The sequence below is a fragment of the Pipistrellus kuhlii genome, unplaced genomic scaffold, assembly GCF_014108245.1.
Source record: "Pipistrellus kuhlii isolate mPipKuh1 unplaced genomic scaffold, mPipKuh1.p scaffold_m20_p_8, whole genome shotgun sequence".
In the NCBI taxonomy this organism is placed as follows: domain Eukaryota; kingdom Metazoa; phylum Chordata; class Mammalia; order Chiroptera; family Vespertilionidae; genus Pipistrellus; species Pipistrellus kuhlii.
The window spans coordinates 11,059,195-11,347,552 of record NW_023425584.1 but is presented as its reverse complement, the minus strand read 5'-3'; the positions used below and the strand labels follow the sequence as shown (position 1 = coordinate 11,347,552).

At 38.6% G+C, this 288,358-nt stretch overlaps 1 protein-coding gene across 2 annotated transcripts; it reads right to left on the bottom strand.

The window, feature by feature from the left end:
• Positions 1-70,877: 70,877 nt before the first annotated feature.
• On the bottom strand, positions 70,878-259,722 carry GABRB2 (gamma-aminobutyric acid type A receptor subunit beta2). Of its 2 annotated transcripts, XM_036424327.2 has the most exons (10): positions 259,459-259,722; positions 259,192-259,283; positions 258,131-258,198; positions 195,884-196,104; positions 166,554-166,636; positions 106,517-106,654; positions 104,510-104,662; positions 100,559-100,800; positions 96,560-96,673; positions 70,878-76,909 (listed from the first exon to the last, which is right to left on the bottom strand). In XM_036424327.2, exons 1-10 carry the CDS (start codon positions 259,533-259,535, stop codon positions 76,562-76,564), a joined length of 1,536 nt encoding a protein of 511 aa, XP_036280220.1. In that variant the 5' UTR covers positions 259,536-259,722; the 3' UTR covers positions 70,878-76,561. The 2 variants fall into 2 exon arrangements, with proteins under 2 accessions (XP_036280220.1, XP_036280221.1); XM_036424328.2 differs by lacking the exon at positions 96,560-96,673 and having other exon boundaries at positions 259,459-259,720.
• Positions 259,723-288,358: the final 28,636 nt, after the last annotated feature.

The window sequence follows — 288,358 nt, the reverse complement described above, 5'->3', positions numbered from 1 at the left end:
AAAGTTTCTCAACTTACTTTGCTAATATTGTAACAATTTCCAGTATGCTTTGAGGAAGGTAGAGCCGCTCTCTTTTTACAGAATCTCTACAGATTCACTTACTTAATTACTAGAATTGTCCAATATGTGTCCACAAGGCTCAATAGCGTGGCTTTTCTGCTGTCTTAATCTGGGCACAGTGCCTGGTACAGAGCTCATGCCAAGTTGGCCTAAAAAATATGAACTCAATTTGAATTACGTTCAGTCTAACGTTCTGCCTGTTGGTGATGAGGACTGTCCATCTCAGTTTTGGTAAAAGAATAAAGGTATTTCCCAAACAGCCTAGCGGATCTGCCTCTGAAGTTTGTCTTTTAGAACATGCTTTGAATTTATTTGGAAGCTCAGCTTCAGGAAAATTCCATATACTTAATTCACAATTTTAAAACCAGAATTACCCTTTACTTGTTCAAAACCTACTGTTTTTCAGATTCATGGAATTTTCTCTGGTTTTAATAGTTATAAAGTATTCATTTGGTTTAGAAAAAAGCTACCATTTAAAAGTTTCCAGCTGCTTTCCTTGAAGACGACAGATTTTCTTAGAGCAGTTTTCTCTGTGCGGGGAAGAATATGCTGGTTCTTCTCAGGTGAAGGTCAATGAAGAGTTCCAAGGTCAGATGGAGAGGTCCAGGATACTAGAGCCAAGTAGTGCAAAATTGACAGCATCTGAGCTGAACTGGGGAGAAACTGGTAGACTTCTCCAACTTCACATGAGCTTTTTGAAAGGAAAGGGACAGAGACCAACCACTTCCTGTCACAGAAGTTATTACAACTCCTCTGATAAAACAGTCCTAGAAAAGGTTTTCTAACAAACAAATGGCCTCAAAAGGGACTTCATCATGAGGAAAATGAAATCTAACACAGTGGGGAACAAGGCAGCATGATGGGTGGAGAATAGGTGGATTTGGAGCTGGCATTATAATGCTTGGGGCAAAATGAGGGTCAGTGGTGAACTGGGGAGTGTAATCAAAGGTTAATGGGGCAGAACACCTAGGGAAAGAATCCAGCACAATACTCTGCAGGGCTAACTTCCTGTAACCACACTGTGTGAAAAGAAGAGCCCTTGTGAGTCAAAATCTAGGAGCTTTTAGTGGAAAGGGAAGGTCTCCTAATGCTTTCTATATGGGAATGGACTGGCCATTTGTCTTCAGTAAGCCCTAGGAAGTGGTACATTAAAAAAAATATATTTTATTGATATTTTACAGCACATGTGTCAAACACAAGGCCCGCGGGCCAAATCCGTCCCGCCAGGCCTTGCAATGTGGCCCGCACCGCGCTGTCATCACTGCACTCCGCTGCGTTTCCATCACAATGACAGTTTATGACTGTTCAGTAAACCATTCGGCCCGCGATTTAGGCTGGATTTTAGATTTTGGCCCCTTCTCTGATTGAGTTCGACACCCCTATTTTACAGAGAGGAGGAAGGTAGAGAGATAGAGAGTTAGAAATGTCAATGACAGAGAAACATCAACCAGCTGCCTCTTGCACACCCCCTACTGGGGATGTGCCCACAACCAATGCACATGCCCTTGACCTGAATCGAACCTGGGACCTTTCAGTCTGCAGACCGACGTTCTACCACTGAGCCAAACTGGTTTCGGCAGAAGTGGTACATTTGTAGCACAAGACTGAAGTTCATTAAAAGACTTTTAACAAAACACGTGAATTTATTTTGCATTTATTTTCCCCTCCCCCCAAGTTGTCCTTATAGTTTCAGTATTGACATTTGACTCTATACTCATAGACCCTGTCCTCTTTAAATTATATTAATTAGATTATATTAAACATTATCTATCTATCTATCTATCATCTATCTATCTATCATCATCATCATCTATAAAAGCCTAATATGCAAATTATCCCCATGGGAGGTTGTTCTACTGGGAGATTGATTGCTCGCTATGAAGTGTGCTGACCACCAGAGGGTGGCGTGGAATGAAAGAAGGCCCAGCTATCAGCTGGCAGCTGGAAGGCCTCGATTGGCCTTGATCGCTGGCCAGGCCTAGACACACTACCTGTGCATGAATTTTGTGCACGAGGCCCCCAGTATTTTCTATAAAAGAAAATGTTGGTGGGGGGAGGGAATACATAAAGAGGACAATGATCTTTTTACTAGAAAACTTCCTAATTAGTAACAATGGAGAAAATCTTCAGATTGGTCCCTATATTATCCTATCTAATAAGAGAATAATATGTAAATTAACCATCACCCCACTATACCCACAAGCCATGCCCACCAGCCAATCAGGAATGAGTATGCAAATTAACCCAACCACAGAGTGAGACGGAGGCTTGGGTTTCCCCAGGAATGAAGGAAGCCAAGCTTTCTGCACACCCTGGCGGGCTCAGGCCTCCACTCAAGGCTACAAAGTTTCAATTATAGAAGAAAATAGATCCCAACAAAAATGGTGGCAGAACTGAAACCAGTTTGGCTCAGTGGATAGAGTGTCAGCCTGTGGACTGAAGGGTCTTGGGTTTGATTCTGGTCAAGGGCATGTACCTTGGTTGCGGGCATATCCCCAGTTGGGGTTGTGCAGGAGGCTATTGATTGATGTTACTCTCTCATCAATGTTTCTGACTTTCTATCCCTCTCCCTTCCTCTCTGTAAAAAAATCAATAAAATATATATTTTTTAAAAATGGTGGCAGGCACAGAGCTGGAGAGAGCAGGAGTCTTGAGTTGCCCCTGGTGATGAAGGAAGCCAAGCTCCTGCAGCCCTGGCCTGCTTTGGCCTCTGCTTAAGGTTACAAAGCTTCAATTACAGAAGATAAATAAATCCCAATAAAAATGGCTGTGGCCACCAAGCGAGCAGGAGGCTTGGCTCTGCTCAAAGCTATAAAGTTTCAATTATAGAAGATAAATAAAACCCAGATACCAGGGCCTCTGCTTGGGTCACCAGGGGGCATTGTCGGCCTGCAAACCACCACAGGCCCCCTGCCCATGCTACCCCATGCCCCAAGGGAACTCCCATCCTGATCTAGGACATCCTTCAGGGCAAACCAGCTGGCCCCCACCCATGCACCAGGTCGCTATCTTATCTAATAAAAGAGTAATGTGTAAACTCACCATCACTCTAACACATAAGATGGCTGCCTCCATGTGGTCAAAGATCCTGCTCCCATGTGGACACAAGATGGCCACCACAAGATGGCCAGCAGGGGAGGGCAGTTGGAAGGGACCAGGCCTACAAGGGAGGGCAGTTGGGGGCAATCAAGCCTGCAGGGGAGGGCAGTTAGGGGTGACCAGACCTGGAGGGGAGGGTAGTTAGGGGCAAACAGGCTGGTGGTGGAGCAGTTAGGCATCAATCAGGCTGGCAGGGGAATGGTTAGGGGTGATCAGGCTGGCCGGCAAAAGTCATTAGGGGCAATCAGGAAGACAGGCAGATGAGTAGTTGAGAGCCAGCAGTCCTGGATTGTGAGAGGGATGTCCGGCTGCCTGTTTAGGCCTGATCCTACCGGGTTAGGCCCTAAATGGGCAGTCAGACATCCTTTGAGGGGTCCAGATTGGAGAGGGTGAGGCTGGCCTGAAGGACACACACCCCTGTGCACTAATTTCATGCACTGGGCCTCTAGTTTAATAGATAAGACCCTTTTTATTTATCAAAGGAACAATCAAAGGAATAATCTATTTTTGGCATTTTTTCCAATAGTTAGCAACAAACTGTGCATATGTTAGGTATTCAAACACTACCTGCTGGTTGAAGGATGGCAGGGAATTTGGCAGTCACAGACAAGGCAAACACAAGCCAACAGAAGTGGGAAGGTAAAACAGGATGGAGGCCACACACCCACAGAGCTCTACTCTGTGCCAGGCGCCAGCCTAGTGTTTTTTGTTTTTTGTTTTTATGTATCTGTTTAGGAATTCACACAGTAAAGTTGTGAGAAAATGCTGTTATTATCCTCTTTGTACACACAGGTGAGTTTATAAGGCCACAGAGTAGCAGAGCTGGGAATCTGAACATTAGAGCATTTCAATCAAGAGCCATTTCAATCCAGAACCCCATCTATAGGCTAAAGATCATAATAGTATCTTCCTGTAAGATTTTATGAAAGGATTAAAACATAAACTATCCTATATAATAATAAAAGCCTAATATACTAAGTGTCCAGTTGTCCATTCAACAAATCAAAGTGTAATATGTTAATGATAAGCAAAGGCTGCTCAAATGCTCGCTATGATGTGCACTGAGCACCAAGGGGTAGACACTCTGACTGGTAGAGTAGCTTGCTACTGGGGTCTGGCCCATCAGGACTGAATGAGATGGGCTGGACATGCCCTGGAGCCCTCCCACAGTCCCTCCCTGGCTGGCCAACCTCCTGTGTCCCTCCCTGGCCCTGATTGTGCACTGGTGGGGTCCCTTGGCCTGGCTTGTGCCCTCTTACAATCCGGGATCCCTCAGGAGGTGTCAGAGAGCCGGTTTTAGCCTGACAGTGGAACAACCAGTTGCTATGATGTGCAATGACCACCAGGGGGCAGACACTCAACAAAGGAGCTGTTCCCTGGTGGTCAGTGTGCTCCCACAGGGGGAGCATAGCTTAGCCACAAGTCCAGAAGCTGGGATCATGGCTAGCAAATGCAATGGCGGTGGTGGGAGCTTCTTCTGCCTCTGCTGGAGGACCAAGGATGTCTAATGGACATCCCCCAAAGGCTCCTGGAGTGACAGGGCATAGGATGGGCTGAGGAACCTCCTGCCCCACCCCACTACCCCACAGTGCACGAATTTCATGCAACGGGCCTCTAGTGTATATATAAACTACTTCGCTCATTGCCTGAAATCTAGTGAGCATTTAATGAGAGGTAGCTGCCATAATCATCAATAACTTCCTCATCACCATTAATATCGTTTTTAAAACAAGAGAATAAATTCATTTTATTTATTTACTTTTCAATAAGTTTAAATCTTTGAAGGGCACAGTATTACATGGATACTGTGCCCAATGGCCTTATCAGGAAGGTTGCTTCAGAGTTTGGTATGGACCATGGCACTGCTTCCCTGAGCACGAGTTACCTTTCCTCAGATGGCTCTGGCTTTATTAAATTTGCCACCAGGAGTCACTGTGTTGTTCTTTGCTTTGTATACTTATTTGCTTTGTAAGCACATCTTTTTTTGCCTAGACAGAATTCAGTTTTACCTTGAGTATAAACACCTTGAATTTTAAGAAGAGTTGTGTGCTCTCTCTGGATCTAGAGATCCCACTTATTGTTGGCAAAAGTGGCCTTTCAAACATACTTGTCATTCTAGAAATCCTGTCCCAGCAGCCTTCATGGGCTCCAAGATGATGGAAAGAGCCACCATCTCTATTATTACTCAGAAGGAGTGTTCATAGAACAGAATGATTAGATGGCTCACCAAAACATTTATCCTTTTTGGATAAGGACAACATCAACATATTTGTGACTAAACAGTTCTCTAGGTAGTTCTGCATCTACATGGATGGGGAGAAAGTTTAAAACTTTCCCAAACTACCAAGTTTCTTTAACGCAAGAAAGCCCGATACAAGAGCCCACCTTCCCATGTAACCCATGCCATAGCATCTCCCATTTCTTTCTTTTCTTTGTATCTAAGCATTTCCTTGCTCATATTTCTTCTTTATATTATACACTTTGATAATCCACTAGGACTGATGTCTATTTTTTAAATTATGTTCTTGCCCTTTTTAAATGATATATTATTGCAAGTTTTACCTTGCTGCTAGACTCCTGGACTTCTGGACTGAATTTGCAATTCCACCTAACTCATCACTTTGACACCTGCAGTGTCAAAGTTTCAGGACTTTGAAATGAGACAGGCCTCACTCACGAGCTTACCAATCAATCACCTCCAAATAATTTGTAGAGGTTCTGAGATAGGCTGCTCCACCTTTAGCTCTTTGACTTAGGAGAACAGAAGAAGACATCTGTAAATGTCATGTGCAACAAAGTACTTCCCCGGACATCTTTGACTGTAGTTTGGAATATGAAGGATCCATAGGACACCCAAAGAATTAATTATCTCTCACTTTCTGACGCTCCAGCATATTCCTACACCTAAATGCATGACTCTTCTTCCAATGGTTCCTATCCAAATAAAAGGCACCTCCAGTTACCTGGTTACCAAGACAACAACCCTAACATGCCCTTGGTTTCCTGTATCTGTCTCCTCCACCTGCCACATCCAATCTAGCATCAGGCCCTATAGATTCTAGCTCCTGTGCAACTCTTAAATTACTTTCTTCATCTCTTCTACTATCACTTAAGTTCAGGTCACTTCTACAAATTGCCTGAATTTGTGCAGTAGCTTCCCAACTGGGTCTTCTTGACTCCGGAGTTTACCCTCATTAATGTTTCACACACATCAGAGCTAGAATGATCTTTTTAAGATGAGAATCTGTTACTTATCTGCTTAAAACTCTTCAGGGGCTCCCCACTCAGAAAAAAGGGACAAACTCTTTAAGAAGTAGTCTATTTGCTACTGCTATATAATATAGCTAGCTAAGGTCAGGATTTCGCAGGCAGCACACTGACACATCACCATTTGATGGAAAGAAATAAGAGAAAGTCACATTTTAAAGAGCATGTGAGATGGGAGATATGGTTGCAGTTGTCTTTTCAAAAATACAATCGCCACAATTTACTTAAGGCCTTTTATGTTTTGACCCTGCTTACATATCTGTGGCGCTGCCTCACCTGTCTTGAATTCTGCTCTTCAGGCAGAGTCAGCACTTTTCCCTGAATCTGCCATATCTACCTGCCTCCAATCTTGTTCACAAGATTATCTCTTTCTCTGAAATACTTCCTATCACATTCTTCCACTCTCCCCACCTTTCTTGGCCAACTTCCTCCTAGATGTTTTTCCTTACTGCTGATCTCTCCTCAAAATCTGGATTGCGTTTCTCTCTTTATCATTCTCACGTCATCCAACATAGTGCTTAGAGCATGGTAAATACTTAAGAAATATTTGTTGAATGAGTGGAAGTCTCTCCCAAAGTAAGGACTTAATATCCAGTTCACTATGTATGTTATCTCCTAGACTATCAGAGTGCTGACCCATAATAGGTGCTCAAAAATGTTTGTAGAAAGAATAAAGTACTGTTTTCTTGGTGACCTACAGGGTTTTTTTTTTGTTTGTTTGTTTGTTTTTTTTTTTTTTGTGTGTGTGTGTGTTATTGTTTGGAATTCATGGGGCTAGGCAGAGCTCTTTGAAGAGGGCTTCTCACTGGGCCAGTGCTATATCAACTGCTGCTAACAGAACTCCACAGAGCTAAGTCATGAGTCTACTGTGTTAGCATCTCAAAATTTCTTCCAAGTTGATTCTCTCCACCTCTCACTCAAATTGACACAGTCTCCACTAAAAGAAAAGAAGCAAAATTGGTTTCATAAGAACTTGACAAGTGAAGAGCATCCTAAAATTGCTACCAGAAATCCCTGTAGGACTTGAGAGGTAGACATTTGAAGGTTTTCTTCTCTCAAGCTGGGTAACAGAGCTACCTGAGCTTCCTAGTCTTCCTATAAACATTGCTATGCTGACAGGTAATTAGCTGTTTATCACATATACTCACGGTGCATACCCACATAGTTTCAAGCAACAGCCTGAAAGTATAAGGAAAGAAAATTGATTTGTAGACTGTTCTAAAATGACATTTTTTGAAAGTCTTGCCACTGTGAACCTTCGGGGGGGGGGTAGGGGGGGCCAAAATATTTATGGTATGGACAAACATTACTATAATGATAATATTTCTAATTGTCCACTAAACATTCTTCCTTTCACTCCTCCATTAAAAAATAGAGTTTGGATTTAGAGATCCATCTTAAACTTTGAAGTGAGGAGCTGACAGAAGAGACTGCAAAATGAAGAGATGGTGATAATAATAGCAACCACAATGATGAATTCACCTGTTCAGGAAATATACAAAGAAACTAAATTTTCTTTCAGTAAAGGTTAAAATGACTGATTCTTTTCTTTCTATTGCCTCATGTGCTCCATAGTGCTACTCTGAAAAAGGAATAGACCAGATGGATACAAAGATGAGAGCAGATTGCTTATTTTGTTTCTAATCTGATCAATGGATGAGAAGAATGCTGAAGTCTATTGTGCATTTTACTCACATAATTTCTGAACATATTTATATATAATATGTAATTTCATCCTATTTATGCATAATCAAAAGAGGCAGTTGGAAGAAAAACAAGTTCAGAATGAGATCTGCAATAGACATTAAGAAGGGCCTAATTAATATTTTAAGGAGAAATGAACACTTTCTCCATGCACACTTTATAATTATGCCATTTAAGTTTCTTGAATCACAATTCTGTTTTGAAAAAAATAAAAAAGTAAAAGATTTTGAAGGAACTACCAGAGTATCTATTTTGTCTTGCCTAAAGGATTATGTCAACAGATGTTTCTAGTACATGTAGACAGAGCCTAAGCTAGCCCAATATTTATTAAATGATAACAGATATCATAGATCAAGTGAATCTAAAGAGCATAATTTAGAGATTGTGCTAATGTCTTTCTCAGTAAGGGACCTGTGCTCCTTAATCACTTCTCTCCAGGAACTTTCAAGTCTTGTGTCATACATTAGCAAGGAGTGAGCTTGAAGAAGACACGTCCTCAAGGCAGAGGCAAGAAAGCTACTTTGAAAACTCTTAGAAGTCATGATTGGAAACCTCAATGTGTAATGCTCCTCTAAATGAACTCTAACATCCTGGGTCATTAGAGTTTTCCATAGATCTATTTAATAGAAAACAAGTAACAGAGGTGTGGCTCCCACCTCCTGAATGCCATACTTGAGAATTATCTTGGTGGGAAAAGCAAGAAACTGGGGCTGCCACCTTTCTTTGCATCATTTTAGCCCTAGATTTTCCAGTCCCAGCCTTTGCCTTTAATGAGATGAGACTGTTCACTTGGACTTTCTAGACACACCTACCAGTAGGCACCTATAATAACTTGCACTGGTGGCTTTGGAGGGAGAGGACACACACACACACACACACACACACACACACACACACACACACACACACCACTATTTAGCTGATCTTGACATAACTCTCATTGGGAAGAACAGATGTAACATAATTCATTATGGCTTCCCTTGGCCCCCATGTCCCTCAAAATTCATATGTTGAGGCTCTAACTTTAAATGTGATTATATTTGTAGATATGCCTATAAAAGAGTAATCATGGTTAAATGAATCATAAGGGTGGGATTAGTGTCCTTATAAGAAGAAACATGGGGAGCTCAGTGTCCCCACATTCCCCATGCACACACTTAGAAAAGGTCACATGAGCACAGGGAGAAGGCAGCCATCCACAAGCCAGGAAGAGGTCTGCCATCAGACACCGAGTTGGCTGATATCTTAAACTTTTGGATTCCAGAACTAAGAGCAATAAATTTATTTTAAGTCACCCAGTCTGTGGTATTTTCTTATAGCAGCCTGACCTATGCTGTAGCCCAAAATGTCTGACGGGGTCACAGTTGACAATGACACTGTCCATGCATAAGGGATTTTGCTGAATCTGAAAGCTTCATCTTACATCACAGCCTTTTTAGACTTGGGGTCTTGTCAATGAGCACGTCTGACTTAAGGAAAGTTTACACTGATGGAGCGCTCCTTGTTCTCTAGCATCAATGCAATAGTTGATTGTGGTGGGCCTGAGACATACGAGGAGAGAGAAGCATAGTCAATACCCAGACTGCCTAAAGAATATCAATGCATTCAACTATTCCTTATACTTTCCCTGCAGGAAAGTTCATCAGTGTCCATTGTAGTAGCTAAAATACAAGAGTAATTTATTATATTTATTATAATTCTCACAATGAGATAGTGTTATTAACCTCATTCTTCCAGATGAGGCATCCGAGAAGTTCAGTCATTTGCCTAAGTTCATAACCTCCAGATTTAGGATTTGGACCCAGGCTTGGCTGACCTCAAAGCACAAGCCTGCAATTCTAATATAATAAATTCATCCAAAGTGCTCCATAGGATGGATGGAACTCTACAGAATATGGGCCTAACCTGATAATCAGACTCAAAGATGAGCTACTGGTTTAATGAAGTACTCAACTCCTGCAATATATACACTTAAAATTTAACAAATGCTACCGTATTTTCCGGTGTATAAAATGACTTTTGAAATGAAAAAAAAGCCTGCTCAGATTGGCCAGAGTCAGAGAGGCGGTCTATTAAAAAAAGAACTGGTGTTGCCTCGGAAGTGGGGGGTAGTCTTATACAGCGAATATAGGCCTAAACCTATGTTTTAACTGTAAAATTAGGGTGGTCATCTTATATGCCTGAAAATATGGTACTTCACTACAGAGATCTTCTCAAGTTGGGAAGTGCATTTTGATCTTTATAGTTATACTAGTAGCCCGGTGCATGACATTCATGCACTGGGAGGGGGGGTCTGCCTCAGTGGAGTGGCACTCCCCCTGTGGGAGTGCACTTACCACCAGAGGGCAGCTCCTATGTTGAGCATCTGTCTCCTGGTGGTTAGTGCGTGTCATAGCAACCGGTTGTTCCTCCATTTGGTCAATTTTCATATTAGCCTTTTATTATATAGGATATGTGGAAAAATTTTCCTTTAAATAAAAAAGTATAAAAAGATAATGATCACATTTGTGTTTTCTCCATACCATGGAAAAGATCCAGAAGACAAAATTCTATTTTCAGAAGCTAGGTATGGGTTAGGCTACTAGGCTACTGTGATTATGTTTTTAGGTATGGGTTAGGCTACTAGGCTACTGTGATTATGTTAGGCTACTGTGATTATGTTTTTACTAATGGCCCATGGTCTGAAATTTGTGCACATTAAAAGGGAATTAATTAGAGGAAATATTTTAATATTGCTATTTGCCCTTTCTCTATAATAGAAGTGTCAGAGATGAAAGAAAATTAGTAAAATGTATATGAAAATCTTTCTCCTGTCAGAGTCTGGCCATGGGACCCAGAGTCAAATCCCCGCCCACCCATGCACACCTTGAAATCACATGAGACTCAGACCTGACCAGCCTCACCCCCATCAAGCCCTGCAGGGCATGGGGTGCAGCCTCAGGTCCCCTGTCAAATCCTACTGGGAAGAGCATGCAGCCTCATGTCCCCTGGCTCAGTGCCAGTTTGGGGGTGAGGCCTCAGGTCCCCCAGTGCAGGCTCAGGTCCCCTGGCCTGGTGCCAGGGTTGGAGGGCATGGCCTCAGGTTCCCTAGCCCTGGCACTGGGGTGTAGGGCAAAGCCTCAGATCCCCCCACCCAGTCTCAGGTCCCCTAGCATAAGGGCACAAGGGTGTGATGACCATTTGCATATTTGCTCTTTATTATATAGGATTTTTTATTTTTCATGTTTCCATAATGTTATTAATTGCCTTTGTGATAAAAAAACCACTATAACATCTATTGAAAAATTACACTTAATGCACAGTTAGGTCATTTAATCCTCATAACAGTCTTGTGAGTTAATTGCTATCATTACTATCATTATTTTACAGAATGAAGAAACTGAGTCCCGGAAAGTTTTAATGCTAGTAAATGGCAAAGTCAGGATTTAGAGACAGGCATTCTTTCTCCAGAGTCATGTCCTGAACTCCTTCAATAAGCTGCTTTTTGAATGGTCAAATCTAGTGAGAAGCAGAGGTCCAGAGCATTAGAATTTGGAGGTCTAAGGTAGGGAAGGAAACAGATGGTGGGGCAGGGCAGTTATGGAACTGGATAAAGACTGGATTCTTGAGGGGAAATCATCTGAGTCTAAAAGAGGTAGCAGAAAAAATCTGTGCTCTGTGGTAATCCTCTTTCTAAAGTTAACATATCCCATTAAATTAATTCCCAGTCCTGAAATAAATGAGTGGCTTTGTATCTTATAGCCTCAGCTGCAATAATCATATTTCATGCTTTATTTCACCCAGTCTCTCATCACAAGTTACAAGGTAAATGCCCTTAATGGGTATGCTTTAGTCTGATAATTGGCAAAATTACATAACAAATTATTTTATAGGTAATTCCATCCAGAAAGGGTAATGTTTATAGAGTTATAGTGGTTTGTAAGTGATAGAAACAAAATGTATCTAGAAGCCAGGGCAGTTAATACTCAGGTGAAACAAAAGAGCTCCCTGATATTTTATATTACTCTATTGCTACCTAAAAAATAAACATAATATTCATTCTAGTCAAGGTATAACAATAATAATACCACCCAGTTCAAACAAACATATCCACTAATTTTGTATTCTAATGATTTCACCCAGAGTAAATATATATATAATTACACACTCACACACGCGCACATGCGCGCGCACACACACACACACACATTAACTAATACTGGAAGTTTTACCTACTCATTCCCAAATGTCTTTGTTGCTTGGAAGAAATGACTAATTTTAACCATTAGATTCTTCTCTTCAAGTAAAACTTTTGGCAAATAGTCTAGCACGAGGGAGACATACTAACACTGGGAACTAGCTTCTTGCTAGGTATTCTGTAAAATGCTCTCATAGACACAGTTCCACTTAATCTTTCCAGCAGCCCTACAAGCCAACTGATTGATAGATCCTCCCTTCCTCCTATTGATGGACAGATGTAAACTCCACCTGCAGCCAGACATTCCTGAGCACTGAACCACCAATCAGCACCTGCCAAATACCCTAAGCCCCTGATTCCTAAATCCCTAGGTCCCTATCATAGGCCTTACATGAAAAAAACACTCAGCATGTGCTGAGTGCCCTAAGCCCAGTCCCCTTTCTTTCCTCCCCTTAAAAGACGCATGAACATGGCCCTCACCCTCTTTCTCTGGAAAGCAGCGGGCAGCGGTACTCTTCTGTTCAATAGCCTGTGTCCTGGTATCCCGGTCTCCGGCCCCCTCTCCGTTTCATCTTTCACTTATACCTTGCATAGCAAAGATTCTGGAAACTTAAAACAAAGAGATGTTTTTATATGACCACCCCAGCTTTCATTGATGAAAGGGTTTATGGTTTTCAGAATATATCCACATTTGGAATCTTACTAAATGCAATTATTTTACAAATAAGGAAATAATAGAAAAGGTGGTGGTCTTTCTTACAAACATCCTTTTCTTTGATAAATATCTCCTCCCTCCTTTCTTGTGGTCTTGAGGATGTCAAATGGGCAGTTTACAGGTAATGCAGGCTGGAAATTTGCAAAGACCTACAGGTATGTAAAGGCTGGGACTGGCAATATGCAAAAAGCTCTGGTTTCTGCAACAAGTTGTGATAAGGCAGCTCCTGGATGGAGAGGATGGGCTACATTTCCAGGTGAGCTCCCAGGTCCCACATGCAACTCCCAGCCAGGTTAGAATGTGCTTACTCTCATCAGAACAAAACAATCACAATCAACAGAGCATGGTTCATATTTCTTACAATTATAGCTGGTCCCCAATATTATATTTCTGCCCCTAGATTTTTCCAGTCCCAGCCTTGGCTACCAGAAATAGTCCATCAGACGTAGTCAATAATAAAACACTATCTAATGAAAAAGATTTAGAGTTTGGATTAGGTCAAAAGAAGGAGGGTTGAGAGATGAAAAGAAGACCAAGCTTGCTGCTGATGCTAATTCCCTGCCAAGTCTGCACCTCCCTTGAACTTCAATTATGTAAGCCAATGATTTTCTTAAGCTTTTGATCTGGAATGCTGTGAATTTCTATCAAAGAAATCATAATTAATACTCCTACAGCATGGGGCCCAGAACCAGAATCCTTATCTTTTCTGATGTTTAGCTCAGTGATCATTCTCCTAAACTATGATGTCCTTGGGAGATGTGGTACTTAGGAGACCATCCAGAGAATGCATATAAGATGGGGTAGCAGAAATACTTTGCTTTTCAAGAGAAGAGGAAAAATAAGCGTGGAAGTCACAGCTCGAATAGGAGAGGGCAAAGTGAAGAGAACTAAGAAGTCAGCACAAAAAATACAAGCGTACTTTTTAATCCCTATTTTTGCCAGTAGCTACCCCTCAAAATCAAACTCAACTGCCACCCACTGCTGACTCCAAGGCAACGGTCCTTGTCAAGGAATTCAGTTTCATTCCTTAGGCATGGTAACTAAACTGGGGCTAGCTTTACCTTTCTTTCCAACTGTACCACTGTTTTCAACAACCAGGCCTCTGACCTGCTTAGAATATGTTAATTTCCAGAATGCAGTCATTCCCCTTATCAGCCCCTCCAGGCATTTGGCAAGAAGTATTTTCAGCTACAGACCTTGCATGCAGCCCCTCAGACCTGCTGGCTTCCTGGGCCCAGACAGAGTTAATTAGCACTCAGCAGCTTTTAGGCATTATCTCTAGCTCCAGAACATCCCATGCATGAGGGGCAGGCCTGTCTCCACCCCAAAAACTCAGACATTTGAAGGTTAAACAACTCCCTAAAAGTTCTTCCCTCTGTCACATTTCTACTTCTCTTTCAATGTCCTGTTTTTTTTAGAGCTGCATTAGGAGGCTACATCAGCCTTTTTTTGGGTGATATTTTCTTTGTCATGTAGAGTTTTATATCATTTCCCTACCGCACGGTTACCATATACTGCACCAACTGGTGGCATATTTTTGCCTTCCTTCTTTCCTCCCTTCCTTCTGATAGATCCTCCCTTCCCCCTACTGATGGATGGAGAATGAGGTAAACTGCACCTGCAGCACAGACATTCCTGAGCATCTAACCAAGCACCTTATATGGACTGTACATTGAACCACCCATAAGCACCTGCAAAATACCCTAAACCCCCATTCCTAAGTCCCTAAGTGACAAATCATGTGCCTTATATGAAACCACCAATCAGCATGTGCCAAGTACCCTGAGCCCCATCCCCTTCCTTTCCTCCCCTCAAAAAGCGTTTCCACCCCTGCACATGTGCTCTCTTCCTTTGGGAGGCAGCCCGGCAAGGTTCCTGCTCCTCTAATAAAACCTGTGTCCTGGTCTCTGGCTTTCTGTCTCATTCACCTTCCATCCCATCAGCCTGCTATCTGTCAAGCAGAAATGGGAATTCATTGAACTGCATAGAAAAGATATCTTCATAATTATATATTAGTTGGGAGAAAAAGACAATAGAAAAGAAAAAAAAAACCCATCCCCACAGTAATTACAAATGATGATGAGAGTTACTGAGTTAATAAAATCAAATAACGGTATATAGAGTGAAAGAAGGATAAAGTGGCTAGAGATGGCTTCTCTGAGGAGGTGACATAGAACCTCAAATAAGAAAGAGTCATCAAGCAAAGATGGGCATCTTCCAGGAAGAGGGAAGAAGTGCAAAGGCCTGGGTGAGGAGAGGAAGCCTGTGCAGGCAGGAAACAGAAGGGCCGCATGGTTGAAGCACAGTTAATGAGAGGGAGGATGGTTTGAGAAGAGGCAAAAAAAACCCAAACACCCCTTCTTTGAATGGCCTCCTCACAGCAGTGGAAGGTCACTGGAAGCTTTTACAACACCATGTAATAGGAAGTAATTTAAGTTTTCAAAGACTACTCTGGCCACCAAGCGGGGAATGGGCTGTGGGGCCAGGAGACCAGGAGGCCAACACAGGCAAAGCATCTCACCCTCATTTCAGGGCTGGCACGTTCCTGGTGCTGTGCTGAACGCACCATTTAGCTCCTCTTAGATCTCTTTAGAGCTTAAGGAAGCATTTCTTATGTTGTATTTTATAAACAAAGAACTAGTTGGGAACTTCCCCAATATCATAAATAATAAGTGGCTGAGCTGCAATAGAAACCTCCATCCAAATAACTGAAGTCTTTGTGCTTAAACGCCTCATTTTTTGCATCATGCTTTGCCATAGGCCTGTAACCTTTACAGATTCAACAATTAAGATTTTGATTAATTTCAAAAATCCCAATGTCCCATCACATATTAATTCTAATTTTGAAGAAGCACACACTTGTGTACTCTGCAAAGGTGGGGTGGTTCTTTAGCCAAGAATTATGCAGTAACTCTCATAGAATCTCTCTGGAAACTAAGCACAAGGAACATTATTATCCAGGGAACTGATTCAGTAGCAATTTTCCTCCTAATATATAGAATTGAGAATGTAAAGAGAACACTTACATAGAATTGAGAATGTAAAGAGACACATAAATTGGTTGCCTTCTGCAAGCACCCCAACCAGGGCCTGGGATTGAGCCTGCAGCTGAGGTACATGCTCTTGACTGGAATCAAACCTGGGACCCTTCAGTCTGAGCAAAACAGACTAGGACTTATCAACCATTTTTACATGAATAAGTTCCGTGTATATTTAAGTGCAATGTTAAGTATATTCACATCATTGTGAAACAAATCTCCAGATATTTTTATCTTGCAAACTGAAATTATATCCGTTTAGAACAACCCTCCAATTTCCTCTCCCCCCTTTTCCTGTCACCCACCACTCTACTTTCTGTTTTTATGATGTGGACTACTTTAGTTACTGTGTGTAAGGGGAATCATACAGTATTTGTCTTTTTTGTGACTGGCTTATTTCACTTACCATAAAGTCCTCAAGGCTCACTCACATCATAGTAAGTGAAGGATTTCTTTTCTGGCTGGCTGAATACTATACTATTGAATTTATACTCTACAACACTTCAGATATTCTTAGGTGGACTTCCTTTAGGCAGGAGGAAGATGGAACAGTGCATAGGAGGTCTCTGGGGTCTACATTGCTCTAGTGGGATTGGTGCTTGTAGGCACTTCCATATGAAAGGCTAGATAACCAGATCCTCACACTAGTGAACCACATGATTTTGGCACAATGCTTGGTGTTGGGAATTACCCTCTCCTTAATGAATCTGTCATGATTCATGGAAATCCACTAATTTCTCACCATGTGAGATTATATCATCCACATTAGCTGTGATCTGCGGAGTTCTAAAGGGCCAGAAGACACCTCAACTTCCTCAAATGACCAAAGTACTTCCTCCCTTTTTATTTTTTCCAGTATGAAAAAAAAAAAAAATCCTTAAATTGAGTACCAGACACAGATTTGAGAATTTCTAACAGCATCTTCCTTTCCTTCTCGTGAATTCATATGTGGTCTCTTTCTGAATAAATAGAAATTTAATGGGGTCAGAAAGGATCGAGATGGGGGGAGCTATTATTGCAAATCCAAATGCTGGGGGCAGGTAAGACAGAAGGCACACAAAGAAAGGAGCAACTGAATTATGTGAGGCCAGAAAAGGAGGAAGTGTGCAGGGGAAAACATGTACTGGGACACAGGGCATTACCAAAGCTACAAACACAAAAAAAGGAGGGAGGGGTTGGGAAGAGAAAGGGGAGTGGCCAGAGGGGGGACTTGGACCAATGAGATCACATGAACTCCCAGGGAGATTGCCAAGGGGTTCCAACCTGCAGCTCCATCTGTCTCCTCAGATTCTAGGGCAAACCTCATTAGTGTGAGGAGGCACCCCACAGCTTGGTCCCTACCCCCGGGACCTTAAATCCCCATCTGGCAAGCTAAAATAAGTGTTTTGCCATGGGGTTTTGATTCTCTCTCACACTCTTTTTTTTTTCTTTCTGATAAGGAAAATGTACCTTTTTCTACAATTTATTAGCTTTGATGGGCCCTTCCATGCTATGTTATTCTAGCCTTAGGAGTTACACTAACTTGATTTTAAGTTGATTGCTGCAGAAGGTTAATAACTTAACTCTTTGTGTAATTAAACTCTAAAAAGCAAATCCACATTCTCAGTCATCCTATCTGGCGGGTGGTCAAAGACACCCAGCAGATGTCCAAACCCTGCTTCCTTGGATGCAGGCCCAGTGCTGCAGGGCTAGGGTTACTCAGAAGGCCAAAGGGTTATGTGATGGATGAGATGATCTATTTCTTCCTGGAAGGAAATGGGAGAGGGTAGGGGGCCACTGCAATGCTAGTTACATTTCCAGAGATAAAAATGCTGTACATGGGAGCTACAAAGAAAGTGAAAATGTAACTGAGCCTTTTTGAAAGAAGCATCCATGCAGAGAACCAGGACTTCCTTGAGGATAGTTAGAAGCTAGATCCATACAGGCGTCTTCAAACTACGGCCCGCGGGCCACGTGCGGCCCGCAGAAGAGTCTGATCCGGCCCGCCAGGTTTTTTGGGCAGTGAGCGCAGCCGAGGTGTTACAGTAGAAATTAGTAGTTCATATAGTCCAGCCCTCCAGCTCTCTGAGGGACCGTGATCTGGCCCCCACTTTAAAAAGTTTGAGGACCCCTGCGTGATCTAGCTTCCTACTTTTCTTGTGCAGCTTCTTCACCTCTCCCTGCCATCAGAGAATTGGAGAAAGGCCTTTCTCTGGATTAGGCTTGGGTTTAAGGGAATGTTCCAGCTGTTTCATCTTCTATCCAGACCACTCAAACTTTCTCCATATCAGCGATGAGGCTGTCTCAGTCTCCCATTGTTTATGTGTTTACTGGAGTAGTGCTTTTAATGTCCTTTAAGAATTTCCCCTTTGCATTCATAGTGTGGCTCCCTGTTTGGTACAAGGGACCTAGCTTTTATCCTATCTTGGCTTTTGACATGTGTTCCCCGCTAAGCTTCATAATTTCAAGCTTTTGACTTAAAGTGAGGAGGTACAACACTTCTTTCAATGGAACATTTCCAGGCCATTGTAGGGTTATTCATTCACTTAATTTTAGGACTAGTGTGTCTCAGAGAACAGGGAGGCCTGAGGAGAGGAAGAGATGATGGTGGAGCCATCAGAACACACACACTATTTTTATTAAGATTTCTGACTTATGAGTGTGTGTTTCATGGGATCCCAAAGCAACTACAATAGCAACATCAAAGATGACTGACCACAGATCACCATAACGCATAAAATCATAATGAAAACATTTGAAATAGTGCGAGATTACTAAAACATGACACAGAGGCAACGAAGTAAGCATAGGCTGTTGGGAAAACGGCACCAATAGACCTGCTCCAATCAGGGTTGCCACAAACCTTAGATAATGTAAAAACACAATGACTGTGAACCACAAGGAAGTGAAGTGCAATGAACTGAGGTATACCTGTGACTGTTTTCTGCAGGGGAGTCGTCAGGCTGGGCCTTATTCTGCCTCTTACTTGATGCTGCTAACCAAAGGCTTTTAAAAACATCTAAGCTAATTCAAGTTCAAATAACTTGGTTAATGTTGCTCCCTGAATACCTCGTGAATCTGGTCACATTCCTTCAAGTTAATAGCCACCTTGGTGGGGTTACTATTATTTTTGTCCTGGTCAACTAGTTTGATGAAGTATACTTTATCTGTTTTTCTTTTGTTGTTGTGATTTTGGTGTCATATCTAGGAATATCGATTCCTAAAACAAAGTTCAGAAAGATCTACCCTTATTTTTATTTCTGAGAGTTTTATAGATTTAGCTTAAAATTGGGTTTTGATCAATTTTGCATCAATGTTTGTATATAAAGTGAGGACTGGATCTCATCTCATCCTTTTCCATGTACTATTCAGTTGTTGAAGCATCATTAGTTAAATAGACTATTTCCCCCCCATTGAATGGCTGTGGCATGCCTGTCCAAAATCAATTGATCATAAATGTGCAAGTCTAATGCATTCTTGCTCACCAATGTTTTTACATTCATAACAATTACTTTGCTCTTGGATAATGGAAAGAAGATAGATTTCTTTTTATTTGTATATGCAATTTTTAAAAATCAATCCAACCTCTGCATTTTCCGTTAGAGTAAATATTGACATTCTGTACTATATTATATTACACTGCTCTTTTGTTCTACCATTTGTTACTTTTATTATAAAATTGTAGCTTTTCCCATGGAAACCAAAGTTTAAGTCCACACTTACTATCCTAGTTTTTAAATTTTATTAAAATCAAAAGATATTCTTATAACATCTACCATGAATGCCAGCCTGCTATAAAACAGCTATTAAGATGGCTCCAGGAAGTACCAATAAGATTGAACATTTCAAATATCCAGCATTTTCTTGATCAGTTTTCAAACTTTTTGCTGAAATTGATGTCTTTTGATTACCATTTATGTACTATACTGTTTCTGTTCAATTTCATTATATCAGGACAAAATAGATAAATTTCATCTTAAAGTCTTATACTAAGCACAAATAAATGTATATTTAATTTTTATTTTATGAAATGTGATCTAAAGAGACTCTTCATCCTTCTAACTCTAAGTATGTGAATATTTATAATCTAAAAGTACTGTAAAATGCAGATATATTAATAAAATCTACAAGAATTTCTAAATGTAAGTTTCCTGCATTTATTTCAATTTTTGTTTATATGATTGGCTAGATATCTGACCATAGCCTTTTGCTATGTAGAAACATACACATGTATATACACATGTATACACACATATATACATATCTGTTTAAATATATACTAGTGAAGACTAACAAAGAAGACAAAATATATGAGGCAAAGTTTTAAGTCAGAGGTGATAAACTATAGCTTATATAGTGTTTCTCAAACTTTTGACATGTGTGTACCCCTTCTATAATTTTTGTAACGCTGAGTACCCTTCGTACTCATGAGAATGTAGAATTAGGCACAGCTAAGCATGGTACAGTGCATATCCCCACCAAACTCTTCCCGTACCCCTGGGGGTACGCATACCACACTTTGGGAAACACTGGGCCCTATGAGATAGGTCAGATCCTGATGAATAAGTTAACTTTTTATTTATTAATATTCTTATCTGTCAACTTGCCATCAAGTCTATCCAACAAATTTGGCATTTCAGGTACTGTACTTTGCAGTTCTAAAACTTTCCACTTAGTTCTTATGCTTTCCATTTCTGCTCTGGGTTTTTATATAATTTTTCTCATTATCAGCATATTTTTCTCCTAAATCTTTGTATTTATTTGAGATAAGACTCAAAATCCCAACTCATCTCCCCTGTGGAGAGCAGCAGTTTAAACTGCTCAGCTTTTAAAGTCTTCCTTCTGGTGCTTTACAGTGAGAAGTTTGAACTTCCTTGATTCATGCACAAATCAGAGATCACCAAAGGATACTGATAGAGTTTATTTATGGATCTAGAAAGTTTTGTGGTAACTTCTTATCCAAAAGTATGCCTTTATTTTCCAGGCTCTCAAATTGCACTGAATTTCATTAACTGACTCTTTATGCAAGTAAGACTGAGCCTAGCCATGCCTCTTCTAAGTTACATCAAGCAATACATTGCCCATACACATTTTTTTTGCCTTAAGCTAGTTTGATTTGATTTTGCACACATTGGAAGTAAAGAAGGCCGAATGTAAAGGCTTTGGATTATTAGTAGATACTATGGAAATAATGGAGCCTTTTCAGTGGAGTCACACATTCCAATCCTCTAGTTCAGAGATTTTAAACCAGTGAGCAACTGAAAAATTTTAAAAGAGGATCTCTGACCTCTTTTTCTTTAGTTTGTCAAATAGAAAAATGACAACAGCCAATCTACATTAATAAAAGAGTAAGATGCAAATTGACCATACCTTCATGACACCCAACAGCCAATCATAAGTGAGTATGCAAATTAACCCACACAAGATGGTGGGTTAATTTGCATACGCTGGCACCCAGGGGTGGGGCGGGATGCTTGGTTATCACCATGGCAATGATGCAGGCATTCCACACCGCCCACCCACTCTGGGCCTCTGGGCAGTGTGGGAAGGCAGAAAGGTGGCTATGGGCCCGAGTGAAAAGGCAGCTCCAACCTGAGCAAAGGTGATGCCAGCAGCCAGGGGAAGGAAGGCCCATTCTTGCATGAATTTTTGTGCATCGGGCCTTTGATACAATAATAACCATCTTGTGTGAGTGAATCAAAATTATACCTATTTTTTGTCAGATTGGCAAAAAATAAATTTTTTGGTGTGCCTCAGAATTTTATTAATTAGTTTACATGTGTCATGAGATGAAAAAGATTGAAAATTTCTGCTCTAGTTCCTGTTAAATTCAAACTAGGTAGAAACACATGTACCTTTACTTGGGTAAAGTCAAAATGCAATTGATTATTTGTTTAATTTCTGTAGGTTTTTTTTGTTTGTTTTTGTTTTTGCTGGACTGTGAGATTCTTGATGGCAAAGGCAAAATCTTATTTGCCTCTGTATTCCCAATGCATAGCATGGAATGTTCAACAACTATTTGTTGAGTGAATGAATTTTGACATTTCATTTGGCAATTAAACTGCAAGTTACTTTCTAACTAAGCCATTATTAAGTTAGGGACTTTTTGATCAACATATTCTCTACACTGAAACCCAATAATCTGTTAGTAAATTATTTCACAGACTGCTTAATATGGTCCAATCCTTTCCCAGGGCACTAAAGATAAAATGTAATCTTATCTGCCTTGTTCACCCCTGCATCTTCTGTGCCTATCACAGTGTTTGCTGCATCCATAGAAAGAATTCAATAACTATTTGATGAAAGAATAAACTTAATCCTAACAACAACAAATCAAGCATGATTGTAAGTAACCTGCACTTAAAGTGGTCAGTTCACCATAGAAGAACTCAAAGCAGTTATTGGGGTTCGTGAAGCAAAACTTCGGTTCCTCTGCATGGCCAAAAATTAGGTTGAGCCACAGAAATACAGCTACCATGCAAGACAAATAGCCAAGGGCCAGCCTAAGTGGTTTTATTGCTCTTGTGCTTTTTTTGAAGTAGAATTTACACATAAAAAAATGAGAACCATTAAAGTGAATGTTCTCACACAGCCTGGCCATATTGACTTTTCTCTAGAATTGATCTCTTTCATTATGGGCATTTACTATTTACTATGATAAATATTCATTCAAAGGCAGGCATCAATTTCTGTATTCATTGTGATAGTTTTCATTGTTCGTTTTTTTATACTGTTGCTCCAAACACATCCACATGAATGCATTCCATAATTTTACTGTAGGGCTTGTCATATCTTCCAATGAAGACCTCTTCTCAGCATGTTTATTTATAAACAGCATAGCCAGTGTACAACATTTATCAACAGCATAGCCAGCTTGTGCATTTAGGCTGCGATCATGACATCCATCTCCAAGGCTCTGGCAATGTCCTGTCAGATCTATCAAGCACAGTTTGCATACTCTTTCTTCTTTCTGCTTCGAAGACCTTCTACTTCTGGAGAGGAGAGGTGTTCCCTGGTACATGTATTCCACAAACCACACTGGTGACTTGTGGACAACTTTAGGTTGGTTATCACAAAAAGAGGACCATGTTTTTCCCTACTTGTTCTGGCTCTCTTCTTTGGAAGGGCCTATCTCTGCACCTTTACATCTTCTGAGCATCAGTGCTGCTTCTCTTTTGCTCCACTACTTGCTTCCTCTGAGCATGACCTTGTACCTTTGGTACCTCCATTGTCACTCTTGCTGTCTGTCTATCAGTGCCACTACCAACTACAAAACCCAAGGAAACAATGCTACACTGTTTCAGGCAGAGGCAGAAGGACTGATTCTCTTTTTTGTGTGTGTGTGTCCCACTTTGCCACATGGCCTTCAACAAAGTTTCCTGGTGAGTTGGTTACTTCTAATGTCTGTCAAGTTTCCTGATTCTCTTTTCTATTTAGAGTTTTAGTACAAACCCATAGTGCAGTCCATATGCAACTAATAATTACATAATAATAATTGCACTCCCTGTATGATGACTAAGTCCTCCTAACAGAACCATGTATACCTGCCTAACTCAGTAACAGCTAATAACATTTATAAAGCACTAGCTCTGTGCTTGGTACTGTGCTGAGTGCTTACTGTTTTTTAATCTCAGCAAAATCCTGTAAGGCAGATATTGTCTCCAGGAAAGCAAAAAAGAGTGTTGTCAGTGCTGATCTCTGCTATATCTACCACATCTTCAGAGTCTGAAACAGAGTATTATATAATATTTGTTAGATGAATGAATGTTTATATCATTATGAGAAACTTGAGGCGTAGCAAGGTAAGGTAACCTGCTCAAGGACTTGGCAGTACCAGGATTTGAATATAGGCCTATCTGACATAAAATTCTCACCCAGAACCTCTAGAAGGTTCCTTGGTCTCAGGCAAAGATTTCTGTCAGACCCATCTCACCACACATGCCAAAATCTAAATCTCAGCATGGAGTGTGGACCAGACTCCAATGAAGACAATGCTACACTCTGAAGAAAACTGAGAAGTTGTTATGGAGTAAATGTTTTTGCAAAATCAAATACTTAAACAAGAGAAAACAGGGTGAGCCTGGCTATTGTGGCTCAGTGGTTGAGCATTGATCCATGAACCAGGAAGTCACATCAAGATTCCATTCCTGGTTGGGGCACATGCCCAGGTTGTGGGCTCAATCCTTCTCTCTCCCTCTCCTTTTCTCTCTCTGAAAACAATAAAAACATTTTTTTAAAAAAGAGAAAACAGGTTTAACAATTTCCAACCACACTCTAGTTCTTTTCAGTCTAAGTTCCTATACTATTGGTCTGGATTAAACAATTTGTTTGGCCTTTCTTCTTTCTGGCCATCTAATCCTTCCATTTTCAATGATCAACTCAAAGAGGATCATGCCAGTGTAGTATTGAGTAACTTGATGAGAAGTTAACTCTCTTCTAATTGAGCTTAGTCCTTATTTGTCCATGTTTTTTTCTTCTTCTTAGAAATTGCTGAATAAATGGTAGCTATGTACATTAACTGGGTAGAATTTATTATATCATTTGTAAACTTATAACCCTTTATATACCCTCCCTGGATAAGGATTTGGCCTTGCTTGGCTGATCACAACTGAACCAGAAAAGCCTACAACACTCATGAGTCAACACTCACTCAAATGGAAGTAGCAGACAGCTTACCTAAGTTCTTCCTAAGTGATGATGTAATCCACCACAAATTGGGTTTTTCTCAAGTTTACCATGAGCTTGCTCTGCACGGAGTGCCATCAACATCTAAGCCTTCCACTCAGGACCTAGGGAAAGCTAGGCTAAAATATGCTGTATCTTCATGTGCTGTTGAGTTTTTTATAATCTAGTTAGACTAAACATAGATTATTTGTGCATTTCTATGGACTTTTCCAATCAATCAATAATGTATCTGAAATGCTTACAGATGGCACTTGCTAGTCTAAATTTGAAAAGGAAAGTATTGTCTTGTAACTCCTTGCATCAATTATCTGCTTAATTCAAATCAACCTATTCTCCCTGGCATCCTATAAAATAGAAGGCTGATATGCAAATTATCCCCTTGCGGGTTTGACAGACCAGGAGTTTGACTGTTTGCTATGGCATGCACTGACCACCAGGGACTGGTGCAGAATGAAGAAAGGACCTGGGCTGGCAGCTGGCAGCCAGGGGAAGGAAGGCCCTGATTGGCCCTGATTGCAGGCCAGGCCTAGGGACTCTACCTGTCCACAAATTTCTTGCACCGGGCCTCTAGTATTTTCAATTCAAGGATGCAATTCTTTAGTTCTAGATTATCTGGCTAATCCCCAATTTTTCTAAATTGTTTACAATGTTGAGCACAGTAAAAAATGAGACAAAGATAGCCCCAAATTCCTATGGGATGTGACCTTAATTGGGGCTGTGTATCTATGAAGACATTTTGAAGTTACAATTCTTGACTGCTGGCACAGATGTTAGTCTGAAATTGAACCATCTCGAGACATCCTGAAAAGCTCCCAGCTTATCAATAACAGCTCTAAAATAACAGACTTGGAGGCAGACTAAAATGTGTTATCCTAAGCAGATCACCTTAGATAGGACTCAGGAGAGGAAACCCAGATTAAAAAAATAAACGGCAAACACAAAAGTCCACAAAAATATAAAAGAAAAAGCACTTCTCAGGCCTCACTAGAATATGGAGCATTCAGGTTTCTAAGCATTCAATCAATCGATGGCCGTTTTATAAAAAAATAAAAATTAAAATTAAAATGAAGTTTACAACTTGTCTAAAACATCATGTATTTACTAAAGTGTACTAGAATTTACAAAGATATTTTGCACATGCTAATTGATTTGATGTTCCCACCCACATGTAAAGCTAGCAGGAGTCTATCTGTTGCAAGCTGTGGAAACTGAAACGTGGAGTGTTGAGCTTGGTATTGTGATCCTGGGTTGAGTTCCGGCTCTGCCAGAGACACCTTCTAGTAATTTGGTGAGGTCAAGTAATCTAACCTCATTGAGTTAAAGCTTCCTTATTATTAAATGAAGACAAGTCGATTGTTGTGAAGAATAAATGAGCTGAGGTGTGTAAAATGCTTACTGAGCATAAGGTTGGGCACATACTATGTGACCTGATATTGGCATTTTTAAGGTTAAGGAGCTAATCATACAGCCAGACCCAAGACATCAATCCTTCTTGAGAAGTAAATAGTCTATATATTGAAACTCAGTATATACTATTATCTGTCCATTTACCCTTGACAATTTAAAGAAAAAAAAATATATTATTGATTTTTTTCACAGAGAGGAAGGGAGAGGGATAGAAACCTAGAAACGTCAATGAGAGAGAAACATCGATCAGCTGCCTCTTGCACAACCCCTACCGGGGATGTGCCTGCAACCAAGGAACATGCCCTTGACCAGAATCGAACATGGGACCTTTTAGTCTGCAGACCGATGCTCCACCTCTGAGCCAAACCGGTTTCGGTACCCTTGACAATTTTTTGAAATTGATGTCAGTGACTTCTACTAGGACAATCCTGAAAAGCTCCCGATTTATCAATAACAGCTCTAAAATAACAGACTTGGAGGCAGACTAGCACCTCGGCGTTTCCATTGTATTTGATACATTCATAAAGGCTCCTTAGGGATGATTTCTTCCTCCTCTTCCCCCCCACGAAAATCCTGTGTGCTCAGGGTAACTATACACCAACTCTCAGGACAGATCAGGACATTAAAATTCAGACCTATCAGGTTCTCTGTCCATGGCACTCAGTGACCAAGTAATAGGACTGGATGTTACCTACTGCAGGTAAGTATTTTGGATTCTACTTTGAAGGAAATGTAAAATCCACTCCTTGTAGCTATCCAGGTCAGAACCCTGGACCAGCCACATTTCTCCCCTTTGGCTCCTTCCATAGTCACCAAAGTAGATTTCCTGCTTCTATTCTCATTCCCCTACAATTCATTTGTCATACCACAGACAAAGTGACCACCTTTAAAGTTAAATGACATCATGTCTCTACCATCCAATGACCTCCTCTTAGGACATAGTTACAAATTCTCATCATGACCTTGATGAGAATAATCTCGCTTCTTGGGTACTTTCCTCCTTTTTACCAGGCCAGTTCTCTTACTTAGTTTTTATGTTTTAGATACCTTGGTTGACTTTAGCTTTCTTGAACTCAGCAAGATCTTTTCCATCTAAGGGTCTTTGCAAATGCCATTTCCCACTCTTAAAATTAATTCATATTCTCCCAGCACTACCTGCACATCCACATCAATATGGCTGGCTTTCCCCAATCTTTCAACCTTGGCATAAACATCCCCTTCAGAGGATGACTGTCCCTGACCTCCCTAAATGAAGCAGGCTTCTCACAGTTATTCTCTCGCATTGCCTCCTTAACATTTACTATAATTTATAGGATTTTATCTGTATTTATTATTTGTTGTCATGCCTCCCCCATAATATTGAAAATTCCTTGAGAGCAAGTCCAGGTTTGTTTTGTTCACTCATGCATCTCCAGCACTTAGAACAATATCTTCTGCTACAGATCATTAAAATAAATTTATTGCATGGATGAAAAATCAACATGCATTTGTTGTTTGCTGGGCTATACTAATAGTACAGTATCAATCCCCACAGAGGACAGAGAGGTCACTGAATGGTTTTCAAGCTATGCTCTTAGGAGTCCTTGGTCCAATGTCTGTGTATTAAGGCAGGTATTTGCTCAGGGACAATCAGAACTCAGGGTATAAGAAACACCTTCTAGGACAATTTAACTCAAGTCTCTAATGATGCACAGGCATCTCTTTCTGCCACTTTCCTTTCTGAATCTCACAGACAAAAAGAAACATGACTTAATTGTCCAATTCTGGGCAAGAAAAAGGAGTCTAGAGAAAAAAAGGAAACCATCACATTTTAATTTTGAAAACACTTGACCTCCTTTACCATGTAATGTTGAGGTTTAATATATTTCAACTCTCCCCTATCGGATATGCACTAATCATTTAAGCTATCATTTTTTTGAGACTTACCAATCTATCCCTTAGTTGGAGAACTATTTCAAGTAGGATATACAAAAAAGAACAGAGATGTTTTTCTTACAGGAGCTGATAATTCTCATCATGCACTGTGGATGAACACAGTTACAAAAGAACACAGGGTTAAATATATAGCAAATACCTATATATAATAAATGGCAAATATGCAAATTGTCCCCTCAATGGGGAGTTCAAATGGGAGTTCAACCAGGGGGAGGGGCCTTCCTGCCAAAGGCCCTCAACCCCTCCCCCTTGCTGGCCTGGCCCAATTGGCTCCAATTGAGGCAGGCCCTCCAAACCCCACCCATGCACAAATTCATTCACCAGGCCTCTAGTATAGATCATAAAAGTGAGCCAAGTGCTCACTTTTGTTGATAGGACAGCATACATGTATTTGTACAGCTAATATCATGTCTTTGGACAATGACTATGTAGAAGGCCCTGGGTTGATAAATCAGAATTGGTCTCATGGAGCTTATTATTTAGAGGAGGGGTTGAGAAGTAAAGAGATAGCTACAAATGTAATAAATGCTATGATAGAAAAGAACAGGGTAGTATGAACAAAACATCTTAAGGGACCTACTTTAAGTGGGAGGCAGATACAAAGGGGTCTTGCAAGGTTTGTTTGAGAGGAAACTTAAGCAAGGGAATGGCACAGTCAAAAAGGGGATAGGGAGGGTGCAGGCATAGGAAACATGTGTGTAAACTCCCTGGGGAAGTAATCACCTTGGCTTGTCAGAGAAAACTGAAGAAAATCATGTGGCTGGAATAAAGCTAGCAGAATAGCATGAGATGATTTCAGAAATGTAGGCTTACCAGGCAAAGCATTGAAGAATACTCTAGGACAGTGGTTGGCAAACTCATTAGTCAACTGAGCCAAATAACAACAGTACAATAATTGAAACTTCTTTTGACAGCCAAAGTTTTTAAATTTAAACTTCTTCTAATGTCACTTCTTCAAAATACACTCGCCCAGGCTATGGTATTTTGTGGAAGAGCCACATTCAAGGGACCAAAGAGTCGCATGTGGCTCTAAGCAATTTGTTTAGTTGGCTAAGATTGAAAATCAATTAGGTATATCATAGCTTCTCTTTTATTTAGATATCAGCCAATTAATAGTGGTTGAGCACAGTACTAGGCACTGCTTCATGCAAGCTGAAATGCTAGGACCTTATCTGAGTGCTGCTGTAATGGACTATTGTTCCTTGTTGATAAAAAAAAAAACCCCAGGGTGTGGGCCAGAACACAATGCCTTCACTCCTAAACTCAGTTCTCATCTTTGCCTCATTAAAAGAATTCAGCCTGGCTGGTGTGACTCCATGCTTGAGCACTGATCTATGAACCAGTAGGCCACAGTTAGATTCTCAGTCAGGGCATATGCCCTGTTGCGGGCTCAATTCCCATGTAGGGGTCCTGCAGGAGGCAGCCTATCAGTGATTCTCTCTTATTGATGTTTCTCTCTCCTTCCCCCTTCCTCTCTGAAAGAAAAAAATATATATATTAAAAAAAAAGAATTCAGAGGTATGAATAACCTCATCTATTCTCTGCTCATTATTAGTAGAAAAAAATTTAAAAAGGGAAAAATGCTTTCATCAGAAGAAACTTCTTTAATCTAGTTATAACTAGATAATGCTTTATGTCTGCTTTGGAGGCTTTCTATTATTAGCTTTGCCAGGGTTGGGCTAAGTCTGCCACATGCCAAATGCTTTGGAAAACCCCACCAACAGCCATGGCTGTTGTGATGTTTCGAAGTTAGAAGCAGTGGTAAGTTGTCAGGAGTCCCACCTGCTTCGATGAGTTGGAAGAAGCTAAACTAGTACTTGAGAGGTGGGAAGTGTGAAGAAGAACATGAGGCTTTTCCTTGATACCCCGAGGGTGAGGAGGGAAAATTCTGAAAATTTCTAAACTAGCCATCTCCTCTCTGGTCTGGAATGTTTTATTTTAAAAGATTGGAAGAGTAAAATGCAATATAGATTTTTCTAGGCTGCTGGAATCTTTAATCTTTTTTTTTTTTTTTAAATATATCACATATTTTACTATTTTTTTAAATCAGGGTTTAATTGAGCTATAACATTATACTAGTTTCAGGTGTACAACATAATGATTCAATGTTTGTATATATTGCAGAATTATCACCACAAAAAGTCGAGTTAACATCTATTATACACATAGTTACACATTTAATTTTTCTTGTGATAAGAATTTTTTATTTACTCTTAGCAACTTTCAAATTTGCAACACAGTAATACCTATAGTCACCAAGCTGAACATGACATCCCCATGACTTAGTTATTTTATAACTGGAAATTTGTACCTTTTAATGTCCTTGACCCATTTTGCCACCCCCAACCCCCATCCCTCATCCCTCATTCTCCGTCATAAATACATAGAAAAAATTCCCCAATTTTTTGTATGTATTTATGAGTTCAGTTTTTTTGTTTGTTTGCTTGTTTTGTTTTGGTGGTTTTTTTTTTGTTGTTGTTTTTTTGTTTTTTTGTTTTAGATCTCACCTCTAAGTGAGATCCTATGGTAATTGTCTTTTTCTGTCTGATTTCGCTTAACATAATGCCCTCAAGGTCTATCCATGTTGTCGCAAATGGCATCCTGTTAGAATCTTTGCAGATTTTTTTCCCCTGTTTACTGATGTGCAGGTAGGGATCTTATAAATATGCAGATTTTGCTTCAGGAAGTTACTGGTGGGGCTGACTTCTGCACTCTAACAAGCTCCTAGGGATGCAGGAGGTTCATGAGCCAAAATGTTTAGAAGCTTTATTATCTATATATTTTAGAAGTAGCGTGATGCATTGCTGAGAGCTAATGCTAAGATACTTTTGTTCTCAATATATTTTCCTACTTAGGAGTCTTGGAACCCTGAATGCCCCGGATGAGTGATTTCCTCCTGTGCTTTTTCCCTTGTTTGCTCTGTCAACATACAAATATTTTATGAACTGAAACACGTCCAAGTGTCTCTCCTTCCTAAAAATCTCTATCACAGCCTGTTAATTCTCTTTGCCCTCTTTCATGGCCTTATCATTTTTGCCCCCCTGGATTGCTCCGAGAGCATCTTAACTTGACATCCTGCCTCTAGTCTTGATTATGGCCTTTAATAGAGGAGTCAGAGTTATTTTTCTCAAGTCCAAATCCTGTGTTGTGACCCTTCCTAAAATCCTTCCATGGCTCCACATTGTCTTCAGAATAAAATTTAACAAGATCCCAAGGGGCATTGCCCCTGTTATTCTGAAATTATAGGAAGGCCCAAAGTTGAGGATAAAAGGCACTCCATTTCTTGCATCCTCAATTCACACGACTGCTAGAAAAGCTTAACAGAATATAGGTATAAATAGATAAAGGGATTTCAAACAGGGAATGGTCCCTAAGCAACTGTAGAGGCCAGTTAAGCGCAAGGCTGCTATTCTGTGTTGGAAAGAAGATAACGTGTGAAGTGTGGGGGAGAAGAAGAGCAAGCTGGCAACCACGTGCTCCAGCAGGGTCCCCACAAGATGGACTGATACCCTTCCATTTTTGTCTCTGATCTTAGTGATAATCATACCCTGTAGAAGTCCAGGGTCTGCTATCAAAAACTAAACACATACCTTACTCAGATGTCAGAGAGGTTGAAGAGGATCCAAAAAAAGTTAGAACAGCTCAGGTCTTGCTTCCTGAAAACAGAGTCAGCAGATCAGAAAATACATGCTTGAGCTAAATAATGAGTGCTGCCTCCCTTCCACCCTCCAAATCTCCCAGGAATCTTCCCAGGAGCATGCACTCACTGGAGATAGTCAAGAGAGTGAGCACTGAGAAATGTAGCTCAATGTTGACCTATTATATATTATTAGAGGCCTGGTGCATGACATTCATGCACTCAAGGGTCCCTCAGCCAGGCCTTTGCCCTCTCACAGTCTGGGAGCCCTCGAGGGACTAAGCCATCAGTCAGACATCCTTAGCACTGTTTCAGAGGCAGGAGAGTCTTTACCAGGACAATGATAGGAAACAGACCCTCAGAACTTATATAGCTTTTACATTTTCCCTCCCTCCCCTCCCCGGCCACCATTCTTCAAACCTATATAATGGCTGGCTTGAGAAGAGATGGCAGACCATTTTTTGGGTATCATATCTGTCACTCTTTCGGATCACCAGCATCTTACTAAAAGCACCTCGAATTTTCAATCTTGTTTCTACTTATTGACTCTGGTATTGAGCTGGACTTGGTTCTGGTTGCAGTACAATAGCAGGTTTATTTGTAATGCCCCCTAAATGGAAATACAGAAATAGCCATTAATAACTGCCAAAGCATGGACTATCTATATAATGACTTCTGCTCAGCACTAAAAGGGAATAAACTGACAGTGCATGTAACATGAAAAAATTCTAAATTATGCTGAATGACAGAAGGCAGGCATCAAAGCATATATACCACATGATTCTTTGATTGCTTTTGGAAATGGAGACCAATGTATAGTGAAACAAAACAGATTAGTTGTTGCTTAGGGGGCAAGTTCAGGGAGGGGTGGGAATAGGAATTGCAAGGGAGGAAGAGGGAACCTTTGTGGGTGATAAAAAAAAAGTTCATTGTGGCGAAGGTTCATGAGTATATAAAAATGTCAGAACTTATAAAACTGTGCACTTTAAATGTGTGTAGTATATGACATAACAATTATACTTCAATAAAGCTGCTTTTAAGAATCCATGTCACCCTTCCAGGTACCACAAATTATGAATAATTCCAAGTCTGTCATTTGATTCAGTCATAAAACCTCTAAATCAGTATTAGGACTGACATTAAAGGGAACAAAAGACCCTACGGAATCCAATAAGGCAGCTCCCATCAGTACAATCAGCTCCTCTTAGAAGTTTTCTATTCAGTTAAATTACTTTCCTTTTTTCTCTCCACTGAAATGAGGAGTGAAAACTGGTGATGAGGATTTGAAAAGTTATTCCACCAATTTCTGCAACTCCATTTTAGTCTCCATGCTTGTAAGAAGTTGTTTCCCAGTTTTAATTTACTTCCAAAGCTTTTGATACTAAATTTTGCACAATAGCTACCATATTTTCCAGCATATAAGACGACCTTTGAAAGGAAAAAAAGTCAACCAAAAATTGGGGGCAAAAGACCAAAATTGCACAAAAATTACCTGCAGATCTTGACGGCAAAATAAGTCTTTTCTTTGAAGTGGGAGGTAGTCTTATACAGTGAATATAGGCCTAAACCTATGTTTTAACTGTAAAATTAGGGGGTCGTCTTATATGCCAGAAAATACGGTATTAATTTTTTCTATGCTATTATTTGAGTGGTTGGAGCATTGCAAATATCATTACAATAATGGGAAAAGTTGTTGTAGCATCACTGCACAAGATGTGTATTTATACATAATCCAAACTTGGGCTCTTCCTATTACCAACCAGTCTCAAACTTGTATGATTTTTGAAAAAAACAATAAAGCAAAAACAGTAAAATAAGGCAGAATAGTTTTGTTTTCTGCAATGGCACCCGTTCAGCAAAAGGATGCACTGGCTGTTCCCCTAGAGACAAATGTGATGGTGCCATTAGTCAAGGTGCTAGCCTTTCCATTGTTCTATGTTTATTACTTCCATACGTGGTCAAAAAATATTTATTGTACAATCTCCTCTTTTTTATTATCTTGTCTCATATATTTTTCAGTAAAAGACTGACAATCATTCGTTACAGTTGTACTAACAATAAAATAAGGCTTTCAGAATAGTTTCCTCCGGAGACCATTTAAGGTTCATAAGACCTGGATAGATTAAGTGATCTGTGGATTGCAAACTATGGAGCAAACCCTGAAGGTAAGCTTCCAATCGGAAATCTCAGATACCGCTGAGGTTGCCTTGTTATCACACCATAGCATCAGCTAATTCATTGAGGCTTTGAAAAGGGACTGAACATGAGTTTGAAGCAGAGCAAGGAAGGCCATTTTGCAGCTGCACCAGGCTTATAGTTCAAGGTTTTATCTGGGACCCAACTTCACTATATGGGGAGACTACCTCCCTCTTCCCATCCTCCACCCCTTCATGCCACAGCACCAAGCAATTCTTCGGATACAGGTTGGATGTCCTATACTTTATTTATTTATTTATTTATTTATTTATTTATTTATTTATTAAAAATAGATTTTTATTGATTTCAGAGACAAAGGGAGATGGGGAGAGAGAGATAGAAACATCAATGATGAGAGAGAATCATTGATTGGCTCCCTCCTGGGGATCCAGCTTGCAACCTAGGCATGTGCCTTAACCAGAAAACAACTCATGACCTCCTAGTTCATAGGACAATGCTCAACCACTGAGCCACCCCAGCCAAGCAGATGTCCTTCAGTTTAACTCAATTCTGGCACTAACAGCCCCACAGCCTCATGTTTGGGGCCAGTTGCAAGCCCAGACTATTCTGAACCACTGGCTACAGACTGGAGGTCCCAAAGATCCCCTCCAACTCAGGATGCCAACTGTTACCTGTCCTTGTCTCACTGGCTATAGATCAGAGGTTCCCATGACCTCTTTTTGGGTTTAGTCCTGCTACAGCAGATCATAGAACTTAGAGAAATGTTTTACTTACTAGACTACCAGTTTATTATAAAATGATATAACTCAGGAACTTCCAGATAGAAGAGATGCATGGGGCAGAGGTATGCGGAACTTTCATGCCCTCTCTGAACCCAACACTCTCTCCTCATCTCCATGCGCTCACCAACCTGTGTCATCTCTTTAAGCCCTGTCCTATTGGTTTTCATGGAGGTGTCATTACATAGGTGTGATTGATTAATACAGGAGCCCTGGTGAATACTCAACCTCCAGTTCCTCTCCCTACCTGGAAGTCAGAAGGGTGAAACTGACAGTCCCAGTCCTCTGGTCACACAGCTGGTTGTTCTGGCAACCAGCTCCCATCCTTAGGTGAGGGCCAAAATTCATCTCATTAAGACAAGAGACTGCTTGGTAGCTGTCCTCACATAGGAAATCCCAAGGGTTTTAGAATCTGTGTGCCAGGATCAATGGACAGAGACCAGATATATACTCATAAGCCACAATAACATACTCTGAACCTTCTGAAGCTATTTTGTGTTTCTTGGTACACTTAAGTGTTTATAAGAACTAAAGCTCAGAGAGGACAGGGATTTTGTCCAAGGCTACACTGCTAACATATGGTGGAGGCAGTGTCTCAAATAGGTTTGTTTATAAAATCAACATTCTTCTTTTTTGTTTTTGCTGTTGCTTAAATCCATTCACCATATTAATATACAGTTAGGGTCCTTTGTTTGGTTTTAGATTAGGGAACTGAACAAAGTTAATATGAGTTTGTGAAATTGCTTTGTGTTTTGTAATTTTGCTTTGCATTTCACATTTTCAATCAATAGATAGGCTTACATATGAGTCTTATTCAAGACTAATTTTATGCCAGTTCTCGTTCCGCTTTCAGATTTTTTTTTCCAGTTCTTGGATAAGGCACCAAAGAGGGTCATCTCTAGGGAGAACACTGGGAAGGCACTAATCCTAGTCCAGTTCTTTTCAGCTAGTATAGGGAGGAGAACAACAAATACACAAATTGAAGTATTTTTCCTCCCTCATTTTCATGCCCTTCCTCCCTCCCTCTTTCCCTCCTTCCCTCCCTCCCTCCTTCCCTTCCTTCATCATCCCTTCTTTTTATGAATGGCTTTCTATACATTTTGATTTATAATTCATAAGATCCATTTTTTAAATATACAATACATAGCATTCTACTTGCTAACATTCAAGGTGATTTATGGGGAAGACCAAACATCCCAGACTAGTGTCAGGGAGCATAAGAAGGAAGCGCTAATTTAAAACACACTGTGATGAGGAACAGAATGAGTGCCCAATACGGAATGGCAAACAGATGAAAAGTGACCAGCAGGGTTCAGCTTGCCTATGCATAGAACAGAAGGTTATTTTTCAAAAAGACAAGAGTAAACACTCAATCTGAAGTGTAGCAGTGTGCTCACATGAGACCAGACAGACTTCTATTGCCCAACAAACACTTTTTGACCTAAAACTATGTGTCTAGCATTGGTGACCAAAATAGAATGGGAAGTATGTTTGTGAAGCTTGTATTTAGTGGGAAATTAAAACAAAAACAAAACAACTAAATATACACATACTATGTCAAATAGAAATGAAATGAAGAAAAATCAAGTACGGTGAGGGTAAAGAGGAAGCATAAAATGATGCTAATTTACATACTCAGCACTATTTACATGGTTCTCTGATACACCTGATACAGCTCTGACATTTGAAATGGAAATATGAGAAAGTGAGGGAACTATCATGGGGAATACTATTAAAGGTAGAGGAAGGAGAAAATGTAATTAACCTGAGGGAGAAGCCTTGATGACAATTAAGGAACATTGAGAAGATCAGTGTGGCTGGAATAGAGTGAAGGGAGTGAAGGGTTGTAGGCAATAAGGCAGAAGTGGTGGGCAGAGGGTCTGAGCTGCTATTACATGGATTTCCAAATGCTATTTAACCATCATCATGCTTTTAATGAGCAACAGCAAATGTGGACTATTATAAAATGAATTAAAGTTAAAATTATCCTGATAAATTTTAAGTTATTTTCAGATTTTCACTAGTATAAATTAATGCTTCCATGAACCTCGTCCTGTGGATACATTTTTCCCCCCTGTTAACGACTTAATATACATTCCATTTTCTTTTTTTGTGGGAGTTTTGCATTTTAGCCTTAAGTATTATTTTCTCATGTGGATAAGACAAAGGAGGCTTTTCCACCCTTCCCCTCCCCAGGGAAGCCAAGCTTCTGTATACTGAAAAGAAAAAATAATCTACCAATATCAGCAGTATTCCCTCATTAAGGTTAAGGGATATAATGTTCCTTGGTTCAATTTATCACCCCAAGTATTAAATGAAAAAGTATTAGGATCCCAGATCCCTTGGGAATACAAACCTAATTGAAAAACAGATGGTCCCTGCTTTCTCATTGTTTTGCAGTGTAGTTGCCATTGTTGAAGCGGTCCCTGAATATACTCCTTTAGAATTTTACTAGTGTAGCAAAACTGGAATTCCATAGAGTTCAAGATCTGGGCTCAAACCCAGGTTCCATCAACTACCAACGTGTGACCTTGAATAACTCAAGTATCTTGGGTGTTTCCTGATCTATAAAATGAGGCTAACGATACCTTCCACAATCATTTCAAGGACTGAAAATGTTGTTATAGCAGTAAGACATTAAAGATAAAATTATGAGACATAATACAGTTTGTTAAGGAGTGAGGAAATAATAACACCAATGATACTACTATTATGAATAGAAACAGTACGTACAGTATGGGGTTTCAAAGTGCTTGAATCCAGATCCTGGCTTTTGTGCTTGTTAACTTAGGCCAAATTTCTAAAATTCCTCAAGCTTCAGTTTTGTCAAATGTGAAATGAGGATATTTATGGTACCCGTCTCTTAGAATTGCTGATAGACCATTATTTGCTAGAAGAGTTATTTGAGATAATGCCCACGGAGTGAGTGCTTAGCAGAATTCCTGGCGTGTTAAATGAACAGTAACATTAAGGATGATGAAGATGATAATGATGGTGATGATTACACTGCTCATGAGCCATAATCAGAAACAACAGAAGCCACGTCTGGTTGATTTCAGCTAAAAGGGAATTTATTAAAATAATATTGGCACCTCACAAAGGCACAGGGTGAAGGCCTGGAAAGTCAGGTTCTGACACAAGGCAAGAACAACTGGAATCCAGATCACCAATGTCATAGGTGAGGTCACAATCAGAACCAGGTGGGGACAGCAGTGAACACAGGATGTCATGCCTCCCAATGCAGCCATGCATCAGAGATCACGCGGATTTTGCCATCAGGGCCATTGGAAACCTCTTAGAGCAACTCTTCCCTTGTCCCTCTCTCTCTGAGTCACTCGTTTCTGTCTCAGGCTATTGCTTTCCACTAGCAAAGCTTGATTCACATATTTGTGTCTTGGCGGCAAGGGATCCGGGAAAGCTCTTACCTGGATTTGTTTCTCCCACAAACGCTCAAAAGATGGAGCATTTCCTGCAACACAGCAGCATCCAATTATGAAAAGCCCAAAAAAGAGAAAAAATGTCCACGAAAATGCTGAGGATCATAAGTAGTGAGGACAACACATACCCATGACATTTAGAGATGGCCCTGACTGGCGGCAGGAGGAACCATTTGTTTGCACCTACAAGCTACGTTAATGTCACTGATTGGCTGATGCTCTTCAATCCCTGCTTCCCCCTGGACCACGCTGCAAATACTCAGCTGACAGCCTTTTGGATTCTCTGGGAGCCTGTGCCATTTTTGTGTGTGAATAGAAGCAGTACAGTATGAGGAATAAAAGTGCTTGAAATCTGAAACTAGCTTTTGTGCTAGGATGGCATGAAAAGGCTTCTCAACAAAGATCACAGTTTATGAGAATATTATCATTGGACAGAATCCGGGAGCAGCAAACCAAGCAGCTTACCTCTGTTTCATGGCTAATATGGGTGGGGAATGGTTTTATTTTAGTCACATAAAAAGTTAAAAGAACATTGTTATGAATACTGCGTTAGCATAATCTATAGTAAAAAATGTTTTAAATGTTTGGTAAGTTATTACATTTCCACAAAATTCTCCTCTGGATCCTAACACATAAATCCTCCTCTTGGGGCTGCCTATCGTGTCCCTAGCCTTCAATTTCCAACTCCTACAAGAGCAATACACAGTGGGAAGCTCATCATTACCGTTCAGAAGTGGCCATGGAGACCTTTTAGTTTCTGAGTGAGCGAGCACCAACAGAAGCATGTTACCCAGTGAACAATTCCTGATATTCTACAAACATCTTTCTTGTCTGCAAAGAGAAAAACAGACCCACACCACAACCTGCCAAAAATATATTCTAAAAACCAACAAACTTTGTGCGCTTGCAATATATATAGTTACAGTAGTGACCATAATTTGAAAAATGTTATTTTACTCATGTTATCTTTGCTGCTACCAAATGTTTCCTTTATTAATTAGCCTGATGTGTGGGCCATCCTTCCTCTGCTATTTTAAAGTTTGATTTATTTTTCTGATTCTAGAGGTGCCACTGAGAATGTGAAAAAATGCTTTTGACAGCCCAAGAAGCTAGAATAGGATTTACCATGAGTTCATAAGAAAACATGCCCTGCCTGCCCCCCCCCGCCCCCCCGCCAACTCCAATAAGGATATATAGAAACAAAATACAAGTCATTAGGCACCACTAAAAATTGCTAATATATTAACTCTTACTCTGAACACTGATAACTTAAAATGAAATAAAGGGATATTCATCTTGCTTTTGCCTTATGAATCCTGCTTAAGGGTAATTAAATGGCCCTGGGAAATGAGAAAAATCCATTTCATAAATGCAAAAGAGATGACAGAATTAGAAAAACCAGCATTTCACCATGTCCAATAAAATAGCTGATTGAAGTACATGGTCATCAAATGATGATAAATCATTAAGTGAAATTTAATGAAGGATCTAGACATGTGTCCTTGTAAAATATGACACCAATAGATGTGAAAACTCAAATTCTTCCTGAATTTGATCAGTTTTAGCTCTACATTCTAGTGCACAAAAAATATAGTCATGATAAATAAGTTCAACTACTCCATAAGCAAACCATCTGACGAATTCAGAATCTGAAGCAGCAAGCCTTCTCTGGATTTTTAGCAAATCAGTAGCATAAAAATGGGAGTGGAGAGGGACAGTGCTCTATCGTAAAAGAGACTTAAACAATAATATTATTAATAACTTCAGCATTGACACTTAATACTTAAGCATTAACAACTTAATATAATACCATTACTGGAACCCTGCTTGAATTTGAACAAACCAGGTATAAACATATTTTATTAGGGAAATGTAAGTGAAGATTCGGTATTAGACCAAAAGAATTGGAGTTGATTTTATGTTGATAATGATAATGTGGTATGTAAGACAATATACTTTTTTGAGATGCACATTAAAATATCTTAAAGCCCTACCTGGTTTGGCTCAGTGGATAGAGTGTCAACCTGCAGACCAAAGGATCCCAGCTTTGATTCTGGTCAAGGGCACATACCTAGCTGTAGAACTTTTTTATTATTTAATTCTTCATCTTTTTAACCTACTGAAGATATGAGAGCCCCTTTGTCTGTTGCTTTGTCAAATCTGGATCTTACCAGTGCAATAAATATTATTTTGATTTATTATTTAAATGCCAGGAGATAAATGTGGCACTGTCAGTTGTTACAGGCGATTGGAGACAAGGGGAGACTGTATTAGATGGTATTTTGGCCAAGGGATCCTGGCATACCATAATTCTAACCCAAATTATATAGCCTGGCTTCCTTTCTATGAGGTTCCTAATAGAACTATAAATGGCAAAAATGAAATCCAAATATCCCTTTGAGATTGTACAACTCTAAAAGTGGAGATTTCTGGGAAGCTTACCTATAGCACTTGGCCTATACCTAAGGCCCAAGGTGACAGCAGTCTTTGTTGGGAATGATGCCCAGCAAATGTTCTGGAATCTGACCGAATTATCTTCCTTTCTTGGTTTATAAAGGAAGGGTATTGCCCAGCTATAATCCATCACAAATAAGGACTATGAAACATATGGGTGAGCTAAGATAGATGAATATTAATTTTTCATTTTGTTTTTAAGTCGCTTCTCCTAGGATTGAAAAGGAGGAAGGTTGATAAAAGCATAGCTATCACAAAATATCACAGGCAGTGGGATATTAATTTTAAAATATCTTAAATAGCAGGTAAACACAGAGGAATAATTTCTCATGCTATATTTTAATACTTAATGTACTCTGGCAAACTGTGAGAAAGCTACTCTCTAGAGGCAATGTTATTTTGAGGTTCCATTCCCAATACTGCATGTGATTAATAAGCAGGAGAAATTCAATTCAAACAAAATGCTTTGAATATTACAGTGAGGACTACATATATACCACAGAAATGAGTTTTAAATGAGACATCACCAACTAAGTTTGTAAATGAATTATTACCATCAATTGGAAACATTTCAAAAACTTTTATCGTTAATTTGCTTGGCTTTCAAAGGCATATTAGGGATGAAAACATAGAGATGTTCATGCAACACAGCCATGACTAAAAGATACTACTGCATTTTATTTCTACTTTATACATACAATGTAAGGATAAAGTTTCATTACCAAACTGGCTCAGGGCAGGGCAGAGAAGTGGAAGAAATTAAGTTTGGGGAGCTGTGAGTCTCTTTTCCTTTTAACTTTGTGCTCACTTTTTAGCACTGAACTATATTACCTTTCTTCTTGCTGATCACAATCTACTTTTGGGAAAAGCTCTAGAGTCATTTTCAGATAGTTTAAATTTTGGTTCATATACTTCATGCTCAAGGGAGATTTTTATGTCTTTTGAGATTTTGACTTTGTGGCTTAGTAATAGCTTTAAGCATGCTCGCGCGCACGTGCACACACACACACACACACACACACACACACACACAACCAAAAACAACAAACAGATGGAAGAGATTTTTTTAGATAAAAGATTTTCAAGATAATTAAAGTAAGGGGCTCTTTACTGTACCTAGTTTTAAGTATTGGTATAACCAAAGAATTTCATATTGACACTCAAACAACACTCAGAGTGATATTAAATTCCTATTTTATACCCATCTTTAAGAAATAATAAGTAGATCAAACCCTAACAGAACAGACTTTTCAAAGACCTTGCAAATATAGCATTTACTCCTGAGTCCCTGGGACACATTATTTTCTTCAGAGTTCAGGGGGATTGAAGGATCAAGGGGACTATCTGTGACATCAGAATGCATCAAAGAGTCTAACCATACTCATTTTCTCAAACAGGTAAGATGAATTTCCACAAAAAACACTTAGACCAAGATTCTGGATAAACTAAATGATTGTGTCATCACATCTTGATGACTTTCATCACCTTCTATTACCACAAATGCACCCAGAAAAAGGAGTTAGTGTCCCTTTTATTTTGCCAGAATTGATGCACATATAAGTCCTTAGGTTCCGTAGCACTAGATGACAAATAATTGCTTGTGTTTAGTCAGTGAAGCCCAAATAATTTGTGTTTCTTGAGCACTGCTGTTAAAATGACCTTAATCAATAAAACCACTAAATCAGTAAATACGTTGTCATAAACAAGTGAGCAGCCCCATTTTGTAATCTACCAGGCGTATCATATTTTCTATGATTCTGAGTTCTTAGAGAAAAAAAAAAATGCACCTTCTGGATGGAATAGCACTGAGCCTGAGGTTTGGGAACTATTCTGCAAATGTTTCAGGTAATTAGCTTCTAATATAGTGTCCCCATTATAACAGTCCCGGAGGCAACATATTGGAAGCATTATATTGTCTGACAGTTGAGAAGTAGTTAAGAGCATATGCTTTGGAGCAAGGCCTGCCTTGATTCAAATCCTATTTCATCCAGTTTCTAGCTGCATGTATTGATAAGGGTAACATTAGCTGCTGTAAAATATTAATTCCTAAATCTCAGTAATGCAATACATTAGATGTATTGCATTACTGAGATTTAGGAATTAGAAAAGACTAAAAGAAGTACTCCTGATTGGTTAGTGGCCATCCTCCAAGTAGGGATTCAAAGTTCCAGGTTCAGCCTTCCTGCAATTTTTCTGTTCTCTAAGATGGCTCTGAAAGTTTATGGTAGAAGGAGAAAGAAGTATGGAGGATTGAGTATGGGACATTATTATGAGTCAAGCTTGGAAGTTGCCCTCCTCACTGCTCTCAGAAGGCACTGGCCAGAACTAGCAACATGGCCACAATTAACTGAACAGGAAAGCTGGGAAATCTGAGTGTGTTTTCAGAAAGAAGAAAAAACAGATTGGGTCATGAGGTGGGCAGGCTCTGTATGTAATGCTTAATCTCTTTCTGTATAATTCTCCTCATCAACAAATGGAGTTATAAATTCTTATGTCCTCTGGATTATTTGTCACAGTTTCCTGCAAATAGCAGTAGTGGGCCATTGTAACTAATATTAACATTTCACTGAGCATCTCTATGTTGAGAAAGGTTTTATTCATTCTTATTTTTGAAGTATTCAACATCAAATACTTACTGACAATTCAAATGTATTATTTGAATAAATGAGTCCTCTACCCCTAGCCTACCTGAATTCACTAAATGCAAGAAATCTGAAAGTGGTAGTGTCAAAGGACATAGAATTTATGCATGTTCAAATCAAATGCTGTAGAAGGAGGGAGAGTTTTGAGATGGACAAAAGCAGTACTACCTTTTTTGTGATCCTAAGAATGAAAAGGACCTGAACCATTTTGTTGGAATTTTCTATCACCTACTTACAATAGACATGGTGAAGAGGCTGTCTAGTGAAAATCATAATGCTTTTATTGGAATTTCTTCCTCCTCTTTTAACTTAATTTGTATCCTTTAAGTAAGTTAGGTGTTGCTGAAACCGGTTTGGCTCAATGGATAGAGTGTTGGCCTGTGGACTGAAGGGTCCCAGGTTCGATTCCGGTCAAGGGTATGTATTTTGATTGCGGGTGCATCCCTGGTGGGGGGTGTGCAGGAGGCAGTTGATCGATGCTTCTCTCTCATCAATGTTTCTAACTCTCTATCCCTCTTTCTTCCTCTCTGTAAAAAATTAATAAAATATAAATAAAAAATGAAAATGAGGTGTTTCTAGTTGCTGGTCTTAGACAAATTAAAATGCTAGATATTCTCCCTTAACTGCCAAACCCCCAAATTATAATCAGGTGAAGGCTAACTGATTGTTGTATCTACATACAGAAATCTGTGGCATCATTTGATTGGTTGAAAACAACCTCAGAATATATTAAATTTTTATTTCAAAATAATTTTCAATGGCTACCAGGGAAACTGGTTCATAAATCACAGTGGGAGATAGCCTTAGCTTCTCCTCTGGTGAAGAACTCTGTCCACTGATAGTTTTGGAACCATTTATGTTTTCTTTGGGGGTGTTTTCTCTAGGCTTACTTTAGAAGAGCAACAGTTATGGGCTTGTTTTTATGAATGGTCTGCACTAGCCTTTAGGAAAGAAACTTCTGGTGAGATTAAAATATTCGTAAGCTAGCAATAATTTACCAACCAAAAATAAGTATGACACAGCCAGGGAAGATTTGGTTACACCAACAGATCAAGAGTGGAAAACATTGGAAAGAAGACCATGTTGGCACTCTTGAGGGGAAAAGGCTCCTGTGGGGATATGGGGATGCTATGACAAACTATTATAGTATTGTTAAGGAAGTTTGGCTCCATGTAAGATGTGAGGATAGCTTTGTGAAATATATATATGAAATCTAAATACTCAGCTCAAATAACCCACAAGGGGTCTAGAAGACAGAGACTTGAATGTGTAGAACCATGTCACCCTTATAATTTTAGTAGAGATACTGGGCACTTTATGATGTGGTTAACTATTTATCTCTTCAGCCTATTGTTCTCATTCCCTTTCATTGAACTCTAAACTCCTGCTAGACTGAAGTACTTGCAGTATCACAGTTCTCTTATTTCTATACCATTGCATTGAGATTCCTGTAGGCACAGACCCCGTCCGTCCTTCTTACCCTGGCTACCTCCTTCTCATCCTTCAGTTCTTGTGTAGCTGATGCTTTGTACAGGTAGCCTTCCCTGACCCTTTAAGAGACTGACAGACGTCAGAGGTGAGGGGGGAAAAGAGGCTGGATGGAAGAAGGTGAAGGTATTAGCGCCACCCTCCCCCATATATATCACATAGTCATGGACAAGACTGTGGTGCCAGCCAGAGATAAAGAGTTGGAAGCTAGGTGGAGGTGAGCAAAGAGGGGGGAAATGGGGACAGAAAAAGACTTTGCTTGGGGCAATGGGTGCATGAGGTAGTGTGCAGATAATGTTTTGTTGAGTTGTGCACTTGAAACCTGTATGGTTTCATGAACCAATGTCACCAAAATACATTTAATTAAAAATATATATTTTTAAAAGCGTGAATAGCATGTTCTTTTTCTGTGTTCCCATTCTATCCGTTCTAGCCATTGGAAGTTGCCTATATGACTTTATTAGCTTTGGTAGTCCTAGAGTCTAGAAAGTAGTTAAACTTGTTTTTTTACTTTTTAAAAAATGTTTTAAATCTTTATCATTGAAAGTATTACAGAGGTCCTCCTTTTTCCCCTCATTAACCTCTTCCGAGTAGGTTAACTTGTCACTGTGTTCTCCGAGTGTCTCACAAAGAGCCATGTGCATAGCTTAGAAACTTTGTTGAGTGAATAAATGACAAAAGGATGAGATCTGCTCCGTCATTTGACTTACAAGGGTGTCTAAGTAGCTGTGTGTTGCCGAGGCTATGCCACACACCAGGCCCATTGCCTTTGCTGAGGTCTAGCTTCTTTCAAATGAAACTGGAACCCTTTTGAGTTCTCCCTAAAGGTGAGAGATAAATTAATTTGTCACATACAGAACTACACATCTGGCTTGAGAAAAAGCAGCATTCTCTCTGCTGCCCCTTGCTTAGAAGAATACATTTTTTTTCTCTTTACATGCTATATTTCTCATTTTTTCAAAAGCTAATTCTTCTTACTCCAGTCATGCAGAGCATAAGTAAATCATGTTTACAAAACTACACTATAATCTGAAGATGAAACTGCTATGCAAATGGAAAACTCTGCACTATTATCTTCAGTCACCTTTGGAGGTTTTGCAGCTGAATAGCGTCAATTTTAAAATCAAATTATGCTCCATTTCATAATTCTAACTCATGATTAAAACAGTATCTGGACCAGCAGGTTTCCCACTAACATCACACTTGTGTACAAGACGCTGCTGCCCTGTGCTGCCATCTAAATAATCCTTTACAGAGATGAAAGGTTAATTACCAGCTGTTCTAATGATTTGTTGTTATTGATTTAAATGCTCCATTTGTTTCAATCACATTTGTACAATTTCATGCTGCAACAATCCCCTTTAACCCTCAGAAGAAATTACAGTTTCCCCATCAAATAATGTTTTCTAAAGGTCTAAGGCAGTGGTCAGCAAACTGCTGCTCACCAGCCGTGGTTTGCTGCTCGAGAGCAGTGGTTTGCTGCTCTGTTCACTAGTGAGTTTGCCGACCACTGGTCTAAGGAATATGCAACAAAAAGGAGAAAGCAAGAGCCCTTTGGAAAACCCTCTCAATGGAAAGTCTTTCATGGTTTTGGAATGATCACCACCCCATGTTGGGAAAAATATCACGATGAAGCATATAATACAATTACCTGGCATTTTTGTTCTTAAAAAAAGATCACATTTTTAAATTTCAACTTTACAACTGAGAAAAATGGTGAATGCGAGTTAAGTGATTGCCTACGTACACCTAGAAAACTAAAGTAAAACGTTGTGTAACCAGAGAATCAATGGGTCTGTACTCCCTGTCACTATTTGAAATTGATTAAGCAGATACAGTGTTGAATCATATGTTTTTCAAACATAAAATCATATGTTTATTCCAAAACCTCCAAAGGTGACTGAAGATAATATGGAAGAGCAGCAGGCCATCCAAAAATTCTGCTCTGCCCCTCCCTATAATCCAGCTGCTTATATTGGGTAGAAAGACAATAATTACCTGGGGGAGCAGGAAAAAGGGTATGCCAAATGGGCAGTTACAGGTAATGCAGGCTGAAGATTTGCAAAGTCCTGCAGGTATACAAAGTCTGGGGTTCTTCAAAGGGCTAGTGGGATACAAAGGATTAGCAATATGCAAAGCACTGGTGATTCTGGTATCTGCAACGAAGTTGTTAATCTTCATGATAATCTGCATTTCCAGGTGAGTTCCCAGATCCCACATGCAACTTGTTAGAATGTGCCTTCTTTAATCAGAACAAAACAATGCAGGATTAATATTTCTTACAATTATAGCTGGTCCCCAATATTCTGCCCCTATTTCTGCCCCTATCAGTAGAACTATAATTTAGATTTCTTAAGCCTTTCTTGTGTTAATTTCCAATCTAGAACACACACACACACACACACACACACACACACACACGGGAACATTATAAGCATTGAGGAAGACAAACATTGTGATTACGTATAAATTATATATATATATATATATTTGCTTATTACCAAAGTAGACAAACTTCAATTTATGGAAATAATTTTGGGTAACTGATTTGTGAATAAAATCTCTCTTTCTTTTAGTTTTTCCAATTGGAAGATAAATAAGACTTGAAGACTCCATGGAATACTCAACAGATCTTTTCAGGAAAAAATAAAAAGACTGGAGCTTCAAGGGATCCTGAAAATTTACTACTTTTATCTAGATGTGGAATTTTAGGTGTTAAAATATTTTTTTCTGATTATTTCTCTGAGATATGCCCTTAGGGTATCTAACCAAGCCCATTTAAATGTACTTTTGGTCTTATATGCATTTGATATATTGCAATGATTTATTAAGAATGAAGACTAGTTCAGGAGCTCCAGTGGAGCAGTCCGTTATCGGGCAGTACTCTAAGAATGAAGACTAGTTCAAATATCTATAAATATGTAGTTACTTTAAATATGTGCTCTCTTCTCTCTGATCTACCACACTATTTTTTACAAAATTATGTCCATCATAAGGTTGCTGAATGGTTCAAATGACATTCATGCAGTCCTTTGCATAGTGCTGCACATGCAATAAACTTCAAAAATGGTAGCTATGGTGTCAATACCAGTGTTAAGGGAAGGAACTAACAACATCACAGGAAAATGTTTGCATTGCATGTTAACTCTAAAGTATTGCAATTACTTCACATCTTCTGCAAACTTATTGTATGGATACACTTTAAGGATGTCCCTTTTTAAAATAGTTACCTTAGTTCTACACTTATTCCAATGATGCTGCTATTACCACAACATTAGACCTCAGTCACCATTGGGACCCACAGAACCAGCTAATAAACCAGTTGGAAAGCCCACCTTACCACTTTACAATTCTGGTTTTGCAATCACAGATATTAGGGTTTATTTTAGTGGGCACAATTGTCTTCACACCTCATTTACTGCAAACCATTGTGCCCTCAATTGACTCTGGAGTCTAAAAAACCCTTTTTGTGACTCAAAAAGAGTGAGAATTATCCAGAAAACAGAATATTGGGGCCCTCTTTCTGTAATTTAACCAATAAATAATTAGCAACTAACTTGATTTTCCACGCCACTTGGAGCATTGATTACTTGTCATCTGCTGATTTCTCTACAATTTTGAGAAACAAATACAGAGGCAATCATCAGTCTACTTTGATTCTCTTTCTTATCTGATGTGTTCTATAGGAGGATAGAAAACTGTCTTGTCAGTCCAGCTGAACCTCAAATTACTTCTTTTCAGTCCAATTTCCCCAACTGTTTACTTTCCTTGAGGTCTCAGATCCAGGTTTTTTGTTTTTTTTTAGTTACTTTTTGATGTCTGGAGACTCAATATTAATGTAAAATGCTTGTCTTGCTCAAACACTTTTGGTTTCAAGCAAGGGAAATCCACTCAAAACTATATTAAATCAAGAGAGCAACTTAGAAAGAAGCAAGAGTCTAAACCATAGGAAACATGGACAGTCAAGTCTTCCAAAGGATAGGAACAAGAACACATGCCAGGCAGGTAACACCGTCCTCACCTGTGTAGCTCTCTGTCCCTCCTGGGCCAAATTATCTATTATCCATGCTGTTTTCCTTTGTCCCTGTCCTTCTTTCTTCTTGTTAGAACTCACTTTTTCTCCCCTGCCCATGATGCAAAATAAATGCTCTGTATTCCATAGCATATGTCTTCTTAACTCAAGCAAAAGGAAGAGGTAGCCAATATCTGGAAATACCAATTCTAAACTTCTAGGAAAGGAATTGGAATGAACCCATGGAGGTCAAACACATACTGCTCCAATAACATCTATCAGGGAGATGGGGTTAATATGACACAATAGGACATGAACTCCACCTTTCCCCTTCTGGTTTCCATGGATAGAGGCCATTTTGAGTGGTATGGACTGTCTCTTAGTCCAGATAAACCTTGGATGATGTCTATCATGCTGTTATACAGCTTGAAAAAGATAATTTCTCATCCACATTCTTCCCTAAAAATGTTTCCCCATTTTTGTCATCTCAGGGAGAATGGGGAGAGGATAACTCCTGCCAGAGCTACTTACACTTTCAGAAGCAAATGAGGACATGACAGCTAATCTCTGGGAAGCTTACTGCACAGCTGGGTGATGCTCAAATAATAAATCAATTTGGTTAAAATGAAGCCATCCAGACTAGCATCTTAGAGCCATGCTGAGCCCCTCTGTACTTCTTTTTGAGACCATTGGGCTGACTCCATGGAAAACACCAAGGGCACACTCCAGTCAATATCAGCTCTTTTTCTGACACAAATACACAGATGTATTTTTTTTTTTAAAGAAGTAGAACTTAAATTATTTTTAAAATAACTGGCATGCTAGCTAATATCCACTGGACAGCACTGGACTCTATAGTTCAGTCATTTGTAAGTAAATAATTTTGAGGCCCTGACACACTGCATAGCCCCGACACTACAGGAGTACATATGTAAGCGCCATAACTTTAGATCACAGTTTATTGGAAGGGAGGGCTATGCAGACAGGGAAATGATAAGATGCAGGAAGAGAGATTTAGGATGAGAGAAGGATAGGATGTCTTAGAAGAATGCTTTCTGTGATAAGACCTGAAGAAGGTTTCAGAGGTTGAGGTAGAGAGGAAAGGGTAAAGGAGGTAAAAGAAGTTAATTGAGATTATTCAGTGAACAAATGGCTATGTGCCAGGCTTTGTAATTATTACTGGGGATAAAGTGGTGACCAACGTACACAGTCTCTGAGTTTTCAGTAGATTGGGGAAGCCCAAGAGTAATCAAAATATAAGATACACTTACCAAATGTGATGAGTGCAGGAGAGGAATAGTCTAAAGGAAAATCACAGAAAATGGGGATGGCTTATCTCATTTCTGTTTATTTTTCCAAAGGATGATTAGACCTAGTAGACAAAGGAGGGGGAAGAAGAGACACTCAAGAATCAATGTGAGTGGAAGAGGGAGCTCCGGAGTCACACTGCAAGATGAGGTAGGGAGATGAGCAGAGACCCCACTGGGCAGAGTTCTGAGGATCATATTAAAGATTTTGGCTTGAACATAATTGCAATAAAGTTTCACTGAGAACTGGCAGAGCAGAGATATGATTGCATTTAATTTTTTAAAAATAATATATTTTATTGATTTTTCACAGAGAGGAAGAGAGAGGGATAGAGTTAGAAACATCGATGAGAGAGAATCATTGACCAGCTGCCTCTTGCACACCCCCTACTGGGAATGTGCCCACAACCAAGGTACATGCCCTTGACCGGAATCGAACCCGGGACCTTTCAGTCTGCAGACCGATGCTCTATCCACTGCATTTGATTTTTAATAAATGACATGAGTTACTATGGATAGCACATTAGGGGTCAGGAGTGAGGAAGACAAGGGTATGGATTTAGTGAACTAAAAATAATTGAGTCTGATTGTAAGTCAAGAATGGTGTGGATGGGGAATGGTAAGATGTGAGGCTAGAGAGGTAAATAAGGGGAAACCAGAGAGTAGGTGTGGGAAAATATATCAACTGTGATTAACAATGATACCTTCTGTCAAAATTTATGACAGAGAACTTAACCAACAAAGGAATCAGGAAGGTCTATAGAAAGAGCCCTCACATCCTATGTAGGTTGCTAAAACCCTATTAGAAGATTTATGTGGTTATACAGTTTCTCACCTTAACTTATTCTTTCCCTCTGAAAAGAATTTTCTTCTTCTGGCTCTTGGGGGACTTACTTGTGGCCTGCCATGGCTGCACATAGCAAATCACAATTCTTTCTTTATCCAAAATAAATCCTATTTGCTTATGGAATACCTAATTAACTTTTTATTATGGTAGACACCTGCTTGGGCTGCCATAGCAAAATGCCAGAGACTGCATGGTTCAAACAGAAAAATTAATTTTGTCATAGTTCTAGAGGCTGGAAAGTTCAAGATCAAGGTACACAATAGGGTTTAGTTTGTTATAATGAATCACTTCCTTGTCTCTGTGGCTCACATGGTCTTTCTTGTAGGGGGTGGAGAGAGAGAGAGAGAGAGAACGAACGAACGAGAACAAGCTCTCTGATGTATTAATAGATATCTTTCCATATAAGCACACTAATCCCATTGGATCAAGGCCCCACTCCTGAGTTAATTTAGCTGTAATTATTTCCTAAAGGTCTTATCTCCAAGTATAGTTAAATTGAGTATAAGAGTTCCACATATAAATTTGGGTGCAGGGGATGGGGGTGGGGAGGGTAAAGGCGGGGATGGGGGTTGGTGGTGGTGATGGTGTACAATTCAGTCTATAGTATCCAGAAAATTCATTTCTTCTATACTTCCTAAGTACATTTTATGAGACCAACTATCATTTTATATATGCCATGCCCTCTTTTCATCAAACCAACTCATCCAAGAAAAGGTGGCCTCCTAAAAAAGCTACAATTTAAAAATGAATAGCTTTGGTCATGAATCTCATGAAACAACCAACCGCAAGTAATTTTTCTAGATCCTATTGAAAAAAAAAGAGAGAACATTTATAAAGAAACTTTCATTCCTTTGTACTAATGCCAAGACTTGCCATTATAATTATGACTCATTTCATAAGATAAACGTTTCCAGAAACTAATATCACATGTGCACTTGTATTAATTATTTTGATTACACATTATTTTGAAATCGTTCCACCAAAATGTTTGATCCTTTCCTCCCCTTTGTTTCATCTCATTTGTGAGGACTCCAGAGACAGTGCCAAATTAATACTATTTCTCAACTAAAAGAATAATTTAGGCATTATATTTCTCTGTAATTTACCATGACATAGAATTGAGCTCAATGCAAAACATTTTCCAAAATTGTGAGTTCTGCATTTCTGAACATGTTTAAGCAGAAGCCCAGAAGATTACATGGGGGCATGAAGGTAAAGCAGCTGCACTAGAATAAATGACCTTTAAAAAAACCCTTCCAACCATTCCTCTCCATGATTTACTGTCAGGCCACTACACCTAGAGATCTATCTCTGTTTTAGTTCTTGTGCTTTATAAATGTTGAGAAACCGAAACAAAATTTTCTATTTATAGTTCTTTATCCCCACTTGCAGGATCTTACATGAAGATTGTGCTTATCTTGTTTCCTCTATTTATCCAAAGTGGATTTTATTTACTGAAAATTAGATGAGGTTCTTTTTGAGTTAGTATGTGTTGTTTGCCAATGCGGATGTAAGAGGATGTTAAGCTTCTTTTTGTTCAAAATCATGCTTCCAGGTGGGACTCCAATCTTTGTTTTACTGAGGAGGAAACTGAGTTTTTTGAGTTTGAATGAAGGCAGTGAAAGGGTTCCTGGACCAATTCCCTCTTGTAAAGGCTTCTCCACCCCAAGCAGACATTCTCAGACACCTGCAGGATGTCCAAGAATTCAACTCAATCCAGGTGATATCTACCCAGGGATAGCATCAGATTCCACAGGTAAAGAGTTCATTTCACAAACTGCCCAGAACTACAAATGCCAATCACAAGTTCAGATTGTTACCTGTGCTTCTGACTGACTGGTTATAAATTGGAGGTTCCAATGACCCTCTTCAACTCAGGTTGCCAATTACCAGTCCAGGCCATGACCTAGTACTTCTGACTGAAAGACTGTAAATCAGAGGTTCCCATTGATTAATTTGCTAGAATGGCTCACAGTACTCCCTTCATTCACTAGATTACTGATTTATTACAAACCATATTAAAGAATCTGAATCAATAGCTAGATGAAGAGATACATAGGAAGAGATTCCAAATAGAGGAACCTCTGTCCTCATGGGGACAGTGCCATGTTGGAAGTTTCTGATTTCCCAATAAAGAAGCACTCCAAACCCCCTCATTGGGGGTTTGAATGGAAGCTTCATTAATAGGCATGATTAATGAACTTAATTAATCATGATTGATTCAACCTCTAGCCCCTCTCATCCCTGGAAATCAGAGTGGGATTGGAAGTCCCAACTCTCTCTAGTTGGTTCCCTTGGCAAACAGCCTCCATCCTTAGGCTATTTGCAAAATTTACCTTATTAATGTAAACAGAGCTGTGGTGGAAAGAGTTTCTTATGTATAATAAGACTCTCATCTCACCTTTATGGTTCTGAAGTGTTTTCAGAAACTGAGGGAATCCAAGGATTTGGGGAGCTATGAGCCAGGAACTATATGACTAAAGACCAAATATATCTGAGAAGTATATTTTGGTCATCTGAATGACCACATATGATATATGTATATCACAATATAAATCACAATATTGCAGGCAGTAAAAAAAAATTTCAATATTTTTAGCTTCCCATATCATTCCATAGGCATATCCAGATAGCATATTGAAAGTGAATTAATTTTAGGGATAAAGAGAGTTTAAATCTAAGCTCTGATATATACCATTTAGTCTTGAGTAATCATATTGATATAATCCTACTGAGTCTCCAGTGCCACATCATTAAAATAGAGATGTCATATTTAACATATTATAAAAGTATTAGAAACAACTTATGAATAATGCTTGGCATACGGCAGGCACTATCCATCACTCACCTCCAAAATGACAATATCTATCATATTTCTATTTCTTTTCCCCTCTCTTCTCTCTCTGCTTCATGTTGCCTGAGGTCACCTTTTTAAAAATGTTGTCTCTAAGTCTGGCCAGGACAAGACCTGTGGTAAGCTGTGACAGGAAAAAAGGCTCCTTCCTGCTGCTCCATTCCTGATACTCAGAAGGTGCTGGCCACTTCCAGTTTATTCAGTTGCATTTGCCAGAACCTGGGCCCCTGCATTTACACCTCAGAAACATGGGAACCAATATCTTCCAATGTATATGAATGAGCCCCCTTTTGTTCTTTGTATATAAACTCTCTATTAAGTGGTGATTCCTCAAAGAACTAAGAATAAAATAAAGTAAAATCCTACTATAAAATAGTAATATGCAAATTGACCATCACTCCAACACATAAGATGGCTGCCCCCATGTGGACACAAGATGGCCACCACAAGATGGCCAACAGGGGAAGGCTGTTGGGAGGGACCTGGCCTTCAAAGGAGGGCAGTTGAGAGTGATCAAGCCTACAGGGGAGGGAAGTTGGGAGCAATCAGGCCTGCAGGAAAAGGCAGTTAGGGATGACCAGGCATGCAGTAGAAGGCAGTTAGGGGCAATTAGGCTGACAGGGGAGTGGTTAGGGGGTGATCAGGCTTGCAGGCATATGCAGTTAGGGGCAATCGGGAATGCAGGTAGGCAAACAGTTGGGAGCCAGCAGTTCTGGATTGTGAGACGGACAGGACTGGGCCTAAATGGGCAGTCAGACATCCCTCAAGGGGTCCCAGATTGGAGAGGGTGCAGGCTGGGCTGAGGGCCACACCACCCATGCATGAATTTCATGCATTAGGCCTCTAGTATAAATATAAATGCATATATTCAGTGACAGCAGGAGAGGAAGCCTATAAACATTTTAAGCCACTTCTCACTCCCTATCTCCTCAGTCTAGCTTCTCCTCACACACTTACATTCTGTTTGTGTCAGAAATGAAATCCTGGTCATTTGACATAGGATTAAGCAACATAGCTAGGAGCAAGCTGGACTAGAATCAAGTTTTCTACACTCTTAAGCCCTTGGCTCTATTTACTGAGGCCTCACTTTCTAAATGATATTCTCATGTAGAATTTAAATCAATGTGTTTTTTTCCCCCCTAGCTTAAATACAGTCAACACCCAATTTCCTGCACTGATGGAGAGAATAATTTATAGTTGCTGTTGGAACATATCATCTAATGGGTGTTAGTTTTCTAAAGATATACTTTCCTAATTACATTCCACTTAAGGCAGCACAGTGGAATGGATTGGGCATCAGCTTAGGTGTCAGGGTGTCCGAGTTATTATTTTGTATACAGCATCCACCATTTGACCTTGAGAGGATAGCTCATTTCTCCAGGATCTTCAGCATTTTTCTTCTTGAGAGTATTTATAAATATTCAGAGAAATGAGCTATATTGGAAAGTGAGAACTTAATCTCAGGTCACACTGTGCACATGAATCTGAGCATCTCTAGCACGTCTCACAGATCCTGGCACATAGTAGATGATCAGGGAATGCTTACTGAATAAAAGAGGCCTTTGCCTCTGCCATTGATTAGTTGTAACACTTGAGGCATGACACCTCACTTCTCAATTTATTTCTTTCCTCTGCTAAATGTGGATTCCAAATATTTCCTAATCTTATATAATAAAAGGCTAATATGCAAATAGACCAAACTGCAGAATAACCAGAAAAACTGAACAACCAGTTCCTATGATGTGCGCTGACCACCAGGGGGCATGTGTGGAACATGGTGGGTGTTGGCTGTGGCAGATGGTGGAGCAAGAGAACAGGGATGCCAGACCAAGGTGGGGCACTGGTCACTGTCATTGGGGCGATCCTCTTGTGGTTACTGAAAATTCTTAGCTCCTGGCATCACACCTGGCACTTCTTCCTAGCACTCACACCTGGCACTCCTTCCTGGCACTCACACCTACTGCCAGTGCTGTAGCCACTGCTTGCACCTGCTGCCAGTGCCTCATGCCAGTCCTGATCCCTCGGCTCCATTAGCAGATGTGAGTGGCAGGTGTTGGCTCTGATCATCCCAGAGTGTTTCTCCACCTCCCCCTGCTCCTGAGGGGCAATCAGCTGGCAGCTGCTGCTTGCACCCACTGCTGGCCCCAATTGCTCTGCACTGTCAGCGGGTGCAAGTGAGGCCGGTGCTATCAGTGTGTGAGAGCATCAGTGGTGGAAGCGGGGCTGCCTGCAGACAGGGAACTGGGGACTGTGGTGGGAGGGACTGGCTGGGGTGTGGAGGATAGGCTGATATCCATCCCCTGCCTATCACACCCTCTTGGCCCACAGTTCCTTTTAAGGTGCACAAATTTATGTACTGGGCCCCTAGTAAATAATAATAATAGTAGCCAAAACTTGTAGAGCACTTACTCTATATTAGGCATAAGTTTAGAAACTTTTTTTTTTTTTTGCTTTAGTTCATTTGTTCCATACAACAATTTTATTTAATAAGCTTTATATTGCTTCATTCATATCTGAGGGAATGGGGACCCCAAGGATTTCAAGCAATTGCTCCCTCTGGAGAAACACTGTGTGAGAAGTTCTGATAAGACCCTTAGATCTCCAGGTTTCAGAACTATTAACGAGGCTTTTTCATTCTCTGAGCATATCACCGATGATGAGGGGTGGAAGATGACTGCTGAGTGTCACGCAGAAGCCCTTCAGAGCAAAGACACCAGCAGCATAAAGTTCAGATGTGGAAAATTATGAGTATTGGCCCATGCTTCAGGCACTCAAAATAGGCAGAGATTTTAAAAAACGAGAGTCACCTGAGATGAGTAAAACCTATGCAAGGGAACTGAGAAACAGAAACGAGATCATTGTAAAGGAGGAGAAGGAAAATCTGGCAGCGTGGTGGTTTAACAGCATGGGCTGTGTGTGAATCTTTATGGTTTACCACGTTACTTGGTTCCTTGAGTGAGTTTCAGAACCTCTTTAAACCATACATTTCTCATTTAAAATATGGGTGATTATAAGCACTGACCTTCCTCAGTGGTTGTAGATAGGATGAGATGAGGCCCTTTGTAAATGCTCAGTACATATTAGCCAGTGACTGGAGGGTGAAGAGATGGAGTCAAGACCACATCACTGTGCATGGGCGAGTGCCTGCACCAGGTAGACATGTACAGTGAAGGCACATTTCCTGTGCCCATTTCTGTGTGCCCTGACTTATCTGACAGTGACATGACACTCTGGGGTGATATTTCGAGTTAGCTCCCACTGGGTTCCAGATAATAATGCAGCCAAATATGAAAGTCATCTCCCAGCAGCACATCATTGAGATGAGACAGTTGGCGATCAGTGGATTAAATGAGATGGTGATATTCTAGCTCTGGAACATCCTAAGTGAATCAGTGCTGCAACTGTTCAACCTACTACACTTTCCTCCACCTCCCCATCTGCCCCTTCGCCTGCTTCACTTTTTCTCCCTTTCTTCCACATGTCCTCCCCATTTTCTTCTTTAAATTTCTCCCCTAGAGATTCAACCTACTGGATCTGGAATCCAAACGTTGCCATAGAAATGCAGACAGACACAGATAAACATTCTGCTTCAAGGTGAGACTGCAGGTATGCAGAATTAACAGATGAGTAAAAGAGGAAGATAATATATAATTAAGAGTAAAGATCAGCTGAAGAAACTCAATGCCACACAAATAAAGGACTTTGCCTGTAGAATCTAGAACTCTTCCTTTCTCCAGCAGCTGCATATTTCAGTAGTCTACTAACACAGTCTGGGCCCCATCCTACACAGCTGCAGACAGTCAATCAGTTTCTCCCTCTCCCACCTCTATTCCTTGAAAGCAGCTCAGCAAATCCTTTGGCAGTGACAGTACAGGGTGGGGCAAAAATGTTCCCAGTTGTGAGTATGTGAAACAGTCTATTCATGTATTATTATTTATTAATTATTGTATTATTTTCCATGCAAACAACTGTAAGTCTACTTTTGCCCACTCCCATGTATTGCTAAAATCTACTATGACTGTCTCCTGTTTCCTAGCACTCTGTGCTCTGTTCCTTCTCCGATGCCTCTCCCAGCACTGAGGACCCCCTTTCCAGCCTGCTTGACCCCAGCCATGACCTAAATACACATCATCTTCCCCACAAGCACGACTGACACCAGGTGATGGTGTTTAACCGCATGTTACTAAAGACTTAAGTAGAACACACAGGAATTGCAATGCAGAAAGGAAAACTTCAACCTTTCTAATGGATCTCAGTAGACTGCTCCAGGGTCCACTGTTCTTGGGGGTACCTCCTTCTCCTCTGCCTTCCCTGCGATGTGTTTGCAGATGTGCATATACCACCCCCTCCGTACCCCTGAAGCTGCCCAGGGTGCTCTGTAGACAGGGGAAGCACAACTAAGAATCATATAATTCAAGTGAGTTAAACCCTGCCACCTGTGAAGATAGGCTCTAGGCTCCTCACATCCCTATCTCTTCCTCCAACACAGCTTCTCAGCCTGACTTTGGAAAACCAAGATGTTTCAATGACAGATTTCCCCCAAACAAGAGTACTATGACCTTGAACACTAAGTTTAAGACTCCGTGGGGGGTGGGGGGGTGGGGGGGTGTCACATACAGACTTAATAACGTTTGACATTATTTTGATGAATTTCTTATTTTAAAGCTTCAACCTGAGATCCAGTTCTCAGGTTGGGCTCAAGGTCAGTGAGCCTGGCACTCCTTCCCAGCACAAACTCAACCAGTGGGGTGCTCTCTCCAGGTCTGGCTATGATGCTAGGCAGCATTGAGACTAGAACTGAGCAGATCTTTCTATCAGCTTCACAACAAGCCCTGGCTGTCTCAGATTTATCTTTCCAAAAAAATAACAGAACACTACAACTCTACCTTTCTCTTTGTGGGAGGGGTTAATGCAGCCCTATTGAGAAATCATGAGAACGCAGTAAACAGTGCCTCAGCCACCCCTTCCTGATGTTCCTTAGGTCCTACACAGGGTTTAAGGATGAACTCAGATTTGAAGAAACTACGCACTTCAACTTTTGCACATATGCACCAAGAACGAATGTGGCCGCGCCATTCATTTAGATGCCATTCAACTTATTTTTATCCAGCATCTCTTGTACAAAGTGTTCTCAATGTTTTACAGCGCGTGAGAGAAGAAATAAAATGAAGGTGGTTGGCAAATTGGGAATTGTTACTGCTGGGGAAACAAAACAAAAGCAGCCAAGCAATTTATAGAGATGGAGCGAAAGACGGTTAAGAACGGGCAGGTTTTTAATGCTTTCCTGGTATACATTTTGTTCATACTGTACTTAGAGGAGATAAAAGGAAAAATGTCCAAAAATGCCAGGCTCTGCATTTTATTGTTAATTGGAGCCCTTGATTGGAGAAAAATCCCTCCAATTCCTCCAGGGCTTGGGTGGGATTGAAAGTGATCAGAATGTGACTAAGCAAAATAAAAGAAAGAGAAGACACTATGAAAAAGTTTTGTAGGAATAGAAATATACTCATGAAAAGAACTCACATAGAGAGTTGAGTCAATAAAAGTACTCAGTGAAAAAATTGGGCAGTACAGGAGTAGAGTCCTGCTTGGTCCATCTGAGCAGAAATTCATCTACAACGGGGTCAAACCCAAATCAGGCTATGCACAGGAAGCAGCAGCAAAAACTAGGAATCCCACTCATTTACCCTCCCCCAGCCAGCATTCAAAAGGGAGGAGCTATGAAAAAAAAATATGGCTAAGCTCTGCTGGTGTGGCTCCTTGATTGAACGCCATAGTTTGATTCCTGATCAGGAATGCCCAGGGTTATGGCTGGATCCCCAGTGGGTATGTGCAGGAGGCAGCTGACTGATGATTCTCTCTTATCATTGATGTTTCTATCTCTCCCTCTCCCTTCCACTTTCTGAAATCAATAAAAACATACCTAAAAGAAAAATGAAATATGGTTAAGTTAAGGCCTCACAGGTAAAACAATAAAATGCAGAGCCTGGAGAGGCATAACACCTACTCACTATTAGGTAGAGAGCAGCCCTGGTTAAGGCTTTAAGCATTTACCTGCTCTGCGGGTGGGTCACTTGGCTCCTAAGGCATCTGAAGGCTGTGGAGAAGGAGGCAGACACAGCTGAGTCCACCTCACCCTTGCATTGTTTACCCAGAATGGGTAGTTCCATATTGTAAGGGAAGTATATTTGGTAAAACATATTCAGATTCCAGATACTTGCTGGGTCCTTTCTTCTCATATCAAATCATCACCACTGCCTTTTGTGCATTTTCGAAAAGAAGACAGAGACCCAGAGAAGGAGCAACGACCCGAATCCACCTACGCTACTGATTGTTTGGCTGGGAACAACTGGGACATCATTGGAGCCCTTGATTGGCAATTATAACTAATGAGATGGTCAGCTTCACCTGCCATGGCACGAGCAGGGGTGTGGAAACCAGAAGACTCCAGGCTAGTTCTGTTTCTGTCAAATATGATTTATGCTTCTGTGGAGAAGTTATTTAACCTTCCTGAGCCTCCTTTTTCTTATCTGTAAAAAAATTTTCTTATATAAAAAAGTAGGGAGGTAAAATTTGACTATTTCAGTGGAAACCTTTGGCTATGGTTACTAGTTCTGTCTGTAGTTGATTTTGAGTGAGGACACCTGATTTGACCCATAGTACATTTCTGTTTTTTTATTCTAATGAATCTGCAGTAAATATGTTAACATCTCTCAATCAAGCTGCATAAATAGGAAACGCTCAAGCTAAAAATAGCAAGAAATAGAAACCGACTCAAGCTGAGTACAGCAAGGTGTGGTGTATTGTGAGGAACCTCGGTATCTTGTAAAAAATCTTAGTCACTACAACCATATGTCATGAAGACTGCTGCCAAGAACCCAAGGATTTTCTCTCCTTTCCCCATTTCCCCTCAACACTTGTATCTTCCAGACATTTGCTTAATTTTTCCCCCTTAAAGAGCAACTTTCTATCCACTCATGAACATGTACACAGATGTCCCTCCAGATACTGGAAGCTCCTGGAGTCCCTGTGACTGTCCATTTGGTTGTCCTAGATCAGTGGTCTTCAAAGCAAGGTTCGAGACCCACATGCAGCTCTTTGGCCTCTTGAGTGTTCTAATACTACTTCTTCAAAATAGACTTGCCCAGGCTGAAAACTGACTTCTGCGCATGGGCCACGAAGTTTCAAATAACTGTATGTGTGCACCTGCACATGGTATTTTGTGGAAAAGCCACCCTCAAGGGGCCAAAGAGCTGCAGTTTGCCGACCACTGTCCTAGATTAACAGTATCAATCTCTGTGGCTCAGTTCCTATGTAAATAGAGGCTGTGGGTCAGCAATGTGAAAGGGTAGCTTTTCTAGGCTCTGATGAGACATGTCTTATAAGATAGTGAGGAAGAGCTGTTGTCTCTATTGGGCACATGACATTTCTTTAGAGAAACTCAATATTTTACAGTGAATACTGCTCTATGCTTTTTTGAGATTCAAGAATAAAAGAGTAAGTAAAGGTAAATGACCTTTTCCAATATTATCCAGATATAATTGAATCTAAGTAGGCCATTGAGAAGAGGCCGAATGTCATTATGGGCCATAATAAATATTTAGGATAATAGATGTTTTCCTTTTACTATATGGTACAAGTTCCCTCCATTCTTCACAAACATACACCTCAAGATAACTTTCATAGCTATAATCTTCTATTATGCTGAACATTTTGCTTTTGAGTTACTGGAACCTCATAGACCAGTGAACTCAAAAGACAGAAATGTGGTTTCACTATTTTTTCTGACACTTGTAGAGAAATCACTGGCCTGACTTTGATTTGATAAGCCAAGAGCATGAAACCCCTTACATTTAAAACAGATGAGTGAATAATTCTTTAAGGATTGTAAAATTCCTCTGTTTCCATTGTAAGATCCATTATTTAAAATAGGATAAACACTACAGTGTTTAAAAATTGAGTTCTGCTCCAGGACATGGGCTTCTTGCCAGGATTGAGCAAAGTGCAATAACTTAGAGAAGGCTAATAACTGTGAAGTGTTATTACATTATTTGGACACTGCTCTGAGACAGACTAATAGCAGTGACTTTAATGTGTGAATATCCAGACTACAGAAGCAAATGAACTGAATTTCTGTCCATCAGGAACTCCATGGGATACAGACATCATTCACTTGCTTGGTGTCTGAGCTTCATCACAATAAGAAGGCACTTTGGTTCACCCCCAGATCCCCCTGCATCACCCAAATGCTGCAGACCCTTTCCCATCTCTTGGCATTCCTTGGCAGAAGCCTTGATTTTGTACTTGAAAGGGTTGAGACTGACAGAATTGATTCTTTTAAATGCTTAGAGAGAAAAAACAACAACACATTTCGGCTTCTATTCTGAAGAGGAAGATAAGAATGAGAAACCATTATGGGGTGTGATAATAGAAAACTTTTGGGTCAACAACGCAACCCCATTCTCTCTGACAATTGTCATAAGGGGTCCCCTGATCAAATATGTTTGGGCCAGGGGAAAAAAAAACCCAGGTTTGTCTGATTTTAAAAGTTATTCTCTCTGTTGTCATTCTTTCTGACAATCTAAATACCTCTGAGGACTACTGGCTAGGCCTAGGTGATCACTTCTGATTGGAAGAGGTTCAAGGCTGGAAGGGGTGGAGGCAGAAGATAAAGCAACCTGGAAGCCCTCCACTTGGCCTGGAGGTCTCACAGCCTGTTCAGTGGAGGAGATCCAACCACTGAGTAAATCATATTTGAGTTTGGAATAAGATAAATCTCATTCAAACTGTAGTTGGGCTTTACAACAAACCCCTAACTCCATTCCAGCAGATGGATAGGCTGAAACATCTCTCTTCAGGAATCTTCCCAAAGGCAGTAGGGATACGTGGAAAGGCCTTGCCTTCTGGACTCCATTGATCCCAAACTGTTGCTTGCAAATCTATTTCTCTACCTTCTCTTTTTGGTAGATTCTCAGTGCTGCTGAGGCCAGCTGCTCACACAATATGCTTGTAGCAGCATCCCTGGCAGGCTCTTCCTCACAAAGCCAGTCTTGTTTATGGCCTTCGCAACTGACTGCATGCTCTGAAGCTCACCCAGGCTTCAGAATCAGGAGAATATATATGCCTGCTGGTATGCATCTTCCAGGGTCAGTTCAAAATTAGTGGTATAAAATGAAGAGTTATGACATTCATAGTTTCATACCAACACAAGAACAACAACAATCATGGCAGCAATTATAATGTCTTGGAGCATTTACTTAAAACCTTAAAAACAGAAAACCATTGCTGAACACCACTGAGTTAACTGTCAGAATCAGGGGTAGGGAGGACAAAGTCAGCTGGTTACAGTTTTTCTTGCTCAACTTCTCAGATCAATGTTGTCTCACAGAAGGAATCCACATGGTCTGGGGGTGACATGCCTACCCCAGTACTGAGTTTAGGAGGATTGGCTGATTGAATCACAAAGTCCACTCTGGAGGTTGGGAATGTGAGGAATCTTGATTGGTAGTCCCACCTGAAAACATGAAATAGGGCCCATTTCATTTGTTTATTCAAAGGCAGTAAGTGAAGGAGTTGAGTTGGGTTCCGTAGCTTCATATGAATAAGCTGTGCACTATAGGGCTTCCTTTCAGAATGAGAACTCAACCTTCTGACAGTAACTTCTACTGCTGTCATGCAAAGCAAAATATTTCCTTGACCTTCTCCTCTGTGCTCATGATATCAGAGATAGAAGCTTGTTTCTTACTGTTTTATTCATTCACAGGTCCCACTCATTAGGAACAGTGGCTTCCTTTTCAGTAGATCAATGAACTTATCTCTCCCAGTGAAAGGAAATTTTAGTAATACAAAAGATTAAAACAATCTGCAGAAAAGTGCTTGTTTCTTTGACTTCTACACTTTATCTGAGATGAAGAAAAGAATTGAGGTGGGTTCTTGTTTGTTTTTATCTCTCAAGTCAATAAAACCACAAACAGTCCATTTGGATGGTCCTATATTAAACCAGTTACAAGACCCAGTAAGTCTGTTATATCACATTCTTTGGCATTAGTCATAGTCTACATTTTTTTATTACTCATTTTTATCTTGCGCTTGACTGTCAACTGAATGTGAGGGACTTTAAAAATATTTACAAATTTATAAAGAAGAATAAGTATGAGCCTCATTTGACAGATAATGAAACTGAGGATTAGAGTATTTAAACTGTTCAAGCAAGGCTGCATGGCTAATAGGAGAGGAGTTGGGATTCATACCCAGACCTGTCTGGCTGCAAGCCCATCCACCCGCCTCTTAGGACACTGCATTATTTATGCATGAGACACTGTGTTCTTTATGATTTGTTCCAAGGTGTTTTTCAGTTGATTGGCTCTTATTAAAACAGCTAAGTGAAGGCCCTCTTAAATAAATAATGCTCTGTGTTTTGTTTTGTTTTTTTGGTGTGAATGTAGAATACTGTTCATCCATACCTGGACCATTAATAGTTAATTTGTTTCTGCATCCTCAGTCTCTCACATAATTTTTTTCTTTATCTCACTCTCCTCAGATTAATAACTGAATTAAAATAAGCAGGCATAAACACCACAACAATATCTATGAGAAGCTGAAATCAAATTTGAACCCATCCTAATGCCTTCCCCCAAAAGAAAAAGAGGCAATGATTATCTTAGAAAACACTATGCAACAGAATAACCCCTGGGTTCTCGTTAAAAAAAAAAAAAAGGAGCTTCTTCAGGTTCCAATCCCAGCAACCATGCTTTGGTAGCACTGATCCAGATACAAGTGATCCACCAGCAGGCAACATTTTGGAAAATCTTGGTCTAGCAACTCAAGAACTAACTTGATTCTTGTTAGATGTGGTCCCAACACCTATGTCCCATTGCTAGATTGAAATTTGATCATTATAATCCACTAGAGGCCTGGTGTACAAAATTTGTGCATGAGGGGTTCCTCAGCCCTGCCTGCACCCTCTCCAATTCAGGGCACCATTCTCGCCTTCCCCCCACCCCCCTTTTGCAGGGATTGGGACTAAACCAGCAGTTGAATATCCCTCTCACAATCAGGGACTGTTGGCTCCTAACCACTTGCCTGCTTGCCTGCCTGATCACCCCCAACCACCTCTGCCTACCCCTAATTGCCCTCCCCTGCCAGCCTGATTGCCCCCTAAATGCTCTCCCCTGCCAGCCTGATCAGCCCTAACTGCCTCTGCCTCTGCCTTGGCCTCTGCACTGTTGCTTTGCCTGGAAGGATGTCTGGTCTAATTAGCATATTACCCTTTCATTAGTATAGATAATTGCTGGGCTATATTGGAAAGGACACACTGTAATGATTGCACACTGGATTAAGTACCAGGGGACCTAGCTTTTAATTTGGTCTTAGTTTTCTGCATCTCTAAAAATTTTGTGTGAGCATTTAGAAAAGTTAAAATTGACACTATACCAATTTAGACATATTCTTGAGGGATATCAGAGATGCTGCCTTCTAGAACTGTAGAACTTACAAAGGATCCCCTAACATAACTGTTATTCTATGTTAAGACAACATTTGTAAATCTTGCAACTTATTTTCCTTAAAGAATGATAGAATCTTCAGGATTCTATATGAATTCTTCTGAAACAATTTTGATAGTAACTTGTCTATTTACCCAGTTTCTTCCATTATTCATAAACCCTAGATCACATGTGTCAAACACAAGGCCCGCGGGCCAAATCCGTCCCGCCAGGCCTTGCAATGTGGCCCGCACCGCGCTGTCATCACTGCACTCCGCTGCGTTTCCATCACAATGACAGTTTATGACTGTTCAGTAAACCATTCGGCCCGCGATTTAGGCTGGATTTTAGATTTTGGCCCCTTCTCTGATTGAGTTCGACACCCCTACCCTAGATGGACATCTCAGTATCATTAAATTTATACCTACTAGTGACCCAGTGAAAAGGAATTAATTAGAAGGTGGCTGGCAGGGTGGGACAGGGGAAGATGGGCCAGACATTCCCTGGAGCCGACCTTCCCCAGGGTCCCTCCCCAGTGTCTGAAGTGAGTAGGGTCCTTCCAGCAGGTGGGGTCCCTTGGCTGGGCCTGTAGTGATTAGGCCAAAACCAGCTCTCTGACATCCCCCCTGAGGTGTTCTGGAGTGCGAGAGAGCATTCTGCAAAGTTGCTGTCATACAGGGTGTGGAACACAAATGCAAGTGTGCAGCAAACCAGATTTGGGACTGACAGAGTCACAGGAGCAACATAACCCAAGCCGAAGGTGGAATCGCCTAGCCCAGTGAGGAATCAGGCTCCCTCCTCTCTGGTTTTGGGGTGTGTCACCTGAGAACCACTGCTCCCAAGTCACTGCAGCTCAGCAGCTCCTAAGTTGAGCGTCTATCCCCTGGTGGTTAGTGCACATCATAGAAGCCGGTTGAATGAGTGGAGGGTCACTTAGCATATTAGCCATATATATATAATATATGCATAATAAATAATCATTGGTAAAAGAACAATGATTTGACAAAAAACAATATCATTGACAAAGATATTCATCTGTGTTCTTGGTCATTCATTAGTAGGAGAAGAAAAGCAAAGGACTAAATCAAAGGTAATTGGAAATAATAAACATTTTCTTACATCCTCCAGGAAAGATTATTCAGGAATACTGGTCCCATTGTAAGCTGCTTGTCATTTCATTGAGTTCAACTTTGTTTAACCAGACAGCCTAGAACTGCATCTATTTTCAGTCTTGCCATTTCTAGACAGTGACCGGTAAGCACAGATCTCACTAATAATCAAATACAAACCAAATGAAATGGCTGTTTTTCATGGCTAATAAATTGGGAAATGTTTTAACATGAGACAAAATTATAACAATGTTAGAGAGAATTGGAAAACCAGGTACTCTTGTTTACTGATGACGAGCACAAAGTGATGCTGTGCATTCAGACCTCAAAATGTTCCATATAATTTGACTTAGCAATTCTCTTAATAGTAAAAGTATTACAAATGAGAGTAAGCATTCACTTGTCCAATCTCCCAAAGGCTAAGGTGCCACCAGTTAGGGAGTTAGTCAGAGCAATTCCACGATCTGACTTACCTTTTAAAAAGATCAGTCTAGCTGCAGTGTAGGGAACAGTTTATATGGTGGCATCAAGAAGACCAGGTTCTCAGAATAGTCTAGGTCCATGGTCAGCCAACTGTGGCTCGTGAGCCACATGCGGCTCTTTGGCCCCTTGAGTGTGACTCTTCCACAAAAGACCACGGCCTGGGTGAGTCTATTTTGAAGAAGTGGCGTTAGAAGAAGTTTAAGTTTAAAAAATTTGGCTCTCAAAAGAAATTTCAATCGTTGTACAGTTGATATTTGGCTCTGTTGACTAATGAGTTTGCCGACCACAGGTTAGGTGAAGCCTGTGGTGGCTCAGACAAGGGTATTGCAAGAAAGACGGTGAGAAGGAGTCAAGATATATTTTGAAGTTACAGCCACCATGCTTTTCTGATGAATTAGATGCTAGGTGAGAGGAAAAGAAGAGTAAAAAAATAACTATAGGGTTTTTCTTGCCAGAATAACTGAAGTTGCCACCCACTTTGGGGGAAAGATCAATTATGAACCTTTTGAGTTTGTGATATCCATTTGCTTTCCAAAATATAATGTCAAGAAAATGACTGGAGTTTAGGAAAGGAATGTGGAATGAAGATATAAATTAGAGGCACTCCAGGGTGAAGAGGTTGTCAAGCAGATGAGAAATCAGCAAAGGACCCTGAGAAATGGGAGCAAAACCCAGAGAATGCTAAGAACGTTGGTTTCATGAGCAAAAATACCCATTATTAAATAGCTTAGGCTGTCATCTGACACTACACTTACTCATACTCAGGATTATTCTTGGTTCTGCAGAACACGTAGACTTTATTCAGTTATGTAACAAAGAGTTACTAAGCAGATGCCATGCTAAGCAGGGTGCTGACTGCTGGGAATTAATCATCAATTTTTGGAGTTAGAACTCTTCCAAATGAAGTGATGTCTAAGCTTTTACCTGGAAAGTATGAATAGGAATTAGTAAGGGAGTGAGTTTTGGAGGATGAAGAAAAGTGTCTTAGGAAGGAACAGTAAGAGCAAAAGCTAGAGGCAAAGGAGCAAGCAGTATCCCAATGGAATTGAAAGTAATTCAACCTGGTGGGAGCCTGGGATTCAAGAGCAGGATGAAAGGAAACAGGGTTTTGATATTAAAAATGAACAAGAAACAGATCACAAAGGACCTTGAGTATCATGATCAACTTAGGCTTTCCCTAGTCAAAGTAGAAACTTGGAAGGTTTCATAAAGGGATATGACATGATTAGATTTCTGGACAGGGACTTGTGGTGCTGGTTAGTTTTATATGTCAACTTGGTTGGACTGTGATGCCCAGATATTTAATCAAATATTATTCTAGATGTTTCCAGAAGGCTGTTTTTGGATGAGATTAACATTTAAATCAATGAACTGTGAATAAGGCAGATTGCCCTCCATATTGGGCCTCATCCAATCAAGTGAAGGCCTGACTAGAACAAAAGGCTTACCCACTTTGAGCAAGAAGGGATTTGGCCAACAGATAACCTTTGGACTTGAACCACAATATCTTTTCTGGTCTTCAGCCTGCTGGTCCACTCAGAAGATTTTGGACATGCTAGCCTCCAAAGTTGCATGAACAAAATCCTTCAATTCTCTCTATACTTACCCTATACACATCCTATTGGCTCTGTTTTTCTGGAGAATACAGACTAATACAGCTGGGAAGAGGAGATTGGAAGCAGGAGGCCCCATCCGGGCTCTGCATATGCTGTGTGGGCTTGGGAAGCTCACTGAGCATTTGTTTTTTTCTATCCCCTCCAAACCAGGGCTCCCAATGGGGCCATCCCAAGTACTTTGAGACTTCTCCTGGAACAAGAACCAGAGCCAGGAGCCAGCATCCTTAATATCTGCCAACGTTGAAATGGGAAAAGCTTACTTCAAACTGGCAAGATTCCTGTAATTTAATTTTAGATGAAGGCTTTTAAAAGTTAAAAAGTTTTTATTTATTAATCATGATGTACTTTGTATACATCAAGGAGAGAGAGAGAGAGAGAGAGAGAGAGAGAGAGAGAGAGAGAGGGAGGGAGAGAGAGGGAGGGAGGAGGGGACTTCTAAATGAATTCCTGGCAAGTGGAATAGAAAATAGAATGAATAAATAAAGATTTGGCAAGCCACTTCTGAAAGGTTGCCAACCTCAAGTGAGTCTTCGATCCCTCCAAGTGTGTTTTTAAACATGTAAAGAACACTAGATGAAAGAAATCCTTTCATTTTTTTCAGTCAGGCTTGGTTCAAAGAAGCCTAGTCATTCTAGGGCTTGCCTGAAACTTGTCACTCCAAATTATTCTTTGATTTAAGATGACATGAGGAGTGACGTCATGGTGGGTAGGGTGGCAGAGAGCTTGCATATTGGCTATTGCTCTGACACCATACATTTAGGGACAAAAATGGGTTTACATTATTTTGCTACTGTTTGCTTTAAAAACTCAAGGATTACAGACTAATTGTGCCTATTGTCATTCCTGAGAACTTTCTCCACTAATCTGGTATTATCCTGAGAGGTGGATTTTGTGGCTTAGCAAAATATTCAGCAGAAAAATATCACATTATTTCAGAATTCAAACAAATTTCAGAGGAGAGCAAGATATGGAAAGTTCTACTTTAGGAAATTATAGTAGTTAGAATATGAGTGGGGGAATTTTCTTGTGTTGGGGAAAACATCTAGGAATATTCTCTTCCCAAGGTAAGCAACAGACCTCGCACCATCCACCCCCCCCCCCCCCCCCCCCACATAGGCTCATAGTCACACGCTCAGGTGTTTGAGCATATTTGTTCTCTCTGTTGGATAGATATGTTGACAACGTAGCAGGAGGGATGTCAAATGTATATGTACTTGACACTTTTAGATTATACAGTTTGCTATTTACATCGTAAGATTGAGAAGAACCTGGTTGGGACTCTTCCTACATGCGAGTCTTCTCAGTGGTCAGCCCTTTGCAGTGATATCTCCTGCAAATCCTGATTTTATTGGGCAATTTTATCCTGACAGATCACCTCGTTCAAGCTAACAGAGTCAAATGGGGCGCTTCTTGGACATTCTAAAGTCACTAAGAGTGAACGGTATCATGCTTGTCACCAACAGGGTCACCAGTCTCAGGAGAGTTCCCATGTGTTAGAGAGCTGCCCTATAATCCAGGTTAGGCTCTGTCTTTCCAAACCCAGCATGAGATTTGGCAGGTGGTGGGGTCTCAGCACATGCTTCTGGAGAAATGACCAAAATAATGAGAATGAAACAAGCCTGGTCACTTACTTTCAATGATGAGGTGGAAAGAAATTGCAAGGATTTGGGGGCCACTCCAGCCTGTATAGAAATCCAAGTTCTTTCATGCTCGTGGGCAAGATTCTTATTCATTCTGATCTTGAGTGGCTTCAAGTTTTAGGAAGATGGAAAGGATTAGATGAATATTAAATTTGCAAGGTACTTAGCATAATATCTTCAGCAGATATCTGTTGAATGTTAAATGAATGAGCACCTTATGTTTACCATGTTTTTGTAATTGAAGCCAAGTTCTTAATTATCCTTAATATAAAATATCTAACCTACCAGAACATTTAATAATGACGATCATAATAAGATTTTATGATGATACTTAACAAGAGGAACAATACTACTACTTACTGTTTATACACCACTTATCACATGTCTTGTACTGTGTTAAGAACTCCTTACAGATTATTTCATTTCATCTTCACAACAGCCCTTTGAAGAATGTACAATTATACCTTTGCTTAATATTGTAGATAAGAAAACTGAGATTAAGTAGCTGCACAGTCATCTATAATAATAAAAGTGTAATATGCTAATTAGATCGTTTGTCCTTCTGAACAACCTTCTGGACAAAGCTGGGGCTGCTGCTGATGGCGGGAGGGAAGTCTGGGTCCTGGGTGCCAGAGGGAAGCCGGTGCCGGAGGCCGGGGAAGGAAGGCCTACTCTTGCACGAATTCTGTGCATCAGGCCTCTAGTTTACCTAATATATGATAAATCAGAGCGCAAACTCAAATCTGCACAACAGCTGGTCCCGCATTCCCAGGCTTCTCCTTGCTCTTCACAAAAGCCTTCCTTCTACAACCTAACTTTTATTAATAGAGAAAAGAGTTTCTGAGCCCAATGAAACCACACACACGCATCCTTTCAAGTTTTATTTATATTTCTTAATTCAAGAATTACACACTAGCCAACATTATTATATATTTACATGCTGAAACTGACTGTAATTAGTTTAAATTCAAGAAAATAATTCTTATGTGCTACTCATTTATAATCCTCATTTGTTACTATCTCATGTATCCCAGAGATTTTAGTAGTCCTGTTTTTAGAAAGACATGAAAAATAGATGCAATGATATCCACTTGTGTTTTGCACTTCCTAGCCATTGGAAAATCTGCATTATGTGCATATTAAAAAAGGCTACAAGGTAAATAGTAAGGCGGATAGTCACTACACTGTGAAGGAACTAGAATGTCACTTTTTATAAAAGGACAATTCAGAACTGTGCAGGGACAATATTCATAACAAAACTATTTAAACACCCATGCAAATAATAATAAAAATGTTATGGAATTTAAATTATTCGCAACTTTGAATTATGTTAAAAAGGAGTGTGGTTGAAAACAAATTACTGAACCTCAAAGGGAAAAACAGTGCAAGGACACACACATGGGCATCAGCTTAGTGGACAATGAGACAGGAGAGAGACATTTGCTTTTGAAAGTTAAAAAACACAAAGTTTTGTTTTTCATTTTGGGTCATAGTTGTCGCAAAAAAACTTGAAGCAAATTAATATCTGATGTCACAATTTTGCAAACTTCTGTAGAAATGTTTTATTTCCCTATCCAAATAACAACAGATATTTAAGAGTACTGCTGCTTTTATGTTTTGTTTTGTTTTTTTCTTAAATGATTTCTTTAGGGTAGTATCTTAATTAGCATTATTCTGGATCTTTACTATTTTTGACAATGTTCCTAGTGTACTTGGAAAATCGTGTTCATACCTTTGGTGTAAAGCAGTGTCTTTTTTTTGTTTTCCCTCATTTTTCACTTTTTCTTTCCTTTTTTTGTTTTTTAATAATTCTGGAGTCTTTGGTTGAAAGAAAGAATACTACCTAAGGACAAAAAGCTATTATATATATATATATAAAAAAAAGGTCTCCTAGGATGTAACAAATTTCTGGAGCAGGTATGCATCATAAGCAATTTTATTTCCTGTAGTGCTGTCAATATAAACTTTTACTCTTTGAAAATTGACATGTAAGTTACAACCTTTGGTTTCTTGAATTCTGACACATAAAAACCCTTTCAAGTAAATAATGATGATTTCTGCTTTTCCCAATTGCCATTTCTAAGGCTATCTCTTGGTTTGTTACATTCACTACATGAATACTGTGTGTTTATAGAGGGAGGAAGAATGGGAGTGAGTGGGCAAAGGAAAGAATGTTGTGTTTGAATGTGTGTGTATGTGTGTGTAGATGCATGTGTGTGTGAGCAGGTGTGTGTATGTAGATGTGTGTGACTGAGAGCGTGTATGTGTAAATATGTATGAGTCTATGAGTGAGTGTGTGTAGGTGTTTGTAAGTGAGCACGTATGTGTAGATGTTTGTGAGTGTATTAAGTGTGTGTGTGTTATTAAACTGAAACCCTTCTATCTGGGATCCCAAACCATTTACGCAAAAAGAATGTTTCAATTACTCTGTTGGGGCTCTGCAGTAACTGTACTTAGTAAAAAAGAAATAAAAAAATGAGAAAAAAATGAAGTATTTGTATCTATAGACTATTCATTTACAGCATATTTAATTATTTACAGTCTATTATAACACATCAACAGAAGCCATGAACAGAATTTGCACACTGCCTTACCATAAAATACAAATAAGAAGTTAAAAATATTTAAGAAATCCATTTTAATATTTACACTCAGTGAAAGTTATGGTTGCTCACATTACATAGACTCTGTACACTTAGCAAAATGGCATGATTGCTACAGTTGAGATATTTGCCCTACCAACATGGTGAGGTTTAGTTATTTTTTTTCCTCCTCCTGGAAGGATTTTTAAAAATCATTTTCTGTTTCCTTAAGACATTTTTGTTTTTAAATGACCAATGGACAATGTGATTTGTTTCCTTGAAAAAGAGCAAGTAGACAAGCAATGCAAGAACTAGTGAGTTTCTGATGTTCTGAGGTACAGCACTATTGTAGTGTCGGATTGTGCAATGGTTCCTAAGAACAGTAGGCATTATTTGCTGATAGAGAAACGCTCAGTACCCTGTATCACTTGTTTAAATATGTGGATTTGTGTTGCCAAGTAAAAAGCACTCATACACTGGTTGAATGAAGGAAATAAAAGATATTAGCTTATTCCTTTTGTTTTCCAATGTATGAATGCATATTTTTATGCATGTATGTTTATATGGATCTCTATATACACTTATATACATGTATATTGTTGTATGACCTGTTGTTTGTTGATTGCTTGGTTGTTTCTGTTGTTGAATATGAAGTTAATCATAAGACTGGAACACAGTTATCTATAGAAAATGAAAATTGGGTGAGTTGCCAATTAAATGCAGGTCTGGCTTAAAATGAGTATGATTCATTTCTCCTTTATGCTTTCTACTGAACTTTCTCTATGTGTTGTGCTTTTTTAAGCTGACAGATATTTCTTTTTTTTTTTGTTACTAAAGCTACAATGTAAAGTCTTTTGGTTTATAAACCATTATTTATTTATTTACTTATTTGTTTAATTATTATTATTTTTTTTAACCGAGCACTGCTTTTGAAGAAATGAGAAGAGGAAAAGTCTACATGGCACTGCTTATCTTATGTCTTTCCCTTTAGAGTAAACTGTAGTGGAAAGACCTGTAACATTCCCTATGCAAACACATGATGTTGTTGCATGAGTTTTCAGTTCTGAAAATGCATTTCATACCTACTAGCAGTCATGTACAATATGTATATATATATACAGATTGAGATCAAAGATTTCATTTTGACTGTGAATTTTAGAGTCAGAATTCGCCTATGAATGTCAGAAAGATGAAAAAACACCTTAATCGCTGGCTATCTGGCTGTTTTATAATTTAAAAAAAACTGTACATAAATGTATAAGCTGATAGTAATAGCATATCAGAATTGCCAAAACACACTTTTGTGGTCCCTAATTTTAACCACTGAATATCAAGCTGACTGGTCTTTCTGGCCTTATAAGATCTAACACCCTTCCCCGACCCCCTCCTCTCAAACCAATTCAACCACAGTAAACATATAGTTAAAGAATAAATTCTATATCTACCATTTGTTACCTCTGGGCAAGATGAGTCAGTTGTTTCTAACTATGTGGTTATTGAATGCCAACATATGGGTTCTGTTCTAGGGCATCTGTTCCAGGTTCCATCCTTTCTCCTTTTCCAGTTTCTGCTTATCACTGGGGGTAGAAATGAATCCCTGGTTATATGGTTTTGACTCTCATGCTTTGAGGTTGCTTCTCTCCACTCCAATCTCGATTACTCTGTTGACTTCCTTGGATATCAAATATTTGTTATGTGACAATACCAAGGATGTTTATGGCTTTTACAATAATTACAAATAAGAGCCCACTTCTTGACTTGGGCTCAGGGTTGTCTCTAGAAAAACCATTCCAGAATGGCATTTTGGAGTTGTGCACCTGAGTTATAAATATACTCCTTCCTGGTATATGCTATTCAGACGAACCCCTGGTGACAAGGGGCAGGCACTTTTATTAGTGTGGTGCCCCCAGATTGCCGTCTAGGTGGAAGTGTGTCCCTGGAGAAACTTGAAGAATCTCTACTCTGAGCCCATGGACAGAACCTTGGTTGGATTCTGCCCACAGGTCATACTCAGAGGTGTTCAAGTGTATAATCAAGAAATAAGGGCCACAGTCCCTGATACAGGTGGGGAGAAAAATACCATCCAATCTGAAGCTAAATTCAGAAGGCTAAGTACTAAGATACTTGGAATAGAAGGACAATAGGACCTACCCTATTCCAAGCAGCTAAATAAATCATCAGGGGGAAAAAGCATAATATTTAAACACAGACAGGTAATGGTCTTAGCTATTATGCAAAATTAGGAAATGTTACTCTGAAAAGAAGTGTCTTTGTTTTTTAAATAGACATAGCAAAGTCATGCACCAAGATAAAGTTCAATAAAATGAAACTGTAAGGAAAATTAAGCAGTTCACTATTTTCTTACTGTCCAACATATAAATTCATATATCCAATTAGTATAGAATGAAGTATAATGATAATTTAAAACTGGAATAAAACAATACATCATGCCTACCTGATTTCAGTTAGACATTTTTCTGAAGTATCAACTGAGGTCCATATCCTTCATCAGGTTAATGTGGCTTTGTTATCCTATTTTCCACTCTTATCATATTTTCCTTGATTGGGGAGATTGCAACATACACAATGAAAGCAATCTTAAAAAATAAAACCTAATATACCCACAATCTAACTCTATTTGTGCACATAATCTTTGAAGTATTGTTTACTATGAAAAATAGCAAGGTGAATTTCATTGCACATAAGGAAATGGAGTTCACTAAATCTCTCCAAAGCCTTACATTTGTTTTCTGTCTTCTAAGAATTTAATCAGAATTTCAGAAGCAAGAAAAGCTGGAAAGGAACATTAATTCTTTAAAGAAGTGAACAAATCCCTCTTTGGAAATACCCTGTTAAAGTCAGAAATGAACTTATAAGGAAAAATGTTGCAGAGACAGCTGACGTTGTGTGAGAATAGCAACCTGTTTGTGTTTTATATTCATATATTTGATAACTCTCAGTCTAACATGGATCTAAGGTGATGCTAATTTGGCTAACTTTTCTCTTTAGTGGGTGTCTTTTAATTAAATAAATTATATAAGCCTCTATAGGCATGCTGTCCAAAGCTTGTGAAGTTGGAACAAAACAAAAAAATCTCTCATTCTACCTTTGCCACTGACCATAAACGAATAGACCAGATGCTGTGTGGGCTGATAAGGGTCATGATGCTTGTTTCAATTTTGTTCCAACAGTCATTTCTGAATTTCCCACTCTGCTCTGGGTTTTTAACTCTTCTTTTAACCACCTAGGAAATAGAGTTTTAGAAAAGTTTCTTTGGTCATCATGCATGATAATGTTTAGAATTTTCCTGGGGTCTACATGCCAAAATGGAAGACGTCATAGTTGATTCCCAGTGCTCAAGCAATCTGAAACTGGCCAACTTGGTTTCCTGAATCTCTCTCTTGACTGCCCCCATCTTTTTTGAACTACGTGAGAACCTTCTAGAATCCAGTGGGAATTTTCATCCCAGGACACCATTATCGCCTTAATAAGATGGGCAGAGACCATCTTCCGTAAGCCTGTTCGCATGGCATTGAGGATAATCTTTCCTAAGCATGGTGCCATCTCAGCAGCATGCCACCCTTCGCAAGGAAGATCGGAATACCTGGATATGACTTTTCAGAGAAATGACTGATAGTGCTATCAAGCCTTCTAAGAATATCTTCTACATAATTCCCCTCCGTGTCAGCTGCACAATAAGCAGATGAAGTGGAACACTCAGACTCAGTCTTGCCAGCATGTGTACAAATGACTTGCATTTTAACTGGAAAAATCACAAGGCCCTTCGTGTACTCATTACTTAGCAGAAGCAACCCAAATGGTATGAAATGGACCACAGGATAGGCCAGCAACTAAGGTATTTTAGCATCACTTTTGTCCTGGATTGATGTGTTTTCCAAGTCCTACGTCAGACTGTACAACTAGTTTGAGGAGGCATCTAGTCCTTGCTTCCCGAGGGAGGCTCTGCTTTAGTTCACATAGTAAAGCCAATAGACAATGTTGAAGAAGGAAAAAACCACTGGGAAGAATATGCGGGACCACCGGTCTATGGCATTCACATCAGTCAAGTCGGGGATGGTGATTTTCAGTTGGGAGGCGCGTCTCCGCAGGCGGCTTTTCTTCTGTGCCACGTGTCGTTCCAGGGCATTTCGGCCAAAGGTATGCCTGGGCAGCCCGGCTTTCCGATACTGGAGGTTGGACGCATCGTAAGCCAGCATCGAACTCCTGGGGTCTCCAAGTCCCATCACAGCCTCCGATGTGGCCATTTCGTTTTTTATCTCAAGAGTGCTCAGCAAGATGTTCTCATGGGGGTCCATCTGCAAGAGAGAAGAATCAAATGAGACAATCAAGACAATAAGCCTTTTAGATGCTTATTATAGAAGGGCATTACGATACAGAGTTTAGGTAGTATAGTTGTCCCTTGAACAACATGGGTTCTAAATGTATGGGCCCTCTTATATATGGATCCCCCCCCCCCCCCCCCCCCCCCCCCGCCCCAATCAATTCCAACACTGTTTTCAATCTGAGGTTGAGATTCTGTAGATATGGAAGGTCAACTGCATGCATTGATGTGTGTGTTATTTTACAAGAAACTTGAGCATCTTTCCATTTAGGTATCTGCAGGAGGTCCTGGAACAAATCCCCCATAGATACTAAGAGACAAGTTAAGTTTTGGAGGAATCCAAAGTTAGACATGGATTTTCAACTGCAAGGGTTGGTGTCCCTAACCCCTTGTTGTTCCTGGGTCAACTTTGTACTGTCATAGTGGTTAAGAGAACTGGCTTGGTGGTTACATTATCTAAAGTTGAATTGTGGTTCTGCCATTATAAGCTATGTGAATTTCAGCTTCTTAATCTATCAAATGGTATGGTAATCTAACCCCAGAAGATTGCTATAATGATGTCATGATATAATAGACTATTGCTAGTACAATTTTCACTATTTCTACTTAGGAGACACAGAGACATTGAAGGCATGATACCCTTTAAATAATTTATAGTCTTGAAACTAATTAATAAAATATTAAGCTGTACTAGATATAAAATATATTAGAGGATTAATTACTAAATTTCAGTGCTCATGCTATTAGCCTAATTACAGATAAATTCATGATAACACTAAAACTAAAAACAGTAGGCAATATTTATTAAGCATTTACCAGAAACATTTTTGTATAACTTCATTTAATGGATGCTTAATTCCCACACCTACAAGATGTCCATCTTAAATTTGTAGGGTCGATATAAATAAGGTAAAAAAAATAATTTTGAACAATATAAATGCAGGCAACCTGTGACTTGTCAAAATGAAATAGAACTCAGAATAATAAGAAACTTGAAAAAGACAGCTGGGCAGACTGTGGGTGATGGGGTGGTGAGTGGGTGAGAGGTGAGGATGGACTTGAAAGGGAAAGGAAGGAGGCAGGATTCAAGAAGAGAGTCAGTCAAGAAGTGGCTGTACTGAGTTGAATTCTGGGCCCAGGGAGTAGAATTAAGGCAGCTGTGCAGATAGGATGACCTTTTTCTCTCTTGGATGATTTTTAAAAATATACATATTTTTATTGATTTTTTACAGAGAGGAAGAGAGAGAGATAGAAACATTGATGCGAGAGAATCATCAATCAGCTGCCTCTTACACACCCCCAACTGAGGATGTGCCTGCAACCAAGGTACATGCCCTTGACTGGAATAGAACCTGGGACCTTTCAGTCCGTAGACCGAAGCTCTATCCACTGAGCCAAACCGGTTTCAGCATGGGTGATTTCTTATTGGCCACACTAAAAGTAAAGGATGAATACTGACAGCAAGATTGAGGGATTTATAATGCTTTTTAAAGAAGGGACAATTGTGTGTCTTATTTTTAAAAGGCCCAATAGCTACAGATAATAAAACCTAGCCACAACACATTATAGTTAATAGCAGGTTATATTTATTTTGGTGGAAAATCAGGATATACCAATTTCCAGTAAAATTTTTGAAATTACAAAAGAAAAATGGCCAATGATAGGAACTGATGATACATGGAAGCAAGGGATATAACCAAACACTTAATTGGAAGATATAATGCTCTGAGCTTCATTAATTATGCAGAAGGCAAAAAGAATGTTGCCGAGATTATATATTATCAATTAGCTTTCAAATGTGGTTTAATGACCCTGCATTATAAATTCAAATCTGAACTCTTTTGAGAAATAGAGACTATAAAACATGTGGAAACATAATAATTGAGCAATTAATCTCTGCCCACTGATCAGACATTCTCTATGTTTGGTTTATGGTAATATTTTGCCGAGTGGAAATGTTAAACAAATATATTATTAAGAATAATTTTAAAAGTTTATAAGATTTGGAAATTAAGCCCAATAAATGTTGAAACACCTGGTCAAGAAAAGCCAAGGTAATAGCCTTAATGATGGGTTTGATGGCCCGACAGAGGAAAGGAATATTTAAAGTTGCCTACTGTGTATCAGTCCTTTGCAGAAAGTCTCACTGAATGCTCAAAACAATCCTTTGGAAAGAAATTTTTTTCTAGGTTGTAAGCGAAGTTATTCACCAAATTGCCTAAAGTCCTAAATGGCAGAGGTGGAATTCACACCTTGATCATTAGGATCCAAAGCTTGGCGGGAGATGATTGGGACTTTCCAAGTTCAAGGAGATAAGGCTGATAAAAATGTTGATCCTACACCCCTTCTTATTTCAGGTATCTCTTTCTCTGTTATGCTCTGGGTTGTTAACTGTCATTTTAACTACCTAAGAAATAGCCACTTGGTAAAATTTCCCTTGGCTACTATGCATGATGATATTTGGGAAACTCTCCCTCTCTAAGCATCAGGATATTTGATTTTCTTCTGGGCAACTGTTAATAAAACTATTTATGAATATATACTAGACATGACTGGGGGAATGTAAATAGATAATAATAATCATAATAAAATAGGAGCAGTGAAGCATTATTTTTTATTTTTTACTTATTTATTTAAAAATATATTTTATTGATTTTCCACAGAGAGGAAGAGAGAGGAATAGAGAGTTAGAAACATCGATGAGAGAGAATCATCGATCAGCTGCCTCTTGCACACCCCCTACTAGGGATGTGCCCGCAACCGAAGTACATGCCCTTGACCAGAAACAAACCTGGGACCTTTCAGTCCACAGCCTGATGCTCTATCCACTGAGCCAAACCAGTTTCAGCAGCAGTGGAGTATTATTAAGGGATGTTTAATAATGTTCTAAGTTTAGAACAAATGACTCCTGAATAATTTGTATAATTTTGGTGAGTTTCTGATTCATTCTCTATGAAATTCAAAATGTCTCAGATGAGATAATTCTGAAGATATATATTTCATTCATAATCCCAGTACTGGATTAGGATCACAATCTTCAAGGGAGATATAAGAACACAAGATTTTGTCTGCTGAATTTTCTTATCTATCATTCCTCTGTTACCCCATACATTTTTAAAAAATGATTGGTAATTATACACTCAATGGAACTAAAAGGCATACTTTTTCTTAATTAAATCTAAAATAAATTTGATGCAGCAGGCTGAATGCTTAGAATCACATGTGTCAAACACAAGGCCCGCGGGCCAAATCCGTCCTGCCAGGCCTTGCAATGTGGCCCGCACCGCGCTGTCATCACTGCACTCCGCTGCGTTTCCATCACAATGACAGTTTATGACTGTTCAGTAAACCATTCGGCCCGCGATTTAGGCTGGATTTTAGATTTTGGCCCCTTCTCTGATTGAGTTCAACACCTCTAGCTTAGATAAATGTGATTTTACCACTATTTAGTGATATTTAAAAATCTGGATTTCAATGTCCTTTAGGTAGGCCTGTGTTTTTCAGTTTAGTTCACTACAGGGCCAACTTTTTTCCTACTTCATGTTACATCTCCATAACCTGATTGGGTCATGTGAATTCATGTAGTCAAGTTTTATTTTGAATACTACTTTGTCCCCACTGTAGTGCTCAGTGTTAGGGATACACAGCAGGGGATAGTCCCCGCCCACGTTTGCCATCACAAGGGAATGAGGGTTCTGTGAGGTCACAGCAACAGGATGTAAGCTGGTGAAGGGAGTTAGCAAAAACTTCCCTAAATCCACCTAGATCTTCTGCATGCAGGACACTGGGGCTCAAGGTGAGCCAGGATTGGAGCCGGCTCTCACTGAGAAGTCAGTGTTCTTTCCATTCTGCTTGTGGAGGTTAGAAAGGGCAGGGATCCAAAGGAGAAGGACCAGAAAGAGCAGGCACATCCTCTCACTGGACAGCTCCTGCTAGTGAATATCTTCACACTGCTGATCCTCTATTAATCATGACCTTTAGCAAAATCGTACCTTCTGGGGTCCTTCAGAGAGGAAAACCTTACTCTTCCCTTTCTGCTTCTGAGATCTACCTCTAAAAACTTGGCTATCACTACTAGAACAATAACCTAAAATCCAGCAAGCTCATTTAATTCACCCACTAAGCCAAGTGATTTTTTTGCGTGTGTCTAATTGTAATGACTAATAAAGTAGGGTCACAAAGGTCACTGGTCCATAATGAATGAATTCATTAATTTAATCCCTTAATAGGGAATCTATTTACGAATAAAACTTTGAGACGTACTAATGTGATCTACCAATGTGAATTTAAAAATCAAAAACCAAAACAACAACTATGAGACTATTCATATCTGAGAGCCACCAGTGTCCAGGTGTCCACTTCACAGGGGTTTCTATGAAAATATTTATAGAAAGAGTTGAAGGTTCGAATCTGCAAACATAAATTTAAATTACTGCTGTGCCACTTAATTAGCTTCTAGCTATCCATGAATTTCTGGATTTTGAAATAGTTTATGAAATGCTAATAGTACTAACTCCATCCTCATAATATGTTGTGATATTGAAAAGCCCTTTGTGATAGCATAATAGAAACAAACAAAAAGAGTGAAAATCATCTCAGCTCTTTTTTATTCTACTGGCTTTTCTTAAAACTGACCACCTTCTTGCAATTACCTGGGTATTTCAACATAGTTCACCTATATTTATATTCCAGGTCTAAACTCCACATTTGCTGACTTTTTCTCCATTTATTTTGCGGGAGGGATTCGAAAAGTTAAAGTTGGTGGCCTTCTCTTGCTCTCTTTGAATCCCCATGCTATATTGTGGTTGAGTGGACTTTTTTTCACCTCTCAGACTACTGAGTGCACACTAGGTCGTTGCAGAGTGCCCTCCTTTGGAAAAAATGCTCTGGATATTCCCAGGTGATTAACAGTCCACTGCCTTAACATTTTAAGTTCCTCATGCCACAATATCACTTTATGGACGATAAAAGATTTCACATCCACACACTAGTGACAGTTAGTGGAAATTGCATAGTTAAGATTTATTGGATTTTTTGCATTTTTTCACTCTTCTATTAAGAAATTATCTAGGGCTTACAAATCCTATTGTTGTAATTATTTGCTATTGATATTTGTTATAGTAACACTGCCCTTAGCATCAGTTATTTTATCTTTATTGCATACAGTGCATACAAGCTTAAAAGTATAGTGGTCCCTCTGTATCCAAGGGGGATTGGTTCTAGAAGCCCTTTCCCTCTGAGATACCAAAATTCATGGATACTCAAGTCCCTTATATAACACTAGTAGCCCTGAGCACGAATCCGTGCACCAGTAGCTCTCCACCTGCTGCCCCGCCCTCCTGTAGCTTCCCCTGTCTCCCTCCCCCTTCTCCCCTCATAGCTTGCTGCCCTGCCCCTCCTGTAGCTTTTCACTGCCCTGCTTGAAGTTTGCTGTCCCACCCTCCTGCAGGTCTGTGATCTAGTCGTTACATGGTTGTTACGCCTCAAGGTGTAATGGATAATTAGCATGTTCCTCTCTTATTATATAGGATGGTATAGTATTTGAATGTATCTATGCACATCCTCTTTAAATAATTTCTAGATTACTTATAATACCTAATACAATGTAAATGCTATGTAAATAGTTGTTATACTGCATTTGTTTAGGGAATAATGACAAGGGAAAAAAGTCTTTCTAGGTGCAGTACAAATGCAACCACCATAGACCTAACCTCATAACACACGTCAGCATTTTAGGAAGAAATACCTTGTGAAATAAAAGGTTCTATTTTAAACAGGCTACCACAATACCTAGAGTCTTCACCTTTAGGTTGTGGGAACTTGCAGGGAAAACCAGTAAGCATTATCTTCTTTAGGGCAGAGGCTCTCGTGAGCTCTGAAGCCAAGTTAAAAGCAGACAGGGTTAAAGGCAAGGTCACTTAGCAGTGTGATCATGGGCAAGAAGTTTTAACCTTTCTGAGCCTTAGTTCTCTCAACTGTCAAATTGGTATAACAGCAACTTTTATTATTATAGAACAAGCATATCCAATTCAACTCGGGCCAAATAAACAAGGCATGTGGCCCACAGGTCACGAGTTTGACATGCTTGTTGTAGAGATAAGCAGGTGAAGGAACTGAACTTGTGCTATATCAGATCAGGAGAGGTCTGGGATGGTATACCAGTTCTCAACTGAAACTGCTGTGGATGTGGTGACAGAGGGCGGCACAGCAATTGGCCAGTCACTCTTAGGAAATGTTAATGCATCAATACAGATGTGCCTCTCTTTGCTGCAGCCAGGTAGCAGGGAGCTCCCCGCAGATTCTAGGCTGTGTGAATCCTCTGGTTGCAGTCTCCCAGGAAAGTATCTAAAACTGACACCTCATTATTCACATGCCTAAGAAAAGACAGTGAGTAACGTTTCTTCCTGATGCTGCATTCGGGGGCCTTGCTTGGTTCTTTATCCTTATAGTGGGCAGAGGCAAGAAGTAACTCAGAATGTTCCATTCTGTTATTTGCCTACAGAATGAGTTCAAGTTTAAGAAGGAGAGTTTGCACCCATCGGGAAACTAGGTTTTCAGATTTATTTCCCGCTTCACTTACTTAGGGAAACTATTAAATGCATCTATAAAGAAAGTTTCATTATGATGATAATGATAATATGAAATTACATTTCATAGATGAATTCCAGTGTGGATAAGAACATCTATAGAGTTAATTAAGTCTTAAAGACAAGATGTTGGAATCAGCTTTAAACTCTAGCTGCTCTACTGATTAGCTGGGTAACCTAGGGCAAGTTCCACAGCTTAGCTGAGCCTCAGTTTCCTCAGCTTTAAAATGAGATTACATAGCTTCATCTTCTTTAAAATGAAGCAACGTTATATGCAAGTTTGTTTTAAGATTGAGTCAACCTATTCAAGGAGCCTACCATCACATCTGGCAAACAATTAGGTGCATAACAGAAGGTAACAGTTGCTCTGATAGTCACTGACTTACACAGGTGGGTGAGACTGATTCTTTACATTTTCCAGTGAGTCCCTTTCAGTGGGTGTTGTAGTTAAATCTATCCCACCGATTGCAGCAACAATAGAGACTGGCCCCTCTTCCAGATGTGGACCTGACATTGGTATTTCCCCTCCCCTTGCCTTGGATTGGTTCAGAGATGGGAGGCTTAAGTCAACTGAGCCAATGAAAATAAAGAAAAGGTTTGTTGGAGGCTGAATATGAATGAGGAAACACAAAGCCTCATTACTACTGGCAGCCATCTCATCTCAGCACAAGGAACCACTGCCAAGATGTTGGCTGGCTGGCTTGAGAGCCCCCACCCAGGCCTCTGCATGCTTTGCACAGGCCAGGTACATTACAGGTGGGTGGGAAATCAGAAGGACTTCAGTAATACAAATTCAAAGTCATCATTTTTAATGGTCTCAGATAAAATCAACCTATGACAATGATAATGTCAAGTATAATTTATAATTATAAAATAACAATTTTTTTTTCAAAATCAATAATCTTGAGGAAAAATTTAATGTTCTCTTGTAGCAATTTTCATAAAAATGTCCTCCATTTATTTAAATCACTTATGATTTGTCAAAAGGCTATCAGATCCTTTATCTCAGCATCAGAATGAATTAGAAAGAGGAGGCATAGACTTCCTCATCCCAGAGAAATTCTCTCCCCAAAGTTGCAGGATGTTTCAGGGGCTGACCTAGGCTTGGTGACCTGGCTTTTTGAATCCCAATTGGACTCTGGCTGGTTCTGCCGATTAAAGAACTGAAGAAAGCTGTTTTAAAACAGCTTCACATGCAGTCAGTGATAAACATGTGCAGCCAGAGAGAGAAACCTAGGTTTACACTGCAGCTTTAGTTATCCCAGCTCTACCTCTAGCTAGCTTACATAATCCTGAGCAAACTACTGGTATTTCTAAGTTTCAGTGTCTGAACATAAAAATGAAACATCACACAAAAAAATTGTTAACTATGTATGGTGGTGTATGTTAACTGGATTTATGGTGGTGATCATTTTGTAATATATACTAACTAGAGGTCCAGTGAATGAAATTAGTGTATGGTAGGGTCCCTGGGCCTGGCCAGCAATCAGGGCCCATCTGTGGGGCAACTGGCAGGGTGACCTCCCCTCCCCCGCTGGCACCTGCCTTGGCTGGCATGGGGCCTGCAGGCAGCTCCTGCATTGAGTATCTGCCCCCTGGTGGTCAGTGTGCATCATAGCAACTGGTCATTCTGCTGGTCGTTCTGCTGTCCAGTTGATTTGCATATTAGGCTTTTATTATATAGGGTATCATCATAATATTGTACACCTGCAACTAGAATCATGTTATACCTCAAAAAATCCCATAAAACTAAGGAACAAAATATTGTAAAAAAGTAAAAAGTAATTTAAAACAACAAGAAATAGAGAATATTTTGTAATAAAGTTTCCTATTCTTAAGCATGTGATAGGCATTGTGAATTGACCCTCGGGATCCAGTGAACTACAGAATTCTCAGTATAGTTAGTTGTCAAGGCAACCACTAGTCATTTCGGGTTGGTACTCAAGGTGTACCTCATGTCTGCTCCCTGGGTGACATCTATGTGTTCAGTGTGGAAGTCAACGCAGCAGCTTTGGCATTACCAGGGAGTTGTTAGAATCTCAAGCCTCACCCAAGACCCAGTGAATGAAGATCTGCACTTTAACAAGGTTCCATTGACAAGGTACCTAGATAGCTTTCATGCATGTTAAAGATTGAGAAGCACTGGCTTAAGATCTTTTTAAAGTCAATGACTCTAAAATGTTTTAAACAAGGAATTTTCAGTGAACATTGGGTAGCTCTCCAAGTGTGCTATACAAAATCTCCATCCTCCCTATAATAAAGGGACGGAGGCGTTAACCGGTCCTTTCTTTGTGCTCCCCTTTTGAAATGCTGAATCCTTCCCAACCAGGGTACCAGCTAAACCCTCAGGGAGACTGAGCTGGAGCAACAACCATAAAATCCACCTCGGCCAGGGATGCCTTGTGCAGCTGTGGGCTGATGGCTTTTGTGCATTTAGCCAATTACACGGTGAATTACCCAAATGAGAACATGCCAAATGCACCATCCGCTCTCACAGCCCAGCTCTCGTTAGGAGAACTCCTGTTAATCTGACACAGCCTTGTCAAACATCTGTCCGCTCCATTTTGACACTCAATCTGAGGCCAACAGATGGCTGGAAGGGAAAGTGACTGCCACTTTACAAAGTACAGGCTGCAGGCTGAGTTAGGAAAAGAAGAAAATTGTGATTTTAGGAAGACAGGAAAGGGCATCAAACCCAACTGCTGACGGGAGGCTTTGTTGAAGAATAAAATGTCAGCTAGATTCTGTGTAAAATATTGAAAATTCTCGCTCCTGTTTCTGAGACGGAATGCGCCTCTTACTGTGTGAAACTTTTCCTAAACATGCATCTGAAGGGAACATCTCCCTCCTCGGAAACTCAGCAGCACGTCCCATCTGCATTATATGCTCTTCCTTCTGATGACCTAAAAACAGTTGAAGAGAGTATTACAGGGGCAGCGGACTATTCCATCTGACAGAGGGACAGTGCTTCTGAATTTAGAAACAATTTTTAAGTAACAGGAAAAGGCAGATCTCTGTTCTTGTGGTTTCTTCCACAGTAGACATCAACTTCATCACTTCATCAGTTTATCTCATGCCAACTACCTGACAAATACTGTCTATGTCCTGCCTCCTGCCATCCTCGAAACCTTCTGTTGAAGGTTGAACTGTAAGTCCCATTTCACAAAGGAAGAAACTGAGGCTTGGAGAGCTTTCCTATGCTCACGTGGCTGATAAGTACGGTCATGGGGCTTGAACTCCGGGTTGTCTCAAATGCAAAATCAAGTAGGATTGACTAAGCGAGCTCTAACCAGTGTGCTGGGTCTCCAGGGGCAGAAATTTGGTAAATACTTGCATAGTGATCAACACATTGGTGATGCTCTTTCCAAATCTGCATCCCTGGCGAAAACAGGCTAGTGTGGAGCAGAGTGAGGCTGAAGGACTCATAGGGATGAAGCCAGTGACTACAGCTTCAGGGGCCAACATTCTCAACTGCTGAACTAAAGCAGCCCCATCCCGGTTGAGGAAACCTGCGATGCCACGGGAAGCAGTGTTCCCTGTTGCGGGTTGCTTCCTGCAGGGCACCCGCAGGGTGGCACCAGGGGTTGGCGGGCTTGTCCCCCAGGACTGACTCAGAGAGACTCTCACTCCCCTGTGGCAGTCATAGCTGGTGTCCTCAGTGGAGGAACCTGCTACGGTGCCCTGGAGGCTCATCCAGCTTCCAGAAATTTCTGTAGCAGCAGTTACAAGTGTAGAGAGGCAGAGGCAGCTTGTCTATTGCTGAGGGAAATTTCAAAATTATGTCTGGGTCCATTTTTATGGTTCCCCAGGTGCCCTTTGCCAAAATGAAACAGGCATCAAATAACCCGCAAACCTCCTCTCAGCAGAGGCCATAAAAAATTCCTAATTTCTCCAGGAACGCACCGATGCTGGAGGTGCTGTACTTGTTGTTTTACAAAATAATTTATCATTCTTGGAAAGATGGGGAATAAAAATTTAATGCCAGTCTTTGATTCCCAAAGCTGCCTATGGAACACACAGTTTTCTTTTGGATTTTATACTTCTCAACAGTTCAGAATCTTTGCAGAGTTTTCTCTGATCATGATACCAGGGCTGTTACTAAATTAAATAGAATCTGAGATTTTTATCAGCAAAATACACCATCAAGTTATTGGCAGGTATTGATAAAGAATAAAAGAAAGTCAATGTTTATAGTATATATATTATATACTAGCATCAGAAACATTACAAGTAGGTGAATTTTTGCCTTAAAATCGAACCTGAGGACACATTTCTTCTGAGAGATTATGCCAGCAACCCATGACAAAGTGGGTCTGAACCCAGACCTGATGTAACCAGCTGGTATGTTGGTGATGTATTTGAAATGCTGGAATGGAACCGAGCATCTGAAGGGCCAAAGTATTGCTGTGTGCTTTGCAAAACCACAAAGAAATCTAATGAACAAAATAAACCGGCAGGTAAAATAGAATCAGAGGCATGAAAACATGAAACAGACTGATGAATTTCAGAGGGGAGAGGGGAGAGAGATTAACCAAAGAACTGGTAAGCATATGTGCATTACCTATGGACAGTCAATAGGGTGCTGAAGGCCTGGGGTGGGGTGGGGAGCAGGTGAAGGGGCTCAGTGGGGGTGGGGGGGTGGTGAGCAGGACATCTGTAATACTCTCAACAATTAAGATGAAAAAAATAATAAAAACCACCAGGTGTGACATAAACTTTCTCTGCTGTTTATTAAGTTTTGCATAGTGGTGGCCTGGATATTCTGACAATAAATATATTTTCAAAATGTAATTCCTTGGTTGTGATTCTCATTCTAGGAGTCATATCATGTTCCTGCCCTCTTACCAGACAGGAGATGGCAGGCCCATTGCATGGAAGGGCCTCACAGAGACACTGGCCGGGTGGTGACCCAGAGCAGGCAGGCAGCTTCCAGGGCTGGTCCTGCAAGTGGGTCTCTCTAGGAAAAGAGGTCAGTGCCCCTGACTAAGTAGTCAGGTACTGAATGTTTTAAAAATTCTTGGGGAATACCCGTGTGCAGGCACACCCACTGAAAATCATCCACTTTCCCCTTAAAGGATGTTAACATTTTTCTGTTTTTTTAGTTTTGTCTTTGGTAATTGGTCTGTTTTCATTTTTTACCTATGGTTAGTTTTGATAATTTATATTTTCTAAGAATGTCATGTTCTTTATCCACATTTACTAAGATGTCTGCATAATTTTCTTTTAATGTCACCTTCCTATATAATTATTATTACTTTTTTTTTTTACTTCGATGTAATCATATTGGCTCCCTCTTTGTTACTTTAATAAATGTTTTTCTTGATTATTTATTTCCCTATTTTACTTAGCTTTCTTTGTAAAGAACTGATATATTTCTACATTATTTTGTTTTGATTTTTTTCATTTGATATTGATTAATACTTTCTTCTGCTTTTAGATATTTTGTTACTCATTTTTAAACTTCTTGAATTATGCATTTAATTCATTTATAAAATTATTTGCTCAAAGGTGTTTGAAGCTACAACTTTCTGACTGTTAACTATTTAAACCACATTCCTTAGATTTAAATTGCTATTATTTTGTAAATATTCAATTTAATTTTTATTGTATCTTTGACACATAAGTTGTATAAAAATGAGTTGATAAATTAATAAACTTTATTCAATATACTACTTAGTTAATGTTTCTGTCATTTTCTTTTTTACTTATCATTTTCATTTATTTAGAGGCTATTTTAATGTGTAGTTTATTAACTACATATGATTTATTAATTAACATCTTTATTTTGGATTGCAATTTTTATAAAATATATCTGTATTAATATATCTTTTTCTTCAATTCATCTTTATACAGTAATTATGTTCAATCCTCAATCTTCTTTGGATTTGGATTTGCTTCACTTGTTTTTTCCAGATGACTTGATTTAGAATATTTTTCAATACTTTTACTTTAGAAGTATTGCTAATAAATAGCATTTGTGGGGGTTAGTTGCTTGATTCAACTTTAACATATTATTTTGACAGGTGAGTTGATAATTTGCTCTAATTATAACAGTTAAAACAAGCTTGGTCTTAAATCTTAATTTCTGCTCTAACTTTGCTTGTAAGATGTCTTTATCCTTATTTCGATGTCTAGCTTTAGTTACATTATCTGCATCTTTCTTTACTTCTTTTTTATTATCAAAGGTTTTTATAAGATGAATTGTCAGTGTTTTATCCTTCTACCATAATGGTCCTCCGTCTTCCATGCCACAGAGAACTGCGAGAATAAAAGGTAGATCCCTCAGCTTTCCATGAAAGGTTTTAGTTTATAATGTCTAGAATCAACTGTTTAAGCAAGCCTCCCAGGTGACCCTGGTGTAAGCAGTCTATGGTAGACCCAGTGAGAATACTATCATAGTAGTTATCCATGTTAATTTAAAACATATCCTTAATCTTCAACCTCTTGATTCATAAGCTCTAAAAATGAAAAAGTAAATATTAAGTTCTTGTTATAAATTAGAAAACAAACACTTTCTCCCTTCTCAACAACATTCAACCTGATCTTTTTTTCATATTTTTAGTATCTAGTTTTTAAAAAATATTTCAATTATCTTTCATTACGTAAGTTTTAACTTCTGAAATTGTATAGCTTCAGTTTTGGATACCACCTTTAGTTCTAAATACTAGCATACTGCCTTTTCCTATTCTAAAGTTCCTCATATTGACTATCTTTTCTTAGGGGCTAGACTTTTTTTCTTTAAGCTATTATTTTATTTTTTAAATAAGGACTCATAGATGCTATTCCCTAAGATCTTAAATGTTGAGGATAGACTGTCTTTCTTTTGTCTTTATATGTCAATAATGATATTCTTAGGTTATATGCCCCCTCCCCACAGAACCCTGCCACATTTTCCATTGTCTTATAAAATTTAATATTTCTATGGTGTAGTTTGAGACCTATCTTTTTTCTTCCTTGTAGCTCATTCACTTTTTCTTCCTTGTAGCTCATTCACTTTTTCAGAAGGTTAGCAATTTCAGAAGAATATAACAAAGAGGGAGTGAGATTGTATAATTTTAAATCATAATACAGTATATCCTTTTGGCCTACTGATTAATTTCATTGCAGATATGTATAGCAGTTAAGAGTGTAGCCTCTAGTCATATTTTCTGTTCAACCATTTCTTAGCTGTCTAACCTTAAGTTAATTACACTCTCTTAGTATCAGTTAATCATTTGTGAAATTATAATATTGATAATATATGGCAATATTAGGGACTTAAGACATAATATATGTAAACTGTCTAAGCACAGAGAAGGAATTCAAGAATTATATATTAGTATAATTATTATAATCAGTTTTGATGTCAGATATAAATATAGTCATGTGCCACAAAATGATTTTTCAGTCAACAATGACTCACATTTTATAATTCCATAGATCAGTGATTTTCAACCAGTGTGCCACAAGAATTTTTAAAATATGCAACACAAGGGCACTGACTTATTGTTTTTTATATTATTATTAAATGTGTTATTACTGGTTTCAGAGAGAGGAAGAGGTAGAAACATAACGATGAGAGAAAATAATAGATTGGCTGCCTTCTGAATGCCTTCTACTGGAGATTGAGCCCACAACCCAAGCATGTGCACTGACCAGGAATCCAACTGTGACCTCCTGGTTTATAGTGACTCTCAGCCACTGAGCCACATGGGCTGGACAAGGCAGTGACCTCTTTTTCTTTAGATTGTCAAACAAAAAATGACAACAGCCAACACAATAATAGCTGTCCAGTGTGAATGAATCAACATTATACCTTTTTTTCTGGTCAGATGGACAAAATATATATTTTTTTGTGTGGTGCAGAATTTTACTAATTAGTTTGTGTGCACTATAAGATAAAAAAGGTTGAAAATTCCTTCCATAGATTATAATAAAGTTATAGCCATTTCCATGTCTTAGGGCAACACATTACTCATGTGTGTGGTGATACTGGTGTAAACAAACCTATTGCACGTCCAATCAAATGAAAGTATAGTACGTACAATCATGCATGGTGCCTAATGCCTACCTATACTAATAATAGAGGATTATGAAAATTGTTCAGGACACTGTCACGGTAACTGTTAAGTAATGACCAGCAGGCTGCCTTGGGCAACATAGCTGACAGGGGAGTTAGTGAGAAAGGACCAAATGACTGAACAGCAGGCTGTGTGGGGTGACCAGGCTGGCAGGGTAGGGGCAATTGGGGGTGACTAGGTTGGCAGAGGGTGGGTGGTTAGGGGCAATCAAGCAGGCAGTGGTCCTAGATTGTGAGAGGGATCTCAGGTTGGAAAGGGTACAGGCTGGGCTGAGGGGATAACCACCCCCGTCCCCATGCATGAATTTTATGCACTGGGCCTCTAGTGCAATAATAATAAACAACTATGTTATTGATTTATGTATTCACAATAGTATACTTTTGTTATTATTTTAGAGTGTACTCTTTCCACTTACTGAAAAAGCAGCTTGCTGCAACATAGTAGGCTGTGTTATGCTAGCAGCAGCCTCACACATCTCCTGTTTACTGTGTCTCTTGATTGCATCATTATCTCTTGTGCTTGATTTAATCTTAATCTTATGCTGTTCTTTGTACAGTAACATGCTGTACAGCTTGTAGCCTAGGAGCAATAGGCTCTTCTCTCTCTTCTCTATAGCCCTGGTGTGGAGTGGGCTGTGCCACCTAGGCTTGTGTAAGTGCACAAGGTTCATGCAATGATGAAATCACGTAACAATATATTTCTTAGAACATACCCCTTTGTTAAGTGGCACATGGCTGTATTTTTTCTATTCCATATTTTCCAATATCATGGTTCTGTTTGTTTAAACTACTGTCCTGTCCTATATATTTACTGTGTTTGCTCTAAGAGGTCTATATCTCCACATCTCTTTTCCTCTGCATTTGGCATCATTTACTACAACCTAAACTTTGTGTTAATGCCTTAATGTTTGCCATACTGATTCTCCTTCTGATTATTTTAGATTTAGTTATTAGTTTCTATAAAGATTGTTTTGCTTTCATTTTGCCTCCTTAGTTACCTTTTGTTTATCATCTCATCCTTGACCTTTTGTTTTATATTCTTTTTCAATTTTTAGTAAAAACAAAAAAAAAACATTTATTATGAAAAAATTTAATTTTTCAAAAAGTACTTTTTCTTCCCCAATAAAAGAGTATCATCTGTCTTTTGCATGCTGAGTTTCGCTCTGTTACTCATGTATGTGTGTTGGGAGGTGGAGGGAGGGGGAAGGAGAGGGAAAGAGGAACAGGGAGAAGGAAGAAAAAGAGAGAGAAAGAGGGAGAGAGAAAAAAGGAAATTGACTCATTGGCACTTTTCCTGAATGGTTGCCAAGTTGTTTCTTTGTTTAGATGCTTCATTTTGATGTGGACCTTCTTATAAGTTCTCATCATTTGCTCAACTACTGCTTGAGTAAATTTCTCTGGATTCTGCTTGCAGCAATCAACGTTGGCTCTGCTTATGCATCTCTGCCTCTCTGCAGAGCCTCAGTTTGAGTTGAGTGTTGTTTTGTTCTATTGCTGTTTTATTCTCTATGGCTTTTGGACAAGGGGGAGAAATATTGTACATGGCTTTTTTTTCTTCACTTCTCTAAGACTTTTGACAACTGGACACAGACATCAGTTTTCTATTGGTCACTTTAAGGGCTGGGTGGTGTGTGTGTGTGTGTGTGTGTGTGTGTGTGTGTACTGCCATGCTCTCATATGGTGCTAGTCGGTATGTACACTACAGCAGAAAATTTCTGGGGAACAACTTGGCAATGTGGATCACTGTTTTAAAGACACTTTTGACCCAGGAATTCCATGTTAAGAAATAGATTAGGAGTTAATCATGTACAAACAAGTCATCAATAGGATGCTGATTTTAGACTTATTTATAATAGAAAACCACTTAAAAACAATGCAAATTGTTCTAACAACAATGCAAATATCTAACAACAGGTACTCATTCCATAAATTATGGTACATAAATTCAATAAAATGTCTTGTAGCTATTAGAAATGATGTATATTTAAGTTAAGTATACAAAAAGGTTAAGTAGAAAACAGCAGTATACTAACTGGTAGAGCAAAACTATGTATGTAAACATATCACTAATCCCATCTAATAAAATAGTATATCAAAATTGACCATCACTCCAACACATAGGATGGCTATCCCCGTGTGAACACAAGATGGCCATCACAAGATGGCCAGTAGGGGAGGGCAGTTGGGAGGGACCAGGCCTGCAAGAAGGTAATTGGGGACAATCAAACCTGCAGGGGAGAGCAGTTAGGGGTGACCAGGCTGGCAGAGGAGAAAAGTTGGGGGCAACCAGGCCTGCAGGGAAGGGCAGTTGAGGGAGACCCAGGCCTGCAGGGCAGAGCAGTTGGGGGCGACCAGGCCTACAGGGGAGGGCAGTTAGGGGTGACCAGGCATGTAGGACAGGGCAGTTAGGGGCAATCAGGCTGGCAGGAGAGTGGTTGGGGGTGATCAGGCTGGTAGGCAGAAGCGGTTAGGGGCAATCAGGAAGGCAGGCAGGCAAGCAGTTGAGAGCCAGCAGACCTGGATTGTGAGAGGGATGTCAAATTGCCCATTTAGGCTTGATCCTAAACAAGCAGTTGGACATCCCTCGAGGGGTCCCAGTTTGTAGAGGGTGCAGGCTGGGCTGAGGGATACCCCCCCATGCAGGAATTTGTGCACCAGGCCTCTAGTTGTGAATAAAAGGCAATGCTGACAATGATTATATCTAGGTGTAGGGTTTTAAGTGGTTTTCATTGCCTTTTGTACTTTTCATAAAAAATAATGATCCTGAATTACTTTTATAATCAGAGAAATAGTAAGAGCAATAAAGCAACAAAGTAACCCCTTGAGAAACATATACTCCCTGCTATCACCTCTAGAATAATAGCAACTATTGAGTGCTCTTTGCCTGGCACCATAAAGGCCCTTAATTATCTAATTTAATGCTCACAGAAGCTCAATGAGGCAGAAATTAGTGTTTCAGTTCTCAGTTGAGGGATGGAAAGGTTAAACACATCTAATGGCACATGGTTCATGAAAGACAACGCCTGAATGTGAGCCCAGCTGAGTATGATTCAAAAAGGCATCAGCTTCCCAGTGCATCCTGCTGCCTCTGAGGGTTGTCCCATATATCTTGATGTTTTTACAAGTTACAGATTTAACAGATCATTACTCAAAGTTTTGAATACTGGTCCTTGTTTCTCAGTTTAATTATGAACCCGAAAAAGAACTCAGTGATAGAATAGACATACCAAACAAAGGACAGTATTTCAGAGGGAAGACAGGGGTGGGTGGGAAGAGATCAACCAAAGAACTTGCATGCATATATGCATAACCTATAGACAAAGACAATAAGGTAGTGAAGGCCCAGGGTGGGTTGGTGGAGAGAAGCAGGCTAGAAGGGGTCAATGGGAAAAAAGGGGACACATATAATACTTTCAACCATAAATATTTTAATAAGCAGAAGACATTAAGATTCACATTCTAATGTAAATCATTGAGCATTCTCTTTAATAGGTCATTAGGGTATAATTAACTCTTTCAAGCTATCAACTGAACAATTTAATGCACTAAAGAGACACTTTTTCTTTAAAATACTCTCATAATCTGAGGATTTCCTGAATTTTCATGTAACTTTACCCAGTCATTAGACAAATCATTTAGTATACTTTGATTTTGAAAAAATACAACTGTTTTTATCATAAACCTAAACTCCAGCTGTAGACATTTTCTAAATCATTAGCATTCTACACAGAATACAGCCCAATCAAATCAGTCTACTTCAATTTCGAAAACAGTAGCTAGTATTCAAAACAAGAACAACACAAATGAGAAAGCCTGAGAACAGACATATTAGGAACTGGATATTTAGAGGATTAGGACTAAAATAGTGATGAACAGAGTTTCAAACATCTCCTGGAATCTAGTTTATCATACTCTGTTACTATATGTAATACAACAAGTAACCAAGTTAAAAAAAACAAAAAACAAACTTAAAACAAAGTCAGTTAACCATCCTTGTTCCTCACCCCAAGAGCAACAATAATGAGTACTGAGGAATTTGAGGTTAGGGCAATAAAATTAAGGAAGAACCTGATTCTCAGAAGATACAATAATGACAGCTCATTTGGCATCAAGCCCTCATAAGAAAGATTCACAAGCATTTAATATCATTCACTGCCTTGCCAAGAAATAGAAATTTTAAAAAGCTGGAGTAGGACAAGGAATGTGTGATAAAGTAAAATGGTGACAATCATCATCATCATCTTCATCCTTTTCTTCCTCCTCCTCCTGCTTCTCCTCCAATATGGAGGTCATTATGAATGACAATTTGCCAATTAAGAATTGCAAACACAAAAACTCAGAAACTAAACTCTCAGTAGTAGTCAAAAATAGGCTTTCTTTGGAAAATTTCATTCAAGAGTTTTGATGCAGAACAATCTCAATCACTGCCTCCTTTCTATCAATAAAATAGTGCTGGGTCTGACAAGATAATATACACTTGTAAAATAAGTAACAATGAAGCACAAGGACTTGATGCAAACATAACATCCCTAGGCACAAATTCATAATCTAGGACAAAAACAAGTTCCTCAGTTCTGAGCCAGCCAACAGGAGAAATGCACAATTCTTCTTCACCTATTCCACTCGCCCAGAGACACACAAGAGCCCTCAGGAATGGCAGAGTATGGGATGACACTACCCTCTTAGTACCATGAACAGGAATCTCAAGAGATGATCCACTTGGTTTCTTTCTCTAGCGCAACAATCTCGACCAAATGGAACACTGAAGCTTAGATTCATCGTCACTGTAGTTTACAAAAGCAAACCTGGGAAAACCCTATCAGGGTCACACAAAAACATTTAACTTATTCCCACATTTCTGTGGATACAAGTCCATAGGTTATCTGCAAAGAATGCATACATTATTTAAAAGGGAACAGCTAAACAAATTGTCCCCAACAGAAATACAAATAAATGGATTAAAAACTGGCTAGCTAACCGTATATAGAGAGAAATCGTAATTGGTAGTCCGTCTAGTTGGGGAGAAGTTTCCAGTTGGGTCCCACAAGGATCGATATTGGGTCCCATTTTGTTTAATATCTTTATAAAAAATCTGGAAGACAAAGTAGAGAATGTGCTAATTAAATTGACTGATGCCACTATATGAAGATTGGTGGTTAAAGTAAAACTATATATAGATAAATGCTATTGGTCTTTAGAAAGACTGATGATCACAGAGAATAGGACTTCTAATTACTTGTATCTTTTTAGTGTATTAAAAAAAACTAATTCCCAGCCCAAGAAATAAATAGATTTAAAAGGTGTTAGTGGCTTTGTATAACACAATGGATAAAGACAATATAGACACAATAAATGGAGAAAATGCAGAGTGAAGAATGCCCCCACTAGAGGTATTTTTGGTGCAGCTTTACTTGGAGAACTGATGGCTATGGGTCTCTTAAAAATAATGCTACTGGAGGCATTTCAGGTATGTGAGAATCAACGTGGTGGAAAGGCAGGAGTAACTAAATTCTCAAATATGTATATACTCAGTTATTAGCAGACAAATAAACAACCTAAAACTTAAATGCAAAAAAGAGAGCTGAAAACTTGAAGACATAAGCAAGAAAAATTGATAACTTTAACCCAAAGCAAATTGTATAATATAAGGAAACACACACACACACACACACACACACACACACACACACACTCACACACACAAATAGGAGAATGCAAGGGATAATAGGAAGGACTCTTCTAACATTAGGAGTGAAACTTTTATTTCTATTTTTTATCTCTCTAGAAGACACTTGGGAAAAAGAAATGTTAAGTAGACCTCTTGTTAGTTTGAGGTTTATTTTAAAAATCTTAGTATTTTGCAATTTAATCTGTCCATTGAAGACGACTGGAAAGTGACATTGCTTGCCAGTCATGGACTCTCATGTAAACAGGTGGGTTTTTTTTTTTTAAGGTGAAAATAAAGACTCACAGGAAGTCAATACAGAGGAGAGATGGAAAATGTGAAAGCGTGCCTTGGGCTCCTGCGTGGCCGGGTTTCCACTTCCCCTCCTCCCTGACCTCAGCGCAGAGAGCACAGTGTAAGGCTCACTTTGGATGAGCTGACTCGCAGCTCCCATCTCTAGGAAACCATCAAGAGAAACATGAAAAAGCCAGTCCCCTGACTACTGACTGATTTTTCCAAAGCAGCCAACAACACTTAGCTGATTACAGGTGCCCCATCTTTGGACAACAAAAAATAACCTAAGAATTACAGCTCAAAAAAAAGGGACATTATTGATTTAAAAAAAAAAAGAAGAAAAAAAAAGAGTGGCACTATTTGCACAAAAGAAAGCTCTGTGCAGTCAGAGCCCAATGTAGGTCTCCCTAATCTTTCATGTTGGGGTCAAAAGGAAACCAGGGGCATCTGGAAGGCTAGCCGGTCACCTTTTTGTTTTAATCTAATCAAGGCAGCTGTGAACATTCTGACCTAAGAAATGACTGATAAAGTTTGAAGTAGTTCATGTGCTGTGGATTTTAAAGCTAATACCTGCTGGTGATACATGATTTCCTTGCTTTGACTTGACAACTTCTGACCTGAAATATTTCTCCGCAGACGATTCCCTCTTTTAGGGATGGGACTGCATCCTATATGCTATTCATGGAAAATATATAAACAAGCTTTGCCAACAGGCCTGGATGGATAATATCTACTGTTTATAACATTTTAATATTTTTCCATTTACTGAGTGCATACCATGTACTGGGGGACTATGTTACACTCTATACAGTATCAAAAACACTCTTCATAAAAGACTATGAAAGAGGAATTAACCCTATTTTACAGATGGGGCAACTGAAGGTTAGCGAGACTCATTTTCTTTTGCCTATTGTCACACAGCTATTAAATGGAGAGTAAGTCTTGCATTTGGCCTCAAAATATTTTTTTACTAACATTGTGCTACATGGTAACTCCTGCTGTGCTAATGCTATGCTTGGTGATCAAAGAAAGTGCAGAAATCACTTGTCTTAGAGAGTTTAAGAGTAAGACAAACATTGTTTCTGGGCTCAGGTTATCATACATAAAATCAGGGAATTGGACTAGAGCAGGGGTCTTTAGCTGGGTGATACTGACATGCTGGGAGGGACAATCTTTGTTATGGGGGACCTGCATGATACACCATCACTGTTCAGCAGCATCCCTGGCCTGGATCTACTAAGGACCAGAAGCAATCCCCTGCCCCCTTTTTTGATACCCCATAATGTCTGCATGCCCTGAGATCCCTGGGCATGACTGCCTGTGTTTTGGTCACTGCACCAGAAGAAGTTGAGGTATGTCTATTGTTCTCTCATATTCTATATTTTGCATTGTGGGTCTACTGTCAGCCAAGAGGACCAGTTTTTTCACCTCCATCTCAGTCCCCTGAATTTAAAACCATCAGTTTGCTGTCAAAATGCCACTCTCTGGGTCTTAAATTTGTCATTTAAATGCAAATTGGTCTGAAAAAAAATTGGAGATATGAAAGTTAAAAAAGATCAGATGGTATTTAGTTAGCTTTGCATTAGGCAATTGATTTAGACTCATTTCAAATGGCAGGGCTATGAGATAGTTTTTATTTATTTATTCATTTTCTTTTCTTTATTAAGGTCACTGTAACAGGACAATCATAAAATGGGTTTAAATAGCACAGCCTGAGAACCACAATGCTACATTAGAATCTATTGACAGTTTTCAATAAATGAAACCTCAGACACTGGAAAGAAGCTGACAGTTTCCCAGACCTTGGTTCATTGGCTTTCAAGGGCCATACTGAAGAACTGCATCCTTACAAATAATGTCAACCAGGAAAGGAGTGCCTTTGGTTAGAGAATAGCCCATTAATCATCAGACCTATGGATATGTGGCTACATTAGTGAGCCAGCAGCTTTCACTGGATTTGCTCCAAAACTCAATGACAGATGTTATTTATGGTCTTCCATCCTTGGAATTAAACTGATGTTCCAAATATTAGAACATCAATTAAATAATCAGTGGTATGGTTAACAGTTCCAGAGGTTTAAAAGGATTACTGTCTTCCTGGTTCCAACAACTCTGAACCACGATGCTTAGGCATACTCCAGGGCAATCAAATGAGAATTTCTGGAGAAGAAACCCAGCCTTCAATATTTTTACTGCTCCCTAGTCATTCAACCAGGTGCTGAAGGCTGAGAATTATTGCCTTAAAGAATGAACCAGTTTACAACTGGGAATTATTTTTTGCCTATGCCTGATGTAAGCAAGATAGTGGCCTCCTGTAGCCAAATGCTTCAGTGATTTTAAGTGGCACATGTGCAAGGCATTCAGTAATTATCTGTCACTTAAGGAGAAAATGATTCTTTTCTCTCCTTCTCCCTGCCCCTCCCCCCCTGCTTCTTCTGATGACTTCAAAGAGGAAGTCTCAGTTTGCTGCTGGTAAGTCTTAAATACATCTCTGTACTTACTTATCTCCCTTCCAAATCCAAGAACACGTAAAGCTCAGGCCCAGAGCCTGCATCTATATAGCCTAGTATTTAATCACATCATTAAATTATTTATTTATTTATTTATTTATTTATTTATTTATTTATTTATACCTAAGCTTATCTTTTAGCAAGTAATACTGATTTATGTGATATGGAATTTCCTTTTTAAATAAATTTAAATAATGTGAGTAAAATTAAAGAGATATAACGTAAATAATAGCACACATCATACTCATATATTGAAAATGTCACAAAGGTGGTTTTCAGGTGACTGTGGTCTTGGCAACCCTAGGGTTAAATAAAGGGCATCTAAATGTGTCACAGATTTGGATTGTAATTGTGCCTCCATCGCTAATTATCTTCATGATTTGTGGAAAATTACCCATTCCCTTCCCTGGGCCATGGTTTCCTTATCTGCTAAGCAAGACCTTTGGCCTATATTGCTGGCATTCTTCTATGAGTTTAAGAAGCAAGGAAGGCCTGCCGCCGCATTTACCTTGTTGACATCCAGGCGCATCTTATCACTGTTGGCGCTCGCCCTCTCGGCTGCTTTCTTTTGGCGTTGGGGTCCCCTCCCAAAGAAGATGTAGTTGACCAAAGCATATTCCAGAAGGGCCATGAATACAAAGACAAAGCACCCCATCAGGTACATGTCAATGGCCTTCACATAGGGGATTTTAGGGAGAGTCTCCCGGAGGTGAGTATTGATGGTGGTCATTGTAAGGACAGTTGTAATTCCTGGAAAAAGAAAAAAAGAGAGTTAGAATAATAATGCTCCGGTGTCCTTGCTGCTCTCATTACAGCTGGAAAGATTACTGTGCTCTTTTAGTCATTCATATATGCCACAAACTATTTACTGGGCACTTATTATAGCCCAGCTCTGTGACAGGCCATGGAGATATGCACAAATTATCTATTTATCATAAACATTAATTGTTTACAATCCTCCGTTAGTTATATGTACACATTACAGTTATATATCTAATGGAAGGGGGTTGAAAAGTGAATTAAATGCTGCTGTGTTAGATACCAGTAGGCTGTGTGTTGAGAATATAGAGGAAACACAGATTTTGGAGCTCCATTTTGAAGAATGAGTGGGAGTCATCCAGACAACTCAGGACTGAAGATCAAAAGTGAAGTTAAAATTAGATGTAAGGGCGTTGGTGGTGGAGAGAGCTTTCTGTGTGGAGTGAAGGTATACAGTTCACTGAAAGACTCTCAAAAAGTCAACGTGGGTATGTGAAGATATGGTGGGAAGAATGGTGAGGAGAGTGAAGGTTAAATAAGAGCTACTTCATGTAGGGTCATATATACAGAGCCTGGTGAGGAATTTGAACTTGAACTTATAGGCAATGTGGGGCCACTGGCCAGTTTGGAACAGGGAGATATAGGGACAAATTTTGTTTATGATAGTCACTCTGATAGCTATGGGGGTGGATATAGTGAGGCATACAAGTCAGGAATAAAGAACACTCTTTAAAAGTGTTCCCCCCCCCCCAGAATAATTTGTTAGAAAGGGGAAATAAAATAATTACAACAGTAGAAAAATCAATCACTGCATTTTATAGATGAGATGGACAAATGATTGTAAAAATGTGGAAACTGCAGAGGAGGATAATAGAGAAGTTGAAATCTAACCTTCATGTTCCTAGGTGGGGCATCGATGCATGTAATACACAGATAATTATACAGAAGTATTACAAGATTCCTTATGGAAAATGCCACACTAAGTGATGGCATTTATAATTATAATTATTCATCTAGCTGTGTAAGCACCTCTAACTGGGGGGAGTAGTCTCCCTCAAAGGTGTAATTGGAGGGGTAGACATTGCTACACAGGAAAAAGCACGGGGTCCAGAGTCCCTCGTAGGATAAATTCCTTGTGAAAATAGGCAGAGCTCAGAGTCAAGATCTCACAGGTGGGAGGTTAGGCAGTAAACATGTGAACAGGGACCTCTCCGACTCAGAAACCTGTGTCCTTAAACACTACCTAGTTAACACATCCCAGAAGTTAAGTTTCATTTCTATCAATTTTTTTTTGGAACGTAAGTTTCCTGATTTAATTTTCTCTCTCTAATAAGATTATAATTTTCGTCTTGTTTTTATACATGATCCTAAAACAAATATAGAAATTTTTTTTTAATAAATATGCTTTTCTAAAAATTGATTTTAAACAGAGAAGAAGGGAGAAAAAGAGAGGGAGAGAAATAGAAACATCAATGAAAGAAAAACATCTATCAACCACTTCCTGCATGTCCCTCACTGGGAATCGAGCCCACAACCCAGGCCTGTGGCCTGACCAGGATTTGAACCAGTAACCTTTTGGTGCATGAGTCGATGCTCAACCACTGGGCAACACTGGCTCAGCATAAAAATAAATAAATTTGAGCACCTGATTCTGAACAAGACCAGAAAAACCCTGGCCTTGCTTTAGAGCTAGGTGTCTTATAATTCTCAGATTTTTCTTTTTTATTACAATATTAATCTTTTTGAAGCATTTCCCAATTTTATTTTTCTCTTTTTTATGTTAACCACAGATTATCCTGTATGTCATGTATATCATAAAACTGACAATCCTGATTTTACTATTTATCTAAATCTCATTTTAAGGCATTTCTGACCTAGTAATGAATTATTCACACAGGGAGATGGATGAATTGGGGGAAAAATAAAGAGAGTGAGAACTCATGGATATGGACAACAGTGTGGTGATTGCAGTGGTGGAGGGTGGGGTGGAAGAGGCTATAGAAGGGATGAATAGTGATAGAAAAAAATTAAATAAAATTTATATAAATAAGTAAGTAAATTACTTATTATTCCTATTATAGACATAAAATAGTTAACAAATATTCAATTTGAAATAGATATTTACAAATTTCATTCATTCCTTTACTCAGCAAATATTCCCTGAACATCATTTTCTATGAGAGACACTATAGATGTAATGGAAGCAAAATTAGATATTGACCTTTCTCCAAAGGATCTTCCAGTACCAGGAGGAAAATGACATCACAAACCAAAAGAATGCATAACAGTGGCTGGCCTACAGATGAAAGCTCTCTAGCACTTTAAGAGGTTAAGGCACGGGGACCTGACTCAGAACAGGATGTTATTACTCTCCCTTCCTCCCCAGAACTACTACAATCTAAGCTCAACCCAGCAGCCAAAGTGATTCCTTCAAAACTGAAATCAAATCATGTTACCTCTTTGCTCAAAAACTCTGTTGCTCAGCATAAAAGTGAAGCCTTTATCATGGCCCCCAAACCACCTCGTAATCTTTTCGTCCCCTCTCACACACACTGTCCTAGCTCCTGAGCTCTCTCTGCATTTGCCTCGCTGCCACCTCACTGATGTGCTCATGGCCTGGAATATTCTTATCCAGATAACTGTGGCTTTTCATCTTCTTCAAGTCTGTTCCATTGACAATTTCTGAGTAAATTATTCTACACTGATTATTCTACACTGTGCACCCTGGCATCACCAACCTCCCTTTGCTTATTTCCTGCAATAGACTTACCATATTATATAATTTGCATGGCTATTCAATTTATTGTCTATCTTTTGCTGCTGGAACATAACTTCCAGAAGGGCACGGGTTCATCTCCAGTGCTGAGAGTATCTGGCATGGCACATAGTAGGCATTCAACAAGTACTTGTTGAATGAATAAATAAATGACTTCTTCAAGGAAGTAACAATTGCATTGAGATCTCATGGTGGAGAAGTTAACATTTCAAAATTGAAAGGAATTAGTTAGGACTCAAAATAATAAAGATTGTGTAGAAGGTCATAAATTTACTATATCTGGAGTTAGCAACATAAAAATGTCCATGAAGTAGAATTTATTATATCTCTTTGGTTGTATAACAAAAGAAAAACCAAACATTAGCTAACTGATGCTATACGAAATTTTTGCTCAGTTTTCTCCTGTCCCCTGCCATTTCAGTCCAAAATATTCATAAGACTTTAGACTTCTTTCTGCTTAGCTACTTTTTACACAACTACATTTTCCTGTTTTTTTTTGTTTTTGTTTTTGTTTTTGTTTTTGCTCAGAAAACAAAAAGATGGGAGGGACATCTACCCAGGTAAAGAAGCACAGATAGAAATTTAATAATTATCAAATGATATTACATGAATTATGCTTCAATAAAAATATCACATGGATGGGACTAATTACATTACCAACAGCTATCTAGTTAACTAATTTTTGACATGAAAGAGCTTTAATATGTGTTTAATTGATTTAATGCTGGATCAGATCATCCAAAGTCTCAGAGTCAAATCCTTGTAATATGTGCAGTTTGGTTTCATCATGTGTTACAAATTCCAGGGAAGAAAAGTGCGTTTCTGGACACAAACGCACGCATGCACACACACGCACAAGCACGCACATGCACCCACGCACCCACGCATGAGTCAAACTCTGCAAGCAGACAGAAAATGGCCTACCTAATGCCACTCTTGCAGCTGAAGCATCGTAATTAATCCAGAAGGAGACCCAGGAGAGGATAGTGATCAGGATGGAAGGCATATACGTTTGCAGAATAAAGTACCCAATGTTTCTCTTCAGCTTAAAACTGAGGGACAACCTGGGATAGGAACCTGGAAAGGCAATTTTAGAATATCATCATTAGCATTCTATACTCCTAGGATACTTTACTTTAAAGGCCCCTAGGTAGTCTGTATATTTTCCTAAATTCAAATCTAGCTCCTGGTGAAGAGCAAGCACTTTCTTCTGCAAAAGTTGTCTGAGAACACTGGGTTTTTAATTAGCAAGATTACATCCCACCGTCATCGGTCATTAAAAGAATTCCCGGTTTTCTCTGCTTGGGCTCATGTACTGGATCAGAAGGTACTCATTATCTACAGCTGTGATGACAAGACAATTTGGGACAGTCCCTTTGTTCCCCCTCAATTGTTTCTCAGCAAGCCCACCCATTAAGATTTTTTTTTTTTTAATATCAGAATCAGGCTGCATACCCTGATGCTAGTAAAGAATGGCTAGTTCTTCACACACAAAGCCCCAGTATAGTTTTAAGTCTGGATCAAGTCTGTACTTAAGGCAATGCAGCAACTCCCTGAATTTTCAGGATGGTTTTCAAGTGTAGGCATTATTTTTTTTTTCTTCTAAAATCAGTGTATTTATCAAAGTTCTGAAGCAGGAGTGGGAAACGTTAGCCCATGGGCCACATAAGGCCCACAAAATAATTTGTTCTGGCCCTGTCAAGGCATTATGGTGAGTTAATTAAATGTTTGACCAAAAAGAGCAGGCTAATTTTTTCGTTGATCATTTTCTGTGGCCTGCGAATGCTGTCATAAATATCCAAATGGCCTAGGCAGAAATAAAGGTTCCCCACCCTCGTTCCAAAAGGCATCCCTGACCTACTCAAAGGTGGAGAATCACTATTCCTGAGCAATATCTGTAGGAGATACATCTAAAGCATCACATTCCTGAAGCGGGGTCCTTTGTGGTGATCTGGGGTTTACACTTTAGATGATATATGTAACAGAACACAGCCTTAGAACATAAACAGTTCACACTGATAAATCATGTCTTAATGTGAAAGTAAGAGTATTTTATGTAGGAACTCATTTCTACAGAGTTTTAGCAATTCAAAGAACTTCACACTTAGGAAAAGTTTCAGTTATTATTGTTCTTTTTTTATAGCAAAAAGCTACACTGTATTCTTACTAAGTTATGCAACTCTTGCCTGAAGTTGTTTGTAGGGACAGGAAGTACCCGAATCAGAGAGGAAATCTCAAAATTTACCATTATAAGGCTATTTCCATGTACGGGATTCACTCCAATGAGACATATTCCTGTGGGCTTATTATTTTTCCTTTTAATGAACGATGTAGCAAATTACCACTTTACTGGGATTTCTTGTTAAAAATTTGTGCTGATGATATCAAGTTTGACAACCTAAAAACCTCAATTCGAGTAGAGTAAGGGCAGCAAAGGCATCAGGATAATTTAAGGATCTAGAAGGGTGTTTACCTGCAAAACAGGGGGCACACTACATAAAGCAATTCCTGTCCTCTGGGGGAAATGTGAAATTCTCCTACCCTACTCTCTTTCGCTGTGGTCAGACTTGAGTGAACTGTGACTTGGTTTATTCCCAGAGTGTTTGAAAGAATGAGGATCAATTCTGTGAGATGCATAAAATCAAGGGAATAACTGACCCGGGTCTTCATTTCTTTCTCTATTCTGTCTACGACAATGATGGTCAATGAGAGACACAGCACTAAGACTCTCAGTGCTGCAGGGGGTGCCTTCAGGAAAATAACTGGATGGGCTGCAAATGAGCAATGAACTTGATGGGGACGTGAGGGTTTTCAGCAGATCTCAGTCTTCTAGAGTCACTATCCTTCCCAGGGACCCGATCCAGAAATAAGTGACCCCTGTTTATAAAGGATGATGACTCTTTTACCTTAATCCTCTTCCCTGATACAAACCTGTGGAGAAAACAACCTTTTTGGTGATGAGTTTGTAATCTACAATGGAGAACTGTGGAAGTTCGATCTTTGTTACTCCCGTTACTGCTTTATCTTCCCCACGCCAGTAAAACTCAATGTCGTCAGTGGTATATCCATCTGTAAAGAAAACATATACACACATACAGATGCACAAAATGAAAAACAGACAAAACAGACAGAATAAAGTTTAGTAGATGAATTTCATAAATGATAATAGCTACCGTTAGAGGGTATTATTATACGTTAGGTACCTCAAGTATATTAGCACATTTAATCCCCACAACAAACTCATGAGGGAGGCATAATTAGCCCCCCAAAAGGAATCACAGGCTTAGAGAAATTAACAGCTCACATTAAGTCTTGCATAGTTAGAAAGTGGCATAGTTAGAACTTGAACCTAGGTTTATCTGAGTATGAATCTCATTCTCTCAAACACCATATTATTATATAACCCTGATGGCACTCTCAGAGAAGACAAAAGAAGAGGAACATCATTTAAGTTATCAGTACAGCACTGAATGCTATTGCTATCAAACTTCCCCCCTCCGTATAAGATATTTGAATTATAATATTTGAGTTTCATGTCAGAAGAGAAATGATTATTAAGAGAGTCACTAATTTGTTAATACTCATAGATATGACCTCCAAATTTGATTTTGTAGTATATCTGAATTTCAAAATTCTCTCTAAAACAAACCTCAAAACAACGTTGATTCTAATAGTTTTAAGAAATAAATACAAATGTATAGTGTATACTATAGATGCAAGGTTTATTTAGAAGGTATGCTTCCGTTCATTTGACAACTATTTACTGAGTATCTATTCTGCTCATCAGTGAGCAGATGCTGGGGATAGGACTCTGTACAATAAAGACGTGTCCTCTGTTATAATGATATTTCCAATTCACGGGACAGAGTAGAATAAGGACACATATTCTAATAAGTAAGTAAACATATAACTGCAACATATAAGCACATATTAGATCCTAACAATGCTGTACAAGGAAGCATGCAATGAAATCCAGTGAATATGGATACTATATATACTAATCCCCCACAACCTCCATCAAAGCATATATTATCTTTGTGTATCCTAATTGTCTCTTCAAAGAACTTTTGTATCTTGATAGTTGAATTTTTAAAGTATAGGAAACAGTAAAGATATTGTCTCCCAATTTCAAAAGCAATGAAATAAATTAAAAAATTACCCAAGATTTTTTGCCTTTTGACATGTGACTAGCTAGCGTAACACTGAGGACTAGAATTACAATCCTCTGACTCTTAGTACTTATGGTTTTGAATAAACCACATTGCCTCTAAAGAGACTCAGAGAGTCAGATCTCCAAAAAAGCGAACAGAAATATTTTTTCAAAGAACTGCAATGCCCTAGATTTGAACATTTATATAAACCATACACAGCTCAGGCAGTGTCTTAACTTTTCTAGAAATCTGCAGTCCTCCTTATTCATAGACGCAATGCTGCAGTAATACAGATTTTAGGAAGTGTTATTGAGACTTGAACTTCTGGTTTTGCATCTATAGGTTTCTGGATAATAGCTAATGATTTTGAAAAGGCTTGTTTAATTGAGAACATCATAAATTATATTGTAATTAAAATTGGAGTTTCATTATATTATAAACTACCAACATTTTTATTAGCGTGATCTCATTCAGAGTCCTTTGTTTTGTTAGACAATGTCTTTCTGCATATATAACTTTGATTTTTAAAGCAAAGTCCAAGGGAACGGCATAGTAAACAGATTCTCAGAAAAGAGCTTTTTACTCCCCATTAATCTACCTCATCATATTCTTTAACTTATCCTCAGAACGGGGTATCTGTCCTAAAAGAGAACTTTCCTAATATGACCCTGGGGACCCTCACAGTTCAGAGCTTCCTCTCAAATATAATCTAATTTCTCATTTGTCATTTGCACACATGTCTGTTATGAAATTGTTTTAAATCAATGACAATCCCACTTTTGATAAAACAGTTTAAAATAGAAAGAAAAAATAAATTTGCTCAGAGAATGAACCTCGATAGTTAGAAATGCATTACAAAATCGAACCTGTGGTATATAAATATAAATAAAGGTATTTATTAAACCAGAAGGCAATCGTGTTGTGTGTGTGTGTGTGTGCGTGTGTGTGTGTCTCTCTGTGTGTGTGTGTTTAATAAAAGCTTTTGTCAAATGCGGCCATCTTCAAAAGAAGAGGTTGAGAGGAAACTCTCACCATTTCCCATAGAGGATTAAGTCTAACCTGGTGAGGGGTATATTTCTGGTCCTGCAGCTTCCTCTCTTCAGTATCTACCTTCTTCGTCCAGCACCACAAAGCTAACAGCAGCTCTCTGCAGGCAGAGGCACCAGCTATGGCCCTGGACTACAGTCATCATCATCATCACTATTCATAGAGTTATTTTTGCTGAAAAACTGAGTTGCTACTTGTAAAATACAATGTTTAACAAGGTTAGCTAGTACCTTCTTTTCAATACCTTTGCTGTTATTTCATGAGCAAATACATGGATGTGCACAATGAGAAACCCAGCTGTTCAATCAAGGACACTTACAGAACTCTCCAAAATGTTTGGAAATTATAATAAAACATTTAAGTTTATTTTGATATTTAGGATTTTGGAATCTGACACCAGAGAGCAATGTGTTGTGTATACAACTTGGTTAGTGCTGGTCTTAAAAAACCAAATCTTCTTGACTTCATTTTGGTTTAACCTAGTATAGAATATTTCAAATGGAAATATTTCGATGTGCTTGCATCATCGATTTCTGAAGATGAAAGACGAACAATCCCTGACAGTGCCAGGATGGTCAAGTTCAAAGCTAGCTCAGATACTGTGTGGATTACCTAAAAGCAAACCTAGTTTTCGTTTTCTTTGAATTTTCTCTGGAGGAACAGTGAGCAGTCTTTCAAAGTGATTAAAAAATAAAACATATGCAAATATATATGACCTGACTTTTACAGCTTTCATAATAATAATGAGAATAATTAGATTTCTTGTAAAATATATCAGAAGGGGGGTGGTGCACAGGACATCTTCATTAATGTCTTGCAAATTAAATTCATCTTTTATATTTTATTCATGGGATTCTAGAAACTGAGTCATTAAATTCTATTGTATTCTTATTATTAAAACCATAACCCAGATAAATTCAGATGGCCTATGAGTAATCCAAAATACAAATTTATTGGAATTTACTTGGAGGACTTAAAAACTGTATAAAATGTTACAAGTCTCAGATGAGGATAAATATGCAAATCTATATAAGACATGAATGATAAATAAGCTATCTTTCAAATATTGATAAAAACAACCTATATAATAAAACAGTAATATGCAAATTGACCATCACACCTTTGTACAAGATAGCTGCCACAAGATGGCCTGCAGGGGAGGGCAGCTGTGGGTGACAGGGCTGGCAGAGAAGGGAAGTTGGGGGAAACTGGGCTGGTGGGGGAGGGAGGGAGGGGGTTGTGGAGGGGGGTCAGTTGGGGTAATTGGACTGGCAGGGGAGCAGTTAGGCACTGATAAGGCTGGCAGTAGAGTGGTTAGGGGGTGATCAGGCTGGCAGGCAGAAGTGGTTAAGGGCAATCAGAGAGGCAGGCATGCAAGCAGTTGAGAGTCAGCTGTTCTGATTGTGAGAAGGATATCTGACTGCCAGTTTAGGCCTGATCTCTGTGGGGTCCCAGACTGGAGAAGGTGAAGGTTGGACTGAGGGACAACCCCCACTCCCAAGTGCATGAATTTTGTGTACTGGGCCTCTAGTCTATTATATGAGAGGTAAGGAGTAAAAATGCCATTTTAACAATACTCACTAACTGAACACGTTCTCAAAATTATGGCATTTTCTTATTACATAAGATGGCATTTTAAAACTTTTTCTCTCTTAATGTCAGTCTGCATGTCTACTTTGTTATCTACTAAATAAATATTTCTTTTTAGAAGAATTTACTGTACAAAGGATAAGAACTTACCAAGAAATTAAACAGTGGTGACTGGTGACGTCATTTTTTTTTCAAGAGGAAAATTAAAATTACTTTTTTTTCCCCTGGCTACTTATTTAAACTTAGTTCCTCAAATCATCTGCTGAGTATTGTAGAGTAATTATCTATCTCCCAGTGTATCTAACATAGCAATCATCATACAATAGCACAGTAGTTGGTTTAACCTGTTAATTCTCAGTCATCACATCAACTTCTGACAATTGAGAATTATGGGTTGGGAATAATTCACACTGTGATAGGTGGTTTATATATTTTTAAAGAACTATCTTATCTCTAATTCCCTGCCTTTTATATTTCCATCACAGCACTTTAAAAATGTTTTTGAATTGAATACCTCATTGTAAAAAAAAAAAATTAATGTATTACTGCCTTATTAGCATTTAAAATTCTATCGGTTTTTAAATATCTACTAGTAAAAATTTATGTTCTGAGGAACACTAAGCCTGCATCACATGCTTCATGGAAGAGGCTTCTTCAGTCCACATATTGCTGAGTCACTGCATATTGTGGCCCCCTCTTATAGTTACAAACATGTCACAGAATTTAGGAAATCCCACAATAAACAATTTATTTAACTTTACTTACCACTGGAATTTCCCAAACCTATTGACCATATGCATTTTACTTTATTTTATTTTTTTTAGGATATAAAACATGCCCACCCAGATGTGTTCCATAAATTGCTGGAGGTATTCATACATTTTAGGGTGATTTATTAATGTTCCCCGAAAAGCCAGGTAAACCCTTGGGAAGGCTTATTACTCCCCAGAAACTCAGCTTGCTTCTTTAGCGGATTAAACATTTTTTTCATCTAAAAAACATTTGCAAATAACAGAGATCAAATTGTCTTTTTTTCCATTTTTTATTAAGGTATTATAAATGTACATATCTCTTACCATTGCGCCCCCCCCCCCCCCACTCCCATAAATGCCTTCACCCCCCTGAGTTTTGCATCAATTGTCTTTTAATGTAACAAGGCAGACAGACATCTCTGGAAAGCAGCACAACTGGATGTAGGAAGGTGAGCATTTTCAAGACTCACTCCACAGTCAGATCCCACTCCGCTCCACCAGAGGCCCGTGTGCTGTGCAAAGGACAAGACCCAGTGCAGCCCACGGCCCATGAAACGTGCAGGGAGTTTTCAAGAGGGCGAGGCACACTTGTCAGCCACAATTCCTTAAATTCGGCAATGCAAGCCTCTCAAGGCCACTCTGCGTGATTGCCCTGACTCCATAATTGCATCCTATTCTTCACTCTACTCTTCAGATGGCCCGAGAGACACCGTTTCTGTGAAGTCAAATCACCTCTAGACTCCGAGCAGCTCAAAATCATCGGCCGAGGGTAAGGCAGACGTGATTACTCAGTGGCATCTTAGTGAGGACACCATCAAGTAATGGCCCAGAATTCATCCCACATCAAAGATGACCTACTTCTGGTGCTATGACTACTTTTAAATTCAAATCTTATGATGTGAAAGAATAGGAAATCAGCACAATCAAGTGAAATGTCAGGTTTTGTGCTTTAAAGATCACCTCTTAACTTGAATTTCAATGCAAGTCTCAGTCTTTGTTGTCTCCGTATGGAAGCAGGATGATCCGGTGACTGTGTCTGTGCATTTAGCTACACCGGGTTCCTTAAATCTTTCTTTCCAATGTCTGGAGGGATGAAGCCATTCAGCTAGTGGTCCAAGTAAGAGAAAGCAAGGTGAGCCAGCACTGAGCTTGGGCTGCTAGAGGCCTGGAAGCTTCCCTTAGCTCGTTCAGAACCTCCCAGGAACCTGCCAGGCATCCCTAGATCACACTTTGAGTAGCACTGCTTTAGAGGATCTCTAATTTGAAAATTAAGGAAAGCTCTAAATAATTCATTTAAATTTAAATTATTACAAATTACCAAAAACTAGCAATCTTATTTCTTTTAGCAGAAATAAAAACAATTTCCTTTTGAATAGCTGGGGGCCTTTGTGTGTTTCATGCTTTTTAGTTGGCTCCGACTTCTGGTGAGCCTATGAATGAGTGACGGCCACAATACCTTGTCCTCTTGGCCTCAGCAGCACTGCTCAACTCCTGCAGATTCATGCCTACAGCTTCTTTATGAAGTCAATCCATCTCATGTTTGGTCTTCCTCTTTTCCTGCTGCTTTCTGTTTTCCTCAGCATTATTGTCTTTTTCAAATAACCCTGCCTCCTCAGGATGTGCCCAAAGTAGGATAGCTTCGGTTTTGTCATTTCTGCCTCCAGCTATGTTTCAGGCTTAATTTGCACTTGGGCCCACTTGTTCATCTTTCTGGTGGTCCAGGGCAGTGGTTGGCAAACTATGGCTCACGAACCACATGAGGCTCAAGAGCCACGGTTTGCTGCTCTGTTGACTAATGAGTTTGGTGACCACTGGTTCAGGGTATCCATTTTCATATTGAATATTTGCAACTCAATTTGTCTGAGACAAGTTGCCTGAATGTTTATAATTAACAAAGGTAATGCCTTAGATTTGACAGAGGATAAGTCCAATGTACCTGGTGCCTTAGGCTGATCCTACCAATCCAAATAGACTTTTTCTTCTTCTTCTTTTTTTTATTAGTAGCTTGGATATTAGTAATTTAATTGTTCTTTAATATCCAACATTAAAGCACACTAGCCTCAAAGATTTAATAAAGCAAAACAAAAAGCCCTAAGTACTAAAACTTATTTCCTTAATCCCTAAAGAATATGCAATTGCAGATAATAGAGCAAATTTCTGGCTGGAATAAAACTCAACTAATATTCAAATTCTAGGGTAGTTTCCTCCAAACCATGTTATCTTTATAGAACTATGACTTTACAGTAAAAATTGTTTCTAGGATGAGAGGGAAGAAAATAAAGATCTAATATTACCAACACAGCAGATTGGTATCAATATATATAAGCCTAATATGCAAAGTGTCCCCTTAGGAGTTCGACCGACTGGGTGTTTGATTGCTTGCTATGATGTGTGCTGACCACGAGGGGGAATGAAGGAAGGCCCTGTTCAACAGCTAAGGAAGAGAGCCTTAGCCAGCGGCCAGGAGCTGCTAGGGACTCTATCCATGCATAAATTTGATGCACTGGGCCTCTAGTTTAATATATCCCTATGACTTAAAGAGTGATTCACCTGAGCAGTGTCCTCAAATTTTAGTGAGCCAACCATTTATTCCAGCACTGGTTCCCCAGCCCTACCTACAGCACATCCAACTGCATAGGTACATTAACAAATGTACCAGCTGGTTCTGATATACGATCACACTTTCATGCATGGAGAGAATCTGTGTTCTAAGAGTTTGAAAAATTCCTTTAAAAATTCAAGAATTTTTACAGAATGGCAAAGCTCCCATCTACATAAAGAACTATGGGACTCTTTAATCTTGGAGTCTGTATCTTACATAATGGACCTCTACAAAGCTCCCATCTACATAAAGAATTATGGGAACTATGGGACTCTGTAATCTTGGAGTCTGTATCTAATATAACGGACCTCTATTCTGGTCGAAAGCACTTAAATCTAAATCTGTCACTTCTAAATGTCTGAAGTAAAACTCTAGCATGTTCTGCGGGCTGTACTTTCCCTCTCTCACCATGACTACACCATTTCATGCCTGCAAAACTGCTACAGCTGTCTAACTAGTTTCCCAGATTCCACTTTTATTTCCCCATAACCTAGAGTAGCCAGTGGTCTTCCACAAGAATAATCCTGACCATGTCACTCTGCTCAAAATCTTCCCATGGCTTCTCATGTCACCTTATGATAAAACAAACAACCTCCTTATTGACCAGACTCTGGGCCTGCCTACATTTTTCAGCCAAACTACACTGGCTTTCTCTTTGCTTTGTATTTTATTTATTTATTTATTTATTTATTTATTTATTTATTTATTTATTTTATTGTTGAGAGTATTAGAGATGTTCTCATTTTTTTTTTTTTACCCTTTGCCCCTCTCCACCCCCACCCCAGGCATATTGTCTGTGTCCATGGGCTATGAATTTATGCATATAGATATTCTTTGATTAATCTCTTCCTGCCTCTCTCATTCTCAAGGTCTTAGCACCTGCCTTGCACTCCCTTCATGCACATACTCCTGTAATGTCTCTTTTTCCTTGTTCAGGTTTCAGCTTCAGTGGCCTCCTCATAGAGCATAGCTTCCTTGTCTTAGGCTGAGCTGTCACCCTGATTCTCCAGTGACAACTGCTCTTTCCATTTTGTTTAATTTTCTTTAGAATTGTTTAATTTTCTTTAGAATTGATCATTCAGGAATGAGCATCTCTGTTTATTTACTCCATTCTCTGGCTCTCTACACTAAATGTTCATTTCTATAGGGCAGGAGTATGTCTGTGTTGTTCACTGTGGTATATAAAACATCTAGGTAATTGCTTGGTACAGTGTAGGAGCTAAATAAATGTTTTTTGGATGAATAAATAAACCCTGCTGATTAGCACCTATATGAGATAACATTGATGACATCATCTGCATGTGCTCAAAATAAACCAAAAAAACCCTCAGTAGGTATGTCTTTTAAAATCTATCAGATTAATAATGGACTTTAAAAAAAAGGACTGGACGTAAGTCATGTCAAAATATACAAATTCACAGCTGGGAAGACATCCTGATGGTTCTTTATGTAGATGGGAGCTTTGCCATTTGGTAAAACATATGACAGTGCTTGGAGGCTTATTTAGAATTCACACTGTAAAGGAATAGGTCCTCTTGGTTCATGCTTTATGCAGTGATGATACTTTCATAAAGTATCTTGTTTATCTCATGAAAATGTCCTTAAACAACAGACTCCTGTTGTTATTAACCTATTGACACACTACTTTAGTTCTTATTCCTTATTTTTGTTGTCGTCCTCAAGTTTCACAAACATTCAGTGATGATACATGGTTTTAAAATAAAAAGGGCAAAATTGAGGTAAATGAAATTTAAAGCCAGAATTTAAATTTAAAACAGAATAGAAGGTACAGACTGTGGAATCTCAGAGGGAAGGCTGGTGAGAGTGGGTGGGTGGGAGGGAAGAGATTAACCAAATAATTTGTATGCATACATGCATAACCCATGTAAACATTTAATAAGTTGATGAAGGCCTGGGGTGGTGGGTAGGGGTGGGCTAGAAGGAGTCATTTGGGGAACAAAGGGGACATATGTAATACCTTCAACAATAACTATTTAAAAATAAATTAAAACAGAGTTTAGTTTAGAGCCAAACACAAACACATTAACAGGATCAGATGAATGAAATAAAAGAAAAATTGATATTTTGCTACATTTAAAAAATTTTCGACCTACTTGAATTTAAGCAAATAGGTCTTATTTTATTTTATTTTTATGGTATTTATGATCAAGGCATCATTAAGATCTGTATCAATAGAATACAAAATATAATGTGGATGTATAGTATGTATATTTTTGGAAAATTCTATACTTCTTCAGGTATATTTGGATAGATTATTTTATTTTATTTTTTAAAATTTCTTTATTGATTTAAGGTATCACATATTTGTCCTCAACCCCCATTCCAATCCCCCACCCCTACCCACTCATGTCCCCACCTCCTATTGTCCATGACCACTGGTTAGGCTCATATGTATGCACATGAGTTCTTTGGTTGATCTCTCCCTTTTATCCCCACTTTCCCTTTGAGGTCCAACGGTCTGAATAGGCTAACTGGACACCATAAGATTTGTTTTAATGAAGAAACACCAAAATAACTTGATGTTTTCTTAAAGGAGTGACCTTGAACTAAGACATCCTCTATGATTTGAATCCTATGTCTTCATAATTTATGCTAGAAATTCCGCCTATTAAAAAGGATGACTATTGTGGATAAAGTCAGGGGTCTCTGCCCCCCAAAGCTAATCTCAGTGGGAACTACTCCTCTTCACAGGCCCTGCTTAGCCTGGATTGGACCCTTACCACAGCCAGAGCTGATTATACTTGGTGCAGGACTTCTCTAGGCTGGATCAATTGTATTCCTTTGCTAAGAATCTGAAATCTAAATATTAAAATAAAAAGGTCATGATTTGGAAAGGGAGGGGGAGAATTCAGTACAAAGGTACTATATATAACAAGCTATAAAAAATGGGAACAGTCAATATGCAGAGACAGAACAATGAAGCAGACACCATGGGAAAAGTTCATCAAGCTCCCGAGAAAAAGATCCCAGAGAGACATGGACAGAGAGGTACTTTGGGTCCTAAAGCCTAGGTTAGGTCCCAGTACCCAGGAATCTTGAATTTTCACAAATAATTTTGGAATTATTATATTTTTGGGAGGTAAAATATCTCTGAGATTGCTTGTTGTGTTCTTATTCAATGTTCTTTTTAAAGCAATATGCCTTCCATATGGGCTAAGATACTATGCATCGCACTCAATAAATGTTCTCAGCACTTATGGCAGACACATTGCTTTAAAAAGAACATTAAAAAACACCTGTCCTCACTGGGAATGCATTCTAGTAGGAAATTACAGACAACAGATAGTAAGCATAACAAACAGGTGAATCACATACTATGTTAGAAAGTAATATGATTTATATGCTATAGACAAAAACATAGAGTAAGGTAGGAAGTATGCAGAGTCTTGGAAAGTCCAGTAGGTTGCAGTTTTAAATAAGAATTGACAGTGCAAGCCTCACTGGCAAAGCTGATCTAGGAGCAAAGACTTAAAGCTGATGGAGAACCTAGTATTGAGCGTATCTGTGGAAGAGCAGACAGTGCAGAGGCCCTAAGCTGGGATGCTGAGTGATGTATGGGAAAGGCAATGAGAATTCAGTGAGGCTGAAACAAAATAAGCAAGGTGAATGAATAGGATATGAGGTCAGAGAGGCACTGAGGGAGGGGTGCAATAAATAGGTAATATGCACATTAACCCTCACACCCTCACAAGATGGCTGTCCTGTGATTAGGCTGGTGACTAGACCAGCAGGGGGGGCAGTTGGGGGTGACCAGGCTGGTGGGAGGGGGGGAGTTAGGGGCAACCAGGCCAGCAGAAGGGTGCAATTGGGGGCGACCAGGCCAGCAGGGGGACAGTTAGGGGTGCTCTGGCCAACACACAGAGGCAGTGAGCGGCGATCAGGTCAGTGAGGGGGGAAGGGGGAGTTAGGGACAACCAGGCAGGCAAGCAGGTGAGCAATTAGGAGCCAGCAGTCCAGGATTGTGAGAGGGATGTCCTAATGAATACCAGTTTAGGTATGATCCCAAGATTGGAGAGAGTGCAGGCCGGGCTGAGGAGACCCTCACCCCATTGCACAAATTTTATGCACTGGGCCTCTAGTATAATATAAAAATCAGACAGGTTATTGTTTGGAATTAATTTCTAATCTGAGGGCTTTGAGCAAATAATAATAATAATAATAATAATAATAATAATAATAATAATTATGACAAGATCTGGCATGTATGTTAAGAGAATGATTCTAACTTCTATTTGACAATAATCAATATGGGGCTAGTAATGTGTGAAGAAGGCAAACTGGCCAGAAGCCTCTTGTAATAATTTAAATGAGAGATCTAGCATGGAGGGAGCATAAGAGGTGGTGAAAAGGGGTGGAATTTTACAAATGTTTTGAAGTCTCAGGTAATAGGAGTTCATGTAGGATGTGAAATAAAGAGAATGGACCACTGTATTCTAAAGTTTCTGCCCTGAGCAATGGAAGGATGGAATTGACAGTAAGTGAGATGGGAAGAGCTCACACATTACAAATTCTGGCAAGAAGATAAGCAGTGCAGTTAGGGACATACAATCGAATATATAAAATCTGGTGTTTGGGAGTGAAGTCTGGATTAGAGATAAATATTTAGGTGTAATCAGCATATTGATGATATTTAAAGCCATGAAACTTATGAGCCAGTTGAAGGATGAAATCCAAGAACTGAGTGTGCTCTTGTGTTAAGAATTCAGGTTGAGAGTCTAGGCTGATGTGGCTCAGATGTTTGGAGCACTGTTCCCTGCTCCAAAGGATCGCAGGTTCAATTCCTGGTCAGGGCACATATACAGGTCAGGGGTTCAATCCCCTAGAGGGGTAGGTATAGGAGGCAACTGATTGATCTACCTCTCTTTTTTTATTTTATATTTTATTGATTTTTTACAGAGAGGAAGGGAGAGATATAGAGAGCTAGAAACATTGATGAGAGAGTAACATTGACCAGCTGCCTCTTGCACACCCCCTATTGAGATGTGCCCGCAACTCAGGTACATGCCCTTAACCAGAATTGAACCTGGGACCTTTCAGTCTGCAGACCGACGTTCTACCACTGAGCCAAACCGGTTTCGGCTGATCTACCTCTCTTTTTTAAAAAAATGTTTTACATTGATTTAAAAAAATGTTTTTGTTTTTCAAAGAAGGAAGAGGGAGAGGGAGAAAGAAACATCGATTAGTTTATCTCCTACAGGAACTCCAACAGGGAACTGAACCTGCAACCTGGGCACATGAGTCACACCAGCCAGGAGGATGTGTCTCTCTACATCGATGTTCTTTTCTCTATCTCCCCTCCTCTCTCTTTTTAAAGTCAATAAAAATATATCCTCAGTTAAGAATAAAGATAAAACTAAAATAAGACAGTTCATTTTGAAGAGGAAGAAACTGAAAAGGAGTCTGAGAAGATAAATTAGAAGAAAACCTAGAGTGAGTGTGATGAATAAAATCAAAGGATGAAAATGCAATAAGAAGGGAGCAATCAAATGATCCTGCAGTAACACATTGCACAAGATGAGAACTGAAGTGTTGGTTACTTGATTTACCAATGTGATTGGCACTGGCAACCACAACAAACCCAGTTTTGGTGGTATGGTTTTATGATAGAATGAGAGAAGAGGTGACTAAAGGAATTTTGCTACCAAAGGGGAAAAAGTAGCAGCATGGTAGCTAGCAGGCTTTGTTGTGTAGGAAAACATTTTGTTTTGTTTTATTTTGTTTTTCTAAAGTTGTAAGAAATCCAAAGAACATGCAACAAAGAGGTAAAAAGTGGTGATGTAGGAAAGAGATGGTGAATTGCTAGAGTTGCCCCATGGAGTGGGCAGGATGAAGGAGCTACATTTAGATGGAAGCATGACAACAGCAGGGGGAAAGCAGAGAAGTATGAGTGTGCATGCTATAAGGTGGGGAGGTGTGGTAGTGGGAATATTCTAAGCTTTTGTATAATGACTCAGCTTTCTTAGGTGGAAAGCAAGGATATTAGTTGAGATTGAGAATCCAAGAGAGGGTATAGAGAAAATAAGCAGACAGGGGAGAGGGCATGGAGGAGTTATTTAGGAGAAAGGGAGAATGAATGGACTAAGCAGGCATATTATTAACTAACTAGAGGTCCGATGCATGAAGATTCATGCAAGAACGGGCCTTTCTTTCCCTGGCTGTCGGCACCGCCTTTGCTCCTGCTGGAGCCACCTTTTCCTTCAGGCTCAGAGCTGCCTTTCCACCTTCTCACCCTGTCCAGAGTGGCTGGGACAGTGCTGTACGCCTGTGTCATTGCCATCTTTGTTGGGTTAATTTGTATACTCACTCCCGATTGTCTGGTGGGCATCGTCATGGTGTGGTCAATTTGCATCTTACTCTTTTATTAGTGGTGATAGCATTAAACACTAACCTGAAGTTTGTGGTCATGAATTTAAAGGTAGATCAGTCAGTGTCCTCTATTGAGCTAGTTTAAGTGGGCTTTTTCTTTATATCCAAATAGCCTTAAGCAGAATATAGAATTACATGGAGACAGTTTTGCCTTCTGGGATATCTACAGGTAGCAACTTTTATGTGTTTCTCTCTCTCTTTTGCGTATTTTTTGCATGGAAAGGGGAAAACCCTAAGTGGCCTTATCATAGCTAAACATACTTAGCCCAAACTATTAAGGATTCACAAATTAGATGTACCAGAAAAAATACATATGTATTCCAAACTCAAAAAAACAATTTTTAAAATATATGCTATTTTGTCTTGCCCATGTCCTTTTCCAACTCCCTATTACGCAGTGCTGATAATATAATGCATATTTTAGGACCTCTGCATAACAACACTGATAAACTTTAATAAAACTCTACTATTTAAATTACCTTTCTTGCCAACTGATAAGGCACTTATGTTCTTTCTAGAGGTCCGGTGCATGAAATTCATGCATGGAGGGGGCTGTTCCCTCAGCCCAGCCTGCATCCTCTCCTATTGGGGACCCCTTGGGGGATGTCCTACAGGGATTGGGCCTAAACCAGCAGTTGGACATCCCCCTTGCAATCTGGGACCGCTGGCATATGTATTCCAAACTCAGTTTTTATCCTACAGGATAAAGTGACTTGCCTGGGAGAATCATTCAATAAGTATTTTTTAAAAATGCTTTGATCAAGAAAGCCTTTCTGGGTTTTATTAGAAGATGCTTTCACAATCTAATGTCACTCCCTCATGTCTCCAGTTGTTAACACAAATGATTATTTTTTTTAGGTGGGGAAGGGTTCAGACATGTTCAGCCAAATTACTGACACTAAGGGAGGCTCAGAGCAATCACTAAAGGAAAACGGTTTAAGGAGAGTTACTAGGAAAGTACAAACCAGTGAGGTCATTGACATATTTTGATAGCCTACATTCATATCCTAGCTTTGCCTGGTGCTGTGTGTGGGGGAAAAGTAAGAGTCAATAAATGTTTTGTTTTGTTTTTTCACAAGTTAATATTTTGAGGCCCAGATTAAATGGCCATTTTTTTGGAAGTCAACATAGGTAGCTCATATTAAATTCCCCCTTTCCTGAATAAATGAAAACACAATTTGGCATTCTTATGGGATACCTCAATTTTTAGAATAATTCCTAAATTGAGAATAATTATTTAGAATAATTCCTAAATAATTCCTCAATTTTTAGAATAATTCCTAAATAATTCCTAAATCATGGCTGATTGGCTTGTTGTCTGCAGGACTTTAGTGTCTGAATCACTCAAAGGGCACCTATTACCTAATTAGATATGCTGCACTCTATGCCACCACCACCACATGTTAATTACCTCGAGGCATTTCTTAACAACCAGACATTTCTATGCACATTAAATAACCTTACTGGACAAGTGTTATTATCACAAGTTTTGCAGATGAAAGATTAGAGGGATAGAGAGATTATGATATTTGCTCCAATCAACTGTTAAGCAGCCGAGCTCGAATTCTATCCTTTGCTTCTCTGCCTCCAACGCATGTTTTGTGTGTGTGTGTTTTTGTTTTTTTTTTATTTTGTTTTCATGTTCAAGCTTCTCATATGAACTGCCCTGTTCAAGCAAGATGCCTGCAAGCCTTTGAGAAGCAGTGAAGGAAGATGTCATTTTATTCCCATTCTTTTTACAAAGTGTGATTTGCGAAAGACTCCCCTTTCGGTCTCTGGATTCTCACCATGTTGCACAACTTGGGACCCTCGTTGGGGCCAGGTTATGTGTAGGTGGGCTTTGTGCCTGCACTTGGCGGGAATCAGGCATTCCAGGTGTCCAGTGAGCTGGCATGGAAAGTTCTCAGCTCATCCAGCATGAATTCTGTGAAGCCAGCCACGTTGGCACTTTTATGACAGGGAGCACTTTGTTCTGCCCAGCCCCCCAGAGACTCAGGGTTATAAAAAGTAACCTAGATTCTAACGAATACAATAAGCCATCTCGAAAGGAAATGACAGTCATGAAAAGGGAATCTCTTTCAAAGCGGCATCTAAAATGAAAAGCATGACTGGCACAGCTAGCTCCAAGGCACAATGCTGCTGATGAAGCAATGGCCAAAGAATATGTGTTATCTCTCCACCATCAAAGGGTTTCTGTGTTTCCACTGCTCTTAGATAGGAAATGGGAAAGTGATTGTTCTCCACATTTGGATACTTGAATCTGATTCAAGCAAATGTGTGCAAAGGACTATAAATTTAGAATCAATCATTTGACGATGCAAAAATCAGCAGAGATCTAATTTAACCAAAGAAAAATTTCTATCTAAATGCCAGGCATCTGGGTACCTTGAAAGCAGGAATAACATTCAAAATTGTCCTACTTAGCACATGGTAAGAATGTTTGCATGCATGCATAGGTGGATAAATGAATGGTTCTCCATTTTTTAAATATATCTTTTGATTTTTCAGAGAGAGAGGAAAAGAGAGGGAGAGAGATAGAAACATTGATGAGAAACATTGATAGGCTGCCTCCTGCATGCCCCCCCCCCCCCCCCCCCACACACACACACACAGAGGAGAGAGCCTGCAACTTTGGCATGTGTGCTGACTGGGAAGTGGACTGGTGACCTCTTGGTGCATGGGTCAATGCTCAACCACTTAGCCACACTGGCTGGGCAGTACTGTTTTTAATGGAAAAATCAGGGAATGAATTGGTTATATATCTACTCTGTTGTTAAGAATACCAAAATGTTTTTTGATGAGAAATCCCTTTTTAGCAATTCTGATGTTGCTCTAAGAGAGATTGCCCAAATAAGAAAGAAAATCTGTGAGAAATAATAAACATGTTTTCTAATTTATTCATATTTCAAATTCCTGATTAGGAGTCTCTTGATATCAATAGTCCATATTAACTTCTCCTTTCTTTGAATTTCTTTAGCTCACAATTTAGCATTTTAATAAACTATTTCAAATTGTAAACATGAGAGACATTTTCTGTATATGATTTTAAAAACACAATATAATGTTATAACTGAATTCAAACACATGGGGTTATTGTAAAGACAAAATGAGATAATCCCCATGAAAAGATCAGTATGAGCCCTGGCACAAATTAAGAACTCGATTAGCTATTATTGTTTTTGTTGGTGAAAATGCAAATAAAATGTTAAAAACAACCAATCGCCTATTTTGAGTTTACCAAAATATGAAGTAGCATTTAGTTTTCTTTCCAAAAGCAGTGACTAGGAATTATTTTCTTCTTTCAATATTTTCCAATTCACACATTGCAATTTCTAGGTTATTTGTTATATTTAATTCTTCTCCCTCACATTTCATACCAACAGCACAATTTATTTATATATATGCATTGATTATAATTTGTGTCTTCTTCAGTTGCATTATTTAAAGCCCGATTTTTCCTTATCTTTAAAACATCCAAGAAATGTCACTTTGAGTGTCAGGGAATGTTATAACACATTTCAACATTGGTAGGAATCACATATATGCCCAGAGACCAACTTTAGCTTCAAAACATTAAAACCGGTAAATATTAACAGAATTTCAAAAATGAAGTGTCTCCTCTATAAGGTGGCATTTTAATGGGACATTTTCAAGATTCATCTGGAATAAAGCGCCATAGTCCATCTGTGGTCGGGCAGTTCAGCAGAGGGACAGTTCACTGCAGACAGCATTTCTGATGAAAGAACCCCAAGTCTATTGTCTACCATGCATGGACAAGTCTAAGCCCTCCACAAATATGCTTTCCTTTTGTGGCCTCATTTCACACAAATATCTTGTTTAACCTATGATCCAGTTCTCACATGCACACCTCTCTGCCTCCTTCACACACATTTCCATCTTCTAAAAATATTTAAAAGACACAGTACAGAGAAAAAAACATTTAGAAAAACGCAGAACTCTATCGACTAAAGACAAACGTTTCCAAAGGTACTAATAATTTGCTGGAATTAATTGCTGAAAAGTCAATTAACAATGAATGGTCAACTATAGGCCACTGATTTGATCAGAGACCTCTGTGTCGCTGTGTTGAGTGTTACCGGTTAGGGGATGGAATGACAAATGCAGTAAATATCTATAGTGTCCATAGAGCCTGCCTTTACAGACCTGGTGAAGTAAAATTTTTGCTATGCTAGGATTTGGGAAACAGATGTATCACTTCACATTCAACCTCTGATCAAACCTGTGTATACCCCTTCCTCATAATACAAAAAGATGACACTTGTCCCAACTCAAAAGCCTCCTTGCAAATATTAAGTGAGAAAAATTCATGGGAAATAGAAAAACATAAATATCACAATTCCTTGCACACGGAAATGAAATGAGTTGCTTTTAAATGAATACACTGCCAGACTAAAGAAAAAGCAGTTAGACCATAATCTCCCAAACCCTTTCACTACTGAGATTGCTGCTAATGAAACTTTTTATTTCTCAAAGTTAACAATACTTTTCTAACAATACTGGTTTTCCTAGTCATGTTAAACTTAGCAAATTGTCAATTCCATTTCTCTTGCCTACACTAAGAGATGCACTGACTGTGCCCAGAAGTTAATTCTCAATCCCATATCAGAACCCAGGTCTGAAAGCCAACCCACCAGCAGTACTGACCACGTCACCTATCTGTTTGAAAGCCCTTAATGGATTCTCAACTTCTTATGAGACAAATCCCAAATAATTTTACATTCCAAACTGGACAATTAGGTCTTGAGAACTGGAACAAAAATTCTGGTTGATATTGCAGGTCACGGAAGCTGCTTTAAATTATTCAGCAGCAAGATATGAATCAAGGGCCAGTTTTGGCAAGATTTATCTAGCAATGCTTGAGAGATGACAACCGAAGACAGAAACACCTAAACGCAGGGAGCTGTGGGTCAGAAGCTGCCAAACATGGACCTACAGGTCTGGCGTGGCTTACAGGCATGACCTATTGCTAACACTTAACATTTTGGAGCTTTCTAACTTCTCTTGGAAAATAAAAAACAACTACCTGGCAATGGTGTTCTGGTTCTGAGTAGAAGTTGCCTGCTTTAGAAGCTACATCCTCTTCCCATGGGGTCTAATTGCTTTATTATGCATTACACCTGCTTTATTTATTTATTTACTTATTTATTTATTTAATTGGGTTAAAGGAGGTGCTCATTACATTTTTATAGTGGTCCTAACAAGATATGGTAAAGGCGTAGACTTAGAGGAGTATCTCTGAGGTTGGACAAGCGAAGGAGTTCTGAGACACTCAGAGAGAGGACTTGTAGAGGCTGTTAGGAATTAGGTATAATTTTAGTTATATTCCAAAATGTCTGGAGCGACAGACTGCTGTTTCTTTCATTTCAGCTTGCGGTAAAGTTTTCACATTTAGAAAAGCATTTGAAAGTATAATATAGGGTTCTGGATAGTAACTGTTTTTAAAAAATATATTTTTATTGATTTCAGAGAGGAAGGGAGAGGGAGAAAGATAGGAATATCAATGAGAATCACCGATCAGCTGCATACTGCATGCCCCTTACTCAGGATCAAGCCCATAACCCAGGCATATGCCTTTGACCAGAATTGAACCAATGACCCTTTAGTCTTAAGGTAATGCTCTATCCATGGAGCCAAGCTGGCTAGGGCTATATAGCAACTTTTATTTTTATGACAAAATCAGTATCCTTAGATCTTGTTGCTTAGCAGCTAGAAAGCGACCCAATTATATAATGGCAACTAAGTAATATCTCTGGGGCTCACTGGACCTGATGGTCTACATTTGGCAACGTCTAACCCTGGGGATGTCTGCCTTCCTATTTCTTTAGGTTTTATTGCTAGGATCACTTGCCATAGAAATTCTGATAAAGTTCCCAGTTTCTCTTTATGGCTGTGAATAGATTAGCATGCCCAAATCTATGCTGAAAACATAGATTTCCAGCGGGGAAGCTGGTAGCTCTGGCCAAGAGACCATCGAATTGTTCTCAATTAAAAGCAACATTTCCCCCTAAAATAATATTTTAAATAGCAGTTCTATTTTTAGACCACATAGATAAGAATATGCATTAAAGTATGCACATGGAATGCAGACTTCATGCACACATGAGTAAACACTTCCATTTCCTTCCTAAGGATAAAATTTATATAAGAAAGAATTGAACATTTCCTTTAACCTAGAGAGAACAAATTATATGGTCTGCTCATTTCAATAACCTGAAAAAGAAATATAATTTATGACAGGGAAACTTCAACGTTCAAGGTGGGGGGGGGGGAGGACAGAAGAGGAACTGGGTAATTAAATTTATCAAGATGCCATTAGAAATTAAAAAGCTAAAAAATAAATATTTGGGACTACATCAGACTAAAGACTTCTGCACAGCAAAGGATATCATCAACAAAATGAAAAGGCAACCTATGGAATAGAGCAAACATTTGTAAATCATACATCCAATAAGGGGTTCATATCCAGAATATATAAAGAATTCATGCTACTCAATAGCAAAAACCAAACAATCCGATTAAAAAATGCACAGAGAAACTGAATAGACATTTATCCAAATAAAATATATAAGTTGCCAAGAGGTATATGCAAAGATGCTCAACATCACTAATAATCAGGGGAGTACAAATCAAAACCACAAGATATCTCACACCAGTTAGAATGCTACCAAGTTAACAAGGGTTGGTGAGGATGTAGAGAAAATGAAACCCTTGTGCACTATTGGTAGGTATGTAAATTGGCACAACCATTATGAAAAACAGTATGGAGATTCCTAAAAAAATTAAAAATAGAATGACTGTTTGATCTAGCAATTATACTTCTGGATATATTTCCAAAGGAAATAAAATCACTACCTTGAAGAGATCTCTGAACCCCTATGTTCACTGTGGACCTTAGGGCATTATGCTATGTCAGACAGAGAAAGATAAACACTCTAGGATTCCATTTATATGAGGAATAAAAAAAATGAACTCATAGAAACAGAGAACAGATTGTTGAGGTGGGTGGTAGGTAGTGGGGGAAATGAGTAAGACAGCCCAAAGTTATACATTTCCAGTTATAAGATTAAGAAGTTCTAGGGATGTAATGTACAGTATGCTGACTATAGTTAATACCACTGAATTGTTTATTGGAAAGTTTCTAAGAGAGATCTTAAAAGTTGTCATCACAAGAAAAAAAATGGACTATGAACGGTGATGAGTGTTAACAAAACTTATATGGTAATAACTTTGCAATATATACATATACCAAATCATTATGCTTTATACCTTAAACTAATACAATGTCTTATGTTAATTTTATTTCAATAAAACAAAACAAAATAAAACAAAACAAAAGACAGCTGATATACTTGGGGGTGGAGTTTTTTTTGCCCTTGGGAATGGATTTGCCAAGCTACATAAATACTTTTTATTACTAGTTTGCTGTCTTCTCCAATAACTAGAATTCAAACGATGTTAACATTGATCTGAAACCTTTAAATTATTCTTCAGTACACATATTTGTGTTCTTATTTGTCTTTCTTCAGAGTTAAATATTAAATGGTGGCTTTCTTATAGTGCCCCTAACTTAAGAAGGTAATTAGTGGTGTCAAAGAGTTTATCTGACTGGTCTCTTCAAATCTTGTATTTTTTAAATGATTTAAACAGTTTCTGTTTGCCAATCTCTTCCTTCCAATCTGTTGATGACCACATGGTGTCTAGAATCTTCCAGTAAGTTTCTATCTATCATCTCAGTGATAGCTGAAGCTCAGTATAATGAAGTCTAAAACCCTAAGACTAATTGTTGAAAAGAAAGAACTTAGGTGAGAGTTCAGTAGGACATGGCATTGGAATATATTCTTTCCAAGAAGCTATTTTTCAAAAATGAAGAGGAAAAATATACCAGATTGCATACAGGAAAGCAGCTGAGTAATTTACTATAAAGGAGAAATAGAGTGAGTTAGAGAAGTGCCACTTGTCCTTTGGTTAACAATAGAAGGCTTAGCTCAGGCTATCAATTACAATGCTGGTAAATCTGAATTTAGCTCCAGCTTTGAGAGATCTGGCTTGGATGGAAGCAGAGTTAAAAATAAGCTTGGAGCCTATACGACTTGGGATGGTCTATCTAGAAAGAAAAATGTGAACAGATATACTATCTCCAAAATGTGCCAGGGACTTTGCAGCCAAACTCTGTAAATCTGTAATTTTGCCTAGAGGAACTATGTTCCAAACTTCCCATTGGCTGTGGATCAGAATTCAGTTTGGTGTTTTGGTATGATAAGGTACTCAGAGTCTTTTAGCCAGAGAATTAAATTGTTTGCTACTTGTAAGAAAAGATTTAATACTCCACAAACTTCAAGAATCTTCCTTCCAAGTAGGTGGCAATAAAAACTGAGGTCAGTAGGCAACAGCCACCTTTATTACTCACTGGGAAATCTGACTTGGAAGAGTAGCCCTGTGGTTGGGTATTAAAGATGTCCCTTTGATGACCAGGTTGGTGGAAGAGCCACTGACATGAACAAGACAGACCAAACTTTAGCCTCCAGGGAAGTCAGCATGTATTTTCCTATGAATTTTCTAGAGTGCACAAAATAATATTCCTAACTTCTTTTAGAAATATCATGTAACACTATGTTGTTATTGCTTAAGAGTTCTGAGATTGGTATTCCTACACTTTTTCTCACCTCTTTCTCCTTTTAGCTCTGACAGCTGGTCAGACTGAGTATCAAGGGTGTGTTAAGCTTTATTCTTGTCTCCATCCCCCATTCTGATACAAATCAATTTCCAGAATATAAAAGAGTCGTTATGATCTAGGCAGAAACTTTCTTTGAAGTACACTTTTAGAATGACCTCAAAGTTTGGGGATAAGGTAAAAATAATGGCCATTCATTTGAATATATTTATATATTTGAATCACACACAAGGAATTATCTTGTAATAACAGTCTTGACAAATCTATCTATCATCTATCTATCTATCTATCAATCATCTATCTTGGGACATTTCTAAATTTATAAAATATGTACCTAAAGATAAAACAAGATCCAGTCTAATATCTCATAATAGTTTTTAATGCATCCTTTGGATTAAAAATTTTAAAAGCACACTGTTTTGAATTTCTTGAAAAGAAGTCATGGATAGGCTGGTGTGAAATAGGACCATAATCCTACTATGCAGCAGAGCCTTATTCCAGAGCTGGCTGTCAAGGATAACAGCTGTTTCATGCAATAATGGAGAGAAACTTTAGATACCAGTGCTAAAAATCTAAGAATGGAAAGAGATCACAAAAGTCCTGTTGACTGACTCAAAGGAGAATCATAAAAATGTTTTACAATGACATGAATTCAACTATTAGTTAATTACTTAAACTCTTTCTTGTCTGTTCAATTTTTCTTATTGTCATTTTCCCCAGAGGTGACAAATAGATCAAATCAGACCTGCAGATGTGTTGTTCTGGACTACCCCCACGGTTGGATTCTTTTTAACTACCCACCAAACCTTTCATGTCTTAATTTCACATCACTGAATTTGCAAGTTCTAGAAAAAAATCTGAAAATGTGGCCTCACTGGAACTGTGTTCCCAAATAGGGTGGACCTGCATGGCCACCACCAAGTGCAGCTGACGCTGCTATCCTCTTTGGGATTAGGGGAATGCACTGTCTAGCCTTCCATAGTTCCCTCACCGCTTTTGTATGCATGGCCAGTTCCACTTACTTGCTTTTTCTTTCTAACTCCTGCAAGAATTTGAGATTGTTGCCTCTATTCTTGGCCATTTCTAAAATATATTCTTAAATCTGAGAAACATATTAATTATATGTGACCTACAAGTCAGGATAACTTAATACCCCCTAAGATACAACACTCTTCATTGCTCATTCTTTTCAGTGTGCTTCTCTAAAAAAATTTTTTTTTATTGATTTCAGAGAGGAAGAAAGAAGGAGAGAGAGAGATATTATAGAAACATCAATGATGAGAGAAAATCATTGATGGGCTGCCTCCTGCACACCCCCTACTGGGGAATGAGCCTGCAATTCAGGCATGTACCTTGACTGGGAATAGAACCATGACCTCCTGGTACTCAACCACTGATCCAATCCACCTGGGCTTTGTGTGCTACTTAAGGAAAGCATCATGCACCTGCCTTCCTCCTATCAACATCACTTAGATAATATTCATAATAATAAAAATACTTCACATTTATTGAATACTTATTCAGTTCCAGACATTGTCCTAACCTTTTGCATGCTTCATACATTCATTTAAGATTCATGCCAATGATAATTGGGTATTGGAATTGGGTTTTTACAGATGAGACAATTAAAGGATGAGTTATGAAAGCAGTGGTGAATCGGGATCTGAGCTGGGTGATGTGGATCCAGAACTTACCCTCCACCCTGTCATGCTGAGTGCACTAAGCTCTGCTGCATTAAAATCATTGAAACAGGGTTCCCACTCAGGGAATGAGCAGCTCCTGGTACATTTAGGAAGAAAACACTAACACAGAATACTTATTTATAGGAGAGTCAAAACTGTGAAGTGCTGGGGGCATCAATGTTCTAAACCTATAGCACTAGCTGTTTTCTAAGTGTCTACCTATTGATATATTCTTTCATCTTCTTGGAAATTCCAATGCCAATTGGAATTCCATGAGCAAATGTGTGTTACATAAAAACATTGCTTGCATCCTGGCTGAGTTGTGCAGTGGTTAGAGCATCGGCCCTCTGATGGAAGGGTTGTGGGTTCAATTCCTTGTTCAAGGTCATCTATCAGGTTTCTGAGCCCCAGTAGGGGTGAGAGCAGGAAACAACCAATAGATGTGCCTCTCTAACATCAATGTTCCTCACTCTCTCCCTCTCCTCCCTCCCTTCTACTTTCTCTAGAAATCAATGGGAAAAATATTCTTGGGTGAGGATTAAAAAAACAAAAACAAAACAAAACAACAACAACAAAAACAACATTTGCAAAACCAACTACAATATCTATAGGAAATAATCATTAGAAAAGTAAGACCTAAGTAAGGGCCCCTTCTCAACTCATACACAAAAGAGATATCAGTCACATACACATATATTCTGCCTTTCTGGGCTAAGTGTACCCCCAGATTACCATGAATTCTGTGATTTACAGAAGCATTTCAAATAGATAAAACACTTCTGTTTGTGTGTGTGTGTGTGTGTGTGTGTGTGTATGTGTGTGTTTTAATGGTTTTATAAGAAACTAATTGAAAAATTCACCTCTCACCATTATTCATTGATGGAATACATTTTATCAGCCTTGATGTATTGAAATGATGGGAGAAGAAGATGGAAGATTCAAGTCTTTTGATTCTCAGCTATTTACCCTCCCTTCTAGCCTCGGTACCTCTTTCAATGTTAGGGCTTTGCTTCCTTCGACTACATTTATTCACAGTTCTTCCTCCCCCAGAGTCCATCTCCTCACTGAGCAGTTTTCAGATTTTTCAGATCACAGCAATGCCTTCCTTCTCTGATTACTCACAGTACTTCAAATTGGCTCCACTCACTTGCATTCCCTCTTTTATCTTCATGTTGCCATCTCTAGATTAGTCTTTTCTTCTGATCCCAAGTCCCATCTTGGCATTTCATCTAGGCTTGAATGTTTAGATCACCTCAAACTTCTTCAAAATGGAAATCATGATATCTAAAATAAACCTGTTCTTCATATAGAGGTTCCCATATCAGTAAATAAAAGCTCCATTCTTTCAATTGATGTCATCCTTGACTTCTCATTTCTCTCAGGCTACTCATTGAACCATTAGCAAAAACTACTCCTATTTCCTATACCCAAGACTCAGGCATTTCACACCAACCCCACCCTGTCCAACCTATTAAATCTCTTCTCTGGGCTATCAGCAAGAACCTTCAAACTGGTTTCCCGGGGGGGTCTTTGCACCGACTCTACTTTTTTCCCTAGAGATGACCTTTCCTGAATATACTCATGGTTCAATTCCTAACTTCCTTTAGGTCTCTGTTTAAATTTCCCCTTTTGGGGAATCACCATAATACTTTTATTTCCCTACCTTGCATTATAATCTTTATAGCATAAATAGCTACTTCCTATGTAATATTATATATTATCTCCTTTATGCTTCAACCAGTAGAATTTAATCTTCTCAAGGGCAAAATATATTTTTTTAACTGCTTATCTCTAGTGCTGAGGGTAGTGCTGTACACATAATAGATGGTTAAGAGATTTGTTGAACAGATAAATGCATGAATATTCCTAGTAAACAAAAAAATCACATTTTATACATTATATTGTATAATGTATGTATGTAGCTCAGTCTGAAACACAACAAGGAGATTTAGAAAATGATTATGCTTCTCACATGCTTCATTATTTAGGACAGTTCTAGAGGGCATGAGCTGAGCTAGTTTTCAGACACTAGCAAAGATCATAATCCACAGTAAGTATTCTATCAGTACTTATCAAACAAACTACTGCAAAACACCAAGCAGGAAGAGATCAAGTTTAAATATTTAGGACATAAGTCACAAATTATTGACCAGTGGACTAAATATTATAATTGACAATTAAAATAATTTTATATAAAAATGTAGGTATTGAGCTTCCCTTGAAAAAACAGAAGACGTAGCTCAGATGCTTGGAAAGACATATTTGGATTGAAATCACATGATTTTTTTTTTTATAGTTCTGGGGCTGAACACATGTTTCAGCAACTGGTACCATTTTTGCTTTAAGCTAATAGCAATAATGGGCCTGATTCATGGTGATGCACAAGTGAAAAACACTTGTGAGAATTTCTGTGATTGAATAAAATGCCTTTTCCTACCGTAATCCTATTTTGCTAAAATCACAACTTGATAAAAGTATATTATAATTATTCTGGTTTTAAGGGGACAGCCATCAGTGGTAAAATACCACAGATCCATAAGTATCAATAACACAACATGTAGTACATTTGAAAAGCAAGTATTTCAATTTTGAAGCAAAATTGAGAGCTATTAAATGGAAATCAGTTATAGTTTAAGTCAAAAGTGCCTGGTGAAATTTTGAACGTTGGGGTCCACCCACACAGGTCACAGGCGAGCTAGTCAAATCAGCTCATTTTAAAGGTAAGATGATCTAGAGAAGTGTCTTTGTAAAGTCACTCAACTGGACTAGAAATTTGATCTCCTCAATCTCATCCCTCTTTGCTAAATCACTGTCTCTTACTTCCTGGTTTAAAGAACCTTACAAATGACATCAGGAATTATTTTAAATGAACCATATAAATCACACTTTGAGTCTTTCAGGAACATGTACCTGGTCTGTCTATGCACCTGCCCAGATTAGATGGGAGGCAGACAGAGAATGACTACAATAGAAAGGCAATGTCTCCAGGAGCTGGTGCCCAGTGAAAGAGAGTTATTTCAAACATCAACTCATTGCAGTTGTCCAAGCAACGAAGACACATGTTACAACCAAACACCAACAAACACAAAAGCAAAAACAAAATGGCGGACAATGCAGGCCTTGATAGGCAATTATACTCTGTGTAACTTATAAAAAGTTTCAAACACAACTCCTTGAAATATCAGGCATAATCACTACTACAGTTTGAGAGGTATTTACATTTCCTGGGTTTCAAGGATTTTGCCCCTTTTTTGGAGTTCTGAGATATATGCTTATATTTGTAAACATTCCAAAAATTTAAGCAAAAAAACAAAAACAAAAATAATTATACAATAAACATAGATCAATATACCTACACAAAGATCTATATTATAATATTTTAAAAGATGCATTCCCAAATTTCATTTCATTTCTGTTACACTGGTTCTCCCCTTCCAGCTGCGAATGTATTCTGTATGCTGAGTTAATACTCTCTGGACATAGAGAGAGAAGATTTTCATACATAAATTTTGGTATCCATTAAAATAAGACTTCACCATCCACCACTTCCAATTATCTCCCCTCCCTGACTCAGCTCAAATCACACCATTAGTGCTTCCCTCCTTTGGTTGAAATGAAGCTTAGGGTTTAACATGTGCTAAATTGTAAATGCTGCTCCTGGGAGGGAGGTAACACTTGGAATCATGACCAGTTATTTGTGCTACAGTGTGAAAGTGCTGAACACATTCTTTCCAGAAGGCAAATATGAAAAAATACAGAAAAAGCCTGAAGGAGCAAATGGGCAAGGTGCAAAGAGAGAGGCAAAAATACTGAGAACTCAATACTTGCTAACTTGATAGAGTTTATGGCATTTAATTCCCTTACAAATTACTTTCCTATCAGTCATTATTATTATTATTGTTTGCTTAGGGCCCTGTCTGTAGAGAATCTGATTCATTAAGCTTAAGTCCAGATTTCTACATTTCAAGTAAATATCCCAGGGTCAGTTTGATGCAAATGGTCTGAGGACCACACATTATCAAACACACCCTCTGAGATACAGTCTATATTTATTAGAGTCAGGTCTGTCTTATTCCAGATCTCAACAATGAAAAATGAAATTAACTCTACAAAATTTTAGCTCTTCAGAAACTTAATTTACCTTAGAGAATTTGAATTGTCACTTAGGCAAAGAAAATCAACTTTACTATTTTATGGAAAGCCAGATCACCTTCACTGTATAAATTTCTTTCTCTTTCTTTTCTTTAATGGCATGCTCACATATCCTATACACCACTATTTAGAATGCAAATGCTTTTTACCATTTTCATTTGCAAGTAATAACTTTGGGAGCTGAGGACTGAACTGCAATGCGGCTGGTTGAAGGGGTAGGATTAGCTTCCTGAGTAAAGTTTCAGGAGCAATGCTGAGTCAGTAGGCCTTTCCAGTCAGGGCAGGCAATGCTCTCAAAGAAATCTGACCTTGGAAAATTAAAAAACATAGAGTGTCAAGAGGTAAGTTCAATCAAACTTTAAGTAATGCAGACATCTCTGACAGTGCTATAAACATGAGGCTGCACACATATTTATCACAGGGAGCCAGAATGAGAGACTCGAGTCTAGAATGAGATGGAATAAAATGGCTATGTATTGGTGTCACCCAACGTGATAAAATCAATTGTACTCAATATTTTACAAGGGAAAAAGGAAATGGGATTTACTGGATGTGAGAGAGAGTAAGAGAATGGGGTTGAAGGAAAGCTATAAAACTCTCATGGGCTCTAAAATACACAGATCTTTACCTGACTTCAAAGACCCCACTGTGCCGAGACCGGTTTGGCTCAATGGATAGAGCGTCGGCTTGGGGACTGAGGGGACCCGGGTTCGATTCCGGTCAAGGGCATGTACCTTGGTTGCGGGCATAGCCCCAGTAGGGGGTGTGCAAGAGGCAGCTGATCGATGACTCTCTCTCATGTTTCTAACTCTCTATCTCTCTCACTTCCTCTCTGAACAAAGTCAATAAAATATATTTAAAAAATAAAAATAAAAAAAAATAAAAAACAAAGACCCCACTGTAAAACCTCAGAACTAGAGAAGATGCTGAAACACAGATGCACGTACCCAAATGGTAGATTGGGAAGGACCCTCCTAGTCTTATTCCCCTTTTCATCCTTTTCAGTAGAAGAAACGTGAGCTTTGAAAACAGGCAGAGCTGGGTTCAAATCCCAGCATTTTAATTTCCTAGTTTGCATGACTTAAACTTTCACAGCTTCAGTTTCCATAGCTGTAAAATGGTGATCACAGTATCTGTTGGGCTACTGTCAAAGTGTATGGCCCTGAGTATAGCTCTGTATATAGAAGGCTTTCAATAATGGAAGCCATGGTCACCAGCTGTGCCACCACAATAGCATCATCATCCTAAAGATTCAGAATGAAGAAAAGGATGGGAAGTGAATTTGTGCCTTCCTTTGCAAATAAGGGAAGAAAGGAACCCAGGGCAGGTAAATGGGGGTGAATTCGAAATCTTTGTTCCACACTCAGCCAGATAGGCTTATTCTTCACTTTGACACACCAAGATTCCACTTTCTATTCAGGCAACCCTTGGGTAGTCAGAGTCCTCCAGTCCTGCCATGCATCCCCTTGTGCTGGCCTCTTGCTAACCCCTTCTGAAGAAAGGCTGCCAAAGATCCAACAAACTTCTGATCACCCCCCAACACAGAATAGTTGAGGCAAATATCATGTCATCTATACATAACATCAATAAATTAGCAATATGTTATAACATTATTATATAATATATTATAAATATATGTGATAACAACAACAACAATAACATCAAATATGCCATCAGTGTTAAAATTTCCCCATTTATAATGAGGTTCCTTAACCTAGGCTTAATTCCATGGAGCCCTTATGGCTCAGAGAAAGCTTTTAGGTTGTATGCAAAAATTTGTTAAAGGATATACATGCATTTTCTTGGGGTGATAATTTAGGGTGGGTCTAAATTTCTGATAAAGGTCCATGTCTCCAAATTCAAGCAATACTCCCTTAGGAAAATGTGTGGCCATTTAGATTATTAAAGAGATGGAGCAGTTTAGTTGTAAAAACAATTGTAAAACTAACCTTATAAATGTGGATGAAGAATTTATTCTTAGAGATATCCTTTTTCTCCACATCTTATTATCCTTAACTTGTTAAAATAGAGATGGGCATCTGGAGCTCTCATCTGTTCCATGGTGGTGTGATGGAGGGGACCAAGTGGAGTGGAACATGCTGCTCAGTTTGGCTTTGGTATAATTAGCTTAACACTTAAAAAAGTGGAGAATTTGCCCGAGGCTCCTCTTCTGGTACCATAAGTGTTCACCTTCACTCATTTTGCAGCCATTCACCCATTTACACAGCCAGAATCTAGTTACTAATAGCACTAGCTATGTGCCAGGAATAAAAGTTGGTTTTGAGATGGAGACGAGATGATCTCAACTCTTAATGAAGCCTTATCTGAAATGCAACTTTGGCTCTTGGGATAGTTAACTTTACTGAGGATAACTGAACCAAAATCCAGGCACATGGTAAAAGTTTTCTCAATTCAAAACCATTATGTCTCCATAATTATTATAGGGCAGACAGACTATGCTAGGTGAGCCACACCGATGCAGACTTTGCCTCACAGAGATTATCTTATCCAGATGCATTCACCCAACATGCCCATCCTGAGAGTTGGGCAGAGGACTGTCTCCTGATGTGTAGTGTTTGGGGTGGTAAGAAAGATGGTGGGGTTATATAGTTTTACATTTGCTGGGTCTTCTCTTCATTCATCCTCTGAGTTGTGCTGCTGATTTCTATTCTCAAAATGATAACTTACTGCTCCTTTACATAGTCTTCCTCAGGACCACAAGCTAGATACCCAGAAAATCAACTAGAAAATGAATCTTAAATGCAGCTGGAGTCTCCTTGTGGAGCATCCTTGACCTTTTCCAGAAAATCCCAGGTCTCTGATTTCTTCTTGTCTTTCTTAAGAGCCCCCATTGCAAAAATGGGATGACTATTCTCTTCTGGCTAGTGTATCTGTATCTCTACATATACTGCACATACAGCTGACTTCTTGCACATCAATCATTTTTGAAGTCTTTACTGCAAAATATTTTATAATATGTCCTTGTAAATATGTTTTCCAGCAAACTTTTTTTTTTCCTCCTTTCTTTCTTGGTAGTGGTGAGGTGCAGAGGCCCTTGCATTTGAAAAGTTCTTTATGAAACAAATACAGTCTTGATGCTTGAAATACCGTATTTTTCGGACCATAAGACGCACTTTTTCCCCCCCAGAAGTGGGGGGGAAAAGTCCCTGCGTCTTATGGTCCAAATATAGCCTACACATATACTTTAAAAAAAAAGTTTTTTTACTTGCCCGGCTCTGTGTGGTCTCTGTGTGCTTGCCCGGCTCTAAAATGGTTCTAAATGCTGCTGTTTACTTTACAGGGTTGATTACATGTGTTTATGACTGTAATGTTGGGTTTTAATGCACATAAAATATTTTAGGACACTATTTGTTTCAGAATCTTTTTTTCTTCATTTCCCTTCTCTAAAAACTGGTGCATCTTATGGTCCGAAAAATACGGTAGTCACTTTACATTTTCCTTAGTGTTTCAGGTTGTTTTTCCTTTTAGGGATGTATAAAGGTTCTGGCTGACACAATGGGAGAGAAGGATATTGATCTTAGCTTGTTAGCAATCAGTACATTGCAGGCAAGAATCCTTAAACTCACAAAGTCTAAAAGCAAAATTCTTTTACTACAATATATTGACAAATGTGAACTGCGTTTCCTCTGTGCCATGCTCTGGGGTGGGGAACCTGTTTCTGCCAAGGGTCGTTTAGATATTTACAACATCATTCACCTAATATCATTTATTTACTATAAATTTATGTTGCTATGAAAAAAGCTCATAGATTTATTGAACTTTGAGTTTCACCTGCAGTTACCTTGGCAGGGATAGACCAAATGATTTCTTGGGCCTTAAAAGGTCTGCGGGCTGGATGTTCCCCATTCCTGCTCTAGACATTGAACATTGAGTGACATAAACATGGTTCCTGTTCTATTGGAGAACACACCTTAATGGGAAAACAGACATTAAAAAATAAATACCAGAGTAAATACATACTTTATACATCGCAAGAACTGCGATGGAGCACTAAAAGCCTTAATAGTAAGGGGGCTCTACCAAAGTAATTTTTAAAAGCCAGGTGAAGCTGGGAGAGTTGGCTATGAAACTATATCCCAGAAAATGGAAAAAGTATTTGCTAATACAATAAGGAGGAGGGGAGTTAGTCAGTTTGAGGAGCATCACAGAGAGAATGGGAGAATATGTGGCAATTATATGGGAATAAGCTTGCAAGACATTTTAAAAATGTATATTTTAATTTATTTTAGAGAGGAAGAGAGAGGGAGAGAGAAATAGAAACATCAATGATGAGAGAGAACATTGATCAGCTGCCTTCTGCATGCCTCTCACTAGGGACTAAGCCTCTATCAGGGCCCTGACCAGGAACTGAACTTTGACCTCCTGGTTCAGAGGTCAACACTCAACCATTGAGCCATGTCAGCCAGGCCACACTTCTGTTTTATGTACACCTGCCCCCCCAAAGAAAAGGAGTTTTGTCTCTTGTATATACTTATTCTCTCAATATCATTTTCCCATACAAGGCAACAGAATTTATAACATAGCAGGTGAGTCTAGACATTGGGTGAAACACCCATTTATATGATAAATACAATGCTACATTAATACCTATGTTGGTACATTCTCTATGCCTGTTTCTGTTTTGTTTGTTCATTTATGTTGTTCTTTAGATTACACCATAAGTGAAATCATATGGTTGCCAAAGAGGTAGGGGATTAGGCGATTGGATAAAAAAGGTAAAGGGCTCAAGAGGTACAAATTGGTAGTTAAAAAAAAAACAGTAACAGGGATGTAAAGTACGGCACAGGGAATAAAGTCAATAATATTGTAACAACTGTGCATGGTGCCAGATGTGTACTGGGAATTATTGGGGGAACACTTTGTAAAGCACATGACTGTTTAACCACTGAGCTGTACATCTGAAACTAATTCAAAATAACATTGAATGTAAATGGTAATTGAAAAATATATAAAAATAAAATGTTGGTATGATTAACCTTCTATGCTAATGTGACCCTTGCTGCTGTTATTGGGAGAAAGTGTGAAATGATCACTCTAGAAAGATTCAAACATCTGCATTTTGTCCTGGGGTCTGGCACTAACTTCTTGTGTGGCCTTTGACAACTTAAAAATTCTGTGCCTCAGTTGCCCCATCCATGAAACCAGGATGAGAAAGCTTTGGGGAGTTCAACAGATGGCAGGGATACATAAATGTGTTAAAGATTATGAAATTATCTTGAGAAACTTGAAGTACTACAAAAATATTCCCTGGGCCACTTTTTCAGAGTAGAGTTGTCAGGAGGGGAATGGCAATCGGTGCAGTGGCCATGCACTTAGGCTCTTGAATAAAAATTCCAGAGACTAGCCTAGCTGGTGTGGCTCAGTGGTTGAGCATCAATCTATGAACCAGGAGGTCATGGTTCAATTCCCGGTCAGGGCACATGCCCAGGTTGCAGGCTCCATCCCTAGTGGGGGACATGCAGGAGGAGGGAGATCAATAATTCTCTCTCATCATTGATGTTTTTACCTCTCTCTTCTGCTCTGAAATCAATAAAAATATGTATTTTAAAACATTCAAGGGCCAAAACTGGTTTGGCTCAGTGGATAGAGTGTCGGCCTGCGGACTCAAGGGTCCCAGGTTGGATTCCGGTCAAGGGCGTGTACCTTGGTTGCGGGCATATCTCTAGTAGGGGGTGTGCAGGAGGCAGCTGGGCAATGTCTCTCTCTCATCGATGTTTCTAACTATCTCTCTCCCTTCCTCTCTGTAAAAAAATCAATAAAATATATTTTTATAAAAGACACCAAAAGATCTGTTTTAAAAAATAAAAAAATAAAAAAATAATAAAACATAAAAACATTCAAGGGCCCAAATTGCCTCCCTCACTTCTTTCAACCTATGCCAGTTTAGATCAATGATGACCTTGTCTTCACCTCTGTTTCCTTACCCTCAAAATAAGAAAAAAATAACAATCTCTAGATCACACATTATGAGGATCAAGTTAGATAAGTCCAGAAAAGCTTATAGAATGTGCCTGTCACATAACCAGCTTTTAATAGCTGCTACCTATTGTAACTGTGTATGTGTGGTGGCGTACACCTGTAGAAATACATTTTCAGAAGTTGAGTGGACCCCTAGATGTCGCTGGATATTTCTTGACTACTCCCAACTTAAACTGTTTCTTTTCTGCTATTCCCCTTTCCTGTCCAAATTATTCTGCCAAAATGACCATGAGAGAACTGCCACAAATCTGTGGTTTGAGAAAATGGACCTACCAATCATTTTCACCCATCTGAGGTTTGCACTTAAGCTAAGTGGCTCTCAATAGATTTATTTAAGCTTTCAATCTTTGCCAATGTTTCGTATAGTGACACAATTTGCCCCACAACATCTCCCAGCCTAAAGGACCTTATTGTTAGTTAATGCCACACGAACAGCTTAAATAATTTTTAATATTTTTCTAATGTCTCTACAGTAAAGACAGTCCAGAAGCTAAAACAAACATGAGTTTCATACCTCAATACACTACACATTTGCTAAATGTGGGCTGCCAACTCCATCCATTCCTTTGATTGAGAGTACACAGGCTTATTTCTTATATATCTTGGGATAATAGCTTGGGAGTCTGACTGGCATTTAGAATTTTGCCAAAGAATTTATGGAAGTAACTGGATATACCAATATATTAGAAGAGTATATATGGTTATCTAAGAAAATTTTTCATTACCTTCCAGTACCAAAATATCATAAGAAAAGCACAATATCTTTCTAATAGGTTCAAAAGTAGGATACCTGCTAATGAAATCACATAAAAAGTTCAACTCCTCTATTACAAAATTCATTACAAACCAAATGAAAAGACAAATGATGACCTGAAAGTCTTTGTAAATATAGTACAAAAAAAATCTCCCTTCTTAAAAAAAAGAAAAAAGGAAAAAAAAAAAGAAAGAAATGGAATAAAATTGATAAAAGAAAAATATCTGACAAATAATGAAAGAAAATTCAGGTTAATTAGATGAAACAATCTATTGATTAGACTAGTAAAAATAAATGTAAATATGGATAAAATATACCATTTGAATGTTTGCAATTTATACAATTCTTTAGAGAACAACATGATGTATACATCAATATTTTAAATGGAAATATTGACCTGAGCTCATTGTCCATTCATTCATGCATTAGATCATTCAAGAATTTATTCATTCATTAAATATTTATTGAGCTCTAGTTATTTATAAGGCATTATAATACACTCTAAAAATATAATAGTGAACAAATATAGACAATGTTCCTGCTTTTATTATGCTGAGGGAGATAGGTTTTGTTTAAATAAATATATCTAACAATGTAAAATCCCATTAGTGAAAGTGCTGCCAAGATGAGAATTTATTTTAGTAAGATCTTAAAGAAAGACTAGAGTAAATCTTGAAATAAAGTGCTGATGATTCTAGAGAGGCAGTGAACTGTGCTTACTTCTAAACTTTTCTTTAGAGGAATGTTCGACAAGTTTTATAGTCAATGGGATTTTGCTGAACTAAATGGGCCCTGGTAATATTTATCACTAGAAGCTTGGTGCACAAAAATTAGTGTACTCGTGGGTGGGTGTGTATGTCTCTCAGTAGAGCCTGCACGCTCTCACAATCCTGGATGCCCAGATAGGGTCCACTCCCATCACAGCATGGCTCTGGTTCCCTGGGCTTGTGGGCCCAGGGGGAGAGGGACCAAGAGGCCAGTCTGATGGCAGCATGGCTCTGTTCCTACAGCTCCCTACAGCTCCCTCCTGCTGCCGCACCTTGGGTGGCCTGGACCCAGGACTGCTGCAGCACTGGCCAGGATCCTAGCCTGGTATCCAGTCACCCATCTGGATATTTAGGTTGTGACAAACCCCGGCTCTTTATATATTAGGATTATGCAGGAAATAAAATTTATGTACTATACCCATGTCTATATATTTCTCTGAATCTTTCAGGCAGATTGGAAAAGGAATACTGGTACCCTCTCCTATATTTCTAGGGAAATATCAACTTCAAAGTACCAAAGACAACAAAATTATGTGCTAGCCTATAAAAAGATTCTTCAGAATGTTCTTGCTACTAATTAATTTGCTACAGAAGATAAGAGTGCAAAGAGGTGGACAGTGCTTTTTATTGCTTCTACCATGTATGACTGTGAAAACATAGAGAAGCCCTAAAGGTTAATCAATAGGATAATGATTATTTATGGTACATTTATAAAATGTAATAGTACATAAGTGCTGAAAAAGTGGATGGTAACTATTAGTATTGACATTTAAGGAAGCCCATGACATATATGGTACTGAGGAGGTGATTATAAAACAGTATGCATAAAAAGATTCTAAAAGGGCTAAATAATCTATCACCACTGATTATCCCTGAGGCGTAGAAAAAAGTGATGATAAAAATAATTATAATTTACTTTACGTATTTACATATTACTAGAGGCCCAGTGCACAAAATTCGTGCACAGAATTCATGCATGGGTAGGTTCCCTAGGCCTGGCTCTAGATGAAGGCTGATCAGGACCTTCCAGATGCCAGTCAGAGCCTTCCTTGGCTCTGTGCCTTCTTGGTGGTCAGTGCACATCATAGAGAGCAATTGAACTTCAGGTTGAATTCCCAAGGGGACACTTTGCATATTAGCTTTTTATAAATATAGATGATTAAATATAACTGTGACAATTTGTATATAAAATAAATGTCTATTTTCTAATCCTGTGGCAGGGCAGGCATTGTTCATCCCCATGTGAACTTCCTGTGTTCTGATAGTCTCTCACCTGACAGGTGAAGTATTAATATCACCAAATCTCCCTTGGGGAGCCAAGGGGCTGTACTTACTGAAGCATTCTGCAGCCTTAGGTCTCCTGTTTGCTCTGCTGAGAGCATATCTTTTTATGTTATCAGTGTGACCTGAAACTATTCTAAGATTTATGTTTCAAAATATTAAATTTTTTTGGTCAAAACCAGTCCTCTGAAGGATTTCACACAATCAAAGAGCATGTGTATTAAAACCATTGGTACGAGTTAGCAGTGGAAAGTGTAAAATATTCATACCACACAAAATCCATCTACTATCTAATGCCAATGCATGCTCATATTTTTCATTCTGAAATGGGAAATAAGCTGCATGAAAAAGATATAAGCAACCCAATCTTTCATGTCAACCATTTTTCTTCAGGAAGGAATTATATCGTCAAAATTTAATACTTAAACTTAGGAAGTCTAAAATCAAATGTAATATTACCTAAGAAACTGTTAGTTTAAAATGCTACACTATGAAAGATAAACATATCTAGAGATTTTTAAATGCTGTGCTTTTTAAAAATGAACCAGATACAAGTCCCCAACAGCTTTAAGGATTTACTTTCAACTAAAGTTTATAAAACTGGCATAGAAAGTCAACAGAAGATTTTAAAGAGAAAGTTCAAAATGCCACTTGGTCAGAACACAGACAATAGGACTATGATTTGGGATTACAAACTAAGTACATATAGCTTTCAATTTAAAGTTACTCCAGGAGGTGCAAACGTACTGGCCATAATTATAAGACTTTATGGAACAACTTGAAATAGTGGGAAATTGTGTTTCAATACATGTTCCTCTACAATGATTTTATTAGGTGCATGCCGCGTAGATGTGTGGCCTGTCCTTTGCTTCCAAATTGTGAAACTCATTTCAGAAAGATCCAGTAGAAAAGATTTTCAAAACACCATTCATCAAAGATGCCATTCATTAGAAGAATGTATGTTAATGTTAAAAATAATCATTTAAAGATGCATTAGTCTACAAAATTATAGACTATTCATATTTTTCAAACTGAGAGGTATAATTTGCTTGTGATTCTGGCTTAGTATTACACAAACCACATTTTTGTTGGCACGGACATTGTCTTATGGGAATAAGTAACATTTTTGATTAATTTTAACTTTAGAAGATAGATAACATGAGATATATCGGCCACTATTCATTTAATCATTCTTCTACCATAAAACAATCTCCATAATATCAGATAAAGCTTTAACTTTTTAAAAATTATTCTATTTTATTGCTAATTATATAAAGTTTAATCTATTGCCAAATCTTTAATCATCCTTAAATTCCAATTTGTTTTCAATGATAATATATTGATGAATTACCCTAGTAAAAATAGATGATTTTGCTGAAAATGGAAATAAAATTACATATAATACCCACATTTCATACTGTATTTCTCAGGTAGTATGAGCTGTGCTACACTAGGAACTTCACTAAATACTTCCTGAGCTTACATTTCCTAAAATCCAAGATAAAGATAATAAGAATAATACTCACGATGATAATGAAAATAATAATAACACCCAATTCATTGGGTTGTTTTGATAATAAAATTATGCAACATACATAAAACACAGTGCCTGACACATATTACTTGATATTATTTTTCTTTTTGAAATAAAATTTCCATGATAAACTTATAAACAGTGTTTAAAACTAATAAGACAATTATTCTACTTTTATTATGTTGGCTTTTATATGATCAAATGCAAATATCTCAATGTAACCCAGCTCTCCTCCTCCTTGGAGTCAGCTTTGCTGAATTTTGTGTACATTGTAAAGAAAGTAAATTAAAGATTTGGGTGGATCAGTCTAATTGTGACTGTAAATAAGTAAATTAAAGATTTGGGTGGATTAGTCTAATTGTGAAAAATATCAGACAAACTCAAGTTGAGGGACATCCTAAAAACACTTGGCCAGTACTCTTCCAAAGTGCCAAGGTTATAAAACAAAAATGAAGTCTGAGAAACTGTCACATTAAAAGAGACTAATAAGGACCCTAGCTAGTTTTGCTCAATGGATAGAGCGTCAGCCTGCAGAGTGAAGGGTCCCAGGTTATATTCCGGTCAAGGGCATGTACCTTGGTTATGGGCACATCCCCAGTAGGGGATGTGTAGGAGGCAGCTGATTGATGTTTCTAACTCTATCCTTCTCACTTCTTCTCTGTAAAAATATTAATTAAGTATATTTTTTTAAAAAGTGACTAACAAGGCATAATGGTTAAATCCAACATCTTGATTGATTCTTGAACAGAAATAAAGCCCAGAGTGGAAAAAATGCTTAAATCTTAATTAAGATTGCCGAAACTGGTTTGGTTCAGTGGTGGAGTGTTGGTCTGCGGACTGAAGGGTCCCAGGTTCGATTCTGGTCAAGGGCATGTACCTGGGTTGTGGGCACATCTCCAGTGGGGGGTGTGCAGGAGGCAGCTGGTCAATGTTTCTCTCTCATTGACGTTTCTGGCTCTCTATCTCTTTCCCATCCTCTCTATAAAAATCAATAAAATATATTTTAAAGAAAATATTGGTTTAGTAAATAGAATTTTACTGATATTAATTTTTTAGTTTTGATAAATGCATCATATTAGAGGAAGATGGGTGAAAACACTGAAGGAACCCTGTTCTAGCTTTGAAATGTTTGTATAAATCTAAAGTGGTTTAAAAATTTTTAAAAAGCTAAAGAAATTTGTGTGCCCCAGCCAGCGTGGCTCAGTGGTTGAACATGGAGGTCACAATTTGATGACGTGCATGGTATTAACCAGGAGGTCACAATTTGATTCCTGGTCAAGGCACATGCCTCAGTTGTGGTCTCAACCCCCACTATGAGACATGTAGGAGGCAGCTGATCAATGATTCTCTCTCATCATTGATGTTTCTATCTCACGCTTTCCATTCCTCTATAAAATCAATGAAAATGTATATTTTAAAAAATCACAGAAATTTGGGTGAATTTGAGGGATAATATTTTTCATAAATGATCAGAACTTTCCATTAGTTTCTATTTCCTGTCTCCCAATACTTTACACTTGGGTTTCTCCTGAAATAGAAGGCTCTCAGCACCATCCCAGACTTGACTATGTTCTATGCATCCACACTAGTACTCCAAAGAAAATGATAAGAATAGTATACCTACATTGAACCATCTGCATCTTCTCAGGTTTCAAATAAGTGTCAAAAAATAAAAAGTTATGATTCCGGGGCCATCAGTGTGGTTGGACAGAATTCATTCCAGCTAAGTTTTAAAAGCACAGCATCTTTTTATGACTCTAATAAATTAACCAGCCATGACAGTTTTGTGGCAATTAGGTTACATAAACTTCTTGCCATAAAGATACATCATTAGGTTATTTTTTTTTAAACTTCCATATGTCACTCAAAGTTAGGCAGAAAGAAACATGCATTGCGATCTTTATGACAGATTTTCTTAAATCCACGAGTTTTCCCATTTCTCCTGACATTTTGTTGAAAGTTTAATATTCAACACTGACATTTGACAGGTTTGCTTCTACTAACTTTGTCAAGCAGGAGCATATGTCATAAAATGGCAAACCATGCTCCCCCCCCCCTTTTATTTTTTGTGAGAACGGTGGGTCAATTTGACAAGACAGATTTTTAAAAATCTGTGATATCATAGAAACATTAATAGGCTACATGCTTTGCAAAACAACTTTCATTTAATTTCTTTGATCACTAAGATATTCTCAGATGGCATAGGAAACTTCACATTAGAGCCAACAGAGAATATATAGGGTGTCCCAATACTTTGAATGACTATAAAGGCCATGCTTATTATAATACATTTCATTTTCAAAATTGAGGTGTCAGCTGTTACAGCATGCATACATTTTTGGAGGGACACCCTGTATAATATTAGCATTAGGAACCATGCCCAGAGAGATAGCCTGAGCCACATATTAATAAATACCTATTTTAAGAACTCATGGACATAGACAACAGTGTGGTGATTGTGGGAATGTGGGGAATGGTTGGAGGTGGAAGAAGGTTTAAGGGAGATAAATGGTGATAAAAACTAAAGAAAAAAAAGGAAATGCCTCTTTCTCTTTGTATATGCAAGATCTTAGTAAACATGTCCAATTATTTCTCCAATTATAAATAAGTGAACTATAGAATTTGGCTGAAGATATCAATAAGATGTAATGAAAAATTCTGCTTTTCCAAAGTATAAAGGCAAGAAACAACAGAGAAGAGGCCACCAAACCAAGAGACTCAGGACTAACTCATGGCTTATCAGTTGCAGCTAAGGACTGAATCATGTCTGTATTAGGGAGCCTTCTGATACTGAGCCAGGACCACTGCGGTGGGACTGAGTGGGATTGGTGATGTAATTTGTGTTGTGCAGAATTAAAATAAGTTGTGCTTTGCTCACACATGATTAAGAATTCCAGGACAGTGACAGCAGAGCATGACTCCAAGCCTGGGGCCCTCTAGTCATGGGGCCTTATTTGCCTGCCAGGATCTCATGCCATGAGACCAAACCTGACAGTCAAATTCTGGATGGAGAGATTGCTGTGCTCAAACACCAGCTCTATCTACTACTTAGACAAAGAAATATTCATGTAGGACCTTAACCAAAGTTCCATGTGGTAATATTTATGACTCTCTTTGCCTTTTCTTCATATGGAAATGATCAGATGTCTAAATCAATAAGAATAACCATAATATGTGTGACTGGTGACTATCTGGTCTACCCCCTCCAGTCTATGAAGAATGTAATTGATGGCTGACACCAATCAATGGCTCTGACTTAGGTTTCCTGACCCCCAATACAATGTTCTTTCAGTAACATTGCAGTGCAAGAGTGCTTGCTTATGGCTCAGGCTGAGGAATCAAACAGCCTAGGTCTAAATTCTGATTCCACTGCTCTGTGAAACCTTGGCAAAGTTGCTTAATTTCTCTGTGCTCCAGTTTCCTCATCAGAAAATAGGAATAGTCACAGTACTTTACAGGATTAAACATTTCACTTAATTCATAACACTGTCTTACACAATGTTTAATAAATGTTAACTATTCATATTTTATGCTTTACCTCTAACCCGCCCTTTTTTAAAAATTCTATGGATAATCATATTGATGGGGGAGGTGAAATAAAAACTAAATTAGAGAATTAACTAGATCTAGAGCTAGCTGAAGAAATAGAAAACAAATTTGTATTAAGGAGCCAATGTATATGTGGTAGGGCTCTTGTATATTACTCACATTTTTACTAGCAGTTTAGATAAAAATATATGTGATGTGGTTATAAAATTTGTTAATGAAACAATCCTAGGAGGAATGTTCTTTTTAAGAACCAGGATGTAAAATGACTGACAGAAGAAAGAACTCAAGTAAATAAGATGAGGCAGAGATATAATACATTGCAAATAAATAGAGAGAAAATGATTAATGATGCAAAAGCATGGTAATGCTAGATGGATCTCTTAATATAAAATAAAATATACTTTGAGGTAAATAAATATTACCAGAGATAAAAAGAGGCATTTCATGATAATAAAAGGAAAGTCACCAGAAAGGCATAACAATTATCAATGTGTATGACACAAATAACAGTTGTAAGATGAAGCAAACATTCACAGAATTAAACAAAGAAAAAATCCACAAATATATCTATCTTCAGAAAGTGTCATATTTTTTGTTTTATTTTTGAGTTATAGATGCACATATGATTTACAAAAAAACAAACAAACAAATAAAAATGTAAACTATGAGAAATTAGGTCTGGGAAAGTAACAATGCAGATTAGTCCTGTGAGGAAGCAGAGGGCTACACTGAGTCTAAGTAAATTCCATCCACTTCTCCCAGGGCTGGATGGTGGCCCACTGGGATGTTAATGTGTTAGGGCAGAGTGATTAGAGGGACTGAAAGATTGCTCATTGCTCCAGGACTGTCGTTCATCTCCTGCTTGGCAGTGGAGAATCAGGCAGATTATCTGTATTTTTCTTTCTGGAAAACCTGATAAAGCATTCTCATTGTCTCAGATTGTCCAGAAGAGAGAGATGGTTAAAATGAGGATCACAAACCCCTTTTGCTTATAATAAACACTCTCACTGGCTCTTGAACAAGTCTTTTTTATATAATGTTCTCTCAACTGGTTTTATGGTTTCCCAGGCCCAGGAAGGTATCAGATAAGCATGTGTTTAATTGAATATGAGCTACAGTGTGAAGTCCTGTTCTCAAGCCTATTTGGTTTTCTTTAACTAAATGAATGAGCACCATCAGCATGGTTAAGTTACCAGGCTTTGTAGCTAGAGTTTCTGGAATAAATGAATCCCAATCTCATCATTTTCAAAGGTGTGTCTTAGCCGTCAGTTTCCCTATTTATAAGGATGATATTGTACCTATCTATCCAAAGAGCTGTGGTGAAGGTTAAATAAGATTATAATTAAAATACTCAGCACAAACTGGTTGGTATTACATTGAAAATACTTGTTCAAATCTGAAAAGGGTATTTTTGCTAAACTTTAAGGAACATTCCACTAAAAGATCTTTGCAAACAGAAAATTGTAGCCAGTTAGTATGACCTTTCTTTTCTTTTCTTTTTTCCTTAAAGACCTAGAAAGATAAAGTTGGAAAGATATACTCAAGTAAAAACTTTTTTTGCCTATGTAAGTGATTTATAATATTCTTCTGCTCATACATTAAGTGGTTCTGATACAATTATAATTCAGAACAGCCACAATTACTCAACTCAAGGCCAGCTCATCCTTAATGTATTTTTCCCATTTTTGTCCACAACCCTTACCAAATGGCAGCAAATTTAATTAAGTGTAGACTAAAACAGTACTTTAGGTCAGAGGTTTAAGTACAAACAAAATGCTCCTGAATATATATTCATGATAAATATTTATTTCTAAAAGGGATAAAAAGCAGCATTTGAAATCAATTAATCTAATAGTAAGAGTGACTAGTTTTTTTTAGTGAGAAATAAAATTTTAAAAATCCAGCTTAGCAGAAAAAATTTTCTGATAAGCAAAGTGACTAGCAATGGTTTTAGAGCTTCTTTTTCTTCTTCTTGTTTAAATCCTTTCCCAAGGATATGCATTTATTGAGTTTCAAGAGAGAACTACCAATGTGTGAGAGAAGAATCCATTAATTGCTTCCCCATAGACTCCCTGACCAGGGATCAAACCTGTAACCTAGGTATGTGCCAAGACTTGGAATTTAACACACAATCCTTTGGTGTATGGGATGATGCTCCAACCAACTAAGCAACCTGGTGGACAGTTTAAGAGATACTTGATGCACTTATGGACATTATGATATTAAGATGCACATACCAACAAAGTATAAACACTCCGTTACTTACAGGGACCAAAAGGCACTAGAACAACTTCCTACTTTAAAACAGCTTAACAATGCAATGTCTAATTCCTCCATTAATGTCCATTTGACTATAGCATCAATTCTCCTGGTACAGTAATTACCCTTATCCACAGGGGATATGTTCCAAGACCCCTTGTGGATGTCTGAATATAATATTATTTTCTTACACTGACATACCTGTGATAAAGTTTAACTTACAAATTAGACACTGTAAAATAACTAATAATCAGATAAACTATTATAACACTACTAGAGGCCCAGTGCATGAAAATTCATTCACTGGAGGGGGGGTCTCTCAGCCCAGCCTGACCCCTCTCACAGTCTGAGAGCCTTCAGGGACAGGAGGTGACCTAGTGATCAGGGGAAGGTGATGTCCCCATCATACTTCTGCTGCTGACTCTGCCAGCAGCACAAGCCTTGACAGGTCCTGATTACCTGAGCCTTGGGCTGCTCTGGATGCCTAGGCAGCCACCATCTGAGGCATGCCTATGCTGGGCCAGCCCTGGGAGGCTGGGGGACTGAGAGGACTGGGGACTCCAAAGGCAGGCCTAGGGGTGGGTGGGCCTGGCCTTGCCACAGGCCTGCCACTCTGGCAGGGCTGAGGGGACTGAGTGCTGCCATCTTGTGGCTGTGGGTGCTGCCATCGTTGAGGGCAGGACAGTCAGTTAGCATATTTCCTCTTAATTGGCTGTGGGTGTTGCCATCTTTGCGATGGAGTGAGGGTCAATTAGCATATCACCTCTTTATTAGATAGGATACTATAATAAAAGTTATGTGAATGTAGTAATTCATGGAGCATGAATTTCTTTTGCCTTCTTCACAATGTTATGGATAGATGTGTTCTTACCCTATCTTAGCAATTTTAGCATATACATTTTTTTTTATTCCTTATTAAGTCAAGAACTTTCACTATTTTCCTTAAAGGAAACATGCTATGGATTATCTTTGGCATATCTGAATTGCCAGCATCAGCATAGAGAATTTAATAAATGTAGATCACTAGAAACATACTGTTTATAATACAAAGAGGAACTATTAATTTTATGTTAGGGTTATAAGCAGGGAAACTACATGTATTAATGGTTAGAGACTTGGGTTCTAAAATCAGACCGATCTAGGTTCCAATCTCTGCTTGGCCACTCTGTTCTGTACTGAGCCCTGACTTACTGCCTTCCCCAGGCTCACTTTTGTCTCTGGTTCTGAATGTGATCCAGGCTCTGCCAATCAGACGCACTTGCTAGAGACTTTAAATCAGAACTGAATTGAGTGGAGAGAGAGGTAAGGCACAAAACATCATTTTATTGGTACTGACTACCCGAGAAGCAGAGTGCTTTTGCAATAGCAGCTACAGCAGCAGCCCCTCGATTCAGCAGGCAGTCACCATAGCTAGGCAGGAGCAGAGAGTACCTTGCAATACAAGACTAGGCTGTAACTGTAAGAGTCACAGCTAAAAACTCAGCCTAACCCTAACTGGTTTGGCTCAATGGATAGAGTGTCGGTCTGCATACTGAAGAGTCCCAGGTTCGATTCCAGTCAAGGGCATGTACCTTGGTTGTGGGCACATCCCCAATAGGAGGTGTGCAGGAGGCAGCTGATCAATGTTTCTCTCCATCAATGTTTCTAACTCTCTGTCCCTCTCCCTTCCTCTCTGTAAAAAATCGATAAAAATAAACTTTAAAAATAAACAAATAAAAATAAGAAAAACTCAGCCTAGAGACCATTTCTTCAGTCTTCCCAAGAACTCTGTAAGCCAAATAAATCTCCTTCTGCTTAAACTAGCTACATTGGATTCTGTTTTGTTCAACTAGACATTCACTTGCTCACCTCTGTGGCCTTTTGTAAGTTACACAACTTCTCTAGGGCATCACATCCTCACTTGTAGGGGGAATGATATTAGTAGCTGCTATGGGGGAGATTTAGGTGAGAAGATGTCTCTAAATATAGTGCACAATGCCTGGCACAAAGTAAGCATTTAATCAATGGTAGTTATTACTGTTATTACATGACAATAAACATAATTAATCACGATACTGGCCACATGGAGGGTTGAGCAGAGATAGATGGCAGGCTCTGGAGGCCACCGTGAAGAAGGAGGTATTTGATTTGCAGAAAGGAATCAGCAGAATTGAAAGCATGCTGAAGGGAAATGTTTTCAAGTGGCAACAACATAGGGAGCAGGGTTCACAGTCTGAGAAAAATCCGTCTGAGCTGCAACTCCCTGGGCTGTAACTGTCAGACCAAAACCATCCGCGGCTCCCGGAAAGCCTCCGGGGAAGGTCTGTGGGTGTATTTACACCTCAGGCTTAGGATGTTCACATCGGGTTTCACAGAACGCTCTCCAGCCATCAGTCAAAATGCTAAAAAAGCCACAATGTGGCATTTCCACTTAATTAGGGTCGAGAATAAAATGAAGCTTGGCCAGGAAGAGACAGTTTTTGCAGAGTGATGGCCTTATTGGCACGTTTCCTGAGCCCAAAGGGAAACCAAATGAACAAGTTTGTATCCCTACCCCTGCCCCCTGGTAGGTTTGCCGTAGACAAATATATAGTAATACGGTGGACACTTACACTGCATTTTGAACTCTCCTGTACAATTTCAAAGCAAGGGGGGAAATGAGTGTTAGCAACATAAGAGAAGGTGGGCATCATCCTCAGAAAGGCAAACAGACACAATGCGAGGTTGTGACAGAGCCTCACCCAACACCCAGAGTCCTCGTGGACTTAAGACCTCATTTAGTCTGTAAGGAAGTGCTTTCCCTTAACGAAGCCATATGGGAACCCGTTTCCTTGTAACTGCTCCTTGCTGTTCAGTGCGTTGCAAGCCGAGCCTGTGCCAGCACATCCCTGAGCTTCCCAGCTGTGCTCGCCACATGGTCAGAGGGGTGAGCGGTTCTTGGGCACTGGGCTCATAGAATTGCCATGCCAGCTTAATACTGGTGAGGGATGGAAGCCAGTGCATTCAGTGTACCCGGGGGTTTGCAGAGTCGTTATACCAATGTACTTTCAACGTTACAGGGCAAAAATCCAATAAGAGATTGCGTCTACTGCTAAAAGATTTCTCTCCAAATTCTCTGGGTCAAAAACTCTACATTCCAAAGGTATCTGTTGATTCGAGTGGAAATCTTGATCACTGCCAGGATAACACCGTCTACCCCCATTCTACCTTTTGGGCCAGTGCTTACTATGGTACACGTTCACTTCATAATTGGCTTCACTCTGTATGTCAAGTCAGAAACAGCATAATGGTGCCATTAGGGATAATAAACCGAGCAGGCAGATGTTCACCTGTGAAACTGGGAGATATTAATTTGATGCTATACATTAAGAATAATAAAATAATGGTTCCCTTTGTAATTAAGAAAATAATTATATTTCTTCAAGTCTAATGCACATTAGGTTCCTTTTACATTTTTGTATTTTTGAAATCAGGATATATCCAACCAAGAGAAGAGTAGGCTCAATTTTATCTTTCTTATTAGTGTAATGGTGAGTTTTACAATCAATGGTATTTAAGAGAGAAAAAAAAACAATTATGTGTCAAATATTGACCTATTACAAAATAGATAATCCTGTATTGCGATTTTATTAGTTCAAAGGCTGATGGGGTATACAATACTTCTATAGCTCTTTAAGTATTAAATCTTTTTGCTTTTTGACCACTCCTCTTCCTTCTACACTTTACCCAAGATAATGCTGAAAGAAGGCTCCTTGAACAAAGTGAGTGCTGCCTGGGTTTCTAGATTTGATACTGGGCTGGACAGAGAGAGTCAGAAGAGAGCCCCAGATAGTGCTGGGCACCTCTATAAAGGAAAGGGAAAAGATAAATTGTAGTTCCATCTGTTCCTTCCAGGAGTGAAAGAGGGAAATAATCTGAAGGACCTAGACCTCAGAGGAGCCTTGGTATCTCTGAAGGGGGGCCTGACCTGCTCTTCTAAAGAGGGAGGCCATCTGATTGGCATGCCCACCTCTCCTCCTGCCATGCCCAATTTAAAGAAAACAGTGACTATGGAAACAGTCACAATCATAGAAAAGTGCTGAGGAAACCCATTTCAGGTCAGAGAACCTACATCAGTGACATGTTCAGGTCCAACTAGCCCTTTATTTTCAAACTAGAGGCCTGATGCATGAAAATTCCTGCAAGAGTAGGCCTTCCTTCCCTGGGCTGCCAGCACTGGCTTCCCTCTGGCACTAGCTTCCCTCCAGAGGCACCCAGGACCTGGCTGTCTTCGCTGGGGCTGCCCACAGGCACCCGAGACTCAGGCTGCTTCCCTTTAGTCCTAGCTTTGTCAGGAAGGATGATTGGAATGATGTCTGGTCTAATTAGCATTATTACCCTTTTATTTTTATAGATATAACTTGACTACCAAGGTCAGTAGACATATAAAGAAAATCATTAGCATGAAAAAAAGGCCACAATAAACATAAAAAGAAGTAGAAAGACGAAGAGAATAGAATACTTGTACAAAAGTTTAAATTGATAACTTTTAAATAAAAATAAATTGGTATCTTTTATGACTATGAACAAATGACTATGGAAAATAAGCATTCGAAGAGTAAGAAATTTAAACCATGACTGCCAAAATATAACACTAGTAATAATTTTTAGAGTAAATAAATATTACTACTCTGGAAGATACAAACCTACAAATTTCAGTTCAGAGCCACGGTAGGTAGATGTAGAAGATCTGACTAATAGGGGATTTCAGAAAGAGAAAATAAAGACTAGAGAGGAGAAACTTTAGAAAATATGAATTAAAAAAAAACATTTGCTTTTTACTGAGGGATCTGCAGAGTTCATTATTTTCATTTTTCACACTCAGTATCAAAATGAATCCTTTATAACTAAATTGCTTTCTAATGATGGAAGAGTTAAAAGGACACAAATCTTAAAAGTCCAGAGATACATGAAGGTCACAAATAATATCTGCACGAGGTGCCAGAGATTCCAAATACACATCCTGGCACTTATGTACGGTGATGAGGAACTAATAATAGCGAAATGAAGTCATGTTCCAACAAGGTATCTACACACAGCAAGGACGGGGAGAAAACCATCTCACTTCCACACTAGATGCAATTTATGAAAATATCAAAACAGGCCAACTATGCAAATTAAATTTGTAAGCAGTGACACAAAAAAGCATTTCCAATGATCTCTACTTTTCCTTCCATAAATAATTATGACTAAGCTCCACAGCAATGTTACGGGAATCTTTTTCTAACTTGGAAGAATTCAAGGATCACCTGAAGCATTGGTGACTTCACTGTTTACCACCACCACCACCTGCATATGCTCTGGCACCTTCTCTTCTGGTGTGATGATTCTGAAGGCCTGAAGGGGATCAAAGGCTTTAACGGGGCTCTAGATTTTTGGAAACACAGGAATATGTGGGGGCTTCAGCCTTATTTTTCACAGACATAACTGTACAATGGATTCCTGTCAGGAAAATCTGAGAAAAGGAAGATTGCTAGGTAAGTAGCAATAGACCACCAAGACCACACACAATGTTCTATTTAAAATCTCAGCAGGGATGTGATTTTTCCTCTTACATAGCATTGCTCCCAGAGGCATATGCATATGGGACCTGCATCCTCATATAAACCAGGGCTTGGCTAATCATCTTTTAACTAACTAAAGTCCTCCGCATTTTTGCATGAAGCCCGAGATCCTTAGAATTCATATGATCTCACTCTGTGCCCAGTGCAAGGATTCCTTTGTTCCCAGAAAAGCCACCCACAGGATTTTTCACCCGCTGTAATTGCCAAGACTTAAAAAAAAAAAGATTAAAAAAAAAAAAATAGTTCAGCCCTAAAATGCCTTTTGGCATCTTCTACCAGTAGTCTAGTTTTGCCCCCAGGCCAGACCCAGCCTGCTCCCTTAAGAGGAAATTCTGTAGTTATCTGAAAATAGCTATCCATTACATATTACCACCCTGCCTCCCTAAGTCTCCCTTCCTCAAGGTAAATGCACCCCTTTGCCCACTCATTTCTCCTACTGGTTTTTCATACTCTATGGTTTATGTGTTGTTTACATTTTGGTTTTCTGATTGCTAAATATGCCTCTTAAAATGTTGTGACTCGAATTGGGCACATTGTTCCAAGACTGGCCAATAATGATAATAATAGGCAATAATAATAACAGCTGCTGCTTATGAAAATATTGGTACCAACCATTGCTTCTTGGTTATCACATTACCTATCAGGTATCACAACATTGCAGAGAGGAGAAACCACAGCTTGAAAGGCTAAGTGACCTGTTTGGTTAGCGTGAGCAACACATATTATACAGCTACCTGAGTCAACAAATGTCCTCCCATCCACCAGATCACACTAGCTCAAACCAGAGCTGATTACGGCTGGCTTCCTCTGGGATAAGTATTTTGCATCTATGCACATACTCTAAGGTGCCTTCAATTTTCCCTTTGGGAGTAAAGAAGCACAATACACTCTTGTTTCCTCAAGGTTTTAAAAAAATATTGTTTGTCTATCTACCAGCATATTGGCTAATCCACATTACAAACTGCATTTGAAATATATTAACCTGGTGACATAGTAAATTTTGTCACTACCCCTAAATTGCTTAACCATATCAATCTATATTGACCTCTTTAATAAGAATTGTTTGGGATGAAACTGTGGAGAAGAAAATAGAGCCTTTATTCTATCAATAATTTAAATTGTTTTTATATGATGAATTATGTAAGACAACAAGCACATGCCTATTTTCTGCTTTCTAAAGCATGGTGAATCTTTCTAGAAGAAGAGATAGATGCCAGTACAAGTACATGCTCACCTCCCCCTCTGCATCCTCCCTTCACCCCCCCGTGGCCTTTACTACGCTGACCATTGAAGCTTTAGATCATCAGTAGGTGATCAGATTAAATGCTAACAAAACCACAAATGGAATGTCCTTTCACTTCACCCAAGAACAGATGTCAAAGAGCTTGCTTTTAAATACTCCTCTTTGAATTTTGAAGCTAGCTATTAATTATTTTCCTTTTGGTTAAAGTAAAAAAATAATAATAATAATAGCAACGAATACTGTAGGCACTGCAAGTAGATAGCCCTACAGAAAATGAGGCTTAATTGGAATGTAAATGCAAGGTCTGAAATAAGATCTGCAAAGGCTGAGAAGGGCAATGCTGTGCTTTGGGACCCTTCTTGGCTGGATATACTAGATCTCATCATTAGAGCAAATCTGTGGCAGTATAATAAAAAAAATTAATGTTATCATACTAATAACTAGAGGCCCTGTACACGAAATTCATGCACGGGGGTGTGTGTCCCTCAGCCCAGTATGTCCCTCTGCGACCCCTGGAGGAATGTTCAACTGCCCATTTACGACCAATCCTACTGGGATCCCTCTCACAATCCAGGACTCCTGGCTCCCAACTGCTTGCCTGCCTGCCTTCCTGATTGCTGCTAACTGCTTCTGCCTTTCAGCCTGATCACACCCTAACCACTCCCCTGCCAGCCTGATTGATGACTAATTGCTCCTCTGCCAGCCTGTTTGTCCCTAACTGCTCTCCCCTGCAGGCCTGGTCACCCCTAACTACCCTCCTCTTGCAGGCCTGATCCCCCCCAACTGCCCTTTCCTGCAGGCTCGGTAACCCCAAACTGCTCTCCCTTGCAGGCCTGATCCCTCCAAACTGCCCTCCCCTGCTGACCATCTTGTGGTGGCTAACGTGTGTGTTGGAGTGACAGTCAATTTGCATATCATTTTTTTTTTATTAGATAGGAGGATTAGATAGGATAGAGGCCTAGTGCATGGGTGGGGACCAGCTAGTTTGCCCTGAAGGGTATCCCAGATCAGGGTGGGGGTTCCCTTGGGGTGTGGGGCAGCCTGGGTGAGGGGCCTGTGGTGGTTTGCAGGCTAGCCATGCCCCCCAGCGACCCAAGTGGAGGCCCTGGTATCTGGGATTTATTTATCTTCTATAATTGAAACTTTGTAGTCTTGAGTAGAGGCCTGGGCAGACCAGGGTGTGCAGAAGCTTGGCTTCCTTCATTGCCAGAAAAACCCACACCTCCTGATCATTTTGTGGCTGCAGCCATATTGGTTTGGATAATTTGCATGCCCAGTTCTGATTGGCTGGTGGGTGTGTCTTGTGGGTGTAGTGGAATGATTGTTAATTTGCATATTAGTCTTTTATTAGATAGGCTTATTAGCTACTAAAATTACTGTTTATTAGATAATTGCCATATTACAACAAATTCTTTTATTTTAAAAAATATATATTTTATTGATTTTTTACAGAGAGGAAGGGATAGGGATAGAGAATTAGAAACATCTATAGAGAGAAACATTGATCAGCTGCCTCCTGCACACTCCCTACAGGATATGTTCCCACATCCACGGTACATGCCCTTGACCAGAATCGAACCTGGGATCCTTGAATCCTCAGGTTGACACTCTATCCACTGAGCCAAACTGTTTAGTGCAACAACCAATTCTTAATCTATATTAGATCATATTAATTCATTTAATCTTCATAACAACTCTGTGTGATAGATATAATCATCCCATTTGAGGAAACTGAGGCTCCATTACATAGGGTGACTTTCCCAAAGTGAGGCATATAATGAGTGACAGTGAGAGGCCAGCAAGAACTGGTTTTGGATCCTGCCACAAAGGGCAGTGGTAGGATGGTTTTTAAAGGATCTAGAAGGATCTAGAAGGAATGCTAAAAGGAGATGTTGACTTTCTGTCTCAGTGACACTTGGCATAGCACTGAGAAGTTGCTTATGAAAGAGTTATGGAGAAAGTTCTACCCCCTCTGATTCAGTGTAGATTGCACTAAGGCTGAGTTTGATTGTGAAAAGCAACAACGTTGAGAATGAGAGTCCTGATCTTGTTCTCTGACATACCAAGGCTCTCCATTCCAACTCACCCAGCCATAGGCTGAGATAAAGCACACAAACAAATGAGAAACAGGAATCTTTGGAGTTTTAGTCACATGAAAAGCCTGTTAATGGATCCAGTTAAGACAATTTTATATTCCACATCCCAAGAGGAGTTCAATACCATATAAGACAGCCTGTCTGTTCTAAGGAGGGTGAGGGGTTCCTCACAATCAATAGCTGATATTGATATTAGATGGATGATCTGGCTCAGAATATCACAGAGTAGCTCCCTAACTAGTCCCATTTCAAAGATTTATAATACTCCCTGCACCCCTCTCTTCACTTCTGGATGGAGCCTGCTAAGTAACCTTACCATATGATGGAATGTTGTTTTCTCCACATGGTTTGAACTTTATATATATTTTAAAAAGAGACAAACATTTGACTTGACCTAACAGTATTAGGACCTTCTTAATACTCGTAAGTACTAATCCGTATTTTCCGGCGTATAAGACGACCCCCTAATTTTACAGTTAAAACATAGGTTTAGGCCTACATTCGCTGTATAAGACTACCCCCCACTTCAAAGAAAAGACTTACTTTGTTGTCAAGATTTACAGGTAATTTTTGTGCAATTTTGGTCTTTTGCCCTCGATTTTTGGTTGACTTTTTTTCGTTTCAAAAGTCGTCTTATACGCTGGAAAATACGTACTCAAAGGCACACCTGGGACAGTTCATTATTTCTTTATAAGACTTAATCTTATCCCTAAATAGCAAGAACATTCTAAAGAACCTTTTAAAAGCTAGCACATATCTTTGTTGTCATTGGTACTTTGAGGGTGATATTTCCCTGGAAATATAGATGAGTATGTCAGTATCCTTTTACCAATCTGACTGAAAGATTCAGAAAAAGATATAGACAAGATATATACATGGTATATAAGTTTAATTTCCTACATAGTGATACATATTATCAGGGCCCATTTAGTTCAGCAAAATCTACTGATTATAAAAAACTTCTCCATTCCTCTAAATCTAAGAAAATATGTTAGGTTTTGTTTGTTTGTTTGTTTGTTTGTTTGTTTTTTAACATATTTTTATTGATTTCAGAGGGGAAGAGAGAGATAGAAACATCAATGATGAAAGAATCATTGATCGGCTGCTTCCTGCATGTTCCACACTGGAGATCCAGCCCAAAACCAAGGGATGGGCCCTGACCTGAAATCGAAATGTGACCTTCTGGTTTATAGGTCGAAGCTCAACCCTTGAGGCATGCCAGCTGGGCCTAAGAAGTTTTGAAATAAGCACAGTTCTCTGCCTTTCTAGAATCATCAGCACTTTATTTCAAGATTTACTCTAGTCTTTCTTTAAGATCTTACTAAACTAAATTCTCATCTTGGCAGCATTTTCACTAATGGGATTTTACATTCTTATGTGTGTCTGTTTAAATAAAACCTATCTGCCTCAGCATAATAAAGGCAGGGCCATTGTCTACATTCGTTCACTATTGTATTTTTAGTGCTTATTACAATGTCTTGTAAATAACTAGACTCAATAAATATTTAATGAATGAGTAAATTCTTGAATGAGCCAATGCATGAATAAACGAACAATGAGCTCAGGTCAATATTTCCCCACTCCAAGCTGTTCTGAATCACGTTATATTATCCTCTCTAAAATGAAACCAATACACAAATTGTTGATAAGGAGACAAGGTGATAAGGATTTAGTAATGCCACTATTAAGTTCAAATGTATTTAAGAGGAGAAAGAAAGGGAGGGAAAGGGGGAGCAAAACAGAGAAATAAGTAGACATGAGGAGAAAAAGGGAGAGGAGAGGAGGTGGCAGAAGAAAGAGAATGAATGAATTCCTAGAGTTTACTTAACAGAAAAGAATAAATGAGTAAGGTAGAATATCAGGGATCAACCTCAGAGCTGGTTGTTTAAAGGATCAGATCCTAATTTCCATATGATTAGTTTACTACCTGCTTATAATAACAGGGCCTGGATATCACATATATTATTAATATAATATTAATACTAATTATTAATCTATTATTAATATACCATATCTAATTCTCCACAACACTGATTTGCTGTTTAAATATGAATAAGCCCAATTTTTTATAAATACAGTCTATTTTCCTGATTTTTTAGAACAGCGATCTTCCTGTTAATCTGATCTCTCCGAAATCAGTGGCTTTACTAAGATAAATTAGCTATCAATCCCCGTATTAGCTCAGAGTACTGTGCTACTCAGTGGTTTCATGTTTTTAGACATATCCACTTCACCTTTTGTGTCTGTTTCCCTATAAAGACAGGAATATTAATATCTACCCTATAGACTTTAAGCTATAAATGCTTATAGGAGACAAAATAGGTAATTTATAGTAATAGAGGGGTAAATTCATCAAGATTTCAACAATCATAAATATTTATGAACCCATACTGGAACACCTAAATGTATAAAGCAAATACTAACAGAACTAGAAGGAGAAATAAACAGCAATACAATAATAGTTAGGAACTTTAATACTCCACTACCAACAATTGATAAATCATTCGGACAGAGAATCAATAGGAAATAGCAGATTTGAACACCACTATAGGCCAGAGATTTTCAACCCTTTTCATCTCCTGGCACACATAAGCTAATTACTAAAATTCTGTGGTACACCAAAAAATATTATTTTTTGCTGATCTGACAAAAATAAAGTTATAATTTTGAGCAATTCACACCAAATTGCTATTGTTATATTAGTTGTTGTCATTCTTTTATTTTATAATCTAAGGGAAAGAAGTTAATACCCTGACTAAATAGTGCCCAGCCCTGGCACACTTGTTAAAAATCACTGCTATTCAATGGTAAGATGTGTACACATATAAAACCTTAATAAAAAAACGGAGAGAAAAAATAAAAATCACTGCCATAGAGCAAACAGATCTAACAGACATATACAGAACATTCTATCCCACAGCAATAGAATAAACATTCTTCTCAAGCACACATGAAACATTTTCTAGAATCAGCCATATGTTAAGCAACAAAAAGAAAATTCTCAAAAATTCAGACATATAAACCAATGAAACAGAACTGAGAGCTCAGAAATAAACCCTCGCATACATGGCCAACTAATATTTGAAAAGGGAGCCAAGAATAGTCAATGGAGAAAAGTTAGTCTTCTCAATAAATGGTACTGGGAAAACTGGATATCTGCATGCAAAATAATTATATTAGAAACCTATCTTAAACCACTCAAAAAATGGACTTTAAAGGAATTAAAGATTCCAATGTAAAATCTGAAACTGTAAAACTCCTGAAGAAAACATTGGTCTTGGCAATGATATTTTGGATGTAACACCCAAAACACGAGTAAGCAAAATAAACAAGCAGGGGTATATCAGACTCAAAAGTTTCCATAAGGCAAAAGAAGCCATTAACAGAATGAAGAATCAACATATGAAATAGCAGAAACATATTTGCAAAAAATGTACCTCAGAAACAGCAAATATTCAAATATATAATGAACTCATATAACCCAATAGCAAAAAACAAACAAGCAAACAAAAAAAAACAAATACAAAAAAACAAACAAAACAAAACACACAAAAAAACCCCAATTTAAAATAGGCAGATAAACTGACGAGTGTTTTTCCAAAGGAGACATACAAATGGCCAACAAGTACAGAAAAAGGTGCTCAACATCACTACTCATCATGGAAATGCAAACATAAACCATGATGAGATATCACTCACACTTGTAGGAATGGCTATCATAAAAAAAAAACAAAAAACAGGAGGTAACAAATATTGGTAAGAGTGTGGAAAAAAAGGAATATTTTGCAATGTTGGTAGGAATGTAAATTGGTACAGTTATTATGAAGGATTCTCAAAATTAAAAATAGAACTACATGAAGGGACCTAGAGAGTATTATGCTAAGTTAAATAAGCCAGTCAGAGAAAGACAAGTATCACATGATCTCACTAATATATGGAATCTAATGAACAAAATAAACTGATCAACAAAATACATCTAGAGACAGAAGCATGGAACAGACTGAGGAGTCTCAGAGGGAAGGTGAGGGTGGGTGGGTAGGTGAGAGGGGAGAGTAACCAAAGAACTGATATGCATATATGCATAAGCAATGAATACAGACAATAGTGTGGTGAAGGCCTGGAGGGGTTGAGTGCAGCAGGGTGTGTGTGTGGGGGGATATCAATGAGGAAAAAATGGGGACATCTGTAATACTTTCAACAATAAAGATAAACTAAAAAAAATAAATGAGACTTATGGAATATTATTGAAGGGAAAAAAATAGAATTACTATATGACCCAGCAATCTTATTTCTGGGTACATATGTGAAGGAAATAAAATTATTCTCAAAGAGATATCTGTACCCCTGTGTTCACCACAGCATTATTTACAACTAGAGGCACGGTGCACAAAATCTGTGCGTGGGTAGGGTCCCTAGACTTGGCCAGTGATCAGGGCTGATCTGTGGGGTGACCAGCAGGGCATTCGGGGCACCCCTGCTGGTACCCACCTTGGCTGGCTTGGGGCCTGCAGGCTGGTGGCAGCTCCCTGTTTGAGCATCTGACCCCCTATGGACAGTGCGCATCATAGCAACCAGTTGTTCCACTTGTCAGTCAATTTGCATATTAGGCTTTTATTATATAGGATAGTCAAGGCATGGAAACAACCTAATTGTCTATTGATGAATGAATATATCTTTATAATCACTAAAAGCCTGATGCATGAAATTGGTGCAAGGGGCTCAGCCCTCACAGCTGCAGCTTCATCTGGAGGGTCATTTGGCTGTCCAATCTAATTAGCATATTACACTTTTATTTTTTTATAGATATATTAAGTGGAATATTATTTTGACATAAAACAAAGGAAATCCTGCCATTTGTAATAACATGGATAACTTGAGGTTATTAAGCTAAATGAAATAAGTCATGCAGAAAAAGTCTAATACCATTTGTTATCACTTAAATGAAATCTAAAAAAGAAAACTGACCTGATAGTAACAGTGTAAACTGATGGTTGCCACGTGTGGGGGCTGGGTCAGATGGGTGAAGGAGGTTAAAGGGCACCAACTTTCAGTTATAAAATGAATAATATGTGGCTATCTAATCTACAGTATAGTGATATGGTGACTATAGTTCACAATACTGTACTGTATACTTGAAAGTTACTAAGAGCAAATCTTAAAAGTTTCCAACAGACACACACACATACATCAAAACAAGGTAACCATGTAAGGTGATAGATGTGTTAACTAACCTTACTGTGATAATCATTTCACAAAACTTACATATATCAAATCATCATATGGTACATACACAATATTGTTTGTCAATCATATCTCATTAAAGCTGGAAAAAATCTATTCTACCTCATTTAATAGGGTAACTATGAATTGCAATGAGATATGTAAAATCCACTTTATAAAATTTAAACTTTCTAGAAGTCTAAGGAATTATTAATTTTTCAATATTCAGGTCACAATTATAATTTAATTCCATGCAACACTGGGTGTTGCCTGTGTCTTTAAGGCATTAGTTCTTTCAAGTAAGAAGGCTGCAGAAGGTTCAAATGACATGTACAATAATGATTATTAAAATTCCAGACAAATTCTACCAGGAACAATTCTCTTACTGTAAAAATTCATGAATGGTACAAAGCCACATTTTTTTTTTTTGGCAAAATATCCTAACATCAACAATATGAAACAACTAGGTTTTGGACTTTGAAAGACAATATTCTATACTCTCAACTGTGTTATTGGTTATAAAAATGCGAAGTTAATCCCAAAGATATTTACATAAAAATAATCATAAAAATCCTACAGATCAATTTTTATTACATGGCAAAGATCTAATGTGAAAAGCATGATGATTTGGAAATACAAGTATGAAATTGGGTTCTTAAAAAAATGTGTGTAAATGGAATAATCCCTGGAAGTTATTTTTTGTGATGGGCAAAAATGCCCACGCTATGTCCTAAATACTGGATTTCTGCTCAGAGCAGTGATGGAGAGTCACGCTGCCTGTCATCACAAGAGCTCCTGACGAAGACTGAGAGTACCCACATAGCAGGCTGCTTGCTCATTATCTAGAATGCTGGATAGAAAATTGTCAGCTTCCAATAGTTTGGTGGGATGAGGCATGAACACTGTACAAAGAACCGACAGAGAAAAGAGATCCAAAATCCTATTCCACTGCAAACGACCTCCCTGAGTGACCTCTGCATTGGAGCTGGGCTGTGACATCAACATTCTGCTCAACAGGGCAGGTGACTGAATCCTCAAGGACACACACTACGGCCTAGAAATGCAACAATACTGCAAAGCAGGTCAGCGCAGGAAAGAAGAACCACACATACACTCATCTTGCTCATCAGATGGCCTTCAGCAAGAATGTAAGATAAATTTCGACACTGAAAACAGCCCCTGGGAGAAAAGCAACAACATCTCACTAATCCACATTCTATGAAAGTTTCGGCTATTCCAGAAGGCCACATTTATTTTGTAATTGAAAAGTGATAATGCTTATGAGAGACAAAAATTATTCAGATACCTTGAGTCCGCCTGCCACCTTCACCTACTGTCCCAAGCCTGGTGTAGCTATTTGTTCCAGATGCTGTGTTTTAAATGACTAGAATAGCCCTTGGTTTTCTTCTAGGCTCTTAGCATCTTCCTTTTCTTGCTAGATTATTTCTCCCCTTCACACCTCTCCCAGGGATCAGGGACAAGACTGAGAGGATTGCAGCAGCAGGAGGGCAGGTACTAGGAGTAGCTCCCTCCATCACATTTAGTGTGCTAGCAGAACCTCTGCAGGCCTGTGGTCTGGAGAACCCCTAAGCAGAGTTCAGTCTAACTGGATTCTCAGAAAAACTTACAGCTTTCAATTTCCAAGGTGCAGTTTTGTTCATCCAGTGGGTACCGCCTTAGGTCCATCATGCAGGCAGCTGTGGTTGTGATTCTGGAAGAGAAAGAGCAAGGATACATGCTGTTAGCTGGTCCATGGCTGGGACTGAAAAAATTAAATCCAAGTATCAAAGAGGACAGAACTGGGCCTGTAGGAGACCGATTTAGCCAAAACTCTAATGAAAAGAGAGTACAGCAAACTTTGAACAACCATTTACCTTAGAACCTCGTGCTGATTTGTAAAATAAAGAGACTTGACCAAATCAGTATTTTCCCAGTGTGTGGTCCATGACCTACATGTACAAAATCACCTGTGAGTGTTTGACAGGCAGTTCCCATGCTCCAGAATGTTGTGTTTTTTGGGAGGATGGGGAAGGCCCAGGACTCTTATTTTAGCATCACATAAACATTCCTCTTCCATTCATCTGGTTTCTCTCCCCTTTCTATATGCCCTTAAATCTAATCTCCAATCAATTTTGGCTTTGATCCATCATTTCTGAGCTTTCTGTACATAGAATAGTACTTTGCAAGTGCTTTCATACAAGCCACAATCAGCCTTCCATTTATCACCTGAATTGCCCTGTCCTGCCTGAGTGATCTTATATGACCTGTTAGAGAGCTTTCTCCTATGGGCTGGTAGAGTTATTTATTTAGAACAGTTGGTTCTTTTATTATTTTATCATAGAGAAAAGAATATGTCCCTTTAATGTCTTTATGTTTCTCTGTCATTATTCTTCCATAATCTTTCTGCAGAAGGAGCCCAACAGCATACAGTCCTAAACGATTTCTCAACATATGTTTTCTGAACAAGGAGGCAGCATAAGGTCATGAAAAAACACACACACAAGTCTCAGAACACAACAGACACAGGTCTGAATTCTAATTTGGCCTCACTGACTGATTCACATCAAGATGGTTAACATCTCCTAAGCAACCTTAGTTTTTTTGTCTATAAAAATGGGAGGGGGTATTATTAATAACAATAATAATTACATAACAGTGTTTATGTAAGAACTGATGTAATAATTTATATAAAGAATATAAAAGAGTAATGACATATAATAGGTCCTTTAAAAATTTATATGTGGTGCCCTGGCTGCTGTGGATCAGTGGTTAAAGCATTGGCCTGTATACCAAAGGGTTGCAGGTTTGATGCCCAGTCAAGGGACATATCTGGGTTGCAGGTTTGGGCCCTAGGCCCCAGTTGGGATGCATGTGGGAGTCAACCAATAGATTTATCTTTCTCACATCAATGTTTCTTCCTCCCTCCCCACTCCTTCCTTCCCTCCCTGCCCCCTCACTCCCCCCTTTCCTCCCTCCCTCCCCTCTTTCTCCCTCCTTTCCTTCCTCCCTTCCTCCCTCCTCCCTCCTTCCATGCCTCCTACTCTAAAAATAAATGGAAAAAATATCCATGGATGAGGATTAACAAAAGACATTTTAAAAAAATTACATCTGCTAAAGATAACTAAGAGTAGAAATTGATGTTGAATGTGACCAACTTCGCCAGGCTAGTCTGAGAGGCACTCGACTATGCTTTGGGAACAGAGAAATAAGGTGCGGGCAAACACAGTCCATGGCTAGACCTTTTCCATTAAAAGGCCTTGGACAGAACTTAGACAAGTAAACCAAGTAGACTGAGTCTGTGGAATGCCTTTTAGGTGTGAGAGTCCAACTCCTCCATTGTAGGATGAAAAAAAAAGCAGTGACCCCTTATCTATGGCTTCATTTTCTGTCGTTTTAGTTTCCTGCATTCAACTGTGCCTGAAAACTAAGTGCAGAGTTCCAGACATAAACTATCCATAAGTTTTAAACTGCATGATGTTCTCAGCAGAATGCAACCTCATGCTGTTCTGCTCCTCCCTGCCCAGGATGTGAATCCCCCCTTTGTTCGATGTCTCCTCACTGGAGATGCTTTCCCACCTGTGAGTCACTTAGTTGCCATCTTGGTTAGCAGATGGGCTGTCAAGGTATCATGGTGCTTGTCTTGTGTTCAGTCCCCCTTCCTTTACTCCAGAATGTAGTCAAGATAGTAACTCAGACATGCCCAAGAGAAGCCGGAAGTGCTTCCTTTAAGTGAAAAGATATATATGTACAGGAAAAAAAAAAACCCCAGAATCTATAGGGTTCAGTATGTCTGTAGTTTCAGGCATCCGCTGGGGGTCTTGGAACACGTCCCCACAGATAGGGGGACTACTGTGACAAAAAGGGAGGGAGCCATAAACAGATGCCTGACTGTGTAACTCAGTGAGTTTTGCAGTCACTACTATAGGTTGGGGTTCACACTTTCTGCTGTACATATTCATGGCAGTTAACATCTGTGAACCAGTGTTTTGAACAAGAAAAAGAAATCGATTAATGATATCAGAGAAGCAGTGAGTTTCCCCTCATGCTTGAAGAATAAAGTATTGTAGAAGAAAGTGTGTTTCTCACATTAACAACACCCATATTTACTCCAGTGCTTTGCATTTTTAATGTGGTAATATGCTTCATAAAGCTGGAAAATATATAAATGTTTACTAGTTGATGCTTATGGGGCATTTGTGTCTCCTATTGGATTCAAGCAGAAACTCTCTAGCCAAAGTAATCCATTTGGAATCTTGATCATACAAGAGTGACCTGGGACAAGTGCCTTGTATTCTCCAACACTTGGTTACCCTGAAAAATCTGAATTATAATAGATGCTTGTCATCATAATTTGTTGTGAAATGCTAAATGTAGAAAGAATCTGTAATTCACTATATGTTCTGTAACTTCTGTTATTACTACCTGCTAGTGAGTAGTTACAGTGATAACTCATTTGACCAGTGGTTCTTTGGTAGTGTCTGTAGATGTGTCTGTATACATAAAAAAATGTAGAATTATCATAGACTTAAAGGAAACCAGAGCTATGCAATATGGTATAAATAGCTTCTGAACACATAAACATGCAAAAATATACCATACGTGTATATGGAGCTCTAGTTAATAGATTTTAAGACAAAATAGAAATATGCATCTGCTTGTTCCATGTGTAAGAAACCTGCATCTTTTCCGTGTTTTATGAGACTAAGAACTACCTTATTTCCCCGAAAATAAGACAATGTCTTATATTTATTTTTGCTCCCAAAGATGCGCTAGGTCTTATTTTCAGGGGATGTCTTATTTTTCCATGCGCTAGGTCTTATTTTCAGAGAATGTCTTATTTTCCGGGAAACACGGTAGAACTGTGTTTGTCTTGTTTGTATCTTAAGTACTTTGCCAAATGCTTGGCATGTGTCATTAACCCTCGATTAGAATAGCAATAATAATAATTAATAAAGACACAAAGAAAAGTCATGGTTATAAGCATTCTCAAATGGAGGACATTAAAGCAACTCTCTCTATTAAGTGCCTAATTAAATTTCAAAAATTCTTAAATTAAGTTTGAAAGTCAAATCACCCTTATACAAGAAGCTACCTGGGATGAATATTAGTCAGAAAATCACAGTGAGGAGAATACAAATCTATTCTTTGAGCTTTCTGATTTATAACAGGGGTGAATTTCTCTAGGAATAAGTCAGAGCAACAACAATACTTAATGGGCTTTTCATGAATATGTGTTATGGGCCTTAAATTTTACAACACCACTACTAGAGTCTTTGAAGGGAGGCCACTATTGATTAGTGTGAGGATCACTGTGAAACACATGGAGATGATTATCTTCAAAGGAAAGTGTCCATGATGCCTCCAGAAAGTACCTCATTTTCCAGTGGCAGGTGCTCCATAGTTAAAAGTAGAAATGGGTCTTCCCTGGGGCTGAATACTATTGCATGATAAAACACAATTTGAGAAAGGCCAATATTCTGACTGGGCTGAGAAATCTTTGAACACACTCTATTCCTTAGCCATTGGGCACTGCTGTCCAAAACTGACTTGTGCTATAAAATTCTCACACAGGCCCTTAAGGGCATCTATAAAATCAAAATATACAGCAGCTATGCCAGAATTTTGTACCAAAGCCATGCCCCATATTTAATGGTGTCATTATGTGAGATTTGATGATGCTACCATGTCATCCAAAGTTCGAATATGGCCAAAGAGAGTTAATAAATAATAATAAATGCCTTTGCCTCTCAGCCAACAGGAAAAAATAAAACAAAAAAACAAACAAAAAAAAACCAAACAACCCTCAGAATCATAATCAACAGACATGTTTCAGGTCTTTCAGTAGACTCTTCAGGAGGTGCTTCAGGTTAAACATGGGTCTTCACATGTGAGAAATTTGGCAGAATGTCAACCAGAGATTATACTTTGAACTTCAATTTTGCTTGAATTCTTTATCTAGCTAACCTTCCACATTCCCCAAAAAGTTGTTTTTTCAACAACTTCCTGTTTTCTAAGAACATCAGGTGCCTCATCTCCAACTATATTCAAAACACACTGCTCTAATTCTCAGCATGCTTTTACTTTGTTCAAAATGTGCTTTTACTTAAAAGCACAACTTATTCTAGCCCTGCTCAGTGTGGCTCAGGTGGTTGAGTATCATCCCATGTACTCCATAAGGGGATGCATAGGAGGCAGCTGATCAAAGTTTCTCTCTCACACTGATGTTTCTTTTTCTTCCTCTCCCTTCCTCTCTCTAAAGAATCAATAGAAACATCCTTTAAAAATAAATAAAATCACAGTGTATTCTATTCACAAAGAATAAAGGAATCCTGTAGCATTTGTGGCATCATTACTAGAGAAAAAATAGTATGTTATAAAGATCATTTATCCAAAAAACATATATATATATATATTTATTTTATAAATATGGCCTAATTTATTTATTTATTTTTTTTACATATTTTAATGATTTTTTTTGCCCCCTTCCCTCCCTCCCCCATATCCCCTCCCTCCCCATAGTTTTATGTCCATTGGTTGTACTTATATGCATGTATACAAGTCCTTCGGTTGATCTATTATCTCCCCCAGATCCTCCTCCCCTCCCCGCTGTAATTTGACAATCTCCTTGTTGCTTTACTGTCTCTATATCTATCTTTTGGTTCATCAGTTTATAATGCTCTTTATTATCCACAAATGAGTGAGGTCATGTGGTGTTTCTCTTTCATTGATTGGCTTATTTCACTCAGCATGATGTTCTCCAATTCCATCCAGGTTGCTGCAAATGATGAGAATTCCTTCTTCTTTATGGCAGCATAGTATTTCATTGTGTAGATGTACCATAGTTTTTGGATCCAATCATCTGCTGACAGGCACCTAGGCTGTTTCCAAATTCTGGCTATTGTAGATTGTGCTGCTATGAACTTGATATATATTTTTGCTAGCTGCAAAACAAACTAATTAAAAATGCTAGCGAGAGGGGAAAAGATACAAATACTGAATTTTAGCATTAGAGTACAATCTGAGAATTTGAAAATTTTTAAGGAGCACATCTGAGTCACTTATCCCAAAGGTTCTTACAAATTTTTTTTTGCTTTTACAACTCAAGAAGACTAACATTATTCAGTGTCTCACAATCATTTTTAGCTAGGAAACTAATTTGTCACCTATATCCCTCTTGTAATATGCTCTTGCTTGCTCTAGAGTAGATAGAATATTGCTGTAGGGGTTAGGTAACTGTCATTCTTGCCAATAATAACATACCTCATGTTAATTAATCGTTAAGTTCTAGACACCATCTAGGGTTACTGAAATGTATCATCTTATTTAATACAAGGAATGTCCTATTATTATCCCCATTTTAGGTCCTATTACTATTTCCATTTTGCAGATGAGAAGAATGAGGCACCAAAAGGTAGAGTGGTTTTTCTCAAGAGTCACAGTGTGGCCGAAACTGGTTTGGCTCAGTGGTAGAGTATCGGTTTGCAGACTGAAGGGTCCCAGGTTTGATTCCGGTCAAGGGCATGTACGTTGGTTGCGGGCACATCCCCAGTAGGGGGTGTGCAAGAGGCAGCTGGTCGATGTTTCTCTCTCATCGACGTTTCTAGCTCTCTATCTCTCTCCCTTCCTCTTTATAAAAAAATCAATAAAAAAATATAAAAATAAAAAGAGTCACAGTGTGAGCGCTAGAGTTGGAATTTAAATCTAGGGTGTCTGACTGGAGTCCACATACTTACCAAGTAAGCTATACCTAACTAACTAGCTAGTTGACCTTCAAAAAGCCATTTAGCTTCCCGACTGGCCCATTTCCTATATCCCAAATGAGCTCGAAAATTCTGTAAGCCTATGAAAACACATTACATGTTCTATGACCCTGCATATTTTGTAATTTTGTTTTATCCACACATTCAAATGCTGTACTTCACAGCTGTTCATCCTGTTTTAGTCAATTATGTAGATGAGCCAACCCCAGACAAGCAAACACAGGCCTCTCCCCAAAGAGTCCCACTTCATATTCTCCCCTGACTGAAGGTCTCCCTCAGCATTCTCCTTCCAGCCTACGCTCTTGATTGACCTCCACAGAGGCCTCTGCTTAAATTAATTCTCCGACACTCACGCATAATTATTTGTAAAAGCTCTCAACAAGTCCTCCTATGGAGTCACATGTGCCACTAGGCTCAACCTTGTAATCACCAAAAAAGTAAGACTGCCAGCAATCATGGTCCCCTTGGATAAATCGTGAGTTTCAGATGAGAGCTATTTGTACGCTTCTGCAGCTGTTTGGCCTTCTGTGACTCTGCTTTTCTGGAATCTTATATTCTGGGAAGATACCATGACTATTTAAAGGGCTAGACAGGCTTCTGCTACAGATTCAGGTAGGATTCTGAAGACATTTTTTAAAATAATAATAATATGGAAAAATAGTATCCAAACAGCAGCATCTAACAAAGTCTCACATTATGAGCATATAAATTCTACTCAATCAGAAACATTAATAGACATGGCCATATCAATTTAAGTCTTTACTATTCTCCTCCTGTCAGCCAGCCCCTTATTCACCAAAATTTCCCAAGTTACATTCCCAACAGTATCATCCACAAATCCTGCCCTTATCTCGATGACAATATCCTCTCTTCTCTCTAAGTATGTCTTGAAGGAAGTCTGAGTCCCTGAGAAAAAAGCAATCATTCTATTTTTTTACTCATAGCCTAAACAGAAATCTGACTTCAGGTCATTGTAAGAGATTTTATTGAACCAAAGTAACTTACCAACTAGAAAGACACAGAGCTTGGATTCTGGTTATTTCAATAATGATTTGTGTGTATGTGTGTGTGTGTGTGTGTGTGTGTGTTTTCATAATTTAAAACAATATTGTGCCGGATATTTTTTGTTGAGTTCATTAAATATATATTTAAAATACTTTATTTGATTTGTGAATAACAGAGTCACACCACTTCAGAATAAATGCATCATTTTTTTCTAGCCATGTATTTTTTTTTTTTAGCAAGTTAAAAAAAAAGTGGCTTAGAGATGTTGATTTACAGTTAGTCAGTGACAGAGGTTACAACTTCAGATGGGTCTGGTGTCATTTCTTTTAAATATCATCCAGTATTATTTAAAAATATAAACTATATATTGGATGTCTCATTTCACGTCTCCAACTCCACCCTCCATCCTTAACCATCAAGGTCTATAGCTCTAGTGACTAGACTGTAGGCCTTCAAAATTGCCTCTCTGGTTCTCTGGCTTTGGCCAATGGGGAGCAGGTCAGGAGTTTGGGGGAGGAAGGAGAATGAGATGAAGGACCTTTTCCCGAGGTTTCCTTTCTATAGAACTTGTGTCTAGGTTCCCCTAACCATTAGCTCCTCTGCCCCTTTAAGTCTGGGATACTAGGAAGCCAATGGCAACTTTCTAATCCTATCTCTGGGAGGGAAAAAGGGAGTGCTGTTCTGTCTCTTTGTAAATTGCCTTTTTATTATATTCTTCCCAAATTATCCCCTTTTCAATATGCCATCTGTTTCCTGTTGGGCCCCTGACTGGTGGAATATATTATAGAAATGTATTTAAAATCCGAGATTTTTCTGATTAGGCTGTCAAAGAAATTAGAAGCATTTCATTCCTGGGGCTTTAGGGGTGAGGGCTGAAGGTCTCCTGCACCTTAAATAAGCTGCCTCCTTCCTGTGAGTTTATTCTCAGGACATCACTGTCCACTTAAGAAGCCTTTTCCCTCTCTGGAGCTCCTCCACTGCTGGCCACTATCTCATCGGTTGTATTTCCTTCATAATATTAGGTCTAGTAATAATTAATGTCGTTTTCTAATACTTTTTTAAATCGAATTTATTTAAACAATACAACAAAATTTAATCAACAATATAGTTGCCGTTCTTTTCTACTACTTGTGCCCAATGCTCAGGAAGCATTTTAATCCATCTGTTGTAAAATTCTTGTGATTTTGATGCAAAAAATTTGGTCAATGCATTTTTGAGGCATTCTTCATTATTAAATTTTTTTCCAAGAAGAAAGTTTTGCAAAGAACGAAACAAATGGTAATCAGAAGGGGCAATATCAGGAGAATATGCGGGTTGAGGGAGAACTTCCCATTCCAACTGGCGCAGTTTTTCAGCAGTGATTCTTGCAGTATGCGGTCGTGCGTTATCATAGTGAAGAATTACACCCTTCCGATTAATCAGCGCGGGTTCTTTTTCTCTTAAAGCTTGGGCTAACCTTTCCAATTGGGCACTATACACTGCACTTGTAATGGTTTGGTTAGATGGTAAAAGTTCATAATGAAGAATTCCTTTAAAATTCCACCAAACACACAACATCACTTTTTTCGCATGCAAGTCAGGTTTTGGCCTGGGCTGTGGAGCCTCATTTTTGTCCAACCATTGAGGCCGCCTTTTCAAATTAACATACAGCACCCAATTTTCATCTCCGGTAAAAATTTGCTCTAAAAACGGCAAACGGTTTTGATGAGAGAGGAGCGAACTGCAAATTGTGACTCTTTGATTACGGTTGTTGTCGGTCAACTCATGAGGAACCCATTTTCCAAACTTTTGGACTTTGCCAAATGCATGCAATTGATTGGAAATTGTTTTTTGTGAACAATTTAAAGTTGTCGCAAGCTCTTGTTGGGTAATTTGAGGATTTTGCACCAAAAGAGCTTGAAGAGCTTCTTGATCAAAATTGGACACACGGCCTCGACCACTCTTGTCATCTAACGAAAAATTTCCCTCGCGAAATTTCTCAAACCAATGCTGGCATTTTCTGGCGCTAACTGCATCTTGACCAAGAGCACTACAGATGTTTTTTGCAGCCTCACTTGCTTTTCTTCCTAATTGGAACTCGTAAAGCATGCAGTGCCGAATATGCTCTTCATCCGCCATCTTCTTAGCCCTAGTTTTGCAACAAAAACCAAACCAAACACAAACTTTTTCAAGCAAAACTTGTTAATTGCACTTCACACGTTCTGTAGATACCACGTGTTTGAAGGTTATGTCAATACAAGTCAACACCAAGCAAGATTTTAAACGAATGTTAAAATGACATTAATTATTACTAGACCCGATACTTGTCACTGTCTAAAATCATCCTGTTCATTGTTTATTTGCTATTTTTTGAATCCCTAGTAGACTCTGGGTCTATCATAAATTAGATTTTCCAGAAGTAGGCCCTAAAGGATGCTTATTAGGGATCATCAGTTGTGAATAAAGGGAGAAGAAGCCAAAATGGACAAAAGGAGAAACTGACGCAGGATGTCAGCCCAATGACATTACACTTCTAGGGGGAGTATGGCTCTCAGAATGACCTACATGTACTGTGATGGCCTTTAAACCACCTCCCTCCCCTACACACCACACACACACCACACATCACACATACACACACATACATACCACACACACACACACACACACACACACACACACACACACGCACTGTCCCTAAGTAGCCAGCATCAGGAAAAGATATGCCCAATTAACTTTTTTCTCTCTCTTAAGATAGAACATTTGCTAAAAGAACAGTGGTAAACACTGACCCAGCCTCTAACCTGACCTCATGCATACTTTCCCTCTGTCCATAGTTGCAAGTGTGATAACCTCAACCAGGGAAGGAAAATAGGTTTTCTTGTTGTTACTGTGGCTGTTATTTTTTAAACACGAAAAATAAATTACACAGAGCTGCCTCCTGTCACAGGCTGGCAACTCAACTTGTACTTCTAACGCCAACAAAATCCACAAACAATGATGTCTCAGTCCTTTCTGTTACTCCGAAGTCTAATGACAAAAGATTGCCAGCTCAATAGTATGAAGATTAATAAGCAGAAACCAATTTATAAATTGGGGTTGAGAGAGCCTGTAGGGGGCACTCTCACACCCTAAACTTATCCATTACTCCAAATAAGAAGAGATGTGATTTCCATCTCCAACAGCAAGCTGTTTTTCAAAGGTATTATTTCAGCAGGAAGAGGGAGGATCTTCTCCTTGCCCAGCAACCACAGGGCCCATGAAAGATTCTTATAACTCAGCCAATGAGAAACCATTATATTGTAAACTCCAAGTTTCCTCCAATGGACTTTTTGTTTACAACAGCCACTCTATTCCTCCCCTTTCCACTGTACAACCACCTTCCTCTCTGTTGTTCTTTGGACTTGGGAGTGATTCACCACTAGACTGCAGGTCCCAGATTCAATTCTTTATTGTTCCCAAATAAACCCATTTTAGTGGAGAACCACCTGGCTTTCTATTTAAGGTCACCAATAGCATTTTTAGTATTTATGAGTTAATTATTTTTTTTTACATAAAATAGGCACCAAATGCGTGGGAAACTGCTTACCACAATTAGAAACTATAAGTTTTGATTAGAAATACATAATAAGCCATGATGGTTACTGCTTATCTAATCAGCAAATATTTAAAGAAATCATAATATTTTAGTACTAGAGATTCTGCAGAGAAATAGATCCTCTCCCACATGCTGTGGTAGAATTTTAAATTGGTACAAACTTCCTAGAATAGATAGTAATTTGGCAACATTAATTCAAACCCACCAAATGTACAAATCTTTGTTTCTAAAAGTTCACTTTAAGAAGTCAATGTGAGCCTTGGCTGGGTGGCTCAGTTGGTTAGAGCATCATTCAAGATTGTGGGTTTGATCCCTGGTCAGGGCACATACAAGAATCAACCAATGAATGCACAAATAAGTGGAACAAATCCCTCACCCCTCTCTCTCCCCATCTTTCTCACAAGTGACTCTTTCTCACAAGTCAATCAATAAAAAAATTCAAGAAGTTAATGTGAAAACAAATAATACAAAACTATATAGAAATATACTTAGTACAACTTTAAACTGGGAAAAATGAAAATATTCTATATATCACATCTAGAGATATTTAAATGCATTTTGATTTAGTCATATGATGTAATAAGAAAACACTTTGAGAGCAGTGGGGCATAGAAAGTTCTGGTTTTTTTTGGTAGATAAAATAGCATATTAGAAAGCAGTGCAGTATAATTAATATTTATAAAAGATATATTAAATACACAGATAAATGATTAAAATATAAAATAAGAAGTGTGAATATTGTTGGTTTTATTTTCTTATATCTTCTAAAATTTTACTCTTCCTATGATGACTATATATTGCTTTTTTTTTTTTTCCAGAATTAGTCTCCTCCAAGACTATTCATTGCTACTTGTTTATTATTTGCCATAGCATTTGTTCATATATGAGAACATTTGGTAATGCAGAGGATTACATTTCATGGTCGAAAATGTGTCAGCATGCTGGAGCAAATTAGGTGCTTCAATAAATTTCCTATGCCATTAAAATATTGGTGGACATATCATCATTTGATTATGTATTCTGAAGGTAGAAAAGATGATTAAATGATATGCACATATATAATTTATACACAGATATCTTTCTGATAACTGAATTCCTTCCATAAGATCTCAAAAATTACTGTTCTAACTTGACTCTCCAGTGACTTGGAAGTCTGTTTGAAAGGAATGGGTTTCATTTTTCGAAAACTATGATCACCAGAAAGTTTTTCTAGATTTAACCGAAGTTTCAGTTTCTTTAATTGTAAATTGTTATTTCATGTATTTTGCAGTTGTTGTTTTTTTTTTTTTGTTTTTTTTTTTTTTGTCTAATGACTGTTTCTCTTTTCCTTAGTGATTTGTTAGAGGTTTTTTTGTTGTTATTTTCTTGTCATCAAAACTATCAATTATTTACATTTTTATTTCTTAAAATGCTTTATGTCTAGATAATCTTCTCCATTCTGAGATGACATCAAGATTTCATACTTGCAAATTTCATAGTAATTCTTAAAATTCACCTGGAATGGTGTGACATTGTGTATGCTGAGGATATACCCTGTTTTTCATGGAAACAATGGGCAACCATATTTTTTTTTTGTCTAGTAAATTTTTCTTTCTTTCAAATATGCAATAATTAAAGAGAATATTAATGAACTGGGTTTGCATAATTGCTGGTAAGAATATTAAATTGGCTCAACCTTTATAAAGGGTAATTTGGACATCAGGACTTTTCACTTACTGGCCAGTTACGTTACTTTTAGGGTTTATCGGGGGATAGTCACAGAAGAGGACAAAGAAGCATGTACAGGAATGTCCATCCTTATGAGACATATAACAACAGCAGTGGTGAGCATGGTGTTTGATAAATGAATGTATGCCTCTCATGTACACGGGCACAGAGATTGAGATCAGAGGCCTTGGAGACCAGCTGTCCTGGCCCTGGTCTCCATTCTGCCTCTTGCTGGGTGACCTTGAGCAAACAGGTAAAGGAGAGCTGTTATAATGCAAAAGTCCTCTTGCTCACTCGACAATTATGTATTCAGAATTGCATGGAAGCATAACCTTAAGAATCTCAGCAAACAGCAATTAAGACTAGCTTTGTTTTGATGTCTAGAAACTATTTCCATTTCTTCAGAAGCCTTAAGCTGTTTAGGATGGAGCTCTGAAATCAGTTGGTGTCCACATATGGGTCAGAGCAAATAAAACCGAATCCAGAGAGTTCTTTAAAACTGAAGTCTGCTTCAAACAAAAAATTACAAGCTAGGTTAGAAAATTATGTTTGAAAAATTCCCCCAAGAGCACATCCATAATGCAGGGCTGTTTGAAAACACAAGAGGAAAAAAGAAATCACTTTGTACCCAAATGATGATACACTGAGAAAAGAAGCTTGGTTGACTAAATAAAGAATTAAAGCAGAATAATATGAATCATAATAATAAAAACAGCTGGGGCTCACTTTAAACAAAGTTTACAAAGAAAAAAAAAGGCTCACAAAAGAGATCATAAATGCATGTCAAAAACAATGGACATTTCTTCTTTCTTTTTTTCGTTTTTTTCTTCTTCCTTTTTTTTTTTTCTTAATCCCTTCACCTTTTTCACTCAGTCCCTCAATAGTACATCACAAAAGACAAGGATGAAAAAAAAAAAAAAATGCATACCCGAACCAGGATGAAGAGTGAGAACTGAGAACAGAAACTATCAGAAGGGAAGAGTTATGTAACATTCCTTTTATGAAAAACTGTATTTTATCAGAGCTGGGAGATGGGAGCAGGACTGGGAGGTGCCTGTGGGGGTTGGGAGAATGAGAGGATGGACAACAACTTTAAAAAATGTCTGCACTGTGAATATTTTCCCCAGCTTGCCATCCTGGTCTCTCTTTCTCTTTCTCTTTCTGCCCCCCACTCCTCTCTCTCTTTCTGTTTCTCTCTCTAGAAGACAAAACATGGCAAAGTAGCTTCATAATTCAGTACAACATTATTGAGTATAAAACCCAATTAAATGCTTACAAATGGCTGGATGAGCGCTGCTGCCCCAGCTGAGGAGAGAGAGCAAACCGATGGATTTAATAACAGCTCTGTGTATAGATGGAGGGCTCAGGGGAGTGATGATCGCTATTCCCATTTTCTGCCATGGACCAAACGGAGCGCTCCAGTCATCAATTCTCACATGAAGGACAAGGAGGATTTACGCTAAATAGAAAGATGACTTGGCTGATAGTGAAAGCTATAAAATAATGAAATGGCTCCCCAGGGTGGATGGTAGATTTCCCTTTCTGGAGAGGATGTGTAAAGAACTGGCTCATCTGTCAGGGAGGGAGGAATACAGGGGCGAACCAAGGCTCAAGGCTGGTGTCAGCGGCAGCCTGCACTTTCTGGTTCACTAACGCAGCGTCTACTTTTAATACTCAGCAACTGAACCAAATGCCTATGTCCTTCCCAGCCTCAACCCACCTTTGCTAATTTGAATGGTAATGGATTTTAGCTCAATCAAACACAATAACTTGAGGAGTTGCTTAAGGTAATTAAAGAACTAAAGAGTTGTCATACAACCTATAAACATTAAAGCATTTCAAGGCATGCTTAATGACAGCAAGCTCCCGGTAAAGATATATTTCTGTCAGGTAATTATTAACAAATCCATTAATAAAGACTGTCCTCAGAGAGCTGGGATGCAGCATTACCTATTGGTTATAATGTTCACGCTTGAAGTTCGCATTAGTTAAGGCATGTGTGGTGGTGTAACATAACATATAAGGTCATTAGTGAGTAATTATTGCTAGAGCAGCTATTTTAAGTGATTGAGATGTGTTATATTGCCGGGACACATCTGATTCTGTATTTTCTTTCTCAACAGCCTTCTGTCCTCCTCAATTCCTTACCCCCACATGAAAGCATATTAGACTGTCTTTTCCTGACAGAAAAAGCAATAGTTTCATAATTACCAAATGCACACTATCGGGGAGAGAAATACAATGCAATAAGCTAATGTCTGCTAGTTCTCATTAGCCTGCTCTTAGTTTGTTAAAGGAATATAAGATTTTTGAATTGGATAGTATGTAAATGTACAAATGTAAAATTTAAAAATTTATCTTAACTTGGTCAGTGACTTCATAATTATACCTGAATGACAATAAAGGAGTTGACCAATATTAATCAATTCATAGAGTGCCTGTATCCTGCATGGCACTTGCTAAGCCCTGGAGAATATATTTCATAAAATTATTAAGATGTGTGTGGGGGCCTTGAGAACCTTAAAATCAAAGCTTAGATACATGACAAACTGATCTGAGAAGCAATTAGCATTGTAACCTTCGATACATTTTTTAAACCTCTTTGAGCCTCAATAATAACAGCATGACAATAGTAAGAGCATTTACCTCTTAGTATGAATGTAAGAATTGTAACAATACATAAATATCGTTTAGCATGGAATAGGCATTCTGACAAACTTTAGCTATGAACATAAAATTTTGTGCTGATTTATGTGTATTATTAGGCATGTGTGTTAGATATAAATAATTCGTGTTATAAGAACTCCAAACAGGAATAGGATTGGGAGCTGAGCAGTCACTGCACAGACAAAGAGCTCTCAGCAGGTGATGGAGGATGGGCAAGGTTTTGCCAAATGGAATGTAGCTGGGAGGGTTTTCCAGCCAGCATGGAGCATGTGCCCAGAGCCAGAGCATGTGCCCCTGCCAGGGCTCACAGGTGAAATGGACAGAGCACTGTGAGTGGGAAACAAGTTTGTTAAGATTTATACCTGGTGAAAAGGTATAAATGAAAGCAAGCAGCAACTGACCTTCAGTTCCAAGTAAACCAACTTACACTTTAATCAACTGAAAATTGCAGAGGGTGATATGACATAGTAAGGGCTGATATCAGATACCTAACTCTGATTGAGAGCTCCAAACTCAGATGCCTAGAGCATCAAGTTTACGGCTTCTACAGTATATGGAATAGCTTCAACATAGGATAGTAGGGAGGAGTGGAGATTGTGGTGAATTAGGGGAAGCATATCCTTTCTGAATAAGGTATCAATTTCCAGCTTAGTCAGGTGGAAAATAACAGCTTTTGCTTCTGATCTTTGAATTTAAAAAATGATAATTATAAAGTGTACATTTTACAATGAAATGCCCTAATTTTTAATTTTTTTCTGAAATTTATTGGGGTGACACTGGTTAACAGGATCATATAGGTTTCCAAGGTACAGCTCTATGATACATGATCTGTATATTGCACTGGGTGCCCTCCACCCCAAGTCAAATTGTCTTCTGTCACTATATTGTGTGTCTTCTTTACCCTCTCCTACCCTTCCGAAACTCTTCCCTTTGGTAACCACCATACTGCTGTTGTCTGTGTCTATGAGTTCCAGTTTTATATCCCACCTATGAGTGAAATCAAATGTCCTAATTTTTTCAAGTGCTGAGAGGCTCAAACACAATAAATATGTCCATGAATTGCATCCAGCCCCAGTGGATGTGTAAGTCTGTGGCCCTGGCTGAGAGAGATGAGTCATAGACGAGCAAAATGATAACAACCTTTCATGGATATTGGTCTGTTCCTTGCTCTTCTTTACATGAATGTAAGAGTATGCTGGAATTAGACAAACAATTTGCATCGATGAGCTTGTTCCATTTTTGGAGTGAAATACCTCTTTTCAAGTCAAAGGGACACATGTATCGATATGAGGTGCAAAGAATACTTGGCTAAGAGAGAACGCAGCCTTTCAGAGATGTCACAGAGTGCCCAGGCCCTCTGCCACTCACACGTGTATGTCAGAGGCACACTCTATAGAGGCCCATTTGGATATGTCACCAAATCTATAGAAGGGAGCATGCTTTTTAACTCCTTATTTAAGTACTTTGCTTCTAAAACTTTTTATTGAAACCTAAGTCCAGAAAATGCTCAATTTCTAAGTGTGTAGCTTAATCAATGTAGGGGGATGATCCCTGAGTAACAGAAGCAGGTGAAGAGGTGGACTATCCTCCTCCACTCCTCCTCCCCATTTTCCTCCTCCTCCTCCTCCTCCTCCTCCTCCTCCTCCTCCTCCTCCTCCTCCTCCTCCTTCTCCTCCTCCTTATCTTTTTCCTTCTCCTCCTGTGTGTTGAGAAGGTCTTCCCAGAAAATATAGCCAATGTTTCTCCATCCATGTCAATATATATTAACAAAAGGGAGATGCAACACCCAAGGTGTTGAAGAAAAATCACTTTTACTAGTTTTTACGGTTTCCAGAAATTCTTTGATGGATACCACCTTTGGCCACAAAAAAACCATACGAATTATGCTTATTATTATTTCTGCTAATTACCCATTCCCCACTAATGTCTAATTATCAATCACTAAATCTTTCTTGACTTTATTAAAATAGTTATTAAAATATTTTCTTGGTCTATGAGAAATTTCTTAATCATATGAACAGATGATTTCCAATCAGAACCTTGTAGGCTGTTTCTCTGCCAATGTTTAAATATTGAAAAAATATTTATAAGTTAATAATTTACAAGATGGGGCCAGAGAAGGTTTATAGTTGTTCATGTGGAAAATAATACAGTAATTGATATATAATAATACAAGAATAAACTTACATATACTCACAACTGTAAACCTACTTTTGCCCTATACTTTATTTATTTTCCTACATGATTAAATAAAAGTGTTATTCATCTATTTGTCAGCATTCATAAAAAAGGGTTACATTTCCCAGAAAAGGTTATTGATTTCCAAAGCACTTATGCCAAGTCTCTGAATGCTTCATATTTATTTATTATGATTTATTACTGAAGTGTCTCAACCATCCTTTCCTGTCCATTAAAGTATAACATGATATTTTAAAATAAAGATTCCCAATGCAAAAATTTATCAAATATTAGAGAAATGTATTGCAAATTTAGGCCAGGAATTACACCCAGATTTTCTTTGGAAATGAGAAAAATTTAATATTATACCATAAAAATGCTTATATATTATTTTATAAATTGATTCTTTGTAATCAGCATATCAGAAGATTTTCAGTATAATGATAAATGCTATTAGTCTAAAGACTCAAAAATTTAAAATTGTACTCTAAGTCATAAAATGGATGAGTAAATGCAATATACATTTGATCATACACTCACCTGAGGTGGTTTCCCTTGCCCTGAACCCAAACTCCCAGATCTTACGTAAAGCACCCTTCTTCCCTCCTCAACATACTCAGTTCTCATAGCTCCCAAGCACAGTCCATACTGCAGCCCCTTGAAATTCTTTTACCTACTTTCCCCCTCCATCTTCACACATGCTGTTCCTTTGACCTGGAATTCCCTTCTCTCTGTACTTCTGCACACTCTGTTTCACCAGGTTAACCCTACATCTTCAGTTTACATGTTACTGACACACACACACACACACACACACACACACATACGCACGCACACACACACCAAGTTTATTACTCAGAAAACTTTTTCCCCCCACTTCTTCATCTAATAGAAACTAGGTGCTTCCCATGCACCCTGAAGGCAGCTGAGATATTATTATAGCCGATTTACTAAGGAGGCAAGAGCGGTCCAGTGAAATTGGATGATGTCGGAATTCATGATTTTTCCTATACCAGAGGATCTACAGTTACGAAAGCAAATTACTCACCCATGGCCTACCTTAAAACATGAAGACTAATTTTTTGCCAGTTATAATATAAGTCATGCTTTTGATAGAAAGATAAAAGTGGTAATGCAGAGTAGTTGTGATTAATTTCAGGAGTCACGTAGAAATCAATCCAATATTCAATTCTGCCATTACCAGCTGTGTGACTGTAGGCACATTACTTAACCTTTCTGAGGTTCACTTTTTTCTTGTATAAAGATATCTACTTCTTAGAGTTCAAGCATAAAAGCATTTAGTAGTGTAGGCCTGGCACAAAAATCACTACTCAATAAATGTGAGTTTAAATGAATGCTTGAAAGAGCAAATGAATTAGGAGGGGGAAAAAGTAAAGGAACATGGCAAGTACATGCTTTGTATCAATCTGACGAAGTGTGTACAGTGATGCATTGAGCCTTCTGTGGAATCTTCTACAATCAGAACATGGAGGCAGCCATTCAGCTGGCCGGTGGCCACAAGGGAAGTTTACTGGGAAGGAAACCTTGCTGTCCGCTGCAGGGGCATGTTAACTAACAGAACTGGAGATCCCCCATCAGCAGACAGACAAAGGAGCGTGTGCCCATTCTCAGTGCTGTGCAATCTGCCGGCCCCACAGGCAGGCATCACTGTCCTGGGGACCCTGGGACTCCATGGGTGGGAGCCACTCAGTGACCACCATCTGGCTCAGAGGGCAAAGAGTTCCCAGCCGCTGGCACTCATTGTTCGACCATGCTATCACATTTCTTTAGCATTCCTCTCTTCTGATTTTTTTTAAAGATTAAAAAAAATGTATCCCTATTGTTGAAAGTATTACAGATGCCCCCCCCCCCTTTTGATCGTGGAGTCCCCCTCCAGCCCTGTGGCTTGTTTCCCATCTGTTCATGCAGATGGTGTCTCCAGAGAAGTCAAGAAGTCTAGTGTCCCCAGCCTCCTCCTGATTCAGTTGGTTCTCTTCACCAGAGCATCCAGGCAAATAAAGGCGGGATTGGAAGCCATATTTTGAAGCACAGGACGTAAGGAGCGCATTCATGTGCAGTGTCTGGTTAGAAGAGAGGGCTGTGGACAGAGGTAAGCCCTTACCCTGACGTTCTGCTGAACAAAACCCTGCCTGCCCAGCGGAAGGCACCTGGCACACAGAATTTAAACCCTCCCCTGCCCTTCTCCCACCCGCTACTGGGTCACAGCAGGCCGCAACTAAGGTGATGGCCTCTTGTAAACTTGGCTCTTCTGTATATTTTACTGTCTTTTCTATCCATCCTGTGGAAATGGAAAACTTAAAAGGCTCAGTAGCTTATTGAAATGAAAGAAGGTGGTTACTAAATGACCGTAACTTAATTTTACATAATTTAAAAATACTGTAAGAGAGAACACTGAGCCAACCACCCCACGTATGATGGAAAAACAAAAGCCCGAGCATCCATTGAAAAGAGCAAAAGTAACCCAGATATATGGCCTCTGGGTCTAAGATGCCTGAGAGCTTTGCCACAAAATAAACTTGAAAATTAAAACCTATTAGGTCAACAGACTAAACTCAGCCATTTAGGTGATTTCAGAATATTAAGTTTTGTCAAATTGAAATGACTGAGAATCTATATTATTTGGAACTTCTCCTCTCACAGAAAACACTGTTTTTCTTATGCACATAATTTAGAAGTTCATTTTCATTACTGTGTTCATTTCCCCCTCTGTTCTTTCCATGCATATCTTTGCCCAGCCCCTGGCCACCCATGCAGGGGACATCAATTTTTCCTCTCCATAAATAGCTCCACCTATGACCAAATAAAAAACAGACCTATGGTTGTCTCACTCCCTCATCGGAGGATGACTAAGTACATAGAGACTGAGTCACTTAATAACATTTGTATATACAATTGTTATACAATTCAGTCACATACTAAGTTAGCTAAGAAAGAACCAGTTGGGTGGGAGCAGTATATCTCATTATCACACTATCAGCCACTTTTCCATGAATATTAAGACTGACTATTTTTTAGCTTAACTACAAACTTCCCAAGTGAAAAATCAACCTATGATTCCAGCCAAACGGGCTAAATACTCATGATTTGGGAAAACACTGTTTGAGCAAAGTAAGTTTTTCTTATCCACAAATAGTAGTCAACCTCTGTTCTTCCACTGCTTACTTTGTTTCCTATTTCATAACAGAGAAAGCATGTGTGCACGCATGTGAACACATGCACACACACACACACACACACACACACACACTCAAGTACAGACAGAAAAAAAAAAAAGAGACACACTTAATGCTAAGCAAAGAATATGATAACTCAGACCTGCAATTCATGGACATGAGAAGCCATACATATTTTTAGTCATAAAACATTGGATTATCATGAATAAAAAAAGAACCCTTCCTCTCCCCACCCCCCGAATACCCTGGTAGTAAATTTTCTGCCTTGTGTGCCTGAAAATCACTCAGTCTTATTAGGAAGTGCTTTCTCATTCTGGAGCAGAAGGCTAAAATGGGTCACCTGCATTCCACCTTGATTCAGTTCTTTGCACCCTCACATCTCTGACTTTTAAAACAATAAGGCAGCTTAAGAAAACACCACACCAATGGAAATATCTACACAGTCAACTCAAACTCGTATGAAAAAGGTGCAATTTGCAAAGCTGGATTCCTGACAACAGCTGGTCTTTGCTTTCAAAATGCCTTTCTATCACCTGCTGAAATTGGTATCACCTCAAGCTGGGTTTCGTGGTTAGCACAGCTCTTCCCATGTACTAGAAATGCACTAGAAATGCACTAGTGGGTAGGACAATCCATTTTCCCCATCTCATCAAAGCATAGTAACCTTTGATAACGGCATTCTAAATGATATCACTGTCATTCTATGCTTCTCTTTCTACTCCTCGAATTTACTTCAGGATGCAGATCCACGGTTTGAACAATGTTAGATGTGATTTTGCATGAAATGCCTGCATGGACACAGAATGTCATATCAATCTGAGATAAACCCTAGGGCCACAGGTCCCATTCAACTGATAAACAGAGACAGGTAGTTGGACCGATGAAATAAGAAATGCTCTGGATAAATCACAATTACACCTTCATTTATCTATATATTCATATAACAAATATCTTTGTTATTATTTTTCATCGATTCACTGGGACAGGTTCTGCTCAAGAGGTCTTTGCTCTCAGGAAGCTTGAGAAGTGGAGAGAGGCCAGTAAGAGCAGTAAAGCAGTAAATAATGTAGTTCGTGTTAAGAACAAAAAATGCAATAATGTGAGAGAAGAGACAGAGCTTTGGGTGAAGCAAGTGATACTTATCTTCCTTCCTGGTTCATATGAGTTTGTGCTGCTCTTAGGACAACTGCCCTTCTGTCCTTTCTAACCAGACACTCTCCTCCCAGATTGCTGCTTCAGAAATAACGTCTTGGGTCAGATGTCACCTGCTGAAGGAAGACTCCACCTTCCTCTCCTAGGCGCTCCTTATCAGATCATTTTTTGTTTAATTTCCTTCATAGAATTCATCATAATTTTGGGGCCTCATATTTACTACTAAATGTCTTTTTGGCTGCTGGTTTATATTTTTCCTTCATCAAGTACAGGCTTCTGGAGGTAGGGACAATGTCTGGCTTAGTCAGTCCTCCACCCTCTTTCTGCCTATGTAGAGCAAGAAGAGCTGCTCAGTCAGAACTGGACTGGATGGGTCAGTGCATAAATGAGTGAAAGGTTCAGCAATTCCCTTTCCTACAACGGCCCTCCGCCATTAAAAGGAAATTAGAGGTACTAGTGTGCTCTCGGGCTTCCTTTTGGAACACTATACAGACATTCCCAGTATTAGGTCATCAAAATGAATAACCGCATGAAGCTATTAGTCTCATAAAAAGTCTGAGTATGTCTATGTCTACTCTGCCACCTCCCAGTCTATGCCCTTGGTCATTTCTCTGCATTAAACTGGGTAAAACACAGAGGGCATTGGCTTTGGAGTCAAATAGATTTGGATTCGATTCCCAGCTTTGACACGTGTGGTTATGCTTCTTTGAATAAGTTAGTGCATTTTAATAAGCCTCAGTTTCCTTTTTCTTTTTAAAAAAGGAAGACACAATGGATGCATAGGACATGCTGCACAGCATGTACCCAATTGATTCTATTATAATTATCTTAGTAATGACCATAACCACAACAAAAGTTATTATTTACTGCGTACCTACTGTGTGCCAGCTACTTTACATGGGTCACATTATTTAATTCTGACCACATTCTTATATGTTAAATGATATTAGTATTTTCAATCTAGAGTGGTTAGGTTTACTTTCTCAAAATGCACAAAGCTTATAAGAACAATTTACAGAACTTGCCTCTTGTCTACTGTCCTATCCAACTTCCCATCTCTCTATTACCTATATCCTCCCCCCATTCACCTCCAAGCTTTGACTGTCAAGTTTTGAATATCACAACTGCCTCTGTGCCAGCCTAGTACAGTGTTGATACACCATAAGGATTGACCACTACGCAATATTATCCCTGCTAAGCATGATGGGGAACAGAAGAGGTCAAAGTTAGATACACATAGCAATCTTAATGATAGCCATTAATCTTTACAAACAACATGCTATGCACCATGAACTTTACTAAATGTTTTACAAGTATTCCTTCACTTACCTCGCCTGCCCCCGCCCCCCCCCCCCCCCCCACTCCAGGAATCCTACAAGGCAGGTACTATGAAGTCCTGTATTGCTGATGAGGGCAGCTGAAGCTCAGAAGAGAGGAGCAAAGCTAGTTAGTGATGGAGGAAGGCCCTGAACCAAGTCAGATTCCACACCCAGGCTCTTAATGTAGCTCTACTGCTCCTCCACTGGTTCTTTGTCCAGTGGCCTCGCTATGCAGTGATCTAAATGCACAGGTACCTCCTAGTATTCTGAAGCCTAAGGAAGATTTAGCTTTTATTCTGGTATTTTCAGTAGTTTCCCTTAGTTGTCAGCTTGTTACATTGGCTAAAATATACAGTCCTAATTACTGTCTCTTTTATGGCTAATGGGAACAATCCGACACAGAATTAGTATTTTCCTCCAAGGACTTACAGCCATCCAGCCTTTTGTTGCCTTTTATTCTGCCCATAAGAGTGCAGAGAATGGGCTGCTTCTGATATGCAAAATAGCTTGAGAATTTCATCATATGGCAAATGTGATGTGAGTCATTGGCCTAGTATGTTGGTCTGGTTTCCAAAGGAAGATGCTTTACTTGTTGCCTCCAGAATAAAGAGGTAAGGCTGAGCTAGAAAACCCCCCTTATCACCCATTTAGCAAATCAGGTCATTACAACTTTTATCAAAAGCTAACAAAAAATTGGGGGAGGTGATTTCCACAGGTCAGTTAACTTTTAATCTTTTTTTTTTTTTTCCCTCCCCCTGGGGAATAAGGCTAGAATATACCTCAGGAAAAGAAATCTGTATTCTTGTTCTAGGAAATAGAGATTTCTTCAGTGTATTCTGGGATCTTCCCCAATAGGCTGGTGGACAAAGGAATTTTTCCAGTTGTGTGAAAGTCAGAGGCAATGGCTAACAGTAGACAAAGCCCAATTTAAGATGGGCACCACTGTACTCACTCTTTGGACCTGCAATGTAAGATCCGTATCTTTATTGGGAATGCAGCTGGTTTCTTCCCTGGAGTCTCTGACCATCACTTTCCTGCATCGGTCCTTTCATACCTTGGCTATCAGAGCTGCCATAAAAGCTGTCATTTGAAACAAATCAATTCACATGAGGACAACTAGAGACCTATCTAGCTGGTAGGTCTACTGACTAATATAAAATGAGTCAGCAATATTGAAGAAAAGAAAAAATGGGCAGATTTTCTTTTTCTCTTTAAATGTTTTTAAAACCAAGCAGAATTAGGCAATGGGAAGAGTCCTGGATTATTTCCCAGGGCTGCTAAATACAGGCCACCTCCATTTCTGAGGTCTGGGAGTTTGAGATTCTATCCTGTCCTTTGTGATTGTGACGTTAGGAACAATCTTTCCCCTCTGTGAGCATCCCCCCCCTCCCCCCCTATTCCCTTTTATAAAAAGGAGAAGATGAGCCCTGGCCAGTGTGGCTCAGTTGGTTGGAGCATTGTCCTATGCAGGTTTGGTTCCCGTTCAGAGCACATACAGAGGTTGTGAGCTCTGTCCTTGGTTGGGTGCCTGTAGGAAGCAATCGATTGATGTTTCTCTCTGACATCAATATTTTTCTCTTCCTCTCTAAAATCATTTTTTAAAAGATAAACCTGAAGATGTCAAAAGTTACTTCTAAATGCATTTTTAAAAACCTAAATTTTATCTTATAGGGAAAAATGATGGTCAAAAAAATGTTCTTTGAAAAATTGCTGACAGCTCTTTAAAGAGGATGTATTTTATGAAACTATATTATATGCATCTTCTCCTCCAGAGGTGGAGGTACACATGAAGATGATTTTTTTCCTGCTTAGAAGAACTGAGAATATCTGGAGAACAGGGTCACATGCTCTGGTCAGAGGGACTGATATTCTAAAAAAAATATCTGTTTTCTGCTTGAAAAACTACATTCACTGAACAACATTTCTGTGAAAATGAATTAAACCAAAGAGGAAATCTGAGTTAAAATATGATACGTTAATATTGGATAGGCTACATTTCCACAGGGAATGGCTGCTCAGGTATTCACCTGCCTAACATCCTGCGGTAAAGCTTCAGGAGTAGAAGAGGAAGATAAAATTAATAATCCTGCTTGTCTAAATTCATTACAGGCTAACATTATCCTTTGCCATTTTCCCAATGACAGAACATGCATAGCAGGAGGTGGCTGAATTGCCTTCTGCTTCCTGCTGAATCTTTCTTCAAGAATGTGAACCTTTAATCAGAAGTGACATCTTTCTGATCTAATGTTACATATGGGAGGTATACAGACATAAGAAGTCAAGGGCTCCCTCCTCACACCAAATGACAAAGAGCTATTTTTAGATAGGTCAGCGACTACTGAGAGAGTAAGGAAGTCATTCCGTCCACAAGAAATGTCCTAGTAAAATCCACATAGGTACATCTCCTGGGCCATTTACTGAACCAATGAGACTATAAATTACAACAGCACAACTGTAAGAGTATAAATTGTGCCACAGACAACTTTGTTGCAAAAATATTAAGTAACTTTTAAATAGTAGTCTTGCATTTTATTGCAACAACCACATATTGTGCCTTATCTCAAAACCATAAGCCATATACTATATTAAATAAAAAATTATACCCCAAATATGTGTTATAATAGTTAAAGATTGATAGTGAGAAGGGATGTATTCACTTGGTAATCATATTTATAATACACTAGAGACCCAGGCACAAGATTCATGTACACTGGCCTGTGTACTCTGGCAGTCTGGGAGCCCTCAGGGGATGTCCCACTGATGGCTTAGGCCCACTCCCCAATGGGAGAAGGCCTAAGTCGGCAGTTGGACATCCTTAGCGCTGCTAGGGAGGTAGTGAGGCTACCACCACAAGCTGCATTCACCAGCCATGAACTGGCTTCTGGGCTCTGGCTGAGCTGAGCTGCGCTCCTCCTGTGGGAGCACACTGATCACTAGGGGGCAGCTCTTGCATTGAGCATCTGCCCCCTTGTGGTCAGTGCACATCATAGTGACCGGTCATTCTGCCATTTGGTTGATTTGCTTCTTACCCTTTTATTATATAGGATTCATTATTAAATAAAATAATTAAGAAAAATAATGTGAATTCTTTTTATGAAAAGCTGCCTATATGCTTTTTTTAACTAGGAAAAATATCTGGAGGAATATATAGCAAGGTACAGGTTAATGATGAATTCTGGGTGGTAGGATGAAGGGTAATTTTATTCATAACCTATCTGAATTTTCTAAATTTTTAATATTAAATAGGCATCATCTCATCATAGAAAAGGAGTTTTGTCTTAATTATGTTTGTTGAAGATTTTTTAATGTGATAGCATGCTTATGATATAATGTTAATCACTTGCCATAAATAATATGCAGTCCATTTGAGTTCAGATTCTAGTTTTAATAAAAATATATGTTGTTATGCTCATAAGAGATGTCAAAGTAGACAATTCAGGCTTTCTTGCTTACCTGAGTGCTATGATTTTATTTTTATTTTCCTAATTAATAAGATAAGATTTTTTTCAAGGAGATAAATGCAATTTCTAAAGCACCAAATATTATGTAAAGCTTTGCCAGTCATATGCATAATGAAGTAAAGTCCTAAAAATATTTATGCCACACGTTAGCAAAATCACATGAATATGAGATTTTTGGAGCTGGAATAAAATTTAGAACTGATTTACGTAAGAAACACTAATTTTAAGACTAGAATATGATGCAGGTCTCTTGATTCTCTGTCTAATGCAATTATTCATTATCTTTTTGAAATCTAACAGATACCTTTCTTTTTCAAAGTCAATAATGGTCTGATTTACCTTTATGTAACATCCTTTACGATGTCATATAAATAATAGATTAAACCTGATTTTTTACCTGCTAGTACTTTAGCTGGGCTCATTAATAAAAACAAAACAAAACAAAAACCACAAAAGAAACAAACACTAACAACAACCACCTATATTTTTATGTGTTATTTTTCCTCGAAGTGTTCTGAAAATAATTTGACTGGAACAATTTTATTTTAAAATAAAAGACAGTTGACCTGTTTGAAATACTTGCTTTATAAATGGCTAGGAATTCTTCAGTCTAGTGAATTAAAAAGTCCTTTGTCACCAGCTACAGCTAGGTTATTCCCAAGAAAATATTCTTCCCACTTAAGCCATAGCTCTTGAAAGAAATCTCTTAATAGGATCATAAAAGACAGGAGGTATTTGATTTTAAGATCAAATTTCTACAACTGAACTATCAACCAGCCAAGAGTGAAGGGAGGATCTATATTCAAGAGTTTCATGATTATTTAGCCACAAGCTATAAATTTAAGCTTCAAAAAAGCATTATTCATAACTTTTAAAAAATTGTTTCTGTATCCTGCAGCTCTTCAAATCAGTTCAGAAAATGGAAGAGTGATAAGACATGATGAGAATAAAAGGAAAGGCTCGGTTTAAGAGAAACTATACAATGTTTTTGAAATGGAAATGACAGAGTTCATGCCACAAATATATATTTCTTACTAGTCTATCAATAATAGAGAATGACTGGGGTGGGAGGTGGGTAAACAGAATCAACCATGGCAGTGGTAATTTTAATTGAATTTCTTTTATTTATTTATCACAAATGAACTTCCTGGAGCTGAGAAAGAAATGTATGATATGCATTCAAATTCTAGCCATGAAACAAACTGTTCTGTCTATCAGTTGAAACTGGAATGAGACTTTTATAAATTCCCTGAAAAACCTTATCAACTTCAAATTCAGAATTAATAATACAACTGATAAGACCATCACATTCAGAGCCTTCTCTGGGCAGAAGACCTGATTTTACGCATGCCCGGAGCCTTTAAGAACCTGCCTACTTTGCCAGCAGCCCTTGTTAGGAGTGGGGAGGGAAGAGTGATGACTCCCTCCTATTGTGAGTCTGAGCTACAGCTCTTACTTTCAGCGCCTCTTAATGATAAGAACGAACAATCATCAGTTTTCTTTGTCTGATTATTGGCTTACAATATAAAGAATACATATTTATCATCTATATTGGGCCTCTCTTTCCTCCCTCAATTCCCAAGACATGGTGATTGCTGATTTCCCATCCATTCAGCATTGCATCTGTGCATTTAGAATGTATTGACAACTTTGACTGGGTTTATCTAGAGGGCAGATAAGACTGAAATGAGACATTTATAAATTTCCAATTCATCTCTTTACCTTTAGAGGCTAACATAGGATACAGACATGTTCTCTCCCTGCCTCATACTCTCCCTCTCTCCATAGTCAAAAGGTCATTTTCTCTACAGACATGCGAAAGAAGCAAGTTTATAAGGATCTAAACAATGTATTCATCTGGCATGCTGAACAGAGTAGGTAATGAAAATGAGATATGCCAGGTAAGAAAAATCAATCAGAGCCATCAGAGCTCTGGCTCTGAAATGGGAAGTTTTGAATCCCATTCTCTCAGTTTACACTCTTCCCATTCTCTCAGTTTACACTCTTCGTGATCTTAGCAAGTTCCATAAGCCTCAGATTCTTTATTTAAAAATAAAGATTATAAGATTCTAACTTATGAGGTTATTGTAAACATTGACTATATTAATGTATGGGAAGTGCTTAGCTGACTTCTAACAAGTGTTGACTAAATAATACTATTGTTATCATCATCATTACTATGGTAAAGTGACTATATACTTATGGAAAATGGACTAGATCAAAGACAAATGAACATTTTCCAATTCAGAGTTTCTTGCACTATAATGCGGAGAAATTCTTTATACTGTAGTGTTTTTTTTTGTTTTGTTTTTTTTACTTTTAAAGAAACTATTTGCTTTAATACAAAACAAACTTCAAAAGAAGAAACTGTCTTATTTTACAATTTATCCTCATCCAAACAGCAGAACCTCACCATTCTTTTCTGGTGAAAGGCACATTTAATAGTGTATATTCATTAATAATAAATCTAAGATCGTGACTTTATCTGCAAGTCTGACTCCTCGTTGGAGGGTGAGAGGATGCAAAAAGTCTTCCTGTCACCAGAGGACCAGACCCGGTTCATGCAACTTAGGACCAACGGACAAGAGCGCATCTGCCACATTCAAACAAGGGTTTGGCATTCACAATTTTCTCCACCTTAAGGAACTCTAGGTCTCAGCTATTTTGGCATTGTTTATCCCTACTCCTTAAAGAAAGCAGCTTTCGGATCAGTAGCTGATATAATTCAGAAGAAAAAAAAATGCTTAGTCTTAGCTGGGGCTAAGTCCCTCTGTAAGCAAGCTGCCCTGAGCTCTCAGATGTCTGGTGGGATAGGAGGTTTAACTGCCTCTCAGGAGGCTGGAAGAGGGAGTAAGGAAAACAGCACATGTTCCCCTCCAGTAGAAAGCAATAGCAGCTTGGTTCGGGAAGAATCCCATTCTGCAAGCACACTACACACCTGAGGCCGTAGAGGACGGTGCCGTCGGGGTGCAGGCGGATCATGCGGTTCTTGACGGTCACGCCGTGCACAAACGACTTCTTGTCATTCAGGAAGTAGGTGTCGGGCACCCAGAGCTGGTCTGCGACTCGGTTGTCCAGAGTTAAGTTTAAAGGTATGACGTTGTACGACAGCCTCTTATCTCTCCAGGCTTGTTGAAAATACATTGTCAATGTATAATCCTGTAAAAGTGAGCAGAAAATATGCTTATTTTGTACCTAAGAGGACTTGGGAAAAAGGCAAACATTTCTATATTCATAAGAAAAGAAAATATATACAGCCGTACAGCAGACATATACTATACACATACACTATTCACATATACTGAGTGGCCAGATTATTATGATCTCTGAATGCATAATAATCTGGCCACTCAGTGTATATCCTATATAATAAAAGGCTAATATGCAAATTGTCCCTTCGACCAGGATTTCGACCAGCAGGCAGGTCAACCAATCACCCATGTCCCACTCCGTGTATGGTATTTATTTATTTATTTTTTATTTATTTTTTTATTTTTAGAGGCCCAGCTGGCCAAACCCCATCCATGCTCGAATTCATGCACCGGGCCTCTAAAAATAAAAAAATAAATAAAAAATAAATAAATAAATACACACACACACACACACACACACACACACACACCATACACGGAGTGGACACATTATTATGCATTCAGAGATCATAATAATCTGGTCACTCAGTGTATATAGGCACATATTAATGTATTAAACCCATTCTGACTGAGTACCTACTATGTGTCAGGCACTATTGTAGGAACTATAAATAAAGAAGTAAAGAGATCATGTCCTTATAAAACTTATTACACATTACCCAGGGAGAGAAGTGATTACTTTATAATTAATTTGTCTTTCCCAAAATGGGGTACGCAGGGTTGTTTTCGGTGAGACAAAACACTGCTTAAAAATAGTTAATTTATTGTCATAGTAATGGTAAGTTTGTTGATGAAAATCCTAACTGGTCTCATGAAGGTGAGTTTCCCAGGAGAGGTGACATTTACACTGGAACTCATGTGGCTTCCCAGATAATAAACAATATCCTCTCAAACACTGTTTTGTGAGAACTTTAATCCCAGGATTATGAATCAGCAGGCTGGGCTCTTCGCTGCTGAGGAAGTTTGTTGTCACAAAGGGAACAGTGGCCTTAGAGTCTCAGCGCCAGCATCTCTCAGCTGTGTCTAGGATGGAAATTTATACCATTTCTTTTCACTTCGGTTCCATTAGCTCTAAATGGGGCTTTTAATACATGCCTGACCTAACCAGCAGATTATGATGACAATGAAGTGTATAATGCAAATGGGATGTGTAAACTACAAACACTATAGATTATGAATAAAGCATTTACATATATATTGTGACATGTTTCATCTATTAGAAGCCTATGGGTCCAATGTAATTGTGCTCTCACCCTTATGTGGATGACCAAATGAAGGGTCACATATTCATTTGAAAGGATAATTATCATCCTATTTTAAAATCAGTTCATAATGCCCTGGGGGCTTAAAAAAGCACCCTGGGATCATGTTTCTGCATAGTTTTGAGGACAAAATATACACTTTAATCTCCATGAAGTTCCGGAGTATTTCCAACTTTTGTTGATATTTGTACATCTTAATTTGGTTATAGAATTTTTAAGTATGACTTCTAATATCTGCTTAAAATCATTGAACAATTTCCATAGGAAAAGCATAACCCCTCTGCCGCAGAAAAAAAAAAGTTAAGTATTTTCCCTGGTTTCAAAAATATACAAATTTTGATCTCATTTAGAATTCAGCCCTACCCTACTTCTGAATGAGTAGCTGAAGAATCAAACTTCTATTTGGATAATTTCAGGGTATATCAAATAACTGTAGGCAAGATTTCCTTTGCTGGATCCCTGTAGTTCGAGCTCTGGAAGGTTCTGCAACACTCTGCTTTAGTAAAAAAAAACCAAAAAACAACAGTCTGAGGCTCTCTAGAATAGTGACTTGATTTGTAAGAAAGCAACCTTAAAGGCTTATTTATGAATTATAAAATTAGAAAACGGGGGGAAACAAACAAACAGATACGTTGTTTGCATGTGTCTATGTAACAAATAGCCTAAAATGCAGAATATAAATAAAATAAGCCATTTATATTGTGCTTGAGAGAACACATTTAGTGATATCAAATTCTTGGAGATAAAATGGAAAATGTGCTTATTATCTCTACTAGAAGATAATGCTACTTAAGCTTTGATAATAAGCTCTCTTAAGATGTAGGGGAGTTAATATTATTTGGATGCTACTGGAGTTTATCATTCAGCTGAGCTGTGCTTGGCCATAGGACATTGTTTTTTCTTTTGGGCTCAATAAAAGGTAATATTGTGAGATCCTGTGTCATATGCGAATTTCTGTTATCTGTCAGCAAGGCAATGCCTGCTAAGACATGCTCTTAAACAGACCCTGGTGATTCTGCGGTCACTTTAACTTTCATTTTATTTATTTTTAAGCAACACATCATGGCAATGTCAAGAATGGGAGAAACTAATGAATCTATAAAATAACTATTACTGGGCTTAAAAAGAGTGGTTCTGTGTTCCACCTTGTTTCCTAGGCCTTCACCTTCCCAAGACAAATCCTTTGAACTTTCATAGAGAAAGCATACTCTTCACATTTAATAATCCCACATTATGAAACAAACCAATTTACTTTCAACTCCAAATAGGAGGGAAAACCACTAATTATAACTAAACATTCTAAAGGGAATTTTTAAAAACCACCTAAGGACTATGCAAAGTAAAAAATAGTAGTCAGATTTGGGAGCCAATTGAAATGTGAAGAAAGACCATTTCAATGGTGAGTTTATTGATGTATTTTTCTCTCCCTCATATATCTCCTTAAAGTACTTAAAATAAATATAGGTAAGATTTCTTTTGGTAGATCACTATAGTTCGTGCTCTGAAAAAACAAATCAGTCTGAGGCTCTCTATTATAGAATAGTTTCTTGATTTGTAAAACTGCAGCCTTGAAGGCTTATGAATTACAAAACTAGAAAATAGAAAATAAACCAGATACATTGTTTGCATGTGTCTATGTTACAAATAGTCTAAAATGTAGGATATTTGTAACACACACACACACACACACACACACACACACACACACACGCCAAAACCATAAATAAATACAGACATATACTATGTTCCTGGTTTAAAAAGTGAGTCTTGTTAAGAATTCCCCCCCATTGGTCTATAAGTAAAATTCCATCAAATCCAAGCAGAATATTTTGTAGATATGCTGATTCTAAAAACCCATGCAAATGAAAGGAATGAGAAATCAAAACAATTTTAAAAGGGAAAAACAAAGTGGGAGGATTCACACTATTGGGTTTTGAGACATTAATAAGCTATACTAAGACAATGTGGTAGTGTGGTATTGATAGAAAAGTATGTCAATAAAATTGAATAAAATAAACCCACACAAATAAGCTCTATTTTCTGACAAAGACACAAAAACTATATTGGAGGAAGCACAATCTTCTTAACAGTCTGCATCAGCTGGAACATCTATATCTACATAAATGAACAAATAAATAAATATACAAACAAATCAATAAGAACCTCAACCCATATGTTATACCTTATACAAAAATTAATTCAAAATCAGTCAGAGACTTATATATAAAATGTAAAACTATAAAACTTTTAGAAGAAAATATGGGAGAAATCTTCTGTGACCTTGAGTTAGGCAAAATGTTTTTTAGACATAAACTCAAAAAGCACAATAATAAGACAAAATATATAATTTGGGTATCAACAACATTTTAAAGTTTTGCTACATGAAAGACATAATGAAGCCAGTGAAAAGACAAACAACAGACTGGGAGAAAATATTCGCAAATCACATATCTGCCAAAGGACAGCTTTCAAATATCTAAATGTATAAAGAATTCTGAAAACTCAACAAACAATCCCATAAAAATTGGCAAAAGATGTGAGCAGATACTTAACCATTCAAGATCTACAAATGGTAAATAAGCACTTGCAATGATAGAACACATCCTAGGTCAACAGGGAGAATAAAAGTAAAAACTAAAATGAGATACTACTATGCCCCTATTAGAAAGGCTAAAATAGAAGCACTAAAAACCACTGACAATCACACGAGCTGGTGAAGATGCAGAACAATGGAGACTTACACATAGCAGGTGGGAGTACACAGTATCAACCACTTGGAAAAGAGTGTGACAGTTTCTTACATTTGGCATATGAGCCAGGAATCCTACTGCTGTGGGGAATGCTTACAGAAGCTCTACAGTAACTGTCAAGCCTGGAAGTCATCTGGATGAACTTTCTTCAGCAGATGAAGAGATAAACAAACTGTGGTACGTTTCTGAGTCAGAATACTACTCACCAAAAACCAAGAACAAACTATAGGTACATGCATCCTCAATGGTTTCCACATATAGAAAGTTAAGCAAGGGAAGCCAGATTCAAAAGGTGAAAAAGTATATGATTCTATGTATAAGACATTCTGTAAAAGGTAAAACCTCAGAGTCAAAGAACAGATGAGTGACTCCCTGGAATTCGAGGCGTGGGGGGAGGTTGACAATTTAGGTGCCAGCATGAGGGGACACTTTTGGGTACTAGAACCGCTCTGCATCTTAACTGCAATGGTGCTTCATCACTTCAGGCATGTGTCAGAACTGTATCCTAGAGTGAGTGCATTTTTCTGTGTGTAAATTAAAAAAGGAAATGTTTAAAACTGATTGTAAAAGTACATGGTCTCCAAGGTCAGACACACCAGGCTCATACCCTAGTACTTTCATGTCCCTCTGCTGTGATCTTGGGTGAACCCTCTCAAGTCTCTGCATCTGTTTCCAACTCAAAAGAACTAAAGCTGCAGAAACCGGTTTGGCTCAGTGGTAGAGCATCGGTCTGCGGACTGAAAGGTCCCAGGTTCGATTCCGGTCAAGGGCACATCCCTGATAGGGGGTGTGCAAGAGGCAGCTGGTCGATGTTTCTCTCTCATCAACGTTTCTAGCTCTCTATCTCTCTCTCCTCCTCTCTGTAAAAAAAATCAATAAAAGATATATTTTTTAAAAAGTACTAAAGCGGAATAACTTAGGATTTAGGGTTAACAACAATTGCTTTGTTATCTAAGAATGAAAAAGTCCAGTGATGCTACAAAATAAGTACCCCTCATTCATACTAGGGACATGTGGCCCCATCAGGATGAGCTGAGAAGACACCCATTATATGGTTAGAGGCTCCCAATTCTTCAATTATACAATGAGGCAACTGGATTATGTATCATAAAGGCCATTCCTAGGAATAAAATAATTATATCCCAATAAATGCTTTGCCAACTTTATGTTTAAATGTATCTATCTCTTCATTATAAAATTTTCTAAATGTGCAATATATTGGCTTCTTGCAGTCTTTGTAAACTGTTTTCTAATTCTAAAGCTCAAATGTTTCTGGTATCTTTGACTTCATGTTATTAAAAAAAAAAAGTACAAATTAATTCCTGTTTGTTTCTTAACTTTTTTAACTTTACTATTTTGTGAATTGCCTGTTGTTACTCTTTGAATATTTTTCTGCTTGGTATTTGCCTTCTAGTGGATATTTGGATGTAGACAATGATATTTTATTTTGTTATTTTCTTTTTTAATATTTAATTTTATAGTTTGAAACAAAAAAACAACAACAGGTTAGGATGCTAAGGTATTTCTGTTTTTATGCCCCCCCCCCCAACATGGGAGAAAAGGCATTACATCTGATGTAGAAGTTACCACCTAAATAAACATCATACTAAGACAATAAGTAGCAAGTACATTCTCAACATATTAACTCATCACCTCCTTGAGCACAAAGATGTTCCTTACTCCTGTGCATGCATACTTTCTGACAAATTGTAGAAACTATAATTGCCTGCTAAATGGTACAAATTCCCTCGTGAACACTGGCGACTATGTACAGGGGTCTCTAAACTGTGCATACCCTTTACTCTGACATTTACATTTCGGGGGATATTTGTAGAAAATAATTAAGCAGTACATTTTGAGAGCTCTACCTTCAAATATTAGCACAAATCTCCTGCTTCTCTCTGTTTGCGATACTAACAATCTAGTTTAAGACACCATTATTTGTGAGTCTCTCTGATTCTAACCCTTACCTTCCACATGGTAGCGGATACATTAAGCAGATCATGTTTCCTTTGATTAATATCACCCAAAGGCTATTTATCACTCTTAGAATAAAGCACAAAAGTATTACATTCACCTTCCGAGTCCTACATGACCTGGATTCTACGTACCTCTTTGATCTCCCCTCCCACTACCTCTTCTCTTTCCTCACCTCAATTCACTAAGCCCAACCACACTAGCCTTTTTCTATTTTACCAATACTCCAAGCTCTTTAGTCTTACCTATTTTATCTGAATGTCTAACATACTGGAAAAGCTATGTCTCTAAGGATGGTAGGCTCTTCCTTGGGACTCAGAGCTCAACTCAAAGGTCAAACCAACTCAATGGGCCCTTCCCTGACCATATTCCTCCCATCTCCCCCCCATTTCTATTACGTTTATGGTATTGACTATTTTTTTCATATCTACTTGTATTCATTTATTGGCTTACTTTTTTTCTCTCCCAACTAGAAGTTAAATTCCGTGAAAATACAAAGCTTTCTCAAACGTGCTCATCACTGTATCCTCATGCCCAAAAGAGAGCTTAGCACATAATAGCAATATAAATCTACATATTGAGCCATGTGAAAGAATGAATGAAAGACAATGCAGCGGTATTTATCTCACCCAAATACTTATTACTGCATTATCAATAAAATAAAAATTAGTAAAGAGAATCAGCATGAAACCGAGTAAATAAAACACTACAAATACAGAATAAAATATGTGCAGAAATTAAAATATCATTCTAAAAATATATATTGACATGAATAGGTGTTCTTGGTACACTATTAGTATTTTATATTATTATATATTATCTTTTTAAAGATAATACTGTAAAATAATATGCACAATATGATTCCATTTTGGAAATTATATCTACATATTCTGGAAATATGTCTAAATATATTGGATACATATATTAGTGGATCTCTGTGTAGACATATGACAAATGATCTTCAATTATTTTTGTTAATCTCTATTTTTTGTTTCATAAAAATAAATTATTTCTGCAACAAAAACAATATACACAAATAATTCCCTTGTCGAGTTAAATTCGAAAAATAGCATCCATTTTCTTTCCCAGGGATGTTCACATTTAATTCATCAATGAGCAGAAAAAATCCACCCCTATTTTCCCTTCTAAGGACCAGTAAAAGGAGATCCCAGAAACTTCCCCTGGCACTAACTTCAGTCTTCAGCCTCACTATTAGGAAATATCATTGTCCTCTAAGATAAAGCCTTTATATCTGTTTCTTTTTTAATACTCAGAGGAGATGAATGTGTGTGTGTGTGTATGTGCACGCGCGCACGTACACACACATAGACACATACACACACATACACACACCTGTTCACTCTAGTTTTAGCTCTAGTAGCACCCTCTCTATTGCAATAGAAGTTCCTCTCAATGGATTGATCCACAAAAGCTTTAAAAGAGAGTCTATTGTTTGTAAAATCCAAACTCTTACAAGGCTCCTCCCAACCTCTTCTACACACTTCACCCTCTGCATCTCTTATTTCCTCACTCAAAGCTAATAAACTATTGATACAATAGACTGGATGATCCCTGTGTAAGTCTCTGCTATCCCAGGATTCTGGCACTCCATTTATCTTCAAATAATCACCTTCCTGGACCTTTTGTTGGAACAAACCCTTTTTCATATCCTCCAACATACCTTTTACTTTCCATTTTTCTTATTCCTCCCCCCCCCCCCCCTTCCTTCTCTGCCTACCCAAGTCCTACCATCCTCAAGCATTCATAAGTGTCTCTCCCATTTCTCCCTCAGACCCAGGCCACGTTCACCCCCGAGTCTTTAAAGCAGTGCTCTGTAGCATCCTGGCCTCATGGACTTGAATTGTTTCCTCTTTAATGTGTTTACAAAATGACCCAAGCATCTTATTGTTAACACAATTGGTCTTTTATAAATGTTTGCTCATGGACACGCTAAAGTTTGTTCTCACCTTTTTACTCTTCCTGCATGGGTTTCAAATTTTGATTTTTTAGATTTCTTTATTAATCACCTGCCCAGTGTGGCAGCTCAGGGAGCACAAAAGGTCACAGGTTCAATTCCTGGTCAAGGGAACATAACTGAGTTGCAGGTTCCATACCCAGACCCAGTTCCAGTTGAGGTGATGGAGACAACCAACAGATGTCTCTTTCTCATACTGATGTTTCTCTCTCTCTCTTTCTCTGCCTCTCTCTCTCTCTCCCTCTCCCTCTCCCTCTCCCTCTCTTCCTTTCTCCCTCTCTCCCTCTCTCCCCTCTTCCCTTCCTCTCCCTTTCCCCGTCCCTTCCTCCTTTCTACTTTCTCTTATAAAATCAATGGAAAAATGTCTTCCAGTGAGGATTAACAATAACAACAACAAATCCCTTCCTTCATCATTATTCTTGAACATCCCCAGGGAATTTTTCTCTCCACTGGCTAGCTTTTGAAAGTGAGTTTTCATTCTATCCTTGTCCCATATTTCAAACACCCTCAAAGCCACTAATATTCTTTCTGTTTTTCATAGCTTCTCAAATTCTACTAGCAAAGTCCCCAGGGCTGTGGACAAGGATTTCTGAAGGACAGAGAGAAGTGCAAATATTCCCCAAAAGGCAATTCCACATTCTAAACTCTTTACAGTGCTCTGTCTTATACATCTGAGCCTACAAAGTGCTGATCAAATTACAGGTCATGGGCAGATTTACACATTTTCGACCTCCTAAACTAGAATACAAGGGAGCAAGACTCAGTCCCCCTTAAGAGGAGCCATGACACCAAAGGTCCAATGGCAGCATTTTGTACAAAGAGCACGGTAGCAGCTCTAATAGCTAGTCACATTGGTACATGAGAGCTACATTTAAGACCACCCAAAAAATAAATCCAATCTGAAGCTAATGAAAATAAAATTGAATGTAAACTGCAATTGAAAATAAATGTTTTTAAGGAAGTAACTGAATATTTTTTTTTGAAACTAAAGTGTACATGGTCAAGGCAATAAGCTTTTCCACTAGTTTTGGTTAGTTCACTTTACATTTTATTAGGGACTTAACTTCTCAGTGATAATGAGATTTATTCTAAGGATGATGAAAAAAATCAAGCCACTAAAATTGTTATCTCTATCCCTTATCTTAATACAGCAGGGGGCTCCATTCACACTGAGATAATCAATATTAAAAATACACTTTGTCCACATGATTTGTTCCCCATCATTTTGTGCTTTTTTATTACTCTGTAAGTTGGGGTATTTTTTATCTAATTAGCCTGTCCCCCATTTTAATACCTAACCTTGGCCTCAGGCTAACACTTTTCATATGCATTATCTCATTAGTCATTACAACAGCCCTATAAGTTATATGCTGGCTTTTCCATTCCATTTATTAGCTGTTGAGAGATATTGGGCATGCTACCTACCCTCCCTGAGCAGCCATGCTCTGTAAAACACAGGAAATAATAGTTCCTTTTTAGTAAATAAGTTCACCGAGGAAAGTAATGAGTAGAATGCATGGCAAAGATGAAGTGCTGGCTGTTATTGTTATCATTATTCTCATATTTCCATTTTCCTGGGACACATATGAAACATAGAGAGGTGAGTGCCTTTACTGATGTCACTCGGACAATAATCTTCTAATTTGGCTAGGTGGCTCTCTGACCATGGAGACCATGTTTTTAGTACGATATTGAGCTACCTCTGAACATGCACTTCACTGCCAGTTTTGATTTTGAATGTTAATTTTCCACCACAGCTTCTAAAAAGTGGGGGGGGCGGAGGGGGAAATATCTGTCTATCTATCTATCTATCTATCTATCTATCTATCTATCAATCATCTATCTGTCATCTATCTATCTCTCTATCATCTATCTATCATCCATCCCTACAGAGCAACAACAACAAAAACTAGAACAATTTAGGGCATACATAAAATAAATTATTTTTTAGAGGGGAAAACAGGTGAATGTTGATCCCTGAGAATTCTCTGGGATTTGAATACTGAGTTGTGCATACGTGTGTATGTTCCTGAATACACTTAATATCATGAAAAAGGCTATTGCATCAACTCACTTTGATTCTGCAGAATAATTAAAATACCTGTATGCTTTGCAACTCAGAAACCCAAAGTAACCAGAGGGACTGCTCTCTGTAGCAATGCACTCTATCAGAAGTAATTCAAACTATTTTTAGAGAACTAAAACATGCTCAGCTTAGGGTCATACCACTTCAGGAGGTTTTTCATTTTTATTTTCTTCAGTAGAATGGTGGCAATGATTATTTAACTTAGATCAAATGATAAGAGATAGACTTTTCTTTTTGTTAGTTAAAATTTTTTTAGGAGTTTTATATGGTTTCACTTACATATATGTTAGCTTGTATAAGAATAAAGTTATAAAGTTTATTTAACTACAATTAATAATTATAGATTCTAAATAATTAGTAGCAGACTCGTACAATGCTAATTTTGAAAAATAAAAAGCTGATTAGTTTTATAATCTGGTTTTTAAATGGCTTTGAAATTTGTGTTCAGAGTATGAGCAAAACTCAGACCACACTGTGAAATGCTGTTGCACCTTTTGACTTGAAAAAACAAACAACATCAAAGCTATAAAGATTGTATTCACTTTGAATACAACCATCCCAAAAAGAAACTTGGCAGATTTTTCTAAATAATATAATGATGGCCATGCACATAACTACTCATTACAAAATATCAGAAATTGAGCACTACACCATGATCTAAGCTGAAGAAAAGTGTAGAAAAAGGGAGAACACTTCATAAATATATATATTTCAATTAAAAAGAAATAAAACAACTGTCTTTCCTAAGAGCCCGGATTTTGGTTGAGCTAATGAGGAGAAATGAATTTGGGATAGCTCTAGACTTCAAGAGAATTGCATTCACAGCTAACATGACACCATGAAGTTATATTTAAAAACTCACATTAAAAACAGAAGTTCCATACATATCACCATTCTATTTTCAAACCAAAGGAATTCATTGAGTGATCACTGGTGTAAATTACTTCTTTCACCAGTCATGGTGTATCTGGTAATGGTCTTGAAACTGATCTTCGAAATTTGTGCTGTTAAGTTTTAAGAACCTGTTTTCTCCCTACCGTACACAGGCCAGTGATGCACATTATTAAGTACACAAAAATGCAACTATTTATAGGATGATCCTTGTGGTTGTGATCCCCCGTGGAGTTTCCTACAATGCTTCATTAATTTGCTGGTTACAAAACAATAACTTTGTGAGAGCTACTGGGGAGAAGGGAATAGACAGACACATAGCTTTCCACAAGCATCTGTCTTGGCTGATTATAATGCATGCTACCTCATGTATGAGGCAGTGCTTTTTTTAATGAACTAGTCTTACCTGACATACATATATATTTGCAATAGGTGGAGACTATCCTCTCTTATTTGACTGTTTTTTCCCCTTCAATTCTAAGCAGCGATTTTATAGAAAAAGTGAAAAGTACAGAGAGCCAGGCAGAGAGAGACAGGTAGTGTTATGCAGACCCTTTCCGGTATTTCAGGCGCTTATTTTTGTTCTGCTCAGTGTGGGAGAGGCTCATTCTCTCTGAAGCAGCACCTCTGAAGAGAACTGACAGTCATAAAAAGAAAGGATGTTTGAAGATAAGTACACATCCTGGCTTTCAGATGTCTGACAAGTTTGCAGAAGCTGAGAAGAAGGCCAGTTTGCAGGCCAGGCTGGCGCAAGCAGAATATGCTTAGTCAGTGCATCCACGAGAATGCCTGATGTGCTGAGATGAACTAGAAATGCATCTGATTGCTTTCGGAGGCAAAGCTGGTCTCTTGAGAAAAATGTTGAGATGAAAGTGGCATTGGACACCGAGCTTTACCACTGACGGTGCCTTTGTCAGATATTATTAATATCCACTGAGGGCACCAACAGGCCAGGAGTTCTGGGGTTGAAGTGGCACTTCCTTGGCTAGTAGGGCCACCCACACATAGCTCCCTTCTGCAGGCGCAGCATCAGCACTTGACAACCCTTAACTTCGGTGCCCTCCCTGCCTTCCCTGCCTGCCTACTGGAGTCCTGGCCCTGCACAATGTACAGACATGCTTCTCAGGAGACTTTAAACATTGTGCTTATTGGTTTTCATTATCGTAGCACTGACTCTAGAAAATGTGAACACTATGTAAAGATATGATAATGAACATTTAAACAGCTCAAGATTTGAGTCTTCAGATAACCATGGACACATGGGACCTTTCCTTTATGTAATGTTTCCAATGAAGTGTTCTCATTACTAACAATTGAGGCTCTTGCCTAGCTGGTATGGCTCAGTGGTTGAGCATCGATTCAGGAACTAAGAAGTCACTGGTTCGATACCCAGTTCAGGGCACATGCTTGGGTTACAGGCTCGAACCCCAGCTGTGTGTGTGTGTGTGTGTGTGTGCGTGCGTGCACTGGAGGTAGCTGATTGACATTGATGTTTCTCTCTCATCAATGTTTCTATTTATCCTTCTTCCTTCCTCTATCTCTAAATATCAATAAAAATATCTTTAAAAAATTGAGGATCTTATCCCAAGTGAGTACACACATGCATACACACAACTTCTAACCCTTGTACTTTACAAAGCCTAGCCTGGGACTATCGCTGCCACATACCCCTCGCCCCCAGTTCTCTCCACCTGCTCTCTTCTCATTATTTGAGGCCATCAAATGCAAGCTAGTACAATGGGTAACATTCAGAACACAGAGCCCTTCCATGACCCTGGGGAATGACAGAGAAGAGACCCCAAAATGGAAAGAACCCGACTCTCTGAATCAGCATGAGGGAAGCTGCCTGCTAAAAGGAAAACTGATGTGAGCTTAACTCAGCAGAGAGTAAACTCACCAGATGTCTATCTTTTAAATTCAGGGATCGGAGTCTCACTGACTAGATTATTAACTTCCTGTGCTGCTTCCAAGGAGTCCCCAGTCTCAACAAACTAGAAAGAATGATGCCCATCTTGCAAGCTTTTTGTAAGTATAAAAAACACATGGAAGTGCTGTGTATGCCCAACACAAGTGTTCTATATGGGCAGTTGTTATGTAAGAAAGCAAATAAAACAAACAAACTATTCTTAATGTATAGCTATTGTTTTCCTTTTAGCAAAATAAAACAAACATTAACTATTCTTAATGTAGAGCCATTGTTTTTCTTTTATCAAATGGAAATATATATTTTTATTTATTTATGACTGTGTATATGGTATGGCACCTGCTTCTCAAAAGGAACTGAGTTGATTAATTAAAAAAACACATTTGCCAGAAGTCAGTTGAAGCAAATTAAATACACTAGAAGTGTAAACTTGGTTAACTAAAAAGTCATTTGTATACTTACTAAAGTTTAAAAAGCACCACTTTTATCCATTAAGAAAAGCATTAAAGTTTATAGTTTGGTTGTGAATGTAATAATGCTTCTCATTTTAGCTATCAATTTGGGCTGTTAAGTCAATAGTAAGTTTATACTTTCACTCTTACCTAAGAGGAGATATAGGACTGATGAAAAACATATATAGAATAGCATATACAAATTTAGTGACATAAATATATATCTATTAGATCAACAAATACATTTCATCAAATATTTGGTTATCCATCTTATATTAAGCGCTATGCCAAGTATAATGCAGGGAAGGGGCTAATGGAGGTTTAGGCTCAATTTTAAAGGACAATATTTTAAATAGCAAATGTAGTTTTCCCTGAAAATGCAGATTAGAGGCAACTAGGTGAATAGAATGAAATAGTAAGCACAGCAATACAGGAGAAGGAACCCAATTGCAGGCTATAGTGAGGAGCAGAACTAATACATATAAAGGCTTGGGCACAGAAAAGGAACTCAATATATATTCATTATGTCATTTTTAACTTATTATCTTCAATAAGTCTTCTTCTAATAATGACATTTCCTTATTTATAAAGAGAAGAGAAATCGCCATAGATGTACCAGGGTCTATGGTAAACTGAATTGTTCAACATGAAAATAAATTTCTGAGTTTCCCAAAGTGAAATATAAATGGCAATTTAAAAACAGGTTATGCACGTCATACATGGCACAGATATCACTTAGAATAGGCCTGTTTTCTGAATTCTTTTTCTGTGAAGAGGAATATCTTACTTAACCCAAAACAGAAGCAAGCTGATAATGAACAATTCATTCCATCTCAAAACCTAGTATTAACCAAGTTTAATTCATTCAGGGACTTTAATAATCCTATCTAATAAAGATGGAATATGCTAACTGACCCTCACACTGTTGCAAAGATGGCACTACCCAAAGCCAATCAGGAGGAAATATGCTAATTGACTGCCATATCCTCAAAGATGGTGGCACCCATAGCCAATAAGGAGGTAATATGCTAATTGACTGCCCTGATCTCAAAGATAGCAGTGCCCACAGCCACATGATGGCAGCGCCCAGTCCCCTCAGCCCCACCGGGGTGGCAGGGGTGCAGCAAGGCTAGGCCCACCCCCAGGCAGGCCTAGCCTTGTTGTGTGCTTACCTCTGGATTCCCCAATTTCCCTCAGCCCCCCAGTTGCCCAGGGTTGACCTGAGGCAGAGGCAAGCCTCAGATGGTGGCTGCCCTTCCACCCAGGGCCACCCAAGGCTCAGGTAACCAGGGCTGGCCAAGGCTTACACTGCCGGCAGTGGCAGCAGCAGAGGTGTGATGGGGCGTCGTCTTCCCCTGATTGCTGGGTCACCTCCTGCCCCTAAGGGCTCCTGGACTGTGAGAGGGGGCAGGCCGGGCTGAGGGACACCCCCCCCAGTGCATGAATATTCATGCACCAGGCCTCTAGTAAAAATATAAGTTCTATAAAAAGTCTGTGTGCATTCTGACCCCATGCATTTGAGGGCAGAGTTGTCCATGTGCTTTCTATACCTAACACCCAACTGAAAATTCAGTCTGAATCCAGAGTGACTCAGCCATTCATTCTTCCCAGGCTGTCTGGGTACATGATCCATAAGGCATCCAATGGTCCTGAAACAACCACCCCCCCACCCCCAATAATCACCAACAGTCCAATTCTTACAACTAGAAACCCCTTTGCTTAGAGTCCAATCCTCTAATTTAAAGAAAATGAAACTAAAATCCTGACACTTGTAATTCTGCCCAGGACCATCCAGCCTGCAGGAGGTCGGACCATGCCATTGTATGCTCTCTCCCCAATCTCAGCTTCATCAGGAGCGGAAAGCTTTGCTGCTTTCAAATCTTCTCATTCAACATTAAACTACCTTCCAAGGGTGTGGCTGGGAAGGTGGAAAGGGCATGCCTTGGCTTCAAGATCTGGAAAATAAAACCATATGCTTTCTACACAAGGAGACCTGCCCAAACTATTCTCTCAAGTCTATCCAGCTAGTGTTTCTGCCTTCTTTTGGTTCCCTATAGCAAGTTGGTTCCTGACTGAAAGAGAATTTAGAGGACTTTGTAGCAAGAGTTACTGTCACAGCTTTCATCCCAGCCATTGTGACGCAGTGGTTGAGCATTGGTTTGATCCCTGGTCAGGGAACAGGCCCTGGTTGCTGGATTGATCCCCAGTAGGGGGCATGCAGAAGGCAGCTGATCAATGATTCTCTCATCACTGATGTTTCTATCATTCTCTCCCTCTCCCTTCCTCTCTGAAATATGAGATAGTTACTGTGACAGTTTTCAAAGTCCAACATCATTCCTTCTCACTTTAATGCTTCTTTCTCTAAAGGGCAGAGGGAGTCTCTGGGGGAAAGGCCATCTTTAATGTATGTTAATACTGAAGTGCCTTCTCCATACAAGTTAAGTGCTCTTTGGCCACTGTCCAATCTATCTAGGGCAACGACCTTTCTCCCACATAATCCTGAACCACAATCTCATTTAAAAAGTGGTACTCCAGAGGCAATGGTGTGATCACATTACTTCTTTTAAAACACATACTTTATAGATCTGAATGAAATAAATATCCAAAGATATGCCCCCTCCCTTTGGCATTCAAATCCATTGATGAAATTTGCCCTAATTAACATTATCCAAGTTTGAGAATATTATTATTTTTGAGGTGGGTATTTTGTTCCATGTTTAAGTGACACTTATGAGCAGTTTTCAAAAGTAGACAGTAACTATTCTATTTACTCCAGATTCTTTAGACTTTCATAGTATATTTCCTACTTGATTGCACTAAAAATTTTCATATATACCATCAGCCTAGCTAAAATGTGTTGCACACAATAATAGTTCCACTAAGATGTTTCTCAAGAAACATGATCAAATGTGTTAGGAAAATACTACATATATTCTATGAGGTTTGTTTTTTAGAGAATTAACAGGCACAATCATTTAATTGTGATATTAATCTCTGAGAAGTCCTACAGTAAAGAATTATTAACTTTGTTTAGTCCATAATATCTCCAACTCATTGACCATGTAATGAATAAGAATTAGGAGAATTAGATTTTTGTAACCTCATTAAGGCATGATCACAGTCTAGCAAACACCATTCCAAATCTTGCCCCATTTACATGGATGTTCCTGTGTTATTTAAGTCTTACCTCCTGGTTTTTATTTTTTTCTTAGCCTGAAAGCTATGCCAACAGAAGGTTTCTCTGTGTCTTCCTGCTGTATTCCCAGGAATGAACAGAGGACCTCACACATGCTTATGGCTCAAAAATAATTCTGAATAATGAATGGATGGTAGAATTATTTTATTTAAAAGATAAGACACAAGGGAAAAAGCAAAATCAAAAATGTTAGGCTAAATGTTCTATAAGACTACTGTCCTCATCTCTGTATTTAATAAGTATTTTTTAAATAGGTATTAAAGTGGTTAAAATAGATTTAAGATGAATAATTCTTAGATGTAAGATATAATCCTAGATTCAGAATTGTGCTTCAGAAAAGCCCACTTAAGGAAAACTTGGTAAAAATTGTAATATGATATGTTATAGGAGCAAACATATATTAAAAAAGGTAAAAACATTGCTAGCTAAAAATATAGCATAAAACAGCATAAAATACATTCACTTATGTTTTAGACTAAAAAAAACCTGATCGAAAATACAGTCAGTCGTAAGGTGTTTATAGTAGTTGGAATATTATAATTCTATTTTCTTATAAATAACAACCTTTCTCTTTAATGAAAGAATCCTTTCTCCCAAATTCCTGACAGATGGTAACCCAAATTCTATTTGGATACATCTAGTACAAAAATCTCTACCTGGCAAGGCTGGTGTTGCACTTTTGGATGAGACAATTACAAGAAATGCTACCCTGTGACTTTCACCCACAGATATACTAAAAATGATTCTATACAAAAAAAAAATGTAGCTGGCATGTGGTTTGCGAAATTTGTTATAAACTAAGGCTCAAAGACAAAGGGGATGATTAAAAAAATCATAGTTTTTATTTCATTCTCCATGCCCACATGCTTATCACTATCCACACCTCATCTGAGTCAATCTCAATGTTTTACACAGATTGCTGATTTACAACTATTACTATTCCTGGATTTAAAACCTCAGCCTGTAATATGTCCAGAGAATAATGTATATTTATTTCTTGATGACATCTACACGTATTTACTTTCCTCTCTCGATTTATAAAGAAGTTGTAAATTACGTACGTCACGGGGATATAATGTACAACACAGGGAACATAGTCAATCATATTGTAATAACTCTTCACAGTGACAGGTGGATACTAGACTTATCGTGGTGATCATATCATAAGGTATATAAATGTCACACATCTATGTTGTACAACTGAAGCTAATATTGTAGTTAAATAAAAAAAAGCCATCAACCTGTGTCCATTACCTCCTTTGGGACCTCTCTTACTAAATCTTCCTTCTTTGATGTACTCGAGATCAAGTGTCCTGTGGCCAGCTGTGACCGGACACTTCTCCACCGAGCAATGGCCCCTCGCCAGTACAACGCGGAGGATGGAGGAGGCAGTCCTGGGGAAACAGAGTGTCCGTCTGGAAAGGCAGGCCTCCAAAGGAATGCTGAGTAATACAGCTTGGGAAGCATGATGCCTTCCCCACCTCCTTTCTACCCAAAGGAACCAAAAACTATGCTCATTGTTTTTATTGTTCACTTCATAGGAACACTAGGCTATGCATAAGGCAAAATATAGAAAAGAACATCCACGTGTCATAGCAAGGGCTTTATTCTGTGTAAATGCAGTTTAAGCAGCACTCTCTTATCTCCATGCCACAATTCCCAACTGTGTATAGGCCACCTTGTGTCTCAAAGTTCAACATCATTCCTTAAACGAGCTTCTCTGCCTCCAATCTTGTTCACTCTGATTTATTCTTCAGGGGCAGCTTATCAACATATAGTTCTGACCATGCCATTACCCTGATCCTCATTCTTTAACTTTTTAATTCATTAATATTTTTAGAGGAGGAGGGGGAGAGACATGGATTTGTTGTTCCACTTATTTATGTATTCATTGGTTATTTCTTGTATGAGCTCTGACCAGAGATTGAACCTGCAACCTTGATGCATTGGGATGATGCTCTAACCTACTGAGCTACTCAGCCAGTGCTGAGTCTTTTAATAGTGATCCACAGTCCTCAGTAGAGAGTCTAAACTTCTATATTGTGGCATATGAGGATCTGTGTACTTTTCCAGCCTTATCTCCAGAAATGTCCTAGCTCAGAGGTTATTCTGCAGAACATTTAACTTATTTTATTTCCTCGATCGGCTAGGTTACCCAGCAGCTAAACCTTGGTACAATCTGTTTCTTCTGCTGTATTACTCTGCTCTTCACTTCCTACCCAGCCCTCTGCTATTAATTCTTTAGGTCCTAGAGTATACAGCACACCCTATATGAAGCCTTTTCTGATTATTAGATTCACCATCTCTATTATAATCCTCTACTGCTGCTTACATGGTACCCTGAATGTCACCATCCTGGTCAGTATACTCTTAGAAGATCAGTATACTCTAAGAATACTATTATATTCTTAGCAGCACCAATGATGAGCACAGAGTAGTAACTCAAAAATGTTTGTTGAACACATGGAGAATAAAGCACTTCTGAGTACAATAAGAAGAGGATAATATAATCCAAAACCCCTGCAACATGAAGAGTAGCTAAAAGAGACAGTCTGAAGATATCTGAGGGAAAGAATGTAAATTGATACAGGCTAGCTCAGTCATATATAAATGAAGCCACAATCTAGAAGGGAGAGAGACCATTTGTGAATAACTTTGGGGCTAGAAACCCTGGCTAATAGGTAGAAGATTATGCAGCAAAATTTGAAAACTAGAGGCCTAGTGCATGGATTCTTACACCAGTGGGGTCCCTCGGCCTGGCCTGTGCCCTCTCATAATCCGGGACCCCTTGGGGGATGTTGGACTGCCAATTTCAGCCCAATCCCATGTGAATCAGTGCGCCAGGCCTCTAGGATGCATATAAGATCTTTGGTTAATCTCTTCCCGCCCTCCTAAATCCCCATTTCCCTCTGAGATTCATCAGTCTGTTCCATGTTTCCATACCTGTGTGTTGAACATATGCCCCCTGGTGGTCAATGTGCGTCATAGTTACTGGTCAAATGGTGGAATGGTTGAATGGTGAAACAGTTGCTTAGGCATGCATATATATATATATATATAGCTATCAAAATGTAGGTACCTGTCTAAAACCAGGACAATTCCTGGCCATGGTAACTACTGAGATAATACATTTCTTTTTCACCTGTTTGTGTTTTGTCTCTATCACTGACCATTTAAGTAAACCATGCCTAATATATAGTATACCTATTTATGGTCAGAGTAATCACAAGCAAATGGGTCCACCATGAGCTTGGAAGATTAGGTAGGATTTGCAGAGGAAAAAAAAGGGGGAATGGTCTTTCTCTTAACTTCATAAATATTCATGAAATGCATACCCTGTACCAGACTGCCTGCCTAAAAATAGTTATTATAAAATTAATAAGCCACCATCCTTGCCCTCAGGTTCTGAGAGTTTGGTCTGTACATTTCATCTGCCACAATTGAATGAACTCCAGAATGTATTTGCCATTGAATTTAAATTCCTGGAAAATGCACACATGAAGGCACTTTGTCAACAATGATACATTGCATTGTACTCTCCTGCACACGTAACCCTAAGAGATTCAGCTTCCCCTACAATATGCCCAGCCTGGTTCATGGACACACATTACAGCCTCTTAACAGGTGAGAGCACACAACAGGTTATAGGCTGGAAGGATGGAGCATCAATTTTAAGTGTGTTGGTTTGTGGCATGTTAAGTCAGCCATGTAGTGCATAAATTTATATATCAATTTAGCAACGTGCTTTATGGCACCCTGAACAAAACTGATAGCTTTTTCCTTCTATACAGTCCTATTTAGGTCCCCTCCTCTGCAGCTGGTGACAATAAATATTCATTTCAGAGGGGCATCCCCTCAACACTAGCAATCCACTGTGTTCCAAATGCTGGAGAAGTCACGGTGATGAACAACCTCAGTCAAGTAGTTTTGGACGTCACTCAACTTGACTCATGTGCCAATAGGTTTTCTATAGGCTCTGGATTCCAGTAGACAAGAAAGCTTTACCAAATTTACCAAGATAAAAGAAGAAATTGGGTGTTCAACTCAGCAATAAGGGTGGGTAGTCCCAAAGCAAAATTCCACAAAGATTACCACAAAGACCTCATTCCACACCTTGTCATCATGCTGTCTAAAAGCCAGGAAATTGTTTTGTTTTGTTTTTCTAGATCTGCCTGCCTCAGTGGTACCACATTGGTGATTATGAAAATGTTCCTCCCCCAATTTTCCTAGGTGAAAACTATTCATCCTTCACCCCATACTCTTCCTTTGAGTGACAGGCTAATTGGGAAAATTAACTCAAGATGTGATGCTTTAAATCTTACTATAGAAATAAAAAATTGTTGCTTTCTAGTAATTTATCACAGAGATCTCTATTTTCTTTCCTCAGAGTTGCAGAAAATGATAAAAATTAGACTTAGGGACTAAGAGATTTGGGGGAAGAGTCACTGTATTCCCCTTGACCCACATTTTTATTGACTGCTCTGGTGAAACATGCTGTGAATATTAAGTTGTCAGTACATATTTATTGGAATTTAATACTACTGAAGTTGAATTTTTGAAAGAAAAATAAGATACATTTTTGGCTTATGGAAATGAAGAGAAAGGTTCTAGGAAAGCTCTGTCCTGTAACTCTGGGTTTGGAGCATAGCCCTGGGTTTGGAGCTGAATCTGGCTGGTCATGTGTCCTTTCTGTGTTTCCTTATCTATAAGCTAGCGACATTAAGGATTAATTGAGAGAAAAGACATGAATATTAAACAAAATAGTGTGTGCAAACATTTATCCTAGTGCCTCTTATACAATAAGCACTGCATGTATGTATATAGATTGAGTGATGGGAATCACAAATGGGTAAAGAGAATTCACCCACATCAACACTCCTAATTCCTATTTTCTTATCATTTTACTTCCCAAGATTTGAAAGGCGAGTTGACTGCTTAAGATTGAAACCAACAACTAAAACCAGATGGTCCAGTAGCAAGGATGACAAAGTCACTAGGAACTAGAAGAGGACAGGATAGCCACCTCCACTAAATCTATGACCATTTTCCATTTACCTTTAAGAAAAACTGCCCCGTTGAGTAAGATGGACAAATTAATCATTCTTCATCCTCCATGGTTTCTTCTAGGAATAGAAACAGTGCTTCAAGGGTCACAAGAGTTTGCATGGAAAGTGGGAATCCCCAGAGACAGGACAGAAGAACATGGCCAGGCACAAGTGGCTAGGGTTTTTCTCAGTTTTGTTTTTTCACTTTGTTCTTAGGTCCTTAAGACTCCAACAGCTTCAAGCGACCCTTCCAGTCCCATGCTGATAAGCATACTCAGATTTCACACCGGATGCGATTCCAGGCTGAGGGAGCTTCCATCCTCAGCTGCCTAGCAAGGATGTACTATTTCTCTTTGTGGTCTTTATTCTTCTTTACCTGTGGCTCATTATCTCACTTCCTCTACACATTTTTGTGTGTAAGAAATGACTTTATAAATATGGTTTTATGGCTGGAGAGATACTTATTAAATCCTTAGTGTAGGGAAGTTATTGGCTCTTACTATTTTATGATTATTGGCTTTTGATTACAGAATGCTTTAAGGAAATCTTTCAGTAGTTAAAATGGTTGATTTTTTTCACATTACAGTTATGTTTTTATTACCCTCAAGTGATAACATCTCTTCTAAATTCTTATCTAATCCATTCAGTATGCATGGCACCAGAAAAAAAAAAAAACTATTTTCCAGCCTAAAGTAAAAAAGTTGCACTCTTACTAATTTTGTGTGGTATCTCCTAAAAACCAAATATTTACAAAGGTATAGAAGGACGTCAGACTGGTAAGCAGCAGATAGTATTCCCGAATGGGAAAAAGCACTTAGCCAACTCATGAATCAGAATTCTGTTCATGATTGTGTTGCAAGGATAATTATTTTTTACTATTACGTTAAGGGCCTCTACTTCGATTATGTGTCAAAGATTAACATATTATTAGAGACCAGAAATGCCTTCTAAGGAAATGCAAGATGTACTGAAATTCAAGCTGATCATCTGATGGTCGGAACCCTGGACTGTAATGAAACGGCTGTTCTTCAAATTAAAGCTGATTAGTGGTGGAGATGGATGGCTGCTGAGGAACAAAGCTGTAAAGTAACAGGCTTTCTAATCACAGTTTCTCCCCTGCAGAGAACATCAGCCAAGTTTTGCAGAAAACTCTGTATTTTGTAACAATATTAATATAGAATGCTCTTCAAAATTATATATATATATGGCCCAGTGCATGGATTTGTGCACATTGAAAGGAAATTAGAATGTGGCAGGCAAGGCAGGACTGGGCTAGACAGGCTGAACATGTCCTGGAGTCCACCTCCTGCAGTCCCACCCCAGCCAGCAGCACATGGGGTGACGCTGCAGTTCACCAGTAAACTGTACTTGGGGCTGATAGTGCCCAAGAACAACCTAACCCATGACCAAAGGTGGGATCACAAGGCCCCACAAAGAATCGGGTTCCCTTCTCTCTGTTTCTGGGGTGCATCAACCTGAGGACCCCCACTGCCAAGTCACCACAACTCGGCAGCTCCTATTGGTCAGTGTGTGCCACAGCTACCGTCTGGTCAGCTGATTGGCTGGTTGCTTAGCTTTTTATATAGAGAGATTAGTAACTCATGAAAAAGACAATGTAAACGAGGCAGATAATAATAGGTAACATTTATGAAGCACATATTCTGGGCCAGGCAATTTCCATAGTTATCACAATTTATTCTTTAGAGCTACCCTAGAAGGAGGATATGATCAATCACCCTTTTCTTTTCTTACATAGGAGGACACCAAAGTACAGACAGGGTAAATAAATGTGTCAAAGTCGCACATGTAGGAAATGAGAGAAGCTGAGTTCGATTCCAGGCAGTTTGACAAAAGGACTGAAATTTTCACTGGTACAGCATCAAAGTGAAATCACTAACATGAGTTACATTGAGAAAAATGTATCAGGTCATGTGCTTGGGCAATACTGAAGCTACCATACAGGTCTTTTCCCTCCACGTGACATTGAACAAACTGCATTGAAGTATTTATGTAATCAAGGAGCTGTCCTTTGAGAAGAAAAAAATTGCTCCCCTGAATGTTGAGCCTGAGGCCTAGTAAAAGCTCTCCACTTGTTACTTGTTGGTTATAACACCACAGCTCCTTCTCGGTATGAGACTGAACTGTTCTTATAGATTTAAGCTCTAAACTCAATTGAACACAGATTTTAGGGCAGCAGCTAGGAAAATGTAGTAGGTGAGAAAAATCCCATGTTTGTGCTTTAAGCAGGGAAGGTGATTGCTAGATTTCAGGGGGAAAAAGAAAGCTGTCTCCAAAATAAGTGTTTTCGGTGGTTTGGGGGCGGGGGGCGGGGCGGGGGGCGGTTGGATATGTTCACGTCAGCTGTGGTGTGTTCAGTTGTGTGGCCATTGCAGTGCCTATGACTATCGATTTCAGAAATAAATGATCTGAGATTGTCTTAGGTTCTTCATGCTGTGTCTAAAAGCAACTTTAAAAAAATTACTTCACTGTCCTTATTTAAATTTTATTTTTCAATTACAGTTTACATTAAATATTTTTATATTAGTTTCAGGTGTGCAGCCTAGTGATTAGACAAACATACACTTTACAAAGTGTTCCCCCTGATATTTTCGCTACCCACTTAGCACAATACATAGTTATTACAATATTAATGACTATATTCTCTGTGCTCTACTTTACATCTCCATGACTATTTTGTAACTACCAGTTTGTACTTCATAATCGCTTCACCTGAAAGCAATTTTTCTTCAAGCTAGCATTGCATTGCACTTCTGAGAAGGTTCTTAATTGTATCATAAGCCCTATGTCCCTCCTTCATTTGAATATCTCTCTTCAGAAACTGCCCTGCCCATTTTTGAAGGACATTTGCCCAATGCTGTAGTGGGAAGCATCTCTTTCAGCATCTTCAAAACAAAAAAGGGTGATTAGCCTTCCAAGAGTTCTTCATTGCAAAAGTAAGAGAGGTTTTCCTGGAAAATTCTCAATTGAGAAAGTTATTCCCTTTATTCCTGGAGATTGTCTTAGAGCAAATTGAGTAAAATGGAATTCTGTTTGCACAGGCACTGCTTTCTATAAAAGAGCGGTTGCTTTACTTTCCAACATCAATGGGACAGAATGAGTATCAGGAGGCAGTGACATATCAAGTTTTGATCATCTAATATCATCCTGTGAAGCAGCCAATAAATAAAGTGGGGGGCTCTCTAAGATGCAAAAATAGATTAATAACTAAGCCAATGTTCCAAATAGGGGAAAAAAGTAGAGCATGTTTGTGAACTCTGATTACACACCCATATTTCAATCATGTTTAAGGAACAACCTAATGCCTTCAGTCCAAGATCTCAGGAAATAAGTCATTCATGTTTCAGAACTTAAAAATAAAATGTGATTGCTTTTAATTTTAACACATGGTAGCAAAATTCTCCAAGTACTTCCATCATATCTATAATCCAGTAAGAGGGTCTTAATTCACTAATTAAAAAATTAGTCTCAAGGTGTTAGTCCCTTCTTTCTCTCTCCCTTCCTATCCAATCATGGTGATCCTACATTCTAATTATTCACAGAACCAATCCCTTCCCCTCATTTGGATCCCTAGTCCATAAATGATCATCTACTGCTTGGATTAAGGCAGACAGCTTCTAATAGGTCTTCCTGTTACTCATTCTATTCTGCTGCAATCCATGTATGTTCCGTTTGGATAGGACTTTGCATTCCCTTCCTTTTATGGATAGGTCTTTGCATTCCTTTCCTTTTCTTTTTCTTTTTTTAAGTGCATAATGTAAAAAGGAAATGTTATTTCTTCATCAATTTTACACCCACACCCCACACACAGCCACTGCACACAACTTGGTCTGGGTCTAAAGGGATCATACTAGACATATTTGTCTCCAACAAGCCTTTTCACTTCATGATATATCAAGATATCTTTTAAATGAGTACATGTAAATTTACCTTATTCTTTTATTTCTACATACTGTGTTATTGTACTGGCTTACAAAAATTTATATATTCATTCCCTCACTGCGGTACTTTTATGTTGCTTTCAATGTTGTTTTTTTTTTCCTATTCTAAACAATTCTGAAACAAATATCATTGCAGTAAAAATCTGCATTTTTTATTTTGTTAGATACCATCAAATAGCCAGCACCAAATACTTTGAATTGTTTAGAATACTAATGATATTTTAATGTCTTCCAAAAATAAGGTGATATCTTTTTATTACTTTAATTTATCATTCCCTTAATTATTACTGAAGCTGAGGAATATTTCATATATTAATTTGACATTAATGTCTCTTCTAATTTTTCTATTTTTTCCTTATTGGTAAAAATTAAATGCTTACACACTATAGATAATAACACTTAGTTCTAAGTGGTTTTCCCTGCCCAGATTCTGAAAGAAAAAAAATCTTTTTTATTAATTCCACATTTTATAATATAACCATTAATCATTTTCATCCTTTTCCTCACTGATTTGAAATGCCATTTTTCATATACTAACTTTCATTAATCTACTTAATTCAGAAATTTATTCTCTGAGATGAAACACTCATTCTCACTTTTAAGAAAATCCCATTGCGATTTTGATGGCAATTTTGTATTTTCACATATATTGGGGAGAACTGAGGTATTTATAACATGGTTCTAAGAAAATGTGTTTTTGTAAAATTATTCACATTCAGCTTTGTTCTTCTTTTCATAAATAACTGCATATTTCAATGTATATTTCTATCACATTTTAATGTACAACTGCTGAGACAGTAGTTACCAATTTTTTTACATTTATGTGATATATGACCAACTTAATGAACTATTATTACTTTTTAGCATCTATGGGGATGATAATATATTTTGCCTTTATTCTATTAGTACATTGAACTGCACTAATATTCTTTCTAATGTTGAAGGATTCTTGGGTCATAAAACATTACATAATATGGTATATGTTTCTCTAAATACACTGTGAAATATATGTCTACAGTCACAATAAGAAATTATCTATATATATAAAAGGTTAATATGCTAAGTGTCCCTTTGCTCATCCAAGAGGTTGCTATGATACATACTGACCATGTGGGGGCAGACACTCAACACAGGCGCTGCTGTGACAAGCACTGGCCATTTACAGAGAAATGGCACCATAGACCTGGTGCCTACCAAGCAACACTAGAGCTTCCCCTCAGTGGGACACAGGCCCTGCCACCACCCAGCGCAATAGCCCACCAAATTACAGCTGATGTTGTCAAGACCCCATGGTGCAAAATTTGTGGCCCACAGCCTAGCCCAGCCCGGAAATGGTCACTGTGGGCACCGGGTAATGCTGTCACATAGCAATGTCAGTCTTCCTCTCCTTAGCAACTAGCCTCCTTGCAGTTTCTTCAGCCCAGGAACACAACTTACTTTATATTCAGGTCGAAACATTTCACACTTTAACCAAATATCAGTGAAGCATTTACCTGTGCCTCATCTCATTTGATCCTCACAGAAATCCTGAAATAGGTAGAGAGGACACTCAATGGAATCCTATTTTTCTTTTCATTAGTTGGAAAATGGATATTTAGAAAATGTAGAAACTTGGCCCGACTGAAAAGAAGTAAGAAACGTTGGACCTTGAAAACGACTTCAGGTTTTTTCACTACACAGAATATAGTCAAACACTGCTGCAGTTAAATAGTTTACCCTTTGTTCTCCCTGCATGATCTACAATAATAATCTGCTTCATGTTGATTCACTGCTGTGTTGCTAACAATTACTTGAAAAAGAAATTGGGATGCTTCACTGGGCTGGAAAAGGTTTAGCTAAATCAAAAAGCAGGTCTAATTAAACAAGTATTCTATATTTATAAAAGGCTAAGTTGATTCACACGTGTGATACATATAAAGCTCTTGCTGGCACTAATTGCATGTGTGTGTTTCAATTTGTCATTGTTAATTGTGAATTTAGTTGACACTCCTATTATAAAGAAAGAGCAAATAGTGATATTAAAATATTTCTTTTAATTAATTCCCTTTCAAGGTGCACAAATTTGTACACCAGGTCACTAGTCTTTAATAAGATCTCAAACTCAAATGTCTATAAAAGCCAAGACGTTAATATAAACTAATAAAGAGTTAGACTTTGGAAGTAATAAAGGCTGTTATGAACTAAAAAAAAAAAAAAAAAAGATGTTTGATGCTTTAAATCAGATGTTCATTATGTATCTTTCAAATAAAAAAAGAGAGTAAATTAACAAATAAATGACAGCAATATCTCTTGCTATGTGGCTCTTTTATACAATAGATATCTATTTTCTGTTTTCCATTTATCCAGTGATCACATATTGAGCACTGGCTTAATAGTATTAATAAAACAATTTTAGGAAAACATCTCTTTCAATGAATCTATAATGTAATCAGAAGTATATAAGAAAAATAATATCAATGACCAGATTGTTACATGCTCTTCTATGACTGACTACATTTGATGACAAAAAAAGAAGCATGTGGGAATTACCTACTCGATTATGCATTAATATATAAGGAGAGATTCTGAGAATTGAATTAATTTCTCTTCTACGGCCCTGGTTCCAATATGGAAAGTGAATCATGGTATAATGTAAACCTCTATATTATCTAAATGAGTTGACCCATGGTTAGACACACCAATTTACCTTAACAATTCAAAAACTGTGGGAATATATTTGCTGATATGTATGCTTGTGTGGGTATGCATGCATGGGTGTGTATGTATGAGATGACTGAGGATTGAAAAGAATTTCCTATATTTCCTGAATTTCAAAGAGTAAATGTACTGCTGTTTTATGTGGAGAAGCATTAAATATGAAGTTAAATTTTGCACCATATAGTCCACTCAAGATTTCTCCAGATGGTATATAATGTTATTAAAAATTACCAGGAAATTGTACATTTGCAAACCTGAAATGCTATTTGATGCCTTTGTTTCTTTTAAAACTCTACTTAAAAAAAAAAAAAAATTCAAGTCAATAAATAAACATCCCATAGCCATTTCTCATGATTCCTCCAAGAGAAGAGAGGGAGAGAGAGAGAATAATCCATTACCCAGAACCTCTCTAAGTATATGAGTAATAAAAACTTAGAAAACTATTGTATAAAAAGTCCTTTTCATTGATTCTAGCTTTCTTAACCCTCTTTTTCCCATTAGTTTGACATTTAACATTTTAACTGACTACAAAGTTTTCCACATTTAAAGTGTTGCTGTTGTTATTGCTGTCACAAGTTAATATGCAACCACTCCTAAAATTGTAATCTAATTACTTTAAAATCTAATTCACAAGTATCACTCTGCTTTGTGTGATTAAATGTTAGATTAATTGAACATTATTATAGGGAAATGTTCTTGATTAAGTTCTATCACATATGCTCATGAGAATTATCTATTATCTATAGTATTCATAGTAGTTTGAATCTTACACATCTGCTCAAAAATAAGAATACAAAAAAGAAATATCAATTATTTTTTATAACAAAATACTATTAAAAAGGGAAAAGGGATTTTTATAGAAACAACTGAAGACCAATGAAAAATTTAATGCCATTAGAACTTTTTTTTTTTTTTTTTAAGTTTCTGTTTTAAAACTCATTTTGACGTTTTTGGGTTTTTTTATGTGTGTGTTTTTTTACAGTTTATCATTCTGGATAAAAATCTGAAGACAGTTGCCCTGAATCACCCTGAATTTCTACCATATTAAGGTACCCTTGAGAAAGTAAATGTCATCTCAAAATAGTGGATTCTACCCTCCAGAGGCTGAATGGCATTGAAGCTCAATGATTAAAATTATAACCAGAAAAGGAAGATTTCTGTAGGTGTTAGTGGAGTTTCAACCGCGTTATTAGCTGAACCAGAAATACAGTCTGGGACACACCACACAAAGAAATGAGCCACTCAACAACAGACACAGAATGAGGCCTCCTCAGGAGTTGGAAGCTCACAAGAAAGGCATGTCATTTTTTCACCCCCTATGTTTTCTGTGATGACTTGGAAAATGAAAATAAATTGAAGCAGATAAGCTCCGTATGCTCCCTCTGATCCACTGCACTGAATCTTCACAGGACACTTCCTGTAATCAAGGAGGACATCACATTTCCACCCCTCACTGGATGGCGTGGATGATGCCACATCCCACAGTGGGAAGCAGAGGTGAAGAGAGGGCTGTTAGCCAGGGAGAGAAGACCTCCCAAGCCCCCTGTTCCAAGGCTGACAGACTATCAGGACTGGCCACCAAACTGCCTCAAAATTCCCAAACGAGTGTAAGGTCCACAGTAGCTCCTTACACATTAATTTTCCAATTTATTTTGTCTCCAGAAAAGATTAATTTTCTCAAAGTGAAAATAGATTTGTTTTTCTTGTTAAAGTAAGACATAACTATTCTAGATAAACTAAAGACCACAGGGGGGAAAAAATGAAGGAGAAAATAATAAAACATAACCTACCACCTAGAAACAATCACTGCTAAATGACTATTATATAATCATCCAGAAAAGAAATATAAATATAAAATTTTATGCTTTTGTAACATTTTAAATTTAATATATGCTATTTTATTTTTTAATTCTTTATTGTTGAAAATATTACATATGTCTCCTTTTTCCCCACTGACCTCTCCCCACCCACTCCTGCCCCTCTGTGTCTATTGGTTATGCTTATATGTAGGCATATAAGTCCTTTAGTAATGTCTTCAAAGGATTCTCCTTAATTTTAAAGAAAAACAAATACTCTTACTGATTAATGTAGTTTTTTTTTTCTTCTGTACAGTTTTTTTTTTTTTACTAACCTGATTACTTTGCAAGGAGCATTCTTAAATATTATATTTTTATACACTTGGCAAAATATTCCTTGAGGGAAGAGTTTATATATATTATTATATTGGATACAGCTATTACACAGTAATAGCTGTTGTTTGTCCCCCCATAAGACTCAGCTGCCTTTAGTTTTTTTTCAATTAAAAAAGCAAATAATCCAATAATACCCAAAATGTGAGGAGAGACACTCCCCAAGGTGGAATTTTTGAGTCAAATGTATGAAATCCTTAGAGACTGAGTTCAAAGTTATTGATCCTCCCCCAGGGCGAACTCTCACTCCATGAGTCCCTCTGTTAGGTTTTAGATTTTAAAAAAAATGCTTCAAGCTCAAGGAAGATTTTTAATATGATTATCTTCCTTTTTTAAGTGCATAAGGCAGCAGGGAATCTTAGCAATAATTCACTCAGGGTCTGGCAAACTTCTCCCAAGCCCTGATGGCTTTGGCTTGGAGAGGGCTAAAGTCCCAGGGCCAGTGGTGGCCATGAGCAAGCACTGGCCTGGCAGAGATCAGCACTGAGTCCAGGCATGAAGACTGCTGAAGTGTTGGATCTCATAGGCAGAATCTAATCTGAAATCAGCGGGTCCTAATCATGCAGTGCCACAGGAACTCAAGTTTAGATGTGCTGCCTTTTTCTTTGTTAAACAATGACCACAGTTTCCCAGCGAGCCCGGGCAGAAGGCAGCCAGTCTGTGACACTGATGACCTTTAAAGCCTAGAATATGAGATAGTATAATCAAGACAATAATATCAACACAGCCGAAACCGGTTTGGTTCAGTGGATAGAGCGTCGGCCTGCAGACTGAAAGGTCTCAGGTTTTATTTCGGTCAAGGGCATGTACCTTGGTTGTAGGCACATCCCCAGTAGGGGTGTGCAGGATGCAGCTGATCAATGATTCTCTCTCATCAATGATTCTAACTCTCTATCCCTCTCTCTTCCTCTCTGTAAAAAATCAATAATATATATATTTAAAAATAATATCAATGCAGCACTCTGGTCGCAAAAGCCCTTTGTCCCAAACAGCTCTGCTTTTCTCTATACATCACATAAGCTGAGTTTTGTTACGTTCCAAGTTACTTGATAGAAGAGGCAGAGGCCTCATGGAAGGTCATTTATTTTGCTCCTTGGCCAGCGGGGCTGCTGGCCTGCCCTCCAACTGGTCTTAACTCAAAAAGCCTTCAGTAATTCTGCTTTTGTTTTTGGAGGCCATCAGTCCCTTGACTGTATCACTCTTGGAGAAGATTTCCTTTACTTGGATCTCTTGGTGTAATTCAAGATTATTTAAGGATTTCTTGACTGTCTTCAGTATGAGATATTGACTGTCAGTATGAGATATTGGGATGTTTCTTAGAGAAACATTTGGAAATAATAAACTGTTGTAAGTCAAGAGGTAGGTACACAATGTTTCACCTCTACTTTTCTTTGAAAAGCCATGCAAAGTAGTGCAGTCATGAAAATGCTACTTCATTGCCTATGGGAAATACTGATTTGACCTGACCGTGAAATTTAGGAGGCTTTGCATGAATATCTGAGCATTTTTTGTTATGTGACAGATGCAAAGGATAAGGATATAGGAAGAGGATGACTGAAATGGATGCCTTAAAATACATCATAACTGATCCTTTTACATCTTCAAATAGCTGAGTGTATGTCACATAAATGTATTATCTTAACTCTCGGTGTCTTTGAGGACTCACTGCTCTTCCTTTAAAGAAGAGTTAAGACAGATTTAAATTATTTTGTTTTATTTAATTTCTTCTAGCCATACTTAAAATAGCACCAATGTCATTGCTTGCTTTAAAATAAGTTCAGAATAAAATAAATATCACATCCCTGTATTTCTATTGGCTTTGATACTCTGGAGCTGCAATAACCTTAAGTTTTGTTTGAAAAAACTAATGAATCCCACTCAGCAAACCAAGGTCAGCAATCCATCAGGTTCTTCTGAAAGGCACCCTTTTCCAAAGACTATACACAGTAATCCTTTTCTCCAATACTAGGTTATTAATTATTATGTTTCAAACCTAATTCTACATAGAAGATTAAGAGGTCAGCTTTGTTATTTGAGAGACAAAACATGCACCACTTCCCAAGGCCCAAATTACTACCAATAATAGGTGCTAAACACAAGTCAAAGAGAATCTCATTTTAAAAACAAGGAACAAATTAGCAAGGTTTTTTAAAAATTGAATTACATCAAGAGCCCACAAGGTATGCATTAAGCCAGCAGTCAGAATGACCCTGAGCAAATTATTTCAATTGAGGCTCATTTCTTCATCTGTAGAATAAGGGGGAAAAAACAAAGCTACTTAATCTTCTGTGAGACACTGTAAACTCTGAGAGTTCATGGCCTTTCTCCTAATTATTCAAGAGTTTAAGATTCCAATGGAGAGTTGAAATTAATAAGATAGGTATATGGAATGTGACTATCTCTAAATAATAGAATTACCAATACTTTGCAAATACTACCAACACTATGCCTTTTAATGACTATGTAGCATTTTGAAAACAATCAACTAAACAAATATTAATGTATAATTTTTCTAATACTACAAAAAGCATCGAAGGAACATTTTTAAGCCATTTATCACAATAACCACTGGATATTTTGGATAAAAGAGAAGCAGTGGAGAGGGGAGGGAGATATGGGGGAGATAAGAGATCAACTAAAGGACTTGTATGCATGCATATAAGCATAACCAATGGGTGCAAAACTCTGGAGAGGGAGGGCATGTATGGGGGAGGATTGGTAAGATATGTACACATATAATACCTTGATAAAAAAATGAAGGAAAAAATAAATGAATAAAAAGAGAAGCATGAAAAAGTTAAGTAGTTTGTCTTCTTTCTAGAGTGAAGGAGGAGGAAGACAAATCATGTTGAATATGAAAACACATTAATTGCCTTGCTTATCTCTATTAATATATATATTTTTAAAGTACTATCTCTTACAGCTCTTTTTACTCAGAGGGAAATTGATTTCATGGTTCATATCCTAAGCTAAGGGCTAGGAGAGTGATTAAAAAAAGAAGTCATGCATAACAATAAAACAAGGCAAGTGGTAGAAAGTCCCCAGGGTTTTGTGAGTACAGATTTGCAGATTTAAAAAAAAAATTAAATATGTAAATTCTCCCTAAGTTCATTTCCTAAAATGAGGGCTATCGATTTGCAGATAACATTGCTGTGTCTGTTACAGAGGAAAGCACTGGGGAAGCTGGGAATTGAATATCCAACCTGCCACTTATAATACTTACGTAAACTAAATATCCCTATCTTTTTTTTTTAATTCTTTATTGTTTAAAGTATTACATATGGTATTACATATGTCTCCTTTTCCCCCATTGACCTCTCTCCAGCCATCTGCCCCCCTGCACATGCCCTCATCCACCTAGTGTCTGTGTCTATTGATTATACTTATATGAATGCATACAAGTCCTTATATCCCTATCTTTCTGGGACCTTGTTTTTGTTTTTGTGAGTTTTTTTTCCTTCCTTCCTTCCTTCTTTCCTCCTTCCTTCCTTCCTTCCTTCCTTCCTTCCTTCCTTCCTTCCTTCCTTCCTTCCTTCCTTCTTTTCTTCCTCCCTTTTCCCTTCTCTTCCCTCCCCTGGTCTTCCCTCCTCCTCCTCCTCCTCCTCCTCCTCCTCCTCTTCTTCTTCTTCTTCTTCTTCTTCTTCTTCTTCTTCTTCTTCTTCTTCTTCTTCTTTTTTTTCCTTTTCTTTCAATAATATAAAACTAAGGGGCTGGAGTGAATGACCTTGAAGTCAATGTGGAATAATGGAAAGAACATGGACTTAGGGATCTGGTAAATGGGGCTCCCTTTGTAAAATGAACATCATAGGGTTGTTGTGGGGATTAACTAGTAAATGTATATAAAGTGACATTATTTTGGGTAATATTTAATAAGGAGTTAGTGAATGGACATTTTTATTTGCTTGTGTTTTGTTGCTGATATTGTTATTGATTTATTTTCTTCTACCTTCTCTTATTTAATAAGCCTTTTTGAATGACATCAAGCTACCAGCATGGGTCTCCTCTAAGTTTTCAATAATCATAGAACCATGTGTACAATATTCTTTTCAATGTAAAGTAAAAATTCATTTAATTCAAAAGAGCCTACTGATCAATGCTTTCCTAGTTTAGGTTTTATATAATTAAAAGATGTTTCTAAACTCATTAAGAAAAATAATAAATTTTCCCCAAATTTTTTTAACTCACACTATTATTTTCCCCCAATATATTTATTTTTAAAATGAACATGTATCATCTAGTACACGGAATGTTTTAAATAAATTTTTTTTTTGAAATTTAGTGAAATTTAGGGATTTAGTGAAATCCCTTAAAGTTCTTGAATAAGTTACATATATTAAAAACTGACCAGAGCTGCCAATGGGTTTTAGTAACCCTCTGGCAGGTCTGGTCATTTTGGCTCAGTGGATAGAGCATCGGCCTGAGGACAGAAGTGTCCTGGGTTCAATTCTGGTTAAGGGCACATGTCCAGGCTTGGAGCTTGATCTCCAGTAGGAGATGTGGAGGAGGCAGATAATCAATGATTCTTACCATTGATGTTTCAATTGGTCTCTCCCTTACTCTCCGAAATCAGTGAAAAGATATTTAAAAAGAAACACCATTGGCTAAATTATATAACTATCGTCAAGTCAAGGAGAAAATACAAAGAGCTATGCACATGTATGAGATCAAAAGAAGCCTGAACTGCCTTACAAAAATCTTCTTTATTCCAACACTTTGTTGGAAAAAAAAAAGAAGAAAGAAAGAAAGAAAGAAAGAAAGAAAGAAAGAAAGAAAGAAAGAAAGAAAGAAAGAAAAGAAAAGAAAAAGACTTAAAAAAAAAGTGCTCTGGGTGGAATTCAAAGGAGGAGAAAATAATTTGCCTTTAGCAAGGTAGAATTAATTACCTTTTAACCACAAATCTTTAAATAAACAGTTGTAATTTTCCATTATCCATTTTAAACTGCAATAGCCTTTTGAGTACTTTATTTCCAAAATGTTAAAATGTGCTACTTTTCCTTTTGACAATTTAAAAGATAGTAATCTAATTATGCTTTTATTTTTTTAATGTTAATGACAGAGTTTTAGAGACCTATAAGCTTAAGTGTTTAGTCTTAAATTACTGCCTCACATACTCAATATTACACAGATATCTAGTCTATTTTTCAAGAATAACCTAGTAAAATTTATTTGACATTGACATTTCCTTTTAGGAGTATGTATGTAAATGTATGCATTTATCTATCTGAATGTAAATCTATGCATTTATCTATTTCTTTTCTCTATAACTAAAAGAAAGTTGGAGTGATAGGTTAACTACCTTAACAATGAAACTTTATTTCATTGTTAAAATGATTTTATATTCACATGTAAAATGTATACATAATATAAAAAAGAATTTGTAAAATAAATTATTTTATATATTTTAAAGAATTGTAATTGTTTTTTATTTGTATTTTATATAATTTTATTCTTATATATAAATATGCTCGTAAGTTAACATAAACAGTATTATACTAGAGGCCTGGTGCATGAATTCCTGCACAAGTGGGGTCCCAAGAAGGGGATGTGGGGAAATGATCAGCCCTCTGGATGGGTAGTAGGACACCCTCGTCAGCCTGGGATTCATCCCACTGACATTCACATTGGTTGTCAGGAGCCACCTGGCAGCTGCTTATATATTGTTTCTTCCTTGCAGAGCATCTAGGGAAGGGAAGTGGCAGAGGTGCTGAGGCCAACTTCCAGGAGGCAGGCAACACTATCAGGATCATGCTGGCGGCGCTGTTCCATTGGTACCTAGCCCGTTTCTGGAGATTGGACCTGCAGGACTATTGAGAGTGTGAGTGGCTGCAGCCATGCTTGTGGGCCAGGACAGGTTGGTTACTGAGCAGCACTCCCACTGTGTGAGTGCACTGACCACAAGGGGCAGCTTGAGCGTCTTCCCCTGGTGTCAATGCACATCATAGCGACCGGTTGTTTTGATTGTTAAGTCACTTAGGCATTTATATATATATATATAATCTAAAAGTTTTTATATTTCCATCATGTTATGAAAACCTAAGTATAACTTTTATATATTGGTAAAAAAATATTATCTATATCAGAATATAAAATAGGATGAACAAATTAATTTTTATTTTTGGTCCAATAAACATCCAACAAACCAGAGAACAGAGACTTTAGGGACTCCCTCATCAAGCGGGGAGATTCAAAGAGGCCATCGCTTAGGATTCAGGTTACTCCAGCCTCCAAATCAAACAAACAAAACCCTGGAGTGACTGCATTTAAAACTGACAAATTAAAAATCCAGACAAGGGATCTGACTAAACATAACCAGGAAATGTCACACTAATCACAGCACCAATTTATCAAAAAGACAACATGCAATGCATATTCATCTAATTGCATAGCTTTGAAATTTATGAAGTAAACACTGATAGATCTAAAGGGAGAATCACACTAAATTCACAACTATGGTTGGAAATTTTAACAACTTCTCTATGTGGTTAATAGACAAGGTAGGCTAAAAAATCAAAGAAAGTGTAATAACCTAATTAATATTTATAGATAGAGGAACACATAATTCTCTAGTGCACATGGATTATGTACTAAGATAAACCCAGAATATTCAGTGTCTCTAAATTTTATAAGGAATGATGTCATATATAATGTTCTCTGATAGCAACAGAATTAAATTAGATTTTAATCACAACAACAATAAAGAAAGCCTTGGAAAATCCTAAAGAACCTACAAACAAAAGCACTAAAGTTGATCAGGGAATTTAGAAAAGTTCCCAGAAAGCAAGGTTAACGATGGTACAACAGGAAAATAAATTAAAAACATTAAGAACATTTATAAAAACATGAAAAACACAAAATACTTAGGGAACATTTTAACAAATCTTGTGCAGTCCCTGGACATAAACATTCATGAGATAAATTATAGAAGATCTAAATAAATGAAGAAATATATCATGCACATGGATAGGAAGTTACAATATGGTTAAAGTGTCAATTTTCCCCAAATTGACCTACAAGTTCAATGCAATCAAACTAAGTATTCCAGAGGTTTTTCTCCCCAGAAATTGATATGCTTTTTGCACAATTTATATGACTCTACAAAGGGCCTAGAATAACCAAAACAATTAAAAAAGAAGAACCAAATTTAGAGGACTTACATTATCTGATCTGAAGTCTTATTCTAAAGCAGGAATCAGCAAAAAATTGCCCACAGGCTGTATGCTTGTTTGTAGGTAAAGTTTTAGTGGAATGTAGCCATAGACATTCACTTACGTGTTACTGTGGCTGTTGCCATTCTATAACAGAGCTGAGAAATTTAAGAGACCTGATAGCCTGCAAAGCTAAAATGCGTACTATTTTCCCCTTTAAAAAAGTTTATGGGACTATCAGGTAAAGCTACAGTAATCAAGATAACATTTGCATAAGAGACAAACAATGGAACAGACTAGAATGCAGCAATAGGCCCAGGGTTACACATTTTAACTTTTAACAAAGGAGTAAAAGCAATACAATAGGAGAGCGTTGATTGTTCAAACAAATACCAAACAATGTTGGAAAACTAGTTACCCATTAAAACAAAACAAAACAAAACAAACCCACTTCGATTCCCTACCTCAATCCATAGGACAATATTAATTCAAGGTGGATCACAGACCTAAACATAAAACCAGTAACCATAAAGCTCCCTGGTGAAAACACTAGGAAATTTAATATTATTGTACTGTAGACTAAAGGGGCCGCATGTTGACCTGACAAGCTCCGGGGAGACCTGCATGATAGTCTTGCAAACTCAGAGACCTAAACTAACCACAAAGGATGGTTTGAAATTAAACTTTAACTAGATGCAGTTATGGTGGGTAGTTATATTCTAGGCTAGTATCTTCACTGACAAGGTCAACCTTTACTTTAACTGAGCCTTTCTGTCCTTTTGCTTCTATGATAACATAACCTAGAAATGTCTGGGTAACTTATAACTTCCCTTTTTCTGGAGCCCCTGGGGCACAACCATATGTGGTGGGCCCAGGACAGACACCACAAATTCCTTCATTATTATGTTAATTGTTCCTGCACCCACCTAAGTATTTGGCCATCATTTCACTTTTTGTCCAATCCCAGGGGTTTTCCCAGTTTTGCTTTATCTCACCTCCTTAATCCATAACCCAGTGTTTTTCAACCTTTTTTGGGCAAAGGCACACTTGTTTCATGAAAAAAATCACGAGGCACACCACCATTAGAAAATGTTAAAAAATTTAACTCTGTGCCTATATTGACTATATATAAAGTAATTCTCTTGAATAGAAATCAAATAAACACAAAGAAAGTATTTTATAATTACTTTATTATGAAATATTAAGTAAACAAAATAGTGAAAAATTATAAAATTCTTGTCTTGTCTGCACCTATGGCACACCAGGCAACATCTCGCGGCACACTAGTGGAACAGCGGTTGAAAAACGCTGCCATAACCAATGAATTTCATGTAACCCACCTATATTCCTCCTTTGATGGCAATGTATAAATACAAATGTAACCAGCCATTCTCCAGAGCATTATCTCAATTCCTTGAGGTTCTGCTTCCTGACACATGTCGACAATTTGGCTCAAATAAACTCACAAAAATTCTTTACAGGTTTCAGTGTTGTCTTTTTATGTTAACATTACCAATGTGAATTTCTTAGTTTTGAAAATGTTATGTAACATGTTAATAATAGAGGAAGCAAGGAAAAGGATATTTGGGAACTTTGTACCATCTTTGCAACTCCTTTGTAAATCTAAAATTATTTTGAAAGAAAACTCCTGAGAGGGGAAATGTTTGTTATGAAAATGAATAGGTGCCACAGATAGGCAAATAACACACACACACACACACACACACACACACACACACACGTCATAAGGTACTGTGCCCAGATGTGTACATAACTGCTACAACTCAATAATAAAATGACAAACAACCCAATTAAAAATGAGCAAAAGACTAAAACAGACACTTTGTCAAAGAATATATGCCAACTGGTCATATGAAAAATTGCACAACAGCATTAGTCAGGGGAGAAAATGCATATTAAAACCACAATGAGTTAACACCACACCCCCACGAGCATGGCTAAATATATAAAGAACACCAACGGTTGGCAAGAATGCAGAACAAACCACATTTCCATCCATTGCTGGTGGGGGTGTACAATGAAATGACCACTTTGAAGAAGACTTGGGCAGTTTTTACCAAGTTAAACATCTGTATCTCCGCCAACACATGCTCACCCCACTTCATATTGGATATTCATCCAAGAGAAATGGAAATATATGTACACAAAAAGACTTGGGCAAAAGTGATTAAATATTGTTTCTCTTTAAGAATCGTTTATTGATTTTTATAGCGAGAGGAAGGGAGGAGGGGGAGAGAGAGAAATATTGATATGAGACAAACATTAATTGGCTGCTTCCCAAAGGTCCCCCACCCTCATTCCTGACCAGGGACTGAGGTGAAATCAGGCAAGTGCCCTGACCAGGAATTGAACCTGCAACCCTTTGTTGCACAAGACTAGACAATGTCCAACCAATTGAGCCACACAGGCCAGGGCTAAGAACTGTTGTAAGATAAAAACTGTTTTAATATTAGCTATCAAATAAAATGACTTTAAAAAATAATAATAAATTGCCTACTCTATCACAGGCATGAGGCTAACAGCTTTAAAGACACAAACTTGCTTAACCCTTCCAAAACCCTATGCAGCTGCCTATGCTGCCTGCTAATTCATTTACCCAACAGATATTTAAGAACATGAGGTTTGCCATGCAGTGCCCTAAGCACTTGAGACATAAACTATCTGTCCAGCTCCCTGTTTTCATGAAGCTTGCACTCTAAATGGGAAGACAAGTGATAAGTAAAGCAAGACAACACGAACATGGGTAGTACACTGCCCTCTTATATAGATGAGGCTCCAAAGATGGAGGCTAGGATTCAAATCAAATTTCTCTGACCCAAAAATGCAGGACCCTTGCCCACTACACTACAGAGCCAGACAGAACACCATACTCCTTGTTTCTCAAGATGATGTCTCTCCTTCCAAGCAGTTGTCACTTTAGCAAGCTGACAGACCTAAAACAAACTAATGTAAGTAATTTTTAATTAAGTTTATAGTAAAGAAAATAAACTGTCCAGGTTTCTAAAGAGCAAATAAGAGTGGGTTTATGCTTTACACAAAGGCCAGAAGGGTGCAGCTAGTAATAAGAGAATAATAAGTGCACAGTATGTTGCCCTAATACTGATGCGACATAGTGTAGGCCAAATTATTCTCCCTCCCTACTCTTAGCTAGTCCTACTATTGATGGTCATCTTTGTACATGACCCAGGATCATTGCATTTATGCTGATACTATAAAAATAAGGCATGCAGCTGAAACCGGTTTAGCTCAGTGGATAGAGCATTGGTCTGTAGACTGAAGGTTCCCAGGTTCGATTCTGGTCAAGGGCATGTACATTGGCAGCTGGTCAATGTTTCTCTCTCATCGACATTTCTAGCTCTCTATTCCTCTCCCTTCCTCTCTGTGGAAAATCAATAAAAATAAAAAATAAAAAAAGGCATGCAAATCTGTAGACCATCATTGTGTAAGTAAGGCAGGATTAATTTTCTAGAACACCAATTTCTTCTAGGCTATTCTCTCTCCGAAGAGGCTTTGCGGCTCCTTTTTATACCAGCTATAGTCACTGTTACAGATGCTATGGAAATAAATGAGGCAACACCACATAAATGAAGCACTAGATCTCTCTTATTTCATTCACTTTGCATTAGTCTCAAAATAAGACACAAAACATGGCATGGGCAATTCACTCTTTAATTAAAGGACTGTAACAACCAATGTAATGTCAGATAGATAGACAGCACATATTAAATATGATTATCTATGTGAACTTCAATGATTTTCATCCCTCCCAATGTCTTGAAAGATAAAATAGCTTTCCAGTAACATTTCTACCAGGTTTTCTCATTTTACACAGTACAGTTTAGCAATATTAATCCACGTATACATCCCTGAACATCAGGTTTATTACTTTGCAAATTGGACACATGCTGTTCCTTTTACCTAGAAAGCCTCTATCCCATTTTTTTACCCAAGGGAAACCAGCTCAGGCGTCACATTTTCTGACCTCCTCTGAGTGAGTTAATCACTCTTCCTTTAAAATTGCTTTATCTTGCACAGAAGACTTCTCCCACTAAACTTTTTTAAAACTGGTATTTTCACTACAGAGTTATTTGGGAATTTCAGTTCTATAAATCCTGATTTCCATACAGCCTTGAGAACAATGGTTGGGTTCTTTAAGTTGTATGACCTACCAGTATATCCAAATGAACTAACATTGTATCTTACACTTAGACTTCATACACACACACAGACACACACACACACAGTTATTATGGAAAGAAGGCAGAAAGGAGAAAATTCTTATTTTTCATGGTGATTTTAAAATCCTCAAGTTTTTTACATCTTCTGATGTACTTCTTTGCTCTTTTTAAGGGTACATTAATAATTGTTAGACCACAATAGTTAAGATAATGATAATCAGATAATCCTGATGTTACCAGTGTACTCATACAGATATCTTACTGCACTGTGGTTAGTTTCATAGTAAAACAAAATGGCTTGTTTATGGTGATTGAAGAGTAGCAACCTCATGTATGTATCACATATATCATTATAGGGGTACTGCTCATGAATAGATTTATTCTGATGGCAGAGGTGACCATACTATTCTACATTAAAGTCACAGAGATAGGGAGGTTAAAGACCAATCATCATATCTAGAAAAATATTTCTTATTTCTAACATAAATTATACAACACTATTTCATTTTATATCTAAAACAACGTTCTTTTTAGACTGTAGAATACTAAGTCTTTGGGGGGGAAAACCTTTTAAAATATTGGTAAGTATTAATAGCCTGGCTGGTGTTGCTCAGTGGTTGAACGTCGACATATGAACTGGGAAGTCATGGTTCAATTCCCAGTCAGGGCACATGCCTAGGTCGTGGGCTCAATCCCCAATAGGGGATGTGTAAGAAGCAGCTAATCAATGATTCTCTCTCATCACTAATGTTTCTAACCTACTCTACCTCTCCCTTTCTCTTTAATAAAAACATATCAATAAAAACATATTTAAAAAAAGTATAAAAAAGAATCCCTTTGAAAGAAAAAGTTCCTAATCTAGAAAAATAAGAAATGATAAAAAAAATAAATATAAAGTTTTAATCCATGTCTGGAAAGAGAGCCTCATACAGACATCTGCAATTGTGAACATTACCATCCTGTTGCCATAACTTAAGTGATAAATCCATAGTCAGAATTGAATTCTAATGCTTTTAATTGTCAATTAAAATCCCATGGTTTTCCTGACATTTGCAATAGTTCCTAGTAGAAAGTCCATTTGGTTGTGGAAACTGGAAACATACCTATTACTATCGACTCCACCATGAAACAGTCTTTTATAGGTGATGCTACACTACTGTAAAATTATTCATGATTTTTTGAGAGCATAACATTTATAAATGCTGCATACCACAGAAGCCAAAGATTTCTGAAAGTTGCTCTAAATGTGACCCACATAACAGAGAGATGTCCTGATTCATGAAGGGTAACAAAAGAGAGGCACGGATAGAGTACTGGGCATTTGGAGAAGACATCTTAAAGCAGGCACATTATTTTCAGATCTAAGGAAAGGCATAGGAACTACAATACATAAACTAAATCAGAATTCTCTGTGTCAACCTATAACACAAATGATTGACCAAAACTCCAATATCAAATTGTAGTTCAAAGTGGAATTTATTAATTCTTGAAACAAATTGCTGTGGCATATAGTAGAGGCAGTTTCTTAGGCACCAACCTAACAATGACCTTTGAGTTTTATAAGGTTCACTAAGAACAGTAAGTAGCTTCAGGGCAGAATTTACAAGTGGTTCAGAGTCTGTAAAGGAAGCTTAACTTTGGATGCCACTGTTTTGAAAACTGCTCTGCCGTTAGGCACATTCTAGAAGAGCAATGAATAGGTGGGTTAGAGGTCCCTTCCAGAGACCCTGAGCTACTGCTGAACTAATAACAATTGGAAAAGAGGCTGGAAAATTGGTCCAAGGAGACTTGAAGACTCACCAAGTGCATGAGTGCATGCACTCACCAGATGTTTACTTCAATTATCCTGCCATTCAACACTGCTTTGCTTGGAAGTACATTGATTATATTTGGCCTTTGCTAAGACATCACCCCTTGTTTGAATAGAAACAGATTTGTCAGAAACTCAGGCATGAATTTATGCACAAAGCTGTATGGAGCTCTCCTCACTGAGGATTATCTACCACAAAAAGCGGCCATCCTGTTTCTGCTGAAGAGGGGAAATTAAGGAAACCTCACATGGACTGATGCTCAACCACTGTGCCACACTGGCCAGGCTCCATTGCTTCTTTGATAATAGAGTTATCTTTTGCATAACATGATAGTAACATTCAAATGTATCAAACCTGATTTTTCACTAATGCTTTCTCTGCAAAGGAAGTATCCTAAAAAATTAAGTAAATGATCATATTTAATTTTCAATCAAATCCAGGGAGAGATTTACTTCATTGTCCAGGTGAGAAGATAGAGGCTTAGAATTTAAGTAACTTGCCTACATTCACTTGTGTGTGAGATGCTTATGTAGTTGCTTGTGTGTCCAGACCAGGCACTTGGAAACCAGTTCACAAGGATGCACACATCCTACGAGAGTGTGTCCCCTGTCCAGAGCCACAGAAGAAGCTCGTTGTTTTGCTGTGGCCTCTAGGACCATGGACAAGACATGTTTGCTTTTGTGAAATGAATGAAAAAGGGCCAAGGCTGAACTCCTCATCACAGCTTGCCACATTAGACCTCAACAATCGATCAAGTCTGCCAAAGAGTCCATAGCTGCTACAATGCACTGCCACAGAAAACAGACATAACAAATCTTATTTACTGATTTGGGGGAACTGTCTGCAGGAGGTGTACTTTTGTTGGCTGTGACTAGATACAGCTTTGATTTACAATGCTTGATTTAATATGTCAATCCTTCAAACCTAGACAAATCTCAGGGGCAAGAAAAGCTGGAGGACCATTGATTTTAATGGTTTTCCTGAAATTACCCAAGAACGCTAAAAGGAAACTATGCTTAGCAAATCTGAGCTGCTCCTTTTGGATTAACTATTGGGTTTATCAACTCTTGATAGGAATGTACCGAGTGCCTGCTACAACTCTCTTATTCATTGGTGACCGAATCCTCCATCACTTTCTTATTATCTTAAAAAATCTTTTCCTTTATTACAGGTCCACTAACCTGCTTCCTGAATTGGAAAGTAGAAGACAAAATATCAGTCTATGAAATCAGATTGTTGGTTCAAATATTACCATTTAGTTAACCCTATGACTAAGTATTAATAAGTCACTTAACTTCTCTAGATTTTATTTTTTTTTAAAGAGAAAAACATTTGTTATGTTCACCCCACAGAAATGGTGAGGGGATCAAATAAGGTAAACTATGTATTAAAGTATTTTGGAAACCCTGAAATCTGGTAAAACAAACAAACAAACAAACAAAACATCAAAACCCATACTATTGGAATTATCACTGTTTGAGGTATTTATACTCAACCAGGAGATAGTCTGAGCAGCAGACTATAACTATAATAAGGTTAAAAAAAATAAAGGGTCATTATGCATGCTGAAAGACCACTTCTAAACCAGACTCTGGAGGCTGAGAGGGGAGGAACTTGTGATGTCATATCGATTCTGTCTCGGCAAAGCAGGCCCATCACACTTTGAAGGTAGGAAGAGCCATGTATTCTGACCATCTATATTTAACTTTACTATTATTGATACTCTGAGAATGACCTTGGCTACTGCTGCCAAATGCATCCTAGAAGACCAAGTTGTCTTTTAGCATTACAAAACAAAAAGAAGTTACTTTCTTTTCTTCCATCATGCAAGGTAAACAGAAGCTATCTGCATTCCCAGAGATGAGACTCATTCTAGTTCCAATCAGAAGAACCCCATTTTTCATATATGAATCTTGGATCTTTGTCCTTGAAAATAAGCTCTGTTAGAATCATGTACATTTCATAGCCCCAAGTGTTATCAGACACATTTGGGTCAGAAAGAAAACTACCTCTGTAGAGAGCTGAGTAGTTGGTGTTTTGTTTTGCATTTTAGCTTCTCATGAACATTCTCAGAAATATGAACAGGTATTAGCATGTAGAAACATTAACATCATCGACTTCATGGCCTACTCCTGCAGATACCTTAGGACAGTAGTTGGCAAACTGCAACTCATGAGTCACATGCGGCTTGCGAACTGCGGTTTGCTGCTCTGTTGACTAATGAGTTTGCCGACCATGCCTTAGGAGGATGATACTCCTAAAGCTCTACAGTAGGGGTGTCGAACTCAATCAGAGAAGGGGCCAAAATCTAAAATCCAGCCTAAATCGCGGGCCGAATGGTTTACTGAACAGTCATAAACTGTCATTGTGATGGAAACGCAGCGGAGTGCAGTGATGACAGCGCGGTGCGGGCCACATTGCAAGGCCTGGCGGGACGGATTTGGCCCGCGGGCCTTGTGTTTGACACATGTGCTCTACAGAATGAGCAAAATGCTTCTTCTACAAAAACAATTGCAAAATATCCAGTTGGAAAGAAGTATACTTTCTGATAAACAACACAACTACTGTTTGTCAGCTCTTGTTTTATGGCCTAATAAGCTATGCTGTCTTCTCTTCTCCCTCCACCCCCCAACCCCCCCCACCCCCCGCTCTGGTTCATTCCAAATTTGTTTCAAATTTAACAATAAAAAAAAATCTGCTCTCTCTTCTTTTTAAGACTCAAAGATTTTCAGGATTTCAGAAAGGAAAGGCTATATAAACCCAATTTTCCCCCTACTTACACACACACAGAAATGTAACTATGGACAGAAAAGGAAGAAAAAAAATCACTTTAGATCATATACTAGTGAGTAGGTCTCCTGAATCCTAGCCCACTTCCCTGGGAATTCTTTCTACCACCCAGCTCTGTGACCATGACACGGCCATACTCTTCAGGCTATCTTTACCCTTGATTTATTGTCTAGTACAAACAGAAGTACTGAATGCCTCAGAGGCCTGTGACATCATACGAAATTAAATTTCTGTTTGTGTATTGTAATAGGTATGATTTATTCAGATTTGTTATGTCCAAAGAACTTTACTAAGCCTTCTATGTAATTAAATCACTTAATTTTTAGAATAATCTTTGGAGGCTGATACTATTGTTATTCCTATTCAATAGGTGATAGAAGTGTTGATTTAATGAATTAAGTATTTTGGGCCATATTCTACAGCTAGTAAGTGGAAGAACTGAGGTGCCTACACATAGTTGTCAAAAGATGCCTCTTGATACATCCATCAGAAGTCTAAATTCATTGCAGTATAGCGTATCTATACTTCAATATAAAAGTCACCCAGGATAGAGACTTCATTTTGCATGTAAAAATATATGTTCAGTAAATCCATTTAAAATAGCATGGCATCTCAGCCTTGTTATGGTTTGCGGATCCTCTTCAGGATGTACACAGTCTTTTGAAGCTGATGTATGTGGCATTGCTATTTCATGTGAGATACCAGTGTGCTATGTATGCATCTCATTTTAGTTTATCAGTACTAAATAATTCAACCGGAGGGTGCTAATTCCTACTTAAATAGGAAGAAATAACTATTTTATTTTCAATTTTATAGTGTGTGTGTGTGCACGTGCACGTGCGTGCATGTGTGTGTGTGTGTGTGTGTGTGTGTGTGTGTGTATGCCTGTGATGACAAAATACTAGTAGTGTTTTTTAACTTGCCAAAATTTAATTATTATTTAAAAACATAATTATTTCATAATAGTTAAGTATGATTAAGTAGAAACATAATGAGGGGAGATTTGGGTTGTTATTTCAAGCTAAAACAATTAGAAAAACATGGGGCTAGCACAAGAATATTAAAAAAATGTTCATGCAGCAAATTACAGCATACAAAGACTTAAGGACATAAGATTTCCTATATGATAGACAACATTTCAAATTATGAGGGAAAAGAGAGTATTTCATTAAATGTTACTATGACATCTTTCTATCTGTCTCTATTTCTCCTATCTATGTTTAGTCCTGCTTTAGAACTTAATCTCAAATGGATTCAGCATTTATGTGAAAAATTACATACACTACTGAAAGATGATTTGAACATGTTTTAAAAATCTTGGGGTGGAGAAGACTTTTTAAAGTCTGAAAACCAAGGTCAAAAATCCTAACATATTTTAGTACAGACAAACATAAATCTTCTGGACACTAAAAGATAGTTCTCACAAAGTTACTACACAAGAAACGTTTTTTGCAGTATATAACAAAAGGTTTATTGTCTTCATGTATAAGATGCTACAATAAATTGTTAAGAAAAAAATGAGTCTACAGGAAAGAAACTAAGGACATGAAAAGGCAAATACAGAGAAGAAACACCATGGACTATAAAACACAAAACAGTATCTGAAATAGTTACTTAGATATAAAATTTTTAATTAATCAAGAAAATTACCAATTTTACCAACAGATTAGCAAAGGTAGAAAGAATGAACATACTAAGAAAGACACCCAATGTGTGTGCAATGAAACTCTCAGACACCGGTGGTGTGAATACACACTAGCACTGTTTATAAAGGAAGCATAGCTTTGTTAACATGTTTCAATATCTAAAATGTACATACTCTGGGTTCCAGTAATCTCACTTCTAAGAATTTACCAGGGGAAAATGATTTTACAACTGCATCAAAGGAGCACATGGGACTCTTTAATGTAGGTTAGCTCACAAGAGTAAAACATTATGAATAATGATAATGTTCTTCAACAGAGTTGATATGGTGCAGTCATACAATGAAATTCTAAGCAACCACTGGATATTATGTTGTAGAAAAATTTTAGGTGCATCCAAAGATGCTCACAACATGTTAAGTGCAGAAATCATATTATAAAATGCGGTAATTCTATTTTGTGTGCCTTCATGTGAATTCCCTAAAAGTTTGGAGGTTTGGTGGTCATTTTGCTTACAGTATCCATTTCTGAGTAATGGCATTAATAAAGATCTTCACTTTTTATTAAGTTTATTATATTACTGATTTTCCTATAAGGGGCAGAAATAGGTAATAACTATTCAGAATTAAAAATCACAGAAGTTTGAGAAAAGTATAAGACAGGCAAAATTAGCTGCTTTAAAAAGCAAATGTAACAGCTATATCTTTCACTTAATTCCCAGTATAGAAACTGTGGAGCAGAATCTAAGAAATTTGTACAAGGTTTTATCATCAGTGACGAACTGAGGGAAACCCCTGAACTTCCTAGTTCCTGCTTTTGAAATAAATATTGGCCTTATTGACCATTTCACATTAATTATAGAAATAATCTCTTAAAATGCACAGTCTATTTTAGGACAAGAATAGCCAGCTTTAAAAAAGAACATAGTATTTTAAAATTTTATATATATAAATGAAATTAGGCTTCATTTGGCCTAATTTTATCCTTAATTTTTACCAAACCGGTTGTTTATTTGATAAAGTAAAAAAAAAGAGTTTAGAAATATTTTGTTTAAGCCACATATTGTTTCCAACCTTCTGGAACACAAATGCATTCAACTAAAATCTCTCAGATTGACCCTGAAATACATCACAATTATACAATAATTTCACACAAATGCCAATCATCATTTTACTGAGTATTCTGAGCGAGATACCACCTCATTAAAATAATAAGATATGTAGGGCTGACATTTTCTTGGTTCTAAAAGTCTCATAAAAATTTAATAAAAAATGGATTTTGTAATTAATTCTCAGGATCACCATATACTTATTTTCAGAGCAGATTTTTGTTCTTTTGAGCAAAAATTGAGTTCATTTCTCAGTGATGAAAGATGATTTATAACAACCAAGAAAAAAACACATCATAATCGTCAACGTACCCATAAACCCTAATGATAAACAGTGATAAAATATGTACACAGATAATAACTTAAAAAATAAAGAAACAGTGATAACTACTATTTTAATTGATCTGTATACTACTTTTGCATATTATAGATATTAATATCTAGATTCTATTTGTTTGATTTTTTAAAAAAATATATTTTATTGATTTTGTACAGAGAGGAAGGGAAAGAGATAGAGAGCTAGAAACATCGATGAGAGAGAGTCATCGATTAGCTGCCTCTTGCACACCCCCTACTGGGGATATGCCCGCAACCAAGGTACATGCCCTTGACCAGAATCGAACCCGGGTCCCTTCAGTCCCCAAGCCGAAGCTCTATCCATTGAGCCAAACCGGTTTGGGCTATTTGTTTGATTTTTGTAGGTTTCCCAAAGTCATCTGGAAAGCTGGATCAATTATTAACAATCACCTTGGGAGATTATAATTGAGGCAGGTCCATTCAACACTTTCAATTTAAATTGAGAAAAACACACACAAAATGAATTCTATAGTGGACAAATTGAACTCAAACTCCAATTCCATCACTTTCTAGCAATGAAATAGAGGACTGTGTTTTCTTGGTTCTAATAGGTTTTTAACTCATAGAAATCTTCCATCTTGTTTACTCACCTATAAAAGGTGATAATACTTCTTATTGCACAGTTTTTGAGATTTACTGTGAAATCACTGAAAAATTACATGTCATTTTACAGAAGCTTCTTAATAAATGGTAGTAATTTTTAGTAACATTGACAATTATAGTAAAATATAACTCAGTTTTATGTCAAAAGTATAATGGACAAATCCTGTTTTTCATTGACCCTGGTTATTCAAATTGTTTGTTTATAAACTACCAACGCTTAGAAGAACAGTGATAATCTACATGTACTTTCATACTGTTGATTCCCTGTCATTTCAATTCAAAAGGACAGTCCCTGAATATATTCACATTCTTACATGGCCAATCCTTGTGGCATATTTTATAAAATACTCATTTATACTAAGCAGATCTTTGCTAACCACATGAAAAGGGTCTTCAGCTATTTTTCACCTATTGGAAGAATGTTACAAACTCCTCAATGATAGAAACCACATATGTCTCTCTCCATCCTCCTCTCTCTCTCTTTAAAGCCCAACAGTATATGGAGTGTCTGATTTACTAGTCCAGTTTATTCCTTCTATGACTGCACTAAGCATTCAAACAACAATAAAACTGGAAACCCAGAGCTCCCAGAAGGTGGCTATTTTTTAAAATGACAGCATAAATAAATAAGAGGCTTTTTTGTTTGTTTGTTTTCCCCCAAATCTGGGGATTTTAGCACCGGACACATTTAGAACATTTGTCCTTGTCTAAATCATCCTAAGTAAAGAAAATTCTATTACAACACATTTCCCCCATGTGGTCTAGATGATGGTGATAAGCACAGTCAGTTTTGTAAAATAACAAGGAAAAGTCATTTTAAAATGTGGTCTTCAAAGGTGACTCAGTAAAAAGAAAGTGTTTTATGGCCTCTAAAAAATGTGCAATTAAAATATTAAAATGATAGTTGATCTTTCCAAATAACCAAGTAGTAGTATAATTGCCAGAAAATATTTCTTCATGGTGTTAAAAAAAAGGGGGGTGCAGGGATTGGCAAAATGGTTTTATTCAAATTTCTTACAGAACAGAATTTGACCTCCAAAACCCTAAAATAACATAATGTATCCCAAAATAAAATCTAAAATAAAACATTCAAAAAAATCTGAAAGAAATAAGAAAAAACTCTGTTTTTCTCGGGGTCTATAATTTTGCAGGTCTTTCACCTGTCAATTTGGCAAGTACCTAAGATTACGACTTTTAAAATAATAAGGGTGTCATGCTCTCTTGACTCCTATTAAAACAACACACACACACACACAAGTTGGTTTGCCACACAGGCACATTCATGTGATTGCAGTAAACATCTATGAGCGTTCTTCCAACACATAAACCAGATGCAAATTGACACAGCCCTGCAGATCAGCCCCAGCAGAGCAGAAATTGAGGGCTGGAGAAGCCAAGCTTGAAAAAGGAGTAATTTATGCAACTGGTCAATCAGAAAACACTATAAGAGATCTTCAGTCTATTAACTCAAATACTTATTTGGCCAAAGACACAGCGGTACGTATTTACAAAATAAGTCTTGACAATTCTTTGTCTCTATGTAGGTCAAGGGAAACTAACAGAAAAAGTAATTAAGTTTCTTTTTTTGATCATAGTGGCTTCAATAACAGTAAGGACACAGAATGGTGATTAGATTTTACAACCTACTAACTGGCAATGACTCACACTTAAAAATCTTTCACATTTCTGCTTCTTATGTTACGATATTCTTTAAAATGGCCATTTAAAGAATGGCCTAATATTCTTTAAATTGTGGCCTACACAATTTCACCTAAGATTATGGTTAAAAAAATATTTCTTATAAAATCTGTAGTCAGTGAAATGTCCACAACCTCACAACAAATTGACAGTTTAAAAAATACGATCTTTGTATATTTGTTTAAAAGCCTGTTGACAGTCCTTGGACAACCCAGTTAACTTGCAGTCTGGCGAGGCAGAAAGATTTGAGAGTTATGTTAAAACATATGCTCCCTCCCAGAAGGGGGGAACAGCACACTTGAAAGCATTGTTTTTTCTCTGTTGGTGCTTTAGAAGTTGCAAGGTCAGAACAAATGGGACAATATGGATAGAAAACAGCAATCACCTTAGACTTATCTAAATTAGCAGCCCTACTACTCAACATGTCCATTAGCAGAATAAAACAGCCTTTAATTTTCCATTATCATTTTCACGAAAATGCAAAATTCTAAGCCAGTGTCAGGGGTTTTAAACATGCAGATAGATTCCTGCCTCCCCTTCGGCCCCCTGTCTCTCCCCTCCCCCCCGCCCCCACGCCAGACTCAGAGGATTCCATTGCACAGCAAAGTCTGAGAATCACTGTGAAAACTTTGTTCTCAATCTTATTTCGATTCATCTACCTGAGGAATAACACCCCTCTCCCACCACCTGAAATACTCTTCTCTCCATCAACCCTCACCCCCCTCTACAGCCAATGAAGATGAATCCTTCTGGACTTCAGAGAGAGCCTTAGTCCCCATGCAAGAACCATTCCCTGTCCTTCCACAATACAGCCTCATTGGCACATGCTGTTGACATAAGCACTTGATAAATACTTGCTGTTAGCCTGATATATTGCAGTCCTTCAAGGACTCCTCCAACAAATACACACAATCCACATTTGTTGAACATGTAATTGTCAGGCATTGCTGCAGAAGCTGGGATGCATACAGACACTGACCATGCCTTTGCATTCATCCACCTCAAAATCTCAAATCTTTCTTCATGGCTTATTCATGTGTCACTTTTCTAAGGTACACATAGATTTACCTCCCAAGCCTCACTAATTTAATTGTTGGCACTGTGTTAGGAGAGAAGTTACTTCATCTTCAATGATCCAAACAATTCCTTTAAGTTAACACCTCTTGGGGGGTAGGTTGGCAGTAGGTGCCAAGTTATAGAGCAAGGCAAGGATACTTGGCAGTAAAAATGCAGATAGAATGTCAACCAAATGAGCATCAGCAAGAGCCAATGGGCTAAAGACACCCCCATATTTTCCCATATAAATAAGAAGGATAATTTAACCCCATTTATCCTTGTTTAATAAAATATATTTTAAAATAAAATTCCCAACAGGAAGCAGTATACAGACCTGATGTTTGTATCTTTTAAAACTCAAAACCATCTACTTTCTTATTTCAAAGTATTTTTATGGCATCCAAAAATATAAATTGTGATTTCAGAAAAGCTGATAATATCAGGATAGAAACAGAGCCAAGAGTAGCTGTGTGAATGTTAAATTGATATATAAATTTTTTTAAATTTCCATTTACAGGCTTCTTAAATACAGCTCTTTTAAATTGATACATAATTTTTTTTTAATTCCATTTACATGCTTCTTAAATACAGCTCTCTACTCTGTATATGATTTGTATATTGTAGTTAATGGTGCAGAAGTAAAAGTAAATATGTTGATTTCCAAATAATCTGTATCTAGACATGACTAATAATCTATTAAATGTATTTTTAAAATCCTTTTTGAAAACAATACACAAGGAGTAAAAGAGAAAATACCAATGTACTCATATGTTTGTAAACTCATGAAAAGGGCACAAAAAATACACATACACACCAGTTTTCATTGGTGTGTAGGTTTATATCTTTTGAAAGAAAGCATAAAACTGAAAATATTCATAGGCTGCTAAGTGAAAATATAGACTGTAAAATTTTCTCTGCAAAATAAAATAATAAGTTAAATGTGAAAATAGACAAGAACCAGAAGGTAACATAGGCAAATTAAAACACCGTTTCAATGAAGTGCTTGAATGTGGACCATTTTTGCCTTTGATGTTGGTTGGTGTTTATCACTGTGTATTTCCAAACACAAATGGTCATGGCAATTAAGCACAAGACTTATTACTCAATGAGAAAAATCCCTTTTTCTGGTTGTTTGGAGACAAAAAGGACAAGACCATTCTTTATACCGGTGGTTCTCAATTGGGGACAATAACCGCCCCACTCTGGGCACATTTGGCAATTTCTGGAGACAGTTTTGGTTTTCACAGCTATTACCGTATTTTTCGAACCATAAGACGCACTTTTTTCCCCCCAGAAGTGGGGGGGGAAAGTCCCTGCGTCTTATGGTCCAAATATAGCCTACACATATACTTAAAAAAAAAAGTTTTTTTACTTGCCCGGCTCTGTGTGGTCTCTGTGTGCTTGCCCAGCTCTAAAATGGTTCTAAATGCTGCTGTTTACTTTACAGGGTTGATTACATGTGTTTATGACTGTGATGTTGGGTTTTAATGCACATAAAATATTTTAGGACACTATTTGTTTCAGAATCTTTTTTTCTTAATTTCCCTTCTCTAAAAACTGGTGCGTCTTATGGTCCGGTGCGTCTTATGGTCCGAAAAATACGGTAGGTATCTCTGACATTTTAGTAGAGGCCACATATGCTTTTAAATATCTTATAATGAACAAGAAAGGCCTCACAACAGAGAATAATCTATTCCTGAATGCCCATTGTATCAGGTTAAGAAACCCTGTCATAGAAGGATCACAAAACTACTGAATGCCCACACCTAAGATTAAGCCCCTCCCACCCCAAGTTAAGAAAATCACGTTCTATGATTTACATTTTTATAGAAATTCCCAAGACCATTTAATCATGGATAGGCATGGGAGAGCATACTAAAGCATGCATGCTGTACTTCTAAATATAACACTCGAAATTCTGCTCTCCTCTGCCTTCTCCTGCAGGGTAAATAAATCCATTGTCAGATCTCTACTTTATGCCACATTCGAGCAAGAGCATTGTTCAGGGTACCTACAAAGCAAAAATTAAAAATATGCCCTAAGAATTAACCAAGAGAAATATACTTATAAACTATCAAAATCAAGTGGCATTGTTGTTTTCAAATAGATGTGTACATCTTCTAGAGATATTGTATAACCTTTATAAGGAGTCTCATATATATTAAGTGGGATGGAGAACAGAAAGAAATGTTTTTTTCTTCTGGGAAGAGAAGAAAAAAACACAATGACCTTTAAGAGAGTTATCTGCAGAAACAATTCTTCAGAGATCACAAAAATGTATTCTCAATGCAAAAAAAGTTTAATTGAAAATGAGTTTTTGGTAAAGAAAAAAAGGGGAAAGGGCGTGGTCTTCTGCACAGTGCCCACCCACAGCCTAAATCCGCTGAGATAGTTGGCAGTTCCCAAACATATACTATCCAACACTAAGTGACAATTATTGGCCTTAATGGTCATCTGACAGACTCTGCTGAAGCAAAACATAATTATTAAAAAAGTTAATCAGCACCCACTCATAATGAAAGAATTGATACAAGCAATATCCTTGACTCTACAATATCTTAAATAAATCCTTCTTTATTATAATACTTGGTGTAGATTACGCTCCACATATGAAATATAAAATGTAAGTTTCTCAAGAACAGGGGGGGGCACATCTTATATGTAATAGACACTGAATAAAGTATCTAACTGAAAAAGTTATTTTAATGATATTAGATTTTTTTTTTCCCAAGGGGAAGAAGGTAAGGAGTAATAGTAACATCTTAAGCTTAATTTGTCTGATCCAGAAAACAAAACAAGACAAAAAACAAGCTACTATGACAAAACTGTGTGACCTTAAATAAGTCACTTAACCTCTCTGGGCTTCAAGTTCCTCTTTTGTAAATAGGTTCTTAGTTACCATCTCTTTTTTTTTTTTTTTTTTTTTTTTTTTTACTGGAGGATTAGATGAGATAATGCATATCAACAGGATGCCTGCACAAGTTATGACTCAATAAGCAATAGCATTTTAATTATTTTATTATATTAGTATTACAATGATGGCAAAAAAAGATTGAGCACTGTACCAGGGGGGAAGAAGGACCAGAGAAGGGAAGGAAAAGCAGGAAAAGAAGGTGATAACATTAATAGCTTTCTAATATTGGGTAGGAGGCTTCTAAGCATAATTTACAGCCTTGCCTGTTGTCAGTGAGTATTCACATCCACCTTCAGCATGTTTCATGATTCTCAGATAACCTTTTCCGTATGTCCTGAGTAACCTCACCCATCTCCATAGCAGCCCTCCTCTAACCTCAACAGAAAGGATCTCCCGTGTCACAGAGAATACAGAGATCTTCAATCAAGCAATCCTTTCCATTGCTGGCTATCACCCCACCCCAATTCCTGCTTTGTATTTGTAATCTCTGCCCTACTATAATACTCCTCCACCAAATTACATGAGTCCTTGCCGCAAGTACCCTCTCCCCACTTCAATTTAGACCCAAACGTTTCAGAAGTATAGTTTCAACCACTAAAACTCGCCTCCCTTTATTTACCAGTGAGCTCCTGCTACCATTTCTGAGAGACAAGCCTCAGAACTTACTTCATTTAATCACTGTGGCATCTGACTGACAAGAAAAACAAGTCTGAGATGGTCTAAATTAAATTACAGTCAGACAGTTAAAAACTGGGGGGGGGGGGGCAGCTGACAAGCCTGCCCCCAAACCTGAATGAATGCTGGATCGATGAGTCAACATTCAAGTAGCCACTAGCCAACCACAGATAGGCCCACAGTTCCTGCGTGGGCATGAACTTCCAGTTCTGTTGCCTGTAAGCAACCGAAAGTGGAAATTATTTCTTCCTTATGGACTATGCTCCTGATCCCAACCCCTTACACCTTACTTGTGTAAATTCCTTCAAAACAACTTTCTTCTCCAAAACACAACTAACAGACGAAGAGCGCTCCTCAACTCCAGGACAGTGGACTTGCCGCCTTATTCTCTTAACGCTGCTGCTGCCGGTTTAGACTTCCTGTTCCAGGCCCTGCTCCTTTTTGTTTTGGGCCCAATGTAAAAGGGCTTTCAGCTGTGGAAGTTGTGTTTCTTCTGTATGTCTGCTCAATAAGACACTGCTGACCGTTCCTTCCTTTTGTGAACTCTTCAGTGCCTCAGCTTTGAAGACATTATCTGCAGGTTCTCCTAACTAACTCTCTAATTGCTGCTCAGCTGCTTAGTAAGCGCCACAGGGGGCTTTTTCAGGTTCCACCATGTGAACTACAGTGCTCACCATAACTCCATTTTCAGTTGTCTCTCATGTTTCCTTTTTTAATTGCATCCAATCACACAGCTAATAGTGGTGCCACTTACATGTTGACATGTCCAAGTTCATCTCTCTAGACAAGACTCCTTACTTAGCTCTTGACTTGTATTTTCCAATCACCTACTGGCTGTCTCTACTCAGAGATTCCATGTGTGTAGAAAAGTCAACATTTTCCAGACTGTCCACCCATACCTTCTCAATTCGGTTGCTCTTCCTGTTCAATAAATGACACCACGAGAAACCTGGGATTCACCAACTCCTGTTACTTCTACCTTGTAAATGCCATGTTTTTATATCTCCTTTGCATCCCTGTTTATTCATCAATCCTTCCTGGATTTTTTGCATTGGGTTTCCATCTCATCTACCAGCCTTAGGTCTTATTCCACTTCAATCCACCCTGAAGTGTAAATCTGTTCCTGTGATTCTCCTATGGGCATCCTTTCCTGGGTCCCTAGAGCCTTGGGAATAAAAATTAAATTCCTCAGCAAGCCACAGAAAAGGTATTCATAATCTGATCACCACATTTGATTTCAATACCAACATTATCACCTCCTCACAGCTACTCCCAACTTCAGCCATTTTAAGTTACATGAAAACCCATATTTTTCCTGTGCCTTATTCTCCTATATGCCACCTTTATGCATGGAACATCTATTCAGTGACCTGTAACTCCTGTCTTTGCTAACCTAATTTCTGAGTAATACCTCAGTATTCCATATTCTCAATATTCCATCTTTCAAAGCACCAATGATCCTACATTATGATTCTTTCTACATTTGTTGATTGAAACAGCAAAATGCCTTGACATTTAGAACTATGATTCTATGTTTGGTTATATTCACATATATGGTCTAATATCCAGTGAATAATAACAAATCATTGCCTCAAAAACAAATACTTCACCCAATATTTGTGGCATTCACCAGGAGTCAAACATCCAACCAACCATTATATCGTCAAAACCACAGGGAGAGAGAGAATAACCTTGTCTTTGTGTATTTTATAAATATGAATTAGGATAGAATAAACATGTAAATATAAAGCAACTTGAGCTATCCAACAACAAATGAATGCTGTAGGAGTCAACAAGTCACAAAGAAGCCCATGGGAGACACAGACCATGAGGTACTCACTGGATGCTCAGAGAAAGTTCTAGGGAGAAAATAAGACTCACAGTGAGTATAGGTATGGTAGCAACCTGCAGGGTTATCAGTCGTGAATACCTATATATTAAGTTTCATGAGGGGAGGGGACAAGTTGACCTTGTTCACTGCTCTGCTCCTTAGCCAAACATGTGGCGGGATCACAGTAGCCACTGAATAAGTATTTGTGCTTCAGTGAAGGTTAAACTTCACAGCTGGCAAAGAAAACATCTGGGATTTTTTTGTTTTGTTGTGTCTCGAAGTCAGTGCTTTTCTCCACTTGCCATCCCCTCCGAAGGTAATTTGTGTTTGTGTTTACTAGAACTCCTTCCTCAAAAGTGAAATATTGCTTCACTCTCTGGATGGCAACTGTGTTGTTTCAAGACGGAGCAGGATCTGCTTTAAATGAAGAGAAAGCTATTTCGGTCCCTAATCCTCAGAGCCAATTTTGGATCTTAAAAATGCACTTTTCATCAAGAATCTTAACAAAAAGATTCTTGCCAGTGTAACCAAGACATCTAAAAATATGTCACTCGAAAGCCAAACACTCTGCTCAGGAACATTCTAATTGATGCCACGTTCCTCCAAAGATGTTCCATTGAACCAACCTGAGTCACGTGGCTGTGGAAGAGGCCATTGTCACCCTCCTGAGTAAGAACTCGGGACTGCATATCATTTAGGTTTTCTGCATTTTCCTTAAGCCTGTGCTGATTTTCCTGGAACTTCTTTGGCCCAACCCAACATAGCTATTATCATAAACCAGACCAGGGTCACGTGTTACTTTGAGTTGGAAATCAAGTTACTATGTCCTCTGTCATTTCAATCATGAGGAAACGGAAACACAGTGATGTACATTCCTGACCCAACCTCACGTAGGGGAGCAGCTGAAGTGGACACTGGGTCTCTTGAGTGGTAGCCGGGTGTTAAGTCTTCTATACAGGCTCCCCTCACAGAAAACCAGTGCTTTCCACACACGTCATTTCATTAGTTCTGTTGTCACCCAAGAGAGGTAGAATGGGACTGCTAGTCCCCTTTAACAGGTGAGTCACTCTCAAGGTGAAGGGACCGCAGAAGCAGAGCTGGCATCTGAGACTCTTGGCTGAGGTCAGGGCGTTTCTAGCATTGTCATCTGCCAGGATCACCACAAGGACACAGGCCTCTTTCTTTTGGTACAAATGAGTCACTAGCCATGTAAGTGGACTCTCGTGCCTACCACTCTTCCAAGGGAGATTTGCTAAAATAAAAGCAAGTTACAATCACCAGAGGTTGCAGGCCACAAAGGATGATAAAACAGACACATGGGTGTTGATCAATCTGGAGGTTTCATTTAATCAATCAACTGTTCTTCCAGAATGGAATCTAATAAAAAAAAAATCCTAATCCTTATAGACTGTACACAGGAGGCAAAATGCCACTCACATCTTATTTTATTCAGATACCAACGGTGGACTTTGCTTCGAATCAAATAACCATGTTTACATGAACTAGCATACATCACAAAACGTTTCTCTGAAGGAGTAATGGTCACTCCGATTGCCAGCTGAAAGAAATTTATTTTACAAGTCAGGATGTGTCTAAACAAGTCCACGTGCAAGCAAGCACTGGGCTAGGAAAGGGTCTGGCAGGGTTTTAAGACTGGGTTCTAGTCATTAATGCTGCGCCACTGTCCTATTTACAACCTGACATTTGTCTTTACACTTCCAGCATCCCATGATTTTCCAGCAACAGTAAATAACTTTCAGAGATGACACCTCGCCTTAGCTGGGTCTATATTTTGACTAGCAGATCTTGACATTGTGTCCAATTCAGATACCTCTAAAAAATGCTGCATACAGGTAAAAAAAAAAAAACTGAATAAAACTTAACATGAGAAAAAGAAAATGAAAACCCTGTACCAAACAATTTGGGATATAATATATCTAAATAGTTAATCTATTGTAGCAACATCTAGTTATGCCACCACTGTCTCTGGATTTTAAATATTTCTTATTTTTTTCCATAAATTCCTGTGCTTGAGACCCTATAAAGGGGAAGGTGGTAAAGTAAAATTTGGGAGGATAAAAGAGCATAAATAAATCAAAAAGCGAAAAAAGGGACTCTAATTCAGTCACTATGAACCACACTTATTTTCTATATTACTTTGTTTTAGCAACACCATTTAGATTCAAGAATGTGGGATTAAGGAAGTACCAACATTAGGACATTTTTAATTTTTTATGGTAAATCTCAAAATATACACATTGATGAAATACCTCTAAAGTCCTAAGAAACAAGCATTCTCTACTGATGAAACTTACAAAATGTGTGGGAAATCTGAGTTTCTGAATCATTCAAGATTGCTTTTAGTCTGTGTTTATGTCTTACAGGGTCAAAGCTTGCCAAATAATTACAAAATAAGAAGAGGCATGTCCTTAAGACATTTCTGAAATACAGAATGTGTCAGTTTTGAAAAGGAAATGCATTTTCATAAACACTGCCTTTATAATTTTTCAGTGTGTGTATACATCCTTGGGGACACACTGGAGGTGACTATTCCCTCCAGCAGTCATAAGATGCTTCAGAATCTTTTAATACCTCAGGATTATCACCTATCTTTGGACAGTGTACAGGGGAATGAGGGTGGCTATTCAAGCTTCCTCTGTATTTGAACTCTGGGGCTATGAAAATTAGTGTAATGTGGAAAGCATGGCCACTACAGAGTACTTTGGATCTACTTCATATGCGTTCTAAATTTCAAATCCTGCTGGCTGGCTTAGAGGTGTCTGGATTAAACCCTAGGTGCAACACTCTCTTCAACAGTGCATTCCATCTCTAGGCCAAACCCGGCCACCACACAACCTTCTGAGAAACGTGCTTTTGCTATCAGAATTGAAAGTAAGACTGCAATCTGACACTCACACGTGCCCTTCCTGGAGGAACTTTTGAAGGCCAAAACTTCAAAACACAGAGTAGAAAACTCCAAAGTAAATGGGGGGTATCTGGGACACTTGTCCCTGTTGTGTATCTGCAGTGCCCCAACATGGGCAGCAGGGGGCGGGCCTGCGTGAGGCTAACCCCCACAAGTGTTTCCTAGTCTGGAACACCCAGCCTTCTTCCTTTAAGACTTGCCCCGTCCAAGGAGGCCGCCACACAAGAGTGCTGCTATCAATAAATTGTACAAGCTTAGGACATATGGTGAATAACACTGCAGAAATGACTGGAGATGACACATGGGTCTGACTTTGCCTTTTGAAAACACCGGTGACCAATTTTTATTCTGTTTATTTTGGTGATTGGGAGGCTTAGAGGAACTGGAGGGGGAGGCTTGCCCTCAGTAGTAAAGAGGCCATCTCCGAAAGCAACAAGTGGACGTGAATGGGGGATTTATTCAGCCTCTTCGCAACAGTTTAATCTGTAGGTAATATTCTCTTTTACATGTTAAATCAAAATCTTCCCCTCTTCCGCTAACCCCACCCCAAACCCAGAAATGTATGTGATGAGCCTGGTTTCCAATGGGACCTTAGAAAATGGGGCTTCTGCAGGGGGGCTCCTGAATGTGGCTGCATTCTGCATGTGAATGTGTGATGCATTTTACTTGCTTTATGCCAAGTCCCAAGTAGATGAACCAAGTTGGGGGAAAATCTGTAGGGACCAGAAAGAGCTGGCTCTGAAACTATAAACACAAAGCAACATCCCGTCTTTGCCTGGATTGCATACACATGGCCACATACACCCTGGCTCCTTTCTCCTCCCTATCTTCAAGGAATGTCTGAGGAGACATGGTCATAAACCTCAGTACTCACCATATTGACTTCAGAAACCATATCGATGCTGGCAATGTCAATATTCATTCCCACGGCCACGGGGGGACCTGCAAACCAAGAGGGCCAGCCACGTGACTGCTCAGAACTTCATTCATTCTTAGCAAGAGTTGCCCCTGGGCCTGGGACACTCTGCCCAAGTCCCTCCCCGCGCAGCTCACCCTCAAATTCCTCAAGTCCTGCTTCTTATCTAAAAGGATGCAGGAGCTCCTCTGGGAAATGCTCTGTTAAATGTTCACACACGTGTTCTGAGGGATGAGGGACTCCAGCTCTGTCTACACATGTAGATAGATGCCTCAGCAGGAGCACACACACAACTCACAAAAGCACAGGAACATTCTAGCCCGAGGGAATTTTATAGATTGCCTTGGAACCCTCCTCCTCATTCACCCCCACAGCTTTTGTGTGCAGGTTTTAACTCGCTGAGCTTCCTAAGACTCGGAAGCAACATTAAGCAGGCATATCAGGGTTTCCCGGGCTGCAGGGAAAGAGTTCTCTGGCCCTTCTCCCCCCTTCCCCTCCAAGCTCCTCAAGTCCTCCCGCCCTCCCATTGCACTGCCCCTGCAGGACTGAAGAGTATCCAGACCCCAGGCACTTGAAACCGTGGTCAGAACTCTCTCAAAGTAGGCGGGCATAGGGGGTGAATGCCACTTCTCCACCAATTGTCTGCACTTCTTGTCCTCCAAAACCCTCACCGCAGCCTTCACTAAGCCAGCTTCTCCGGGCACACCGTTAACTCAACTTGAGCTTTGTAACTGAACGAGGCGATGACAGTGAAGCAAAGGATTTATCACAGTGACACCCAAGGGCGGCAAGCACCAATATATGCCAGGAGGGTCTCTCTCACCGGAAGACCATCTGAGTGCTGGCTAGTAACCAAGTGGTTTAAGTTTGGGTCAGTGTCTCCGTATGGTAATGCCGAGACACATTCCATTCACCACAATGAGGGAGAGGGAAGAGAAGGCCAGCACAAAGCTCCAAAGACAGCTAGCTTACGAGGCTACAGCTGGGTTTGTTTCTTATTTCCACGGCAACCCCATTACCTCCAAAATCGGGTCTCAGGCGGATGTCATAGCCTTTCAGAAGTCTATCCACCGTCTCTTTAACCAGGGACATGTTACTAGGATCATTGACACTAAAGAAAAAGAAAAAGACAATAAGTGGGCATCAGGCAGCAGGCACCGCGTCCTCGGCGGCATCTATCCGATCCTCCCCACCGATCCTCCCGGTTCACCGAGGTATGCAGAGCCCTTCAAAGTGGGAAAGGGAAAAAAGAAAAAGAAAAAAACGGAAGCCTTAGGCACACTTACCTCTGCGCACAGACAGCGGCGATTAGCAAGGGGAAGGGCCAGATCCCAAAGTAGCCTTTTTTCCGAGCTCTCCACATCCCTTTAGTTTTGGATGGGATCGAGGGCTTCGCTGGAGAGAGGAGATCCAACTTAGTCTGCCCGGTGCAGTAATGCCACTGCGAGGCGCATGCGCACGGCGGACCACAACATCAAAGGGGCAGCGGCGGCGCTGCCTGGGATAGCCTAGCGGATTTCTCTTGCTAAGAAAAAAAAATAACAAAAATAAATTAAAGGGGGAAAAGGAAAAACATATATATGCATACGACATACATAGTTGAATACTATAAAAAAAAAATCACCCCCTAAGGGGATCCAGTGTAAAAAAAATCTTTTGTTGTCCTTCCGTTTAAGACAAAAACAACTAGAGCGGCAGGTAAGTTTCGGCGGCGGCTGCAGGAGGCAGTTTTGCACCTCGAGGGCTGTAGGGTGTGTGTGTGTGTGTCTCCTCTTAAATATGCAAACCCAGATTAGACACGTAGGGGAGAGCAGGAGTGGAGTGCGAGCGGAAAGCGGGTTCCTGGGAGGCCACTTCTGGGCTCAGCGAGCAGATGCGGGGAGAGGAGTTTGAACTTTATTTCCTGGGCGAACAGCATCCCCTGCCTGGGGCGAGAGGCGGTGGTGGTGGGGAGGCGGGGGAGAGGGTGGTGGGAGCAGGAGTGGAAGGGGGAGGGAGAGAATAAACCAATGGGAGGAGAGTTGAGCAATCCTTTGGATTTAGGGCGGGGAGGAAGGGGGGGGGGGGCGAGTCGAGAATAAAAAAGACACTGAACAATAAAATAAAATAAAATAAAAAAGGAAGCCAGAGAAAGACAGGAATAAAATGCTGCTGCCTATGTGTCCCCCTAGGAGTCCAGGAGCAGGCTTTTCTGCACTACTCACGAGCGATCTCTTTATCCTGCTCCCCACCCTCTGGCCCCGATTCCCCCAGAAGAAACCCTCGGGGTCCCGGTTCCTCCGGGAGTGACGTGGCTGACCCGCCGGTCCGGGTTATTTATAGCAGAAGGCGGGGAGGGGAGGGCGAGGCGGGGGGAGGCAGCGCTGCCTCTCCAGCTCGCAGCCTGACTCTGCGGTGGGGGGTTATTAGCAGGGACGGGGGGGATTTGAAGAGGGTTGGAGGGGGGTGTTAGGACATGGAAAGAGGCAGCGCCCTAACCTGGGGGCGAGGGGCGAAGAGGTTGGGGCATCGACAGGGCACCAGGGGGGCAGGTGGCCGAATGGGAGGTGCCCAAGGGCCCCACGCCCCCTCGGGGGCTCCCTCCCTGGTGCCCGCCCCTCCCTACCCCCGGGCAGCGCCGCCGCCCACTCCCGCCCCGGGCGCCCTGGCCGGGAGGGCGGGGAAGGGAGGGGGGCCGGCGGGGACACCGGGGTTCCGGGCTGTCTGTGCTTGGGTTCCCCAAGCCAGGCTGGTCCCCAGAAGGCAGGCACAATGGGGAAGGAGCTGGGGGCCGCCGGGGCACCGAGATCTCCAGCGTCCTGCAACGCAGCTCGCCTTCCCTCCCTTCTCAGGGCCCCGGGGGGACTTGCACACCCGAAGCTGCCTCTTCCTTTCCGCCTAGGGCTGGATCGGGCTAGCCACGCCGAGAAGACCCCGAGGAGGAGGAGGAGGCGGGGAGCGCGCTCAGGGGCCGGCGAGGGAAGAAGTCTGTCCGCAGCCCCGGGTGGAGGGACGTGCCATGGACGCCCCGAGGTGAACCCCCGGGCTCCGGGCAGGCACCCTGATCTTCCGGAGGAGCCTGGAGGAATGGCCCTCCGGGCACCCGGGGTTGTACCTGGAAGCAGGGAGGCGGGCAGGTGCTCCCGCTACCCCCTCCCCCATCCTTGGGTGAATGAATACCTTTTCATCTTAGGTCTAACCTACATTCTGGACACCAAAGCTTAACTTCTAACTCCTCCTCCCGACCATCTTTGCTATTGGCTGAGCGCCTACTAAGTGCCAGGAGTGTTCCATTAATTAATCCCCACAATTAACCTTAGTTTCCCCCTGTTAGGGATTTAGAAAGTGGTCTGCTGAAGCTAAGTTACTTGCTCAAGATCAGCCGGTGGCTCTGCTGCCTCGCAGTCTCCACAGCCCAGGGTTCTCAGAGTTCTGGTGGGAGCTGCACCGACCCATTTACTACTAGACATCCTTCTTGTTGTCTAGATCAGAAGCTCCACTCGGGGCAGCTTAGGGGATAACTGGGAGGGATGCAGAGAGGGCTGGAAGGGAAGCAGGGAGAGCCTAAAGCTCCCCAGGGCTGGAAGGCAAGCAGGAAGGGAGAGTCTGTGCCTTCACAGATTGAGGGAGTTCCTGCCTCAGAGGCAGGTAAGACAGCACCATGAACAGTGCGGATCTCCAGCCCAGGGTTCTCAGAAGGCTGCAAGGCTCATAGCAGTCCATCCAAAGATACCACACCATCACTACCCCTCACCCACCACTCCCCAGGCCCAGGAAAAAGAATTGAAATTGGTAGCTCTCCTATCTGTAATTCTGTAATTACTTGGGTTGAGCCTTACAGAAATCAAAATGTATACCAATGGTGGAAAAAAAAACGACCAATTTTCCTTTCTTCTTCTTCTTCTTCTTCTTTCTTCTTCTTCTTCTTCTTCTTCTTCTTCTTCTTCTTCTTCTTCTTCTTTCTTCTTCTTCTTCTTCTTCTTCTTCTTCTTCTTCTTCTTCTTCTTCTTCTTCTTCACAATGGAAATCTTTTACATAAACTTCTCTTCCTCTAGACACCTCAAAACAGGGTTTTCCTTCTGACCCCTAGTTATCCACAGGGCACCTCCCACACTGCCTGCCCCTCCTACTAGGCTCACTCTAGTTTAGGCTAAAGACTACAATTCAGTAAACAAAACAAAACCACAAATACTTCATCCACTGAAAACAATGATGATGGCTCAGGAACCAGAGGCCTACTTTGGGTTCAAATTCCAGTTCAAACACTTAGTAACCTTTGTGAGTTGGGCAGTCACTTACCCTCTCCAAACCTTAGTTTCTTCTTCTATAAAAATGAAAATAATAGTACCTTCTCCATTTGATTGTTGTAGAATGACAAATACATACATAGCATTTGGCATGTGATTAATAAGACTGGCGAATTTTAATGAATGAGGTGCAATGAATGGACAGGAAAGCAAACAAAGCTTAGTAGCATTAATCTATAAAGACTGAGTGGACATAAATTTGGTCCATTTATCATAGATGAAGCCTACGGAGAGCATATATTTCAGGGGAATTAACGGAAGGTTAAGAAGAAAATATAGTCAAGATCCAGCAGTAATTAAAAGGAGAAAAGATAGAAGGTCATTTATGTTCTTGGTGTGGTAACATCTCAGGGATATCTCTTGCTGGTAGTTGTAACTAATGTAGTAATTAAATAGATAACCCTACTAGTTATGAAACCTGATTGCAATATATACTTAAAGTGGATCCTTATTGAAAAGCAGAATCAACACTAACACTAAAATATCTTTCTGGAAAACATCTTAAAAGCTGACAACACTGTCTAGGGATGTGAACATTGGAACAGTGATGTGCAAGGGAGGGTCCATTTTTAGAGAGCATCCTCCATGATCCCAGAAATACAATGAGAAGGCAAAATGTAAGCACCCTTAAGAGATCGTCATTCAAAGTTACCTCTGAATATGAAGTATATAAGTGCCTAGTAAAAGCCTTTACTAGCCATGTGCTATTAACCTTCACTGTAGTAGTCATTCATTTATTTAGTAAGTACCGTATTTTTCGGACCATAAGACGCACTTTTTTCCCCCCAGAAGTGGGGGGAAAAAGTCCCTGTGTCTTATGGTCCAAATATAGCCTACACATATACTTTAAAAAAAAAGTTTTTTTACTTGCCCGGCTCTGTGTGGTCTCTGTGTGCTTGCCCGGCTCTAAAATGGTTCTAAATGCTGCTGTTTACTTTACAGGGTTGATTACATGTGTTTATGACTGTGATGTTGGGTTTTAATGCACATAAAATATTTTAGGACACTATTTGTTTCAGAATCTTTTTTTCTTCATTTCCCTTCTCTAAAAACTGGTGCGTCTTATGGTCCGGAGCGTCTTATGGTCCGAAAAATACGGTATATGGTGGGCACCCACTCCATGTCAAACATTTTCTATAAGCATACGGGTGTTGTGTTGAAAAGACAGATGTCCTTATCTATTTGAAGTTACACTCCAGAGTGGGAAGGAACCATTGTAGACCCAATAAAAATGGAGCATGTATTGTGAAGTGGGAAAAATAGGATAGTAGGAATCCATAATTGGTACCAATAACTCCGTTTGAGGATTTGGATGAAGTGTGCCTTATGAAGTGATTCTTCAATTCAGATTTGAAAGATGGGTAAGCCAGATGAAGAGTTGAGGGAAGAATAGTCCAGGAAGAAGAAATAAAGATGTGCAAATATCCTGGGCCAAGATAGGAGAGCATGATGAAGAATGAAGGGAGAGCAGTCAGACTAGAGGACAAGGGTCAGTGAGCTCTAAGAGTGATGTGGCTGGAAAGCTGAGCAGAAGTAATTTGGGACTATTGACCTATTGTAGAGGAGTGGTGAGATGAGTGTGGATCACCTTGGAGGAAGACAGGAATGGCTGTAGGGAATCTGTCACTGCAGGAGTCCAGGTGAGAGGTGATTTTGATCTGAATTAGGATAGTGACTGAAGATGGAGAGAATGGGCTGGAGTTATGTGGGATAACTGGCTAACCTTTGTGACAGATGGGATCAGGGGCTGAGAGGGAAGAATTCAAGGATGGGTCTTGCATTTCTGGTTTGTGCAGCCCAGTGGTGGTGGTGGTGGAATAAAGTTGATGGGGATGATACAATAGCACAAATTTATCAATTACTAATAAAGTATTATCAAGTATATGGCTTTCTGGATGCACTACAATAGACAAATAAGAACCATTTTAAAATAACCTCTCCATAAAACTTACATATGAATGCCCCTTTATTTTTATTTGCTAATGAATATTCCTAGAGTAATTTAATTTTGTCAAATATTTTTTCCCTTATGCTAGTCAAAAATACCTTTTATTTATTTGCCTGCAATCATTGCCTTCACAAATACAGGAAAATAAAATTGCTCCTAAATGAGCATAAATCCCAAAATATGGGCTTATTGCTCAATGAATTAGAAATGCCCACCAAGTCATGAATGTTTCTCCTTCAGCAAGTAGCACTAACACCAAAACTGCCATAAAATGCTTGACCACAATATCTGATGACATATAAATCAATTTTGATCTTTAACTAAAAATATAACATGTAATAATAAAATAATTGAACATGTCAGATGCTGTTGCAAATTCTAATCCTCACTATATGCCTGTAAAATGTTAACTACTATCACCTCCATTTTATCTATGAAGACACAGAATCAGGGGTTAAATTGCCATAAAATTACAAAGTTTATAAGAAAATATTTAAGGACTCATGCCCTTCCTGATAATTGTGTGACTTTATAAATAAAAGTCTCCTAATTTTATCTCCTCTTCTATTCTCAACTTATCTCAGCCTGGGTTAACATAGCAGAAACAAACTCTTAAGGCTAGACAAAGGAGCTCTGAATCTAACAGAGATTGGATTTAACAATCATATGACCAACAGAAAATGTTGAGAGCTGGAGTTACGGGACATTTTTTGAAGGAATATACCTTTTAGCACTACCTCAAATTAATCAATCTTCAAGAGTACAGAAAAGTGCACCTCAAATATAGAATAAAATCATGGATGCTCTAAATCTAGGTAAAATTGTTAGGTGAGGACATTACCTAAACACTAACACCATGGGATGCTTATTCTATTCACGTCCAAGTTCAGCAGCACATCCCTTTTGCTATGAAAGGATACAATGGGAGAAAAGTCCTTTTTACCAATTGCTTCTCAAAATCTAAAGGGGAGAACAGGTGTGACTTATCAATATAAGTAATGGAACAAAATTGATGTGTAAGCAGTGACATGGAAGGTCCTAAGGAATATTTTTTTAAAATCTCTTGCCAGTTAGTTTCTTAAGGATAGCCATTGAGAGCTGCCTTGAAATAGGTAAGCCAATGTGTAAAAAAGGAGTTTTCCAAATGTGAGTCACACCTCTGAATACTGTCCTGATACCCCCACTAGATGAATTAGAGAGTGTAGGGTCTACAAGCATTTTGAGAACCTATAAAAATGTTGTAATTCTCAAAAATGTACATATTGGCTCCATATTTAAAAAGCAAACTGCAATGTTGAAATTAGTTAATGTTTAATTAAATGTCTATAAAATGTAATACCATGTCTATAATTGCACACGTTTAAATTTTACATGGGGAAGTTACATTTTAATCTGCTTTATATTGGGTCAAGGTTTTTGATACACTTTTCCCCAATGATCAGTGATGTTCAGCACTTTTTCATGTATCTGTTAGCCATTCATGTATCTGCTTTGGAGAAATGTCTATTCAGGGCTTTTGCTCACTTTCAATTGGAATATTTGTGGGATTTTTGCTAAGCATACCTTATCTTTTTGGAAATTTAGAAGTAAGTGATATAGCTATTAGAGTCGATGATGCATCAACAAAAAGCAATGGGAACTTTGGGAATTTGGCATGCTCTAAGCATGCACTTTATCCAGAAGTTGGCATGAAGACCCATGAAACAGGAGGTCAACTTTTGGTTCGATTCCCAGTCAGGGAACATGCCCAGGTTGTGGGGTTAATCCCCAATAGGAGGGATGTAGGAGGCAGCTGATCAATGATTCTTTCTCATCATTGATATTTCTATTTCTCCCTCTCCCTTCTCTCTGAAATTAATAATTAAAAAAAGAAAATGTTTTTAAGAAAAAGCAGAGCAGGTGGTGCATGGATTTGAAAAAAAAATGTAGGCGGTATGCAAACATTTGGGAATCTGACACTAAACAATTTGGGTATGAACAACCTGCCAAAATTTTATAAGATATAGTCTTAGAGTTTAGAATGAAGTGAGGGCTTCCTAACTCTTAAGTATCTCTGATTATCAGAAGTCACTAGCGTGAGCCCTGGCAGAGTGGCTCAGCTTGTTGGAGTGTCATCCATATGCCAAAAGACTGCGGGTTTGATTCCAGATCAGGGGACATACCTAGGCAGCAGGTTCCATCCCTGATCATGGTTGTTCCATCCCTTAATTTTGCATAAGGGAGGCAGCTGATCATTGTTTCTCTCATATAGGTTATTTTCTTCTCCTCCCTCCCCTCCCCTCCCCTCCCCTCCCCTGCCCTCCCCTCCCCTCCCCTCCCCTCCCCTCCCCTCCTCTTCTCTTCTCTTCTCTTCTCTTCTCTTCTCTTCTCTTCTCTTCTCTTCTCTTCTCTTCTCTTCTCTTCTCTTCTCTTCTTTCTCTTCATTCTCTCTCTCTCTCTCTCTCTCTCTCTCTCTCTCTCTCTCTCTCTCTCTCTCCTTTCCCTTCCTCTTTTTCAAAACAACCAATAAAAACGTATCCTGGGCTGAGAATGTAAAAGGGAAAAAATCACTAGTGTGTGTGATCAGCATTCAAATGTGAAGTTAATCTGAATATCATTATATGACAAGGTTACCTCTATGACACAGGTTGCCAAAATCTAATTCAGCAGTTCAGTCGATATAGTGCACATCTATGTACATAGAAATGTGCTTGAACAAAAAGATGGATTAGACAATGTTCCTTTCCTTAAGGAGCTAAATTGTAGCAGGGTGAGGGAGATAGAAAAAAAAAGATTAAGCAATAGAATATTAATGTTATAAGAAAGGCATAAACTAAGAAGAGCATAATCCAAGGAGGTTGCAGGAAAATGAGGTCACAACTGGTTTGAATTAAACAAAAAAGACTTTAATGAAAAAAAAGATACACTAGTGGGAAAATACAGTAAGATACTTACCAGAAAGAAAAACAAAATACCTCTCATAAAATGGAAAAGGTACTCATGAGGTGAGAGGGTCTTTTATGTCATCTTTATATTCAAAGGGGCATGAGAATGTTTGCAAGGAATGGCATAGCATTATGTTTCTCTTTAATCTTAGTGTGAAGTTGAACTCACTAGGGGAAGAAACCTTGTATCTCAGATTCTTTTAAAATTAGGCTGGAAAAGCACTTAAGAATATGCTATAAGAAACCTGAACAGTAAAATGGATGCTCATCTAATTGTTTGTATGTGTTTTTTAATTTCTTTTTTCTTTTGGGAGCCTGAGTTTTATGGTATACAAACAGCTGGCTGTCCCCTTCCATTCTTCTATACAGAGAGGGAAATATTATTAGGATACGAGAAAAGAAAACCATTAAGATGTTATTCGGCCAAAACTGAAATTTTACTAGAAAAGAAAGTACAGTGGGAGAGTGATGGTAGGGAAAAAAAATCTAAAATGTAAAGATTTAAAAAACAAACAAACAGGTATCAGTTAAAATAGCTTTTGAAGATAGCAAATAGATTTAGAAATACCCTCAAGTAAGCAATCATTGTGATTTTTAGAGTAAAACACAAAATTCATATGAATTATTATAGGTAAAACAAGAAACTTGAAATAAGTATCTAGATATCATAGGAACCTTTGTTCCATGCCTCCAAACAGGTTAATCTATGTCTTTGCCTTTGCTAATAAGGGCCAGAAGAGGACAACACCAGTGCCCCTTCCACATTCCCTCAGATCATTTTGCATTAAATATCTCCCCTGAATCACACAAGCACATACACATCTTTGAAAGTGATTTCTACATCCTGTATGCAACCTCTTCAATATACCACCCTTGAGCCACTGGGGCAGCTTTGGGACACTGAGAAACACCTGGAGAGTTTGCAACCTCCCAGGGTGTCCATCAACCAGTGATTACCTTGTGGGGAGCAGGACACTCAGAAGCAATCCACACTCCAGGGTTCCCTGTGCAGTCAGGCTCAAATGTATCCTCAGAAGAGCTTTTGCTTAAAATACCATCATTGGCCCTAGCCAGTTTGGCTCAGTGTATAGAGCGTCAGCCTGCAGACTCAAGGGTCCCAGGTTCAACTCAGGTCAAGGGCACATGCTCGGGATACAGGCTCAGTCCCCAGTGGGGAGCGTGTTGGAGGTGGCCAATCAATGATTCCCTCTCGTCATTGATGTTTCTGTCTCTCTCTCTTCCTCTCCCTTCCTCTCTGAAAACAATAAAAATATATTTAAAAGAAAGCCATCCTTGCTTGGTTTACACTCCCCTTCCTTTCTTACTCCCTCTACTTGCTTATCACTTGCCCAAGAATCCTTCTCTCTTGGTTTGCTTCTGGAGAATGAATCTAAGATAAGTAGAAAGTATGAGATGCATCATAAGAAAAACCTTTGTTTCTGGAAAATAAGACATCATTATTACAACTCTACAGATAACGAGTTATGTAAGAAAAATAGCTAGTTTTTTGGTAACACTACCTGTAAGATGTTTTTTTGGGGAGGGTTAGGGGAGAATTGGTCAAGTTACAGCCTTCTCCTGTCTCTTAGTTGTCTCAAATGTAAAATAGGTGATCCCTAAAGTTCCTCCTTCATTTAAGATTACCTAAGTCAGGGGTTGGCAAACTGTATTTCTGGCCAAGTCCTGCTTGCTCCTGATTTATAAATAAAGTTCTATTGGAAACCCAGCCATGCTCATTAGTTTACATTTTGTTTGTACCTGCTTTCATACTCCAACTTCAAAACTGAGTAGCCCATGAGACATGTACTATTATCATCCTCAATCTTTTTAAGTCAGATGGGGAAACTGAGGCAAAGGAAGGTTAAGTAACTTGCCCAAGTTGCAGGGCTGAGATTCACATCCAGCCCATCTACCTCCAGAGCTGGCACTGTTAACCTGCCCTCATTTGGAAAGAAAAGACCATAATGAAAATGCATGTTAAACGCTTTTGACTCGTAGTAACTATGTGTGTTTATTTTGTTTTTAGTAGGAGGGTTAACATTAACAGGGGCACATGTGGAAGTATGAATGGAAGAGAGAGAGGGCAGAAGTCTGCAGGTTCATCAAAGTTGTCAGGAAATAACACCACCAATAAAATATTTTCTCACCATCACACATAGCCCTAAAATGTGGTTTTATGTTCTCTTCATCTTTTCTTGTGGTGCAAATCACAGACACCTTCACAAACAAATTCACAACTAAGATGCTTGACTTGGTCCTCAGCCTGCCAGCACTCTGTGTCTGCTTCTGCGGAGTGGAACTAATCATTTTGTGTCACTTCTCACTTCTAATCCCCTCCCCACATCCTGAGATTGCAGCTCTGTGTAGGCACCGTGATGCTGAGGGTCACAGACAGTGCAGTAGCACTGTCTGGTTTGTTGTTGTGTGATTTTTTGCTTTTTAAAAATATATTTTATTGATTTTTTTATAGAGAGGAAGGAGAGGGATAGAGAGCTAGAAAGATAGATGAAAGAGAAACATCGATCAGCTGCCTCCTGCACACCCCCTACCGGGGATATGCCCACAACCAATGTACATGCCCTTGACCAGAATCAAACCTGGGACCCTTCAGTCCACAGACCGAAGCTCTATCCACTGAGCCAAACAGGTTTTGTTTGTTTGTTTGTTTTGTTTTTGTTTTTGTTTTTGTTTTGTTTTGTTTTGCTTTTCTTTTTAGAGTCCATTGACATAAATTCCCTCAAAATATTTGTGTGCATCCTCTTCCACAGAGGTGAAGGCCCACTGGGATGGAAAGAGTTCACACTGATGTAAGCTGAGGAAGAAGGGGACATCCAAAGAGGGAGGATGCAGGGGCATTTTTCAACATATTTCCCTTGAATGACAGGAGATCTAAAATGATTTAGGTCATGGGGAAGCAGGGCAGTCATCTAAATTAATGATTTTTAATTTTTTAAAAGTTTTCATGGTAAATATTTTGTCACTCACAATGTTTTGACCATCACATTATGTGAACTTTACTCTATCTGGTCTTGGATATTATAACTATAACTGAACTCCTTTATTTATGGGTGACACATTCATTATTTTATGGATGATACATTCCTTATTCTGCCCATCAGAATTTCCTAATATTATCATTTTTAACAGCATTTGAGCCTGCAAGAAGATTAACTAAAATTCTCTCTCTCTCTCTCTCTCTCTCTCTCTCTCTCTCTCTCTCTGTGTGTGTGTGTGTGTGTGTGTGTATGTGTGTGTGTCTTACATGGCCATCATTAACTGATTGCCTGAGTAGGTAGTTATGCTACCCACTGTGCTTAATATGCTTTACTTCATATAATCTTGACATCAATCTCAGGTTGGCTCTGTGGTCACAATTTTCAGATGAGGTACCTAAGATTGTAAAAAGTTAAGGGACTTGCCCAAAGTGACACAGCAGGTAGCTCAGGTCTGTCTGACTCTAGGTAGTCACCTTAAATATTGTGCAAGAACCTGAACAGTTAAGGTAAAAAAAAAAATCTCATATATTAATGTGAATCAAGAAATACAAAGTGGGGCAAAAGTAAGTTTACAGTTATTTTTATGGAAAATGGTTCAATATTTGATAAACAATAAAACAAAAATAAACTCTGTTTCACAAACTCACAACTGGAAACCTACTTCTGCCCAACACTGTATATAGATTTCCAAGTGAGAACCAGACAATATTATTGAGTCTGGATTGGCAGTGGGAAGGTAAATAAACATTATTACCAAGGTCAAGAACAGATTGGTGACATCAGTCACCAAATTAGTTGGAGAAATAAACATTTATCCTAGTCAGGAGCTTGACAAAGATCAGGGATTTGGGAAAGGTGTCTGATGTCCGAAAGGACACCTGGGCTAAGAAGTAGGGTATGAGGCAACCCATCAATGTGTCTCTCTCACATCAGTGCTTTTCTCTCTCTCTTCCACTCTCCCCTGCCCTTTCACTCACTCTAAAATTTAATGGAAACATATTCTTGGGTGAGGATTGACAACAACAAAATACTTTGTACTCCATAGCCTTGTATCAGCATCAGGAAGAATGAATGAATTCACATATAATTCTCAGGATTTGTGATTTGGAATGAGAGTCAGGTCTAATTTTACTCCTTTGGTGGAATCTCAGCTCAACTGCTTCCTGAGTGTAGGCAACTGCATTCTTTTCTTTGAGCCCCTGTTTACTGTTTTGTAAAGGGGGAGATTATGGTAAAAATCTTCCTTGACACACAATTATCTCTCTAGGGCACTCCTTAACAGATGATGCACCTGACACACAGATCTCATTGTTATGCACTTAATGAATAGTAACCATCACATTTCACTTCCGCACACTGAACCAGAAGCTTACTTTCTATTTTATTGTAATTCTCAGTTTGAGGGCATTTATGTGATTCTAGCCATACCTGGCTGATTATTAGCACTACTAGAAATAATCACTTGATTAGTCTGGGAATATGGCTGGGCGGCTGGAGTGTTTCAAGCTCCCCAGGTGATTCTAATGTGCAATGATGGCTGCAAATGACTAACTCAGAGGCTGTTTCAGGAGGATGAGGATTGCTAGCTCTACTCTGCATCCAGCCTTCCTCAGGTGAGAGTTCAAATAAGAATTCAAAGGGCAGATGAAAAAAGGTACATGCTTTAGTGTAAAAAAAAAAAAAACCTGAGAGATTCATAGATGGCGTTCCTGGTGGCCTGTTAGCCCTACACATTTTGTTTGTGACTGTGAACATTCATTCAATCTCTCTTATCCCTGAGATCGTAGCTCCCACTGCCTCTTTGCAGAACCCAGTGACCCTAAGAGCTAAAATTACTCTCACAAGTCATTAATCAGAACATCTTTACATCATAAAATGTCAGTAAATTAATGGCCTTCCAGCAGTCTGAAAAAGCCTATGTATTTTGAAAGTGTCAGATGGACTTAAAGGCATATCTTACAGAGAAAATGTGAGGCCACAGATTACTACGCTCTTTCACAATGGTGCACAAACTTCCAAAGACACCCCCCCCCCCCCCCGTGAATACAAGGAAACTTCTAATTCCTTGAACATGTTTTTCAAGTCTCTTGAGCCATCATTTCTAGATGCATCAACTTCTTCTCTTGCACAAACCCTGTGTTGTAACCAAATGACCTAATACTATACTTTGGATGGGCTTATTTTGTGCTTTTTGCCCCCTATGCAGTGGTAAAAAACTTTAATATGCATACAAACCACCAGGCAATCTTGTGACAGTACCATTCATTAGCGTTTATTAGTGCTCATTCGTGGACTTGGAAGCACAATGAGTTTCTGCATTCCTAACAAACTGCCATGATATACAGTTGTTGTTGGTGCTACACGTGGTAGAATCACACTTGGGTTGCAAGGCCCTACACTCAGGCTGCTTAACCTTAGGTAACCTACAAGGGCCTATCTTGTCCTCTTTGCTTATCTCCTTTCTACTTGTCTACAATGTTTATGTGACAGAGTGACCCTCTGATATACTAATTTGCTTTCTTTTCCTCCTTGTCCTTCTCATTCTCCACCCATTTCACAAAGATAGCATGACCGCCTGTGCCTCCTTGTCTCAGGAGAAATTTCTGTTTCTGGGCCAAAGGAAAGGTGACTTGCAAGACACATTTTAGCCTGTTTTCCTGAAGCCTAAGCCACTGAGAAGAGCGGTGCTGAGTTTCTTGGAAAGTAGGAGACAGTCTGGTCTTTGCAAAGCAACAGCAGTGAGGAGAATCCCCTGCCTGAGAAAGGGATGAAGTTCTGAGTGGACCACATGCCTGAGGAGATGCTTGGGTACTGTTTCTAGGGTGCTGGCATCCTAGCCATAGTTTCCAGCCTTGTAAGAGATGTAAACACCAAGTTTGGCACATAAATAGACAATCTGGGCACGGAAGGAGGGAAGCTGCTTTCTTCTTATTTTAAACAAACTTAGAACCTCTGTACAAATGACAAATGGTGGGAGTTGGAATAAAAATGAATACCTGATATGATCTACATGTTGAGAAACTGAAAAAAAAAATTGGGTTGATATATAGAAAATAAATGGATGGTTCCCTTAGGGCTGAATGTTTGAATTGAGTTTCATATGTTCCTAAACTTTGTTCCAATCCAGTCTCTTCCCTGAAGCTTGATTTGATGTCTTATAGAGTATCATGGTTGAGACAAGGAGTCCTGACTTTGGAATGTTGATGGAATTCCTGATTTGGGATGTACATGAGCCTCAGGGATCTCTTTGTGAAAATTCATATCACTTAATCCATAGGGCAGTTGAGAGGGTTAGAAGTAATAAGTGTGAAGATGTTCTTTTATTTACTAACTCGACTACTATTATGTTTTACTGTAACCACAGCAGGATTTCATTCTCACAGCTTGACATGCAATGTTGTGCACATCATTAATTTGAATATTATTTAAGATCCCAAACAGGCACTAAATAATAACATTTTGACCATAATGATGCATGTGAATTTATTACCTACTCCTAATAGTAATTTTTCTGGGTATCTCGATGCCACATCTATAGCATAAACTCTGAATACAGAATTCATGCTTTATACTTCTTTGTAATCTATTAGTGTTTTATAAAGATTAGGTATTCAGCAAATATTTGGCAACTGGTTGTTGCAAAGCAATGACTCTTGATAATTTAAAAGAAGAGTAGGAGAAGTTTTAGATGTAATTTTGGCAATCTGGGATTAGAGAAAGTACTGCATTTTAGTCTATATTACCTCAATATTGCTTTAAGCTTAATTGTATCCAAGTAGGATACAATCCTACTTAATTACCAAGTAGGGTAAATGTTAGGGTAGATGCAACTGTGGGAATAAGAGCAGGCATAAATAGACTAGTAAAGAGAACCACTTTTTCTCCATCTATTACATAAATATTTTTACAAATTTTTTGAACCTAAGATATCTAAGAATAAAGTGTTATGCTGTTTACCCAATTAAATAGCTCATGTTTTTAAAAGTGATGTGTGTATCAGCAAAATGTGACAATCAATTTCTTAAAATTCAGTTAGTTAAAGGTTAAGTTCTACCCTAGCAACAGAAACTTTACAGCTGCTATCAGAAATACAGTAATTACTTTGGTCAACATTCTCCAAAAACTCCAGCTGCCTTAGCAAGCTTGCTTTGTCAGAAAGACTCCTTTCATGTTAGGGGGCATAAGTTGTTAAATAGCCTCAATGGTGCCAGTGAAAGAGTTGGAAATATATATATATATATATATATATATATATATATATATATATATATTCAGAAGCCATATTGTGGCTTTTTAAAAAATTTTTTTTTGCTTGACTCTAGTATTCTAATAATATCTACTGTGCTTTTAGACAATCTTCCACTGAATTTTAGGACTGCAGAAATAAGAATCTGTAGCTTTTTCCTTTGAAATTAAATCCATATAAAATCAATACCAAGAATGGTCATAAATGCAAAATTTCCACCCACCCAACATAAACTGAAGTAAGACAGCAGTAACATATATCCCATGAGCTCTAAGACTATCACCTTTGTGTGAGGATACTCCGAATAGAAGCCTCGCTCTAGACCTAGTCAGAGGTTCAGAATGGTTTATGGGTGTAAGTATTCAGGGAAATCCCCCTCACTCGTGGACTTAGGGTCATTCATAGATCACTTTAGCATGATAGCCTGTGCCTCTTTGTCTCAGGAGAAATTTCTAGTCATGTCATGTCTTGTCTTCTTTTACTATTACGAATACTAGTCATGTCATGTCTTCTGTGGGAGAAGATTCAGCGAGCAGGATCAGGGGACCAATTAACTTATAGTCAGGTGACAAGAAAGGATGTGTGAGGAAAGAAGAGTGAAGAACTGGTGTTAATGGGACTGATTTAAGTACAATTAGAGTGTCCAAACTCTACACAATAGCACTTAGCAAAGAAATGTTTCCGTAGAAGGCTACACATGTTAATAAGCCCTGACAATCAGGTAGTGAATGAGAAAGGCAAAGTCCTTATTCATCTAATTAATATTCTATTTTTATAGAGACTGATATAACTATAAAGAATAACAAATAAAATGATGTCATATAGTAATAAGCACTATGAAGACTGAATTTGCACTTTAGGAATACTAGTAAAAGTTACCTGGTTTGAGATTAGTTTAGACAGATGCAGAATCTTGTAGGCCAGAATAAAAAATTTGCATTTGAAGTACAATGGTTAAACATAGCATTGTTTATGTTTCCAAATGTACTATGTTTGCCAGATATAAAACATTGAAATTAAAACAAAACAAAACAAAAAAAAAACACACACAATACTATTGTCATAGCTGGTTTGGCTCAAGGGATAGAGTATCAGCCTGCCGACTAAAGGGTATCAGGTTTGATTCAGGTCAAGGGCACATTCCTGGGTTGTGGGCCTGATCCCTAGTCAGGGTGTGTAGGAGGTAGCCAATCAATGATTCTCTCTCATCACTAATGTTTCTACACTTGATCTTAGCCAAAAGGCCGAGAAGAGATACTAATGTTTCTAACTCTCTCCATCTCCTTTTCTCTCTGAAGTCAATGAAAATAAATAAGAATAACTATTATTTTCAGTAGTCTCTCCCTCCCCCGCAATTAAGTAGTTAGGTATAAAACTAAGAAGATATGCACAAGATCTGTAAGACGAAAACTAAAACAAATGTCGATGAAAAAAACACCTAAATATTAATAAATGGAATTTATTGTGTGTTTATAGAATGGGAGACTCAATGTCATTAAGATGTCAGTTCTTCCCAACCTGATCTATGGATTCAATCCTATTTCAATTTATATTCCAGCAAGCTGTTTTACAGATACTGATAAACTGATTCCATAATTTATAGGCAAATGATAAAGGACATAGAATATACAAAACAATACTGAAGAAGCAAAATAAAATTGGGTGATTAAACAGTCTACTTCAAAGCTTAATAGAAAGCTACAATAATCACAACACTTTGTTTATGGTAAAAGAATGGACACATATATAAGTGACAATATTGAGCTCAGAAACAACCCCCAACATATTTAGTTAACTTATTTTTAACAAAGACATAAGACAATGCAATGGAGAAAGGATAGAATTTTAACCAACATTCCTGAAAAAACAAATAGTAGTTCAATATATAAATATGAGCTTAATTATAGAAATTATATCTTACATAACTTAAATGGGTTATCTATCTAAATGTAAAATAGAAAACCATACAAATTCTTAGCCAGGTGTTCATGGTTTATACCCACAGTGATGCCATGTTGGTCACTTAAATTCTTGCTCTGATGTGATGAGAACAGCACCTCATTTATGTGGCCTTTTCCCCCAAATGCATTAACTCTAATTTAATCATAAGAATTAAAGAAACCCCAATTCAAAAATAGTCTAAATAATACTTCTTACTACTCTTCAAAACTCTCAAAGTCATTAAAAACAGGGAAATTCTGAGAAACTATCACAATTTAGAGAAAGCATTAGAAAGCATGTCACCTGAATGTAAGGTGGTATGCTGGATGGAGTCCCAAAACAGAGAAATAACATTAAGTAAAATCGAAGCAAATCTAAATAATCTCTGAATTTTAGATGATAATGATGTCAGCATCAATGAATTTGTTGTGACAAATATAACACTAATGTAAGGTGTTAATAAGCTATCGATAAAATGGATGTGGGATAGCTTCACAACTTTTCTGTAAATCTGAAACTAGTCTATATAAAACAAGCTAATATGCTAATTAGACCAAACAGCAGAACAACCGTCCAACGATCTTCCAGAGGAAGCTGGGGCTGCTAGAGCTGAGCCTCTAGTTCTAAAATAAGACTTCTACTAAAAGTATTACTGGGGCATAATATTTAAAAATAAGAAATAAATCAAGAGTCCATCAAAAGTAAAATTGCACAGCTGATGTGGCTCAGTGGTTGAACTTCCACCTATGAACCATGGTTCCATTCCAGGTTAGGGCACATGCCTGGGATATAGACTTGATGCTCAGTAAGGAGCTTGCAGGAGGCAGCCAATCAATGATTCTCTTTCATCAATGATGTTTCTATCTCTCTCTCTCTCCCTCACCATTCCTCTCTGAAATCAATAAAAATGTATTTTTAATAAATTAAAATTGATAAATATCTTAGATCTATGCTGACAATGGTATATTTACACAGTGCTTAAAATAACAAATTTATTATGCATGCAACAACATGGATGCATTTCAAAACTATTTTGCTGAGAAAAAAAGCTAGAACCAAAGAGTACATATTTTATTACATCATTTATATACATTTTCATGTGAAAGAAATAAAAACAATGATTGCCTCTGAGGGATAGGGATTAGAAGAGAGCATGAGAGAAATGTCTAGAATTCTGAGGATGTTCTTGATCCCAATTTTGGTAGCAGTCATATGAAGTATATAGTAGTATTCATCAGAACACACTGAACTCTATTTTTATAATCTGAGCCTTCGTGATATGTAAATTTTATTTTAAAAACACCTACATTACAATTTTTAAAATACTTGGCTGGGTGGGAAGAATGTATTTCAAGAAGTAAGAGCAGTATCAAGATAACCATTTAAAAGACCGATTGGAGGTCTGGAGGGAAAATATGTGGTATATATAACAGAAAACCAGAGAAATAGATGGGCTGGGGATATTCTTGTGAGCTGGAGGCCACTGGGACATGCTGTTTTATTAGATGAGAACAATTATAAATTTTTATGGCGAGGACTCTGAACTTTATCAGCAGACTCAGATATGAATTTCAGCTCGGCTACTTTTCAATTTTGTGATCACACATGAATAGTTTCATCTCTTTGGGCCTTTAATATCTTTTAAGCAAGCTAGTTAGACTTATCCTTCCTAGCTCACAGGTTCCAAAAAGAATTGGATGAGGTAGTGTATAAATAGCAGTGTATTACAGATATTAAAATTGTCATTAAATACAGTTTGTAAGGAGTGTGACTGAAAAAGATAGACTGGGTACTTTAATTATCCCCTCAAGCAGGTAAAATAGCCTCGCTTTGGAAACAGTTCTGCTGCCCTGGAGGGATGGTGCAGTTATGGCTCTCAAATTGGGACCTTAAATTAAGAATCTCAGACTATAGGTAATGAAAACACATTTCGAATACCTAGCAAGAGATCAAGGTTGCAGTACTGAGAAAATAGTGCTAGGTAGCGTCTATTACAGGAGTCTCCAAAATTCTACACACAGGACCTCCTGCAACATGGCAACACTTAAAACTCAGTATACTTTGCGTCTGCTTGCAAAATAACACAGAGGTGTTATATCTTTGGAACAACTTATCTGGGCTATACCACCCTAACTCTGTGCTCAAGACTCTCATGATAAGTCCAAGATGACAGCCAATCAAATGTTACTCCACCAAGGTTTCCTAGGCAACTGACACACAGCTAAAGAAATGAATTGCACACAGTTGGGAAGAAAAATACTGCAGCAATTTCACCATACTAATATTTTTCCTCTCTAAAAAGGAATATATATATTTGGAAGAAGCGGGCAGTAAGAACCAGCACAGCAATGAGACAAAGAACCAGAACACCCTTCTTGTTTAAATCTTTGAGTACCATTGTCTTTTGAAACATGGTTGCAGATAATAATACTGAAAATAGTGATGTAATTTGTAAACGGTGCTTAAGTTCCTAGAAAAAGGTTTTTGAGATAGTATGCTTGCTCTATCCTCATTCTAAATCAATATTTGTTTGGAGAATTTTTGTATAAAAATCTGTTGGGTGGATATTGGAAAACATATATTTGGCTTCTTAAGGTACAGAATGTAGAACAAACCGAAGGCACAGTAGGCTCTTAATAAAAATGATTGCTTCAATAAAGAAAGGGCACTGAACTTTCTGATGCTACAATGTCCTTGTTTGATCCTCATCTCAAGGCACACTCGTGATTAGTTGAGCGGATGATGAGCAAGCACCAGATTTAGAAGGCAAAGGAAAAGCATTGGTCATTTTCCCTTTTCTTATTTGCTTCCACTTTCTGCATATCTAGGATGCAATCAGTATATCCTAGATAAGTCTAAGTAAATTAAATAAATTTTGCCTCTTACCTTTATATTCCAGTGTGTGGATATAACACATTGACAAGAGATAGACCCAAGTCATTTGTTTAAAAAACATCTATTAAGTTATTACAATGTGCCATGTGCTGGTATCCTAACTGATTTTAAACAAATAGCCTGACCAGCGTGGCTCATTGGTTGAACGTCGACCTATGAGCCAGGAGGTCACAGTTCGATTCCCAATCAGGGCACCTGCTTGGCTTCCAGGCTCGATCCCCCAGTGTGGGGTGTGCAGGAGGCAGCCAATCTATGATTCTCTCTTATCATTGATGTTTCTCCTTCTCACTTCCTCTCTGAAGTCAAAAATAAAAATATATTAAAAAAACACACACAAATATTGATACTTATCCAAAAATTCATTGTATACTAGACCAAGCACAATATGACAGATGTTTTAGAGCAGCAAAGGACTGTGGTGGCATGTGGCCAGATTCAGGATCTCTAAGTCCTTGAATGCCATTTCACCAATGACCACAATGGATTATACACTGAGTGGTACACAGAAAGCTAGCCAGGAAGATGCATTGTTAACTCTAAGTCCTATCTATTTGATCTCTTTCCCTGGTATGCCATCTACGAGCTGCCAGACTTCCCAAAAGCTGGCCTTAGTAACCTTCCAATCTAGACTAGAGGAAAGTTTAAATGTCCAAAATATAAACGTGATTAGATGCTGAATCATACCTCCTTGTGTACCCCTATATCCTAAGTGCCTACCCTGCACAGAAGCTGAGCTCAGTAAAGTTTAAGAATGAACATGGGCTCCTCCTTTGTGTGTCCCCCTATCTTAGTAGACCATAGGAAGAGGGAGGGGCATCTGAAAGGCAGCTCTGGAGAGATGAGATGAAGTCACTAAGATCCAAGAGTCATTTATTCTAATTCTGTCATTGGGTGAATACAAATGATGAATTCCAGGGACGGGTAAGGTTTGCTGAAGGTCGCAGTGTCTAGTTATTTCATCTTCCCTCTGTTACAGCAGTGTGATTGCAAGGGCTTAATGGGTGGCAAAACTCAGGGCTCTTCCTTTCAAAGGAGCTATGCTTGATCCATTGGAAGCAGAAGCTGAACCAGAAAGGGTAAACACTTGCATAGCAATGATACAATTAGAAAAACTCATTCTTATGATTCTTAAATCATGCTTCATTTCTAAATGGTGATATTTATCTCTACTTACACATATGTGTAAGTAGAGATAAATATCTAGAATGACTTACAATGAAACGCTATCAGAGATTACTGGAACATAGAATTGTATGTCATCTCATAGCATTAAAATATAAGGTTGATTCTATGACCATCTGAGCCAAGACATTTGTTATTAGGTTTAAGGTAAATATACAAATATATAACATTATACATAAAGACATCTGAATTTGTTATAAATATAATGTGCTTGGCATGTGGTAGGTTTCAGTATATTTTAATGCTTTATATGTAATATATGCATGTATACAAACATACCTGCAGTAGAACCCTTAAGACTATTGACTAAATTTTTACATAGTGTATTTTAAAATGGACCAGTTCACATTTTATTTTAAGAGGAAAACATTAATTGTAAAATTTTTAGTCCTGATTTGGCTACAGATTTTAGAGTGAAATGGATTATGCTATCTAGAATTGATCATGCTGCCTGCAGAATTTGGCTTTTATGAAAGCCTCAAATAATTTATAAAGCTTTATGCATACATCTGAACATATCCAAAGATGAATCATTTGAAAAAGAAAACAAGGCTGCAAATGAAAAGAAAGGCAGGCTGCTTCTCCCTGAGAGCTACAGCTCACCAAAGCAAACTCACTAATTACATGTAGCCTGGTTATTGTTTTAGAACTGTCAAAATATTCCCTTCCAAATACCCTCTATTTTCTCCTGTTTGTGGGCAGCCAAAGAGAGAGGGGAAAAAGACCGAAAGCAATGCTGTCCAATACAGCTATTCTTAGACGATTCTCTCAGGTGGTTAATCACAGGGATTAATTAGCAAGCAGTGACTGTGAGAACTTGATCTTTTTCCTTGATTCTTAGTCTTACATCACCAGGTATTTTTTAAAATCAGGCTGAGCACTTCCACAAATTAAGTATCGACTATGGACGCTTGCCCCTGAGGGAGGGAGACTCACAGGTACCCATCCCGACAGTAGGAGTCGTGCTCTGGGTGCAGAGTGAGGCAGTGGCTTGAAAAATACATTTGCTCCCACCCACACCTTCTCCCACTGACAAATGCTGCATCTTCCAGGGCCAGAATTTCACTCCAGCAAATAGATTTTGTAAAATAAAAAGAAAAGAAAAAAAAGACAGGGGGTGGTTGTGGGGGGGGCGGAAGGGGGGGAGGTGTAGAGAAAAGAAAGCCTGTCAGAGGTGTAACACCTGTATAAAACTGAGTCTCTAATTGCCTCCACACTCCCAAAATAGTACTTTCCTGAGCAACTGAGAGCTGCTGTTTCAACACTAGTGCATGTGTCTATCCTGGCCTCAGCTAAACACATCCTGTCATGGGGTTAGTAGTGAGGAAAAATGAAGACTCTTGCTGGATGTGAATATAACAACCATCTTATCTAATAAAGAGGGAATATGCTATTTGACCCCCATGCCATAGCAAAGATGGCAGTGCCCACAGGCAATAAGGAGGGAATATGCTAATTGACTGCCATGTCCTCAAAGATGGCAGTGCCCACAGCCACAAGATGGCGGCGCCCAGACCCCTCAGCCCTGCTGGGGTGGCAGGCATGTGGCAAGGTTGGGCCTACCCCCAAGTGACCCCAGCCTTGCCACATGCCTGCCTCCAGAGTCCCCTAAGCCCCTCAGCCCCCCAGCTGCCTGGGGCCACCCGAGGCAGCAGAGGTGTGATGGGACATCACCTTCCCCTGATCGCTGGGCTGCCTCCTGCCCCTGAGGGTTCCTGGATTGTGAGAGGGGGCAGGCTGGGCTGAGGGACCTCCTCCAGTGCATGAGTTTTCATGCACTGGGCCTCTAGTTCTTTAATAATTCTAAATTTTAAGCTGATTAAGAAAAACAATCTAGCCTGGCTGGTGTGGCTCAGTGGTTGTGCATCAACCCAGGAAGCAAGAGGTTGCTAGTTTGATTCCAGTTCTAGGCACATGCCTGGGTTGTGGGCTCAGTCTCCAGTGTGGGAGTGTAGAAGTCAGCTAATTGATGATGTTTCTATATCTTTCATGTTTCAATCTTTCTATTCCTCTCCATTCCTCTCTCTCTCTAAAAATCAATAAAAATAATTTAAAACAAATAACAATAACAAAAATCTACTTCCTGACACCCCAATCTGGGGCACCATATTCAAGAAGCTCACCTAGAATTTCAGACAAAACAAGCCAGATACCTGAGTTCACATTAAACATCCTCATTAATTTTTAATGACATTTTTTTTATTCTGTGCAGGAGCCATAGGGAGGAAGGGGCATGGGTAAAGGTTGAAAGCAGCCACTACCAGTAGCCTGACCCAACTTATCTCTCATGGACCTTATGGTTCCATAAATTCATTATTTCATATAATATTACCAATTTGCTTGCGAGTTTATACAGAATGCCTTTACATTGGACATGAAACATACAGGAGCTGATTATTCTTAGATAATGAAAAAAAAGCCTAGGTTTCAGTAGAATGGACACTAAATGAGACTAAATGACTAAATGAGAGGCAGTACACCAGCCATGTAACTCGGGAGGGACTGGCAGTGAGCACCCTTGGCACAGAAGGACCAGGCTAGGCATCTATGAGCACCTTTGTTTTCCCATTTTATTCTCCCTCTGTCTTGCCTATCTGTGTCATCTGGCATAGAAGCCAGGATATTTTGGGGATCGCAGAGCATCAACCTGAAGCGTAGTCTCCATGAAGAATGGAAGAACAGTCAGTGGGCTTCCAGTGAAACAGTTGCAAAGTTGCTGAAAAAGCAAGATTTATTTGCAAGTTTTATGCCTTCTTTGAAGCATCAGAAATGATGGCTCTGGGATACCTCTCAATAAAACAGATTCAATATGCCTCACACAGGTACTTCTGAGAAGCCCAAGCTGCTTTGTGATGCCATGTGTTTTCACATAGTCACAACATTTTTCTTTGCAATTATTTTGAAGGGAGAAAACAAGTATTTAAGAGGGAGAAGAGTTATTACCCCTTATTACAGAATAACTTAGACACATTTCTGTTACATCCTCTAGCTTTCTGTTTCATCATATTGTGAATGCTCATTGTAGAAGTCTCAAAATTATTTGTGTATAAAGATTAGTGAGGTAATAATAATAATACCCGTTAGTAAAAAAAAAAAAAAAAAAATTATAGAATTCTTAATGTATGTGCCAGGCACCATGATAAGCATTTATTGTTCATGTAATTTTAAAGCAACTTGTTTGGGACAAAGATTAGGGCTATCTTTCAAATACTTCTAGTTCTCTTCCAAGGCCTATGATAGGGTTGCACTTTTCTGCACCTTGACAAGGGTGAGGCCATATAACTTCTTTTTTGGGTTGTAAAACATAAGCACGTAAAGCCAAGTCAGTACACAATTACCTGCTCTCTGGTGATCAACCAACTTCAACGTGGTAGCAACTGTATCAGCAAAGGTTCCAGAGTAAGAAGAAATAGGCCCAACTGACTCACACAGGACCCACAGCAGTATGAGTGGAAGGAGAAGCCAACCAACCTTTGTTGCATATGCCACTAATATTTTGGAATTGTTTGTTATCACAGCATAACCTGCAGTAGCCTGTCCTAATAAATAGGTTACCAAATAGGTATTATGGGAATTTTGGCAATAAGTTGAAGGCTCAAGTAAGTTTTCCAATTTATTCGAGATCAAAGAGCCAATAAAAGACAGGATTGTGGCTTATACAATTTTTCTGACCTTTGAGTCCAAACTTTTATCACTAATCTTATTTCATGGGTTTGAATTAGAGCTTATAATACATTTACTTTTATATAAACTTTACTTAGACTCAGTAGTTCTAGAAAAGACTTGCAGTGATACTCTTTCTTTGGGATATCTTCTAAAAGCTAAATCAAGAATATAAAAATATCATCTATTGCGCTTTATGATTTACAAAGCATTTTCTCAAAGAGTAACTCATGATACCTTAACAATAAACCTGTGATTTAGGCAGGAAAGGTATTATCCTGTTATTTCTGGTGACAAAATTTAACAGAAAAGTTAATAGTTGACATGCTCAAGGTCAAAGAGCTAGGCAATGACAATGACAATGACAAATTCTAGGTTAAGAACGCCAGAGTTAGTAGGAGAGAGGTCTGAAAAAGTAGGGATTATTACAGAATACTAAAGAGAATTCTGTTGTTAAACATAGCTCTGCAAATAATTTGCAATTTTATTTTGCAATCAGGATCATTGATAACATTTTCAAATAACTCTCCATTGTAATCAGTTCTAAAAATAGAACTGATTAACATTGCCATAAAAATAGTAGAAGAATTCAAGCTCAGATAGCATGATGATTGTAATTATGAAAGCAACTCAAACCAAGTACTAGAACTAAAAGAAAATACTTCAGAAAACTCTTTCTGATACTTATGTATCACTTTGAAATTTCCAAAACAGAGATTATTAAGAAGGAACAAATTAAGATTCTCAAGAAATGTTGCTGAACTTATGTGTTGTCTTTGATTTATTTCAAATCTAAGTTTCTTAAAAGTTTCCAAATGGCCTCATTTGTGGAAAAAATGGGCTGGCATTTGAACTATGGAAATAACTGTGATGATGGAAAGAAAACGGAGCTAAGAAGAGAAAAATGGGGAAAAAGAGGATTACTTCAGATAGAATGGCAAGAAGAGATCTCTTGAATGAACAATAATTAAGCTAAAATCCCCCCCCCCCACCCCCCAAAAAAGAGCAAGAACCTGCATAAGAAGAGTATGGGAAGAGCTTTTATGAAGAAGAAATAGCATGAGCTATTTCCAGAGGCTGGAAAGGGCTGATGTAGTGAGCCAAAGAGAGAGTGGCATAACATGAGTTTAGAAAGATGGTAGGTCCTTGCTGAATCTATGTGTAAAAGTAAACATATTATATGTCTGAGACAATTTTAATAGCACAGAACTGCTTCGAGGAGAACAAATTTATTTGAAGTTCAACAATTTACTCCTCATTATTACAATTTTAACATTCTAATGTAATGTAACTGAAAATATGCTTGATTTTAACACATCCTATATAATAAAAGCCCAGTGACCCAATGGCGGAACAACCAGAACAACCAGTTGACCAATCTCCATGACATGCACTGACCACCAGGAGGCAGATATTCAATGTAGGCACTGTCCCCTGGTGGTCAGTGTGCTACCGCTGAGCTGCAGGATGCGAACCCCCGGCCAACAGTAGGAATCTGGCCTGTGATTGTCACCTCCTCACCCCAGAATCCTCCTTCTTGCTCCCTGCTGGCCTCCTCTGCATGCCCACAGATTGTGCAGCGCTGCACCCAGGATCGCAAAGCTGACCTCAGAGTCTGAGAGGTGGGTTTGTGGCCATCGGGGGAATGAGACCTCCTCCGCAGCCTCTCAATGCTATTGTCCCTGGACCTGGCCCTAACCGGGTCTCCTGGAGAGGCCAGTGCTCCAGCTCCAAGGGAGATGCCAGACTAGGAAGCAGCCGCTCAGAAAGCGGGTCCACAGCCCCTTGGCTGACCTGGATCAGTGGTGCTCCACCAATCCTTGTAGGCCACGCCCTCTACCAGTACACTGGCCTCTAGTGTTTTTATAATTACACATTATTTTAAACAAATTTATGTGGTAAAAATTAATGTTTTAGCTTTAAGTTATTTAAATAAAAAAATTCTGAAAGTGCCACGTGATTATAGGTAAATTTCTGCATGATAGTGTCTATTCTTTTTATGGATTGCTCACAAACTCATTTTTGTAAATGTTATATGGAAGGGAAATGAAATGCCTCTCCCACTCCACAATTTTAACGAGGAAGGAATGAGCGAGGAATATTATGTCACTTGGGTATATTTGCACAGCAAGTAGCTGAGCCAAGTTTAGATCTCAGAACTCCAAAATATCAATTTCCGTGTCAGTGGTTCATATCCTTAACATGGTCAACATTGCCTTATATTAGTATATCATGGTTTTCCAAACCATTACAAATGTTGTCAAGGCTTACTCTGAGAGGTTAGAGAAAGGAGGCCTGGATATTTCATGTAACCAACTCCTTTTGCAAAACCAGAAGGATTTCTGACATCATCTGAAGCTACAATTAGATTAGCTCCAGAGATCATAAAAACTCAGCTCTGAGCTATACATTTTTTAATTCTCTTCAATAAGAAAGTTTGTATCCCAATTTCAAGTGTCAGACATGATCCTAATTCAGATTTTAGCACATCTCTGACAGAGGGAGTATAATAATTCTGGAAACTGCTTTGAACTCTTATGTTTCATGATTTCCCTCATCATCTTTAGTTTTGCAGAAGTCTTTGCATTCACGTCTTTTCACTTGGTTCTTCACCTATTTTTAAATGACAGTTTGATTCCACTTTTATAATTTTAAATGTAAATGCATGTGTGTGTAGCTATATCTATATGTCTATAAATATATCTAACCTAATCTATACCCATACCTACATCTATATCTATCTATAGGTCTATATGCATGTATATATGTGTATGTATTAATATGTATATATAGATTCAGACATGTATGATATAGATATCAATAGATATAGATAATACTAGTGGCCTGATGCATGCATTTGTGCACATTGGAAGGAAATTAGAAGGTGGCTGGCAGGGCAGGACTGGGCGAGAAGGGGGCTAGACATGCCCTGGAGCCAACCTCCCATGGTTCCCCACTAGCCAGCCTCACCTGGGGCAACACCTGCTGCTGGAAGGACATATGTGGAGTGAGTGGTGTCCCTCTGGCAGATGGGGTCCCTTGGCCTGGCCTGTGGGGATCAGGCTGAAACCAGCTTTGTAACATTCCCCAAGAGGTCCTGGAGTGCAAGTGAGCACTCTGCAAAGTTGCTGTCATATAGGGTGTGGAATGCAAATGCAAGTGTACAGTAAACAAGATTCAGTACAGACAGTGCCCCAGCAACAACATAACTCATAGCCGAAGGTGGAATTGCACTGCCCGGCAAGGAATCAGGCTCCCACCTCTCTGGTTCTGGGGTGTGTCACCCGAGAACCACTGCTTCCAAGTCACTGCAGTTCAGCAGCTCCTGCTCTGAGCATCTACCCTGCTGGTGGTCAGTTTGCATCACACCTACTGGCCAGTCAGATGGTCAGATGGTGGGATGATCATTTAGCCTTTTATATATATAGACATATAAGTATATACATATATTTATAGATATAAGAAAATATGTAAATGTGAAACACTAGAAACAAATGTTTTGAATTAAATAGCTTCCATTCCTCAATGCCTACTTTAAACACTAAATCCCTCTAAAAAGCCTCTTCTCCAAATGAAAATTGTTGCTGCATCCTTTGACCCCTCAATGGTACACTCTTCCTGTGGAACTTTTCTCAGTTGATCTTGGAATAACAGTGAAAGCCTTCACATGTTGATATGCCAAACACTATCTAATTAACTCAATTTTAACCAAAGCTTGAGGAATATCTGATTCTCTTCATTTTAAGGTGAAAACTGAAGACAGAAAAATTGACTGTCCCAAGATCAAATAGCAAAAACAGTGCAGATGAGGACATTGAACTAAGGTTTGTCTGACACTAATGCTGCATATATGAGGCTTATTTATTTTCTAATTTCAGAATGTCTGCTGAGCCTTAGTAGGTGCTGCGATGTGTTCCAGGCATTATGGTAGGCTGATGCTTTGGTGATAAGTAAGAGCCAAACAACAGGCATTCTCACTGGAAGTCAACAGCAGAGCCATCTGACCTTATCTGTAGCATGAGCTAGAACTTGAACAGAAACTCACACAGCTATTAAAGATAAAAAAAATTGCAAAAACAAGAGTAACAGGGATGCATGCCCAAAT

Bases quoted from the DNA above. Each gene is read 5' to 3' on its own strand.
- GABRB2 (XM_036424327.2), bottom strand. From the start codon at position 259,535: ATGTGGAGAGCTCGGAAAAAAGGCTACTTTGGGATCTGGCCCTTCCCC. The intron at 106,655-166,553 runs GTAAGTTTTTCT...TTTTCTTTACAG, and splicing joins CACCTTGGAAATTGAAAGCT to ATGGATATACCACTGACGAC. The intron at 100,801-104,509 runs GTAGGCCATTTT...TTCTTTTTCCAG, and splicing joins AGCTGCAAGAGTGGCATTAG to GAATTACAACTGTCCTTACA.